General features: G+C 38.5%; 1 protein-coding gene across 7 annotated transcripts; it reads right to left on the minus strand.

The window, feature by feature from the left end:
* Positions 1–7,330: 7,330 nt before the first annotated feature.
* Positions 7,331–155,035, minus strand: PHF14 (PHD finger protein 14). Of its 7 annotated transcripts, none has more exons than XM_060782186.2 (20): positions 154,855–155,035; positions 150,468–150,578; positions 139,779–140,476; positions 135,393–135,537; positions 132,729–132,888; positions 128,811–128,922; positions 126,774–126,911; positions 125,161–125,307; positions 123,254–123,524; positions 120,446–120,552; positions 119,781–119,876; positions 117,826–117,929; positions 115,482–115,613; positions 108,927–109,095; positions 97,323–97,373; positions 97,084–97,205; positions 70,963–71,080; positions 56,772–56,804; positions 39,287–39,400; positions 7,331–7,867 (listed from the first exon to the last, which is right to left on the minus strand). In XM_060782186.2, coding segments are annotated over exons 1-20 (2,910 nt in total). In that variant the 5' UTR covers positions 154,856–155,035; the 3' UTR covers positions 7,331–7,786. The 7 variants fall into 7 exon arrangements, with proteins under 7 accessions (XP_060638169.2, XP_060638168.2, XP_067326383.1 ...); XM_060782185.2 differs by having other exon boundaries at positions 154,851–155,035; XM_067470282.1 differs by lacking the exon at positions 154,855–155,035 and adding an exon at positions 153,770–154,124.
* Between the last annotated feature and the right edge of the window lie 133,323 nt (positions 155,036–288,358).

Raw genomic sequence — 288,358 nt, forward strand, 5'->3', positions numbered from 1 at the left:
GTGATAGCTGTGTTATTATGAGCTTAATGATATCTACTGCACACAAGAATACATAGGTGTCCTGCTGAGAAACCAATGATCTGGCTCTCATTTTGACTGCAGGCAAAGAATATCTCATCAGAACTATAAATTTCATGAGTCTGTTCCCAAATTTAAAACCCTTAAGGAAATGGCTTTTATGGTTCAATGGTTTTAAAGGGTTGTTCATACTTGGCTTTGTAACAAGGAAATTAATCGTTCTAAAACAAATCAGAATTATGCCATAGTTGTATGCATTTTCATGCCGTTGACGTTAGCATTTTGCTTCTTTTCCCAGGGAACATCAATGTAGACTCCACACGGAATTTACTAGGGAGAAATATTTATTACCTGTGATGGTAGCACACTGGAGCCAATTGGATAGATAACAGAACTTGCTCGCTCGTTGATATGTAAAAATGGCTTTCTTCAGGTCATATGAAATGGAGTCAGTTTCTAATCAACCTTCACTTTCCATAGCATGAAACCTATTCGGGCTAATGTCAAGGGCAGTTAGTCTCCTTCAACCTGATACAAAAGCAAACTAAAGCTGTAGGGATGGTATAAGATTTTGGCAGGGACCCAGAATAAAGATAGAAGCCACAATAAGCAATTCAGAACTCTCCTTCTCTCTTGGGTGACTGGTCTTCCAAAACAATTTGAGAATAAAAACAAGCTTGCCAGTGAAAGATATTGGTGCAAGTGGTCTATTGCTCCATTTCTAAACTAAAAGGAATGTGTTATGAATCAGTAATGCCTAAGTGTCATTTCCAACTTCTGGATGTTCATCCAAGGATATTTTCAGGTATCAAAGGAAGTGTATATATCATGGTAAATAAAATTCAGTATTTTGAATAGAATTAGATGGATTACAAATATCTGATAAAAAGCCAGCATGCATTTGCTTGAATCATTATCTGGTTGCAGAGATTGCTATACCAGATCATACAAAAATGGCACTACCATATTGTCTGTGAGGTCGTTCCTCTGCCAGTTGCATTCCAAGGATTTTTGGTCTTCTCATTGTGATGTCTCTGTGTGTTTCCTGTATACATAAGATGTCACATGCAATGTCCTCAGACATTTTGGCCAGTAGTTCTTCCTTAGCAAGTTGCTGCTAAATGTGAGAGAAATAAGGTTGAACACTGTGAAAGCCACCCACTACATGGCTACCAGCCTCCTCCCAGCAGACTCAAATCAAGGAAAAGCTTTATGAGAACTACCACTCCTCTTGGCGCGCCCCCAGCAACAGCAAGGGTATCCCTATGGGCAGCTAAACCAGGAAATCCCAATTGGATGGCCCCCCACAAGGGTCTTCCTCCAGGTGAAAACCAATAATGGACAACTTGGAAGTCCTTGAATAGACTCAGAAGAAGCGGAGTGGGCAGATCAAAAGACAACCTGGCAAAATGGTACTACCTAAAAGAATCCCAAACCTTGTGTGACTGTGGAGCAGAACAGACAACTCTGCATCTGTATGCTTGTCCACTGTGCCCTGCCTCATGTACAGAGGAGGAATTGTTGGGGGCTACAGACAAAGATCTTAATATCTTATACATACTCCTTGCCCACTGAGAGAAAGGTAAAATTGACTGCAGTAGTGTGGACCACAGGTCTGGATTAAGAATGGATCTGGGAGATGAAGAGGGGTTGGGCCACATGGATTCAAAGCCAGTTCTTCTAGGTTGCTTATGCTTTTGGCCTCCAGTACCTGTTACTGTTACACACCAATAGCAACTTTCTTCCTAAGAATAGCAGATTGTGGATGAGAGCGAACAAATTGAAATTGAATCCAGACAAGACAGAGGTCATCCTGGTCAGTTGTAAGGCCGAACAGGGCATAGGGGTACATCCTGTGCTTGATGGGGTTCTACTCCCCCTGAAGGCACAGATTCTCAGGTTGGGAGTGATACTGAACCTGAAACCCCAGGTCTCGGCCGTGGCCAGGGGAGCTTTTGCACAGTTAAAACTTGTGTGTCAGCTGCACCCGTATCTTGGGAGGTCTGACTTGGCCACGGTGGTCCATGTGCCAGTTACATCCCAAATAGACTACTGCAATGCACTCTACATGGGGTTACCTCTGAAGACTGCTCAGAAGCTTCAGCTAGTCCAACGCTCGGCAGCCAGGTTGCTTACGGAAGTGGGGTAAAGGGAGCATACAACTCCCCTGCTATGCCAGCTCCACTGGCTGCCTATTAGCTTCTGGGCTTGATTCAAATTGCTGGTGCTAAACTATAAAGCACTAAACGGTTCCGGCCCAGTTTACCTGTCCGAACGTATCTCCCTCTACGAACCATCTAGGACCTTAAGATAATCCGGGAAAGCCCTGCTTTTGGTCTCACCGCCATTGCAGTCATGTTTGGTGGGGACGAGAGAAAGTGCCTTCTCTGTGGTGGCCCCTCGGCTGTGGAACTCCATCCCAATGAGGTTAGATCTGCCTCCTCCCTCCTGACCTTCTGGAAGGAACGTAAATCCTGGATATGGGATCAAGCATTTACAGAATAGTTTGTTTTACTGGGGAAGACAAGATTTTATTGGACCGTATGTGGACTGATTTGGACGACAATTTTAATTCTGGCAATTTTAATCTGGTGAGTGGGTTCTAATGTATATATATAACTATTTAATTGTATATGGATGTATTTATTATGCGTTTCATATTATGTTTGGCATTGAATTGTTGCCTGTTTGGAAGTTGCTCTGAGTCCCTCCCCGGAAGTCGAGAAGGAAGGGGAATAAATGTTTTAAATAAATAAATAAAATAATTTGAGGGGGCTGTTTGAGTGTAGATTTTCAGTGGGATACTGTTAGATCCATTGTCTTACACTTCCCAGTAGTTTAGACTGATGTGTCAATTTGAACTACCTCTAGATTAGTGGTTCTTAATCTTCTTAATGCCATGACCCCTTAATGTTCCTCATGTTGTAGTGACCCTCAACCATAAAATTATTTTCGTTGCTACTTCATAACTGTAATTTTGCTACTGTTATGAATCGTAATGTAAATATCTAATATGCAGGATGTATTTTCATTCACTGGACCAAATTTGGCACAAATACCCAATATGTCCAAATCTGAATACCGATGGAGTTGTGGAGGGGATTTATTTTGTCATTTGGGAGTTGTAGTTACTGGTATGTATAGTTAACCTACAATCAAAGAGCATTCTGAACTTCACCAACAATGGAATTGAACCAAACTTGGCATACAGAACTCCCATGACCAACAGAAAATACTGGGTTTAATGGGCGTTGACCTTGAGTTTTGGAGTTGTAGTTCACCTACATCCAGAGAGCACTGTGGTTCTACTCCCCCTGAAGGCACAGATTCTCAGTTTGGGAGTGATACTGAACCTGAAACCCCAGGTCTCGGCGGTGGCCAGGGGAGCATTCTGAGCCTCATCAACGATAGAATTGAGCCAAACTTCCCACACAGAACCTCCATGACCAACAGAATATACTGTTTCCTGATGGTCTTTGACGACCCCTCTGACTCCCCCCTCGTGACCCCCCGACTCTCAACCCCTCAGGTTGGGAAACAGTAATATCCAGGTTTTGATTATAGTTAACATCATGGGACTGCCTTTTGTTAATCGAAAGGTGGCAGCTTTGAATCTGGGGAGTGGCGTGAGCTCCTGCTGTTAGCTCCAGCTTCTGCCAACCTAAAAAAAGTGAAAACATGCAAATGTGAGGAAATCAATAAGTACTGGTCCAGTAGGAAGGTAATGGTGCTCCATGCAGTCACGTCAGCCATATGACCTTGGAGGCGTCTATGGACGCCAGCTCATCGGCTTAGAAATGGAGATGAGCAGCAACCCCCAGAGTCGGACACGACTGGACTTAATGTCAGGGGAAAACCTTTACCTGGAAGGATGCAGGAGTTCGTGTGTCACTATATAGATCTGCCTTAACTAGTTCACTGCATACTTCATGGAGAGGGAGGGAATAATGAGTATCAGTTCCTTGGTTTAGTTTTACACTGTGTTCTTATGTGTACTGATGCATTGAGATCCTGTGGGGAGACCCTTATCTCGACACGGCCCCCCTCAAACATGCACTTTAAAAAGACCAGGAAAAGCTCTTTCTCAGGGATGGCACCAGCACTTCGGAACTTCCTTCCGGATGAATTAAGATCTGCCTCATCCCTGTTGAGTTTATGGAAGAGGGTAAAGATCTTCCTATTTAACAAGGCCTTTAAAGTTAGAACCACATATGTTCATGCTGTGCTAAGTTTTGAGACCCAGTGTTTTTAGCTTAAGGGGTTTATATGGGAGAGGGGGATTGGTTTTATCAAATATTTGATTTTAACTATATTTTGCTTTGTATTGTATATTTAGATGTTGTAAGCAACCTTGAATCCGCTTGCGGAGAAAGGCAAGGTAAAAAATATCTTAAATGAAATAAATAAGTTTCTCTTCTTTTGTTCCAAGCTCATAGAGTCTTACATGAATTTAGTAAATACAACAGTGTTGTTGAAAACAAAAACAAACAAACATAAATACTGTGTTGTCAAAGGCTTTCATGGCCGGAATCACTGGGTTGCTGTGAGTTTTCTGGACTGTAAGGCCACGTTCCAGAAGCATTCTCTCCTTATATATAAATACGTCCTTATACCTCCCCTTTCATTACAGTGAGTAGTACATAAGTGAGAAGATAGTAGCATGTGTATCTTGGAGGCAAAGCCGGGAGTTGGCATAAACATCCTAAGGAAAAATTGGGACCTTGTATGTCTATGAAGTCATTCCTTGAATAAAGATCTATCTTGATATATATTTGGGTCCACTTTTACCTATTCATCAAAGACTGATATTTCAAAGCCTAGCCAAAGCTTTTCAGAATTCACCTTCAACTAATTTGACACAAGTATTCAATTCAAGATTTAGTAGAAAAACATAAACTAAAGGTCAATGTAATGAATAGTTCTTTCAAAATTTGTTATGCTTGTATTAGGTTCCAAACTGCAGCATTTCTGGACATGGTGCTGATAAATTGAGTTAGGCTTGGTTTTGGAGATGAGTTCAACTAATAGCTAGGGCTCATACTGTTGTAGTAGAGCCTGTGAGTAATGTTACAAACAGTAGTATGGGTGCCAGAAGGGGAAAAAGGGTTACTCGGGAGCAGGAATCTGATGATGAGCTGCAAAGAGGATCTGGGACATATTTACAGCACCTACAGATGAGGAGTCATTTGAGGGATTCTTTGGGGATGATGGGTCAATGAGTGAAGGAGAGTAGGAATCTGATGATGAGCAGCAGAGAAAGAGGATCCGGGACATATTTGCAACACCTACAGTTGAGGAGTCGTTTGAGGGATTCATTGGGGATGATGGGTCAATGAGTGAAGGAGAAGGAGACACCATGGATTGGACTAAGATAAGAGAAGTGCAAGCTGTTTGTCAGGAGCCAACAACTAGTGATACCTTTATGGGGTTCTCTGGGGGTGAAGACTGGCAATCAGGGAATCCAACTGAGTCTTGGGGGGACCTAAGTCTTGACAGGAGATGGAGGACTTGGAGGGAAGGACAAGGGAATTCATGTGAAGAGCTGAGAGTAGTTGCGGGGGATAATGATGGGGCGGTGGTCAGTTCATCTTCTGATGAGGATTTGTAAATAAAAGTGAGTTCAGGGGTAATGGGTCCTTGCAGAAGGCAAGGTGTTGATGAGCCTTCGTGTGTTGGAAAGGATTCTTGGGGACTTGCTGCTGCCTGTTTCATGCTTGACGTTGGTTTGGGATCTGCAGTTTGGATTTCCTGATTGTTTGTGTGTTTTTGACCTGGATTGGCTTCTCGTGAATGTGGACTTCTCCCTTCTTGTACCTGGACCAGCTTGGCTAAAGACGCTGCTTCTGCGGACACTGGAGCAGCGCTGTTTCAGATTTCTCCCAGTTCAACCCTGGACTTCAGCTGACGACGCTTCTCTTCCTGTGGCTGATCCTTTTTGTTAACCATTTGTGTACTGTGCCTTTTGTTTTGCCTCAGAGCGCTTTATTTGATTCATTTCTTTTGCATCCAGTTAATCCGGATTATATTTCTGTTAACCTTTTTGGACCAGGTCTGGTTTATTTCTTGAGTTTGACCAGTGGCACTGCATTTAAGTGCCTCTGCGTCCTTTTTCTTTTGTTATAATAAACTCTATTTTGAAGCCACTTTTGAGTCTGGCCCTTTAAGGTGTCTGTGATTCCAACACATACATTAGTTAGATATTTGATAAGCTGAATTGGTAAAAGTATTTAAATTATGAATCAGGCACTCTCAGTATCTTCCACAATGGGATCCAAATTACATGTGGACAAAATTGCTACTACTTGGAAGGCCTTGTGGCTGTCCTTGTCTGAGCCTTTCCTCTGTTAGATGCATACTATTAGAAAATTAAAGATGAAATACTTTACCAGATGAAAGGGAAATGAGCACAACTTTCTTGTGCTTCAAGAAGGCCAACATGAATTTGAAAATTGTACTATGCTGTTTTTATACAGGAGAAAGGAATTTTCTATGGGAAATTATTTCAGAGGTCCCTATATCATCTGGGGCAATCTATGCTTGGGCTAGTAGGTGGCAGCCGAAAATAGTTCTTTCATATACCTCTTTCATATACCACTAGGGAAGAATGGGAAAGCTGACCCTCTGAGAAATTGCAATTGGTGAAGTCTACCTTTGGGTTGATCAGAAGTATTTCTATGGCTCCTGGTATAATGCCACAGGTTTGAAAGATAATGTTATAGCAATGGACCTTATTTGATCTTCAATAAAAATGAATTTCATTAACAACAGAAACCCCATTAATAGAGGAAGTGAACTTCCTACTAACAAATCATTGGGATGTAGTGGGATGAAAGAATAATGAAGCACATATAACATTGAAATGATCTATCGATATGATATATAATTGGAAGAGAATGAAAAACGTTGTGTTAATATGAAAATTTAAGGAAAAGGCTAAAAAATGTAAAATATGATGATTAATCAATTATATTTGCTTACACTGAGTTAAAGGCCCAATAAAAATTCAAGAGACCTGATGTGCTTTGCAGATTTTGTTTTCCTTACACAAGCAATAGTAATGGTAACAAAAATATAGGCATCTTTCTACTTAAAGACAAATAAATGCTGATGAAAACTTGAAAGGGGAAAAGGTAGCTATTGATGTTTCATAAAAAATAATCCTTCACTTTGAAGAATCTGGTTCATGAAAAGAAAATCCTAAGTATTTGAAACCAACAGTTCCAAGGGATTTGAAGGTTTCCAAAGTCCCTGCTTCATGATAAAAATGTGGATTCCCTCAACAATAATCAATTTTATTTCATGACACTCCATATATTTGTATAGGTACATATTTATTCAAATCCATAAGTATCAAAACTAATAACCAACCATGCATCAATGCAGAGAAATGGGAGACACATTCTGAGTGGAAGTCAGCTTTTCGGGATTCACATTAAATAATGTAATGAACAACGTTAACAACTTTGCATGGCAAAAAGGAGCAGTAATGAGGATCACATTGCTCTTCTGTCCATAATTCTAAAGTTCTTACCATTGAACAGATGCTTTTATTTTGTTTTGGAGTATTGAAAACTCTATTTTCATATAATCATAAATGTCATCAAGAGCTTATGCAACAATTCTGCAATGAATCTTACATTTTAATTTTCCATTTCTTTTATTAATATGATTCCATCATTTTGGGTTTTTTTGTTTTTTGTTTTTTTTTACAATGAGACACACTAATCACTATGTTACTCTTTGAAAATATTTCAGAGGAAAGTTATTTCTATTTTTTGGTGTTCTTCTCTTCCATGATGGGATCTTGAGGTGGAATGTCTGCTTCTCCTTCTCCTTCATTTTCGTCCTCCTGTAAAACAAAACAAAAAAGTCAATCATCTTATAGGTATTCAGAAACAGAAATGCATGTTCCGCTTCTAACTGTGTAATCAATATGTGATGCATATTGGATTTATTTCTCTATTTTTTCAGAATTATAGATCACCTTCTTTCCTTTTTTTTAACTTTCAAATACACTGCCATTCCCAAAGTCATGTACAACAAAAAAAATTAAACAATCACCAGCATTAAAACTCACAGGAAACAGAATAAAATTAATAGAAAAAGAAGCAACCAATCATGAAAAAAATGGCAGAGTAAGATCAAGAGTGTTTTAGTATATATAATAATATCAGAACTATGAGTACTAGTTGGTCCATATCAAATCAGTATACTCAGATTTCAATTTATAATAGGATTCTGGTCTGGATGAGATCAGCATCTCTTATCCTACCTGTTGGCTTTGAACTGCTATAACTAAAGAGAAAAGAGAGACTCCTATACCTTCTTTCTGTGAATCAGAAGCAACTTATTTTGGGTGAATATTGATGCAGCCTTGACTCACAGGATTAACCTTAACTGTAAAAGCTGGAGCCTTGTTGCGGACCCACGGAATGTTACACCTTTTCTTTCACATTAGGTAGCTCCACCATTTTCAGGATTCTTTGCCTCCTACCAAGAGCAATCCTGTGTTATGTAGATGGAGTTTCAATTCACTAACATCTATCTAGACTTATCAGTGACTTCAGAAACGTAGTTGGGGACTTCTTTGTGACACCTGTATCTGATGAAAAATAATTATTGCTGACACATTACCCTTAGATCTCAGTGACAGGATGGAGAATAAGCTAAATCATGTGGCATTGTCCTAAGGCAAAAGTGTTACAAGGTCAAACTATTATTTCTCTACCACCACCTCTTCTGTAATAGTAGTTCTACAGCAATACAGTTGTCCTGCTCCTAACAGCTACAAGTGATCCAGAGGAAAATGTTTGATAACATAGAAAATAGCTAAAAAGTAAAGGGCAACATTTAATCTTTCCCAGTGAAGTCTGTCTACGAGAGTCGCTAAAAGCCCACTAAAAGTCAGACTGAAATGTAACCAGAAAATGTATGGGCAAAAATAACCTAAAATAATTTAATTGAAAGAATATGGAGAAATTGAAAGTCAAAGGAACTTGCAATAACCCTTTCCAGCATAGATTGAATAGTCATACTTTGGACCCAAGTCACCAACCAATCATGGCAACCTAGTACTAGTTAAGACACAGAGGGTTGAGCACACACAGACTTTGATAGTAAGTTAAAACATATTCATCACTTTCCTATTTCTAGGGAAATTATCTGCTAACAATTAAGACAGATCCACTAAGCTATTCAATGTAATTGCTGAACTTTATGTGGATGATCAACCCATTTACCAAACGTATTGATAAACCAGGAGAAAACTAGTAAAGCATTAAATGAAAGAGACAATATTTGGCAGAACTCTCCAATTACTGGCCACCCGTTCTCAGTGAAAAGTCTTTAACATGCAAAAACAAACCTTTTTAAAAAATCTTTTACTTTTGAACAGCATCTGTCACTGAGAAAGGTTTCGGTTTTTGGAAACCAGATACGTTTTCTTCACCATTTGATAAAAGACAATAAATTTAACTTCAGAGACACTTTATGTGCTGCAGCATCATATTTTTGTCCCATCTAGCAAGGTTTCATGACAGGCCTGCCAATTTTCCAATTACTTGTACCGCCATATGTTATCTGAAGATCAGTCAGGTCTAAAATAGGAAACATGAGCATGTCAGGCAACAGCATGCTTACAATATTCTACAGCTTCAGCTCTAGGTGTTGGGCTCATAATTCATGACAAGCTACTTTGGAACACCCTGAATAAATGAAGTGACATCACAATGCCAGAATCCATAGGGATGAATAGCTCCTTTTAGTCAATGCTAAATAGTGACCTCCAAAAATTAATCATGGAAGCCAGGATACACATTCTCATAGCTGCTCATATATAGAGATGGTCACTGTAATAGTAGTGCATGCAGTTTGAATCTCGATTTAAAAACACTTCAAAATCTAAAAAACAGACTGCAGTGATACAATCATTTCTAGATGTAAATTGGTTATAGAGAACCAACACAAAGTAAATAGTGCATCAAGGTGGTATAGTATATAAGGTTATTACACTATCGACAATATTGACATAAAACTGAATTAAAACGTTTGCAAAATACTTACAAAGTAAATTCTAATTGAAAATAAGTCTAAAAATTAAGAAGGTGGTATTTACCATATGGAAACCTAGCAAGAAAATACAACACTCTAATTTGTATCTATCTCATTCTCAAACCATGGAATAAAGTGTGTCATATATACAAATAACCAAACACAATCACAACCCTAGAATGTCACAGAAGTTTAAGGTAACACCTTTTATCTCACTTGAGGAAGCATTTGTTCTTTTGTGTATAAAATATTTAACTACTGCTGTTTCTAAAGTCATTAGCAATGTTTGAACTTTCAGCTAAATTGGCTATTTAGGCTAATTATCAAGGAATGATGCTGAACAGACTGAAGTTTAAACATGTTTAATGTATTTGCTTTACTAATTACCATCTCCAATCAGTACAGCTTTCCATCCTAAAGGAACTTACATGATCAGGACTTAATATGTAGGATTTATTCATTTTCTTGTATTTGAAACAAAATAGATTCTACCATAGCCGTATTCTATTGTTTACTTTAGGAAAATAAACAGGGAATATTACAGGGGGAGGCATTAATGCTAGGAAGAACTACTCAATTAAAATGACTAAATGTTCTTTTTATCAAAACTTTGCTGATATGTGTGTGTAAGATGTGTAAGATAAAATACCAATTCTGTCAGTAGTAATACTTGTAATTATGATTGCTATTGGCCATGAATTATAGGGAATACTAGATCTGTATAGGAAGGATAATAATATCGAGGATAGTTTTGACAGTGTGGTGAATGAATTAGAACCAGACATCCTGAGGAGTGAGGTTGAATGGGCCTTAAGAAGCATTGCTAACAACAAGGCAGCAGGAGACAACGGGATCCCAGCTGAACTGTTTAAAATCTTAAAAGATGATGCTGTCAAGGTGATGCATGCCATATGCCAACAAATATGGAAAACACAAGAATGGCCATCAGACTGGAAAAAATCAACTTATATCCCCATACCAAAAAGGGAAATGCGAAAGACTGCTCAAGCTTCCGTACAGTGGCCCTTATTTCTCATGCCAGTAAGGTAATGCTCAAGATCCTGCAAGGAAGACTCCAGCAATACATGGAGCGAGAGTTGCCAGATGTTAAAGCTGGGTTTAGAAAAGGCAGAGGAACGAGAGACCAGATTGCCAATATCCGCTGGATAATGGAGAAAGGCAGGGAGTTTCAGAAAAACATCTACTTCTGCTTCATTGACTATTCTAAAGCCTTTGACTGTGTGGATCATAATAAATTGTGGCAAGTTCTTGGTGGGATGGGCATACCAAGCCACCTTGTCTCTCTCCTGAGGAATCTGTACAAGGACCAAGTAGCAACAGTCAGAACTGACCACGGAACAACAGACTGGTTCAAGATTGGGAAAGGCGTACGGCAAGGCTGCATACTCTCACTCAACCTTTTTAACTTGTATGCAGAACACATCATGCGATGTGGGGGGCTTGATGAATGCAAGGCTGGGGTGAAAATTGCTGGAAGAAACATTAACAACCTCAGATATGCAGATGACACCACTCTGATGGCCGAAAGCGAGGAGGAGCTGAGGAGCCTTCTAATCAAGGTGAAAGAAGAAAGCGCAAAAGTCGGGTTGCAGCTAAACATCAAAAAAACCAAGATTATGGCAACAAGAATGATTGACAACTAGGAAATAGAGGGAGAAAATGTGGAGGCCGTGACAGACTTTGTATTTCTAGGCGCAAAGATTACTGCAGATGCAGACTGTGGCCAGGAAATCAGAAGACGCTTACTTTTTGGGAGGAGAGCAATGTCCAGTCTTGATAAAATAGTAAAGAGTAGAGACATCAGACTGGCAACAAAGATCCGCCTAGTCAAAGCCATAGTATTCCCTGTAGTAACCTACGGATGTGAGAGCTGGACTTTAGGGAAGGCTGAGCGAAGGAAGATAGATGCTTTTGAACTGTGGTGTTGGCGGAAAGTGCTGAGAGTGCCTTGGACTGCGAGAAGATCCAACCAGTCCATCCTCCAGGAAATAAAGCCCGACTGCTCATTGGAGGGAAGGATACTAGAGACAAAGTTGAAGTACTTTGGCCACATCATGAGAAGACAGCAAAGCCTAGCGAAGACAATTATGCTGGGGAGAGTGGAAGGCAAAAGGAAGAGTAATGCTGTGCAAGATAGTAATGCTGTGCAAGATAGTAATGCTGGGCAAGATGGATGGATGGCATCCTTGAAGTGACTGGAATGACCTTGAAGGAGCTGGGGGTGGTGACGGCCGACAGGGAGCTTTGGTGTGGGCTGGTCCATGAGGTCATGAAGAGTCGGAGACGACTGAACAAATGAACAACAACAACACATTTATAATCTGCTGCACACACCCCATACTTTCTTCATCAAAATGCATAAGCAGCTAAAGTAAAAAAAAATGCTTCCGTCGATAAAATCTATGTCTACTATCTATATATTTTTTCCTTCTTCCCAGTATAGGTTCTGGTAGTAACAGGTCAGGGTTAGATTTCTATAATAAAATCCTAAGAGCTACATGGAAGACAAAGGTGGCACCTATATATCCAGTTTATTTTGTATAACAGAACCTTCTGGTAAGAAAAGCAGAACTAGAAGCTATTGCTCTATTCTCATTGCTGCTATATGTACTTTGCCTAACCATAGTTTATATAACTCTTTTATAAGAACTTTGATACAGGCAAACAGTTGATTTAGTCACAAGATCTCTTTCTCAATGGAAGACTGGGTGCAGGGTCCTCCAAAAAGATACAGATTACTTCTAACTTTAGCCTACAAAGCCCTAAATGGTTCTGGCCCGACTTATCTGTCCAAATGTATCTCCCTCTATGAACCATATCAGAGGTTAAGAACATCAGGGGAGGCCCTGCTCTTAGTCCCACCCCTTTCGCAGGCGCGACTGGTGGGGACGTGAGACAGTGCCTTCTCAGTGGTGGCCCCTCGACTATGGAACTCCCTCCCCAGAAAAATCAGGTCAGCCCCCTCCCTCCTGAACTTCAGAGATAAATTAAAAACAAGGCTCTGGGACCAAGCTTTTGGATAGTAATGCTGTGCAATAAGTGAAGATGGAATATGTGCAATCACGACTGGAACGACTGACTGTGATTTAGGATTGTATGGCTTTAATAATTGGTTTTAATGTTTACACTGCTTTTTAATTTGATCTTTTAATGTATAGGTTTATTTTATTATATGTTTGTTTGATATGGCATCAAATTGTTGCCTATTGTAAGGCTGCTCTGAGTCCCCTTGGGGGTGAAAAGGGCGGGGTATAAATACAGTAAATAAATAAAATAAATAATACGAGTCAGGACTGTAACCTTGATCAAATCCTTATCAGTTTCCTCACTGAAGGAATCCAAGACAGTGTGTTTATGTGTCCATACACACATGCAGTCCTTGATCACCCATGAAATTCCAATGGTGGCCTTCGGGGTTTCAAGGTTGCTCATTCTTCATCAACAACAAACAGCATATATGCCAATTCTGAAATTAATTATGGGCTTTCTATATAAATAACCATGAAGTCAGTCAAATCAGGACACCAGGCATAGTCAATTCATGAAAGATTTATAGATCAAGGAGAAAAAAAGCCCTTCCAATCCTTTTAATATATTATAATATGTTCCCACTTTTTCTTCCTGCTACACACTTCCTGCAATTCTTTTGGTAAATATCATTTTTAAGCTACAAAGATGTTTCCTGTTGTGTACCTCAGCTTGACAGTAGTAAACATAGTCAACTATGTTGTTCCAATTTCCATCAAAGTATGGAACAAGTAGAATTTCACATCCACATTTTAAAAAAATCTTAAACTTTTAAGAAAAAATAATTACACAAATTAAAAAGAATGCTTCAGAAATAAAATTGCTGCATCCCTCTGGAGAGAAGCAAGAGGAAGGTGAAAGATAAAAAGGTTGACCTGAACAAAAGTGGTGAGTTTGTCAACACTCACTTTTAACTTTCCATTGTAAAGGAGAAGACAAATCTCTCCCTTTGTATCAGATGACAACATGTAGTCTTGAAGAAAGAAGTAGCACACAATTATTATCTCTACAGGCACCAAGAGAGAATTCTATACATAGATCATACATCATCAATCAATTCATAATGTTAGTAAGAACACAATTTTAGCGATACGTATAGTAAACCATGCCTATAATTTGTCCTTCTGTGTAAATCAGCATAACAGACATATCACAAAATGCATAGAACTAAAAATAACAAATGCTGCTTCTTTGCTAGAGATCAGTAAAAGATAATAGTAAAATTCTATCTATATTGCAATAGTATAACTGTGGACAGCAATACAGAGTGATGTCACTAGGACAAGGCAAAATATAAGTCTAAATAAAAAGACAGGATGGCAAAATGTTTCATGTAGTAAGTAAAGGACGATCTCTAGTTTTACATGAAGCTGGGAACACTATCGCACAAGGTAGTATGACCTGATGGGTCTCAACATATAAAGATATCCCTTTACTTGTACTGAAAGTATCATTGCTAATATATTTTCAATTGTAAAAGAGAGAGACAAATCACTATATATGACAATCAGAATAAAATGGAATTACATTAAAAATACATCTCGCCTTATCACACGAGAGCCTTATGAGTAGGCAAAGAGTATGCATCCCATCTGTCTCCTGCAGAATTCTGAGGCTTGCAGTTTAAGACTAAAATGATCAAGGGTCTGATGAACAAGCTCTATGAGGAGCAGCTCAAAGTGCTGGGCATGTTTAGCATGAAGAAGAGAAGGCTGAGAGGAGACATGATGGCCATGTATAAAACGTGAGGAGAAGTTGTAGGGAGGAGGGCGCAAGCTTGCTTTCTGCTGCTCTAGAGACTAGGACATATAGAAGTGGATTCAAATTACAGGAAAGGAGATTCCACCTGAACATCAGGAAGAACTTCCTGACTGTGAGAGCTGTTCAGCAGTTGAACTCTCTGCCCTGGAGTGTGGTGGAGGCTCCTTCTTTGGAGGTTTTTAAGGAGAGGCGGGATGGCTTTAAGTCAGGGTTGCTTTGAATACAATTCTCCTGCTTCTTGGCAAGGGATTGGACTGGATGGCCCACAAGATCTCTTCCAACTCTATGATTCTATGAAGAGGGGCCTTTAAAATGCTCAGCCAGAGAGGTCCTGGGTCTCACTAAGCTACAAGCCCCAGAATTCTGCAGGAGGCAGCTACAGGATTTCAGATGGGGTGCATACTGTTTGCCTACACTTTAGGCTTTAGGTTCTAGATAGGGTGTGGGTGGTTAACCTAGTTTTCTACAAACAAAACATTATGTTTTCAATATGTTTTTTTTTATCTCTGAAACAAAAAAACATTGTTGTGGAAAAGACATGTGAACGATGTGCAACAAAAAGTAAATAAGAGACAGAAAAACAGTAAACGAAATAAAGGAAATAAAATGGTAAAATATTAATAATGAAAACTTGTAATTTTTCCAATTATGTGTCAGTTGTTCAAGATGCACTAGACTAATTACCAAAAACCAGTTAGAAAAACCATCAAGAAATTCATGGACTCTCCTGAAAATGTTATATCTGAAAATCAGAATACACCCAGAAAGATAAGATTATGATCTTCCTATCTTAACTTTCACCCTGCAAAGAAATCTGGATGCTAAAATTGCATTCTGAAATAGATGCGTGCTATTATAGTCACTGACTATCTTTCTGAACATTATATTCTCTCTGTGTGTGTCATTACCAATGTACCAATGCATTTTGTACTGTATTTTAGTAGCAAGAGACTATATGGTCATTTCTTATTAAACATTTTTGAGTTTTCTCAAAGGACGAGGATTTTGCATTTTTCTTTCTTATGTGTCAACTGATTTTCTAATCATTCAACTTAACATGCCAAGTTTGAAGGAAAGTGTGTTCAAAGGGCAACGGATTCAGAGATAAATCAATCCAATAGCTTTATCAGCATAGAGAACACATTGAACTCTCAAGTGCAGAGAGGTTCTTTTCCTATATCATGTCGCATCTTTCAAAATGTGCTGCTGACAAACCATATAATGAACCCCAGTATGAGAATGTGGAGAATGACTGGAACAGTTCAGGTATTACAAGTAAATATAAATTACTTATGATAGATGGCAGGTTCCTGTCACTGCATCTATTTAGTGATAAGGCAGCTGTTTGTTTCCCAAGGAAAGGAGACCCACACTACATGGATCATTTTCATAGTGACAAGCTTGACAAGTTTGACATTTACTTCATGAAATATTCTGAACCAGCCATCAAGAAAATGCACCCTCTGGGGCCACTCGGAAGCTGACAATCTTACCTTTCAGTGCGCATCTCCATTATTTCTCACTGTCAAACCTAACCAATTTCCTAATTGCAGTTCTTCCGGAAAGTATGGTTTTGAAAGTAGAGACGATATGTGCAATAACTTTTTTTTTAAAAAAAGTCAGAAATGAGCACAATTAAGAGCCAAACGCCTTTATTTTGCTAAGCACAAAGAAACAGCCTCAATTGAGGAAGGAAAAAATGGAAGGGAACATTAAAATTACTGTAATGCTGTTCCGATACTCTAGATGGCAATGCAAGATCGTATTAGGTTATTCACATTACTATTTTTACAAGAAGCACAAAGAACCTTTTAGGGTCTATAAACACCTGCATGTTTATCTGAAAACAAACTCCTTTAATTTGTACTGATATGAAAACTTGAAGGATTAAAAAAAAAGCACACACTCACAGGTCTGCCAGATTCGGCATTTTCTATTTACTTGCTTTTAATTCTGATAAAAGGGATATGCGTACCGTTGCAAACTCCTCAAAGCCCAATTTCATTTACTGCTCACTACAGCATGAGGATTTCATGCCAGCTCTCAAAGTCTCCATCTGTTTCTCCTCCTCCTTAGCTTGAAGGAAGCCTCTCCACAAAGTGGCCCTTTCTGGCTGCCTGCCACTGCAGTTGTGATTTTCAGCTGGGCAGGTGGTGCTTGGAACCAAGCATAAATTCTGCCTTAGGAGTACAGCCAATTCAGCTCTACAGAAAGAAATGTTCCTTGTTTGTTTGATTTTTTTTAACATGGTGCAGGGACATGCTTGCTCATTTCTGAAGGCAGCAGATAGGGATATTTGGAAAGAAGTTTGAATAGGCCTGGAAGGTTCTTCAAAGTCCCTTCCAGCCTCACCTTCATGCACGGAGGCAGGAAGAAAGATTAAGGCACATCATGTCAGAAGTACCTGTGTAGGCTGCGAAAGAAATCCATTTAATTTAAACCACAGAACAAAGGATTAGCAACACCCAGTCCTATGAACCCATGAAACATGCATTAAATAGAAAACAACAAAAGTATTGTTCTGCATGTCCATAGGAGTCATAATCATCTTTTTTCCCCATGAATTCCAAATCCTTTGTTCAAAGATGCCAGGCTTTGAGGGCCACCATATAGTAGTCGGCACACATAGAGCTCTGCTCAATTTCCCCAGCTGTTGTGATACAGGGGAGGTCATTTCTTGTTGGTTCTGCTGTTACATTCACTAGTAATTTTCAACACTGCAAGATGATCCTCTCATTTCTACCTTTCATATTTTGGGCATGAGGGGGAAGAGTTCTGTGGCTGCTTTCCACAAGATAAAAATGTTGCCTCTCTATTGCTACTTATCGGGGGTGGGGGGTGGGGGCAAACCGCTGAGCTAAAGACATCTATGGCACTATCACCACAATTTCCAGATTTCAAATGATCCTTGGCAAACCACTCTTTTGTGAGCCAAGACCGAGAAATAACAAAGCGGTTATCTAAGTTTGCCATATTGACCTGCAGTGTCATTGGCAGAATTGTGGGGAAACCATCTTGTAGCAGACAGATGTAGTCCTATGAGTAGAGGCCCTGGGAGGTGCCCAAAGAGATCGAAATATAATACTCCAATTCTCAAATGAAATACGTCTAGATGTTCAAGAAAACCTATGCGCAACTCTTTCAGTAAATTTGAGCCACTCTTATGCTGTATTCTGACATTTTCATTTTCTCAGATACAGTGGAGGATTTTACATATATAATCAGCATTCTACACCCCCATAGTGAGCCTTACATTTTACAGTATAAAAGATATCAGCACCGTACAGCAAGCCTAAATGTATCCCAGCTAATGAAAATGATCATCATATGGGGGCCCATTTGAGGTAAAATATGCACAAGGCATGCTGCTGACCAAAATTAATTAGAATTTTAATGTTTTACAATTCCATCATAATTCTTGAAATGGTGCATTTATTTCATAGCAATAAACACTCAGATCATTAAGTAAAGTTCAAAATCTGTGCTATGTGCTTCATTTAGCAACCTCTGCCCACTTTCTTCTGTCTTTCTTGATTCAGTTTTCCAATGCATTGGATAAGCAATTGAGGAACACAATTAAATTTCCTGATGCTGCATATTTGGAATTCTTATTTCATTTAGTATAAAGGGCAATTAATTTACGATTCTGCACTGAATTCCCACATTGGTGGGCAATGATAGATACCCAAATGAACTTACAGGAAATGCTTCATTAAATTTACTGTAAAAAGAAATGAAGGTGGGGTGTGTGTGCCAGGATAAATCATATTTAATGAGATAAAGGTTAAAGCTGTACAATAAAGAATTCTTAGCAAATCTATGAATCTGAAAGAATGCAAGCTGAGCATAAGAGATTGATGGCAACACCAAGGCTCACACCTAGCACATCCACAGTCGGAAACATTCCTTTTAAACAACAAGAAGAACAAATATCCAGTTTTTCAAAATCATATATATAGACAATATAACCTGCTCATGTGAACAGTTGATGAGAGATTAAAAAGGTTCATCACTTTACTATACAGCCTGAATGCTGATGCACTGAAAATCCCCAGTCCTCTATCAGATTAATTCTGGCTGCAAAAAAGTAGCTCCAGATATATTGTCTTGAAAACACATACAACAACAGACTCAAACTTCAGGAATTTTTTCTTCTTCAAAGACTATACTTTTTAATTGATCTGCCCCTTTTCAAAGAGCTGCAAGATGCCGATATTTTCCTTACTACTTCTTTCATATTCGTGTTTATACTGAATTAGTAAGGAAAAGCTGGGAACATTTCAGTTATTGCTGAAAGAGAGGGAAGTATCTGGAATGGGAGAATCTGCAAATAAGTACATAGACAAATATCAGACAAAGGAACAAGGAACAAAAATATTTTAAATTGCAAGGAACAATCCATAGTAAAAGTAGATACTGCTTCCTCCTTCCACTTATAGTTTCTCTACAACAATCAGCAATACAGGAGAGCTGAGACACAGATGTCATATTAGATATTTGCCTGAAATTCTGTGAATGTGTACTTAGTGTTACGTCTAGCTATGTCCAATACATTTACTGTCACGTAAGTGAGATCCTGAACCTAAGAAACTGTTCAAATCTGATAGTTATGACCAAATATCAAGCAGAACAACGTTACTTAGGAATGTATTGTATCAAATCTAGATAGTCTCATCTTAGAACAGTACTTAGAACTAGAAACCCACCTACACCATTAGTTGCAGGCTTCATTCCCTATGCCACATTATGTCAACACACACTATGGAAACACTCTTTTTGGTGTTCATATATAGACCAGAAGTTCCGTGTGTCCCAAATAATCTTGATGTGCTTAATACTCCCAAAGTATCTCCAGTGAAATTGAAATTAACAAGTGTAGTTTACAAATGTTTGTTGGAAAGCACTAACTTTGATGTCAATGAAGCTGCAATTGAATGTAATAAAAATTGTGTCATGCAAATGAGCCAAAGGAAAAGAGATCTAATTTCAATAATTTATATCTTTTAATTTATAACTACTTCTGTTTGATCTGCTTGACCAAAAATCAAGTATTAGGTATTTTAATCAGGGATTGGCAATTTCCCTCAACATGATACTCTCCCTGCAGATTCTAAAAGGAAGTAGATTTTTCTATCTTTTTCAAATGAGTCAGACTTTTGATTTCTTTCTGGTTTTATAAAGTAAAATTCAAGTCACTTTTGATCTACAGTAGATCTGCTTCATTGAACATGCATTATATAGAAAGCTTCTTCCCTTGCCATATTGGTTGTTGTGTGGATTTGAACAGAATAACTCATTAGAATATGGTGGTGAAATTTTGAAAAGTCCTAAAGAATGACCAGGATACTATCAAAAGCATCTGTGTTCTGCCAAAGGATAGCAAGAAAGTTGTGACTAAAGGAAAAGGCAAAGAGGAGGGAAAACACCACTGTTAAAATCTTGTCTAATACATACATTAAAATTATGTGTATGCATTTTCAAATTAGCTCTAAAACTGTGAAACCTATCCATACTAAACTGTGCACAGGGACATATTCACTACTTCAATCACTGGATAATGCCACAAAATAAGTAACAATCATGCTTAATTGAAAAGAAGGGAGGCCATTAGAAGAAAGTTAAAATAAGATAATAGAAGTGTAAGGCCCATCACTAGAGAGAAAAAAAGTGTTATAGGCATTTGAGATGGCTCTTCTAAATGATAGCCTATAAAATCTAGTCACAGGCTAGACATTTGCCCATGAGAGAAATGCAGGAGCTGAAAAGAAACAACAGTGGGGAGAAAACATGGATCTTCCTTCACATTTCTATTGCCAATGAAGAGATCTTGAAGGAGGACTAGACTGAATTGCAGTTTCTTCTACTTTGTGACATCCTTTTTCTTTCCTCCTTGTATGCATCAGTACGTGTATTGGGGGTGGGAGGATGGGCGTTGGCAACTCTTGCTCACTATAGCACATTCAAAAACTCTCTTGCTGAAACAGCTGTATTGGCTACCAGTTAATTTCTGGGTACAATTCAGTTGCAGGTCGTGATCTATAAAGTCTACATCTCAAGCCCAAAACTATTTAATAGACTATATACAAACCTGCCATAAAATCTCTAGAGACATACTTTCTCTCAGTCCTACCACCACCTGGTGAGAACGGGGGAGATACCCTTCTCAGTGGCTGCTTCCACCATGTGAGATTCCCTTCCATGAGGCTAAGCTAGCCTACTCCCTGATCTCTTTCACTTCTTGTTCAAGTAGGCTTTTAATCAATAATTGCTTGCAGGGAGTCTTCTAATGGAAGGAGGCCAAATACTGTGATTTAAACTTTTGTATGCTTGAGTTTTCATTTTATTATGAATTCTCGTTAATTATTATGCATTTAGTTAATTTTGTTTTATTGTTTGTGAGCCAAATTCAGTCCCATAGAGAGAAATGTGGCATATAAATACAATAAACCAACACATAAATAAGAAAAGCTTCCATGAGATTATCATCCTCTTCAGGAATGAGAAGTCACTGAATTTTCTCTACTGAAGAAAAGCTTTCCCCAACAATCTGCTTGTGGGAGTAGAAAAGAATCAACTGCATGAACATTTTTAGGGCATTCTGAAAGCTATCTATACATGAGTGAGCATTGTTTTTTACTTTACAAGAGGTATTCACTTGCAGAAACACAATGCCTAATTTTGAAACATTATGGCTGTTATATATTTTCAGTTTGGTAACTTTCAGAAAAACCCACTTTCAGAAAAAGCACTATCTTGTATTTAACCTGGAATACAAGCCTCCTGCTGAAGTGTCAAAGCCAAAGTACAGACACCGCTCTAGTCCAGACATTGGCGGTGGTCCAGTTAGCAAGCATTGCCAAGTACAGCTAGTGCCTTCCCACTGTTAGTAATTCAATGGCTTGTGCTTGTGGCTTTTGGCTTTCGGCAGTAGTCAGTGAGACCTGGCTACACACAATGTTCCCTGGACTATTGCCACCATGGTGAGCATTGTTATTTACCAATGCTTTTGTATATTTTTGAGTAAACACATGTAGGCTCAAGCAAGATGCTAAACAAAATTAAATGATTTGGTGGTTGTGAATGCAATTTAAAGTGATTTAATTACACAAAGTAGAAATAAGGATTCAGTGCACAATATAATTTTACTGTTGTTATAAACATGTATTTCCATGAGAGAGCACATTATAACGTTTGCACTTCAAATGCCTATTATGCACAATAATTGTAAATTTGCAATATCAATTATTTCAATTTAAATACTTAAATATATGACCCTAGCAGAAAATATGTACAATTCATACATTTTTTAAAATAATAAAGTAACTAGAAACCCTAACAAAAATAAACACAGAACATAATTACTGTTGGAAATGTCAGATGAAATAACATTTTGAATTTCAAAATGAACATCAGCAATGCTGGAACCAATGAACTTGTTTGGAAATTCCACAAATTATGAATCATAAATTAATAGGCTATACCTGTTTTAGACACTCCATTTCACTACAAATGCTATGTAGAAATAGAGTAAAGCCCCAGAAGATTTAAGCCAACTGGGAAGCTTGTAAGTTCTAGCGAGTAATATCCTAACCCAGCCTGTGAAGGTCATTAGTAGCCATTGGCCTCAAACACCATCTGGAAGCTATTGAAGTTGATATGGAATAGGCTTCTTAAATATGAAAAAAACAAAATATTGGGACTATAAATTATAAAGGAGGTTGAACAGTAAAGGCATATATAATGAGATATCTTGGAGATACTGCCCAAAGTGTAAATACGAATTTCATTTATGTTTTACATATACTTTATACACACAACCTGAAGGTAATTTTGTGCAACATTTAAAATAAATTTGTGCATTAAACCAAGTTTGTGTACACTAAACCATCAGAAAGCAAAGGAGTCAGTGTCTCAGCCTGTGGACAATTTAAAATTTTGGAGTATTGTGGATTTTGGAATTCCAGATAAGAGATGCTGAACATGTGTCAGCTTTAGTGACTTATTCTGCCAAATTCCTTTCTGTGCAACAAAGCTCATAAAGGCATATGAATCTCAGGACCACTTAATTAATACAGTGTTCCCTTGCTACTCTGCAGCTCGCTTTTAGCGGACTCGCTGTTTCACGGGTTTTTGAAAATATTAATAAAAATATAAAAATTTTATGTCCAGTGGAGGCCAGGGACCCCAGAAGTGTGGCGGCCTGAGGCAAGGCGAGGAAGGCCTGCCTCCCTGGCCTCCACAGACCCCAGAATTGCAGTAGCCTGAGGGGCGGCGGGGAAGGCCTGCCTGACTGGCTTTGCAGAGGCCAGGGAGGCAGGCAGGCGCCCTTGGGATGGGTTGGGAGGCGGGTAAGGAAGCACGGGTAAGAAAATAATATATAAAATATATAAAATAATGTATAAACAAGTGAGGGAACACTGTAATATGAATTGATACAGCTCTCACATTTTACTGAATCACTAGAGGTGTCAAATGCAAAATTTACTGTTTTAAAAGCGGTTGCATGCCAATATGACATTCCGTGTATAAAACAGACAGGTATAAAGTCAGATGCATTTTCTCTGAAATGCAAGCTTTTGCATGGGGTTGCAATATTTATCTTATCTTCTTTCAGTACAGTAACCACACACTTCCAAACCCACATGGAAAAAGCAAAACCAATAATCTCCAAGTGCCTTGTTCCAAAGGACATTCTCTCATTTGTATTTATTCAATGTAATTATTCAAGGTGTGCTTTGTTTCTGAAACAGCAATCAGATAAATTCATGGAAATATATCTTATCACTGCAACTTTCCTATTACATTTATGGATTGCACTCCCATTCATGCAATGACTGTAAATTCTTACTGGTAGCTGATTGGAGCCAAGATCCAATGGAGCTCTTTGGTGTCAACTGCTAGTAAAAATTGGGATGTTTTCTCTTCCTTGCATGGTAATCTTTCGTGCACTATTTTTTTTTGCTAAGCAAGAAAGAGTGTTTGACTATTCCTGCACTCCAAAACATATCTATTCACAGTCAAGCACACACTGAAACAACTCTTTTCATCCTCTTTTATCCTAAAGAAAAATAAAAAGTCTGCTGAAAATTTAAGCTACTAATTATGCTCTATTTAACAAGTTTCATTGCCTTATCATAGTAATTAATTTCTCTGCATCCCATTAATAATATTCTTATCATTACTGAAATGCAAATGCAATTTGAAAACAGAAGCTGCCACTTGATCTATTATATTATTCCTGACTCAAAAACACAGAACTTCATTTGCTAAGCTACAGCAGGACAGGTGTCACTGTATTTGGATCACTTCTGATTACTAGCATTGGGTCACATTATTTCACATTTATTTGAAACTGGCTTTCTTTTTAAAAATGTAAACACAATCCAAAGAAAGAAAAAGCAGAATTTTCCAATATTTTCAACACTGTTTTCTCAAATAGCTTTTTTGTAAGCAAAAAATGCCACCAAATATTTATACAAATAACCTAATGAAGACAAAACTTCATATTTTAGATTATCCTAAATTACAACCCAAAATGCGAATTACAGTCCCAACCAATGTATGTAGCTAAAAAGTATGACAATACATTGCTGAAACTAGACAAGAGTTTTATTAAGCAACCATCAACATTTTTTGAAAACAGAAGATGAGAAAGATAAAAATCATGGACCTAATTAAGATATCTGGATGGTAGCTACTGAAACATAAGAAAAATAGAAGGAAAAACTCTACAAGCTAATAAACTAGACATTATATTTTCACTTCCTTTGAATACACATTCCAGTTTTATTAAAATAAAATGATGGTGATGATGCTAAATGAAGCCGCTTAGACCAGGGAATCGGCTTCAGAACTTCATTGTGACTAGGTTCCAACATTTCACGGCTCTGAAGCAATAATCTATTCATATAAAAGCCAAAATATATATGTATGTGTGTTTGTCTATTTGTACCACAAAGACTTTTACTATTGAAGTGGACCTCTGTGATGTCACTGTATTGGCTGTTGCTAAGTGAAGGATGAAGTGGCCCTCTGTGATGTCACTGGGAAATAAAGGTGACATATGGATGAGGGGAAGGGAAGGAGGAATGGAGCCACAAAGAGAGCCTGCCACTTTTGCCAGAGTGTTGTCATAGAGACATTGTGAAGTAGGCACTTTCAGAACTGGAGAAGGGAGAAAGCAGGAAGGCTGCAGTCCCAACAACATCCAGGCAACACCAGGTATATATACTAGACTTTCATAAAATGCATTATCTGGAAACACAAGATAAGAGAAGCAGCCAGTGCTTCTGGGACTGTGCAGAGCACTACATCATTCCTTCAATACTAAAGAGTCAATAACAATTTATAAATATAAATAATATGGTAGTTGGACTCCTCCATATCATAGTTTTGAATTAGACTTTAGCACCAATTTATCTGATTATATAAAACAAACAAGAAATAAAACATAAGATGATGGTGTGCTGTCAGAAAGACCTTGCAAACACTTTCATTAATGGCAAAGAAGGGGAATTGATACTTCATATATTTTGTTTTACTCAAATTCAAATTCTGGGTGGATTTGGTGTATTATTTTCACAGAGTGACTAGAAATCCCACTGCAAATCCACTTTAACTTTCATTTGTCCTTTCTTTTAAACCAATACACAAATTCATTGGTAGCAAAACACATATACGGCAACAATGGGGTTAAACTTGTCAGAGACATTTTAATACTGAAGATTTCATTTAATTTATGGCAGATATATTTTCAAGGAGGAAAATGCTGATGGTATCTTGGTTATAAGCTTGCTGCTGAAATGATTTAGATAGTTTTTTTTCTTTCCATGCAGTATCAGAATAAGACTGTTCTTTGTGAGCAATGAATTATAGCTGACACTTCAAACCTATTTTCTCTGTATCTTCTACTTCAGAAAAATGAGAAAACATAAATATTTATTCTATATATATAAAAGAGACATAAGACTCTGATAAAAATGATTCATTACAGGATGGTGAATAATTGTTACTTAGGCCATTGTCAGAATAGCAAAGGGCAGAAAACATTTGTCATTTTTTATAATTGGGGGGTACCAAAGTTATTGGGAAACAAAACGGCAACAATTTTGTAATTCTCAAATGATGCCTGTTTTAACATAACAAAGCGAAAAAAATGCAGAGGAGAGTTATATACTTATCAACCAGTGACAAAGGGCACAACACATTAAAGAATGGAAATATAGAATACTAACTTGGGGACCCGGCGTTGCCCGGGTTATTAGAGAAAGTGGGTAATGGCGGTTCTGTATGCCAAGTTTGGTCTTTATTGGTCTTTGGATAATGGCAGCATTATTTTCAGGAAGTGAGTGAAGGTACTTGAAGTCCCATCATCCATGGGCCATCCTCCTATAAACAGCAGCAGGATATAGAGTGGGTCATGGAGGCTCTGTGTGCCAAGTTTGGTCTTTATCAGTCATTAGATGAGGGTGGCAGTGGTGTCAGTAAGTGAGTGAAGGTACTGCAAGTCCCATCATCCAAAGTCCATCCCCTTTCAAACTGCAGCAGGATGTAGAGTGGATCATGGGGGCTCTATGTGCCAAGTGTGGTCTTGATTGGTCATTAGAAGAGGGTTGCAGCAATCTTTGGAAAGGAGTGGAGGTACTTGAAGTCCCATCATCCATGGTCTGTCCTCCTCCAAATTGCACCAGGATGTAGAGTGGGTCATTGGAGCTCCATGTGCCAAGTGTAGTCTTGATTAGTCATTGGCGGGGGTCTCAGTGGTCTTAGGAAGTGAGCAAAGGTACTGCAAGTCCCATCATCCATCTCCAAAGTTTTCCAAACAACACCAGGACGTAACGTGGGTCATGAGAGGTCTATGTGCCAAGTTTGGTCTTGATCCGTCATTGGATGAGCTTTGCAGAGGTCTCAGAATGTGAGTGAAGGTACTGGAAGTCCCATCATCCATGGTCCAGCCTTCTCCAAAACTGCAGCAGGATGTAGAGTGGGCCATGGAGACTCAGTGTGCCAAGTTTGGTATTTATTGGTAATTGGATGAGGGTTGCAGTGGTCTGGAGAATTGAGCGATGGTACTGCAAGTCCCATAATCCATGCACGATCCACAGTCAAACCTCACCAGAGCATAAAGTGGGTCATGAGAGGTCTATGTGCCAAGTTTGGTGTTGTTCAATCATTGTTGAGGGTTGCAGCAGTCTCGGAAAGCGAGTAGAGGTACTTCAAGTCCCATCATCCATGGCATGCCCTACTCCAAACCGTATTAGGATGTAGAGTGGGTCATGGGGGCTCTGTGTGCCAAGTTTGGTTTTGTTTGGACATTAGATGAGGGTTGCAGTAGTCTTGGGAAGGGAGTGGAGGTACTTCAAGTCCCATCATCCATGGTCTGTCCTCCTCGAAAGTGCACCAGGATGTAGAGTGGGTCATGGGGACTCTGCTTGCCAAGTTTGGTCTTGATCAGTCATTGGCGAGGGTCGCAGTGATCTCAGGAAGTGAGTGAAATGATTGCAAGTCCCATCATCCATTGCCAAATTATTCCAAACCGCACCAGGATGTAGAGTGGGTCATGCAGGCTCTCAGTGTAAATTGTGGTCCTGTTCCATCATTGTTGGCAGTTGTAATGGTCTTAGGAAGGGAGTTTAGGTATTGTAAGTCCCATCGTCCATGGTGCATCCTCCTTCAAACTGCACCAGGATGTAGAGTGCGTCATGGAGACTCAGTGTGCCAAGTTTGGTATTTATCGGTAATTGGATGAGGGTTGCAGTGGTCTGAAGAATTGAGCAATGGTACTGCAAGTCCCATAATCCACGGTCCATCCCCGGCCAAACCACACCAGGACGTAAAGTGGGTCATGAGAGGTCTCTGTGCGAACTTTGGTCCTGATGAGTCATTGGATGAGGTTAGCAGCAGTCTCAGAATGTGAGTGGTGGTACTGCAAGTCCCATCATCCACGGTTCATCGTCCTCCAAACTGCAGTAGGATTTAGAGTGGGTCATGGGGGCTCTGTGTGCCTATTTCGGTCTGTATTGGGAGTGTTCTGACCCATCCCCCTTTGGCCTTTCCTTTCCTCTCTTTGTCATCTCGGAATGTTGGATTTGAGGCTGGCCAATCAGAGACCATATGCAAATTTCCTTCTGTCATGCCCCGTTTCTGCCATGAACCCTCTTCTCCACCAGGGGCTCCTATTGAAGCTGGCCAATCAGAGACCATATGCAAATAGCACCACTGCGGCAGCCAATCTGAATGTTGGAACTTTCAGGCTGGCCAATCAGAACGCTGCCACATACCCCTTCCGCCCTCTGTCCGCCCTCTGTCCTATACAAACAAACACTCTTCTTTATTATATACTAGCTTGGGGACCCGGCTCTGCCCGGGTTATGAGAGAAAGGAATTGTATATCAAGGTTGGTGTTTATCAGTTATTTATATGGCTCGCAGTGGTCTCAGGAAGTTAGTGAAGGTACTGTGAGTCCCATCATCTGTGGTCCATCGTCCTCCAAACGGCACCAGGATGTAGAGTCTCTCATGGGGGCTCTGTGTGCCAAGTTTGGTCTTGATTGGTCATTAGATGAGGGTTGCAGCAGTCTTGGGAAGTGAGTGGAGGTACTTGAAATCCCATCATCCATAGTCTGTTCTCCCCCAAACCTCACCAGAATGTTGAGTTGGCCATGGGGGTTCTGTGTGCCAAGTTTGGTCTTCATCAGTCATTGGATGAGGGTCTCAGTAGTTTCACTAAGTGAGTGAAGGAACTGCAAATCCCATCGTCCATGGTGCATCATCCTCCAAACCGCACCAGGATGTAGAGTGCATCATGGAGACCCGGTGTGCCAAGTTTGGTCCTTACCGGAAATTGGATGGTCTCAGGAATTGAGCGAAGATACTGCAAGTCCCATAATCCATGCTCGATCCACAGTCAAACCACACCATGGCGTAAAGTGGGTCATGAGAGGTCTATGTGCCAAGTTTGGTGTTGTTCAGTCATTGTTGAGGGTCGCAGCAGTCTCGGAAAGCGAGTAGAGGTACTTCAAGTCCCATCATCCATGGTATGCCCTACTCCAAACTGCAGTAGGATGTAGAGTGGGTTATAGGGGCTCTGTGTGCCAAGTTTGGTTTTGTTCGGACATTAGATGAGGGTTGCAGCAGTCTTGGGAAGAGAGTGGAGGTACTTAAAGTCCTATCATCCATGGTCTGTCGTCCTCGAAAGTACACCAGGATGTAGAGTGGGTCATGGGGACTCTGTGTGCCAAGTTTGGTCTTGATCAGTCATTGGCAAGGGTCTCAGTGGTCTCAGGAAGTGAGTGAAGTGACTGCAAGTCCCATCATCCATTGTCAAATTCTTCCAAACCGCACCAGGATGTAGAGTGGATTATGCGGGCTCTCTGTGTAAATTGTGGTCCTGATCCATCATTGTTGGCAGTTATAATGGTTTTAGGAAGGGAGTGCAGGTACTGCAAGTCCCATCGTCCATGGTGCATCCTCTTCCAAGCTGCACCAGGATGTAGAGTGGGTCATGGAGACTCAGTGTGCCAAGTTTGGTCTTTATCGGTAATTGGATGAGGGTTGCAGTGGTCTCAAGAATTGAGCAAAGGTACTGCAAGTCCCATAATCCATGGTCCATCCCCCGCCAAACCACACCAGGATGTAAAGTGGGTCATGAGAGGTCTATGTGCCAAGTTTGGTCCTGATCAGTCATTGGATGAGGTTAACAGCGGTCTCAGAATGTGAGTGATGGTACTGCAAGTCCCATCATCCATGGTTCATCCTCCTCCAAACTGAAGTAGGATGTCCAGTGGGTCATGGGAGCTCTGTGTGCCAAGTCTGGTCTGTATTGGTAATTGTCTGACCCAGCCCCCTCTGGCTTTTTCCTTTCCTCTCTTTGTCATCTCGGAATTTTGGAATTGAGGCTGGCCAATCAGAGACCATATGCAAATTTCCTTCTCATGTCCCCGTTTCTGTCATGAACTCTTTTCTCCACCAGGGGCTCCTCTTGAAGCTGGCCAATCATAGACCATATGCAAATAGCACCACAGCGGCAGCCAATCAGAACGCTGGCACATACTCCTCCCGCCACACTTTTGTCCTCCGCATACAAGTTTTGACTTTTATTATATACATAGATATAGATTAATAAATAATCTGTGTACCAGAAGAATATCTAGATATTGGCCATTCACTGAATTATTTATTATAATCAATAGATTTAGGTCAGTGTTCTGGCAACTGCCATGGAAGGACTATAATTCAGATGAAGCATCTACCCTGTATGCCTAATTCCTAACAACCCCAAGCAAACGAATCAGTACCGGGTGACATTGAAGAACTGAAAAAGAAAAACAAAACATTGCCAGTTAATCTCATATTTAACTAAGTAAAGTGGGAAAAGATTTCAGTAGATGCAAGTAAGCATTTTAACAGCTATGGCATACCACTAATGATTTTCATTTATTTTTCTTCATGGAAAAGTTTTTATATCCACTCCCACTCTTGTTTTATTTGGAAATTCCTGTATTTCTTCAGGGTTCAAGAAAGGATTTTGGATGGTATACAGCAGCACTCCTCTCTCCTGCCCTCCTGCTGCTTTTTGTTTTTTTAATATCTCTAAAGCTACTGCTATTGCTGTTTTAGTTAGCTTGCTCAGATTATTATAAATAGAATATTCTCTTACATCAGATTTGACTTTGTGGTGTATTTCTTGGTCTTCTCCTGATTATTATAATAATATGTATACCCCACATTTTCTTACCACAATGCTGTGTATAGCATGGCACATGTACTAGTGCATCTTGATTTGTGTACTTGGTTGATCTTTTTGCAGAAGTACCACTGTACTTTACTCAGGATGCACTGGTTGGGAAAGTATAAACGTTTACAGAAGTTGAATGGTATCCTGGTTCTCTTTCTGCCTGTTTTCAAAAGCCTTTTGTGTTTGGATCTCTGGTGGGAATGACAGATCCCTTTCCTGGGAAGCAGAAAGAAACAACACAGCTAAATTGTTTTGGCTCTCAGTTGCCTGTCTCTGCCCTTGCCTACCACAGACATGTTACTACAAACATCATGAGGGAATGGAGACCTTCATAAGGTTGTCCATGATGTGATCTTGGTTCTTTTAAACTCCCAAACATCCTGGAACCAAAAATGGACTAGCATTAGTAATGGACAGTAGTCATAAATATCAGAGATTGTTTGAATCTAACTGCCACTTAAATCTTTAGTATTTCATCACATTCCTGTAAAATAGCTGGATATACCAACGTTAAACCAATGGCAACTGGATACATTGACTTGGAGTATGTGGGAATGGATGTTCAACAACATTTGGAACTACTGAAATGCATGAGCCATGTTTTGGAACCCCCAGTCTAAAGAGCAACACTGAAGCTGTAAAGAGCTCACATATAGTAATGTGATGTATATGTATGTAATCTCTGGCAGTGACAAACAAATATACACTACCATCACCATCCACAGCAGTTGAGATCATAACCTTCACAGCATTCTGCCAGGTCTTATGTGATAATGGAAGGATACGGTTATTGACTGCCAACAGTCTTGATGGCTATATATTACCTCTGATAACAAAGGCAATAGACCTCTCAAAGTCAAATGTGGAAGAAAACGGGTGAGAGGATATTGATGTAGTCATACCGTTGTAGGCTTTTTAAGGCATTTGATTGCCCACTGTGGAACTAATTGTATGTGTGCATGAGTGTATATACGGATATATAACCTGATAGCCATATTACATAAATAAACAGATAGGCAGGTAATGGATTCTACATCTCCTGCACCAATCAGATTAACAACTGTTAATATTTTATAGAATTTAATTAGAAATACATAGGAGGATCAAAGTAAGTTTTGGGAAATGCTGGCATCTCCACAAGTACATGCACTATGTTTCTTATGGCAACTGGAATTATTCTCTAGCAGAGTGTGTGAATATTTCAGAAGAAAAATATATTAAGATAAACATCCACTGACACAGTTCACCAATTAATCAAGCAAGGACTGCTATACCAAGAGAAGTAATGAAGCTGAAATTAAAATATGATAAGCTACAGAAAAGCCAACAGAAGCGAATGCTGATAAGAACATTCCAAAATACAGTTTTTGGCATCATTTATATAACAGAGTAAAAAGATCATCCAATTGACACTAACAGTCTGCAAAGCAAAAGGAAACAGAAAGGCAGTATGTTGTTGTGTGTGTTCAAGTTGTTTCCAACTTGTGGCAATCCCAAGGTGACTGCATAATGTTTTTTTGGGTGGCAAGAATTGTTCAGAGGGAGTTGGCACTTTCCTTTCCTTGAGAATGAAAGCATGTGGCATAACCAAGTTCATCCAGTGGATTTTCCTGGCCAAATAGGTATTCAAACCTGATCTCCAGAGTTTGAGTCCAACACTCAAACCACCTCAGCCTGCCGGCTCTTACAGAAAGACAAAACATAAATGTGCTATTCCAAAGTAAATCTTCTGAAGGACAATGTACTCCAATTATATAAAAAAAATCAAGTGAACTCAGCAATGTTAACATATTAGAAACAGAAAGCAGGCTGAGAAAAACCAATGTCTCACAGGCAATGCGAAAGTATGGATGGTGGTCTATCATTTACAAGTCAGTCAAAGTAGTAGGCAAAGCATGACAGAATAACACAATTCTCCTCTAACCTGTTCCCTTACATTTGGAAATGATAGCAAGACCATGAGAATACAGATAAACAGCTCATCCAGTCAAGCATTCTGTTTTCCAGAATACGCATCCACAAACTTGTAGAAGCCTACAAACAAGACATGAAGGCAACAGCAATCCTGAGTCATTTTTCTCAATGAATTTGCAGTTCAGAATCAGTATTTTGAATAGCAACCACAGGCAGATCTAACTACCATGAAGCATCAAATTTATTTTTAAAGCTGTCGAAGTTATTTTTAAAGCTGTCAAATTGCTATCAACAATTCATAGAGAAGTACAGGCTATTATCTGTTCTGGCCATTAGTTTTATTACATGAACCCAAATTCATTATTAAGGAGGAAATAATGATTTCAATCTATATTCTCATAAACATAGAAATGTCTGTCCAGTCTTTGTGGGCTGTAACAAAAATAGTGCAAACCAAGCAGCAGATATCAATATGTTTTGGTTTGGGGGTGAAGTAACCTATTTTACTTAGGAAGGACATGGTCGTAGTAAGCTTCCGACCATTTGTCTAGCTTGCTGTCGACCTTCGTAGCCTGAAAGACAGTTGCATCTATCAAGTAGGAAATTTAGGTACCGCTTATGCGGGGAGGCTAATTTAACTAATTTATGATGCCATAAAAATGTCCAGCAGCAGACGAAAGAATGAGGAAGTACTCCATCAAGGACTCGGTGTTACAAGTGGACCATGAAGCGACAGCTCCCCCTGTGGCCGGAATTTGAGCATACACTCATGAAGCTGGTATGTTAAGATTGCCTCTGTATTTGTCTATATATGTTGTGTGTCTATGGCATTGAATGTTTGCCTTGTATATGTGTATTGTAATCCGCCCTGAGACCCTGCGGGGTGAGAAGGATGGAATATAAATACTGTAAATAAATAAATAAATATTACAAAAGTTACTATATTTATTTTTGGATAATCTCAGGGAATTTGACATATATCAATTAGAATAAAGAACTCAAAATTCTTAGCTTTTAACATTCTTAATTGTTTATATTCTAGTTGTTAGACAATAGATGCTTGTGTCACCTAAACAGAATGCATTATAAAATTCCATAAAATATGATTTCTAACCAATTTCTATTTGCCTTTAATTTCCTCCCAATACTAAGTTCATCAGAGTGTGACAATTAATTAACTTAATTAAGCTAACAATTACGCTCTTTCATAGGTCAATATGTAGAGCTCCTCAGATTAATAGCACAGCTTGTAAAGTTAATCTTCTTGTATAATGCAAATGACACTAAGTCATGTATTAAATACCTTCTTGAGTAACATAAGAAATGGGAGTAAGTATAATTTAAAGAAAGGCAAGGACTGTGAAAAGGTTAAATAAAGACAAATGCTATGGATTTGTGAAAATGTTTTAACTGAAGTAATTCATATTTAAACTAGCAGCATTCTAATTCAGCTACCTCAGCTTAAACATATATAATCATAAATTAACTTGCAAGTTAATTTATTGTTTTTCCTTGTTTTCTCATAAATTGTATCATAAAATGGTTGCTATAAAACAATTTGAAGTTGCTTCTAGTCATTTAAAGAACATGACAATATTATATAAGAGTTAAAAGAGAAACTGTTTTTTCCCCATAACTAACCTTTTAGGCAAAATGAGACCAATTTATAACCCATTACCAAAAGGCAGATGAGTGCATTAAAAGGTACAAGTGAAAAATCAGAAAATCTTTCTACTGAGGATGGCAGCTCATGGTAGCTCATCTTTAGTCCAATAGTCATGGCACAGTGATGCCAAGACAAGACAGCACGGTATTGACAAAACCAAGACAAAATAATGTGATATTGACAACATTGGCAATGCTGGTTAAGGGAAAGTTGCATTTTGAATTTATTTTATCATGCTAAAAATTTATCTATGTTCTAGCACTCAAATAAACTTCCCAAAGGGGTGAGAAAGAAATGTACATAAGAAACAACCAATTTTAATTTACAGAACAGGGGATATTTCTAATAAAAATTGTAAGTAACTTGGATTTCTAGTTATTTAAGTGGCCATATATTATGATCTCCTTATCCACGGGGGTGATGTTCCTGGAATTTGTGTGGATACACAAAATTGGGGATAAAAGCGAACCCTACTGAAATTAAAAGACTTCCAGCCTAAGAATACCATAATTATGTTGTATGACCTAGAAAATGTCCAGAAAGAACATATTTTGTTGGGCAACTGTGGATATGGGCCCTGCTGATACAGGGGTCATACTGTAATTGAGTGCCCTTGAGTTTTGTGTATTATGTGTTGCTGTTGTTGTTGTTTTTATTCATTCAGTTGCTTCCAACTCTTTGTGACCTCATGGACCAGCCTATGCCAGAGTTCCTGGTGGCCTGTCGCCACCCCCAGCTCCTTCAAGGTCAAGTCAGTCACTTCAAGGATACCATCCATCCATCTTATCCTTGGTCGGCCCCTCTTCCTTTTTCCTTCCATTTTCCCCAGCATCATTATCTTCTCCAAGCTTTCCTGTCTTTTCATTATGTGGCCAAAGTACTTCATCTTTGCCTCTAATATCCTTCCCTCCAGTGAGCAGCCGGGCATTAGTTCCTCAAGTATTGACTGGTTTGATCTTCTTGTGGTCCAAGACACTCTCAGAATTTTCCCTCAACACCACAGTTCAAAAGTGTCTATCTTCCTTTGCTCAGCCTTCTTTATGGTCCAGCTCTCAAATCCATAGGTTACTACAGGGATACCATTGCTTATTACATAATACCTTTGCTTATTATATACATCTCAAAGCAGATACAATAGTAGCTGAGAGAAAATCCCAGTTAGCAGAGCTGGACTGGATTCAACCTTGTGTTTGTGGTTATGCATAAAAGATTGTATCTCTGCCTTTCTGAACTATCATATGCAAAAGAAAAACTGTATTGGATATCCCTCCAGTCCTCATACCGGAAATGTGCAACAATAATGCAACGGGCATTGCGCTAATGCTATATGACTGGATGCAAGCTAGTGTTTAGTTTAATAATTCCAGCATAATTTGATATAAGTACACAATAGTTTTACTGATAAAGCACACAGATGATAACCAAGGCCTTCCTATCAAGTTTGTTAGTCGTTAATGTCTAAAAAAAAACAGGGCAGTGATCAATCTCTCAAATAATGCTTAAAGGCTTTTAGGAAATAGTAGCACACAAATATACTGGCAAAACAAAGGAAAAGGGCATAGAAGGCAGTGATGTCTTCAATAGTATCTGCAACTGTTCTCCAAAATGATGCATAGTAGTAAAATATGCACCACAACAAACATCTGGGCAATAACAAAGATAAGATCAGACAACCTAAGGCTATAATCCTATGAAAACGTATCGGGGAGTAAGTCTAGCTGAACTAAGCTGGGTTTACTTTTCAGCAAACATGCCTTCCATTGTGATATAATTCTTCTTTTCAATCTGTTCTATCAAATATATCTATCTGCAGCATCAAAACTAGGGTTGAAACATCTTTTAGGGAACATACTATGGCTGTTCCTGCTTAGATGTAACAGTATGTGGCTGCAGAAATAAATGAAACTTTGTAAGAAACATAAAAAGAGACAAATTTGCAGGATAAGAACTGTGTCACCTTTCCCCTCAAATATAAAAGTTTGTTATAATGTTAGATGCCATCTATAGCACTACAATCAAATAATATTTGCACTAATTTTAAAAAAAATAATGCAAGATGCAACTCCTTTCTAAAAACTAACATAATAGATTAAATGCCTCCCATGTAATATTTGCGGCCACAATCATATGCATGATTACATAAATCTAAAACTGAGTGTTCTCAATGGGTTGACAGATGTCACTCTATGTAGGATAGGGCTATAATCAGCTTTCAGAATCACCACCAACACCACAATCACAACAACCAGCATGAACATCAATAGTGTCCTTATATGTCATAGCATCATCTCACAGAAGGAATAAAAACAAAGCTAAGTTAACTTTTAAAGATGAAACTGCTTTCTTATTTTTTTATAAAAAAGCCAAGTGTATAACGCTGTTGTCTGCAGTGCTACAAGTAGGGAATGCCAATTAGATCAGCAACAGAGCCAGAAACCTGATGTAACATTTTTTCTTTCATTCTTGCTCATTTCCACATTCTAGTATGTGAAAGTTGCATGTAGAAGCCAAAATAACAACACCTGCTGATCAATATTATGCAGTGTAGCCATATTTTATGTCACTTGGCAGCTACGAAGAACTGCTTTTTTTGCATGTCAATTAATATTATAAAACCTATCAAAATCCAAAATAATGTTTTACTAATGCAACTGTAACATAACATGAAAAAGATTTCAGACTTTTTGGACAGAGTAGCAGTAATTTTCTAGGATATCAAACAACGATTAGAAATAGCAACCTTCCAATCCTTCACTATATGTTTATTAATGTATATATTTGCTATCCTGTATTGTAATGTATATATTGATTTTCCAGTTTGACTGCACCTCTTTGGTGTGGGAGGGGCCAAAGAAATGTGATTGAACTGAGCATGTTCAGACTCAAGATGCCATTTTATTATCAGTATGATTTTGGACTTCAATGTTAACAGTTTGCTTTAGACCTCAGTGGAGGTGGATGCAGTTTGCATCTGGACTTATGCAAGAACAGTTTATTATATGTTTGCTTTGAGAAGCAGTGAGTACGCTTATACACTTTGGGTTTTCATAAAATATATACTTAAAGACTATAGACTATTGGTTAAGAATGATGCCCTGTGTTCACAACACAGATAAAATACATCCAATCTATGAATGTGGCTGTATGCTAAATTAATACAAGAGTAAACAAGACAGGGAGCTCTGGTGTGGCTGGTTCATGAGGTCACGAAGAGTAAGAAGCGGCTGAACGAATAAACAACAACAAACAAGATGTGTTACTTTTTAAAGAAGAGTTTGTTTTTGGTCTCTGAGTGCATATTTTTAAACTAAGAGGTTCCAAGGGAGAGTATATGTTTTGGGCAACTGCAATTTCAATTTCAACTTCAAAGAAACATTTTAAAACTTTGCTAGTTAATGTATGTTTTTGTACAGTGGCATGTCTTTGTCCCTGGCAGTTCAAATACATGGTTTATCAGATTAACAGCTGATTTACCTGTGTGCCATTACATGAATATTTTGAACATCACTTTTTCAAAGGGTTGACTTCTAAAAAGTCATGTCTTTCCTTGACTAGTCTATTAGCCAGGTATTGCTCAAGCCTTTAATTCACTCTGTTTTGTGTGTGTGTGTGTGTGTGTGTTTAACCCAAACAAACTAACTTAGGCATAGTTAAGCAGGGGTGTATGGGTTCGTAAAGGCTTAAGTATGAGAGTGTGGAACTATGTAATGGTTATTCAATTATATCATGCAGAAAAAAACCAAAAACAAAAATAACCCAAACCCAACTATCATGGTACACTTGGTTCTTTCCTACACTGTGGCCTTTGAGAAAACAGATCTAGCTAATGATCTGTCATAAAGTACAAATAAAGAATCCAAACTATAACCGGGTTCTTTATTCAATATTTCAAAAGGAACAAATGCAACTAGGGAAACCACTAGGTAAGTCAATTTGACCTCCTGCACCACCATAAAGTCAAAGAACCATCCAAGTTGTTACTATGCATGAGATAGGCAAAGGCAAAGGTTTTCCCCTGACATTAACTCCAGTCGTGTCCGACTCAACTCCATTTGTAAGCCCAAGAGTCAGCGTTGTCCATAGACATCTCCAAGGTCATTTGGCCAGCATGACTGCATGAAGCGTCGTTACCTTTCTGCCAGAGCGGTACTTATTGATCTACTCACATTCGTATGTTTTCGAACTGTTAGGTTGGCAGAAGCTGGGGCTGACAGGGGAAGCTCACACCACTCCCCGGATTCGAACCTGTGACCATTCGATCAACAAGTTTAGAAGCTCAGTGGTTTAACCCACTGCGCCATCGGGGGCTCCATGCATGAGATAGAAAACCTCAAGGACCTCTCTCCCACAAGACAAAAAGAAAAAAGAAATAAAATGAAGCAAACATTTTGCTGTCCTTTCATGAAAGCGCAAATCAACTGCCCTACTCTGATTAAAGGCCAGGTCAACTTACTTACAGAGAAGCAAGCAAAAGTAAGTCATATCACAAGCCCATAAAATTGTAGGAATAAACTGCCATTCCTACTGCAAAGAAACTAGGACATCAAACCCAGAGTGAGGATAACAAAACCTACAACACCTGCTGAAAGGAGAGAGCAGTAAGTAACTGTAGTACAGTGGCTTCATTTTTAAGTGGAACTGTCCAATTCTAACGACAGCAAAAAGGGATCGAGGATGGAGAAGAAAGGTCAATTCCTACTGTTAGTTCTCTCCTAAGAAAAATTCTTTAGTGGAGGTGAGAATGCTTCTATGAAGAGTTTCTGGGATACAGAATTTAACTCTGCCAAGACGAGACTTCCTAAACAACATTACATGAGTGAATTTATGCTACTGCCGTTTTCAAATATGACATAATTGATTTTATAAATTAAAATATCTGAAAAAAATAAAAGAGAGAAAGAATAGAAAGAGTAACCACCAAAAGGGAATAATTTAAATACAGGAAAATGTGGCATATGAATTTGATTTAGATGGAATTAAATTTGTGGTGAGTCTGGTGTGACTTAGCTTCAATTCTTCAACTGAAAGAAATCAGTATCAACCAAAAAAAAAAAATCTGAAACGTAGTAATAGAATACACACAGAAGTTCCTACCTCTTTTAGATGTTTCTGTGCCACCGACACCAGCTGTTCAGAGCTACTTCTCGAGGTAGAGGGAACAACATTAGTTGGGACCTCTGAGGACACCTCAATTGACAGGTCGGAGTCCTGAGGGCAACAGAGACAAACAGACCCCTCAGTAGTGTGCTGAAGTGGTACTGCATAAGAAAATGTTTGCAAGGCAGTGTAGTCTGATAATGATACTGACTGACTCAAAAAGCCTCTATATTTCTTAAATGTGTTTTTAAACTTCTTCTGGCATTTAAACTGAAGTTTTTAGACTCTGAATATATTTGCTTTATTTATTTATTTGTTCAATTTATATTCTGCATTTCTTCTGGCATGAGTCCCACCATAAAGCACATGCAGCCCAAACTTCACTAAGAAATACTGATAAATTTAACGTTTTGTATCCATTAAAATAATTAGTACAAAATTTCAAAAAAGAATAGGAAAGCACACAACTGAAACATTACATATTACTTTATGAAATAAACCCTGCCTCACCGCATACTAGTATTTCTGTAAGAAATCTTAATTGGCCACCGAAATAAAACCTTAATAGCAACCTAAATTTTCACTTTGGGCTAATTTTACACTTCCAGTATGAATTTTGAGAAGCTACATGAAGAAACTAAATGTGTGAATATATGATGGTCACTTTACTATTATGCAAATAGTACTGTTTTAAAGGAGTTGGGAACTTTTGCAATTTATGGTTCCAAAGTTTTAACAGAAGATCTAGTTACCATTTAAACTGAATATTAAATGCCAGGTTATACTTTTTTGTATATATCAATTGACCCGAATAACTTTACGCAAAATCTGCAAGACAAGTACATTCCATTTGCAACAGGTCCTTCAGAAAGAAAATGAAATAAAATAAGAAAACACCAACCCCCATTAATTAAATGAAAAGGACAAAATGTAAATGTTATGGTTAAGATCAAATTCACCAGTTATGCAGCATATTATTGCAGAGTATCTCTACTGGAGTACAGGATCAAACAATATTGGAAATGATTGTGTAACCAACAGTGGAGACATGTAACCTTCAGTTGAGCAATAGTCATTTCAACTCTCAATTCACTATCATGGACCAAGCCTATGGAATTTCTGAGGCTGCATAACCAACTGAGCAATGTTTTCTAACTTCTGGGTTGCTACGAGATTTTCAGGCTGTATGGCCATGTTCCAGTAACATTCTCTCCTGACATTTTCACCTGCATCTATGGCAGGTAAAAAACTAACAGAAGCCCAGTGATTCCGGCCATGAAAGCCTTCGACAACACATTTTCCAGCTTCCTTTCGGGGTTTGCACAATTATACTAGCCTTGAGCAATTATACTAGCCTTGAGCAATCTTCAAGGAAGTGCAGCAGTTGCAGCATTAACAATTACATAATGGCTCGTGAAGCTGCAACAGTATTCTGGAGTATGTTTGGAAATGTTAGGTGACGGATGTAAGACAGATGTTTGTAACTTGGGGACTGCCTGCATATACATCGTTTTAGACAAACTTTTAATATTTTCTGGTTTTTATTGTATGTTGATTATACTTTAAATTATTTTTACTACTTTACATTTTGAATTGCTCCAACTGATTTTATTATAACCGATAACAGATAGGATGTCATTTTATTAAATAAGCAAACCAACATTTTTAAAATTAAAAATGTAATTAATTTGTTTTCAAATACGAGGGCTTAACAGCCACTATAAACTTGAAACTACTATTATATTCTTTATGTAGAACAATAAAAATGTAGTTCTGTGTTATACGAATTGCCTTATCCAAGCAAGTCCATGACAAAAGTGTCAGTTACATAGAAATGCCTCTTACTTATCTGATGTATTTAATATATAGTTGTTTTATTAAGCAAAATAAAATTCTGTCTCATTAAAATAGCTTTGAATATGGAATATAACACAACACAAAATAAGAGATTTAGTTAATTAACAAATAATTCATATATCACTACATTGGTCCACTGGACCACCTATACCAGCAGTTCTCTAGAGTGTTAGAAAACAGGTTTTCTCAGGCTTATGAGACATGCCAGGAATTAAATGACTGCTAGATTTTAAATGTTTCACTTTTGTCTTCTGAAGTTCAAGTTACCTTCCTTCACTTTATGTATGGCACCCATAGCAATTTCCAATGGCCTAGTTTCTAAGAGATTTGCAATCTGGAAAAGAGCTGGGCATATAAAACACAATTGCAGTACATGATGAGCATCTCTCATCTGGAATTAAAAAATCAAAAATACTCAAAAATTTACAATTATCCAAACTAACGTATAAAATTACCTTCAGACTATGTGTATAAGGTATATACGAAACATATATGAATTTTGTGTCTGACCTGGACCACTTCTACAAGCTATTTCATTAGGTACGTATCCAAAAAAATCCAAAATTCAAAACGCTTCTCATCTTAAGCATTATGGATAGGGGATATTCTCCCTTATCCATCAGGCCTTCTCTGTGATGGCCTCCCACATCTTCCCCAAATACATAAAAATGGCCCTTACCTCCTCTCCTTCAAAAAATAATTAAAAACCACTTGTCTCTAGCATATGGAGAGGAGGAGGATTAAAGAAAGGAGGTCATCTAATACACTTTCAAACAGATATTATCACTGCATTCTGGCCCTAGTGGGTTGGCCAGTGCTCTGGACATTACTGCAATTTGGTTATTTTAAATATTTTAATGAACCTCTGAGTTCTGTTAAGTGAGGCACATGTTTTTATAGTTAGATATAATTTTACTGTTGAACTGTTTGTATAATTTTAAGTTTTATGTTATAATTAGCTGTTTGACATAGGATTGGTTTGGGATTGGGTGGGACATTAATGCATTCATGTTTATACCTGTCTTGAGGCACTGAATGTTTGCCTCTGTGTTTTTTGTTTGTTGGAATCTGCCTCGAGTCCCCCCGGGGTGATAGGGTGGAATACAAATAAAGTATTGTATTGTTGAAGGCTTTCATGGCCGGAATCACTGGGTTGTTGTAATTTTTTAGGGCTGTATGGCCATGTTCCAGAAGCATTCTCTCCTGATGTTTTGCCTACATCTTGATATAGGCAAAACGTCAGGAGAGAATGCTTCTGGAACATGGCCATACAGCCCTAAAAAAATAAACAACCCAAAGTCATTATTATTATTATTATTATTATTATTATTATTGTTGTTATTATTTTACTGACACAAAAACACAGTATGTCACAGCAAATGAGATCTATATGCTGGATTTAGTATCACAAAATCACAAGTCGAACACTTCCCAAGCGTCTAGGACTGTGTGATGTATTTTCGAATGATGTGTGCAGATCCATGTAAAGTGGCCTTTTGCAGTTGACAGAATGGGATTTTGTCAATGTTTATTGTTTCCAAATGCTGGCTGAGATCTTTTGGCACGACATCATCATCATCATCATCTTCATTATCATCGAGCTATACAATATTTTTCTTGGGGGGGGGGACTTCTTATAATTTAATATATGTAGTTTACAAGTGGCCTACTGCATTATCTGACTTGATAAAAATGATATAAAAATGACGTTAAAAGGCTACATGTTGTAGATGCTAACAAAAACTTCTGTGCATGGAAACAGTATTTATAGGACTTGGAAGTTCCTCTTAATTTAAGGCATCACACACAAAAATTTTGTGCCATTATATTATATTGCTTATAAAATCTGAATAACCTAAAACTCAGCATCGGTGAAATACCTGACAAATTTTACAAATGTGCCAAATTTCAAACTAGCCCAATAAATTCAGAGAAAGTACAGTAAATAAAAAAAGATGCTTATTATAGACAAAGAATAAGTGAAAACTACTGATGTACTTTATTCAGGGTTGTTGAGGAAGGAAATCCTTCATGTTTTAATGAGGTTGCAAGCAGTTCAGTTCAAAAGTAATTTGGGTTTTCCTGCCCCATTAAAGACTATGGCAGCAAACTCTCCATCACAGCACATATGAAAACCGGGACATGAGAAGTTGAGCAAAAGCAGTGTTTGCAAGGTTATTAAGAAGGAAGAACAAACACGGTGTGAGAAGCTGCAGCAGTTTGCTTCTGCCTGGATCTACTATAGAATCAGCAAGATTCTGTCCTGTATCTTCCCCTCTCTGAATTAATAATGGAGTGAAAATTACTTTTGGACTTTGTGCAAAAGATGGAAGCCCAGGAGAAAGGAAAAGTAGTAGGAGAAAAAAGCTGAGACATTTAAAAAGCACCTAAAATGGGATGTCAGAAGATTAATTGGGACCATCCTTGCCAAATCAGGGCATTTGGAAGGTATGAAGGAGTAAGCGCTGGCAAAAATATGTTGAGTATATTGAATGTTCTTGTGGGTTTTTTCGGGCTATATGGCCATGTTCTAGAGGCATTTCTCCTGACATTTCGCCTGAATCTATAGCAAGCATCCTCAGAGGTGAGGTCTGCTGGAATTGGGGAAAAAGGGGTTTATATATCTGTGGAATGACTAGGGTGAGACAAAGGGCTTTTGTAAGTTGGGCTAGGTGTGAATCTTTCAACTGACCACCTTGATTAGCATACAATGGGCTGACTGTGCCTGGAGCAAACTCTTCTTGAAAGGTGATTAGATGTCCCTGCCTGTTTTTCTCTCTGCTGTTTTTGCAGTTGCAATTTTAGAATTTTTTAATACTGGTAGCCAGATTTTGTTCATTTTCATGGTTTCTTCCTTTCTGTTGAAATTGTCCACATGTTTGTGGATTTCAATGGCTTCTCTGTGTAGTCTGACATGGTGGTTGTGAGAGTGGTCCAGCATTTTTGTGTTCTCAAATAATATGTGTCCAGGTTGGTTCATCAGGTGCTCTGCTATGGCTGATTTCTCTGGTTGGAGTAGTCTGCAGTGCCTTTCATGTTCCTTGGTTCGTGTTTGGGCGCTGCATTTGGTGGTCCCTATGTAGACTTGTCCACAGCTGCATGGTATACGGTAGACTCCTGCAGAGGTGAGAGGATCCCTCTTGTCCTTTGCTGAACGTAGCATTTGTTGGATTTTCTTGGTGGGTTTGTAGATTGTTTGTATGTTGTGTTTCCTCATCAGCTTCCCTATGCGGTCAGTGGTTCCCTTGATGTATGACAGGAACACTTTTCCTCTGGGTGGATCTTCATCTTGACTCTCGTGGCTTGTTCTTGGTCTTGCAACTCTTCTGATGTCTGAGGTGGAATATCCATTGGCCTGTAGAGCCCAGTTGAGTTGGTTCAGTTCATCTTGGAGGAGGTGGGGTTCACAGATTCTTTTTGCATGGTCTGCCAAGGCTTTAATGGTGCTTCTTTTTTGACTTGGGTGATGGTTGGAGTTTTTATGTAGAGATCTATCTGTGTGTGTGGGTTTTCTGTAAACGGTGTGACCCAATTGTTGATCTGGTTTACGGATGATTCTATTATCCTAGTGTCTTCTAATATATTCTATGTGTAATGTGTATTCCTTTATTTAAACAATGTGTTCTTGCTAATTAGGGTGCATCTACGCTGTATAATTAATGCAATTTGACTATCATGACCCAATGTTATGAAATCATGGGATTTACATGGCCTTCAGCCTTCTCTGACAAAGAAGAACAGTGCCTCATCCAACTATAGTTCCCATGAATCCACAACTTTGAGCCATAACAGCTATAACTGCATTAATTCTGCACCCTGAGACTGCAAGGATTTAGGCCACAGTGATGGGGAAGAATGCAGCTCTCCTCCTAGCCTGTTGCCTCATCAGTTTCATACTTTTGCCAAATCAGAATTGCCCCACCAATAATTCTTTCTGCCAATAGATCTTTCATGGTGGCTGCTAAGGATCAAAGAAGGTTGAACTCCAGGTATGCTCAATTAGCTACAATTTACAATGTGAAACTGCATTATATTGTCAATGTCGATGCGGCCCCAATCAGTGGAATTTTTGGGCTGCTTTTTCAATATTGCTTATTGTGACCTATGTCTCTTGACTTTGGAAGGAACATTGTTTCCCTATGATGAAAGAAAAGGAAAGAGGGGCACTTGCACTGAGAGAAATGGCTTCAGTCTAAGAGCAAGTCTCAGAGGGATACTGAGAACTCAACAGTTTTTAAAGAAGTTACTCTACTCTGGTGAATATGGATTCAACATGAGAGGGCTTGCAGAAAAGTCAGAAAACATACAACTAGAAGATCTTTTGCTCATTGAATAATTCAGAGAACACATATAAATGTTTCAGGCACACATAAACTGAAGGTTTGACCATTTCTCTGTTTGCCATAATCTCCAAATGCCACATCAAATTTTAATTTACAGTATCCACGGAAATGGTGATTCAGAAACCACTTTTGAGGAAGTGAAGGAGGTGTAAAGGAAGCTGGCCTAGAAAATGTCTTAATGAATGTATCATCCTTGGGATCTAAGCATACCCAGACAGCCAGCTTCTTGGTACAAGTACTTCTAGATAACAATCATGATCACTTCCTCACACTGACATCTGTTTGATATCTGGGACACAACGCTAACATTATGGGATTAGGAGGGATTAGGATAACAATACTTTTAAGAGAGGACAATCAATATACTTCTGATAAAACCTAGCTATCTTAAGAAGAAAATATTGATTGGCTGAAAATAGAGGTGGAATGAAAAATTGACCATTTCCCAACGGAGGTTGAGTTTGAGCTCCCATCACCTCAAGAAATGTACATGAGAAGAAAAATGGCATATCACAGTTCCCCAAATTTGCATGAATTTTTTTGTGTTCTCTGCAAAACATAAATTGTGCTCTTCTTGAAAACGGTGCAGCAAGTCTGGAAAAACTGCACAGCTTTGCTTTAAAAATGTTTCATGGTTGACATTCATCATGACTCAGAAAATTGAGATTTACCATTCCAAACTGAAAATAGTTTGTATTGCTTGTAGGTGTGTATAATTTTAATTAATGCCTTTTTGCCCGCTAATGTGTAAAAATACAGTGGGAAAGCATGACCCATGAAATACAAAAAGAGTCCCATAATTATATGAGCATTTGACGCAAGGTAGCTTATCAAAATAAATATAAAATAATTCAGAGCAAAATGCAAATGCACAACGCAGCATAACAGACACTGAATATCAACATTAAACTTGAATAACTTGCACATGTAAAATAAAATGCAAAGCTTAAATATAGGAATTACTCACTAATATTAAATCATAAATCTATCAAAATAGATGCTTTTAAACAGACTCAAAGTAGCTGCATATTATAATGCTCATAAGGGAACAAACCTTGTGACCAAAATTTAGTCTAATAATTTAAAAAATCCACTAAATATAAATATGGATTGCATACATATAATCTAGAAAAACAGATGGATACACACACACACACACACACACAAACAATGGACTTTATATTTTTTTATGAAGAAGTCTTATATAGCCAAGTGGATATATACCACACACACACACACACACACACATACACACACTGGACTTCTCTCTCTAACACACACACTGACAAAAGTAATATGTTACAAAATTTCTGTAGATGTTTATATCCATGCTTAAACATAATATGAACCAAAAAGGAAATATTCTTTCCCAATGTGATATATTTGACTGTATTATGTTAACTCAAAAGGTTTTCATACATCATCCTTTATCCTGGATTCAGCTGAACAGTATGTGAGACATAAATTAGCTTTAAACAAGCTCTGAATCAGGCTCAAGCTAGTTTTCAAATTAAAAAGCCGTCAGTATATTATAAGGTGCTGTCATTTTATTACTGCAATCAATTCTGTGTGGCCTAAGGTATAGGGGAAATGGATGCTGTCTTCATTTGCAAAGGGTTTATCTCTTGCACCAGGCACTGAACTACTTGACTGCAATAATGAATTTGGAACCAAAGTTACTAACAAAGACTTTAGAAAACAGCAAAGCTGAGGACAGTAGTTCATTTTTAGAACTGGATAATGGGGGGGGGGGGGGGGGCTTTTTGACAGAAAAGCCATGAAACCATTTCTTGTAAACTGGACAGATAAAAGAGAAAGAACTACCATTTTTCGTGCTACTTATTTCCTTTTAAAAATTCAATTTTTAAGCGTATTCCACTGCCACTAGTTACTGCCATATATTGCAATTACATACATGAAAATCCTCTTCTATCATTCTCTATTACGAAATTCTGAGATCAAAAAAACAGAAGCACTGATTGAATTGGCTTTTGTTACATTAAGCTTTTAAATAATAGGTAATTTTCGATTGAGGGATAATCTAGGGTTTCAAATAAATTACCATCCAACATTTTAATTTTTGTACATTGTATACAGTCATTGTCCAGAAGAGAACTTCTATTGGAGGGGCATGGAAGCTCTGTATAAAGCTTACATGTTAACTCAAGGTAAGTTCCACTGTAACATTAATATTTGCTAAACCTGATCATACTCAATGTCTGCCAATCCCACTGTATCCACATTTACTCAGATGTCCTCCTAATTCCAGCAGAATGAATGGCTGTGAACAAGTAATAGATGAATTTAAGGGGTAAAATTACATATTAAATGTTTTAGGTTCTGGCTATGACTTGCACAGAAAGGTCTGGGAAAGATTTGATAGAAATCATGGAGGGTTGCTGCTAATTAGTGCAGAAAATTCTGAACTAGATGGAGCAGTGGTGCAACTTGGTAGAAGGTGCCTTCTTATGTACAATGATGCAAGGGTGTAATGAGTTGCATTAGGTCATGAGTTTACCTTAATTGAACAATGGGGGGTTTAAAAAATGTTTACATACATATCTGTAAATTTGTAAACATTTTTCTCACTGCTATTTTTTAAACAACTATTATTTTAGATCAGTAAGCGACTTAAAAGCCATACATATTAATTAGCAGAACATTGTCATTTGTAAATGTGTTGTGATGCACATGTGACTATGTGCATCTCAGCTATATGCAGTTTCCTATATTTCTGATTCTTTTTGGGTGACTAATAAACATTACTTTATTGTGCATCATATGCACATTATCCCATATGTAATGGCATGAGTTTGCACATGCCAAAGTTAATAATGAGACAGCAACAACACAGTGTGAATGTAGTCAGATGTGTATAACACACATACTTACAATCAGTTATGTATACACACTTACTTATATATATTTATATACAAGAACACATACTGTGTAACTTGGAGTAAAGTTTGGGTTTATTTCTTTCATGATTTACTGTATATACTACTGCATAAGTCAAGGTTAGGGTTTGGAGCCAAAATTATGGATTGTGATAGAACCTGTGAATAAGTTGAGGGTCATTCTGTGAAGAAGATAATGTGGCAGCGCAACTCAAGGAGGCCACTATCCCTGACTACTGCATTTTTCCATCTAGGCATTCAAAAAAGTAAAAAAAAAAGGTACAATGACAGAAAGAATACTAAGCTTTTTAAAGATTTTCCTTGGAATGCCTAAGCTGCTACCTTTAGTGGCACTCAGAAAAAGGAATCACTTTTTTTCTAGTGTTAAAGTACACTACATACATTGACTTGTGGATCAGCTGACCCAGGTTGTTGGGGTTGATTTTTAAAACTAATATAAAAATATATACTGTATATATACTGCCTGTCATTCAACTCAACTCTGTTTATTTGCCTATACATCATTAAGGAGAAGCAAGTATCATAATTCATATTCATTTTTTCTTTGCACAAAGAGGCAGCTTTGCTTTTAATTCTGTTACTATACTGGTTGTCACAATTATATGTGATATTAATAAAAAAACAAGCAGGAGTAGTAAATGCTTTCTTTGTGGAAAGGTCCAACAGAGCACATTACTCATATCCTTTGTTCTAGGCTTATTTAGAAGCAGGTTTGCCCTATAAGGTTGAGAAGTATCAGGTATGAGACAAGACAAAGCAGTCTTGCTATAAAATTGATTTAATGCAAGCTAGTTGAGTGTTCCCAATGCCATTTAGTTGTAAACTGCTAATACAGATCCTATTATTAATACAGTGGAAGCCTAACACAAAGAAGATTTTATTACATCTAAGTCAGCAGTATTAAAATTGAGCCTGTTTATTAAAAAGGAATGAACAGTCCAGCTACCACAGTTTAAGGGGCAAAATTAATCAGCAACCTTTTGCTGAGCTCACAGTAACTGAAAAGGTCAAAACTAGTGCTGCTTCAAAAACTGGGAAATTCTTCAGTCTTCATAAATTAAAGGCACTGATAATTATGCAGAGTATTACTCTGCTAAAGTCACTGGAAATGTTTTTCAGATGGGCTCTCCAACAATTGCATTCAAGCCACATAAGGTTATATCTATCAAATTAATCTGCATAGTCAGTTTTTTCCTCTCTTCGACTATTCCTTCCCCTCATTATGATAACTTAAATGCACTTTTGTTACATTCCATTTTCTATGCTCAAGGACATTTTTGTATTCTAAATACAAAACAAAAACCCTTTCTATAAATGGTAAAACGCTAACATAAGGTATTTACAGGGCCTGTACAACATAATAAAGTAGGACGTATACTTCCAGGTAAGGGAATCTGAGTATTTTGTGCCTTGGCAGTACATTTCACAAATCTTTTTAATGCATAGAAGCCACAGGGTAGCAGTCACCAAATATCCTGAATCTGAATGTTCTTTCTAAAAAAAAGAGGACGCTGGAACTTGAAAGGTTTCCATACTGTGCACTGTGTATGCAGACATGTCAGAATCTGGGAATTTCTCACTCAGTATGCTAGTTCTTCTATCTGCAGTCCTATAATTTCAAAAAACAAAGCTTTCTACTTCTTTCAATGACTAGGGAAATCTTTGCCAAACTTTGCTGTGTTGGATGGTGCTATTTTGACTACTCAGGTGAAGGAAGTTGCTAATACTATTCAACTGGTGTTATTTGGTTACACTTCATTTATTCTTTCATTGCCTTTTCTACCTATAAAATGCTATTGACATTTACAGTGGGTATATTACATGATCCTGTGCCTTAATACCATAACACAGAGCTTTCCAATCGTTTCATGTTGGTGACATGCCTTTTAGACATGCATTATTTTGTGACATTCGGTTTTATTAGCAAACTGGAGGTCAATCCAACCTCTTATGAGAGATACATACACATACTTAAATTGTAATAATGAAATGTATATGGACACAGCAAACATGAAGGTACTCAAGTAAATCACGGTAAATCAACTTAATTACATTGACTAGCAAGGATTATAATAACTGACTAAAAGAAGATGACTTAAAATTAAAACAGCAGTAGGGTTCATTAATAAACAAATTAAAAGTACAGAGAGTCCCCAAGTTACGAATGATAGGTTTTGTAGGTTTGTTCTTAAGCTGAATTTGTATATAAGTTGGGAAAGGTACATTTTTAATTGCGATTTTTTAAAAAATGGATAGCATCGGTAGGGATCAACACTCCTGTACCATTTGTTTTGTTGTCTTTGCTCCTTATCAGATGATTTTTCCTCACTTTCTGTCCCTATGACACTTGGATTTAGAAATGTTTGGGTTGTTGTGGAAACAAGGATTAGTAATAAAGCTTCAGCGGAGGCACCTGTTTCCCATGATAACTCTTACAGAAGTGAATTTCCTTTCCAAGGGGTACATTTTCTCTGACTTCCTTTTGCATACCCCAATTTGTAACTAGGAGTTGGGTGTAAGTCAGATGTTTGTAACTCTGGGACTGCCTATAAAAGTAAACAGTATTCAGAAGGCTAGTATCAAACTTGGGATCATCAGATCTTTCAAAGAACACCCTCCCGCTAAGCTACTCCAGCTTACCAAGGAAGCATCAACAAAGGAGCAAAAAATGGATAAAAACAAAAACAAATAAACAAACACGTGGGATTAAATACTAAATGAATTAAATGTATAAACCATATGCCTGTTTGCAAATAGTTAAGGCTCCCCCATGTTTTGCAGAGAGATTCAACTGGCCTTCCCATCCCTATGCAATCTGCCTGCTGCTGTCACCTGGGAGCTATTAATTGGCACCTTTGCGCAACACACTTACACACTGCAGGCAATACACTGTGTCACAACACACAGTTTGGAAAGCTCTGTCCTAAAGGTATCAGATTACATCTGATCTTGGAAGCGAAGCCAATGAATACCAGGCGCTGTAAGCAATACTTCAGAGTAAGGAACTGCCTCTTATTGCTTGCCTAAGAAAACTCATGGGTTACCATAAGTTCATAGGCAACTTTAAGGCGTACAGACACAAGCATACTTATAGCACATGATAATGTGGTTATACATTATATTGTTGGTTTTCCCCCCCAAATATCACTTTGTTAAGGACAGCTGAAATATTTAGTATCTAAAACAAATTAAAAACAGCACCATGAAGTACCATTCCAAATCAGTGAAAAGCAAATCAGCTATGTTTATTTATCCTCATATTATGCCAAAGTAATTGGGATACTTTTAGCAAATTACTTATGCTATGTTTCAACATATGTTTGTTAATGTCTTTTGGTAAAGAACTTGTTGCTTTGATCTGTTGCTTAAGTTATATTTCAAGGTATTGGTTGCTAAACTAGTAACTTTTTTGTAGCTAAATATTATATATATTATTTCTGCAGCTAATGAAGGCTCTGATATTGTTCATTGCATATACAGTTTTCAATGCAGAAGATGCAAAATATGCAAGACTCTCCAAACATACCCAAAGGAGTTTTCAAACCACTGAACCACATAATCACTTTCATCCTTTACCAAAGATATGTTTAGTGAAAAGCTAGAGATAAATTTAATTGCTGCCAGAATTTAACAATGCAATGTACGTCTTCAGGATTTAGAGAAGATATTTTTAAGCCAGCCACAAAATCACAAAATATTTGTGCAATCTCTTGGGAGAATTAATTATAACACACTTAAAATCATATTCACATGTTAACTATTTGTGGGAGCATTTTTTTAAAAGAAGAAAGTTTTAGGAAGAAGAATATTTGAAGTCATATAATTGGGATTCTCTTCTGTGCAGTAACAGTAGCTGAGAGTACAAACCAAACAGATTCAGCTGTCTTTTGGAGGAAAAGAGATGTTAAATATTGTTCATGCTATTCTCAAATGCAGTGCTCAAACTTCAGTACTACTACCTAACATCATTATGAAAAGGCATGGTTTTCACAGATGATGTTGTTAGAATTACATGAAAAAAGCTTTATAATACCCAGAAATGTCATCACATCCTTATTAGCCAATGAGGTGACAAGAGGTATTTATAGTATGTTTTAAGAAATGACAGATCATTATGATTGGAATATTAAAATTAAACACGTGATTAACATTTCTTACAACAATGCCAAGTTCATGAATGGATGTATATGAGATAATTTCACCAAAGACTAAATACTGCTATGGCAGAATGCTGTAAAATGTACAGTCTACCATTCAAACAAGAGTAAAACAAGAGTTACGTTTACATAGATATAAGGAGTTCCAACTAGTAGACAAACGAAGTGAAATTCACAAAGTAAAATTAGTATCATGGAGTGAGTGCAATGAACGACTTTGGGATAGGATATAATTGCTGTGTGAAGTAAGTTAAAATGACAATATTTTACCAAAAGCATTGGTAACAAAAAGCCTACTTGCTACATATAAAAAGTGCAAGCCATCTAGACCTGAACAACAGAATATCACACATACTACTCTAAATGTAAATCATTCTAGAATTCCTATTTTATCTGCTAAATTGCGCTTCCTGACATGCCCCACTATACATACCATCAAAAAGGTGTGAAGAAATAAAAATAACTAAACAAACATTATGGGAAAGAGGACCCTTGCCTTAAAGCACAACAGAGTAGTCATGGGCCCGGTATCTGTATCATTCGTTAGATTAGTTTGCGTCCATTCAGATGGAATGGAAAGGGAAAGCATCTCCTTTAACAAAAATAAACTCCATATAAAAGGCAGGCGGGAGCGGGTACCGGCTCCAAGCCTGCTTTTCTAATCAACTGCCATGTGCGTAGGCCTAAAGCCCCCGGGCCTGCCAGGGCCTGCAGCCGAGCATTGAATAAGGAGTGCTGCTTTCTTGGTGCTTGAGTGCAGGCCCTGTCAGGCACAGGTGTTTTGGGCCTACGCTTTGGGTTGCCATGGGCAGAAAACATGATGGGTCTTCAGCCCCACCCAGGGAGCCCTTCGACTCCCCAGATGAAGGTGAGGCAAACCCTGTCCAAAAGTACACACTGGGAAAGTGGAGCCTGGGTGGGAAGCCCCCCCTCCATAACGGGCTGAAATAAAACAAATATTTCGGCACCCGAAAACAAATATATGAACTCCTGATTTTCAGTAGAAATGGAATGGGGGCCCCACTGAAAGCTGGGACACAAAATGAATCAAGGTTTACCCACGACTACTACAGAGTCCACTATAGAAACAAAACTAAACTACTGCTAAAATCGTTATAAGAAGAAGTTAAAGCAATTTTCATCTCCAACTTGTTGAAACCACCAGGCATTTATCCATGGGTTACATCCCATGGAACAATGTTCCTTTGGGGGTTGCAATAAGCAATGCTGGTAATATTCAATACTAATTAGTTCTCATTGTTGTTCTCCACATCTTTTTTTCACACGGAGTCATATTTACCTACCTGACTAAAGGTACGACTATCACTAGCTAATTATGTTATATAAAACAAAGCAAAACGAAAGTCAGCCATATTTTTCTCTCTGACACAGTTAAAACATGCATAACTTCAGATGCATATTGAAATGTCTTATTTATGAAGAATGGTGGATAATCTGCTAATAATGTGTTTTTTGTGGCTAAATTTTTGGAAACTCCAAACGTCACAAACATTTAGCTATTCTTTTCTCAAGTACTTCCTGCCCGAAAACCCCTTTACTTGAAACAACAATTAAATCTATCTCTCTCCCTCTCTCTATATATAATAGTAAGCATGATGTTTTGTACCCATTAACAGTTTCTGATGAAGATTTTTAAGCAAAAGAGCCATACGACTTTTCCCAATACTTATTCTATTAAAGTCAATATGGGTTCTTACAATTAAGTAAATAATAACTAAATTTTGCAATCACAGGATGTTAATAGAAAATTGTAATGGTAAACTACAATTTGCTTATAATTCTGTTGTCAGCATGAGACCTTAATTATTAGTACACTAATTTAAATGCATGTAGTCTGATGAAGTCCATTAGATTAAAGAAGTGGATCGAAATGCATTTTCTAGCTATCAGTCTTAATAAACAAAAAACAATAAAGGTGTTGCCATCATGGGGAAATTGGCTTCTTTAAGTATAGGACCATAGCAAAGAATAGCTGCTGTCTGCAGATGGTGTACATCTTGCAAAGCAATCTAAGTTCAGATAAGTATAAAAATCTCTTGAAAAGTGAGATGTGTGCTCTGTGGAAAGTACCAGTAATGAACATTTGGAGCAGGAAGTCAGAGGAGCTGAGGACCAAACCAATCTGTTTACATTATAACTCAAGAGGGTGAGAACCTGCTTGTATAAAATTTGAAGTAAAAACATCGCTATCCATTTGAGTTTGCTATATATCCATCTCAATGCAATATCAATTTGAAAGTACTTGAACAAAGTGCTTTCTGGGAAGCCTTCTTCTACAACAGAGGGTCCCAATTGGCCCATCTGGCAGGAGGCAGTAGTACAATTTGAAGCCGCCAACTTCATTTGTATCTTTCATAACGTCTCCAATGTAGCTCTGCTCAGCAAAACTATGAGAAATTACAGTTCAGGAGCAACTATAAGCTGCAAAATGTGGGATGGACGAGACGGTGTGTGTCAATGTCTATCAAATTCTGTTCCTTCATATTTGAATGTTATGTGAAGTTTATGCTCTCTATACAGGAGAAAGGCCGCTGCCAGTTATGCCAATGGCTTAGAAGAGACGCAGATAAATAAAATGAACCTGCAAAAATGATTACAGGATTTCTCATGATGTTCATTTTCAAAGTGAATAAATTTCCGCAGAATTTCAGACTACAGTTTTCAAACTACAGAATTCATGGAAAGAAAGTGATTTTAAGACTGTCGAATTTTAACTTCTTGTTCAAATTTTAAATTCCTTTGGGGGAATCCACAACTTCTCGTCCCGTCCCACCCAAATTTAGGGATTGTATCTTAAAGGAAAATTAAAACGCCCTAAGTTCTGATACTGCTGCTTCTTGGCAGGGGATTGGACTGGATGGCCCACGAGATCTCTTCCAACTCTGTGATTCTATGATGTGGGGTCAGAACATTCCTCGATTTTTCTAGTGTAAAATAATTTTATGAGCAGCTTATATTCTAAGTTGTGAATCAAGTGCAATGATTTTCTCATTGGTTTTATCTGACATTTGCTTTATGGTGCTGGTTGCTCATCATGCTGCTTTCTCTATTCTATTCAATTAACAAAAATGGGAAAGTATGCCAATTCATTTCTCTAACTACCCTACTTGAAGGCAGACTGTAATATGCACTTGCCAACTATCCAGCAAATATCCCTATAATGTGCAGCATTTTGTTCCCTTTATTTTGTAAGGAGCCTATTATTTTCAAAAACAGATGATAACTTTGTTCCTGTACAGCAAAATGGCATTTGTTTTTTAAAAGAATATTTGATATTTAGGAAGTACTACAAGCTATTTTAATTGCAGAGTTCATCAGCAGTACATAGGACTTGCTCTTTGTTAGCTCACTTAGTAGATAGGTAATAATTTTTGAACAATGACATTATGATTAGGAAATTCTACTATTACTTCTGCAAAAGGTGAGAGTTCAAACATTTCATTGATAATTGATAACTAAATTCACCACTTGATAATACTCCTACTTAGTAAAAAAAAATATGGGTAGCATACTATTTAAAACCAGAATAGAAAGTAGGAATTTACATAAAGATGCAAAAGTGGTCAGGAGAGTGCAGAAGAGTGAATATATTATCTCTTGTTCCAGGCGGTGGGACTAAAAATAATGGATGAAGCAAATTGGATGAACATTGAAACTTCTTAATGGTAGGATGATTCAATGCTAGAGTAGATATCCTATAGAAATTGGGGGGGGGGGGGCTATTTTATCAAAGGTAGGTATACAAAGACTGATGGACTCAGACAGCACAAAAGAGAAACAGACTAAGTCAGTGGTTCTCCATAGTGCCAAGGATGGGCAATAAATATGGGTCCACAGGGTACAATTATTTATTTTCTGGAAAATTGCCAAAGACCAGTAAGTAGTTCAAGTCTGATGGACCAGCATCAGTTCACACACAACTTTAATTGTATCTGCTGTTAATAAAACTGAGTTTGTTTCACCAAATCTAATTATATTGTGGCTTCACATTACACCGCAATACACAATTATCTCAAAGTGTTGCATTCTCAGAGCATGTGCATGATACCATAATTCAAAATCATTAGTATTGTTTAAGAGGTTCTTGAAATGTTCATGCTAAAGTAAATGTATATGTGCCAAACAAGCATGGTAGTGTATTTAAACTGTGTAACAGACATCTAATTTGACATGTTTTAACAGTTACCTGATACTTGTTTTTCATTCCATCCACTTCACCCTATATTTAACACATAAGGTATTTTGCAGTTAGTAGAAATGCAAAGCACAGGGAAAGATCCAGTTAAGCAAAGATTTCAGCAAGAAAGAGGCAAGCACATACTTCCTTAACTGCAAGCAAAACATCAAGATGCTAAACTGGATGACATCTGAAGAATTGAAGAAAATGAGTACTCCACACCAATATACTGCCGAAATCTTACTATATATTTACAAAAAGAATATATTATTTTGACAGACTGAGGAGAAAATATATCTTTATCCATGAAAACAATATTTTGTCAATAATCTAACATCACAAAACCAAATAAAAACTAGGTATTATTGCAGAGGTTTGATGCACAAGGAGACAACAGACAAATCTTGGCTCATAACAGGAAGGATGACAAAAGCAAAAAAATTATTTTCCTCCTTTGGGTTCTTAGACTTGTTGCTCGAGAAGTGAAGTTTTTGTTTTCTGTTGGCTAGTTCTGTCCAAGGTTTTGAATACATATGTTCCCTATAAAGACTCAAATCCAAATGCTTCTCTCAATTACAGTAGATCCACTGAATTAATTGCTAAATTGTCTACTTTAACACTTTAATCCCAGTGAATCAGTGGGCTTACTGTAGTTGGAACTAGCCATTGGACTCAATTCTGAACCTGAAACATGGAATATAAAACTAAACTAAATTAATCCTTGAATGCACCGAAGACCCAACATACCAAGTTAGTTATATCTAGTCCGTATGCCAGTCTGTATGCCCTCAGAGATCTCCATCAACTTGTTAACAATAATTTACAGAATCCTTACATCATCTATTAGGTAAAATGCAATGTCACCTATTGGGTAAAATAGATTCCAATTAATCCCTGAGGATTAACTGAGGATGTATTTTATTTTATTTATGCTCTGCTAGCCGTCTTTTAAAAATAGCTATCCATTCGTACATGTTCCAAAGTACTAACGGTAATAGGGAAAACTAAACTTGGCTTATGTACCCTGCATACTCATTAGATTAAAAACAAAATGATTAGGTTACTAAACCTTAATTAAAAATTTGGTTCAGATACGTGATTTACCAAAGTACTAGGGGACAGACCAAATTGTGCCATTCTATAGTATGATTCTTCTGCCCTCTGCAGAACACTTGTGTTCATCATTGAACAAGTTAAACCTCGCAATTCTATTTGCTTAAAACAACCTGTAAATTGCTAGACCCCAATTTTTGCAAATCGTTACAACTTGACATTATTATCTTTTGTGGCTAATGCTGACACAACTATTTGTGATGGAATGCTACATCCTGAACTTTTTCACCTAGCATAGGATAAAACCCCAAGTACAGAACTATGGCTATTTTCTTGGCAACAAAACAGGTCTTCACATTAATTGCTAAAGTCTTTGTAAGGCAATATAAGGACATGCCAGGATGTGGGAAGTTTTACCATTTTGAAGGGCCACTATGGATTTTAAAAAGAAACAGTCTTCTAAAGCTTTGGAACATCTGTTATCTTGGTACCCTGTGAGACACTGCAATAGTACTTTGAATTGGTTATGTAGGTTTTGTAATAGTAGTGCTGTCAAACTGCCCAAACTAAGGCCTCTAATTCACTTAACATAAGCAAATTGTGTAACGCTAGGAGAGAATGCTGCTTGAACATGGCCATACAGCCCGAAAAAATGACAGTAACCCAGTGATTCCAGCCATGAAAGCCTTCAACAGTATTAGGCTTATTTGGGTAAATTGGGAAGTAGTATCTTAATCCATGGGACAAGTTATTAATATCCATGGCTTATCTGCTTTAGAAGTTTTATTTCATCTTTACAGGGGAAATGTTTAGGTCCCAAGCTATTAGTAGTACAGCCCACACTAATATTGCATTCTAGGGGTCCCATGCTGGGAGAAAAAGCTTTATATAAATTAGAAAGAAAGGAAGGAAGGAAGGAAGGAAGGAAGGAAGGAAGGAAGGAAGGAAGGAAGGGGATTAATGGGACTCATCCTTTGTCATCCTTGCTTCTCTTTGATCTGTTTGTATAAGAAACAACTTGGGGATCCTACCTCATGTAAAGGTACACTGGGCTATAGAAAATGTATTTCTGATATGAAAACTGAATAAGCAGTTCTATTTAGGAACTGTTTGTAGTTGTCTTTTTCTCATTTCTGTTAATTAAGTAATAAAGGCCAGTGACTCTAATGCATGTATTCTTTTAGCTTTGAAACATTCAAATTCACAATTCGGTATGCATTCCACTTTAGTTTTATGCTATTTTATAAAACATATATTGGTGGCTACATATAATTAGAGAAAAATTAGTATAACAAGACTTATATGTTAAGAGATTGTATGGCTCGCAATTCACTATCTGTCTAATCAAACTGTTACATTTGAAATAGCATAGAATAAACTTCAGTAAGCTCCAAAAGTCTAGATCCTTCAAAATCTTTATCTATTTCTATTGAGGAGCCACTTATTCATGTATTACATAGTAATGTTTGCATTACACCTTCTTCCAAAAAGATCAAGTTCAACAAGTGCATTGGTTCTTCTAGCCGTATCACCCTTGCAACGATCCTGGATGGCCCAAGATCATTCATTGATTCTCATGGCTTATTGGAGATCCCCATCTAAGACTTAAACCATTACACACCATTAAATAATTAAATGTGCCGCAACAATGTCATGAAATATCAAAAATACATTTGTGAACACTATAAAACAAAGAAATCGTTTAATATTTTTTTCTAGCATCAGCAAAACCCCCTAAATAACATTTGTATTCTATTTCTGTTGTTCATATATTCTTAGTTCTAGAAGCACAGATCTCCACTATGCTATTGCTTTGTGTCAAACAAATAAGGCTTTTCACTTTGTGTCAATAAAAAGCAAGAGAAGAGACAGTAATAATAACTGAATGACCCATAGCAGTAGAACTGCAGGCTTTGTGTTTGACTGTGAGACCTGAAGGGATTGACTATTAGTAAGCTGGATAGAAGAATTATCAAGAGAAAATTGGAAAATGAATTGAAAGGCAGTAGCCTACATTAGATTGGATGTTACACCAATTTATAAGAAGGCAAAGTTACAGTATTACTTTTAACTTCCTTTCTCCCACTTGATTCAGTTTGGAGGGTGTTACATTTGACTGGTTGCCAGCTGATATGTTTAAAAAGGAGTTTTACTTTCATGGGGCTTGGTATTTATTTCCTCATGGCAAGCCTATGTTGGCATGCATATGTTCTTGGCCTGATGGCTGAAGCAGCAGTCCAGGTTGCACTATAACAAAGCAGATAATGGTATCAGGCAAGGACTACAGAAGCAATGCAAAAGTGACTTCATTGTGAATTTCTGATTGGATATGTGGATTTTCCTAAATTGTTGGTATATGAGCTACAAGCCTAGGTTGACGGATACAGGCAGTATGAATGACTTGTTTTGATTTGTACCTTCTACTGTTCTCTGGTCCATGATTAACAGGGCAACTTAAATAGTTTCTTCCTGCCATGAGCTTGTCAGTATTCACTGTAAAACTTCCCTTTTAGTACACAGCAAATATATGGTGGAGATACACAATACATCGACATGGCTCTCAACAAATGTAAGAATGGCAAAGCAGCTGGCTTGGATGATCTACGGATGGAACAAATCAAGAACTTTGGTCCAAAAGCAAGGCGCTGGCTGCTGGAGCTGATGAACAACTGCACTGCATCCTGTCAGATCCCCAAAATCTGGAGGAAAGCAAGAGTCATCGCCATCTTGAAGCCAGGCAAAGACCGTAATGACCCAAAAAGCTACAGACCAATCTCCCTGTTGTGCCACCTCTACAAAGTTCTGGAGAGACTTATTTTGCATAGAATTATGGAAAATATAGACCCCTGTCTGATCCCACAGCAAGCTGGCTTCAGAAAAGGCAAAAGCTGCACATCGCAAGTGCTGAACCTGACCCAGCACATAGAAGATGGCTTTGAAAGGCAGCAGATCACAGGAGCTGTCTTCATAGACTTGTCAGCAGCCTATGATACTGTGAACCACCGCCTCCTCCTGAGAAAAATGTATAATATCACAAAGGACTACCACCTCACCCGCCTGATAGGAAACCTGCTACAAAACAGGAGCTTTTTTGTTGAGTTCCAGGGCCAGAGAAGCAGATGGCGGAAACAGAAGAATGGCCTGCCTCAGGGGAGCGTGCTTGCTCCATCCATGTTCAATATCTACACAAATGACCAGCCACTGCCAGAAGGGACAGAGAGTTTCATCTATGCTGACGATCGTGCCATTACTGCTCAAGCAGGGAGCTTTGAGATGGTAGAACAGAAGCTCTCCGAAGCTCTAGGTGCTCTTACTGCCTATTACAGGGAAAACCATCTGATCCCTAATCCATCTAAAACACAGACATGCGCCTTTCACCTTAAGAACAGACAAGCATCCCGAGCTCTGAGGATTACCTGGGAAGGAATCCCACTGGAGCATTGCAGCGCACCCAAATACCTGGGAGTCACTTTGGACCGTGCTCTGACCTACAAGAAGCACTGCCTGAACATCAAACAAAAAGTGGGCGCTAGAAACAACATCATACGAAAGCTGACTAGCACAACCTGGGGATCACAACCAGACACAGTGAAGACATCTGCCCTTGCGCTATGCTACTCTGCTGCTGAGTATGCATGCCCAGTGTGGAACACATCTCATCACACTAAAACAGTGGATGTGGCTCTTAATGAGACATGCCGCATTATCACGGGGTGTCTGCGACCCACACCACTGGAGAAATTACACTGCTTAGCCGGTATTGCACCACCTGACATCCGCCGGGAAGTAGCAGCCAATAGTGAAAGGACCAAGGCAGAGACATTTCCAGCTCATCCCCTGTTTGGGTATCAGCCAGCACGTCAACGACTTAAATCAAGACATAGTTTTCTTAGAACTACAGAGACACTCGCTGGTGTCTCTGTAGTTCTCTGAATTGGTTTAACTCTGTAGAGTGACGAACTGCTCCTAATTCTAGCACTTTACGAACTGTCCCATTGTAGTAGTCGGAACATCAATTACCATCTGTATTGCTGCTACCCATGTGGTCCCCTGCCCCCATTTGTGTATTGTTCCTGTTGCTTTTTTGTAGCGGAGGGGGCAGAAGGGGTGGTGTTTTGGAGCCTATGAGTGAAGATGTGGTGGGGAGGGGGGAGGAGGGGGAGAGGGGATGTTGGCAAGAACCTATAAGCCTAACAACAAGTGTAGGAGAAAGGGATCGTATGGCTCGGAACTGCGGCATAGAGGGGGGGAGGTGTTCCACTAGCCGAGGGGCCCCCATAGAGGTCGTGGTGGGAAGGAGGAGATGCGGGAGACGGAGACCTCGAATTCGGCTTAATTCGGACCGCTTATCTAAATTAACTATTCCCAATCGGTCTCCGAAGGTAAATTGGTGTAACCAGGCGAGCGGGCCCTCTGGCTTGAAGGTGGTGTTGTTGAACGCCAGGTCTGTCAACGGAAAGACATCTTGGATCCAGGATTTAATCCTGGAGGAGCGGGCAGATCTGGCGTGCATCACGGAGACCTGGTTGGACGAAGCGGGGGGCGTAAACCTCTCCCAGCTCTGTCCTCCAGGTTTCTCCGTGCAACACCAACCAAGAGCCGGAGGACGGGGAGGCGGTGTCGCAGTGGTCTATAGAGATTCCATCCATCTAACCAGGAGCCCCATCCCGCAGACCACAAATTTTGAATGCGTCCACCTGAGGGTGGGTGACCGGGACAGAATAGGGATTCTGCTAGTGTACCGTCCACCTCGCTGCACTACGGTCTCCCTACCTGAGCTAGCGGGGGTGGTCTCGAGCCTGGCGGTGGAGTCCCAACGGCTTCTTGTGCTGGGGGACTTCAACATCCACGCCGAGGCAATCCTCACAGGTGCGGCTCAGGACTTCATGTCCGCCATGGCAACCATGGGGCTGTCCCAACGAATAACTGGCCCCACCCACTGTGCTGGACACACATTGGACTTGGTTTTCTGTCAGGGATGGGAGCAGGGTGGCGGTGTGGAGGAGTTGTCTATCTCTCCGTTGCCATGGTCCGACCACTTCCTGATTAGATTTAGGCTCACTGCGCCCCCTAACCTCCGCAAGGGTGGAGGACCCATTAGGATGGTCCGCCCCAGGAGGCTAATGGATCCGAGTGGATTCCTGACGGCTCTTGGGGAGTTTCCCGCCGCTGCGGTAGGTGATCATGTCGAGGCCTTGGTCGCTCTCTGGAACGGGGAGATGGCCAGGGCTATTGACAAGATCGCTCCGGAACGTCCCCTCTCGAGTAACCGAGCTAAACCAGCCCCTTGGTTTACTGAGGAGTTGGCAGCGATGAAGCGAAAGAAGAGGGTTCTAGAGAGCGTGTGGCGCTCAGACCCAAGCGAGTCAAACCGAACACGGTTTGTGTCCTTTTTAAGGGCATATGCCGCGGCAATAAAAGCCGCAAAGAAAACTTTCTTTGCGGCCACTATTGCGTCTGCAAAAAACCGTCCAGCGGAGTTGTTTCGGGTTGTCAGAGGTCTTTTAACTCCCCCTACTTCAGGTGGGAGCCCTGACAACTCGGCAGCGCGCTGTGAAGCATTTGCTCGGTTCTTTGCAGACAAAGTCGCTTTGATCCGCTCTGGGCTGGACACCACATTAGATGCAGTCTCTGTGGATGTGACACAAGCACCTGCTTGTCCGATTTTGTTGGATTCTTTTCAGTTTGTGAAACCTGAGGATGTGGACAAGATACTTGGAGGAATGAGACCCACCACGTCCATCCTAGACCCCTGCCCATCCTGGCTTCTGAAGGAGGCCAGAGGGGGATTGGCCGAGTGGGTAACGGTGGTGGTTAATGCCTCCCTTCGGGAAGGCAAGATTCCAGCGAGCCTAAAACAGGCTGTTGTAAAGCCGCTGTTGAAGAAACCATCACTCGACCCCACTAAATTGGACAACTTTCGGCCTGTTTCCAATCTTCCCTTCTTGGGCAAAGTCATGGAAAGCGTGGTGGCCTCACAACTCCAGGTATTCTTGAGAGACACGGATATTCTGGATCCGGCACAGTCTGGTTTCAGACCGGGACATGGTACCGAGACGGTCTTGGTCGCCTTAGTAGATGATCTGCGCCGGGAGCTAGACAGGGGGAGTGTGTCCCTGTTGGTGCTCCTGGACCTCTCAGCGGCCTTCGATACCGTCGTCCACGGTATTCTTCTGGGGCGCCTTGCAGAGATGGGTCTTGGGGGCACTGCTTTGCAGTGGCTCCGGTCATTTCTGGAGGGTCGTACTCAGAAGGTGTTGCTGGGGGACTCCTGTTCAGCGCCACAGCCGTTGATCTGTGGCGTTCCTCAGGGTTCCATCTTGTCCCCCTTGCTGTTTAACATCTACATGAAGCCGCTGGGTGAGATCATCCGGAGTTTCGGGGTGCGGTGTCACCTGTACGCAGATGATGTCCAACTCTGTCACTCCTTTCCACCTGCTTCTAAGGAGGCCGTCGAAGTCCTGAACCGGTGCCTGGCCGCTGTAATGGTCTGGATGAGGGCGAACAAACTGAAACTAAATCCAGACAAGACAGAGGTACTCCTGGTCAGTCGCAAGGCCGAACAGGGTATAGGGTTACAGCCTGTGCTGGACGGGGTCGCACTCCCCTTGAAGGCGCAGGTTCGCAGCTTGGGTGTGACCCTGGACTCATCGCTGAGCCTGGAGCCTCAGGTTTCAGCGGTGACCAGGGGAGCATTTGCACAGCTTAGGCTCGTGCGCCAGCTGCGCCCGTATCTTGGGAAGTCTGACTTGGCCACGGTGGTACACGCTTTGGTCACATCCCGCCTCGACTACTGCAACGCTCTCTACGTGGGGCTACCCTTGAAGACGGCCCGGAAGCTTCAGCTAGTCCAACGCGCGGCAGCCATGCTGTTAACGGGAGCAGGACGCAGAGAGCATACAACGCCCCTGCTGTCCCAGCTCCACTGGCTGCCGATTCGCTACCGGGCCCAATTTAAGGTGTTGGTGTTATCCTACAAAGCCCTAAACGGTTCCGGCCCAAAATACCTTGCAGACCGCATCTCGGCCTATGAGCCCACGAGGGCCTTGAGATCATCCGGGGAGGCCCTTCTCTCGGTCCCGCCTGCCTCACAGGCACGTCTGGCGGGGACGAGAGAGCGGGCCTTCTCGGTGGTGGCCCCCCGGCTGTGGAACACCCTCCCTGCTGAAGTTAGACAGGCGCCCTCTTTGATGGCCTTTCGTAGGGGCCTGAAAACATGGCTCTTCGAGCAGGCCTTCAACTGAGTGTATCTTGAACGACTCTGGAATGGACTAGGACTATGAATTTGGCTATGACCCCAGGACTTGACGAAGCGGATTTTTAGCATAAGTATATGTTTGTTTGTATTGTCCGGTCTGTATTGTCTTGACTTATTGTACACTGTTCTTTTTGTTGCTGTTCACCGCCCCGAGTCGCCCTCGGGCTGAGAGGGGCGGTCAATAAATGCAAATAATAAATAAATAAATAAATAAATAAATGGAACACCCCAGCAAGCGAGAGTCCAAAAGTGGCAGGCCCAAACCCAGCACCTCAATTCATGGGTGATACCAGATGAGAGACTCCCCCCTGGGCACTCAGAAGACTGGGCGACTTGGAAGGCGCTGAACAGATTGCGCTCTGGCACCACGAGATGCAGAGCCAATCTTAAGAAATGGGGCTACAGGGTAGAATCCTCGGCATGCGAGTGCGGAGAAGAACAAACCACTGACCACCTGCTGCAATGCACCCTGAGCCCTGCCACATGCACGATGGAGGACCTTCTTGCGGCAACCCCAGAGGCACTCCAAGTGGCCAGATACTGGTCAAAGGACATTTAACCAAATACCAAATTTACAAAATCTGTGTGGTTTTTTTTCTTTTTTTTTCTTTTTCATTTTAATCTCTGTGTTTGTTTTGCTCTGTTAGAATTGTAAAACAGTGGTTGCTGATGACACGATAAATAAATACACAATAAAATCATGGTATTTTTTTGCAATCAGGACGTTTTATTCTATCCCATTTTAGGACACTCAGTGTTGCAGCTCTAAGAAATGAAGAATTTCAGAGGGCAAATTTCCTGCTTGGTCTCATACTCCCGAAATGAAAAGACGACACACATAGTTTTGGATGAAAATAGGGCCATTTTATTTAAACTGGAACCTTTTTAGAAACTTCCTGATAACTATTAAAAGAGGAGACCTAATATGGAAACTAGAAGGAAAGAGGCCTTGATGAGGCCGGACCTTGGTACTTTGGTGAAAACCCTGTGGAGTGTGACCAGCATGATTTGGGCTGTCCTGCAGATGAATGCACTATGCATGAGCCACCACAGTCACCATCCTAGACTAGTGTATCCCTTTGGGACTGGGGGTGGAAGAAGGGCAAGCAAGTCAAACACTGACTTATGTGGGCCCTGCACCACCTGGTTGTCCTTCTCCACTGCCCCAGTGCATTAGTAGGAGTGAGGAACCTGACCAAGTCAGACTCCAGACTTCCAGAGGCCAATGGAGTCTGATATGTGAAGCCAAACCCACTGCAGATCCCCCTTTTCTTTCTAGTCTCCATCCCAACAACTGCTCTCAGTTTTTGCACATGGGCAGAGGCTGACTAAAGAGCCTTGGCCCTGCCCACTTTCCTCCCAGTCCGTGCTTTGGCACCAATCCAAAATTGCACTGCCTCCCACACCTTATGTTGTGCTCAGCAAAGGGACGGGACAATCCTTCCTGCCTCCCTTAATGCTTCTGTGAAGGCACTGGGGAACCAGTTGAATAGTATGAGCTATGTCACTGATGGGTTATAGTACTGATCCCACAAGGAAGAGGAATAATCAAATATTGATTAAAGATACCTTCATCAAAGCCCATTTAACAGGATCTCTCATGCTTGGATTGACCTGGAAGTTTGCTATATAAACACACAAACTGTACTATGTGCCAAGTATTAGTGGAGTTCTGAGAATATGAAACAAGATTACTACTTTACTATAAAATCAAGAGCATGTATACATAAACATAACTGTGTTGTTAGGGGTAGGAAAGGAAACCTTTCCTGAACATCTCTCTGGATTATTTCCTGAAAATTATCAACTTCGCAGAAGTTACAGAAAAATTCTATGTTCAGTTTTCATATACTATAAAAATCTCACTTTCTCCCAAGTGATGTTGAGATGAGAAAGCTTGTCAGACCTCTATGGTAAATATCACCCATTCCATACAAGTGACACTATTACTAGCAAAGAAAATGCTGCCCTCCTGCCCTGAAGCAACGTCACTGTCACTATTTGACAGCCAGGGTAATATGGGAATATGTTACACTGGTGGGGAAATAACTTGACAAGAATGCAGGAGACTTACATAGCACATTATGAATGAAAACCGAGAAGCTTATATCAAAGTCACATTTAAATTGTGTCTAATGCACCTATATGTAGAAAAAATGCCTTATCTGAAAAACTGCACTACCTGTAAATATATCCATACACTAAGAACAATCAAAGGGATTACTAAGGTTAACAACATGAACACCAGTTACACTAGGACTATTATCATCACTTTAAGAAGACAGTTACTGTTATGCTTGGATGGAAAAGCTTTCTAATAAAAGAATTCTTGAGAATTATTTATATTTGCTCTTTTTTTTCTTTCACGCCCCAAAACAATATATTCTTCCATTCAAAAGGAAGAGTTTTAATTAAATGAATTATTTATTTAACAACAGTTATAATCTTGATATACACAATTTGTTCTTCCTGTATATCTTAATTTAAAAATAATCTCCCTCTATTTCTCCCTTCCCCAAATCATGGAGTCATAAACCTTAACCATATCAACCATCACAAATACAAGTCACCTTTCGAATAATATTGTTGCAACTTAATTATGAGCTTCAAAAATCTTGCTGCTCTTGCTATGTTTACTTTATATTATATGATTTCTTAGAGAACTATGGATCACATTTTATTTAACCACTTTTGTACACAAGATTTTAAACACTATCCATGCTTTAGTTATTTATGATCTTATAGCACTTAATGTAAGTGCTATAAAGTTCGTATCTGACAAATCTTCATTTTTACTTTCAAATACAGAAATTAGTTTTGGCCCAACATTTGACTTATCCATTCTAACACATCTTCCCAGAAGTTATATATTTTTAGACATGTCAGCTACATGATTCTAATAATCTATTTTACCACAACATCTTCAATTTTTTTTAAAGTTAGACATTTAAGCCACCTATTGTTAGTGTCTGTTAGTTTATATCAAGATATAGTAAGACCCTACTATCCACAGATCCCATGTCTGCTGTGAGAAGTGGTCTGGAAAAAAAACCCAATTGTGATATAATGATATTGAAATAGAAGTAATACACCTTAGTGGACATCATTAGAAAGCAATTATTGTGCAATTCAATGGGATCCAGTTCTTTTACACTTCATTGTCTCATGCATTCATGTATCACTGAGTATCATATAATAAAGTATAGACTGAGCTAAGATCTGCCAAACCTTGACTCAGTCTGTATTTCCCTACCTCTATGAGTTATGGAATACAAGTACACACTCGGTGGCTGGTGTCTCTGCTGCAAACTTCCTCCTAAAGCAGTGGTTCTCAACCTGTGGGTCCCCAGATGTTTTGGCCTTCAACTCCCAGAAATCCTAACAGCAGATAAACTGGCTGAGATTTCTGGGAGTTGTAGGCCAAAACACCTGGGGACCCACAGGCTGAGAACCACTGTCCTAAAGTAAGAGACTGCTGCGTGCACATTCACACAATAGTTGTAGGCGCTGGGGAGTAGGGAAGTGCAAAAAAAAAAAATCACCACTACCATTGTCAAATCCCTCCTGAAGCCTCAGGCTTTGGGAGGAGGTTGGTGGTGGGAGTGGCTATTTGTTGTGTCGCACCCTGGAAGCCTGAGGCTGTCGTGTCCACATTGATGCTGCAGCCCCAGGCTTTGGGAAGAAGTTGACAATGACAGATTTTTTTTTTGTATTTCTCACCTGAAATGTAAGACAGTTGTGTGCACATTGATATAATGAGGCTTGTCGTCCGTTGGGAAGCCCCCCAGTCCCCAGCTTTGTAAGTGTGAGGAGCCCCTAAGGAATCTTGTACTCACTTCTGCCGTTGCCCACTGAATATGTCATTTTTCAACTTTTGTGGAGCCCTGCACCATTAATCTTATGAATATAGGAGGTTGACTATAAAGGTTTAGCAGACACTTTTACTTAAATTTTGAAGTTTTGTCTGGTTTTAGAATCTCCTTTGCAAGCTATCCTTCCCCCACTCTAGCACCCCCATTGATTGTGACAGTTAAAACAATAGCGTTAATTGTTAACCATGGTTCCATTTATGGATATAGAGGTTTTACTGTATACATCTTCATTAATTTGGCTTTGGGATTGATTATTTTCAAGTGTTACTTCTTGAAGAAAGAACACTATTGTTATGGCAAGCACTAAGAAGGTAAAGCTATTTCACTACTAGTTTATCTAAATGGAATCACTGAAGTATACATAAGTTTCTGTACTGGAAAGAAACAAAAGGTATTGGCAAATTCTGGTGCCACTACATTTTTAAGTCAAAGTGTTATGACTTTCTTCATCACACTATTCCCAATTGATCTCTGCCGCTATACTTAGTTTGTATCTATATAAATATGGGTACACTAAGGCCACAATCCTGAGACGTTATGAGTGGCAAAAGCTTACCTGTGTTATATTGCTCTTCACTTTCTCACAGAGATGTGTAGGGATGGGAACTAGAAAGCATATACAGCTGGGAAAAACTCTGGCCCATCCACTAAAACACAACGTTGGATAATGCGTTCCCTCCCTGTTCCCACACCTTAACTTTTGTTCACTGATAAAGAGCTGTATCTTCAAGATACCTATGTTCCCAGAAGAAAAGTCAAGACGTTGCAAAATAATGTCACTCTTAAGATATGAAGCTTGAAGAGGCTGCTTTTTAAAACAAAGGCGACTATGTTTGGACAAAATATACCATTCTCATAAAGCAAAATGTTATACAGCAGGTTCAGATAGCACAAAACAGTATAAGATGCTTTCTAAGGGACTAACATATTTCCTTAAAATGGCAAATCCTGATGTAACTAAACAGAACCACAAGGAGTCCTCATAAGACAATTTTTCTGATACCATTGCTTCATTCAAATGCTATTAAACTGGTCCATGCTGAAAACAATGCAACTTAATCAATCTAAGATTTTGTCTTATCAGAACTTGGCTGCTTTCAAGTAATAATCCAGCTGGCAAAAAGTCCTCAGAGACTAACAGACCAGTTCCATTCACGTTATAGAAAAGTCATTTTAAATTGAAGAGTAACTTGGAATTCTATACCTACAGTCATACTCTCAAATACAGAAGCTTCACTTAAGTATTTTTAAAAGACTTATCATGTCCAGGCCATAGTGGATGATAATATTTATTTTTTCCATGAGAAATTTATATTTTAGAGGAATTGTCTGAATAAAAACTGGTTTTGCAGTGCAAAGCTTCTCTTCAAGTTGTGAAGAAAAAGTGCACCATGCTTTGCCTTTTGATTTTGATTTTTAGAGTTACTGATTAAACACATTTAGAAAATAACTCACTCATTATACTGGCATACTGGCCTCCACTATAAAACCAAATGTAAGCAGGCAATATAAAGCCCAAAGATTTGTCACTATAAATCTATGTTTCCAAAAATCTCATGTCTAGTAAATAATAACAGATGATATGCAACAAATTTTCTATTTAAATTTCTAGAATCTGACTAAATGTCTTTCTAGATTACCAGAAAACAATATCAGCATATACTTTATACATTCATTATAATAAAATTAATCAATGGTATCAACAGATTGAGTAATTCCACAAGCGTGGAGTAGTACAATTTAAAAATCCTACACTTAATGAGATCAGAATACAAAATTTTCCAAATAATTTTGTGCTAGTAAAAATACGAGAAGAAAAATATTTCTGGATATAAAATTATAGTTTACATCGTAAACTGGAGGGGTGTCCATTAGTAAGACATAACAGAATAGATGCAACAAAATATAACAAACAACGACAGTGTTCACACAGCCACCCAAAAGGAAGAGCCGTGAAACATTAAGAAAAAGACCCCCACCCGTTTTTTTTTAAATGTTCCAGGATTCATTAACTTACTTTTGAAGATGTAGAATCACACTCTTGACAAATCCACCCATAGCCAGTTTGTTTGGGAGATTTTTTCAAAGGAGGGTCCAAGCAACCAAAATGATAACAAAGCCTGCATTCATCACACCTGCATTAGAAACAAATTGTTTTTTTTAATAGCATCAAATCTGCCAGAAAACAAATGCATTAAGACAAACAGAACATGTAAATCTCAGAAAGTTTTTTTAACCTGTTATGGACATTTATTTATGCAGAGATTTGTCAACACGTGTAAAGGAGCTTCATACTCACACCATGGCCCCTAGAACCCCAGCAGTACAGACATGGTGACACTTTGACAGATCTGAACAATAATGTGGCAAGCATAATCAATTCAATAAAAGAATAAAGCCCTATCTGTGCAGTAAATCACACCACCAGGAACCACAAGGAATCATCCTTAGGTGTCAGGTTTTGGCCCTGAAATCCCAAAGACTGGGACAGTGCTCAAGAGGCCTCCTTCTCCAAAAGGGTGTGAGTGCTTGAACCTCCTTGTTGTATCTGGTCAACTTTTATATTTCATTTTTACTTATTTTCCAACCAAAATTTGAACTTCTAACATTTTTTAATAATGTATGGCAAAATCTACAATACTTACTAATTTAAGTCCCATGGATTTCAATAGCTATATTCTAAACATGACTATAAATGTAATATAAAAATTGCACTGTTATAACTTTCATTGTTCCAAGACTTTAAAGGATATATTGTGAGGTTTCCATCCCAACTTCAATAATGAATACATTATTTGTCTTTGATATTCCTGCCATCACTCATAAATGTTTTTAAGCTCTTTATTTTGCATTACATTTATCTTGGACAAAGAACCTATGCTCACTTTAGGAATGTAAATCCCATTGAATTCTAGGCCTTACTTCAGAGCAAATATGCATTCATTGGTTAAATTATACACTGCAGCCAAATATTACCAATAGAAAGAAAAGTAAATTTACATCAGGTCAACAGATATCTTGCCTTTACTAGGATGTGTCCTATTTAATTTCATTATTATCACACATTTGAGAACAAGTTTATCCAGGATTTTTAGCCAGTCTAGAAACTAGCCAAGTTAAAGCTTAATGCTACATCAGAATTTCACTTTATACCATCAATACAGATGGCATTTGACATTAAAATATAAAATACCTTTGAGACAGTTTGCCTATAAGAAAAAAAATAGCAATGACATATTTCTCTGAATAAAAAAGTAATTATTTTTATTGGTTGTGGAAATCACCTGGAGAACTTATTCAAGGCAAAAATATTTCTAAGACTTTTGAACAAAGAGCCGATCACAAAGAGCACAATGGTCAATTGGGGTATACCAAAAACTGTTAATGCACTGAATTTTAAGTGTTGATATTTGTTTTTTTATGTGCACAACAATTATAAGCAGTTATTAATTATTCAACTTCTGGAGAAGCTATTTAATGAAAATGTGCTGTTAAAAAGGCAGGCTGGATCAGAAGGGGAAAACGTTACAAAATGTCAACATTCAAAGAGTTTGGCCAAATTTAGCCAAATTGACAAAGGGAATCTCTACTAAACCAAAAAGAGCTGACTATGCTTAGCTTTTTTTTATTTAGTTGGGGTTCCCTTTGTCAATTTGGCTAAATTTGGATTTTGGTCTCACATGTGATTTTGACATCATATCTAAGGCTCAAGAAAAACTATTTCTCATTTGTTATGGTTTTTAATTCTAAAACATAGGGAGAAAAAAGAGAATTTTAGAATCATATGTGCATAGACATATAAAGTTACATCACAGAAGAACACAACTCTCCTCTTCCCAGAAGTGAACAATGTTGGGGGAAGCTCATATATTTACAGTACTAAGTTTACTGATAGTGTACTACCTATGATCAAACGATGCAATTAATACATTTTAAATACACACACATTTATACTTTATATTACATTCCTGTTTCTGCTAGAAGCTAACAAATTAACACATATTCAGGTCTAGCAGCACACATCATATTATCTGGTGATATATAAGTATATAAAATAGAACTACAGTACAGGCAGTCCCCAAGTTATGAACAAAATATGTTATGTAGCTTTTTTCTTAAGTTGAATTTGTATTTAAGTCAGAACAGGTACGTACATTTAATAATAATAATAATAATAATAATAATAATAGAAACTTTATTTGTATACCGCCCTATCTCCCCAAGGGACCTCAGGGTGGTTTCCAACATACAAGGCAAAACATTAATTATAAGAAAGGACAACCATACAGACAAATTAAAAAACAACATAAAACATAAAAAACTTGCTAAAACACACACACAAAAAATTAAAAACCAATTTCATTATATACTAGGTTTCAGGTTTTCAGGTCCTTTTGGAAGGAAGACAGCGTGGGGGCTTGCCTAATCTGTCTGGGGAGAGAGTGTCAGAGTTGGAGGGCCACCACCGGGAAGGCCCTCTTCCTCGTCACCACCAACCATGGTGGAAGCGAGAAGAGGGCCTCCCCGGCAGATCTTAGAGCCTGTGCCGGTTCATAGGAGGAGATACGCTCTCGAAGATATGCAGGACTCAAACCGTTTAGGGCTTTGTAAGTCACAACCTGCACCTTGAATTGGGGCCGGAAACTTATTGATAGCTAGTGGAGCTGCTTTAATAGGGGCATTATGTGCTCCCTATAATTAGTTCCAGTTAGAAGCCTGGATGCCGACCTTTGTACCAGTTGCGGTTTCCGGGCTGTCTTCAAAGGTAGCCCCATGTAAAGTGCATTGCAATAATCCAATCTTGATGTAACCAAGACATGGACCACCGTGGCCATGTCTGACTTCTAGAGGTATGGTTGAAGCTCTCCTGGCTAGCACTGGCACCTGAGCATTGAGTGTCAGTACTTGATGCTTGCTGTTAAGTGAACTCGAGCCACACACACACACACACACACACACACATATATATATAGAGAGAGAGCGCTTTGGTTTGCATAGGGAAGGGTTAACACCCATGTAGTGTTTGTTTTGCTGTCTGTGCCCCTGTTCAGAAGATTTCACGACATTTTCTGTCCCTGTGATAATTGGATTTTGAAATATTTGGCTTGTTGTAGAAACAAGGATTGGTGAGAAAGTTTCAACGGAGATGCCTTTCCCACATAATAACACTTTCTAAGAGTAGATTTCTAAGAGTAGATTTCTCTCACTTCCTGTTGTCTCACGCCCTTCTTAACTATGAGTGGTTTGTAAGACAGATGTTTGTAACTCGAGGACTGCCTGTAATATCACACAATTCTAGTTTTACATTACACCTTTGAATAGAGTTCAGAATCCAAATTCTTAGACTCCTTGTTATGTATTTGAAGAAAATTTTAAATGGGGGAACATAAGCTTCTCATAATTTCAAACAATCTGTTTTCTTACTATAAGTGTATTTCCCACTGTCATGTTCATCACCTTCTATGCTGTGCAGAAAATGGAGATATGTAATGCACACAAGAAGAATAAAGTTTTAAGAGACTGAAGGCACTGACAAGTTTTGAGATTTGTTGTAAGAGATTGTAAGACTATACAATACAGATATTATTACCTAGGATATGAAACTCCCCCTTCCCCAAACCCACCATGATTTTTGAGGCAATAATAAAATCTTGAACCTTTAGACAAAAATGACAGCCTATCATAGCATTCTCACCTGTGAGGGAAAGTCTATACAACTAACTTGGTCTAACAAACCAAGTTTGTAGATGGGAAACATGCACTGTGTCTACATATTCTGTCCTCCCTTGTGCTTCCATGCTCAAGCCCATCGCAGGACTGCCATGGTTTGTTCAAATCAGTTTTGGGCCAACTTCTGAGCATAACCTGGGATCAGATCCTTGATATCTTGATTTGCAGTTAGAAATTAAACTACTGTACTGGCTTGTAGACTCAGATACAATGAAAAACCGTAATTCAGCAAACTGCAAGTGTTCTATATGGCAAATGAGAAAAGGGATAAGTGAATCCATGGTTACAATGTTTATTCTCAGAATAATAATAGGCCTTGAAATAGGCTTTAAGCATTATTGTCTATCTTCCTATTGTTACCAAGATACATTGGATAAAAAGGCAATGATGTGAAAGTAGTACATTATTAATTAAATGCTTAAACACATAGTATTTTCATGCATTATATGAATAACCGATCTGCAGTATCCATTCATTGTTGATAGAGGTGAAAAGAAGTTACTGAATTTTCACCTCTTCTACCTTCTCAACATAGCTATGAGCAGAAAGGCCCTAGCTTGTTTCCATTTCAGCTATGGGTGAATGGCACTGATCACAGTACCTTAGGGTAGAGTGTATCAATTTCAATAATAACCCTTTCCCATGTAATCTGAACCTGATTAAATGTTGTATGCATGGAACCAATCAGGTTGTGTATGTTTACAATTATAGGCTACATCAAAAAGAATGGTTTTAATGAGGCAAATATATGGTATCTAATTCTTACATGTCACATGAATGCATGGTAGCAAGAATTAGTTTAAATTTTCAAAAATCTCTGAAATGCCTGGGCCAAACCACTGTGCTCTTGGCAGCTTAACTGCAAATGCTTCTGTGACTGATTGCAATGCTAGTAGCATAACGTATCATGCTTCTTTTGCTGTGCTGGTTTAGCAATTGGCGTGCTCCATCGAAAGCATATTTGTTAATGTCCCAAAGCGCTAAGATCAAGTGGCACAATTTAAGCCTTCTATGCATCTTGTCACAATAAATTAAATTAATGCATATCCAAAAGGCCAAGTCCAAATGTTAAAATAACAGATTTGGTTGAATGGCAATTAAAACCCCTATATACTAGGATATTGTAAGCCAAAACAAAATCAGTTTTGTCTTCTAGCCCAGGCAAAACCAAGTATTTAACTGACTAAAGGATGCAAATAGGATTGGCATGTGGAAGCCAAACAGGCGATGAAACCTCTGCCATTTGTCACAATAGGATCGAGAGATTAAATAATAATTTTTAAAATTAGCAGCCAATAGAAAATACATTTCAAAAACTAAAATAGAGAATTGAGGTCAAGTGTCTCAGAACAGCAAGAGATGTTGATTAGACACTTTCATACCTGAAACACGTCTGTTTTGTTCTTTAATAAAGTGATCTCCATCTGCTCATGCCCTTGGAAATCTTTCAGCAGTTCAGCCTGCTGTGTTCAAACCCCCACATAACTCTGCACTTTCCTGTTCATAATTAGGTAATTATGCTCTAATCAATACTGTAGATCCTGATTTTACAATGTAAATAAGATAAATGAGATAATGGCTGGGGGTCAATCTCATTTTATTTACAAAACCTTGCACGCCCGTTCAACTTCATTACAGTGCGCCTACCTGCACAAGAGGGAGTCTTATCAGCTGGCCTCCAGAAGTCTTAGAATAGACACTGGGGGAATGGGGGAGGAGGAAGACCTGGGTTTCTCTAAATGAAGAGTTAAAAGAAAAATGTGTGCATAGTTTGCATATTTGTAAGTCACCGCAGTACACTGCAAAAATAAAACCTCCTAAGAATTGAATACGTATTTTGTATTCAGAAGAGAACAACAACCACTGTTGGTTATAAAAAGTACTATCGAAACCCCTCTATTAGTAAGATAGTGTTTAAAGACAACTTCGTGAATTTTGTTTGCCAATACAAAAAACCTCTCCCACATATGTATGCGCCATGGAACGGCATTCATGTTACCTACAAAAGTACAATTTGAACAATGTAGAAGTATGTTTTTTCCTGTAAGTCAAAGTATTACAATAAAATACACAACACTGCCTCACTACAAAACAGCAAATAAGTTGGCATTCGAAAGAAGTAAAATTTCATTGGTCAGCTCACTATTTTACAGTATCATAAGGAAGATGGACAAATGAAGTAACAAAAAGGGAGAGAAAGAGTACAGTTTTATGCTGCCATTTTCATTGCTGTAGAACAGTCTTGCCTAAAGTTGGCACTAAGTGAGAAACATGCCAGGTATCTTGCAAATATAATGACTGCCCCACTTCAATCACCCGTTTATAAAGTTATATTTGAAAGATTGTTTCATTAATATCACCTCAAAGGCTTCAACTGGCGAGCTAATACCTTTTATGCAACTTTTGAGCCTTACATTGATAGATATCTATTTTTTAATTTCCTTTGAATTTCCAACCATTCTAAAATGTAAACAAATGTAACCCTTAATCATCAAGTTTTAACAGGGGATTAAGGAGAATGAGAAGTGATAAACAATATTCAAACAAATGTTTCCATGCTTCTCACTCCAAAACCCAATGCACTATCTCCTACTGATACATTTTTGAAGCTGTAACAGGATTTAAATATTACAATAGCTGTCCACATTAAAAGCCTCTTGTTTTGGCGGCGAGTAAAATGTGAGATCATTTTAAGTTCAGACAAGGACCAAAGAGGTAACATTTATAGAACAGGATGTGTAAATCTATGGAGTATACCTTATTTAGAATCATAGAGGTGGAAGAGCCCAAATGGGTCATCCAGTCCAAATCCCTGCCATGTAAGAATACACATATGATATAACAAGGTCAAGCAGTTTTGATGTTTTGATTTTTTTTTTCACACACAGGTTGAACATTTCCGATTCAGAATTTCAAAATTGTCCATTAGGGTGAGTGAGATAGCAGCACCTTTGTTTTCTGATGGTTCACACACAATATATATATTAGGCTTGGGCGGTTTCGTTCGTTAATTTCGTAATTCGTTATTAATTCGTATTTAAATTAGCTTACGATCCAATATTGAGCCATGCAGGACTACTGTGAGGAGTAATTAAAAATCGAAACAATTTTTCCAATTTATTTCGTATTGTTTCGTAATTGGTTCAAAATTGTTTTGTAATTGCTTCGTAATTATTTCCGTATGTCTGGTGCAAGTTTTATAGTTGTTGTTTGTTTTATCAGTGATTATCACACCAACAGTCAACAACAGAGGGAGAGGGAAGCTTCAGAAGTTCCCCCTGTCCCATTTGGAGGGTTTTTTAGCATATTGCGCAATCGCGTCCGCCATTAACGAATCAATTCGTAATTTTACGAAATTTCGTATATTTTGAAATTTTTTAAAGGGAAATTTCGGAATTCTTTAAAAAAACGAAACGCAAGGGCCCCCCTAAAAACGAAACGAGTTTAGAGCCAAATTTTTCCGTAGTTACCCAAGCCTAATATATATATGTGTGTGTGTGTGTGTGTGTGTGTGTGTGTGTGAGGCTCTTTAAAGTAAATTATTTCATCTTTATTTATTTATTTATCCCCCTTAATATTTAATATTTATCCCCCTTCTGGCACCAACGGCTGCTCTGGCCAGAGAGAAGACAGAAGGGAGCAGAAGACACTGCCATCTTGTCTTCTGCCTATATCATCACTTCAGAGGCCCCTCCCCCTTCTGGCACCAACGACTGCTCTGGCCAGAGCGAAGACAGAGGGGAGCAGAAGACATTTCCATCTTGTCTTTACTAATAATATAATATAGTATATTGTATATACATATAATATTTATAATATTATAATGTAATACAATATAATACTAGTAATAATAATTCAGTATTATAGTTATAATTATATATTTAATTACATGTAATATTACTAATAATATTACAATATAATGGTATAGTGCAATATAGTAATATATACTGATATTGTACTTTGCTAATAATATAATATATTGTATGAAAATATATATTGTAAGCCGCTCTGAGTCCCCTTCGGGGTGAGAAGGGCGGCATATAAGCGCCGTAAATAAATAAATAAATAATAAATATTATTTAAACTTATATGCCGCCACTCCCCTGGGGCTCAGAGCGGCTTACAAGAATAGCTAAAATCTAACAAAGTTTAAAAGCAATTTAAAACAATTTAAAAACAACAGTCCCACCTCCAATATATCTCATTATGTACATATATGGAAATACATGTATTCTAATTTTTGTAAGTAAACTCTTAAACACTTCTGGTTGCAAGCATTTCAGAAAAGGATATTCAACCTGTATAGGTTTAGTGCTAACATAATGTTCATTATTCCATGCTTTACACTGTCCTTACTCTGGAGTTGTCTACCCAGCCATTACCAAATAACACACGATAATTTAAGATTATTCAATCAAAGTTTGTTAAACTGTATGTTTTTATTTCAAGTGTCTCATTCTGAATTGGTATTTTGTGCTGAAAAAGTATTAAAATGCAACCTCAATCCAGAGCTTTCCCAATGGTGTGTTGTGATATGTTATTGTGTTGGCAGCAGTGTGTAGGTATGACACATGAACATAACGAGAAATGACAAAAATATTGGAAATGTTTTTACCTTTCAAATCATATATTTTTAAAAATAAAAATAAATATTCTTGAGGTATTTTGTGCCACAATATATTTTACTATTACAATTTGGTATGATCCATATCTTTTCTAAGTGGTTGGATTAATCTATAGTTTGCTATTGAAACTGAATTACTGTGTTGCAAAATGATGTATGTCTAAAAAGTGTGTTACCAATGTGAAATGGTTGGCAAGGGTTGGGGTTAAGGCATAAGATGCACACAGATCAAGCTAATTTCCAATCAAATGTCTAGAATTACAGCATTGCAGTGGAATTCTATGCATGACTGTCAGACATAAATCCCACTATACTCAATGAAACTTACACTTACACAATTGTGTACAGAATTGATTTTGAAAATATGTGTATTTTCACTGTAAACCAAAATACTGTAGAAAGAAGATATTCATTTCTTTCTGTGTTGATATTTATATGGGGAACTATTAGGAGATTTTGTAAACAACAATGTGCAGTACTGTTACTAGTACAAGCAATCTCCTTTTACATAACTAAAATCAGAGAACGTATAAATAAAATTAAGCAAGAATACTAATGTAAAATGCATGGTATATGGATTCTGAATATAAAAATAATCATCTGCTGGTTAAGTTATGATTTTCCCTGTATACATGTAAAGATTTTTACAATTTCAGTAGATAATGAGGATATGTTTAACATCTTTCATTTATTAGGACTATATGTTATTTCAACTCTACTCAGATATACTGCAAAAATAAAAAAATAATAGTAATTTGCTGGGGGGCACTTTAACGGAAAATGAATTTAGTGTGAATTTATCCCAGTATTTGTACTAAATGCTAACTAGATCACTGGTGTATCTAGTTTTATTTTACTTGATTTTCATGTATATATTTACATTCTGAATCCATCTTAACAGCATGACAGTCTTGACAAAATGCTTATTTGAAACAGTATAGCCAAGTTCAAGTTATTTTATTGAACACATCCAGATATGATACAGCCTGTAGCCCCATCCATAACCAAGAAAAAACACTAATTTATTATTTCTTATTATTGTATACATCCTCTTATTTTCCATTTTTATACTCTGGTTATACTCTTAACAGGAAATATATACCTTGTTAAATGCACCAAGAAACCAACACATTATTATTATTATTATTATTTAGAAATTTCAATACCATGGCTGTGATCCAACAAAGTGATAAGTGCGCAAAAGAAAATCTACCCAACAGCAGGCCTCTGAGATATTCCTCTACATCTGAAGAGCCAAGCCATCTTTTAATTTAAAAATACAACTTGCCCTTTCACCAATGGCAGCAAATGCTATAAATATTATAAAGAATCCTCCCACCCTCCCCATTCATTAATATCTTTGTTGGATCGCAACATAAATAGTTCAATATTACAAATACAATCAGCACAAACAGTGTCTTTCAAAACAAGCACAAAATTAAGTATTCAATATACTTTGTATGGCATATGAATTACTGGGGGCAGGGATGAAATAAGCATCTTCCATGAAACATAGACAGTTAATGAGCACCTCTTGTTCAATACTAGGTAACTAGCTTTTCATTTCTCCCAAAATTAAATGGAGGCTGTTATTGGGTTCGGATGGAACATTACCACCACCCAGAGTAGACCAACCTACACAATGAATCTAAGATGGAACGCTAATATGAAAAATAAATAAAATAAAAAAATAATTCTATTTTGTTATGAGCATGAATGGAATGGTTTACAGATATCTGAATGCCATGGTATGTAACACTTTTTCAATAGAGATCAAGCCTTTTACATATAGGTCCTCAACACATTGTTTTGTATAGGAATTTGCCTATTATGAGGCACAACAAAACAGCAGCCAACAAATGACAAAGCATTGCTTTTCCCGTTCAATAACATCATATAAAGTATTTAAGTCCCATAGGCTCCTGTCACTCTTCACTGAGTTCAAGTACTGTACATCATCATTTGCCAAGCAATTGCAATGGGAGACAAAATTACTTAATAGAACAATTCAGACAAGACATTTATCCGGTATTTTCCAGCAATGCACATATCAAATGTGCTTGATTAGTGCAAAGAAAAAAATCAAGTAAATTAACTGCCTTGTCAGTCCAAGAAACATACCAATCAGTTATGTTCTACAGGACCTGGCAAGCATGTTTTTGTCATGACTAGGAGAATGGTAAAGATAAATATACTGTTTTCCTTTACTTTGGGTCCTATTGAAAGTCTTATCCACAGCTTAAAATCACATTTATAAAAGTAGTTTCCAGGACTGCCTCCGAGGATGAGTTGTGGCAGAGTAGTGTCTCATGAAGAGTATCTACACAGTAAAGTGATAAGAGAAAGAAAGTAAATTAACATTTACCATTCTTAATGGTTCTACTAATTTATGAAACATTTCAACATCATAGCAGATTCAGACTGAAAAGAGACGACTTCAGATTAGTGTTACATATCCAAAAGTATATGGAAGGAAATCAGTGTTAAGTATCATCTATTTTTGTCCTTATTCCCTGTGTGTATTGAAAAAGCCATATAACTCTAGGAAATGAAGAGTGACCTTTTGGTGATATGAAAGGTTTAAATTAAACACTATGTATTAAAAGTTTCTGTTTAAGAGGATTCTTAATTATATAGCATGAAGATACAAAAGATTAATCTGTGAGAGTAGTATGCACGGGGATCTTGTAGCACCTTAAAAGAGACTGAGACAACATTGGTAGTATAAGATTTCATAGACTACACCTACATATGATGAAGTAGACTTGAGGTACATCTGCACTATAGAATTAATGCAGTTTGACACCACTTTAACTGTTATGGCTCAATGTTAGGAAATCCTGAGATTTGTAGTTTGGTGAGACAGTATTTGACAGAGAGGGCCAAAGACCTCGTAAAACAATTCCACAGCATTCTGATGTCAAACTGCATTAATTCTACAGTGTAGATGCATTCTCAGTCTTTGAAAGCTTATGGTATCAATTTGATTCTTTCAGCTATACTCTATGATGTAATTGAGGCTATCAGACATTGATGCCATGAGATCCCTTTGCATATAGACATATAGACATTCCAAACTACCACAACGATGCCGTGGAATTCTATTCCCATGTGACAGTACTGTTATGAGAAAGTTGTTTTAAAACATTCAACAGCAGGCTAATTGTGGAAGGTTTTATGTACATATTTCTCAGGCCAATACTATTAAAAATTATAGCAAATCAGATTCACATATTTCATGTAGTTATTTCATGTAGTTTGTCAACATTTATAATGAGAAAACTGAATATGTCAGTTTTCTCATGGCAACCCTGTGAACATGAGATTTCCAACAGCTGAAGTCATCAATAGCCCTGCTCAATTTTGCAAATTCAGCTGTTTCCTTCATGGAATTAATCTGTTTTTAATGAGGCCTTCCTCTTTTCCTGTTGCTTTCCACTTTTCCCAGGACTGCTGTCTTTTCCAATGAGTCATGTCATCTCATGATATGTCCAAAGTATGACAGCCTCTATGACAGCCTCAGTTAAGTCACTTTGGCTTTTTGTGAGAATTAGTAGGACCCATTTATGTTTTTTGGCAGATTGTGATGTTCCATAGCAATCTTATGATATTTCAAATGAGTTGATTCCTTTCCTGTCAGCTTTCATAATTATACATATAAACTGGAACTATATGTCACAGGTGATTCTGACTTTGGTATTTAAATATATATCCTTGTACCTGATGGTTTTATCTTGCATTTATTCCCATTCTAACCTCATACTGTTTACAAATAGTGCCCTAGAATCCGTATCTAGATTAAGGCATTTTTGAAAACTTTAAAAATAAAGAATATTTTTCAATGTAACACTGTAAACATTCCACATCATAGGTGTAAACTGCGTGGAAACACATATATCTTTTTGATCACAACAATAGATACATGCTAAAACAAAAGGGTGGAAATCTAATGGACAAATGTTTTTGCAGCACCAATGTTTACAAAATGCTGTGTGAACAATTAGACTGTCTCTATATTAAATTCTGAGCCAAGAAAAAGGCAGGATATTAAACAAAACAAAAAATAAAATGAGTGCAAAGCACACAACCTCAAAAGTATAATTATAGATTTATCCTTCTTTCACATATATTAAGTTCCTTCGTTCATTCCCTTCTATATCAGTGCTTCAGTCTTTATTTTGCATTCAATTAGTATCTAAAATCACTGTAAAACATCTAAAATTATGCCTTTGGTTAATTACATGAGTTATTATATACTAGCCGTCCCCTGCTACGCATTGCTGTGCTGCAGTCTGTGTATATGTGTTTTATGTGTGTATATATGTGTGTGTATATATTTGTGTATTTATGTGTTTGCACATATGTTGCAATGTATTTTTTTGGCTTTTAAAGTCTCTTCTGCTGCGTTTTTCAGTGCTTTTATGAGTGATGGTCATTCGTTGGCCTGATAGGTGTATTGTGTCCAAATTTGATGTCAATTCGTCCAGTGGTTTTTGAGTTATGTTAATCCCACAAACAAACATTACATTTTTATTTATATAGATACATGTAAAACTATTTCTCTTCATTCTTCAGGCCAAAGTCTTCTATATTAAATCATGACAAAGGTTGTAATTTAGAGTATCCTACATACATATAAATAACTATCAAAATATTCATCACAAAACCCACCAAAAAAGCTTGGGTCAATTTATCAATGGGCCAGTGCAAACACTGCACTTTAAGGAACTATCCTCTTCTGTGAGTAGAGTGGCAGAAGGCAAGAGATTAATCCAGGGGTCCTCAAACTAAGGCTGGGGGCCGGATATGGCTCTCCAAGGTCATTTACCTGGCCTTCACTCAGGGTCAACCTAAGTATGAAATGACTTGAAAGCACACAACAACAACAATCCTATCTCATCAGCCAAAAGCAGGCCCACACTTCCCACTGAAATACTAATAAGTTAATATTTGTTAAAATTGTTCATTTTAATTACTGTATTGTTTTAAAGTGTTTTTTGCACTACAAATAAGATATGTGCAGTGTGCATAGGAATTCATTCATTTTTTTTTCAAATTATAATCTGGCCCAACAGTTTGAGGGACTCTGACCTTGCCCTCTGTTTCAAAAGTTTGAGGACCCCTGGCTTAATCCATCCCAGGAGAACCAAAAGGAAGCATCATTCTCCTTCTACTCTTTCTATTGTGGTGGCATTCCTGGCCTTTTTGAATGCCTAGGTGCAGAAATGGTGGTGGCAAGGGACAGAGTGGGTGGATCTCTGAGGTGGCATTTGTGTTTTCTCCTCTCTCCATGGAATGACCCTCCCAAAATTTGCCCTCATGCATTATATACATGATGGCAGCTTATACATGAGCATATATAGAAATCTCCAGTGAATTTAACCTTCCCAAGACAGTAATGTCCAGCAAGATGACTACGCAAATTCATAGAGAAAAAAAGTATTATGAGCAACTACATCATAGCTACATGTTACTTACAGTATCAAATAGTATGAATCTGAGTACAAGCCGCTAGAGGCAGAGACCAAGCATTATATATTTTTTGCTGCATGACTATTCAGAAGTAGTTTCAGATACATATATTCTGCTAAAATGGAACTGCGTCTATTAGGAACATTAGGTTATCTGAGAGACTCTGGGCAGCTATAAAAACCCACCTGACCCTTATATTTACCACAAGGCCCGATTCACATCTCCAATAAATGTGTTAGATGATGTAGCCCTATCCTTGTGCCAGGAAATACCTACACTGGGTTTAAAAAGTGATGAGGAGAAGTTTCACATTCTGAAGCATCTCAACAGAGGGAGGATGAGAATACATTGTTATATTTCTATCAGAAGGGTGTTACAAGTTCTCATATTCTCCCTGTTCGCTTCCTATAGCCATGTGGCTGGCCATTATTGGAACAATTGGGAGAATGAAACTTGGGGAGAGGATAAAGAAGCAGTAAAGGTGGAGAAGGGTTCTAAGAACAAAAAAAGGGGAATTTTATGTGAGGGAATATAAAATAAGGGGGAGAAAGTGAAAGAAGGAAGTGTGCACAAGCGAGATTGCTGGCAACACTTACTGCCTTCTCCACCTTCTAAGAGTACCTTGTTTGCAGTTACTGATCCCTGTGCTTTAGTTTTAGTTCTGGGAGAGAAAACCAAGAGATGGAGTTTTGTGTGCATTTATGTGTAGAGGGGTCAACATTTTCTACTTAAGAAACCATATAGAAACACGCACACATCGCATCATTCCTAGTGACAATTTAAGTTAAACAGCATTGTAGAAGGTTATATATATACCTTGACAGTATATATTTGTCAGTTTGCTTTACATTATATTGCACTAGCTGTTATACAGTTGGTCTTCTGTATTTACTAATTTGTATCCACAGATGAAAACATCCATGGCTTGAAAATGCAACATTTCATTTATTATTTTTCTTCATATAAAGATCTCTAAAAATGGGGTATGCCTTAGAACGATGGTGCTTTTTTATATATTATACAAAAGTTTGGTGGTACAGTCAACGACACATTAGAATTAAAGAAATATGATGTGTGTGTGTGTATGCATAATCTATATATACCTCAGGTTTCGGCGGTGACCAGGGGAGCATTTGCACAGTTAAAGCTTGTGCGCCAGCTGCGCCCATACCTTGGGAAGTCTGACTTGGCCATGGTAGTCCACGCTCTGGTTACATCCTGTTTAGACTACTGCAACGCTCTCTACGTGGGGTTGCCTTTGAAGACTGCTCGGAAGCTTCAACTGGTTCAACATTCGGCAGCCATGATACTAACAGGAACGGCACTGGGAGGCCCTGCTCTCGATCCCGCCTGCAACTCAGGCATGGTTGGCGGGGACGAGGGACAGGGCCTTCTCAGTGGTGGCCCCTCGGCTGTGGAACGCCCTTCCTACAGACATTAGATCGGCTCCCTCATTAATGGCATTTCGGAAGAAAGTGAAAACCTGGTTATTTGAACAGGCGTTTAAATAGGCAGTGCAATGAATTATAGGAAATCGGAACAACGGATGACGAGCTTGGATTATGATTTTAGTTATGAGACCCTAATTTATTGATGATTATTGATGTTAATTGCCTAGTGTATTATTGTGTTAATTGTTTTAAATGGTTTGTATGATGCTAGCATTGAATTTCTGCTGCTGTTTGTTGTTAACCGCTCTGAGTCGCCTAAGGGCTGAGAAAAGCTGTATACAAAAAAAGTAAGTAAATAAATAAATAAATAAATAATGGGACGAACATCCATGCATTTAGGTATCCAATTTGGGGGGGGGGAGGGGTTGGATGCAAACTCAAGCAGATATATTTGTACACCTCTGGCTGTTAATAGATAGAAATAATAGAGAAGCATCATGGGTCTAAATTGCTGGCTTTGAGTATTATGCACATTGGTGTGGGGAAGGGTAGGGTCATTTGCTGTTCTATGTTTAGCTGTAAAATGTCTTGGGTTGGCTCTGCCCTGCCATCTGGAAGCATATCTAAACATTGCTGTTGTATTTATTAGAAGTTCTGTAGTAGCACCTATTGATACTAATCACAGACTAATCAGATCTGTATTAGGAGAACCGCAAAAAAAATGATCATTTTTTGCAAACCAAATCTTGATACTCACAATTTCAGTGTTCATGAAGAGCCACAATACCAACTAAACGACCATAGTGGGCGCATTCAATATACAACGAACATTAGTAACAGCAAGTATTTAATGAAAAATTTCCCTTCCAGACCAGGATATTCTGATTGCAATATGCCACAAATGGAAAAATGATAAGGTACAGATACTGGTATAAACTGGGATTAATGTAAATCAGAGATATAAATTTAAACCAGGGATTTGTTGTACACATAGAGAGAGGCTTTCAAGAATCTTCCACAGTGAAATTATACTGGCATTAAATACAAGGAAAATAGTTTCACTTCATCCTCCTCTCATAGTCAAGACAAGGCATTGTCCTGTCTCTTAATATATAAGGTGCATTCACAGACATCACAAAGAAGAACATTTGCCTTAGATGCTTTGTACACTCTTGGTTAGAGAAATCCATGGATGTGAATATTTCAAAATGTATGAACAAGTTGTCTCTCTTTGTTACACTGTGTAACCACTGACATTTCATTTTTTTTCTACAACAACTGACTTGCTACTGGAGTGAGGAGTTGGAATATGTCTGAAATGACAGAAGAATGTATATATTTAAATTCTAACATCTGAAGTTGACTGGCTAAACCAATACTGGTCTATGGGAAGGGGGAGGCTGTTCCTCTGACATCTTCATCAATAAGATGGAATGGAAGGGATGGAGGAAATTAATCCTGACACGTGTCAGGCTCTTTTTCTCTTGCTTTATAGTTTTGTCATGGAAATGTCTTTTTCTCGTGTCTAAAAATGGTTGAGATCAATTTCTGACAGCTCACACATCGGCTCTGTGACTTTTGGTGGTCTATGGCTTTTCTTCTGCATTGCTATCTGTCACATATGGGACCAGCTGCTGTGTAACATCTTCCTTTAAGAATTTTTATTAGAAAAGATATTTTTTCACTTTGTCTTGCCTTTTGCTGCCTCCACACTACTGCCATAACCTCCTTCACCAGTTGTTTCCCAACTTCAGTTGAAAAATATCTGAATTCAAGTGCAACTATATTGAAGAAAACTTTGCTAATTTATTTTTATAAACATGCATTATTAACATTCTTGAATTAGGGCTTGAGTTCAGAATAAAAAATAAACATAAGGCCAAAACAAATAGTGAAATTGGCAACTATCTGCAAAATCTTATGCCGTAACGATGTGGATGTTACTCTAAATTTCAAAATATCATCACAACAATCTGTCATCTAACAAATACATTTATGTAGAATCATAGAGTTGGAAGAGACCTCAGGGGCCATCAAGTCCAACCCCCTGCCAAGAAGCAGGAAAATTGCATTCAAAGCACCCCTGACAGATGGCCATCCAACCTTTGTGTAAAAGCTTCCTAAGAAGGAGCCTCCACTGGAAAAAAAAACTTATCAGGAAATCTTAACTGAATATGTGACAAAACCTTATGGTTAAACATGAAAGATAAAATTAACCGACTTTTGGAATTATCCATCTGTGATTATTATGAAGAGGGGAATAGAAATTGTCCAGGGTTATCTCTTTGCAAAACTGAGAAGAGGCATCAATTTTTTAAAAGTTAACCCCCAACCCCCCCAACATCAGTTGAATGGAACTATCCCACAATGCAAATTAGAATCACAAAAGGGACTGAGTTATTAGGACTACCTTATTTATCACTTATCCTATTAGTCAAAGGGCTTATAGCCAGAGTAAAAGGGAAAAGAAAACACAAAGAATTGAATCAGACAATCTTCATGATCGAACAAATAAAATAATGCATAAAGCAGAGGTACAACTGTTCCCGGTGGAAGTGGAGAGGGAGGGAGGGAGGGGAAAAATGGATAAGTGTAAGTATTAGATAAGTATAGAATTATAAAGGATAGAAAAACAGGAATCATCAGAATGTTACAAGAATATATGGGATTTTTTTTTGTAAAGGTTACTGTGACTATATTTTTTACTTACATAACCAAATAAAAATGTAATTTAAAAAGCTTATGTTGTCAGTCTTTTATGCATTGTGGGCTGAATGCTTTCTGCTGGGAGCCAGCCGTAAGCATGTAAACTCACCAGATTCAGAGACCTGGGAAAATCAGGGCACTAGTTATACAAGGTGCCTATGTAAGTGGCTCTATGCTGCAGATATTCAGCCTCAAGGCACGGAAGGCTGGATGGCCATCTGTCAGGGGTAATTTGAATGCAATATTCCTGCTTCTTGACAGGGGGTTGGACTGGGTGGCCCATGAGGTCTCTTCCAACTCTTTGATTCTTTGATTCTAAGGCTTTAAGGACGAACCTTGTGTGAGGCCAAGTGGCACCTCTCTCTCCTTTAATGCAATTCAAACTTCCATGAGGTTGTACTTTTTTGAGTATAGCTAGTTTTACAATCTGAAGAACATAAAATGAATGTTCCATCAGCTCTCAAAAGAGAAAAGTTAATGTTGCCAAAAGGCCCGTATCAAGGAGAGGTACTTTTTCTGTCTTCCAATATGGTTTTAGAGGTAGGTAAATTTTTGTTCTTTATTAAACATCATAATTGTGTCTGATGCTTGAAAAAGCTTTCTTCTGGTAGAAATGACTCTTTAGGACATTGTGGTTATCACTACAATGCTTTCTTCCATAATAGCTGACAATACACATAACACAATGAAAAGTGCTTAGAGATAAGCACAGAGGCGCCGGTTGTCATACGTTTGACATGTGTTATATCTGTGAATACTAATTAAAAGGATACAAAAATACAAAATAAATTTAAACTGCAGTATACTTATCTGGGAATAAACACTGTTGAATTAAATGGCACTTATACTTGAGTAAACAGAATGGTGTTATTAAACCAGCTATGGTTTTGATACCACTAGAGATCATTTTAAAAAGCACACATTCACAATAAAAAGAATAACATAAAATTCACTACTTGTGGGGCCTCAAAAGACCTTACTTCTAATAATCTTAAATCGAGGATGCCTGAAACAGAATTCAGAATGCCTGGCCACTCATTCGCTTCCTATCCCAACTTTTGTTTCTTTTTAATGAGAAAAGAGGAAAGTCAGCAAAACAAAATGTCACCGTTAAATCATTTGGCAGCATTTTGTGTCAAAAATGTAATGGAAAAGGCACTCATCATAGGAAAGGTTACTATTCTTCCAGAACATCTTTTCACTTGGTTCAGGGCTCATTCCTCTCCACAGAAGTGTAGGCACTACTACTGCCTGCTCTCCCTGGGCTTAATGTGGCAGATGAAGGATGATGGCATTTTCAGCAGACCACAGTGCAGTGATTTTAGTGGTTATCTGACTGAAACCGCTGCTATGATTTAGAATAACTGCTCTGTTTATGTGCAGTGGTAAAAGTCACTTACTACACAATCTTGCAATGTCAACTCATTGCTTCCATTATGTATTCCCTTAGTATGGTTTCATTGCAGATACAAAAGTCAGCGGGAATTAGAGAAACTGCTTGCTGCTTTTGCAGCTCCAGAGAAAAAGTATGCCACATTCATAAGTTCCTGACAATATACCAAAGGCAAATGCTTGAGACCAAAGACATCAATGTCTGTTGCACTGTATTTTCAAATTCCACTTTTAGTATTTAAAAGGTTTTTCTATATATCACGAACAGTATTCTTCAATTACATCCCAGGGCTATTTATAGTTAAAGAAAGAGCAAAAGCGTTGACAACATGATCTTTTTCTCCCAATTTTGTTATTTCGGAAGCATGTGTTTTGTTCGTACCAAGGTCTGGTAATGCCATTATTATTATTATTATTATTATTATTATTATTATTAACTTTATTTATACTCCACCTTTCTCCCTGTGGGGATTCAAGGCACCTAACAATCCCATACTTCAGTCATAGTTTTAAAAGCGCAATATAAAAAAAATAAGAAAAATAAACAATTAAATAATACATTGCTAGGACAGAAAATGTCAGGAATTCTCTTAATTTCTGCCACTTTAACCCTCATTACATGTAATTTGTTTTATTATCTTTATTTATAGCCTGTTATGAAAGCTTATGTGGCCTAGGCCCTTGAGCTACCAACAACTCTTATTCATCCCTGATGTCCATATGTATAATAATTTACAAATTATAGCTTGAGCATCCCATATTTGGAATTCCAAAATCTGGAATACTCTACAAAATTCCATTGTTTTCCAATGAATCAATATACACAAAATGTATCTCATGCACAAAGTTATTAAAATATTGTATAAAATTAAGGTGCAAGGGGAAACATGCATTTCTTGTTTAGATTTGGATCCCATCACCAAGAGAGCTCATCTCGCACAAAAATGCTAATACAGGTATTCCACAATGGATCCAAAGATACTTGGTTACTTTAGAAACATAATATGTATAACTGGTACAAAATTATCATGCTTTAATGACAAATTAAAAGAAATTATATTTATATACATTCATTATTTGTTATAAATGGATGTAAGAAATGTCTGAACTACAAGAAGACTCAAAGAGGAAAACGCTCCCAAAACAAACAATAACCAAAACCAAATGAATGCAGAAAGAAAAATCAACATTAATGAAACAAAGGAAAATAATTTGTCTCCTGTAGTTCTCCTTATAACCAACTCAATATAAAACACTCATTCCAATAAAAGAACCGAGAGAAGGAAACCTATACAAAGAATTGCAATGTGAGATTCTGTATAAAATCTTATTCACAAATATATTTCCATCAAGTAATTATTATCTACACATGTTTGTGGGGATAATATAATGTATGATTACTTCATCTTAAATATTTTAAATATTTTATTCATAATTCGAAAGGAAAATATTCCATTCTATTTTTCCACTTTTCTTAATTATAATAGTAATAATAATAATAATAATAATAATAATAATACAGACTTGCATGATCAAGGCAAATGATTCCCTCACTCCCGTTACCCCCACCTTTCAGCAATAACAAGAAATATTTTGAGAATACTTTATGACCACCAACAGGTTTTTTTGATATTGCAGAACTTACTTTTGCGCAAGTTTCACTCTTTGTGAATAGCAGGCCTAATATTTGAATTTGAAGTAGTTAGTTAGATCAAACGTATCCTATCATAAAAGCTTTCAACTCAGTCTTTCATCTGGTGGCAACATCAGTTACTTATCTGCGTGCTATTTTGTAAATGTTCAGAGCTCCAGAATTCTTTTATATAAAATATGTCAAACAAACAGACAAATATTTATGTTTATAATGTACAAAAATAACTACTTAGAAACATGGTTTCTTCTCTGGTTGAGAATTTCTATTCTTCTACAGATTTGGTGTGTCTTTGTTTGGAAAAGGGATGCTAAGCGACAAAATAAAATAAACCAGTTAAAGGAAAAATATATCTCAACCTAGCAGGTCATAAACATTAGGGCTGGGCTTTTGCATAGTGCAGAAAATCACCAGCTGCAGAAAATCTTGCCAATCAAGAGTTTGACAGTTCAAGCCTGGGTCGGAGTGAGCTCCCGGCCATCAGCCCATATTCTGCTCACCTATGAAAACAATGTGAGCAGATAATGTGAGTAGATAAATAGGTACCACTTTAAACGGGGAGGTAATAAAGGCACCCATAAGGACATGCTGTTGGAAGGTTGCCTGTGAAAAACAAAAGCTCTGTGGCATAGAAGATGGAGCAATAGAAACCCTGTAAAGGAGGCTTGTACATTACGTACACATTCCCAACAGTGTTTAAAAAATGATAGTTTGCTCAGGTCTTCCTAAGCATTACAAATACCTGTGGTCTTTTGTTATTGCTTCGTATGTTTATTTTTCTTTTTTATTCTTATTTCTTCTTTATTTTAAGTTTCCTCTTAGAATGTTAAAGTGTTAAAAGTATGAAAATCTGCATTTATAAAATACCCTCAGATAGAAGTATGCCAAACATCATAGCTGGTAAAAGCAGCTTCTGTGACAACAGTGGCTTACCAAGGGCAAGCAGTATGCTTGCTCACGCTGCTATATTGATCCTCTTTGCAGTGGGAGTAGCATTTCATACAGCTTTGTTAACTGATAGGTTGTGTTGTATTTTTTCAGTGTTGCTCAGCAGTGGCAAGGTAAGACTCCCTAAATCTGCTGGCTTGGAGTAGCTTATTTGTCCTAGTCTTAACTGCTTTCACAACTGCTATGTCAGTGGTTTCCTCCTGCTGCTGCTGCTACAGCAGGCATAGACAAACTTTGGCCCTCCAGGTGTTTTGGGCTTCAACTCCCAAAATTCCTAACAGCCAGTAGGCTCATGCCTGTGCTGCAGCTATCTACGGCAAAACAGTTTCAGTGTTTCTCTTTTACTTAAAAAAACCCACTGAGCATTCAAAGTTACTGGCCTGTGGGAAAAACACATTTTACTCAACATTTTACATAATGAAGCAGCATGAAGTATAACCTAAGCCAGCATTTGAACCATGTGCTGTTGCTTCTGCACCATTAAGTGAGTTATAAAATGAATGAAAAAATTACACTTAGACCACAACACGATTGAAGTTACCTTTGCTGATGTAATGAGATCTGAATTACTGGAAAATGGACCTATAGAACTAATTATTAGTAATCTATTGGCAATTGCTTCTAAACTCTGAAGCCTAAATCTAATGCTGACACAATACTTGTATAATCCCTGGCTATGCAAGCAGCTACATATTTGCATCTGAATAAAGAGGCATCCATTTGCTCTCTGTTCCAGCCTGGAGGGCAAATATGTTGTCTGGCATAATGGTCAGGTGGTCATTATATCTAACCATAGCTCTTCTCCCTGAAAACCACCAAAAGGTATCAGTATTGCTTGTCTCAGTTTGGATGTGTCCTTCCTCATCCTTTCCCAGACCCTGCTGAACTACAACAGCAGGTACTTTTGCTCCACTGGTGTTGAATTGGATCCCTGCCTGGAAAATCTCTACTACAACAAACAAGTAGGAAAGTCACTTTCCATAAATTCACTCTTATATAATCTTGATGTACAGAGCTAAAGTTTGAAAGGAGCTTTGGATTGATAACGAAGAGGGTGAGCCAAAAGAAGAGCTACCACACTAATATTAAGGTTCAAATATTGTAAATTGCACCATTAAAAGTACACTATGTAACAAAATTTGAATTATTTTCTATTTCTTTTTTCTTTTTTTGGAAAGTGTAATTGTGTGGTGATTATTTTGAAAGTAGTTGTTATACTTAAGAAACTTCATTTTTGTGGCTGCCACAAGCTATGTTGAATTGATGGCGTCTCTATGAGATATTTATGGGAAAACTATAGCAAAATGTGCTGCAAGATGTCCTGCAAAAACAAAGTTTTTGCAATTTAATAAACTTTCCCCATGTTTTTATGAAAGAACCAATTAGGACATGACATTTATAACCCTGAAACAAAAATCATGTTACATAGTGTTATAAAGACATGATAGGTTTGCTTTAGGGTTGCGATGAGTCAGAAATAACTTGAAGGTATAGAACAACAACAAAATAAAGGTGAACATTTCCTTTCAATTTGTAAATATAATTAAATCTTGTTTGGATCAAGATTAAGTCTTTCATTCATATATAGCCACCAACCATCAGATACCTACATCAAAATACATAGCATTATACAACACATTATATGATTTAATATTCAAGATTATATTCACAAATCCTAAGTCAGCAAATGCTATTTTAAATTAACCTTAAAATGACAGGAAGGGGAGCACCATCATTTAGATTTATTATGTAAGAGCCATGCCCAGATTTGTGGAAAGAAAAATAGCAACCAAGCTTCAGTAATGCTCTGAAGTTTTCACATAAAATGAGAGGTTTCTCGGGGCATATGGCTTCAATTGATCACATACATCCTCTTAAATACAGTCTTTGTTCTGAGAAGCAAGATCAGTTTAATCAATAATACATTTGGCCACTGCTGAGAGACAGAACAGAAACCATTCTTGTGACCCTTAAAAAACAAAACAAAACAGTACTGTCTTAAAACAAAGCCCCCCTACTGATAGATTGTAGAACTGGGAACAGTTTTGGTTGCTGAATAAAAGAGGTGCATTTAATAACAGTATTTGCTGGAATGACAAGACTCCTTGAAAAGAACAGCCATTCCCAATATATATTCTTTCCAAAACCAATGATATCCCTTAAATGCAATGCTGGTAAAACTTTCAGAAAAGTTAGAGCCATAAGGAATAAATTCCAAGTTTTTCACATAGGAACCATACGAGTTTTTAAACAAACTACAGAAGACAACAACAAATCAAATAAATCTGAAATAGAACAACCTCAGTAATAATCTGTTTCTCGTACATTTGTCATTTTGGTTTCATCAGAGTACCTTTATGGACTGAGATATTACAATAAACTATGTTGCCATGATATTCCTGTTAGATAGCTATAGAGGCATAAATTTTCAGGCTGTAGTGGCTTGAGGTACATAGTTTGACTTTCAGAAAGTATATGTTTCAAATAAAGTCGCGAATGCCAGAAGTTTGTTTTTAAAAATAAAAAACTTAGTTTATTCTTTTGGGGACTCATTTAATAGAATCTGAAGCATGCATAAGGAATACTGAGTTGGAAACAATACTGAAGAGGAAATTACTCTCGCAAACCTGAAATTGTCTAACTTTTTGTCTAAATGATGCTCAGACACTTGCTGGCAACAAAAATATGAGGAATGTTGATACTCAGGACCCTTCCAGACAGGACCTATATCCCAGGATCTGATCCCAGGTTTTCTGCTTTAAACTGGATTATATGGGTCCGCACTGCCAGATAATCTAGAATGAACAAAAAACCTGGGATCAGATCCTGGGATATAGGGCCTGTCTGGAAGGGCCCTCAGAGTCACATCACTTATAATCAAGGCTTCTGCAATAAACTGCTTCGCAATGCACACAGAACATGCTTTGCACAGAATAGCCTAATTTAGAAAAGGCAGATAGGTAACATCAATTCCTACTACAAAACTGTTACTGAAGTACCACATGTTGCAAACAAAACACATTTAATCTGACCTCATGGCAGTTTGAAATCCATGAGAAAAAATACACACACTTAAAATGAGTATCTGAAGTCTTTCATTCTGAGTAAATAACTACATATCACTATGTGAAATTCTACAGAAATCTATGCCTAACTGCACGTCTACATTCTTCTTAGGTCAATCATTATATCAAAACCCACCAGAAGCCTATACTTGGTCAATGTGTAAGATTCTACATTTCAAATGAAACATTTTATATATGAGGGAATCTGGGTTACAGGAATTACAGCTAATTTGTTGTTACTTGGGGTGCTGCACACACTGTTCTACTTCATTGTGACAAAACTATTTTTCCATCTGTTTCTTTGCATCTCCAAGATTCCAGTGGAATCCAGCCAGTACATATCTTAATAGCCTAGCAAGATTCTGACCATAATGTATTTTGATTTGACATCAAAATTCAAGTAAAAACATCTTGAATCTTTCTTTTTCCAGAAACAGAAATCAGTTACAAAACCAAGGACAAACTACTTATCTGGCCACTAGCTGTTAACAACTACAATTCATTATCTGATAATCGCAGCTTTTTTGTCTGAAGTCTTAATCAAAAAGGTTACTTTTAACATCTTAGAAGGTTAGATCATTACTGCTGTTCATCAGAGGAGAAAACAGATAATCATGAGGCATTCCTCAAATTGCAGTGAGATAAAACATCTGAACATTTTAAAGACAAGTTTACAGTGGTCTTCACATTTTTGTGTCAACTTCTCTTGAACTTATCTTGGGTGGAAGATCAATAGCTGGTTTTGTAGTATGCTGCCAAAATAATTTGCTCGGTTATTTTATGTCATCTGATAAACCCCCCGGCAACTTATTTTGACAATACAGAATTACTGTATTTTTAAAATTAATTTTACCTGTGAGCCGCCTTTGGTCCAAATTCAGGAGAAAGGCAGCATATAAAAGCAAGCAAGCAAGCCAGATTTTATGTTAGAAAATATAACTATTCAGTTGCATCTATAGTGTCCATGTAAGAACATGTGGTAAGTCAATAAGTAGATCAAACCACTCTTTCAGAAGTAAAGCTTTTTCCTAAATCAGATGTTTGTCTTTTAAAAGAAAAATTGTTCTTTTTAAAGGGTTCATTCATTTCAATCATTATGAAAAAGTAATGAAAATTGACCTGTTAGTATCTCCAAGAAAGATCTTGATATTAAACCTACCTGACTAGGTTTTCATTGTCTCCAGTTCCCTTACATGTTGCACATTCAGTTCTTAAATCTTCAGATTTGGGCTTCTTTTGTAGTATAGACTGCCTCTGTCTTCTTTCTCTAGGAATACGTTCCTATCAGTAGGGGAAAACAGAAGAGGCAGAAAAATTTAGTTTTTACAACAGTATTGATCTAAATATCAACAATTCAATAAATTTAGTTCAAAATAAATAAAATTGCAATATTCCAACCTCAGGTTTTTCTTCTTCTGGAAAATAGCTTCGTTTTCGTCCTCTCGTTCTCTAGAAATAAATATATTTTAAAGTTAATTATCATTGATGGAGAAACCCAAGATTTTAATATGGGCAAGATTCAAAACAAATTCTTGCCTCCAAAAATACTGTAAAGGTAGCTTTTTTAATTCAGTAATTCTTCCGTTTGCTTGTTTAAAAACATAGCCTTAGAAAGCCAAATAACAAAGCAAATGCCACTCATTACCTCTCTATTTCAGGTCACAGGTGGTTATGGTTGAGAAAGAATTAATTAAGTCTTAAGATGAGTCAACAGTAGTTTTCACTGAGCAGCTCAGATAGGCTCTGAGTTGTTTACCAACAGTGTTGTTATGATGGGCATTTACGTAATTCTGATTCTTCCAAACCAATCACTTGTCAAGGTTTACTCAGAAATTTGCCATGGTCTTCCTCTAAGATTAAGAGAGTGACCTGCCTAAAATCATCCAGTGGATTTTCAAGGTTGAGAGGAATTTGAGTCCTGAGACTTAGTTTAACGTTAAAGCAAACACACTAGAGTGGTTCACCTTACAAATGGTGCATATTCTTAATTACAAATCAGGTGTATTGTTTGAGGTATTAATTGTTAAAACGTTCTGGCTATATATTGGAGCAATTTTCAGATTCGGATTTCACTACAAATGACATGTTCCTGGATCCTAAACTTTGAAGGGGTCAATGAACACAATTTCGTTTCTGAGTAATTGATTTTCTAAGTATAGACAACTTTTCACTCAATATAAGCCATGTTGATTTCAGTAAGATATATCTAGATCATTTAATGGCCATAAATTTTGGTTTGTACTCATACCCATCTTTTTTTTTAGCAAAAGTTTCTGGATAATTTTAGGGCTTTTATTTTCATTGGGATTTTAAACTTAGTTTTCTTTGTACAGCAGGTCCCCTCAAAATACTTTTAAAACTTAGTTTAATATTTCTTCCACTGGGGGATTTCTAAAGAGAGTTGCCATGAAGCATTAGAGATGAAGTGAGAGCTACTGTTCAAGATTCATTTGGGCAATAATGATGAGTGATCATTTTATTTGAGTTACTGAATCGCCTTTGGGCCGATATGGGCGGGATAGAAATAGTATAAATAAATAAATAAATTTTGCATATTGTGTCCAATCAGTTTTCCTAAACAGAGCCTTTTACAACTTCTGAGACCATTTGAGACTACTAGAATATGAAATAGTATTTTATTTTTGTTTGGGCCCCAATGGTCCCCAATTAATGACACAGCACTGCACTTTCATCCCATGCTCTTGTTCTTTAGCTACAGTTTGCACTATCCCATTTCCATGTCTTGTTTACAGTTTGGCCATGCCTTACAGCAGTTGTCACCATAGATTATTGGGTGTTGTTCTGAGTTTTAAATTGTTGTTTTTATGTGTTATTGGTTTTACTTTTTTGTACTGTACCATGTGTTTATTTTATGCATTGTTTTTAGGCACTTTGTGTCATATGTAAGCTGCCCTGAGTCCCTTTGGGGAGGTGAAGGCGGGGTACAAATATAAAGGTATAATAATAATAATAATAATATTGGGCTGATACTGTCTTTATTTTATTCAAAGCTCTTCACATTTGTATGACATATAGCAGCAGGTCATATGGAGATGGATCTAAACACGATGAAGGTGAACTGCTATTTTACTCTTGATAGTCTCAGCAGTGGAGAGAATACCTGATGAAACAGTGATGCAACATGCCTTCTGATATGAAATACCTATTATTATTATTATTATTATTAATAATAATTTTAAACGTGTGTCCTTTGTTTAATTTTTTTATTTTAATATGTATTTTATAGAAATACGTTTTAATATGTATCTTTTATAGAAATACATTTTATATGTGTATTTGTGGTATTTTTCAATGTTTATGTGTTTTAATTATTCTGTAACTGCCACGAGGAGAGGTGGGTAAGAAATAAAATTATTATTATTATTTGCTGTGTTCCTGTATGCAAGGAAATACTTGATCCTGTGACTATAGTAAATGAAAAAAGTAACTAAATGGAGCACAGAAGGAATCAGCTGCATGCTAAATTTGGCCTGGGAGGAGGTCTAAGCAGGTATTTTACGTACATTGACCTTTGCTGAGTGACTCAAGGGATTCATGTCTGGTAATCCAAGCAAGTCTTAGCCCCAACTCTGATTTTTGGGTATTCAATCATAGTTAAACACAAGAAGTGTTCCTGAACTTAGGGAACTCCAACTGTTCAATGTTAACTAGGGCAATTAAGTCAACTCCTTATGTCAAGTTATACAGTTTTAGATTAATGTGGGTAGAAATGCAGAAACACACTGCTGCCAACAGCTATTAGCAGATAGTCCTGAAGTTACCATGCTAATGATATATAAACATTCATAGACATATGGAAGTACCAACACTATTTTTTTTTAAAAAAAATATGAAACAAGCAAGCATGAAAAACAAATTGTATATATGAGTGCTCCTTTTATAAAAATGGAACTCTGCGACATATTTCCACAAAGTGCAACACCATCTGCTTTCACTGGCTACTGGCATATAGCAGATGGAATAGTTATCACACCAGAAGTGGCAAGTACTTTAACACTGCCAATTGGTGGTGCAACATAATTTAATTTAGTTTATACTCACAATGTCATGCGAAGGAAACCAACTAAAAAGAACAAAGCAGTGAACCAAATAACATTCTGTTACGTTTACATAAAAAGCCTGTTTAAAATCAGTAAACATCCATTTACACTAGTGTATTGTCTTGGAATGAATCTTGAGTATTTAAAAATGCAGCATAAAGGCTTAGCAATAACACTATAATCTTTCTCAGTTTCTTCAAAAATCTTGCAATTTTTGTTTAGGAAGGTCTACGAATCTATCCACTAGAACTGTTATGACTTGATCATCTCAGCTAATAATGGTTTCTATTAGACTGGATTGGATAAACTTTTCCAAAGAAAGATTTGTGGTTGTCAGCTATAACTCTGGTGAACAGGGCTCAAAACTTTGCTTACCTACTGCATTTCTATATTTATTTACTTTATTTATATCCCTCATGGTCCCAACACTGTCACAAGAACGGTTGGTGGGAACGAGGGAGAGGGTCTTCTCAGTGATGGTCCCCTGATTTTGGAACGCCCTCCCTAGATTAGACACGTCACCACACTGTCCTCCTTCTGGAAGGAATTGGATGTTGAAGACTTGGATGTTTAGACAAGCCTTTGAGAACGTCTAGTCCCAATGGTATGCATTGCAATATAATGCCACAGTACTGCACTTTCATTCTATACCCTATTTCATTAGCTAAAATTTGCACCATCACATTCCCTGCTCCTGTATACAGTTGGCTATGTTTTATGACAGTTCTCATCATAAGATTATGGAGTGCTGTTTTGAGCCCAAACTTTGTTTTATTTGCTTTTGGTTTTATCTTGTATTGCATTGTGTGTTTATTTTATGCATTGTTTTAGGCACATTGTGCCATATGTAAGCCGCCCCTAGTCCCTTTGGGGAGATGGAGTACAAAAATAAAGTTCTCTGTCATGTTTACAGAAGGAATTAGATTTCTGTACTCACCCTTTACCTCCTTGGAAAAAAGGTGCAATAGAAATTAAATAATGGATAAAAATAACTATTTCCATCTTGGCTAGTAGTGAGGAGGTGGAAGAATTGTTCACCTTTTTAATGTTTATAAGCAGTATTTCCTTAAGAAGAAAGTGGTGTAAAAAGGCTTTCATAAGGATCTTGTTTTAAAAAGGCGCTTATTTGATCATGGTAACATCAAGAGACTACACATGATTTCTAATATTTCACTTTTGGTCAGGAAAACTGAGCTGGAACAGTTGTGGATACTCCTAGCACTTCAGAAATGACAGTAAATGGTGCAACAGGGAAATATGGAACAGTAGAATTAGATGACTTCAAATCCAACCCCATTCCTTATAGGAATAAACAATTTATTTCTTTATTTACTTTATTTATATCCCGCCTTTCTCCCTGTGAGGACTCAAAGCAGCTGTACAACTAAAGGTATTGAAAACGATGGCCTCTAATCTCTGTTTAAAGCCACCTTCTGTCCAACAGCTCTAAGTTTATTCACATGTACATTAATACACAAAACATCCATACAACAGGTAGATGTACGTATATAGATGCATAGTGGGTGGAGATAAGAGGTTGGTAAGAGTATGTAAAATATATAATTTGAAATGCTTGATTGTAATAGATCAGTCTTCAAACCGAAGAAAGTTGATCAGTTTTAGGCAGCAAATTCTGGATATTATAGAAGAATAGCAATCATGTATTAATGTATTCATGTTATATTTTTGCTGTCATATACATGTAAAGAGATACTTTTGTGATTTTCTATCTCTGATACAAAAATGACTTTTCTGGATTTGAGTTTCTGACTTAATGGTGATCTTAAGGTGAATCTGTCACATGGTTTTCCTGACAAGGTTTGATCAGAGGTGATTTTCAAAGATCACCCAGTAGTATAAACAGTAGTAGTAACAACAAGTAAGATTTATCTGCTGTTGTTAGGGCTGCAGCCTATTTTCTATGCCTTTATCCCTGTATTAAATACACTTGTTCATATTGTTGAAAGATGACGAAGACCTATGTTAATCGTGCAAGATGGTTCTCATCCTCCTAAATTAAGGTTTCAACAGAATAATTTAAGCCAAAAAGAATCTCTCACTTAGACATTTGTTGTACTCGTACTTACTGAATACACTTGCCAAGCATTGTTGGATTTTCTCTGTAGCATACATATGTACCAGCTAAAGGTATTTTCTTTTAATATAAATTACTTGCAATATACAAATCAGTTTTCCTACTAAAGTTCATCAGCATGATCCCACACTCTCCTTTAGATTTTAGCTCTAGGGCCATAGTTACAGCACCTGGTACTTTCCTATTTCTTTTTAATTAAAACCACACATAATTAATTTAGACTTGCAACATGAACATTTTGACCATCTGTGGTTGGGCTTTCATCTACAGCTGCCCTTCGGTTGACATCCTAAAGATGCTATCTGCACCACAGCATTAGACCTTGTTACATTCTACTGAAGCTTGATTGAATGTCACTCTTATAACCAAGGTTAGCAGTTGTTTTAAAGTCAGAGCAGAGGAGAATGCAAGTAAAAAAGAAAAGACCAGACACATCATTACAGACATGTACTAAGTTGCTCCAAATTTATGCAGCAAAACATTTGAACTACCTCATATTCATTCACTTATTGTGATACTCCCAATACTTGATATCTGTACATATTCTCAGGAGGAAGGTGTCAGAAACAGCAACAAATCATTTGGCTTTCCTAAGGCAAGTGAAAGGCAAACTTGGCTAAGGAAAAAAAGTGACAAGGCCTAGGGCAGGAAGAACTCTGGTCAAATAGAAATGGGAAATAATTCACAGGAATTTGCGAGAGTAAAGACAATTTAGTTGTGAGAAGACAGATAAGAAAGAAACTTGTGTGTAGACATGAGTCTCATAAAATGTTCTAAGTTAGAACATTTCCAATATATTTTTGTACATTAAAATAAGGGACAAGTTAGAACATTTCTCCCATACAGAGCTACTAATTTAAAATTTCTGCTATGATCTCTAGCTAAATGTACATTTGTATGTGTACAATATTTTAAGAAATTTTTAGCTTTTATCATTGACTTCTAAATATGTATCCCCTCTACAATCAGCAATGTAATGATATATGATTTTGTTATTTTTATTACATTTTGCCTTTTATTTAAATGTGTCTTCAATGAAAGATGAAATACTTAATATTGGTATGGAGAAGTCAATGCCTCCAAATACAGAAGAGGCTAAGGATGAAATACTCTAAAAGCAGTATTTAATAAAAGTAATGAATGATTGAGTATAGAAGAACAATTCTATCCTAAGGTAAAACAATGTATTTCTAATGTCAGAAACTGTTTGATCAGCAAAATAATAATAATAATAATAATAATAATAATAATAATAATAAATGAACAACCCTCTTTTCCCTGGTCCTCCATTAAGACTGAATAACTGCTCTAGAAGGCTTCTTAATTTTTCAGAGCATAACTTGAAGCATGTTGAAGAAAATATGGTCAGACATCTTAAAAGTCTGTGTTTCTCATTCGAAGACACTGAAATCCAACAGGCCACAGAATGCTGCACACAACGTTAAGAATTGCAGCTTTCAGTTTTTGAAAAGCCGCTATCTAAAAATCATTTGACAAACAGAGCTCTCCCTACAGAGACTCACCAGTATATACTTTAATATCATATAAGTCAGGGGTTCTTAACCTCTGGGCCGCGTACCACCAGTGGACCGCGAGGATGAAAATCTGGTCCGTGGGCCTCCTTTCACTTTATTTATTTATTTTATTTTATTCCTGCTCCTTTAGCATCACCTGCCACTCCTTCCCTGTTGCTGACCATGGCATATGTTCTGTATCAGAAACTAGAGCTGATGTGGTCTATCAAATGCAGTTTTCCATATCAGCACTTCTAATTGAATCTAAAGTTGACCAAAAACTGATTCGCAACCCTTTTGGTACTAATGTTGGAGAGTGGTCCCTAGTAAAAATGGTCCCTGGTTAAAAAAAAAAAAGGCTGGGAACCACTGCTATAGGTAAAGGTTTCCCCTGACATTAAGTCTAGTTGTGTCCGACTCTGGGGGATGGTACACATCTCCATTTTTAAGTCCAAGAGTTGTCCGTAGACACCTCCAAGATCATGTGGCCAGAATGACTGCCTAAAGTGTCATTACTTTCCTGCAGAAACAGTACCTATTGATCTACTCACATTTGCATATTTTTGAACTGCTAGGTTGGCAGAAGCTGGGCCTAACAGCGGGAGCTCACCCCACCAACCTTTTGATCAGCAAGTTCAACAGCTCAGTGGTTTAACCCGCTGTGCCACCGGGGGGGGGGGGCATTTAATACCCTATACATTTAGCAAAATATAGTTTGATTTTCTCAAGCTTTTAATTATGAATACTGTAAACATCTGTGATAGAATATTTGCAATTGTTCAAATTAATATTCAGTTTATTTATGATTCCTTTTTTAAATTTGTTGATTTTATTATTGTAAGGGGATTTTTGTCAGCAGTTCTGGAAATGGTTTTACACTGTAAAACGGGATATAGTTGAGCCCTGTCCTCTACCCTAAGTTAGCTTACTTTGAAAACAAAGCATGCCTGTTCTTAGCAACCAATAAATGGCATCTATTTTGCATCTTCACAGCAAAAAGAAAAATTATTATAAGCTACAGTGGTATTAAGAAATATTTAATTCCCTACCTGAACTTATCAATTTATCTAATGAACTTCTTTGCAAAGAGAGAATTAGCAAAGTTCCCTGCAAGGCTAGATTTAGTCATGATGGGAACCACAGTCCAAGAATGCCTACAAAACTGAGTTCTTCATTCTCATTTTAATGGTAGGAAATATTTCAATAATAAAACACAAGTCAAAAGATGTAAGTCACAACATTCTCCTCTGATTCTTGTGATCTGTAGAGTATCTTCTAAATCAAACTTATTTAGCTCTGTTTGCTCGATATCACATTTGCCTTTGGTTGGAGGTTGTCATAATAACATTAAGTAGAAAGAAGTATCCATTTCAAGTTTGCATTATCTGTGAAAACACAGTTATATCACTGAAGAGCAAAAAATATATCATGTCAACAGGATCAGGAAGACAGACAGTAAGTGGCATGCTTGATCAATTATTGACGAGCTTTTTGCTGATGGGATCAATACTAACAATAGAACATTACATCTCATTGGGAAGAATTATTAAACCAGTGCAAATAAATCACAAATGGACAGTTCACAATCTGCATTCAGACTTGAGGAGGAATTTCTTATATCCTATCAAGGGCTCTGAGAGCACCCCCTGCCTCCAAACCACTGATTTTGGTAATAATACACCTCAAAGACAAATCGACAAATCTCTTCCTCTGTGTTGTCAATAGTGTTGCATAGTACCAGGACAACAGTTATGTCACTTCTCAAAGCACACTTTTATCAAATGCTGCTTTCATAGGAAGAAAGAATATCTCTCTTTGAAAAGAAGAGACTTCTTTTTCTGACAACTTAACATGGAAGAAAAGCAAACCACTAGTGCAAAACAAAGAAAAGGCTAGGATAAGAGAAAGAGTACACATTCTGCCAAATCTATATCTATCTTACTAACTTCATGTGGAATACAGGAAATTAAGGAGAAAGTCCTCCACAAAATTTCCTGGAAAGGCACAGATAAGAATGGAAGTTTGTTGGTCAGGAGTACCTGGGTGGTCCATAACAATACGAGTTATTATTACCAGTTGTTTCATGGAATTACTGCAGTAGTGGAATGTTTAGAAGGTTGCTATTCGTGTGGAGGTTTCTAAAATATCTTCCAGTCTGTTCAGCCATAGAACAGTTATTATTACCCCACCTCCGAAATCTCCTGAAATCATTGAAAATAATATTTTGAGAGGCTGGTGGGAACAGGGTGCTTAGGGCAGGGAAGCTGATGTTTTGCTCATTCTCAAAGTCCTCAAGAAAACTAGTGAAAGATTCAACTGCTATAAAGCTATAAAATGGCCACACATGAAATCTTTCTCCAGAAACCCTTCTCCTCATTGTGGTTTGTCACAATTTGGAATGAAAAGAAAATTAAATTGTGGGCAATGTCTATAAGGTCAGTCTGTATTGTTGTCAGATCAATGAACTGTGTGCCTTTGGGACACACTATCATCTCTCTTATATTAGCAGTTGCATTTTCTCTCATGTGACTGGTGGTAGTACATGATAGCTGACCTGAGTTGATGGTAGCAAGTACAAATACTTTTGTTATGTTCACAAAATCGGATTACAGCACTCCCCGAGTTACAAACAGCCGACTTACAAACAACTCATAGTTAAGAACGTGAGTGAGACAATATGAAGTGAGAGAAATCTACCCCTAAGGAAGGGAAATTCAGTCATGTGAGAGTTATCATGGTGAAAAAAGGTGTCTCCACTGAAGCTTTATCCCCAATCCTAGTTTCCATAACCAGTTAAATTTTTCAGAATCTAATTGTCACTGGGACAGAAAGTGAGGTGAAATCTTCTGAACAGGGGCAAAAACAGCAAAACAAACACCACAGGAGTGTTAACCTTTTCCTATGCTATCCAAAGTGTGTGTATGTGTGTGTGTGTGCACACACATGGCTGGAGTTATACTTTAATTCAAACCTATAGAACCTATCTTATTCATTACTTGGGGACTTCCTGTACATTAAAAGGATTTGAGGATGCAAAGGTTTGAGAAAGCAAGATTTCCTGGGTGAGATAAGAAAGGAACTGGAGGGCAGCTACTATTGTGGTGATAGCAAACATTCTTCCCACTCCTGCACAATGAATGGTGCATAAGCCTATCTGCCAGATACTTTCTGAAGCACTTCCCAGAGAAGAAAATACAAATGCTGTTGGTTTCAATGGGGTAATCAATCTGAATCCTATACAATATAATTCTGTTCTAGTATGTTTCCAGACACTTTAGATTATTACTCCCCAAGCTAGAGAATTAAACTAAGATGACTAACCAGGGATATATTGCAGTTGTTCTTAGAAAACCCATGTCTGGCCATACTCCTATATGGTTACAATTGCATTCTCTATCTTCATTTTCTTTTCTTTTTTTCTTTCTTTGAATACGATTTTCCTGTTTCTTGGCAGGAGGTTGGACTGGATGGCCCATGAGGTCTCTTCCAACTCTATGATTTTATGATTCTACAAACAAATAAGTGCTGCAAAAAAACCCTGCCAATTTGTGTTCTACTTCCCTATTTTAGGAAAACCATATGGAATGTTTAGCTATTTTATGGCAATATGGACAAAAGGCAGACAGATGACATGTGTTTAGTAATTATCACATCACATAAGTGGACATACTCAAGCTTGCGTTCCTAGCAAATATTCTCTGGATTTTAATGAAAAGGAAGTATCTATATAATATCGATATTCTTGATGCTTCTAATTTAAATTCATCAAACTTATATTGTACAAAGGGTAGCTGGATTGTATCATGATAGAAAATGTATTACTATACGTTATTATCATAACCTGATAAAATGTACTCCTTAAAAATAGTGCTTGGGGGCAGGGGTTGCTATTTTTCTCCTAAGAGGCACATATAATAGAACATAAATTGCTTTTTTCAGCATAGTATTCACTCTTACTTTTAAAAACTGTAACACAGAATGCTGTCATGCATTAATAAAGGCAATATAAGACATTACAACATGGAGAACAGTTTCTATAGAACAACACTTAATCACCCACAGCAGGCCACAGACTATAGACAGAAGGTTAATCTTGTCAAGGCAGCAAACCACACAAGCATCCCAGAACGAGGGATTTAAGTGACTCAAGTTTATTGTCTAACTTTGACAAGCAACTGTGGCAAGACCTCATTAAAAATAGATTAGTTACAGCATACATAACATGTTGCCACAAGTCAAAATTACTGAATAAATATAAAAATTCTCTCTCTCTCGCCCTGCCTCTGAGGATCAGAACAAAGTTTAAAAGTGTCAAATAATTTAACATCACCTTTACATAGGAAGGCAAATATTTGCTCCCAAAATTCATTGGTTTAGGCAAAAATGTGTGTGCCATTAGGAAGGGGTAGAGAAGAACAGCCTTCTAAACCCATTCTTAAGGAAACATTTCCACATTTTTAAATAATGTGTTTCAACAGAGAAGAATAGAGGCACAAAGGACTTGGTCATATGAATTTATAAAAACATGCGACCATCTCAGAATGCACAATGAAGATCCTTGTTTTAAAATACCTTTGTATTCAAATATATATCTACAAGGAGAGTGAAAATATGGCTATGCAACAGGAAATAATAATAATAATAATAATAATAATAATAATAATAATAATAATAATAATTTTATTCACTTATTTCCAGCCTTTCTTCCAACAATGGTACTCGAGGTGGCTAATAACATATTAAAACAATGCAAGGTCAATAAAAGCAAATGTAAGACTGAAAAAAAGAGAAACACATCATACGTTAAAACCATTTAAAATATTAATAATTCATTATAATTTGCTACATAGAAACCTTTTGAAAAATTAAAACTAACACTGTGCAGAATTAGGAATAATGTAATTTACTGCTGACTGCTCAAAACTGACAGGGAACCATTTTGTAAGTTATAATACTTTAAATTCTGACTGTAGAACATTCAGAGTTAAGTGAAATGAACGTAAGAAAAACATAAAGAGCATTTCACCTTTCAAAATCCTGTTATATATTTTTGTAATAAAAACTAGATCAAATCGTATTCCATTTATATCACTATAAATCATGCAAGGGCAAACTTGGGCCCTCCAAGTATTTTGGACTTCACAACTTCCACAATTCCTAACAGCCTACCAGCTGTTAGGAATTGTGAGAGTTGAAGTCCAAAACACCTGGAGGACCCAAGTTTGCCCATGCCTGCTATAAATGCTTCAATTTGGAAACTTGTGGCTGTGAAAATGTTGGTTTTAAAGCAGCAGACTGTAGAGGGTATAGCTCTGACTGAGCTATCATTTACCGTGCTTCTGATAGGAATCTTCTTTGGTTCTGGGGTTACATCCTGTGGAACAAATTTCACCGGCTCCTTAATCTGCCTCCTTGATCGCTTAGTTCCATCTGGTAAAGTTTCCATGGCAATGTCTGCTTCCATGTCACTGCTACCTGCTTGGTCACACTCCGAACACTGCCTGGAAGGACCAAAAGAACAAAACAAACCCCCAAAACTGAATATAGCAGTTACCAAATGCAGCAAAACATGCAGACTGAAAATCCTAAATTGCAGATGAATCAAAGGCATTTTTAACAGTGTAAAAGAGGACTTCTTTGGGGCAACTTTAGGGGCACCTATATATAAAACAATGCTTTGGGGCTGCAAGCCTTTGCTCACGTGTGAAGACAAGAGGGGTAGGCTATGTAACTCGGCAACATTCTTCTCTCCCGTCCAAAACTTAAAACCCTATATTTATTAAAAAAAAATACTGTTCTGTGTATATCATAGACTCTAAAATTTATTCTCTCCTGCTTTATCACTTGCTGCTCTTTCTGATCTTTATCAATGACATCAATGCTGAACATTCTTGCTGGGTGAAAACTTCGAATCAATAAAGAATCACTTTTAGGGATGGTCAAAAGGAAATAATCTCTTCAAGGGTTGTATAGGATTCAAATATACATTTTCTTAATTTAAAAAAATTCAATGAGAGGTCATTTAATATAGGATCATAGCCTGCTGAAAGAAAGTTAGATTAACATTTGTAATCTGAAATGCTTTAGTCACATTACATCACATCACATTAGAAAACTAAGAATTCTTTGTTGAGAGAGATGCTTTAGAAAGACACTTTTTGTAAGAAGTACAATGTTAGCTTAAATAGGTTAATTTGTTAATATTTCTGAAAAAAATATGACTCTAAGACTATAAAACATCTACTGGAGGCATTAGGAAAGTGTAGCACATATTATGCTGCTAAAAAAGAAAAAAAAATCTGCAGCATCTTAATGAGACATTGCTGCTGTCTCTCAGACTATGACTCTGTAAATACAATTTCTAGAAGAGTATGTTTTATTTAAAAGTCATAATGAAATCAATAGGATGAAGAATAGATGTAACCCATACTTACCCTCCCTCATGTTCTCTGATGAACTATATCTTAATAATTCATGTTGTAAAGCTAAAACAAAGTATGATGCTAAGGACTTGTAACCAGTGATGTGGGTTCTTAAAGATAAGACTAGTAAAGTGAAAATGGCCACATATGGTTATATTGCACTCCACTGTATCCCTTATTCTGCACTGCTTTTCTTTTGATTATAGAGTGTGTGTCTTGAATTGCCACATATATTCGTGTATTAGTTGAGGTTAGATCTGGGGCCCAAAACTATGGATTTTTATATGACCGATGGATAAAAGTCATTACACCAATATTGCTCTAAGGAAGTCATCATCCCTATTTCCCCAGCAGACATTCAAAAAGGCCAGAAGGAGTGCCAAGAGTAGAGGGAATCACTGTTTCTTTTATGTTCTCCTGGGATAGACTACTACTACTCAAGAAATTGCAGTTGCCATAATCATAACTCTATATGAGCAAAGGAGGGAACTTTAAACGTCTCTTGACATACACATGCATACACACACATAGTGAAAGGAGATTAAAAAACCTTTATTTTTCCCTCTTCACCAGGCACTGCCCACTGCTCACTGATCTTGTGGTTAGGTGCATCATTCTGTCTAAAACCTTCGACCATTTCACTATAAAATACTTAAAAATTAATGAAATGTAACACTCTCCCTCTAGCAAACAGAGAATATTAGACCTTATGAAATGGGAAAAGTACATGGTCATTACCTATAAAGGCCTAAACGGTTCAGGTCCAGACTATTTGCAGAACCGCATCTCCATTTACAAACCGGCATGTGAACTGCAAACTGTGAAGGAGGCCCTACTCTCAGTCCCACCCCCATCTCAATCAAGGCTGGTGGGAATGAGAGAGGGGGGCTTCTCCATGATTGCTCCCTGTCTCTGGAACTCCCTCCCAAAAGAACTAAAAACTGTCCCCTCTCTCCTTACCTTTAAAAAGCTGCTAAAATACAGTATATTCTGGCGTATAAGACTACTTTTTAACCCAAGAAAATCTCCTCAAAAGTCAGGGGTCGTCTTATACACGGGTGTACTCTTATGCACGGGAGTCGTCTTAACTCTATATTTTAACTGGAAAAGCTGGGGGTCGTCTTATACGCCCAGTCGCCTTATATGCCGGAATATACGGTACATCTATGCACTCTGGCGTACAGAGAGGAGGAAGACTAATATGTTTCAACATACGTAATATCGTCTAGATATATTAAATCCTATCTAGATACTGGAATTGATCTCAGCCTGTCAGTTGTTGGTAACCATTTTACCACTTAATTAAGGTTTTTGTTGTTTTGAATACCTATTCTGTTTAAATTCATATTATGTGATTATGTCTGTTAGGGCTATCAAGTTTTATTTTTTGGGTTAATTTCTATTTGGTATTAAATTTATAGTAATGGTGGTTCTATTTTCTTTTATGTGTCTTGTTTTGATGCAATTTGGTAATGTGTCTTGTTTTTGGCACTGAATGTTTGCCATATGTATTGGAAACCACCCTGAGTCCCTTTAGGGAGACTGGGTGGTCTACAAATAAAGTTGTTGTTGTTGTTGTTGTTGTTGTTATTATTATTATTAGAAACACAACAAAATTAGTACACAGCAAACAAGATCACTATGCTGGTTGTTATATTGGATCACATGTCGGACACTTCCCAAGTGTCTAGGACTATGTGATGTATCGGTGAATAATACGTGCAGATCCCAGTAGGGTGGTCTTCTGCAGCTGACAGAAGGTAATTTTCTCAGCGCTGATTGTGTTTCAGTGCAGGCCAAGGTCTTTGGCACTGCATCCAGTGTGCCGATCACCACTGGGACCACCTTGACTGACTTGTGCCAGAGTCTTTGCAGTTCGATCTTTAAATGTTCGTATCATGTCAGCTTTTCCAGTTGTTTCTCTTCAATTCTGCTGTTGCATGGGATTGCAACATAGAGAATCCATACTTGGTTTTTTAACACGATCGTGAGGTCAGGAGTATTGTGCTCCAAAACCCTTGTCAGTCTGAATTTGGAAGCCCCTGAGTAGTTTGACATGTTCATTTTTATTTTTATTATTCATAGCAGGAAGGTTCCTCAAAGGGGGTTACTTTGCATGAGCAGCCACTCATTTGGGTAGGAAAATGATCAGACATGGAAGGAAAAGGTGAACGTGCTCTCTGGTTTAAGTACTCAATTGTTCACTCATACATACAACCGCTCAAGTAAAAACAATGTCAACACATGGCAAAACCCACTGGGATCCATCCTGCTATGAGTTTTGATCATCTCCCAAACATACACACACGGTAGTTCTGAAATGGATAGTTTGATTTCAGATGCCCTGCTAGCCTACAATATGCACTGAACATTTTTAGAAAGGAAATATATATCACATTTGCAGGACTAAGCAACCTCTCACCAATCTGCCCTGTCTTCCAATCAGGCCCTGCCTCCCATTCCACCTTGATTCTGAAACACATGCAAAAAATTCAGTTTTCCTAAAATTGTGGAGTAAAATGTGAAACCAGACATATATGGTAGGTTCCTACAGCACTTGAAACAAGGTAAGCAAGATTTTTTTTTTGCCATTTGTAGACAACCCCTAAGATTGATATCTTCCTACACTGAGTTTTAAAACATTAAATAAAAGGGTTAATCTTAACTAATTGCTAGCACAATATTTACAAAACACAAACATGCAATGAATAAAAAAAATGAGAGCTGTGAACAAGGAAATGGAGAACATGAATTAACTACTGATTCATTTCAAATGTAATGAAGACAAGAATCATCTAGTTAGCAAAAGCTTTCTTTCTAGATGTGGTTTCTTTAACTGTAAATGTAGATATTTTTGTGTTTATTCCCCAGCAATTATGATCACAGATGTGCATCACTAGAGCAATTACACAAAATCTCTTTGCTCCCCTCCCCAAAAATCAGATTAGGAAAGTAACTCTACAAGCTCATTTTGAGAATTACTACCATCTACCACTATTGTCAACTTCACATTACATCAATTGGGGGGGGGGGGGGGGGGGGTTAAGAATTTGGGACTCCATCTATAAGATTTATAACTGATTGATCTGATTCTCCAAGAGTTAATATGAGAAACATCTGAAACAGCAAGTGTACTTTAAAAAGCAGTGACACCATTCTGTTGAGCTTCACATTTATATTAAGGACCGCATTGTATAACCTTTCTCCTGATCTTGAAAAGAATTTACAAAGACACATCTAAAGATGAAAAGGACGCAATCAATAAGTCTCAATTTCTGTGTTATAATCCTATTCCACCGAATATACCCTAGCTAAATTAAAAGTGAAAGCTACGTTTCTGATCAGAAGTGTAGCTGAAGCATGAAATTCACAGCAAAGGCAGAGAGTTTATTGAAAGAAAGGCCTTGCTGTCTTTCTGACCTATTACCATTGAAATATTCAGTCCGTGTCCTCTTGATCTGATGACTTAAACAAACATGTTCAATATGATTAAAAAGCAAAATAAAACTAGCCAGTAACAGGGCTGACCACTGAAAGTGAGATTTGCTTATGAAAACCAACTTGTTATATTTGCTGACGAAAGGAGTTCCCCGAAAAGAACTGGGGGGAGGGGTGTCAACACTGCCTTACCTCTAACACTAACACACAAGCCTCAGGGGTCTGTAATCTTCCTCCAGCAAATATTTTGGCAGTCTAAAAGGGTTCGCAGTAGCAAGAGGAGAAAGCCAAGTGGGGCATGCAGGGGGAATGTGGAGGAAGGAAGAATCTATCATATCCTGGTTTTACTGATGGATTTTTTTCTATCTACAGAAGCTCATTGTTAGATCTTGGCCAGTGAATTTATAAAATGGAAGACTCGGAAAGATCAATGTATTATCAGAGATTTATAGCACATACTTATACATGTCTATTAATAAGTAATCCTCGTTGAGTTTGATGAGCCTTAGATTCCAGTATGAAGATATAATACTGTAGCCTTGGAAATAAAATTATTTTACCTAAACATTATTTTACCTAAACTAATCACATATAACTTCCACAATATAACACTCAGGAAAAGTTAACAGAAAGGTTGAAGAGAGCATGAAGAGAAAGACTACATTACAAATGAATTGACTCTGTCAAGGAAGCCATGGCCCCGACTTGCAAGACCCAAGCAGGTCCAATAATAACAGCTTGGTGGCTTCTAATTCAGAGGATTGCTGTTAACCATCAGATCCCAGTGAATTATTCAATAAGTGTATTTAAGACAGCAGTCTAAAGAATAAGTTTTGGAGTCTGGTAACACCAGCTTTTGTCTATGGTTGAATTTTCAAACATAAAATCTAAATATATTTGTGTTCAAGTCGAACTCATGTATAAGTTGAGGAAATATTTTAGGAACAAAATAATGGCTTTTGATATGACCCATAGATAGATTGAGTCATTCCACAAAAAAGAGGAAAACGTCAGTGCTGTCTCAGGAGGCCAGTTGTCTATAGTCACCACTATCACTATTTTTCCACCCAGGAATTCAAAAAGGACTTTCACCACTCTACTCAGAGAAGGAGTTGGTTCTTTTTTAAATAAAAGGCACAGTATTAAATCATCCCTTTTCTGAGAAGAGTGAGAAAAGGCAAGAGCTTATTCCATCTTGGGAGAACCATTGTAAGCACCAAAAAGCAATAGATGCTAACCCTATTTTCCTGCCCAGGTATTCAAAAAACAGAAGCGGGACTGGAATGGAGAGTAGAGGTTGTATATGTATATCTGTGCTTCTTTTACGTTCAAGTTGGCATTCCACACAAAGAAGGGAATTGTTCCTTTTCTGATAAGAGTTAAGGCATAATATTCATACTGATCCATGGATAAATCTATCCAGGTTTCTTGACCCAAATTTCTATACTTATATACAAAGACAGTAATAGCAAACGAATATAGATGTTAGCTGATGCTTTTCCACTGTATAATTCAGTATTTTCTTAAGTGCAATAATGGTAGAGCACATACTGATTAAGACATACATTTCTTATATGATAATGTAGAATATAATATTATAATATATTACATTATTAACTTCCTTTTAAATGTATTTCAATGATTAGTATTCAGCTGTAGTAACATCACATTTCTTCTCATGACTGTGTTCCATCATCCCACCTTAATTCTGGTGAAATGTTTTGTTAACATTTAGCAAATTTCTCTTAACTGGGAAAAAGAAAAGTTGCAGAATTCCCTTCTGGTGATATACTTGTGCCAGTCCTATATAAATGTGCTTACACAGGATTAAAAAAAAAACTCTGAAAACAAAAACTTGATCAAAGGAGGGAAATATTTCAGTTAAGCATTTATAACGTAGAATTGATATGCAATCAAATGCACATTTTAAAAGTTTGTGAAGGTCTCAGACTGATAGAGAAGAAGATAGGTAGAAGGCAGATTATAGTGCCCCAGTAAGTAATGTAACGCATGTACAATATTCTTACCAGTAACTGTTTTTAGTCTTCCTTGGCATCCTTGAAAGTGGAGGGTCCAGACATCCAAGATGATAATGGAGTTTACAAGTATCACACAGCAAAAGGAGATGTTGATCATGGTTCTTCTTGCAAATCCCACAACTTGGAAATGCAGGAAAAAAGTTTCATTTGAGATAGTGCATATACTTTACGGAATCATCTCAATGTTTACATGGGATGAGATCCAGAGAACTCCCTGAGCTAGCAGAAGACACTTCTGCTAGTGCAAAGGGTGGGGTCCCCAGTTTCTGATGGTTACCCTGTCCAATAATAGCCCTTTGCACTATAGCCCAATGCTCTGGAGGCTTTGCTAAAACTTTGGAGTAGCCTTTATGTAGTGCAAGGTACTATAACAGGAAGGTGACCAGAAATCTCTGCTGTGTAAGTGGACCTCTGCACTTCTCTGGATCCAATATATTTATTTATATTTCTCTAATAGATGTTGGGTATTTATAACTTCTAGTACACAATTTAGAATAATGTATTAGAAATTAACTAGCATTGAAGTGTTGGCATGAGACATAGGAGACCTCAATATAATTAGAATTGACAGCTTTCTGTAGATAAAACCTTACCACCTCAGGTATTTATCTGTAAAGCAAGCCTTTGCTTTGAATAGAAACATCACAGTTTATGATGATGATACAGTATAATAGAAAATATCATTGCATACTATGAGGGATGCAGAACTATGAAATGTATTGTTATTCTAATCAGGAAAGAATAGGAAATAACTCATGTCTTGTCAAGAGTCAAAATGTTATAGGTTGGATCCAAACCTAGTCATGCTTAAAATAAACCCACTGAAATCAATAGAACTTTTTCGTCATGATTTGTTTGCCCCACTAACTCAATGCATATATTGCGAGATTTGAATCCAATTCTATGCAAAAACATAAACAAAATAAGTAAGGAACAAAACAGTTGTGACAAAAAGCACTGTCTTTCTTGGACAAGATGTGCACGTAAAAATTCCAATAATTTCTGATAATTTATATAGCAACAATGAACAAGAGAACATCAAGTGAGAAACTGGTTTGGTAGACAGGGTCATACAGGACAAATTAATATTCAATTGTGCTAATTCAGCTCTTCATAAAATTATGAATACTAGGATGAAAAAGATAAAATTTGGGTCATACACTGAAATGAAATGTGAAAAGTCTCATAACAAGGATTTTTTCAGATCAGGGGTAACTCACATGTAACATTCATCATCAATCATGGCAATGACCAATAACTTAAATTGATTTTTTAAAAACCAAATTAAGATGCTGATTTTCAACTTTGAATTATTTACAATTAAATGGTTTGGAGCCCAAAATATCTCAGAGTAATGCCTCCTCCCATGTCATGTTGCATGTGCTATATGATTTCTACAGGATCACCACTGGAAAAATGAACTACACATCTAAATCCGTGAGAGAGGTATGGTTGGGTTCAATTCTATGCCCTTTTTGATGCTAAATCAAGATGCCCATATTTGCACAGGAGCTCTAAGAAAATCAGTATCTTGAGATTTTTACATTGTAGTTTCAATTTCAATCTACGTTGCTTTGGATGAATGGTCAGCTGCTTGTTGTTGGCTTGCTATTTGAAACAGTATCATTTTCATATAATTCAGTTATTTTTATTTTAGGCATACTACTCTGGAAACCTTGGTGATCAAAATGCTGTATAGAAATTTGTGAAATGCATAAATATATGTAAGGATAAGGCAGATCCATGGAGGATCAGTATATCAAAGCAACTAGATATGTCACCAAATGCTGGTACCAGCCAGTGGGAGCTAGTTTTAACTGATATCCAGCAGAGCTTCCCGAAATTATCCAAAAACTGGACAGGTTAACCTTTGCTCTAATCAGACAAGAAGCATTTTGTATTTTTTTAAACAGTTTGTGGTTGTTGGTAACAGAACTTATATATATAAAATATATAAACCTGAGCAAATGAAAAATCAGATTTAAGGGTCTATGGCATATTTGTTCAGATTTTCCCGAACAGCCTACAATATAAAGCTTCAGTGGTCAAGAGACTCAAGAATTCCTCACAAAAGAGATTCTAAAATTTTAGATATAAAATGAATTCATTTTTGAACTGCTTTCAGTGAATGGGTAGTCTCTGGTTCTGATGTCCTCAGTATTATACAATTGTTTAAAACCAATGAAGTCAGAAAGTACATCATAATAGTATATAGGAATAAACAGGAATGGATGAACACATTTTATTGAGATCTCTGTAATATAAACTTCAGTAATAAAGGGATTTTTCTATTCAATATTCAGTGTCTACTGTAGTGTGTTGCACTACTTGCCTGTATAGTACTGCTGGAAGGGTTGTAGTCTTCTGCGTTCCACCTTCTTTCTTACTTGGCTTTCTCTCCTTAGGTGCTCGCAAAATTGCTGGTATATTTAATTTCTATTGGATGTTAAGAAATATAGAAACACCGGTATATAATGGAACATTCCCCTTCATTTAACTCTCAGCAGTCATACAATTTGGCCATGCCCAATATGCTAAAAATTATGAGGGAAAACTGCTTAGTCAGGTCACAAAAATGACTATGCTATATATTCTGCCCTCAAGTGTGTTGCATAAGAAATGAAATTGCATTCCCATATTTTTCAGCGGAAAAAAAATCAAAGACATTAAAACCCTGGCTTTTTAACTTTCTCCCCTTTAACGGAGAAAGCTTTAACAGAGACAGACAAGGACAATCTGGTTTAGAAGGTTAAAAGGAAAAAAGGAAAAGAAAGGAAAAGAAAAATCCACTACACTTCACAAAAGAATATTGAGGCAGTTTATTTTCCTCAGCATCCCTGCTACAGTGGTGCTCCATAGGTTAATTAGAAAAATTATCTTATTGGACCAAACTCTCCACAAAGCAGGAGAGATTCTCTTCGGGTTTCTACTAATCTGCAGTATGCTAGCTTCACAGACAGCAACCATCTATCAAAGTCATTTCTCTGTGGCCCTGTGGGCCTGCATCTGTTCAACCAACTGGAAAAAAGTGTCATGCAAGCTGTGCAAATGAAACTACTACTTTTTATTATTATTAAATGATGGCAACAGGAAATGCATTTGTAAATCTTCATGATTTTTTTTCAAAAAGGAAAGAAGTTACTATTAACAAACCTATATTCATGAAGACAGATTCTGATATACTATTTGAAAGGCTCATACAGACCAGATCAGATTACATTCTCCAGCCAGTTTAAAAGAACCTGTCAAGCATTTCAATATACACTGTTAATTCAATATTATGAAAATAAACCCAAGGATATATATAAGACGACTGTCAGCCTGTGGGCTAATTTTGTAAGAGATCATTTTTAATCTCAGAAAGCCAATTATGAATTGTTAAAAAAAGAGAGCTAAAAGCTTATTTGTGTTGTGTTACTGCATTTTGTAAAAAAAGAACTATGTTCCTGAGAATCTGTTAACTACAGTGAATAAAGGTACCAGTTATAAGCCTTTTGTGAAGCCTAAACTGCAAAGCAGCCAGTGGCATTCATTAATGATTCAGACACAGTGAAATACACAGGGCCACATAGTTGGAAGTGATGGGAGAAAAAGGGAAAAACAGGCATTGAATAAGAAAAAAAAATGTTCCTGGATTTTGCTGATTTACAGCCAGAACATTCTATTTATACCTCTATGAAATTAATAGCTGGGAGGCTGCATCTTTTCACAACCAACAAATCAATCATTATTGCCATCAAAAATAACCACTTGTGCAAGCCCTGGCCTCTTTTGTCTCCTAAAAAATTAATAATATGATGCCCTTATGCATAATTAATTGAAGTGATATCTGTTTTATGTTACAATCCTATTCAGAAAAAGAGACTGTAGGCAAAAACATATTCAAGAAAACCTGTTGTTTGGTGCTACAATTGCTAAGGATGGAAAAGCGAGGAATGCAGTTGGATTAACTCATGCTTCAGGTTTAGTTTCATCACAAATGACAGGTCAATCAGTTACAGCAAATGAAAGAATTTTGCAAACAAGATAGCTAATACAAAAACAAAATTAAGCTACGGGTTTCCAGCAGGTAGCATGCAGAGCCCCAGATAGATTTCAATCAGAAATCATTATCCCCAGGGAACGACCTGAAGTTTATTTTCAGCCACAAACATCGGCAGTAACAAACAAAAAGGCTTCCTCTTAGGAGTCATATGATGTATAAAACATAACAAAAATGAAAAAAAACAAAAAACAAAAACAAATAACCCCTCCCCTGAAAAAGAATTGGGAAAAAAAATCACAAACCTGCCCAACGATTCTCCCCAGCACTGCCCAAATTCCTTGCCCTTCATTACGTAGTTTGGCATTTATATTCTGAAGTTCTTCTAAGGATTCACACAACTGAAAAAGAGAACCGTAAAAACTACTGTGAGAGTTACTTAGCGCCTCTTATCCAGGAGGAGGCATTCTTCACTTACAATACCTGTTCTATGAGAAGTAATTAAATAATAAAATTGTTCAGTCATGTCAATGCAACTGAAATCAGGAAAGTTAATCAGCCATTGAATAACACCAGAAAGAAAACATGGGCATCCATCTGCTTAGTCAGAGAGAACCTAAAGCAATTTTGTCTGACAATAAGGCTATAATGGCAGTCAAGAAACATCACAACAGTTCCACTCTGTTATTTCCATCTGCATAGATGTGCCAAGTATTTCTGCACAGGGAAGCAAGATTTCCATGCTACTCATCTGCATACTAGAAAATATACGTTATTTTTTGCATTTATTTGGAAAAGCTACTATCTCTTCTGACTACTCCCTATTTTTGGACAATTCTAACACTATCATGGTGTGTACTTCTGTATGCCCTTTTAAAATAAAGCTGAGGACAACAGTATTCTAATTTTCACAATGCGGTCTTCCAGACATACAATTCCATTCTGTTAATATTGAAAAAGTATTATTTACCTTGTTATATTCAACATGAAGTTTTTCCTGTTCATTCTCCAGTTTATCCTTAATTTTCTTCTGTTCTGCCATATTTTCTTGGATTTGGATCATGCGCATGTTTCTCTCTTAAAATAAAAGCCAGTAGATTTTGTGTTGACGTTTTTGAGTGTGTGAAGCAACACACCAAATTCAATCAGGATAACAATATAACATAGGGCATTTTTGTATATTTAGTTACACAGACATTGAAGGCTTCAGCTGCCAGTAAAATGAAGAAGAGATATAGTATTTCTAAAATACTAAGTCAGAAATGCTAAGATCAAAGCCATACATACAAAGAACGGTAGTAAATAGTTCCATTCCCACAGAGTAGAAAACAAAAAAATTGGCAATGGAGAGCAACCTGGTCACACGATTAGACAATGTTGAAGTGCTATTTTGACCCTTAGAAACAAGACTGTTTGGGGGGGGGGGGGTAGTAATATTAGGAGGAAAGTAATATGCAGTAAAAATCTCGGAAATAATTCTTATAAACTTTTTAGCATCAAGTGAAAATCTGTCTTGAGTCCCCTTCAGGATTGAGAATGTCAGGATATAAACACAGAAAATAAATAGATAAATAAAATCTATTTACTCAACAACGATTTAGATTAGATTTAACTGTGTATGGGTTTTCATTTATTTTTATACTTTGTATTAATACTGCATATTACACTTATGGCTACATATTACTGCATTATCAGCACGTTTACTATGTGTACTTTGTTTACTTGTGTTTGACATTTTTATAATAAAATTGAACAAAACATTTTATAAGTAAAATGAAAATATTCGTACTGGAATATGTTATATTTAGAGTCCCAATCAATCCAAAATTGCTCAATATCAGTGGCTGCTTCATTTCTGTCAATATAAAATTAATGTTTATACTAGCAATATCAGAGAACATGAGTGGTGTTATCAGCTTTATAACCTGGCTCTTTCTCATAGATTCAGGAGTCAAGGCTACTTACAAATTAATACAAATGCATTACAGCTACAACCATAGAAAGGGTTGACATTAAAATGTAACTAAGACATCAATAAAATTAAGAACAATTTAATACCTAGCATTAAATAATAAAAAGCAGTTTTAAAACAATACATCAAATGGAGCTCAGCACTTTGTTAAAAGCTCTTTCCTTAAAAACATCTACAAAAGTTTCTTGGAATAAAACAGTCTCCAATTTCCCAGAGAAGGACAGAAACTCTACTCTTTTATTTATAGACTACAAAACAATTATTTTCAAGCTTAAAGGAAAATCTATTAGGTCAAGTCTAGGCAACACAGTAGCTCCAGGGTATATCCATCCCATTTTCCTCAACCCTTACAGACCTGCCTCTGGAAGTCACACCTGACTGTTTTTAAAATCTGGAAGTGACTGGAAGGTTACTTCCAGTTTTTAAGAATGCTATTTCTGGACTTTAAGGAATAATGGGGTAGTGTTTAAATGGAACATCACACACCCAAGAGGCCCCTGGAGAAATAATTCTTAATTGTTTTTTCCCAAAAAATGATTTATGATCAGATGGGGGCCAAGAGGACAGTATAGATCCCACAAACTGCATAATCCCCAGTCCTGCATTATATGATTGCTGAAAACATTTAAAATAATATACCAGCGACACATTAAAATTTTACAATTACAGCAATGGTAGTAGCATGTGTATTTTCATCTTTTTTATTACTGTAAACACAAGTAGCATAATACAAATCTCGACCTGGTGCTGAAGATGGAAGGCCGACTGGACTCTGTACCCGATTGTTTCCATCAGTGCCTCGAGGCAGTTACTGGATGGTTGCATGCCAGCAGGTTGAGGGTGAATCCAGCAAAGATAGAGATCCTATGGCTGGGTCGACCGGGCAGTGGGGACATCCAGCTGCCTACCCTGGATGGCGAGGCACTACGCCCGTCATCATTGGTAAAGAGTCTGGGAGTCCTTCTGGCCCCTATGCTCACGATGGAGGCCTAGGTCTCCGCCGTTAGCAGAACCGCCTTCTTTCATCTGCGGCAGGCTAGACGGCTGGCCCCCTACCTGTCCAGGGACGACCTAGCTACAGTGATCCAGGCCATGGTCATCTCAAGACTGGACTATTGTAATGCCCTCTACATTGGCCTTCCTCTGTCGGTGATCCGTAAGCTCAAGTTGGTACAAAATGCAGCTGCTCGGCTTCTTGCGGGAATTCCAATGAGATGCCACATAACCCCAATCTTACTACAGCTACATTGGTTACCAATTGAGCACCGGATCACTTTCAAAGTGATGGTACTCACCTTTAAGGCCTTGCATGGTCTGGGGCCGATGTATCTGAGGGACCGCCTCAACCCCTACCAACCCCAGAGATCCCTCCGTTCTGAGGACCAAGATCTATTGGAAGTCCCCAGTGTCAAGACCTTGTGTCTAACAGCAACCAGATGCAGAGCCTTAACAGCAGTGGCACCATCACTCTGGAATACTCTGCCAGCTTTCCGCAGGGCATGTAAGACATACCTGTTTCGACAGGCTTTTAATGTTTGATAGTGTTGTTTTTAAATTGTTTTAAATTGTTTTTAAATTTTGTTAGATTTTAGCTATTCTTGTAAGCCACTCCGAGCCCCAGGGGAGTGGCGGCATATAAGTTTAAATAATAAATAAATAATGAAATTCTGCTTACATTTTCACTCAATCTAATGTGTCTCATTTTCTTATTATCAATCCCAATTCCACACTTATCAACCACTTGTGTCCAGCAGTTTCCCCCCCCCCCCATCCTCCCTCCCCCTTTGCGTGTATTTTCATCCTTACCAAGGTAATAATTCACAAAATCAGCAGTCAGAGCTGGCTGTTTGTGTTTTCGTCTTCCATCAACACTGGAACTGGTATCTGAAGTATCCACTGGAAAGATGTCTGTACTAATTCCCATTAATTCTGCTTTGCGCATCAGTTTACGTATTGCTGAAGCACTGCTAGTAAGTGGCCGTGGCAGTTTCTCCCTTGGTACCCAAGCCTGAGGTCTGGTGGTTCGTGCAATTTCTGACTTAGCACGATATTGCTGTAGTCTGGCATTAATTCGAGCCTAAAATTGTTTAACAGCACATAAACATCAAATTAAGTACATATGAATATTCTTTGCTCTACACAAATATTCAGTGAGAAGAAATAAATTTTAATGTTGCAAAGTCCTAGAAATACTTCTCTACTGTGAATCATAATGTTCAATGACTACAAAATTTAAGGTTTAAAACAGGTATTAAACACAATCAATACATGGCAGCTGTTCTTTTGGTTTTCCACAATAGCAACTTCTCTACTGGATTAGACAAAGGCGTATTTCTTTCAGCATTTTTCTTCCACAGTAGTCAACATCATGTTCATGTAGGACATGAGCATTTTCCCACTCAGGTTTCCCAGCAACGGATATTTAGAGAAACACTCTTGTAATAAAGCATAATATACACACTCATTATGACTAGCTGCCACAGACAGGCTATTGCTTTTTAAGTTGGCAAATATCATTAGATCCTATAGAAGCAAACTCCAGATAGTGTAAACAGTGGTGTATGACTTGAGTCTTCCACCACTTGGGCCCCATTTACATTACCATTATAAAGCAGATTGAACTGGATTATATGGCACTTTAGACTGATATAATCAAGTTCAATGCAGTTCAATCTTCATTATATGAGTCTACAATGCAGTTCAAATTGCATTATATGGAAGTGTAAATGGGGCCCCAGCTTCACTAGATGATCCCAGATTACAGCATTGCAAAAGAGGGAGACAAGCTTTTACTCTTCAACAACTTAATCATTTTCCCTTTAACTGATTTTGTTCTAAACTGTAAAGGCCCAAATATAATATTTTTTCAATGAGAAAGATGCTCTAGCCTAGGCATGGGCACACACACTTCAGCCCCCCAGGAGTTAGGAATTGTGGGAGCTGAGGACCAAAACACCTGGAGGGCTGAAGTTTGCCCATCCCTGTTATAATTTCTTGATTATCTTGATCCCAGTAAAGATCTGTATGGGAGCACATTGTATACCTCCTTCAACTGTGAAAAATCATTGCATTATCTTGGTATTTGCTTTCTAACTAGTAATAGATTTATTTATTTATTTATTTACTTTGCTTATATACCGCTGTATCTCAAGCCCGAAGGCGACTCACAGCGGTTCAGATCCATAAAAGGACTTGTTCTTTCAGTCTAAAGCATTCTTAGAAGCTTTTGGGAGATGGTTTGACAAAAAAAATCTTTGAAAGTCCAATTAAACAAGAATTGATCAAGTATTCCTGGGAAACAGAGAATCTGTAAAATTCTCCTTAAGTAGGCAGCCTTTCACAATTCCTTGCCTAACACTGGCTAAAAGTAATGCTAACAATAATAACAGAACACAGCAAGACAATTTTTGATAGCCTAAGTTTTGTGACAGTAGTGTTTTCTCAGGTTAGGCATTAGCCAGGACTGAAGAAAATAAAACAGGCTTAGATACTGGATTTATTGATATGGAATAGAGTCGGAGGAAAATCACAGTGCTGAAAGCAGATGGATCTGCTTCCATGACACTCTGGCTTTAAGATATATATTAGATTGCTTGCAAACCATTGAGGATAATTGTTGAAAGTTGTAATGGCTGCAAGTCCAGCATTCCTTGGCTCCATTCATCCCTTATTCAGTAATGAATAGAAATGTAACTTTGGTATGAGTACACTACCTGAGCCTCTGGTGAGAGCTGCTTCTCTCGCTCCTGCAAAGACATTTTACAGTAAGACTGTAAAGCCAAATAGTTCTTGCGTTTCCATTTTCTATCCATCCTATCTGCATGTTGCTTACAGTAAGCAAAAAAAGGATCTGCAATATCCTGTTAAAATTAAGAATGTAAAGGATTATAGAAGAGAAGTAAGACAAAGAAAATTGTTCACAGGATGATATTTTAAAATATATTCAATACATTCATATTGATGGAGTTTTAAGGAGAGTAATAATGAAGATATTTAACTCAATTTAACTATAAATAGGTTTTATCCCTAGAAAATCACTACTGATGAATATGAAACTATTTGTTTTGATCTAGTTTTTAAATTCTGTACGAAATTGACAAACATTTTATCATACATTTCAGACAACGAAGATTAAGTTAGATCCAGGCTTAGTCATAGTTAGTGCTATTGACTTCATCAGGTCTACTCTGAATATAACTAAATATAGCTAAGGCTGATTTAATTGAAATTGTTTGGCTTATCAGACAGCTCACAGTGCTATCTGTATTACCATTACAAGATTAATCTTATCCAGTTTATCCATGTTTTTGGATTGGTTTTGGGCTAAATTTCTAGACTTATATGTGAGTATATAGAATAGTTAATTCTGTGCCAATTTCCAATACATAACTGCAGAAAGTACAAAATTTCATATATGAATATAGTATAGTTGAGATGCATATATCACCCAGCAAATTGTATCTCTGTCAGATACAGCAGAATCAAATATGCTTTGTAATGATATACAATTTGTTTTGTTTCCAAATATTACATTATGATAAACAGAAATTGTATAGCAGCAAACTTTTAACAAGCAATTCCCGAAAAGATGGTCATACAAAAATAAACGAAAGATTGCTAGAGGATCTGAACAAGTTATTTCTTGGTGGAATAATTAGCCTAAAGGGAAGTGAAGCACTCTTATCAGACATATATTTCTAGAACAGAGTGAGTGTCAAAGGTGTGCTTCTTTGATACCTACATTCAAGGAAAACCAAAATGGAGAGAAAGCTATAAAATGTTCTCCATATTCTGACACTGCAAGGCTCAGCCAATTAATACATTTTTTAAAGCATTCAGGAAGTCGTGTGGTGTAGTGATGCGAACTACGACTCTGGAGCCCAAGATATGAATCACTGCTCAGCTATGGAAACACACTGGGTGACCTTGGACAAATTACATTCTCTCAGCCTCTGAGGAAGGAAAAATCAAATCCCCTTCAAATAATTTTTGCCAAGACCCCGCCCCTTCCCCCGATGATAGATTTGCTTTAAGGTCACCATAACAACTTGAAGGCACATGATAACAATGTATTTGATTGGATCCCAAATCCAAAATAAAACTTCACCCAAACCCCTCCCTCTTCTGTTCTGCAGCCAGATCAAAGGAAGTGTACATGAAAACAAAAACATAATTTTAAGAAATTCAACACAAACTTAAATAAGTTACTCTGCGAAGAATGTTGCAAAAATTTCTGTAGTATTTTATCATGCCAGGTTGAGAACTTGGCAGTTAGCATATTACACTGGAGAATATTTTCGCCACATTAAAACAGTTGCTTATTTACCTCCTCTGCTGCAGCTTCTGACAACAGACCTTCTTTCTGAGCACAGGTCACATGGAAATAAGCTCTACACATTCCAGCATCACAACTAATGCAAACGCCAGTTCTGGCAAAACGGGCATCTTCACAGAAACTGCATTCCTGAAGTAGATGAATGAGGGTTGTGTAAGCATTAAAAATGTATGCAAGTTTTGCCTTTATAAAGTTCTTTAAAATCTCATATACACTTTTTTTAACTATCCAAAAGAGAAAACAGAAGGACAAAGAAGAAATTAGACTATACCTGGAAAAAGAAAATGCATTACAAAATCTGATTAGAACTGGTTGTTTTACGGTTATTTATAAATGGTATTTCCATCTAATCAAAATTTTAGGGAAAATTAAAGTAATGATTGATATTTAAAAGCCAAGGGAGCTACATAAAAGGCCACACACAGTGAAAACTACATATTCAAATTGGTAAGTCACAAGTTTCCTTCACAACACTTAAAGGTAAAGGTTTTCCCTTGTCATTAAGTCTAGTCATTTCCGATTCTGGGGGGTGATGCTCATCTCAGTTTCTAAGCCAAAGAGCCGCCGTTGTTCATAGACGCCTCCAAGGTCATGTGGCTGGCATGACTGCCAGAGCAGTGCCTACAGATCTACTCACATTTGAATGTTTTTGAACTGCTAGATTGGCAGAAGCTGGGCCTTACAGGGGGAGCTCACCCTGCTCCCCGGATTGAAACCGCCGACCTTACAGTCAGCAAGTTCAGCAGCTCGATGGTTTGACCCGCTGCGCCACCGGGGGCTCTCACCATGCTCACTATACAGTTTAATTCTGGAATCAACATGGACACAAACCATAGTAGCAGAACTTTTCTTTTTATGGATATCTAGAAAGTTCTGTATGCACCATGATCTTGAGACTATACCTTTGAGACTGAGAGAAAGAAGTTGGTAGCATAAACTTTCAAAGGTTAAGACAACAAGCAATCTCCACATGACAAACATTTGATTTACAAAACTCTCCTAGATGAGACAACAGGAAGTGAGAGGAAATATACCATAAGGAAGGGAAATTCACTCCTGTTACAGTTATAATAGGAAAAGGTGTCTCCACTGAAGCTTTATCACCAACTCTTGTTTCCACTGCAACCCAAAATATTCAAAATCCAATTATAACAAGACAGAAGGTGAGGTGACATTTTTGAACAGGGGCAGAGACAGCAAAACAAACATGTTAACCCTTCCCTATGCTATCCAAAACTAAAACTAAAAGAAAAAAGTTGGAGTTGCACTTACAAAATCTACCTGTTCCCATTTACATACAAATTCAACTTGAAAACATACCTACAGAGCATATCTTGTTCATAACTGGAGGCCTGCTTGTACTTCATCAGATGCACTGTTTATGCTACCAATTTCTTTCTCTTATGCCCTTTCTACATTGCCATATAATCCAGATTATCAAAGCATATTATCTGCTTTGAACTGGATTATATGAGTCTACGCTGCCATATAATCCAGTTCAAATTAGATAATCTGGATTTCATATGGTAATGTATAAGGGATTCCAGCTTTTCTGAAGGTGCCTCAAGATCAATTTGCATACTAAAACTGTGATGTCTGAATTCCAGAAAACTCTAGTTTAGATATTCTCAAATCAACACATTTCTTTTGTTTGATAGCCACATATTTCATTGTGGAAGATTTATTTGATATGATAGAAACTAAATCCCAGTATAGAAAAAGATAATCAAATATGTGTAGGTAAGGGTAACGAGTGGTACAGTTGCACAATCTCATCAAATTGGGATTCTTAAAGGGGGGGTTGTCTATATAAGGGGTGGAAAATAAGGGGCTTTTTAGAAATTGTTGAGTTGCACTCTCCAGCTTTCTTCACTACTGGCTTAATTACCTAGGGCTGAAGGGATCCATGGATTCCTATTCATGACTTATATTGACCACCACCACTGAAAGTTTGTTGCAATTAATTGCAAAAACAAGAAACAAAACACATCACACAAGCTCTTTTGAAAAATATTGTTTTCATGTTACCTTAGCACCATATTTGGAATAGTTCATTTCTGTAAGCGTTACTGGTCGCAGTTTGTCAATATCTCCAAACGCTACTCCTGGAACATACAGCGCACAAACAATGTGGACCCATCTGTAACAGAAAAGGGAAAGCTATTCATGGAATTTAGGGAAAGAACATAGCAGACAGTCTAAATATGAATCCAAAAAGAATTACCAAGAAGTAAGGAACAGTGAGAGCTGATGGAATATAGTGGTTTCAGAATTGGGCTATGTGATCCAACCGTATATGACACTTTCTTCAAAAACACTGGGTCCTTTATATCTGCAGGAGCATGGTTTCAGGATCCAAATCCATGGGGTTCAAGTCTGATTATTTACAATACTGTAGTAAAATGGTGTCCGTTATATATAATGGAAAATCAAGATTGTTTTTTTTTTAATTTCAAAAAAAAAGTTAAGCCATGGATGATTGAATCAATGAATGCAGATTCCATTCATATGGAGGTCAAACTGTAATATGAATATTAAGACAATACAATTTTGCACCAATTACATCAGTGCTTCCCAAACTATTGTCCTTCAGGTGTTTTGGATTTCAGTTCCCAGAATCCCTTATCATTTGCTAAGGCAGCTGAGGCTTCTGGTTGAAGTCCACCTAGAAGACTAGTTTGTGAATCACTTAACTAAATGGTAGAACAAGAAGGAAAAAATAATGTCTGAAGTAGAAATAACTGTAAAACTCAATAATATTTTGTATATCCCCTTGAAGAAAAGGAAAATTCCCCTTTTAAGCCAATTTAGCATCATGTTACAATTTGTTTTTAAGCAGCATGAAATATAATTTGGGCCAATTATGCCCTTCCTGTGATTCAACCTCTTTTTCCTATATAAACATCTACACCCATCCTATCCATCTCAAGCTCTTCAGCTGTACTGGACTACAATTCAGTCATTCCCAGGTAACATGGCTAAAGAAGGTAGGGGGGCATCCTTTTCATATGAAGTTACTTCAGTGCTATATTTGTATAATATTGATTTTTTTTCCATTTTAGACAATAATCTGTAATAAAATATCCAATAATTCACCCAAATAAATAGACATCTAAAGCAATATATGTTTCTTGTGGTTTTAAATACTGAGAGAGCTTCCCTTTTTCTACAATACTACTAATGTATCACACTGGGAACAATTTTAAGAGAGAAATTGAAGGAAATGGTTGTCCATCTCTGCATTATCTTCTACATTTTCTTTTTAAAAGCCAAGGGTTTGGCTGGAGATTTTGATAGTAAGTTTTAACACATTCTCCCTTTTGCACCCTGTAGAGTTCAATATAAAGATACACATCTTCAACAAGCAGCTGCTTCTCAATTTAATTTGCACAGTTTTTTCATGCTCCACTGGTGTATTAAATGCTGCTGCACTCCGTAGGAGTTTATCTATGATAAACCCAACAGCTGGCTGCTTGCTTCATACTGACCTTCTCAAAATGTTTTAGTACATGTCACACAAGTACTGTAGTATTACAGATTTAAACTGCCATTTCAGTATGATTGGCACACAAGTGTCTCATTTCCTTAACCACCTATGTGTGAACTCCATCCTGAATCTTTATTAAAATACACAGAAGTCAGTCAAGTTCACAGCTGAGGCAGCTTCAGCTGCTTTTAATACCAGTGCCTAAATGTTTTCCTGCTCATTTATTTAGCTGCACATGTTTGAGAACCTTGTAATTAAGACAAATTGGGTAATCAAAGAAGAATAATCTTTCATGTTACTTCCCCATCCATTTTGCTCTGAGCAATGATGACAGATGTTGGTGATGGAGAAGAGGAAAAACTGAACTGAAACAAAGGCAATAGTCTTATTCTGGTTAGGAACATAGCATCCAGGAAAGCAGGAGATTTCATTATCGTCATACTGGTGTTCATGAAACTAAGTAGTATATGGAAAAAGTAAATGTGTTTCAAATTATCCATCTCATTACGTATTCAATCTCTCAGAAGAAAAGATCACAAGAAATCATTCCTCATTATAGAAAGAAATTTAACAGATTTAGTTTAACATTCTGAGAATTTTAAGCAGAAAGGAAAGCTATAAACTTTTATTTGCAGTATAGGGATGTTCACAGCATAAGGATATTGTAACCAGGTCTTACAGTTGGTCTGACAACAGTATTGTGCTGGGACGTACAAGCAAAATAAATATAGCAGTCAGACTAACAAGAATGGCTCATGAATCCAGAAAGCATGGAAAATGACTTCTGTGTAGGCAGTGTGCCAAAATAAAGATGAAAAGAGCATGTTGGGCATTCTGTAGGCTAGCATTAGTCTCGATCAATCAATCAGAGAAGTAGTTGTGAGGTATTCAATTACTGTTAATTTGATTTAAAACATATTTACAATAAATGAAATATAATTTTACAAATTACTCCCTAACAAAATAAATGAACTTAATGATTTAAAAACAAGCATAATAATAATAATAATGATAATGATAATGATAATATAAAATAACAATAACAACATTGACAAAATCACAATCTGTCAACTGCAAAAGGCCACCTCACTTGGATCTGAGCGCATCATTCGAAAATACATCACGCTGTCCTAGATGCTTGGGAAGTGTTTGACTTGTGATTTTGTGATACAAAATCCATCATATATATCTCACTTGCTGTGACATACTGTGTTTTTGTGTCAGTAAAATAATAACAACTGGGGGAGGGACGGGGGGGGGCTCACATGGGGACCAAACCCAGCAAGAAACAGAAGTAAGATATAACACAATTAAAATACATTGCCTTTCAATAATTAAAACAATAAAACCAGACATAATTAAAAAACATAAGAACATCAATAAGCATCACCCAGTAGCCAAACTCAGTGGGCATGTTCAGATCTTGGAGGGTGGGGCAAAGGCTAGTGCAATACAGCTGTAAGGGTGGAGCTGGTAATAAAGTGCTACACTTGGCCAAACTGATATGTGGCTATTAGCCCAGTTGCAGCCCCCTGGAGCCATGTTCATGTATTTGATTTTCATTTATAAATTGTTTACTTCTGAATTCTAGGGAAGGCCTTAAGTGTGTGAAAAAAGGCTACCTCATATAATCTTGCATGGCTTTCAATTTGATAGATATGGACCTATTTGGGTTCAGTATTAGAAGAAAGAAGCAGGAACAAAAATGTACTGATTCCTCCCTCCCAAGCACATGGCTTCTGTTTGATATTCCAATCAACAGGACTTTCCAAGACCCTGGTTCTTTATCCCCCATAAGAGGGACTCAGGGTTGATCTACACTGATCCACTGCCCCAGGATCGATCTGGCATGACATATTCCAGATCGAGCCTGGGATGTTTTACAAAGCCATCCCCCACTTCTCCCAGCAACTGCAAAGGCAGGAAGGAGTCGTCAGCATAGAGCAGCAATCCAGTTCACCACTGCCAGACAGTCGCCCTTACCATTCCCTCCCATTCCCTTTGGCGCAAAAGTCTCTGGGTGAAACATGAGCCCCATGTTTCTTTCTATATCTGCAGTGATGTCAGCTAGAGAACCAAACCTTGTTACATCCCGAATAGATTACTGCAACGCACTCTACGTGGGGTTGCCTTTGAAGACTGTTTGGAAACTTCAACTAGTCCAACGGGCGGCAGCTAGATTACTCACTGGAACATCATACAGAGAGCATACCACCCCTCTGTTATGTCAGCTCCACTGGCTGCCGATCCAATTCCGAGCACAATTCCTTCCACTGAGCAGTTCATGGGCCCAAATGGTTCCAAAAAAACAACTGGTCTCTAATCTGGAGGTATGAGATTTTTGATGTTCCTCCTGTTTTCTAAGTAGCTGCTCAAAAACACAGAGAAAATATGTCTGATTCTTCACATTTCCTAAGGTAACTTACAGAGACATACTGACAACAGCTCTCTTAACCAACCTGCCAGCATCTGTCTCTTTGAAGATTCCATCTTGGTTCGGACAAAGTTCACAGCTGGGGGCAACACCACATTTGCAAGCATCACAGAACCATGGTTCAGTGGAGTTTTCTGAAGCAGAGCTCATAATAGAATCACTTTCACCATCTACACCATAGCAACCTGGAAACAAACGAATTAAAAACCAATTCAACCAAATGGAAGGTTATATCAAGGAACACATTTAGAAATTAGAGAAGGAAAGGAAAGCAAAAGACCAGGAGGGATTCTCATGACTCCATTTCCTTTCTTCTTAAAAACTATCTGAGCCACATACTGAATAATGGGAAACTCTCAAAAATCTTCTATTTCATTTTTAGTAGAGCAGGCAAATTGCTAGGGAACTTGAACTGATATGAATGAGACTCACAGTATTACAATCCAAGGAAATTTTTAATACATAGTCTCAGATCCAAAACAGTTGGTTATTACCCCACCAGTTTCTAAGAATCTTGTCTATCATGATAGAGGCATTTATACAGATGGCTGCTGTATGTATGTATGTATGTATGTATGCATATTTAAATGTAGATTTATACGCAGTTTTTCTGTAAACAAAACCAGGTTTTATGAAACAGAAATAGCAAGAAATATAAATAATATTTATATTTGCACATCAAATATTAACTTTAAAAAAAAAAACCTGAAGGCGGTACAAGGACAAATTACACACTTAGGAGGAACACTATGGGTTCTGGACAAACTGGTTTTCAAAATTTTGAAAGAAAATATATGTTCCTATAGCTTTGTTTATCATCAAAAAACTAACCTGAGTGAGTCTCTAGTCCAAGACTATTCAAAGCAAAATTCAGATTTGGAAACAGTAGCTGAAACCACTTATGGAGTTCTTTCCCCTGTGGCAAGACGGATGTTCCTACTTCAAATGACAGCTGCAGTTCTTTAAAGAACAAGTGCTACCAAAATACTGATTAACTTATATTTTACAGTTTTGTGTAATTGCAATGCTTCAGGAACATAGACCTTTTTACAGAAAATCTTAGTTTCTTGATCAGTATACTTGACTGTATTTTATTTAAGTTAGTGAATCTGAAGTACTGTTAATTTTCTTTGTTAAGCAAACAAAACCCTGAAGAATGGCCAAGAGACATTTTACAAGGAAGGGACCTAAAAGAGGATGCAGAAGAAGCTGTGGGAAATGGCAGCAAAGATGTTAATTTATGCAATGTCTACAAGCATAAATACTCCTGCTACACAATGCCAAAATTAAAGAACAGAATAAAATATATTTTAGAAAAATGGCACAATGTCTTTAATCCACAGCAATGATCCAAGGGCAATTTCCAACATAGAATTACCTACAACTATATTGCATTCTATGATATGTTCCAGACATTTTTCTTCAGGCACTATGCAATCAGTACATCAGGAGAAGTGACACCACAGTTGGGGGTGCTCTGCTATTACAAACCAGTTAGCAGAACTTGGTACAAAAGCAGTTACCCAGAGTGACAGGAGCAAGTGTAAGGACTTTTTCATTTATGTTTAAATTGGATTTATCTATAGAAGGCATGTTTTATCCATAAAGGAACACTTTAAAATTAATTATACTTTTTCAGATGCAATGAAAAATATCTTATCAAAACTTGCTATCTAAGTCTTAACAGAAAGTGTGGAAGATATAGACCCAGCAAAATTTATCCTGTGGAGGGGGACACCCACACTGAGATTAGCTAGTGTATAGGGATGTGTGTGCCCTATTAAAGTTTCACCTTTTTTCCACTATGAAAAAGGTTTTCTTCTATAGTTCCAAGGATTTTGTCTGTGTGTGTGTGTGTGTGTGTGCGTGTGCGCATCTAGGTCTGTCTGAAGGGTTGTTTAATGACCAATTGCATTTCCAGCAGATATTTTCAATGAATGGTGGAGTTCATTTGTACATCGACCCAATAAAATTATAGCTCTGAATCATTTTTTTAAAAAACATTTCATTGTCTGCACTGTTACGTGATTGTTCCTGAATTTTAAGAAAGTAGCTTCAAATATATTCATGATAAAATGCAAATACTGGTAGAAAATACAAGATTAACGGTTTTATTCAACATACACGAACATTCCCTACACAAGGAGGCATATTTATTTATTTATTTATTTGCCCTATTTATATCCCATCTTTCTCTACCCCAAAGGAGACTCAAGGCGGCTTTACATATAGGCAACTATTCAATGTCTCTGGACAATATACAGTTATAATCCATATTAAAATTTAAAATTAATGCATATTAAAACATATAAAAATATTGCATTCACTATTAAAATCACATCCACAATCATAATCCAGGGCCATTCCAACAATTATTGCACATATTCTGTAGCTGTTATTGCATATAGTTATCCAAAGGCTTGATCCCAAAGCCATATGCACATAAGCGTAACTCTTGAGAATTACTATTTTGTCATAAAAGTCAGAATGTCTAATGGCCATCCAGACCATGCTGGTTGATAAGATTATGGGAGCTCTGCAGCAAAAGAATGACCTTTTCAATGTCTGCACTTAAGCTTTTGTTGTATAATATTGGCTCACAAATACAATGCGCATCTATTGGAACTAGGCACAACTTAACTTTACTAAGAGAAAAATAAGACTCTATTGTTTTATTCTAAAGAATTACCTTCGTGCACTGTTATCCCACAATTATCACACTGGATTATTTCATCAGCATCTTCACTGTTATCTCCAAGACAAACACAGCAAATCATAATATGGTCCATTTTCTGAGCACTCCAGGTATGAGATTTTTCAAGAATCAGAGAGTCCTACAATGGAAAAAGAAAGAAACAAAGAAAGAAACAAAGAAAAGGTACTAGTTATACTGGAAAAAATGTTATAATGATTGTTCCCCAGACCTTTTGCTTTTGTATTCCTATTCTCATAATATCTGAACAGAGTACATAGACAAAAGTTAGACTTATTTTATCTACTTGGAAAACATTCTTCAGCCTTGGTGCCTCTTCTCACACCTTCTCTATGTACCAATACTTTCTCTCGTTTTTAATTTAGGGTGAAGAATGTATAATCAGTCAGATACTTTGCACTATCACTACTGAACTCATTTCTTGGATATGAAGTCTAAAACATCTAGAAGGCTAAAAGTACTCCAACAATTTTAATGGCTATATGCCCTGTAGGCAATATACCTTATTCAGGATCTCAATTATGATGTAAAACAAGTAACCCTAATGCCATTAAACATTCTTCTGAAGTAGATATAAATGTATAACATTTGCATTCATTACGTATTTCTCAATTTCTTTGCCACCATTCAAGACTCATATAGCTCACTGGCTAATTCTAGGTGTCCCTAGATCTTAACCCAAATTACTTTAGTGATTTTATCATACCATTTATTTTCTAAGAAACAAGACACAGTAAAATGTAATTAACATTCATTTTATCATATACTTCTTACAAAGAATAAATATAATTAACGCAACTATTCACACAAATAAAAAACCAAGATGTTTTAGTAACCAGCCTCCACTTTTCTTATGATATACATTTTAATGGCCAAAGTAAGCCTGCCCGGCATGAGGCAGGCTTACTTTTATACCATTGTCTTCCTGTTCATGGATGTTCAGTTAGGGATTCTGACACAGCAGTGGCTTTTTACTTTTTCTGCTGTAAGCAGGCACACATAATTGCCAAATGAAATCCTAGGGCAGAGTCCCATTTTTTCCTAGATCAACCTTTATTATTCTATTTATCAGAGACATTTATTTCAAGTGATATATTCTACATAGCACAAATTTGGGCTACACTCCTATTTATGGAGAGGTGAGAAATATGTATCTGCAACAACATCGTCAGTAGTGAGGAATATTAGGAAATGGAATCTCACCACATCTGGAGGGACAACAATTTCCACCTAGGTATATACAGTTAACATGGGAGTGGTCTTCATTTTAACCCAAATTTATTCCTGGACATCCATGAACAGGAAGACAATGGTATAAAAGTAAGCCTGCCTCATGCCGGGCAGGCTTACTTTGGCCATTAAACGTACAGGTTAATGTCACAAATCAATAAACGTTCTTAAGAAATTGTGACTAAGACCTATTTAACTGTGCGACAACAATGATTTATAACTACATCTAACTATTTCTAGCTTATCATACAAACACAAATACAGTAGATTCTCAGCTAACCAGCGAACAAGCAACCAATGTTCTTGAGGAACTGTACAACTGTATTACATTAAATTGGGGGGGGGGGTTGGGGGTTGGCTTAATTTACTTTTAATATTAACACCAAGTTTATGGTATGGTATGGTATAGTATGGATTATGGTAAGGCATATTTTTACTAGGAACTTTCAAGTAACCAGGAACATGCCTTCACAATATTACTGACATGCTACAGAAAACTTCATAAAGAAAGACACTCTGAAAAAATTAGGGCCTCATTTCTACAACTGATTAGGTGGGGCTACTCGAGCTGGGACTGGCAATTCAATATAGGCCTGAAATATTAGTTCACCAAACATGGTATGGTATAATATTATTTTAGAGAAAATTAGCTGCAAAAGAGCCTTTGAAATGGCAATGTGTTAGCTACAGCAAGGATAAGCAATTGCATGTGGGGCAGAGGCCAGTTTCTTCCCTTTAGGTCTCCTGCTGCATGCAATTCATAGAATCAGAGTTGGAAGAGGCCTCAAGGGCCATCCAGTCCACCCCCCTGCCAAGAAGCAGGAAAATTGAATTCAAAGCACCCTGACAGTGCTTCCAGGTTCATTCAAATTCTTCGCAAAATACAGACAAAAAGTGACATGTCATAACCTATTGCCATTTAAAGGACTCAAACAAAAGCAGAAGAATTTGATGGTGCTAAAGGTTATGGCAGGCCTTCTATATGCAACTGGGCATGGTCTTGTGCATTTATGGGTTTTGTGCCATAACCCCAATCTGCATGTGATTTTCAGACAGAAAAAAACCCCAAAATAATACTTGTAAAAATGGGATAGCTTTGGGAGATTGGGGCCACAATAGTGGGGCACAGAGACTGCATACATCCAATAATTTTCCTAGCCCTGCTATATAGTAATTAAATATTCATGAGCACCTCTTTTATTTAGGGCAACTTAAAAACACATAGAATGGGACTTGAAAGTATTCAGTGACAACCCCAAAAAGTATGTGTGCATACGTGCGCGCCTCTGTATAAAGCCAATGGGACTTGAAAGTATTCAGTGACAACCCCAAAAAGTATGTGTGCATATGTGCGTGCCTCTGTATAAAGCCATTTGAGAGTGGGGCTCTTCACTAGCCGGGTATTTTGTTTTTGTTTAATTTTTACTGCTCCCATTAATGTAAAGGAAGATATATGTTCATTTGTGAAACCAGATGTTAGCTTAGAAGCTAGCATGAGAAGCTGAAGCAAAATCTTCAAAGGAAAATCTTCTGGACCCCAATTTTAGACCTGCATTTTTGCATGCAAACATATAGTATCTCTGGATTGTAGCCATAATATTTGCCTATCAACTCGGAAGGAAACTTTGTAAGATTCAAACTATTAATATCTGTAAAAGATTATGTGAGACTTTGCTTGAAGGGTAGCCTAAAGGCAAAGAAACATGAAAAAAAATGTGCAGATGAAACATCAAAGGATTCAATTGTAATAGAGTCCTTCACATCATGCACAATCAGGTTATAAAGCACATTAGCTATGCACTGTATATTCCAGGACTGTCACCAATGACTACATTCCAGAGCAGGCCTGAGCAGACATTTGAAATTAAGTCTTAGTAATCTAAGTGGGGGCACTATACTTTTCAGTCTGCAAGCACTACTTTCATAAATGTACTGTACTGGAAGTGAGCACCGCACTCTGATCTGAATGCTAGCATTGAGATGCATACAGAAATATTACGGTATCTGAAATACTTCCATTTTATTGCAGTGAAAATCAGATACTGTACTTAAATACTGTAAATGAAACAATATTAAGAATATTTTGAAGAAAATTATTCTATTTGATTAAGGCAGGGCTTTTTGATGAAGGAATTCAATATGTTGGACTACACTATTAGGAAGCTCAGTTCTAGTACAGGAGTGTAATGGCTTCGATCGAAGACTGTGTCCTGTCCCACATTTTAAATACTGATGGTATTTTATATTTCAAGCAGACACATATTTTACATTTGTTTTTTAAAAAAACACAAACATCTGAAATATGAAAGTAAGCACTATGTGTTACTTTACTATCTGTTATGAAATTGATTCTGCACATTGAAGGAAGCAATTTAACTTTAAGCTTTTTATGAATCAATTACAAAAGAACTTCTTCTCTTAGTTCGGAAAAATCAACCATTCCAGTTCCAATCTTAAAATTGACCAAGCTAGTATACCACATTGAGTCACTACATGTAAAAGATATTCCAGATTTTTTTCCTATGCATTAAAAAGTTGCTGCAACAAACCACCATTATTCAGTGTAAGGATTATATCACTAAAACATCAACATTATTCAAGTTAATTCACAACTTTAAAGCATCTATATAATTACATTCTTGTGTTTTAAGACACACAAGAAATCTACACATCCTAATTGATCCTGCATCTCTTTAGCAATTTTTGAAACAACTGAGAATGTACTCTTTTCAGTACCAGACAGTCATAGCCTACAAAACCATGTTCCCTTACCTTTAAAGCATTTTTATGTTTTCTCTGCACCTTCCTAAATATAATCCTGTTTTGTGTTCAGTGTAATGCAGGCTCTTACCAAGTTAATTTCTTGCAAAAGTTTGCATTATGATCCAAAGTCCAAATCCAAAATTCATTGAAGCCAGTGGAAGATTCCCACTGGTCTTCAATGAGTGCTGGATTCAGGCAAAAAGCTGATGCAAATTTATCATAATGAGGATTCAGCACAACTCTGTAGCTCATTAATGCAATTACTGTCCAGTAACTCTGCCTAGCTTTAGGGAACAATTTCAAAACAATCACACTGCAGAGTATTTCCCATTTTTCATCAGAGGTATTAGAGAAAGTTGGCTATTCTACCTCATTGCTCTTGCTTTGTGAAAGGGCCAAGCTATCATTTGTCAGCTCCTCATCGTCAGCACTATTTCTGCTAAGAGCTTTGGCTTTTTTCTTCTTGGATCCACCATCACTAGCAGCACTGCTGTTATCGTCGTCGTCGTCATCATCATCATTGCCTTCCTCTTCGTTGTCATCCTCATCACTTCCACTCCCATCATCTTCATCATCCTCATTGTCACCATCACTGCCCTCTCTTTGTAATGTGTTTTTCCCCTTCTTCTTCCCAGCAGTTGGACGCCAGTCATTGTCATCTTCACTGTCATAATCATCTATTTCATTTAACTCTTCCATTGATACAAAATCCAACAGAGGCCGGTTTCTTCGCAAGTTCCACTTTTTGGGTTCATTTGTTTGCTCATCGATGCCAGTATCAGTTTCAGATGGCTTCTCTCTCTCTTTTTCTTTCTCCTTTTTCTTTCCCAATTTTTCTTCTCCTTCTACATCTTCCTCTTCCTCTTCTTCCTTTTTTTCTGTTTTAATCACCTCTTTTTCTGTTATTGGCAGCTCTCCCCCACCTGAGCTTTTGGCCTGTTCTTCTTCTGTTTTTTCTTCCTCTTCTGCCAGCTCTTCCTCCAGGATATGTTCTTCTGATTCACTACAGGAGCCTTCTCCGCTATCCTTAGATCCATCTTCACTGCCATGTCCAGTGCCTTCAGAATCTGTTGAGCATATGAAAATTTAAAAAAGGCGTTCCAAAGCAAAATGAACCAAAAAAATGAATTTTAAAAGACTTGGGGAAACTAAATTAGCTAAATTAAGTATTCTTCCCTAAATAGCCTATTTTTAATCTGGCCCATTTTTAATAAGTCGTCATAGTTGTTTTAGCATTGTCGGCCTACTGATGAAGAATGTTTTGTTATGCAGCATAATTTCTGTCTCTATCACAATTAATAATATGAACAAAAAAAACCCAATATTTTACATATACTATCCATTATCTAAACGACTCTAGTGAAATATGCCACACTATAATAACCAGCAAATTAAAAACATACACAATATAAATCAGTGTTATATCATTGAGACCTACACCACAAGCAGTTATTTCCAAGAAAATTGAATTCTGATAGGAGTCTAAAACTTAGATGGTTTTTAAAAGACATAGGAGTCTAAAACTTAGATGGTTTTTAAAAGAAGTATTTTTCCAGCCTAAAATGCTAATGTTTTATACAAAAACAAAAATGAAGGCATTTCAAGTTGAAAACAAACTGCTTTTATGAATGCAAAATACATTCAAAGCAAACTACTACTCTGAGACAATCCTTGCACTACCATTTTAGACATAACAATGAAACTCTTATCCTGATTCTACATTTTACCTTCATGAAATACCAGTTTTGGAATTTATGCTATTTACCTGACATTAGTGTGCTTATTCCACAGTGCATTGATATCAAAATTCATTGCTGACAGTCTTATTTTGCATTATCATTCAAAATATGTACCTTATAATACAAAACTATTGTTACAAGTATCTACATACTTAAAAAAAACCATTGGTATTTTCCCCCAACTGTTTCATTTCGCTCAGGAGAATAAATATGACATGACTACATCAACTGTAAAGCCTGTATTTTTAGTCAATACATATGTTCAATTCTATTTTACCGTTCTATATACAGTGCCCTTGGCATTCACCAACAAAAAAAGAATAAAACCAGTAGAAGAGTCACTATTGCAATACTCTTTTTTCTGTGCCATATTTTAGTTTTCACGTTTGAACAAAATTATCAATAGCATAAGTGAAGCATTGACAAATTTCAAATAATGCCAAAGTACTGAACTTTCGATTGGCACTGTGGCAACATACTTTTCTTCACTAAAACATCTTGGTTTTTTATTTGTGTGAAAAGTTGAACATACGACTAATACTTATTTCCTAAAGCTTGTTTTTGCTGTAGTCATGAATACCATTTCAGGATCAGTGTGAAATACGAAGTTTTTCACACGACTGTATTCAATGGGATGCTGATTCACGTTACATGAAGAAATTCTACTTTTAATCACAATAATTTTAATGTAATTACAATAATATTAATCACAATAATCACAATTTGAACAATCTTGCAGGTACAACAGAAAAAACAAAACACTAGTAATGAAAAATATATTATGCACAAAGGTCAAATGGTGTTAGAGTGTGCACAGAGAACTTAAAAGAAAAATACCCACTTGACACTATACCTTTAAAAAATTCCATCTGTAGCAATAAGACAGGAGATAAACTAATTTTATACTACCACTTAATTGAAACAAAAAAGTTTGAAGCTGCTTATTACAGAAGGATTTTTAAGAGATTTATCGTTCTGTTTTATAGTAACGTATTAAGAATATTAAAAGAATAACTTGCTTTTGCAATTTTTTTTTGTTTTAAATACTGAAAAAATAAAATAGCTAAAATCTGGCGAAAAGGCCTTTTTCAAACTATAATCTACTACTACTATATTATTTTATTTATTTATACCCCGCTTTATCTTTCCCACGGGAGACTCAAAGCGGTTTAACATAAATGCATTTGCATACAATTTAAAATATAAAAATATACAAACATTAAAGCAGAATTAAATATAAAACAGTTTTAAAATTTCATAATTAAAAACCATTAAAACATATTCAAAGTTTTAAAAACCACAGCACCACTGAATTGATCTTTAAAACCTTTATCTTTAAAAGTCTGTCTGAATAAAAAGGTTTTAGCCTGCCACCAGAAGGACAACAGTGAGGGGGCCATTCTGCCTTTCCTGGCAGGGAGTTCCAAAGTCATGGGGCAGCCAGCAAGAAGGCCTACTTTCTTATTCCCATCAACTGAGACTGAGATGGCAGTGGGACTAAGAAGGGCCTCTCCTGGAGATCTCAGGGCCCAAGCAAGTTTGTACAAGGGGATGCGGTCAGCCAAATAGTCTGGACCTGAACTGTCTAGGGCTTTAAAGTTCATAACCAGCACTTTGAATTGTGTCTGGAAACAGACTGGCAGCCAGTGCAGCTGCTGCAACACAGGGGTTGTCTGATCCCTGTAACCAGCCCCAGTTGGCAGCTTGGCTGCAGCTCTCTGGACCAGCTGAAGTTTCCGAGCACTCTTCAGAGGCAGCCCCATGTAGAGCATATTACAGTAATCCAGACAGGATGAACTAAGGCATGTATCACCATGGCCAGATCTGGCTTCTCAAGGAACAGGCACATTTGCCGCACGAGTTTTAATTGTTCAAAAGCCCCCCTGGCCACTGCCGACACCTGGGCCTCCAGGTTCAGTGCCGAGTCCAGGAGGACCCCTAAGTTTCAGGAGGAGTGTAAACCCATTCAGCATAGGCTGGATCCCTATTCCATGATCTGCCTTCCAACTGATCAGGAGTACCTACATCTTGTCTGGATTAAGTACAATATGTTTGCCCTCATCCAGTCAATTACTGGTGACATGCACTGGTTTAGAGTCAGGACACCTTCCTTGGCATTAGGTGAAAAGTAACAAGGAACCATATTAATTACACCGAAAAGGTTAACATTATATCATTACACAATCACCCCTTCACATTCATTGGGAATTGGTGGTACAGTATGGATGCAAAAGTAGGGGAAAGTTAATTAAAAACACTATTTATGTGTTTACCTAAGAACCCTTCCCTAGAAATCTCTAGATCAGTGCTTCTCAAACACTGCTCCTCCAGATGTTTTGAACTTCAGCTCCCACAATTCCTAACAGCTAGTAAGATGGCTGGGATTTCTTGAAACTGAATTCCAAAACACATGGAGGAGCAGTGTTTAAGAAATACTGCTCAAGATTCTTCAATATGACTCTATAATCAAGATCTGCCAGAAGCTGAAGAAGATCATCTCTGGAGAGGGCCCGCATTCAGTACCAAAGTTCTATAGTCCCATAATCTCAAATCTTCTGGTACCTGCCTATTAAAAGGCCCAGCACATTGTGATTTGCTTGAGTAAAAAAGGACTTTGTCCTGGACTAAAAAGGCAGAAACTTTCTATTGTCCTGGACTTTGATATAGGCAGCCAGCAGAATCACCGGCACTAACTTTGTCTGCTTCTACACTCAGCATGATGTGAGAGAGCCATTCATCTTTTGGGCTTCCTAGCAAATACAGAAAATGGAGAAGAGGGTTTCATGTTGTGCTTAAGCAAACAGAAGCAACATGTAACATTAGCACAGTTTCTACATGCTTCAAAGCAATGTGAAAAGTCACCGGTCCTATCTTAATTTCTCTGGCACACATGCGAAAACTGGAGGAGAGAAGAAGCAGGAACGACATGAAACATCTAATAAGTAAACCAACATTTGTGTACCCTCATTTATTCTGACATTTACTTCAGTTTGACTAAACGACACCCATGCAATGAGACCTATTCACCCAAATAGCCAGTTAGATATTTTGCTTGTGTACGAACAAACGGAAAGCTCTGTACAGCAGATTTCTCTCAATCAAGTCAAGACAAAAAATATAAAAGCCTGGGTTTTAAAAAAGCCCACAAATATTGTAACACAAATGTATTCTAAACTCTATTTAAAGGCATAGTTTATTACTAAACAGTTTTTGAATCAATAAACAAGTAACTTCTTGCCTTTTACTTGTTCATTGACACCCAGAGACTGAGAGGTTGAGAACCACTGCTCTAAATAATACCACCAAACTATATAAACCACACTAGCCAATGCAGATATCATGTTCAGTCTAAACTCAAAATTCTAATAAAATAAAAATCAAGGTTTCATGTCACATAACTAGCAAAACTGCTACAATATTACAAGCTTCAGAATGTTTATTCAACATCTGAAACATTAAAATTCTGAATGTACCTCAACATTCTTATGCAACAAAGTCTCCAAACTTCAATAGCCATCATTTTTGTTTATTAAAATGTTGTTCAAGGGCCAGAATGTAACCAACACTTATTCAAGAGGCTTTGATAGGCTAGCCAAGTTTTTTAAAGGGAAAAAACAAGTACTGATACCAAGCTCTTACCATTAGATTTTTTAATTATTTCAATACATTTTACACTATGGTATTTACCTTTAAAATGCCACGAAGTAAACTACCCTTACACATCTTGATAATCTTTTACCCATTAGTAACTGTTCTCAGCCTCATAAAAAAAGCAAAGGCAACTCCCCTTTGAACATATCAGAAAACCCCTTAATAGGGTTATCTTAAGGTTAACATAAATTGAAAATGATTTGAAGGGACACAATAACAAAGTATATTATATAATATACAATTAGGGTAAAGTGAGAATGATTTAAAATGTTTAACTGGGAAACTGCAAAAAGGAAGAGTAATCTTCACAGTTGCTTGTAGTATAAATTTTGATATGATCAATCATTTTTTTTCTCTGTACTTGTATATTTATAATCTTACCCGGGCTAGATGTATACTGTATGTTGTGTTTATATTGTCTGTTTTAATAAGGCCAATTAACTGATCAATAAAATCATTTCGATATGATCAATCACATTATCACCGCAACACTATCTAAACATGCATAAACAATGGCTAAGTACCAAAAGTAGATTTCACTCAACAACAGATATGGGTTATCAGAGAGATAAGCATCTGATAGCAGTAAAGTACTATTTAAGTAGCCATACATCTAACCGTTTATTTGAAACCAGGTGAACAGTTGTTAAGTGATAATATAAGGATGACCTAGCACTCCGCCTCATATTGTTTCCAACTAATTGCAGAAGAGATCTCTAATGACAATTTGAAATAGTAAAGACAAACAAGCTGAAAGTTAATTCGGATAAAGTATCAATCCTGTCAGGGGAAAACTTTCCAGTTTAGATGGAGGTTTGAAAGTAGCAATTGATAAGATCAATGTTCATTGTAAATAGAAAACATCACAGCTGGAAGCTTTAGTATATAATATGCCATTGTTTGAGAGTTAGACAGTGAAATCACATATTGCCAATGATGTATCGACCATACTTGTTGACAGGGAGGTCTAACTTAAAGTTCTTGTATATGACCTCCCAGAGACCTCCAGGAACAAAAAAAAACAACAACCTGTAGTTGGGGAAAATGCTTTAAAGTGCTTCAAAATGATCTCTAGGATGTATGGAAGGCATTTCCATCATGTTTGGAGGACTTTTGACCTTCCTTGAAGTCAAGACAATTTTTTCAATAAGTGTCTCAAAATGTCTTCCAAACCTCTTTAAGGGAAAAAGAATGCACCCAAATATAGTGAGAATGCCACCAGTTCCCCCATAGGGTATTTGAGAGCATTTGGAAGCAAATATTTTTATTTCTTTCATGGGAGCTCTGGGGATTGCATCGAGGCCTTCTAGCCTTCCACCATTACACATCCCTGATACACACAATTCTGCAACTTTATCCAGTTTTATTTAGTTGTTAAAATACTTACATCTTGCCTTACTTTAAAAGCTCTCATGGCATAACAATAGTCTCTTTCTCAGGCTACAGAAATAAGTTGATTCATTTAAAATAAATTTATAAGAACATAATGGGGAATCAAACCAATAACCTATATGGATCTGCTGTAACCAAATCTATGGAAAATTTACATGCAGGACTACAGCATCCTCTAACTTGTGGTATTCAGAGGCACACTCACTTCGATATTTAAGTCAAATCATGACCAGCATGACTAGCTTCCAGGCAAGGAACTTCCAAACAAAAAACCAAAAAAAAAAAAAAAAACCAACCCTGACATATTAGTTAGACAATAACATTACAGTTGATAATTTCTCCTATTTTGCCATGAGTTTCCATGTAATTTGGGGACTAACTGTTAGTCCCCGAATTACAAATATCTAACTTACAAACTTATAAATCAATATAGACTCATAGTTAAGAACAGGGTGAGACAACAGTAAGTGAGAGATATCTTTCCCTAGGGAGGGAAATTCACGACTGAAAGACTTATGGGGAAAATGTGTCAATCGTCAATTCTTGTTTCCACAACAAGCCAAATTTTTCAAAATCCAATTATCACAGGGTCGGAAATAAGATGAAATCTGAACAGGGCCACAGACAGCAAAACAAATACCACAGGGGTGTTAGCCCTTCCCTATGCTATCCAATGGATGCATGCATGTATATGCATATAAATACTGGAGTTACACATTAAAAATGTACCTGTTCTGAGTTACATACAAATAGAACTTAAGAACAAACCTACACAACCTATCTTGTTCATAACTTGGGAGCTACCTGTAAATTGTTTTTATGCTAACCAATTAGACAATATGCTCTGTAATCCTCTATAAGGATAAGAGGCTGCTTCTAGGTTATACACTATAAAGAAAGGACTGTCATCTACATTCTGAATAGGATTACTTTAGGTAACTGCACCTATAAATGGAGAATCAAAAAGCTTCTTTAAAGCAGCTTGATGAAAGCAAGCACCACATAACTCAAAGTTGAAGCTATCAGAGAAAAGCACAAATCTACTGTTTCAAATTGTAGCCTCTAGGAATGTACTCCTGTAAAATTAATCCATACGAATACATGCAAAATTTAGAGATGCAAATCACGTTGGTTCTGATGTGCAGTAAGCACCAATGCATACTGAGTAATTATGCTATGTATCCTTGCAAACTTGTAAAAGAGCTTCTTAAGGCAGTTCTACACTGCCATATAATGCAGTGTAGAGTCACATCAGCCTGCATGCGTCCATACAACACACACAGGCTGATGTGAGTTGACCTTAATGCAGCTGCACCCTGGGTTAAGAAAACACAGGGGAACATTTGGATTTCCTCCAGGATCCAGCATTACCTGTTTTGGGGAAGTGGTGACAGTAATCCCAGATCCCTATGTGGAATCCAGGATCCTGTCCCCACAGTCATCACATGCTCTGTGAGCTCGAGTAGCCTGGGGAGATGAGTTGGCTGTTCCTCCTATCCCCACCCTCTACCAACACCCCAATTAGCCCCCAAATGAGCCTCAGGCTATTTTACTTCCTGGTTCATCTCCACGTCTACCCCATTGCCAGTTGTGATGAAACTAGCTTCAGCATGGCTGGGCTGTGGGGCAACTGCCCTACCTCTAATATAATTGACTGCAACCCTGTCATAACTGCAGCTCCACATCAGTAGGAGTAGGACGCATACCAGTAGGAGTTGCATTATATGGCAGAGTAGAAACATCCTTAGAGCCATTACTATTTGGCATCTGTAAAGTAATATAGCAAGTCATATAGGATTTCAACATTAATTTCCTGAAAAAATGCATTATTGTTTTAACTTATTTACTGAATTATTTTGGGCAATGAACAGCCTATGAATTAGAGGTAATTATTTCTTCATAACAAGGATTCCCAAGATTTTAAACAGATTTAATTCTGCTTCCATTATACAAAACAAAATTCTATATGGTTTGCAACTACTCTTACATGTTGAACATCAAAAAGTGATCACAACATATATTGCAATGATACGTAACTTGGTTCTATGTTAACACAATAAAACATTAAACCTCATATACAACCTATTTATTCTGACTTGAAAATAGCTACAAGCATGCTATAATAAGCCTATAAACTATTAAATCAGCCCAGACTCACGGTAGGAAATATTTAAAAGCTTTTACTTTCAATAAAACTATTCAAATATGCTACTCTAAATGCACTGTTATCTTCACAATGAAAATCACAAAACGTTTAAATTCAGGATATGCATATTCTATGCAAAACACGGTCTTTAAAAAAGTGCATATACAGTATGACTACATATGCACAGGGAATATATTCTTAAATGTACTGTGGAAACAGGAAACCATGGATAATAGTGAATCCTCCTGAAATGAATGACTTCCCCTAGACGTTACCATAGAGTAACCTGAAGAACCTTGGAAATTCCTAGATGTACATTCTTTAGGAATTTGCTAGCTCCTCCAGGATGATTCTATGGTAACTTCTGATGGAATCATACGATGAATCAACTGGAGGACTTAGAAAATTCCTTGAGAAGACATATTTTGTTGGATGTGGATAGGTGAAACCGCAATCATTGTAATTTTCCAAAATGTTGTTTTGCAAGTGTGCCACTTTTTACCCTGCCAAAAATACATGATTTGAAAAATTGCTTCCATGTATAGTGGAATGTCCAATCCTTGCATAGGTAATCCATGTCCAAAGCTGCCCTTAGGCATGCTTAAAGCACCTCTATGTAAATCAATAGGTTAGTAATGAGTAACTTAAGTGCCACTTATTTCAATGGGTCTGTTCTAACTGTGTCTAAGTCAGGATACAACCCATAGCCATATTGCATATTATAAGATAACAGAAGTATCAAGAAAAGAGAACATAACTACAAAACTTGTTGCAAGGCTGAACGATTTCATACGCAAGAACTCACCGACATCTTAACTGGATTTTGGTCCTGTTTAGTCAGAATCCCATATCACTCGGCCCTCAACTTAGTGCAGAATAACCACACACAAAGGTCTATGTCTCATCCTAGTCTTTAAATTACTATTCTATTAAAACTTGCTGTGATTTTCTACAGGCATCTGGTTGGCCACTATGTAAATACAATGCTCAACAGGTTGGCCTTTGGTATGAATCAACACAATTATTTTTGAATTCCTATGTGCTGGGGACATTTCATATTCTTGTTTTCATCAGCAGTTTATAGAATTATATTGTAGATATCTTTGATAGATTAGCAAAGCATCAATAACTACAAAGTTAGAGTGAGACTAAAAACTTGGGGGCAGAGAGAAAGAGAGAGAGATGGAGAGTGAGAGAGAAGAGGGAGAATCAACTAGACCAGTGGTTCTCAAACCTATGGGTCCCCAGATGTTTTGGCCTTCAACTCCCAGAAATCCAAACAGCTGGTGAACTAACTGGGATTTCTCAGAGTTGTAGGCCAAAACACCTGGAGACCCACGGGTTGAAAACCACTGAACTAGAACAGTACAAACTATATCTGGACACTAGAAGAGAGAAAGAAAAGCAGTTAACAGAAGGCTGGAAGGAAAACAGAAAACTGGCTAGCAGGGAAGCAGTGCTATTATGTAGCTATGATAGTTGTTGATCAAATTGATTCTGGAATTTTTGATTTTAGATATGAGAAGATACAGTAAATATTTGGCTGAAATAATTTATACTTGAAGGCATGGTCAAAAGAGTGAGCCTAGGTAGGCACATGGTGAATTAATGCAGTTTGAAACTAATTTGACTGTCATGACTTAATGCTAAAGAATCTTGAGAGTTGTAGGTTGGTGAGGCACCAGCATTCTTTGGCAAATGTTAGAGAACTTGTAAAACGACAACTCTCAAGATTCTATAGCATTGATCACGTTAATTCTGCAATGTAGATGCATCCACAGAGAGGTGGGTAATCTGGTAGAAAGAGAAAGGGAGGGACAAGCTGAAAGACGACAACATATGCCTAAGATTTCTGGGGGACTACCACATCCTAGATCCCCAATTCGCTCAAGGCTTTCTAGCTCTCAAAATCTTACAAAACCTCCAATTTTATTTTTCATTTTCTTGTATTTCCTCAGCAGTTACTGGGCAATGTCTGATGGGGAAACGATTGTGCAGTTCACTTGAGCTCTTGTCCTTTTAACCAATAAGGAACCAAAACCTAAAAACATCCAACATTTAAAGTAAACACAAGTGAAGTTTAAAAACAAACAGGGATGGGGAAACCAACTAAAATTGTAAAACATTTACCTGAAGCATCTCCAACCTTGAAGTCACTGTCATCTGAACTGTCATAATCTAGAGCTTCCAGCAGGGAAGCTGCCAAGGGCTTCACTTGTCGCCTTTTCGAGCTACGATCCACTGTGAAAAAGAACACAGGGAGGGGGAAAGAGAGAAAGAAAAAGAGAAAAAGGAATGTTTCTTTTTCTGATACTAACAGGATATTAGGATGAGCGTTGGGGGGTGGGGGGGAGAGATCACTGGACTTTTCAAAGGAAAAATGGTACGACCATTGGGTTCACTTTAATTTACCTAAACAGTGTGGTGGGTGGTGGGCATTCCTTTCAGTGGGCTCAGACTAGGAGGGAGTAGGACCACGTTTGTACCGCAGTACAAAGTTATAGGGTGTGTTGTCGAAGTCTTTCATGGCCAGAATTACTGGGTTGCTGTAAGTTTTTCAGGCTGTATGGCCATAGTCAGCTCCACTGGTTGCCGGTCCACTTCTGAACACAATTCAAAGTGCTGGTTTTGATCTATAAAACCCTATACCGTTCTTGTCAGAACATATCTCCCTCTACGATCCCCCTTGGAGTTAACGATCCCACCACCCTCGCAAGTGCGGTTGGCAGAGACGAGGGACAGGACCTTCTCAGTAGTGCCCCCCCCCCAAAACTATGGAACACACTCCCCAGCAAAATTAGGGTGACTCCCTCACTCCTCTCCTTTAGAAAAAAGGTCAAAACATGGCTTTGGGGCCAAGCATTTGGGCAACTGACTGAGTAGTAAAAACTGACGGATGAGCATTAACCATGAATAGACATCAAACTGGAAATCTGGACTTTGATTTGGATTTGGGCTTGGAACTGCTTTAATGTTTCAATTTTTAACATTTTATTTTTAATATTTTAATGTATATTTGTAATCCTGTTGTTCTCCTGATTGTCAAATTGTTTTGTAATGTGATTGATGTTATTGTTGGCATCTAATGGCTGCCATTTGTAAGCCGCCTGAGTCCCCCCTCGGGGGTTGAGAAGGGCGGGATAGAAATGTTTGAAATAAATAAATAATGTTCCAGAAGCATTCTCTCCTGACGCTTCATCCATATCTATGGCAGGCATCGTCAGAGTTGTGAGGTTTGTTGGAAATTAGGCAACTGGGTTTTTTATATTTGTGGAATGTTCAGGGTGGGAGAAAGAATTCTTGTCTGCCTGAGGCAAGTGTGAATGTTGAAACTGGCCAGCTTGATTAGCATTACACAGCCTTGCAGTTTCAAAGCCTGGCTGCTTCCTGCCTAGGGGAATCCTTTATTGGGAGGTGTTAACTGGCCCTGATTGTTTCTTGTCTGTAATTTCCCTGTCTTCTGAGTGTTGTTCTTTATTTACTGTGCAGATTTTAGGATTTTTAAAATATTGGTACCCACCCTGAACATTTCAGATATACTGTATAAACCCCAGTTGACTAGTTTCCAACAGACCTCACAACTTCTGAGGGCGCTTGCCGTAGAGGTGAGTGAAAAGGCAGGAGAGAATGCTTCTGGAACATGGCCGTACAGCCCAGAAAACTCACAGCATCCCAAAGGTATAGCAGTTTGACACATTAACCACCATAGTTCTATGCTGTAGAAGTCTGGATTGTGTAGTTTTGTGAAATATAGAATCATAGAGTTGGAAGAGAACCCCCCCCCCCCCCCCAAGGGCCACCCAATCCAACCTCCTGCCATGCGGGAAAATAATAATAGCAATAATAAATCTTTATTTACATGCCACTTTTCTCCCAAAATGGAGACCCAAAGTGGCTTCCAACATGTTAAAAACACAATACAATATATAGGCATAAACCACATTGTTACTCTTGACTAGAGTGGAATCATAAAATCATTGAAAAATAAAGTTGGAAGAGACCACATGGGCCATTTAGTCCAACCTCCAGCCATCAGGAAAATACAATCAAAGTACTCAGGACTGATGACCACCCAGCCTCCAGAGGAGACACCACCACACTATGAGGAACTCTGGGGCAGTATATATATATATATATATATATATATATATATATATATAAAACTTTTTTAAAAAATCATAAAACTAACAATGAATCATAATACAAACCTTGAGATTCTATAAATCAGTGTAGATGACTATTTACAGTTTTTGTAACTAAGTTACAGATTCCGTTTGTACTTCCCTTTTCAGTATAGATCATTAGTTTCCCGTATTTTTTGCCCCAATTTTGCCCTATTATTTCATAGAACCAAGAAGCAGGAAAAGCACATTCAAAGCACCCCCGACAGATGGCCATCCAGCCTCTGTTTAAAAGCCGCCAAAGAAGGCGCCTCCACATTCTGGGGCTGAGAGTTCCACTGCTGAACAGCTCTCAAAGTCAGGAAGTTCTTCCTAATGTTCAGGGGGGGGGGGATCTCATTTCCTGTAGTTTGAAGCCATTCTTCCACGTCCTAGTCTCCAGGGCAGCGGAAAGCAAGCTTGCTCCCTCCTCCCTATGACCTCCCCTCACATATTTATCCATGGCTATCATGTCTCCTCTCAGCCTTCTCTTCTTCAGGCTAAACATGCCCATCTCTTTAAGCCACTCCTCATGGGACTTGTTCTCCAGACCCATTTTAGTCGTCCTCCTCTGGACACATTCCAGCTTGTCAACATCTCCCTTTAATTGCAGTGTCCAGAACTGAATACAGTATTCCAAGTGTGGTCTGACCAAGGCAGAATACTTCCCTGGATCTAGACCCACTCCGGGGCTGAGAGTTCCACTACTGAACAGCTCTCAGTTAGAAAGTTCTTCCTGATGTTCAGGTGTAATCTCCTTTCCTGTAGTTTGAAGTCATTGTTCCGCATCCTAGTCTCCAGGGCAGCAAAAAGCAAGCTTGCTCCCTCCTCCCTATGACTTCCCCTCACATCTTGATACATGGCCCTCATCACGTCCCCTCTCAGCTTTCTCTTCTGAAGGCTAAACATGCCCAGCTCTTTAAGCTGCTCCTCATGGGACTTGTTCTTCAGACTCTTTATCATTTTAGTCGCCCTCCTCTGGACGCATTCCAGCTTGTCAACATCTCCCTTCAATTGTGGTGCCCAGAATTGAACACAGTATTCCAAGTGTGGTCTGACCAAGGCAGAATACTTCCCTGGATCTAGACCAGTGGTTCTCAACCTGGGGTCCCCAGATGTTTTTGCCCTACAATTCCCAGAAATCCCAACAGCTGGTAAACTGGCTGGGATTTCTGGGAGTTGTAGGCCAAAAACATCTAGGGACCCCAGCTAGAGAACCACTGATGTAGACACACTCCGGGGCAGAGAGTACCACTACTGAACAGCTCTTACTTAGGAAGTTCTTCCTGATGTTCAGGTGGAATCTCCTTTCCTGTAGTTTGAAGTCATTGTTCCGCATCCTAGTCTCCAGGGCAGCAAAAAGCAAGCTTGCTCCCTCCTCCCTATGACTTCCCCTCACATCTTGATACATGGCTCTCATCATGTCTCCTCTCAGCCTTCTCTTCTGCAGGCTAACCATGCCTAGCTCTTTAAGCCGCTCCTCATGGGACTTGCTCTCCAGACCCTTGATCGTTTTAGTTGCCCTCCTCTGGACACATTCCAGCTTGTCAACGTCTCCCTTTAAATGTGGTGCCCAGAATTGAACACAGTATTCTAAGTGTGGTCTGACCATGGCAGAATATTTCCCTGGATCTAGATACACTCTGGGGCAGAGAGTTCCACTACTGAACAGCTCTCAGTTAGAAAGTTCTTCCTGATGTTCAGGTGGAATCTCCTTTCCTGTAGTTTGGAGTCATTGTTCCACATCCTAGTCTCCAGGGCAGCAAAAAGCAAGCTTGCTCCCTCCTCCCTATTACTTCCCCTCACATATTTATCCATGGCTCTCATGATGTCTCCTCTCAGGCTTCTCTTCTGCAGGCTAAACATGCCCAGCTCTTTAAGCCACTCCTCATAGGGCTTGTTCTCCAGACCCTCTATTACTTATATTTCCTCTATTGCTTCTCTGACTGTGTTGCAATATTTTTGGATTTCAATGCAATCCCATCACATAGGATGCTCTTACCATCAGGAGGCTCTTGCTAATGTTTAGGGAGGAATCTCTTTCCCTGCAATTTGAATCCTCCCTTTCAAATATCGAAACATGGCTCTGGTGTCCCTCTCAGCCTCCTTTTCTCCAAGCTAAGCATACCCAGCTCCCTCATAAGGCCTCTACCCCTTCTGCTAGAGATCTCTGGTGCCTCAACAAACTACAAATCCCAGGGTTTTGTAGAATGGAGCTGTGAAAGTGGTACCATAATGCTGCAGTATGGGTGGTCTTGGAGGCCTCTGGTTTGCACCGAAAATAGAAACACGGAGGAGGCCACAGACCCGAGGAAAACGGGGGAGGTTCTCTCGGGAGCCTTGCTGGACTTACTCACTGGAGTCGAGCAGCCGCTGCCGGGCATGGAGGAGAAGGCCGCCTGTTGCCCGGCAGGGCGCTCCGCTTCGAGCGGCAAGAGGGAGGCCGCGGCGTCCCGTTAGGCCGGCTCCGTAACCCAGACAATAGCCGGAGACCCGCTCCGGATGCACTTCCCTCCTCCCAAAAGGCAGGACCGGAAGTCTCCCCTCAGCGCCGCCTCAGGAACCTGCGCCGGGGTTGCTGCTCCGCCACGCATGCGCAGTGGGTGAAAGCGAAGGCTGGTCTTCGCCAGTGCTTTCGCTGAGAAAAGGTAGCCTCATCTTTCTTTCCTCTGTGAGCGGGAAGCGCGTGAACTGGCCTCCCGGTAAGCAGTGAGTCCTATTGGACTTCAACTCCCAGAAACCCTCACCAGCTTGTTTCATGGCCAGGAATCCTGGGAATTGAAGTCCAAAACTCCCGGAAGACCAAAGAAAGGGAGTGGCTGCTTTTAAAGGTGCAGTTCTACACTCTAGAGCAGGCATGGGCAAACTTGGGCCCTCCAGGTGTTTTGGAGTTCAACTCCCACCATTCCTAACAGCCTCAAGCCCTTTCCTTTCCCCCTCAGCCGCTTAAGCAGTTCGACACCACTTTTATTGCCATAGCCCAGTGCTATAGGATGATGGGATTTGTAGTTTGGAGACCCATGACTCATTGGTAGAGTATCCTATTAAGCACTGAGTGTTAAAGGGGTTCCAAACTACAGTGGAGATGCACCAGAACTGAAAGTACAAGACTTCTGAAATTGGTGGGATGAAATTAGGTGGAGCTTTCCATTCCATCTAGAAGAGTTGAAATTGAGCTGAGCTCCAAGTGTGCTTGCCAGGTCAGAATCATCCTGGAGGGGCATGCACTTTGCACGTTCTCAGGAGTCCCCTTCTGACTCGGGAGGGCGACATGGAAGTGTATCAGCAGATAGGAGAGATAATACCAAGAGTGATCCTTTTGGAGGCAGAAAAGTACGGCTTTATTTCCAGCTGGGACTTTATTTATTTATTTATTTAAAACATTTATATTTTGCCCTTCTCACCCCAAAGGGGACTCAGGGCGGAGCACAGCATATACACGGCAGACATTAAATGCCGGGAGACAGATTCACATACAATGCATAAACATTAAAAAACATTTATCAAAATATTAAAATACGCCATTTAAAACCGTTCTAGTCATCGGCATCAAATCTAATTGGCCTGGTCATTTTTCCTATTTCCTGCGTTGATTTTCTGGGATATAGGGCTGTGTGGAAGGGCCCCGTAGTTTCAAGTTAATGCAAGAATGCTGTGTGAAAGAATAGGGAGAGCAAGCGTGAGAGCTACTCCTCAAATTGTAGTAACAGCTCTTTTTCAAAGCTCTGCTTTTGTCTCCACTCTACAGATGAGACCTACAATCCTATATAGCATCTATAAAATCTTATAAAACTACATCTCCTTCAACCCAATATCATATTAAAATCTGAGACCCAGCCTAAATTTACTCCCAGAGCATTATTGCAAGTTGCACACAGCTTGCCATTCAAATGCACATACTTATACATATACACAGAGGGAACATACCTTCCTGTTTGGAATTAAGAGCCAAATCTTTGCTCAAGGACTGGAATTTGTTGTTGGGACCTCAGAGATCTCACACAGAAGGATGAGGCTTTGAGATGAAAAAGCAATGCAATTTTAGGCTGCATCCATAGGGGTGTAATGTCTACTAGAGAAGTCATGGCCCTTCTCTACTCAGGTTTGGTCGGTCTTCACCTGGGATAACACTGTCTAGTTCTGAGCCCCTTAATTCAAGAAGGAGATTGACAAGCTGGAACGTGTGCAGAGAAGGCAGACAAAAATGATCAAAGCTTTGGAAGCTAAGAGGAGCAGCTTAAAGAGCTAGGCATGTTTAGCCTTCAGAAGAGAAGGCTGAGAAGAGACATGATGAGGTCCATGTATCAATATGTGAGGGGAAGTCATAGGGAAGAGGGAGCAAGCTTGTTTTCTGCTGTCCTGGAGACTAGGACATGGAACAATGGCTTCAAACTACAGGAAAGGAGATTCCACCTGAACATGAGGAAGAACTTCCTGACTGTGAGAGCCATTCAGAAGTGGAACTCTCTGCCCCAGAATGTGGTGGAGGCTCCTTCTTTGGAGGCTTTTAAACAGAGGCTGGATGGCTATTAGTCAAGGGTACTTTGAATGTGATTTTCCTGTTTCTTGGTAGGGGGTTGGACTGGATGGCCCGCAAGGTCTCTTCCAGCTCAATGATTCTATGGGCAAGCTTGTTTTCTGCTTTTCTAGAGACTAGAACACAGAGCAATGGATTTAAATGACAGAAAAAGAGATTCCACCTAAACTTTAGGAAGAATTTCCTGACAGTAAGAGCTGTTCGGCAATGGAATATGCTACCTCAGAGCACATTGGAGTCTCCTCCTCTGGAAGCTTTGAAGCACAGGCTGGATGACCATCTGCTTTTGGTTGTGTTTTTTTTTTATTAAAAAAAATGGCACAGTAGGGGGTTGGACTGGATGGTCCTTAGGGTCCCCTCCAACTCTAAGATTTTATGATTCTAATCTAGTCCACTTGTTTCAAGATGAAGGTGAATGTAGAGCAAAGCAGGAGGTGAACCTTGTGAGTCCACTTTAAATATAGTGACTGTCTCTTGCAGAATTCTGGGTTTTTTAGTTTAGGAAGGTCCAGGGCTTTTCTGAGCATTTTAAAGGCCCCTCCCTAAAGTACAAACTCCAGAATTCTGCAGGAGACAGTCACAGCCTTAAAAGTGGATAGATGCTCGAGTGTGATGAGGCCCTGAGTGTTACAATGACTGTAGACTTATCTATATTAACACAAATAGTTATCCAGGTGCAATCCAGAATAATTTGCCCTGATGGTGCCCTATATTCACCTAGTTATCCCCACACTTTTGGTATAAAAGTGATTTGATGGCTCACAAAGGTCCCTGCCCAAATGTGATCTGGTACTGCTTACTCCCCAGGTCTTCTGCTGCACCTGTCACCATCCTCCTTGGCAAGTGGGCACATACTCCCAACAGAGTCTTTTTTGTTGTAAGAAGCCATCCAGCCATGTGATCAGCAATGAGGTAGGGCCGCCCGATTGTGCCCCCACTGCTGATCCCATAGTTAGATGTCTTCTTACAACCTTAGAGCAAGTGACACCTTTGCCAGCAGGTCTCTTGCCCCAAAAGGCAGTGGCAGCAGAAGACCCAAGAAAACATCAACCTTTGATTTCTACTGTGGAGCAAGTGGCTTGAGTAGGGAATGGGTTGCAGCCACCACCCACAAATGGTGAGGAAATGAGGAGGATCTTTCCAGTGCTGATAAGTGAAGAGGGCAGAAGTTTGTAATGGCTGCAAGCACCAATCAGTACCAGTAGCTTGTACTGACATGTGGACAACTGGATCACTCCCAAATCCACCTCAATCCAGCAGTCCACACTTCAAAAACACCATGGGCACACTAGAGTTTTCAGGAAGTTTCAGAGTAATCTTTATGTTCTCTGAAGGTGGATTAATATATAAAAGTAGTGAACATTGCCATACAATGTCTGCTCTGATCACACTGTGTTCAAGGTGAGTGTGGTTTCTTGTGCATTTCATCTGACTTAATCACACCAGTTTTGAGATGAGTGAGGATTTTTTCTCTTGTGTAGACAAGCCTTGAGATGGAAGAGTGCACCTGCAGTTTGACAACACTTTTAACTGCCATGGCTCTATGCTATGGAATCCCGTGAATTATAGTTTTACAATATCTTTAATTTTCTATGTCAAAGAGTTCTGGTTACTAGCCAAACTACAGACCCCAGGATTCCATAGCATGGAACATTGACAGTTAAAGTTGTATCAAATTGCATTAAATTTACAGCATAGAGGGACCCTAAGAAAGTACATATGTTTCTTGGGGAGTCTTTCCAAGGTGAGACAACAAATGAATTAAACCTTGTACACAGCAAATTGCTGCATTACTAGAACTGCACCCAGCTTTTATATCTTGCCCAGAGCTGAGGCCATTGAAACTGGAGGATTTTCACTCAAGTTTCCCACCTGAGAGCTCTTCCACATAGCCATATAACCCAGAATGTCAAGGCAGATAATCCACAATATCTGTTTTGAACTGGGTTATCTGAGTTCACACTGCCGTATAATCTAGTTGAAAGCAGATAATGTGGGATTTTATACAGCTGTGTGAAAGGGGCCTGAGATTACTCAGGAAAACTGGAGATTCATGACCAAGTCCTGAAATATTGCAACCCTAGTTGCAAGCATGTAATAATTTAAAGGATATTAGTTGCAGGATTTTTCAATGCACGAGGATTGTGGATGTAGTGATCATGTGCCAATGAACAGAGAACAGCAGCCTGAAAGAGCTGTCTCTTAAGAAGCAAATCCCAGAGAAACAAAGCAGATGGGCAGAGACAGCATCAATGGAGCAATGGACAGAATGGTTGGCTGTTCAGACAAGCAAGTTGTGGATAAGACATGATTTTTTTTTAAAATTTTGGGCCATCATCTTGAAGATATGGGGTGGGAGAGAATCAAACAAGCAAACAAACAATCTGTTCCTCCTTCCCTTCATCTTGATTTTTCTTTTGTGGCAAAACGCCTAAGTCTTTTATCGACCTCATCTTGCTTGTAGTCTTCTGGCTTGTGTGATGAACCCATGCTCAAAGGAACTTTTTGATGCCTTTGCTCCATACAGAAAAGTGGAGAATCAAACTATGCTGTATTTTGCTTATCACATAATTTACACCTCGATCTAGGCTTGCCTGATCAAATAACAGAAGATAAGAATTTCTATCTCTGAAGTCTTATCACAGCTATATATTACACACAATCATACAATGTGATTTGTACAGCCATATTATATATACTTCAAAGAAGGATGACAGGCCTCAGTGCTCACATCAAAACATCTCATTATCTATCCCTCAGAAATGTACTAATGCAGTTTTCCACACTTAAATGGAAATGTCTTTAAGAACAAAGATATTATGCTAAGAAGAAGGAAATATTTCCCCGCAGTAATTGGCAGAGCACACAAAATGCAGCAGGTTCCAAAAGCTGTAATCCAAAATGAAGATTGTAACCCTGGCAATTCTTTTCAGATATCCCCCCTCCACACACATACTCCACCTCCAAGCCCCACCATAGTCTTTTATCAGCTACTACATAAAGTTATCAGATTGTACAAACCTGCCACCTGCTTTTGTACACATTATTAAAACGAGATGTATTGCCGAACAGCTTTGGCACACCAACGCTCAGATCCTAGAGCACATGTTGATTCATATGTAAATTTCCTTTCATTTTAATGGAACCTGTTCATCAACTGCTCAAAGGCACTGTTATTCATGGGAGGTGTATGGAAACATGTGGTGGACCGTCTGTATTTTAAAATGTGTCCTTATAAGGGATGCTACTTATGGCTTGAAGTGTTACATGAAACAGAGGCAGAGAGACATGGATTGTTAAACCTTAGAATCACAATTTAGGGTATCAGTGTTATAGAAGTGTCAATGAAATAGCACAGTGTGACATATTTCTTAGACTATAAATGAGAAGCAACATGGTATAGTGGTTTGGGCATCACACTACAACTCTGGAGACAAGGGTTCAAACCCCTGCTTGTCCATAAAACCCATTAGGTGATCTTAAGAAAGTCACACTCTCTCAGCCTCGGTGTGACGGCGCGAGTGGCGCCACCTATGTATAGAACTGTTAGTTGTAAGATTTAAACTGTTGTATCATGCTTAATCCTGCTCCTTTTTACCCCGCTTATGTATAGTTGAAGACGGCCCGGAAGCTTCAATTGGTCCAGCGTGCGGCAGCCATGTTACTAACAGGAGCGGGACGCAGGGAGCATACAACGCCCTTGTTGTACCAGCTCCACTGGCTGCCGATTTGCTACCGGGTTCAATTCAAGGTGCTGGCGTTGGCCTATAAAGCCCTAAACGGTTCCGGCCCAAGATACCTATCTGACCGCATCTCGTCCTATGAGCCCACGAGGACTTTGAGATCGTCCGGGGAGGCCCTGCTCTCGATCCCGCCTGCCTCCCAGGCACGCCTGGCGGGGACGAGAGATAGGGCCTTCTGAACTGGGGTTGTGGTTTGCTCAGGCATTCACAGCCATTGAGGAAAGAGGAAACTTGGTGAGGCTTCTCAGCTTCAAACCCCTTGGACCCAGGACTAATTGAGACTGTAATGTATGTTTTCCTTCATCCCTCTAAAGTTTTCCAGCTCATTGCTTTGAAGAAATGATTTTGTGATAAATAAAACTTATTTTGAGCTATTTACATCGTTTTGGGTTTTTGGGAGTTCCAGTTTCCTATAGGAGGGCAAGAAGCAATCCCCTGGGGGAAAGATGCCACATCCATCCCTTCTTTATTAAGAATAATAGCCCCCAGGTGTGACAGCACACTCGGGCCGTATCTACACAGGCCTGACTATCCAGAAGTGGAATAAAAGGGGGAGGTGTTCAGACACCCACACTCGAATGCATACTAGAGTGTGCATTTAGCCCAATACAGTGCATTAAAAAAAACTCACCAGAAAGTCTAAAATCGGCAATAAAATGCACTGTGGCTGATCAGTGTATGATTGCTGCAGAGCAGGAATTTGAGAGAAACATGTGCAAGTGGAAACAGTACTGCTGCTGAAATACCCAGATGCAGGAACCGAATATGGCACACTCAGGAAGGTAAACAAACTCTTTTCCCCCCAAGAGAGAATCCCTTTTCCTTCTCTCTCTCTCCCCCCCCCCTCCCCCCGCCAAATTCTCATCTAGAACATTTTTCTCAATAAGCTCAAAACAAAATCTTTATGTTGGATCGATTCGGCATGCGTGGAGGTTTGTGAATACCACAGCAGCTTCTTCACAGTTCTTGGGGTGCCTGTGGAGACTCTCAGAAGCAGAACTGGATCACTTTAATCCATATGCTGATCTAGATTAAGTGGATAAGTAAAAGCAGCCACAAAGAGGAAAACAATGACAAATCACTCTTGATAAAGTCTTGCTAAGAAAACCCCACAATAGTCGCCTTAGAATCATAAGTCGGAAACAACGTGAAAGAAGGAACTGGAAAAACCACTTGTGAGAATTGCTTCCATAAAAAAAAAACCTAAAAAATTATGGAGTCACATGAGTCAACATGCCGAACACATGACTTAAAGGCACATGCACAAGATCCACTTTTCCAGTGATTCACAGTCTAAGTCTTCTTATAGACACCTTAGAGATTTAGATTGCTACAGCAAGATGCCATGTAATAAAATAAAAGGAAAGGGAGACATATCTGACTGTATTTGAGAAGAGGCCTTCAAGTAATCTGCAAAAGAATAAGAATATGTCTAACTTTAGATCTGACCTGCTTCTTTCATTTCACTTGTTCATTGCTATGTTTGTATAAAAGGTTGGTCATAGAGTCACACTGAAGGATGTAGAGATTCCTAGAGAGAACATATTTATCAAATATGTGAACAATCAATTATACAAAACTCAAACTTGCAATAGTGGTTTCAGCATTGGAAAGACTGTCGAGACCATTGTACAATTATCTGCTTGGCCATGGATACCCACTTGGTAACCTTGGGGAAGTCACATATTCTCATCTCCAGAAAATACTATGAAAATCCCTTAAGGTAAATATAAGTTGGAAACATTGAAACAACTTGAAGGCACCACATGTTATTGCAGTATACCTGTTTTGTTTCATTTCTCTTGGAATAAACTTTGACCTAATGATGGGTAGAATGTGCATTGAAAAACAAGGTTTTATATTACCTTGGTTATCTTGCTAGTCATTGTCAGTTAGGGTTACTTTTAAAACAAGGAGGTTGTCCTATAAAACAAAACTAGCTCTTCCTTCCAGTTTGCTTGAAAAAGCCTAATACTAACAGTGGGAGCTTCTGCATCTCCACAGTCCAGAGAGGTCCACTGCCTTCTTTTGCCATAGCCACTATGAAATTCATGTCAGAAAATAACTGTTATTTAACCTACATCAGTGGTGTACAATATCTGCTATTGGACTAGCCAATCCTAGAGCTCACAAAATATTAATAACCATAGCAAGATCACAGTCCTCTTGTACAGAATAGCACATGTAGCTATTGCTTCTGTCTCCTTTTTTCACAGCTCATTTCCAGACACCCTCTGACAGGGTAATGCCTATCCTGTCAGTTGCAGAGTTACATTCTCAGTTTTTCTAGCTTATCTAAAGGTTCTCAGGGGAGTATCAATGTTAGTCTGTTACTGCAAAACCAACAGCACAGTGGCATCTTGAAGACAAACAGTTTTTATTTGGCATAAACCTTCAGGGTTTGTAGCTTCTTTCCCCAGATATATCCTGTCTAGGAATAACAGGTGTATCTGTCTTTAGCATCATCTGGTTCTACAGAACTATTGAACGAGAACTTAGGGTCCTTCCACACAGCCATATACCCCAGAATATCAAGGCAGAAAATCCAACAATCCAAAATCTTCTTTGAACTGGCATATCTGAGTCCACACTGCCATATATTCCTGTTCAAAGCAGATAATGTGGGATATTATTCAGCTTTGTGGCAGAGGCCTGAGTCCACACTGCCATATATTCCAGTTCAAAGCAGAAAAATGTGGGATTTTATTCAGCTGTGTGAAAGGGGCCTTAGGAAAAACCTATAGTTGTGTTGATGGGGCAGTTGGTATTTTAAACAGTGATCAGGCTTCAAAGTATTTCTGGCACATTAATTGCTGGTAAGGATAAGTTACACTACTTTACATACACTAGAATGAGATTCTTGCATTTGAAACAGCTTAGTTTGACTCAGGTGATATCTGAAACATATTGAAATGTAGTCTGCTATGCATTGGCTTCAGTAAGAATACAAATCTTTCTTAAATTATATATGTGCAAAAGCAGGAGGAGGACGAAAATACTGCTGGCTTGTAAGAACCTTGTTCTTACAATTATATATGTGCAAGAGCAGGAGGAGGACTTTACAAACCACTTATGCTAGGTTTCATTTTTTTTTCTTTCAATCTGCTTTCCCATTATCTCCTGTAAACCTTTTCTGTAATTGAGTAAACACAGGAGAACTCCAGTCACTTCCATTGACTCTTGACTCCTCTTGAAAAATTGCTTTCAAACCTTTTACAGCCAAAGTCCTTTCTTTATACATTCCTATTGAAGCAATTATGTAGAATTCCAATAGTGTATGTGTGTGTGTTGAAGATGAATGGTGAGATTAACCACCTGCGTTTAGCTTCAAGGCACTTAACAAGGTTCTTACAAACCAGCAGTATTTTTGTGTTTTCTAAAGCACTGATTTTCAGATATGCCCTATGAGACTTGTATTATGAGCCACTTGCCCTTCCATCTTATCTGTTAAGGAAAACACAAAACTATTTCCTGTATTTGGTTGTGTGCAACCAAGCTGCATGATTGAAAGTAACTGTTGTTACTGTATGTGAACACAGGGAAAAAAGAAAAGTGATGATTTAAACATCTATTAGGCCTCTTATGTAGCACTATAAATAATGAACTTTAGAACTATTTACTTTGTGCAATGAGCTATTAGTAGAGTTGGCCCATCTCATTTGTAGGTTTTAATGTATGCAGATTTGATTATTCCTGAGCTTGCTATCAATAATATATTAGCTGACCTGATGTGTAAGTCGATGGCAGGTTTTGGCATCCAAAATATTGATTTTTATATGACCAGTGGATAAGTCAAGACACTGAGTATCCTGAGTATTCCCATCCTCTTTTCAGGAGACCAAAAACAACCTTTTGTTTAAAAAGTTGCAAAATACACTATAGTTAGCCCTCCAATTCACTGAGGTTGCGGATGCAAGGTCCATAATGTGGGCAAACTGTAATATTTATTTATTTATTTTAGGCAGGGAGAACATCAGCTTCTACTGACTATAGAGTTGTGCTGAAGGACCTAGGGAGTCCTACAGACAGGATAATTATCATATCTGCAAATAATCACATCTGAAAAAGTTAAACCAACAAATGTAGAAGAGCAACTGTAGAAAGTACTGACAATACATAGTTTGGACAAAACATGCATTTCCAAACAACTATGTTAAGAAAACTGCCAAAAGAAATTCATACTATGATCCATTGTCTTTGACTTGTTGATGCTTTGTTCTAACTGGACTGGACCCAGCAATCTACTGTTGGCTTCTATGTCAGAGGTGTGATTAATTTGGCCCAGGTTCAGCATCTTGGATAGCTCCTACAGAACACTGAGCAAAAGCCTGAAGTGGTTTCATTGCACCTCTGACATAGAAACTATCAATCATCACTGGTAGGGCCTTTCTTTCTAGATGGAGGCCAGTGGAGTCAACCGCTCTTGAAAAAAAATCAGTGAGTCCATCTTCTCTGAACACTGATAATGACATTTAGATTCCCTGAGCCAGAACTACAGTGGGATATTGTTGGTCGTCAATTCACATTGTGCTGATCCAGTGCAGTCATTTGTCAGGGATGCTTAGAAATGTCATCCAGCAAAACTTGGGAGACCTATGATTAGGAAAAACATTTTAATCATGATGCTGAAAGCTCTCTAAATATGAGAGTACAGCTTGTATTGCCCATGATCATTGGTCATACTAAATGAAAAAAAAAGCTCATACCTCACTAGAGCATTTTTTGCTTTAAAAAAAAAACTAAAAATACTTATTTGCTTGCTACCAGATTTTAACAAACCTGCTTGCCAACAGGCAACAGGAGAAAGGGTATTTAACCTTGGGAAGAAATGTGGTTCATATCAACTGCTAAGATGTCCACCTCTTCCTGAGAAAGTGGAATTTTTTTAATGGAATTAAGTTATAAGAAGTATAGTTACTTGAAACTTCATTTTTGAGATAACAGGACTGTTTAAATAATGCAATCTTTACCTGTCAACAGAAAGAAGACAGAGATGGGCTACCTTAGCTTTTCCATAACCTGGAAGCTTCCACTGAAAAGGCTACATGTCCTTCCCAAATGAATGGAGAAAGTGAGAAAAATTCCTTCTCTGAAGACCTTGAACTGGGAGAGCATCACAGAAGAAAATCCAATCTTTCAGACAGTCTGAACCCAACTCCTGTAGGGCTTTAAAGGCTTAGCTTCCAAGATCAGACAGGATCTGGTACTGCTTAGCTTCCAAAATAAGACAGGATCTGGTACACTTAAGGTATTTAGGTTATTCAGTTCCTTGAAAGAAAAGTACAATTTCAGCATCCTTGAGCTCCTTCTCACCAAGTCTGGAAGTCTCCTCTTGGTACAACAAAGTCCAGGAACTTAAACATGAAAGTTCTGATTTCTCCAGTTCCTCCTGTTGCTGTTTCCCACCAAGATTAGTTGGGCTGGGGTGAGAGGACAATGGTAATAACCACAGCTGGAAAGCTCCTCTGTGTTTAATCTTTCAGAGCTCTGTGGGAAAATTCTCAGATCAGTTCTATGCTTCCTTGGAGACTTCTCTGAGAGAACTAAGAGTGAACTGCATTGTAAATGGAGCTGGGTAAGCTCACCTATCAATATAACACTAGTGGTGCTAAATGACTTCAGTATTCAGGCACTCAACACTACATAAGTTATTAATCATAAGAAGAGGGTATCCCAATGTCCTAGAGAGCAGTCTTACCACCAGTGCTATAGAGAAACAGCACTACATAAAAGGGTTGCAGAATCCTTGCTCATAATTTTGGTAGGAAAAATTCAATCCAATAATAATAATAATAATAATAATAATAATAATAATAATAATACCTTATTTACATTCCACCCTAGCTCCCCAAGGGGATTCAGGGTGGATTCCAACAAACAAAAAGGCAAACATTCAATGCCTCAATAACAATAAGTGCAAGTGTAATAACCCAGAGTAACCCCACATAAAAAGACAGCTAAACATGACATCTATAACTTATATAAAAATAATCTATCTAAAATTATAACTAACATAAAAAGTGATCATAAGACATCCAAATTACTTTACAAAAGCCAATGGAGGTTCAAAAATGTATGCATTGATTCAATCTATATATGTCTATATCACTAGTTCAAGTACATCTACCATAGGAATTACTATACATTCAGATTTACCTTTGTTTATATTTGTATATAAGGAACACTATAATCAATTTAGCTATACAGTGTAAACTATAAATTTTATGGTAAATAAATATAAAACCACTGAGACCTATAACATGTCAGATGGCGAGTTCTAGAATTAGGAATGGGTGAATGGTGTGACTGAGACAATGAAGTTTCCCTGAATGAGAAACTGAAAACTTGGAGGTTTCCTTTAATCTTACTGTTGGCTTCAAAAACCATGTTGTCCAAGCCCAGCCATGCAGGAATACAAAGCTGCAACACTAACCTCTGTTTAAAGGTCTCTAAAGAAGAAAAGTAAGTCCTCCCATGCCCTGAAGGCAGTCTATTTCATTGTCAAACAGTTCTTACAATAAAGAAGTTTCTCCTAACATTTAAATGGAATCTCTTTTTCTATTATTTGAATCTAGTTTTTGAAGCAGCAGAAAACAACTTTGCTCCATGTTCTAGATGACATCCTTTCAGATATTTAAATATGGGTACAGTGTTACCCCTCAGTCTTCTCCAAGCTAAACACATCCAGCTTCTTTAGCTGATCTTCATAATGCTTGGTTTCCAAATCTTTGATCATCTCAGTCACCCTTCTCTGGACATGCTCCAGCTTGTCAGTACCAATGGGAGTGTAGTGTTCAGGTCACGAAAAGTAGTAGTGTGACTCTATTCAGTTTTGGTCAGATCTCACTTGGAATACTGTATTCATTTCTGGACATCACAGTTCAAGGAAGATATTGAAAAAGAGAGGCTGAATGTCTGTCAGGAGTGCTTGTGTTCTCTTACACAGCAGGAGGTTGGACTGGATGGCCTTTGTGGTCTTCTAATTTTATGATTCTGTGATCATTTCTAAACTGGTAAAACTTTTGTAACATTTATGTTTGATTTTTTTTGTTATGAAAGTATTTTTCGAAACATGGTTTCTATTGATTTTTCCCCAAGTTAAAATACTCTGAGTATATTTGGAACCAAGCTCCATATACATTTAAATAGAACTATGTCTTTAAATGGTTGGTTGTAAACTTGGCCTTTATGGTTGTCTAACAGCCTGAAGAAAAAAATCTATCTACGTTATTCTTTCAGCAAAAACTACCTTTTAGGACTTAATTAAAAGAGCAGTGCTTTACATCCTGGTTCACCTGTCTTCAAAGAAGAAAGTGACAAAGTGCAATCTTAATTCTGTTGATTTGGGATTGAACCAATATATCCTTTCTAAGTGGTCATATCTGGGGAGGAATGTAACAAATGGCACGCAATAGATCCTGGTGTTTTTATAGAACATTACAAAAGAGCGGATATAAAATTCTGTCATGAATATCAGACATGTGGAAGTTAAAATGAATTAATCTGTACCTGGTACTTAATTGAAGGAAATTATGTTTAATTTTGCATAGGTTCTTTTGTCAAATATAATCTAAGAAGTCATATCACAGCTATGTTTCCTAACTCCGTCTTGTCTTTAAAAAGGTGACTGGAAAGAATTGCTATATAACTACCTATAAAACTGAGTAATTGCTCACTTGAAGTGGGATTGAACTGTCATATTTCTCAGAAGTCAAAGGTGAGGGGGTTCTAAAGGCAGGCAGCATACTTAAACCAGTTATGAATAATTTCAAATGGGCAGAGAAGTCAAATCAGTTTATCCCCTTCAATATTGTAGCTTTTACTCTAAATTCAGCTGATTGAGAAAGAGATACCTCCCTGGAGAAAATGAGAACAAACAGATACGAGTTGAAAGATAGTTTGAAAAATGATCCTATTCATGTCCCATTCCCCTCTCCCACTCATAAGACAGTACACTACTGAGAGTTCACCCCCTCTCAACTTCTTTAGTGTTTAAAAATACAGTTATCTTAAAACAGCAGCAACAATAGCAACAGCAAATCAAATTGGGAAACTTGCATCGTCAAGTGGATCCTTACAAAGTTAAAATAGCATCCACGCTCATCTCGGGTAGGACTAAAGCAACCCTATGGATGTTTCACAGGAGTTCTCTGCATTCTTCACCATTGGTTGTGTTGGAAACAGGTGCTTGGAAATACAGTGGAAGAACATCAGAAGTATTACACAATTCTGAGAAATAATAAGATATCAATAACATTTTAAAACATATTCTTAAACTACTGTTACCCATCTTGTCCCTTTTCCAGAACTAACTCTAGGAAACAAAGTGATTTTTTAAAAAGACAGACAAATGTATTTGTCTCTGATTTCTGGTTATTCAACAAAAAAATACATATGAAACCACATATGGAACCCCAAAAAATTGAAGCAATTTATACATTGATCACTCATGAGATAGGGACCCAGTATAAAAGCAAGAAGCTCCCATCAAATTTCCCTCTTTGGTCCAAATCAGAGAAAGAACGGCAGCCTCCCTTCTTCTCTCTTATCCTTTTTTTTGGTCCAAGCAACCACTGCAATCTCTTTACAGATATTACATATTTGTAAAATTTATGGGGGGAAAAGGCACATTCAGAAGTTTTCTTCTTTTACTATTTTTAAAGTTTATTAAAAATGTTAGTGCCTGAAGTGAAAAACACATAAAATAAAAGAAAAAAAACCCTTGTATTATGAAGGTTGTAGTCTGTTAATACATCTGGTTCAACCAAATGAATCATCTCCCCATGGAGACGTGTGGAGTTGGAGTCTATCATCTTAGATCTGTGGTTATTATTATTATTATTATTATTACTGAGTTTATTTTTATCCTGATTTTCCCTCCATAAGGATACTCAAAGCAGCTAAAATTAAAAGCATTACAATGCAATTTTGAATATACAAATATTAAACAGTATTAAACATAATTAGTATTAAAAACAATTCAGATTAAATCCATAAAAAGCATTTGCATTACAAATCCAAGGAGTCCACAGTTTTGCAAAATAATAGGTGTCCATGTTTTCATTTAAATCTCTGCCTCTTATTGCAGTTCAACACATCCCCAATTTCTACATGCCTTATGGTCAACTGCAACATGTCACCTGTCTTCCAAGAACAAGGTATAACTTGCCCAACAGGAAGAACACTGTGTAGCCTTTATTTAATAACTGAAATTAATAATTAAATCATGTTTGATAGCAAGACCCCTGGGCACCGAAATCTGTGGAGACTCATGTCACATTATATACAATGGTGTAGTGGAATCATAAAAAGGTAAAGGTTTCCCCTTGATATTTAGTCATGTCCAACTTTGGGGGTGGTGCTCATCTCCATTTCGAAGCTGAAGAGCCAGCATTGTGTGTAGACACCTCCAAGGTCATGTGGTCGGCATTACTGCATGGAACGCAATTACCTTCCCTCCAGATTGATCTACTCACATTTGATCTACTCACATGTTTTCAAACTGCTAGGTTGGCAGAAGCTAGGGCTAACAGCAGAAACTCACCCCACTCCCCAGATTTACCACCAACCTTTTGGTTAGCAAGTTCAGCAGCTCAGCGGTTTAACCTGCTGTGCCACTGGGGGCTCCAGTAAAATCGTGTACCTTATATAAAATAGCAAATGGCTCAAATGGCTCAAAACAACGGAGGATCTGTGAAATGGTAGGATGCACAGATTTTCCCCCAAAATATTGTTGAACTGTAGTGGGTTGGCTCTGTGGATACAGAATCCATGGATACGGGGGTGACTGTAATGCCAAGGCTAGTGTTGAGCTCATCTGTTGGTAGCACTTGGAAGATATATTCATCTTATGAAAACAACCAGCATAGGCAGCTGATGAACATGTTTCTGTATCACAGAAAGACATGAGCATGGCGTTTTGACTCATCTTAGCTTCCACTACTTCCCACTCACGTACTTCCAGACTTTATTGTCTTCTTTTTCTCTCTTTTTGGAACTCTTTTCCTTCACCCGAAAGTGAGGATGAATGTGCTGCTGTGATAGCTATAGCCAAGAGAGAATGAGAACTCAAATATTTGAAAGAGATGAGGTCAGAACATTGCCATCCAGGTTCCTGAGAGTGCAGTAGCTACATCTGCTTTGTAGCGAGAGATACAAAATAATTAAGCCCTATATACTTTGATACTGCAAAAAGAAATATATTGCTATCCCTTGTATCTATTCCAATTGAGCTCCACTGAGTTCAAAGGATCTTACTTTCAGGTAAGTGAGTAAAAAAAGGAACAACGTAGCCATCCCCTCTTTTTCTCATGATAGCATACATTATAAAGTCAAATAGTAATGTAATTCTATGTGAAGAATTCATAAGTACTGCCAGTAGTTTTACAATTCTGCCACCTCGGCCAATATTTCAAGCTTCATTAGTTTGAATTTTCTCAGCATAATCATACACCACCATTTATAGTTAATCAGTATAAAGGGAAAGACTTTGAATCCAGGACTGCAATTCAGAGTCAAATATAAAGGTCTATTTTCCATACTGAATGTGAACTATGGAAATTGAACAACTTATCCTTAGTTGGTTTATGCTTAAAGCATTTAAAGTCCTATTGGTTTCAATGATAGTATTCTTATTCTTTACTCACTTACCTGGTACTGCTTACCATGCGGAGGGGGTGGCATCTAATGTTTAAAAAGTCTATAAAGTCCCAGATTTTGTTCCTGAACTTTCCAATTTTATTTTGGAGATCCATAAACAGCCAGTTTACCAGCTGCTAGGATTTATGGAAGTTGAAGGCCAAAACATCAGGGGACCCATAGGTTGAGAACCACTGATCTAGGGGCACCTTTCATAACCAATAATGTATTATTAATTTAAAAGTATTTATTTTAGAATACACACATGCACAAATTTATATTCTGATGTCCATGCACATACCACCTTTATGTAAGTAAACCTTTGTCATTGTTTAAAACTACTGAAATTTATTGTCGAAGGCTTTCATGGCCGGAATCACTCAGTTCTTGTGGGTTTTTTCGGGCTATATGGCCATGTTCTAGAGGCATTTCTCCTGACGTTTCGCCTGCATCTATGGCAAGCATCTTCAGAGGTCTGCTGGAGCTGGGAAAAAGGGGGTTATATATCTGTGGAATGACCAGGGTGAGACAAAAGGCTTTTGTAAGTTGGGCTAGGTGTGAATCTTTTCAACTGACCACCTTGATTAGCATACAATGGGCTGACAGTGCCTGGAGCAAACTCTTCTTGAAAGGTGATTAGATGTCCCTGCCTGTTTTTCTCTCTGCTGTTTTAATTTTAGAGTTTTTTAATACTGGTAGCCAGATTTTGTTCATTTTCATGGTTTCTTCCTTTCTGTTGAAATTGTCCACATGTTTGTGGATTTCAATGGCTTCTCTGTGTAGTCTGACATGGTGGTTGTGAGAGTGGTCCAGCATTTTTGTGTTCTCAAATAAAATGCTGTGTCCAGGTTGGTTCATCAGGTGCTCTGCTATGGCTGAGAGGATCCCTCTTGTCCTTTGCTGAACGTAGCATTTGTTGGATTTGTTGGAAATGCTACGTTCAGCAAAGGACAAGAGGGATCCTCTCACCTCTTCAGGAGTCTACCGTATACCATGCAGCTGTGGACAAGTCTACATAGGGACCACCAAACGCAGCGCCCAAACAAGAATCCAGGAACATGAAAGGCACTGCAGACTACTTCATCCAGAGAAGTCAGCCATAGCAGAGCACCTGATGAACCAACCTGGACACAGCATTTTATTTGAGAACACAAAAATGCTGGACCACTCTCACAACCACCATGTCAGACTACACAGAGAAGCCATTGAAATCCACAAACATGTGGACAATTTCAACAGAAAGGAAGAAACCATGAAAATGAACAAAATCTGGCTACCAGTATTAAAAAACTCTAAAATTAAAACAGCAGAGAGAAAAACAGGCAGGGACATCTAATCACCTTTCAAGAAGAGTTTGCTCCAGGCACTGTCAGCCCATTGTATGCTAATCAAGGTGGTCAGTTGAAAAGATTCACACCTAGCCCAACTTACAAAAGCCTTTTGTCTCACCCTGGTCATTCCACAGATATATAACCCCCTTTTTCCCAGCTCCAGCAGACCTCTGAAGATGCTTGCCATAGATGCAGGCGAAACGTCAGGAGAAATGCCTCTAGAACATGGCCATATAGCCCGAAAAAACCCACAAGAACTGACTACTGAAATTTGATAGAAGCTGCCCCAGTAGCATAATTTCAGCCCCCCACCCTGCCCCCGACCATGATAACATTTGTGTATACTCAAGTGACATTATATACAATGGCATAATAAACTGGTGTTCCTCATATCAAATGGCAAAAACAACGTTTAATTTTTGGAATTTTTCTTTTTGACTATTTTCAAGTCGTGGATGATTGCATCTGTGGATGTGGAATCCAGGGGCCAACTGAACTACTGGCAGAGACTTGAAACAATTACTGGAGAAAGTCAAGGAAGAAAGTGCAAAAGTATGTGTCATGCCCTCACAGGGGCTTTTATTGTTTTCTATGTCAAGCTTCAGTTGTTCCCTTAGTTAAAATAGATTCTTTTGTATAGTTTTCTGTGGGAGGAAACTTATTTAGACCCTGTCCCTTTAATACCGCCCCACCCAAAGATTGCAGTCCTCCTTAGCATTTCCTTTGCAGCCATTTAGTTAGCCAAATGGTGCCGAGAGTCTAGAAGCTGCAAAATCTTCCATGTTTAAGGTTTAGGAAACTCCATTTAATGTTTAGGGGACCCCAGCCTGTGGTTTGGGAGACTCAGGGCGCTTCCAGTCAGCAATTTAATGATGGTGAAAATGGGTTAAATTAACCAGTTTTCACCCTCATTGCTGTCCCCTGGAGCAATTACCCCCCCCCCCCAACACACACACACCTTGTGGTGCATCATTTCTATGCACCAGGAGGCCTACCGGAGTGGCAGCATGGTGGGAAAGAGGCCATAAAAAGAAGATCCCTTCAAAATTAATCTGGAGAACATCAGTTAAGATCTGAGCTCCCATCTACTCCTTTAAAGTATTCATTTATTAGTCGGACTCTGTGAGGAGTTAGGGTACTGATATTTCATACAATTCAACTATTTTTGTTTATTGTTACACCTTTTTGGTTGTGAGCTTCCAACTCTGTTCCCACCAAGAATTGGGCACCTAAAAGTTAGCTCAGGGGACATAACAGGTTTACAGTTGAACATTAAGAAAATAAAAATAAAAACCATATTATTTGAATAACTTTAAAGTACATGATGAAGACATTGAAATTGGTTAAAATCATACATGCCATGATTCAGTTATTAACAAGAATCAGCAACTAACAAAACAGAAAAAGACTAGAAATTGGAAGAGCAATTATGAAGCAACTAGACAGGATCCTTGAGTGTCAAGATAGGAGTGTCCATTCCATTGTATTTCCAGTTACTATGTATGGTTGTGAAAGCTGGACATTAAAGAAAGCTGATCGGGGAAAAAACAACCCAACTGTAATGTGATGCTGGAGAAGACTTCTATTCTACCTGAGGAACCATCCACACAGCCCTATATTTCAGAATATCAAGGCAGAAAATCTTACATTATCTGAGTGTGGACTCAGATATCCCAGTTCAAAGCAGATATTGTGGGATTTTCTGCCTTGATATTCTGGATATAGGGCTGCGTGGAAGGGCCCCAAGACAGATTAAAAGTCAACTGAATAGATCCTATAACAAAAAAAAAAAAAAAAGATATGACTTACTAGGAAAAACCCCCCAATAATGTTCCGTAAGGCAGAAGTCAGTAGGAAAGGAAGAACACTGCATTTCATATAAATAGATTCAAACAAGGAACCCATGGATCTGAGTTTGGAAAACTTCAATAAGGCTGTCAATGACAAAGTGACTTGGGGGTCTCTCATTCATAGGTTTGCCGTAAGTTGAAACTAATTTGTGTTTTGTTCAAATCATAACTAATATTACCCTGAGCAATGCGAGCTGATTTTTTTTTAGTTCTGAATAAATCAGCACATATGCCCAGCCTCTCACAGCCACAGTTATACATTATAATGATCAATTATGAGCACAATCTAGCAAAAGTTGGTCCTCTTTGTCATTACTATTTCCAGACACCCTTACCTTTCCCCTGCAATGACTTCACAATCATTCCTGAGTCTAGTACAAATTATTTGCCTTTACTTCCAATATGGTGTTTCTCTTTTTATTCCACTCTCATATCACAATCCATTATTGCCTATCATTCTTGCACCCCATTTTTAGCACCTTCAAGCACTTGGACATTCCCTGCTCTGAGATATTACCTTGCCATTCCCCCCTCCACCTTTGTGTCTGGAATTTGCTCCCAGAATGCTTTGATATTGCAATCTCAAAACCCACCCTTTCTGTAGAGGTTCTGGTGCATCCTCAATGCTATTATTGCACTGCAACTAACCCCAGGAACATGTAATCCAAATAAATGTGTCTTCTTTATTTATCCTTGGCTCCCTTCTCCTTCCTACTTTTGTCTCTTATGGATGAATTTCTAAACCAGGGTTTCTTCCATAAAAGTCACTTCCATGAGAAGTTGTAATTGAAAAAGTGAACATTGTTAAAAATAAAATAATTTTTATGCAGGGATTCACCAAGATCTGGAAATTATTTCAAGGATTTATATTGGGTACAAAGGTGGGTATAGGCTATTCTAGAATGTGATATAAAAAACACCATGGGGTGAGAAACATCTAAGAAAGTGCTATTCCCATCATATTTAATCATTGGCCATGTCTGGGTTATAGATGTTGAGAACCAATGTCATACCAGAAAGCCACATGTTATCCAATCCTCTCGAACATGATTGTGCATGCTCTTACAATGCGGGACACTTTCGGCGGCCATGTGACAAGGTAGCATGTCATGCAGCTAATTTCGTTGGACTTAGTCCAGTGCTACCCTAAAACTGTATACAAATGAACATATTAAGACAATGAAAAAAAAAAAACAGGAGGAAGAACTAAGTTTGCTTTCTTTTTTCCTTTTCCATTTTCTAAGTGAAAAAAATAGAGAGGAATATTTGCCTATATTGACGAAGAGGTGAAGAGTGTTTTCTGAAGCGTGTCCTTGTGCACTCCTAGATGGGAAATGCAAATGCTGGCTCAGTGCGCACACAATAATTAGATAGAAATGTGATTCATTTACTTTTGTACTATTAGGATGCAGTGTGAATTAGGTCATGAAGAAAGGAAGAATGAATCTGCCAACATTTTTAAATTACTTTCTGGAACAAAAGGAAAAGAAAATGGAGATGAAGTTTGCATAGTCAGAGGGACCAATTTAGGGCCAAGGTAAATATTATAGCAGGAGAGCTGGAATCAGGTTGCTCCCAAATTTATGCAAAGCAAAAAGACAAGGAAGATGTATTTAAAGTGCTGGATGGTCAGCAGAAATGGACCCCCTGTCCCTGCAACAACTTATACCACACTGACAAATCTTGGAAAAGTTATGCTGGCTAAGAAGTGTACAGGCATACTTTCGTTAATAAACTATCTGACAGTGAAACTCCTTTTTAGTCATTTTATGTCTGCCTATCTTCACTTTTCCCTCCTTGTTCTCTACTCAGCTGGAAGCATCATTAACAACACCAGCATTTGGAGAATGGTAAAAAAGATTGGAGAAAGAAAGATTTCCAGTGTCAGTTTGTAGCAACTTGTCTTCATCAAACAATGGCATAAAGTTTGAGCTGGGAAAGAAAAGGGATTCTATTCTGGCTGATCCAGCTCTAGCTATATGTGCTTGCCTACAATAGGCAGGGCAAACAGCAGCTGCCTCCAAATCCCATCCTAAGCATGCATGAATAGCAAAACAGAGAGAAAATGGGAGAGCAAATAATCCAGGGTCACCAGACCTCCTTATCAAAATGGAAATTATAAGCAGTGTGGAAGCTGATCAAAGGAGGGGGGACCTGGGTAAATTTTGGAAGAAGTTTGTAAGTGGTCTCTAGAACAGTCTTTTTTTTTGTTTGTTTACATATGAAAGGCTTACCTAACCCAGTTATTTCATTAAACTCATGCACATGGTTCATTGAAACATGTTAAATTACTTTTTGTGGTATATGAAACTGTCCTTATTTTATTCCATATTTCTGCCTCTGGTACCAAATTGTGTATTAAAGAAGTCATATCCAGGAACATATATATATATATATCATTATCTGGGGTATACCTCTAGTTGAAAAGTCTAACTTCTCCAAACCTCAAGCTGTTTTTCTTCCTATGGTGTGTTTTTTGAGGGGGGTCAGGAAAGGGGTCAAATAGAGAACAGATTAAGTATCACTCTCCTCACTGTCCATGTTTCATTCAAATTGGTTTCACCTAGGGCTTGCTCTACCAATTAGGCAGAGTGAGATAGTTGCCAACTGAGAACCCAGAGTTTTCATACCATGGAGAAGTGGCAAAACGTCAGTTACCAATTTATTATTTTCGTATCTTCACACTAGGGAAAGAGGTGTGCTTGTGGGATTTTCTGGGTCAGGTACCAAAATAGATTGACCAGCCTTGCACTACACACTTTGATCTGTGGCCATGGGTTAACTCCTAAGCCTCAGACAGCAGAATGCCTTGGATAGGCTCTGTTCCCATCCTATGCAGGGGCATAGCAATAGGAGAGCAAAATGAGGGCATTGCCTTCTATGTAAGATTTCTGTTCCCCAAAAAGAAATTCACCTTCATTTTCAACATTTCTAGCATTTCAGAGAGCAAAAGAGTAAAAACCCTTCACATCTAGAATTCTTTTATTTGCTGGATTTGCATTGCCTTGGTACCATTGATTAACTCCTTTTCTTTGGGTGTTTAAATTGCATTTGCAATTTAAGTTGTATTTGAGGATTAGTACAATGCTAAAAATTGGAGGAATGAGGGAAATTTTCATAGCAGCAATATTTTTATTTGGAGGACAATGCCTTTCCTCCCCACAAATAATTATACCTGTGATCCTCCTGTATGTGAAGCTGCACAACCCAATCTGGAGGACCATGTAAATATAAGGAGATTGTGGAAATAGGCAAATGGCATTAAATATATGTGGAGAACAAACACGGATTTGGCACATTTTGTTCCAAATTGGAAGAGAAGGAAGACGATGTAGGATAAGGTTCCATATATATTAATGTATAGGTTGACCTCATATATAAAACAAGGGCAGTTTTCAGAGCCAGAATTATGGATTTTAACTTATGGATAAGTCAAGGTTCATTCTGCGGAAAGAGAAAAACACCAATGCCACATCAGGGGTTCAACTACCCCTGGCCATTGCTGCCATTTTCCCACCCAGACATTCAAAAATACCAGAAGTGGCATCACAACAGAGAAAATAGAGGGGGTTGATGATCTTTTTCAGGTATCCTGGGATTGACTAAGCTCTTGCCTTCTGCCACTCTACTCAGCAGGGGATGGATCTTTTAAAAAAAAGATTTAAAGTACAGTACTCATGTTGGATAAGCTGTCCAAGTTTTTTGGGATTAGGTTCTTGTGGGTTTTTCCGGGCTATAGAGCCATGTTCTAGAGGCATTTCTCCTGACGTTTCGCCTGCATCTATGGCAAGCATCCTCAGAGGTGTGAGGTCTGTTGGAAGTAGGAAAAATGGGTTTATATATCTGTGGAATGGCTGGGGTGGGGCAAGGAGCTCTTCCCTGCTGCACTTAGGTGTGAATGTTTAGCTGATCACCTTCATTAGCATTTGAAGGCCTGCCTGAGTCTGGGAAAATCTGTTGCTGGGAAGTGTTAATCTGTGCCTGGTTTTTTCCTCTCTGTTGTTTAGCTGTTATAATTTTAGAGTTTTTTAATACTGGTAGCCAGATTTTGTTCATTTTCATGGTCTCTTCCTTTCTGTTGAAATTGTCCACATGCTTGTGGATTTCAATGGCTTCTCTGTGTAGTCTGACATGGTGGTTGCTGGTGTGGTCCAGCATTTTTTTGGGATTACTTTTTAGCTAAAATTTCTAGACTTATGCATGGGTATGTAGAGCAACTAATTAAATATTCTTCAGATTCTTCTATGTGGATATGTGCTGCATAAATAGAAATACTGTTCAAAGCCTCTACTTCTTTTCAGACTATATTCCCTCATCCCCCCCCCCCCCCCGCAGATAAGTTTCTGGTCTTTTAGCTGATCAGTCTCCTACCTCATTTATCTTCAGCTTGTCAGTAGGATTCTTGGGGCTATCCTATGCTGTTTCCTGGTTCCCTAGCAAGTAAGGCCCAGTGGCTCTTTTTGTGCGAATGATGCATTACTTTTTCTGTTATTGCCTGTTTCCTAGAGGTTCTCATCATGCTAAGCATAGGGTAGCATGAATGCCCAAGGGCAAATGCCATTTGTTGCATGATGACATCTTTCATTGTTGATATAAGGACTTGTGCAATCAATGCTCATTTTCTTAACAACTTGAATCTTTTACATTTGTGCTTCTTAGGCTTTCTCATGGGAGGGACTAGCATCCCCCCTCCAACATACCAGGGGCTGATGTCATATTTGTGCCAATTTGCTAAAACTGTTTACTTCTTTTCACAAAACTAGCGACCAGCAGCTGATGGTTCGTGAACCAGTATTACTTAAAAGTATTTTGACTTTTCCCATTATAGAAACAAAATTCTACATCTGACTTTGTGGGAATATTTTTGATATCAACATGATTTAAATGGTCACTATTGTTCGATAAAATGTATTTACCACTCATCTTTCTTATTATATACAGGCTACCTTTGTTGACTTTATAATTTTTATTACCACAATGTGGATATTATCATTTTTCTTGTGACCAACATAGTTGTCTATATATTATTTGGTGGTAATTATGAATCATTTTATCGAAATGTAAGACATTTGAGTAGGCTTAGCCAGTATTTAATATCGTATAATTTTTCCAAGATAAAATTATTTCCCACCATGCAGTTATTTTCACACAGGCTTGATCTCTAATCAGTTCTAGAAACCTGGCATCTCCAGATTTATTGTCAGCATTTGCATACATTTCTAATATTTTAAGAGATTACATCTGTGGCATATTATTCCCACTTAAAGCAATGGCACTGAATATAGAGTTTAGGTATGTGTGTTTATAATTCCCACTGATCATTTATTTTAAGCAGCATTTAAACTGCAATCCTATTTGCAGTTTACTGTGAGTAAAATGCCATTGAACTCCACGATGCTTAGTTTTGTGCTTCGACTTTAGGTTTGCTTGTTGTATATGTCTAATGATAAATTTGGAGGTGCTTTCACTCTTCCTGTCATACGTATATGCCAAGCATAGCTTCTCTTTTATTTAGCAGTTGATGTATAGCAGCCACTCCACCTTCCTCAGGAAATTCATCAAACCCATAGCCTTTTCCATAAACAATGTAAGAAGCAGATGTACTACATCTAAATGCCTTCTGCCAACTTATTTTGCCTTGGAATTAATTAAATACATGTTCTTGTTTATTGGGACCTATACCACACAAACTTTCTTTTTATGTAATAAACTAATACATTATATTCTGGCTCAGGAGTGGGAAATTTTGTCACATTAGAAGCCCCAAGAAATGACTGGCTCCATGACAATAGTGGGAAGGGGATTGAAGTCAAGAGAGGGCAAAGCCAAATGTCAGTAACCCAACTTATTTTCCTCCTCTCAATCTTCTTTCCCCCAGCTGTAACTCCCAGTTGCTGAAGAAGGGCAGATCATTTTCATTAGCTGTATAAACCAATTCTGTGTGAGGTTTCTTTGCTTTTAAAAAAATAGCCCCAAGACTGAAGGGTTCTGCTCTTATTGCTAATTCCCCACAATATAAATCTCACTTTTAAATTATTTGATTTTCCTCACTTGGGCATCAATTCTCTAAGCCAGGGATGGGAAACTCCTTAGAGTTGTGTGGCATTACTTGTTCCAGACAAAACTATTAGACTCTGTACCATTAGACAAAAATCTAAACATTCACATATACATACACATTCACAGACACACAAATTCCAAAGATATGCATACTTCCCATATACCATACATTTATGACACAATACAGTGGAACCTTGACTTAAGAGTTTCCCAACTTAGCAGTGTTTTGAATTAAAAGCATGTGCTTGGTCCTGGTTTTGCTTTGACATACAAGCAGCATTTTGAGTTAAGAGCTAGTGGCAGAGGGAACACTAGCGCAAGACTATAGGGGTTTAGGGTTTCAAGGGAGCAGCCTCCATGCCTCGTGTTCTTGTCCACTTTGGGAGATTGCTGTCTGATTTGCCCTTGTCCCCTTAGAGGAACTTTGGATTAGTCGATTTTGTGATATGTGTTTATTTGTGGTATGTTTGGCTTTATGGCGAGAGGAAGAGAGAGAAGGGGGGAGGGGGGAGGCTGGAATTAGTACAGTATGAAGAAAATGATACTTCTGCCTCTTCACTTTGTACTTTTTTTGCTTCCTTGCCACAATTTTGTGCTTCTACCATTTTAAAGTTGATATTTCATTTTTATTGTTCCATGTAAATGTGCAGGTTTTGCCTTGCTATTACACTGGCCAACATATATTTTGTTGTCTCAAATGCGCTTCCTTGCCACAACTTTGTGCTTCTACCATTTTAAAGTTGATCTTTCCTTTATTTATTGTCCCATGTGAATGTGCATTTATACATTTTTTGTTATTTGCAGAGTACATTTTCTTATTCAAAACATGTAACAAAAATGGAGGGAGGTTCGGGGGCTGGAACAAATTAATAGCATTTCAATGGGAAATTTGCTTTGAGATAAGAACATTTTGAGTTAAGAGATTGGTATGGCGTGAATTAAATTCTTAACTCAAGGTATTACTGTACATAATATCAGAGTCCACCCATCTCTTGGAAGGAAGAGTGGAATTAAAAGGTGAAGCAATGAATCTAATAAAGTATCTGCACCCTTACCTTGCATTGTCTAAGTCTTATGAGGAGGGATGGAATGAGAGGAGTCATAAATCACACCTCTGTCCCATTTCTATTGCCTTTTAATGTGTCTTGGTCCATTCATCCTCTCTGGAAGGAAATACAGACTTTGATTTGTTCCCTTTTGGGTAAGAATTTTGCTTCTCCCTTGGTCTACATGTGTGTGTGTGTGTGTGTGTGTTTTGTCCGCCTTGTACTGATTCACCATGGTGCCATGGGATAAATAGCTTTGGGAAGTGCTTTAAAATGAAAGATTGGCTTGAATGCAATTTAAGCAGGTCCTGTTCAAAGTTATTTATTTATTTAAAGTAACATTTAATCATAATGATTAGTATTTGGCCACTTTCAGTGAATAGTGCAGAAAACTGAAATCTTGTTCAATAATAGAATGGTCCATAATTTATCCATACATTTTGTGTGTCTGTCTCTTTATTCGGAGTGGGTGGTCAATACAAAGTCCTCTGAAACTTCTTGCAAGCAATAGCTATCATATATCTCTTTAGAAAGATGAGCAAAGGTACCTTTTCAATACATCTCCACAATGTACAGCAAAATCACTGGCAAAAGACAATCTTCCAGCTGGTTTTCACTGCAGAGAACTGCAGCTGGGATGGGGTGGTGGGAGATACAGATTTTCAAGAGATTGATAGTTTCTCCACCTCAGCAGTCATTTTGCTCTAGGGCAGAATGAGAGCACTAGAATCTCTGTCTTATCTCATTTAGAAGCCAATTTAAAGGGAGGCTGAAATGCTCTTTGTAGTGCAGACGGAGGTGTTATCAGTGACATGTAGCTTCTCTTAATAACAAGTCTGTCACCTACTCTTTCTCTTTAGGTAATATTTGGTAACCCTCATGCAAAAGGATTGTCCTACTTTTAGTGTGGCTGTATATATCTCCAGAACAAACTGTATATATCTCCAGAACAAAGTAGAGGAGCTCAATGGAACTTTTGAGATTATTTAGTAGGTTTTCTTTTCTTGTTCAGCGAGCCTGCTTTCAAAGTAAGAGCATGAACATGCAACAGATAGAGATTTCCCAAGAACTAAAATTCCCAGAATGAAAGTTTCTGCCATGTCCATGTAGAGTTTTGTTTTTATTACTTCTGTGAAGTTTCTACCAAATTTTTTTTTGTCTCTGAGACAAAAGATACCATCAGTGGTACCTGGACCTCACTCTGTGGGTGTGCCTATTTTACACTGATCTCCCTGTTTGGCAAGAAGAGCACCAGCTTTATTATGTGCTAGCAACTTCAAATATCCAGATTTTTTGAAGGAATTGAGTTTGCAGGACAAGCAGAAAAAATCTCTCTCCCTCCCCCCCGCACCTGTACTAAAAGACTCCTAGGATTTTATCAAACAATGTCCTGTGCATCCTCCTGCTGGCTTGCCTACCCCTGTGATTCTCCCATCTCCGTATACTGATGAGGAAATCCATCACTAGCTCCTCATCCTATTTAATTTCCACTACCTACCCCAGGGCAATGGGCTCCTTCCACTATTGTATCACTATGCTGACAGCAATGTGACATTAGAGGATATAATTCTTTTCTTCCCCCACTCCTCACTTTTCCCAAGTGGTTGCTTTGCATTTCTTTTATGTATATCTTCACCATTTTTTTAAAAAGTGCTAGAATTGTGTAATTTTACTAACCACAACAACAATAATGACAATTATAATAACAATAAAAATAACAAATTAACCATAATGTGTGCTAAGTAGGGAATACTGCAAGAAGGTAGGGTTATGAAGGCATGCATAAAACTGATTGTAGGACCATGGATTGGTTAACCAGCACAACTGTGCTACTAAGAAATGCAATACTCATCTCTCTATCATATATTTTAACACTAATATGACTCAGTTCTTGTGGGTTTTTTCGGGCTATATGGCCATGTTCTAGAGGCATTAGAGGCAATGCCTCTAGAACATGGCCATATAGCCCGAAAAAACCCACAAGAACTGAGTGATTCCGGCCATGAAAGCCTTCGACAATACACTAATATGACTGTTGTAGAATAGTGGTTAGTGTAATTTTAAGTCCTTATACTGCTGGTGGCATAGGGAGAAATTCCATATATATGATCAGCTCACATAACATGAATGAACCACTCATGGTCCTTTAATGTTCCAGGAAGGGATTCTACCTATTTCCACTATTGGCTGGCTGATTAGGTTCACTCCCCACCCACACACCCACACCATTTCTATTAGCCTCTCTGTAATAGCAATCTCTGTTAAGATTGGTGGGGTAGGTGAGAGAGTTGAAAGTCTCTTCCAATCCGCTATGATGCTGTTGCTGAAATGTCTGGTTTCCTGCTGTTAATGAAAGGGGAGAAACAACTATCTTGATTGAAATTGCAGAACAGAAGAGATGAAAAACTTTCTTAACTCCAGTAATTATGCTCCTAGGACAGGCATGGGCAAACTTTTTAACTAGGGAGCCACATGGTGGGCTGGAGTGGGGTGGGTAGGTCAGGAGGGAGGGGGTTCTTCCCAAGTCCCATCTCTGCCCTTTCCTCTTCCGGAAACAATTGGATCTCAAAAAGGTTAGTCTTGGTCAGGATGAGATGGTGGACGAGAGAGAGAAAAAGTGTATCCATTAGACTCCATATTGCCTACTCCTGACATGGAATCCTAGAATCCTAGAGCTTGGAGAGACCCCAAGGGCCACCCAGTCCAAGAAGGCCCAATAAAGCACCCCCAATAGACAGCCTCTGTGGAAAAGCCTTCAGAGAAGGAGACTCCATCACACTGTCAGGCAGCCTACACCACTCCCCAACAGTTCTTACTCTCAGGAAGTTCTTCCTAATATTTTCAGTCTAATCTTTTCCCCAGTCCCTTGTATCCTGGTCTCTAGAGCAGCAGAAAATCAGTTCCCCCCTCATTCTTAATGGAACACCCTTTGAAATCTTGAAACATGTTTCTCATGTTCCCTCTCTACCTTCTCTTCTCCCAGCTAAACATCGCCCAGGAGGAAAGGAAGGGAGGAAGAGAAGGATGGATGGATGGAATGAAGGAAGGAGGGGTAGAAGTGAATGGAGGGAGGGAGAGAGGAAAGAGAAAAGGAAGGAAAGACAAAAGAGAAAGAAGGAAGGAGAGAGGAGGGAAGGAGGGAGGAAAAAGGGAAGGAAGGACAAAAGTGTGGAAGGGAAAGAAGGAGGAAAGGGAGAGAGGGAAGGAGGAAGGAAAGCGAAAAGGAAAGAATGATAGGATTGTGGGAGAGAGGAGGGCCTGACAAAAATGCCCAAGGGGCTGCATCCAGCCTGGGTTTGACCATACCTGACCTAAGATCACTGCCTTTCTACCATTCTACTTTCCTCTGTGTGTGCATATATACTTTTTCATGCACATATGGGGTCCTGGATCCTCAGGCATCACTAGATGAAGGTTTGCGGGCCACATAGGTTATGCAGCATAGTGGGATCATAGCTTAGTACTCATGTTTTGCATACTTAAGGCCCTGGGTTTAGTACAGATACATTTATTTATTTTTTTACAGTATTTATATTCCGCCCTTCTCACCCCGCAGGGGACTCAGGGCAGATTACAATGTACACATATATGGCAAACATTCAATGCCAAAGACATACAACAGATATAGACAGACAGTCAGAGGCTATTTAACTTTTCTGGCTGCCAGGGCAGCTGTCGCTTTCATCGTCCATCTGCAACACTGATGAAGTACTTCCGCATTCCCCTCATGCTTTGCTGGAGTGCTTTGCTGTAGCCTCGTAAGTTAGTTAAATTAGCCTCCCCACACATAGGTGGTACCTAATTTTCCTACTTGACAGATGCAACTGTCTTTCGGGTTGCAAAGGTCGACAACAAGCTATACAATTGGTTGGAAGCTCACTCCAACCCGGGCTGGCTTCAAACTCATGACCTTTTGGTCAGAAGTGATCTTGATGCAGCTGACACTCAGCCAGCTGCACCACATGTTCTATATAAATAAAAATGTAATGTTCGTTTGTGGGATTAACAGAACTCAAAAACCACAAAAACCACATATCAGGTTTTATTGTAGCAATACATGACACCAAATTTGGACACAAGACACCTAACAACCCAATGTATGTCCTTCACTCAAAAAAATTGATTTTGTCATTTGGGAGTTGTAATTGTTGGGATTTATAGTTCACCTACAATCAAAGAGCATTCTGAAGCCCACCAATGATGGAATAGAACGAAACGTGGCACACAGGACTCCCATGACCAACAGAAAACACTAGAAGGGTTTGGTGGGCATTGTCCTTGAGTTTGGGAGTTGTAGTTCACCTACATCCAGAGAGCACTGCGGAATCAAACAGTGATGGATCTGGACCAAACTTGGCACAAGCACTCAATATGTCCAAATATGAACACAGATTGAGTTTGTGGGAAATAGACCTTGACATATGGGAGTTGTAGTTACTGGGATTTATAGTTCACCTACAATCAAAGAGCATTCTGAACCTCACCAACAACAGAATTGGGGCAAACTTCCCACACAGAACCCCGATGACCAACAAAAAATACTTTAGGCCATCCAATCCAACTGCCTTCACCAGGACACGAAAACGTAATCAAAGCCCTCCTGACAAAGAGCCATCCAGCCATAGATATAGATAGATAGATAGATATGATTCACACACACACATATATAGTATCATAGATTTGAAAAGGACCCCTAAAGAAGGACAATTATATGTTGCATGTTCCAGAGTAAGCAAACCAGACAATCTCTACATCAACACTGACAAAGAAACAACAAGCATCAGGACATTACTTTTATTAGAAACCAACACTTTGTCATTACTTTATTTTCCAGATCACCAGACTGGGCCACAGCAACGTGTGGCAGGGACAACTAGTGACAAATAAAGACTGACATTCTATCAGTGAATTACAATGGCTTCCACCATTACAATTCACTTTTATGACCAGAATTATGATCTAATCATGCAGTGAACAAAATCTGATCCCCAACTCACCTTTTAAATACCATGGAATATGTGCTGGCACAGAAAACAATAATATACAGATCTAGTCTTTTCCTTATCACATATTTTTAGGCAACTAGCCACAAGGGTAAGGGTTGCAGTGGTGCAGCAGGTTAAACCACTAAGCTGCAGAACTTGCTGACTGGTAGGTTTGCGGTTCAAATCTGCAGAGCAGGGTGAGCTCTTGCTGTTAGCCCCAGTTTCTGCCAACCTAGCAATTCAAAAACATACAATTGTGAGTAGATCAATAGGCACTGCTTTGGTGGGAAAGTTATGACGCTTCATGCAGTCATGCTGGCCACATGACCCAGGAGGCATCTACGGACAATGCTGGCTCTTCAGCTTAGAAATGGAGATGAGCACTACCCCCCCCCCCCCCCCGAGTTGGACTCAACTAGACTTAATGTCAAGGGGGAAATCTTTACCTTTAGCCATCAGGGTGAAAAATCTCATGAGACTTAGGAAGTTCTTTTCAGGCAATCACCCTGAAAGAGAGACAGAAGAGTGATATCAGGTTTCATTGTAGCAATACATAACGTTTGCGGAAAACATGACATGGATGTGGATCCAGTAACCAACCAGAATTAAATATATAATAGGGCTCCCACATTACTTCACGAAAACTCTAATGCAATCTAATACACCCATAAAGAAAACAGAAATATACCAATGCTTACCAGTAGTTTATCACCGTATTCAAAAAAATTACAGATATACTTTGTTTCTTCCTTTGAAATAAGATATTTTGTTGGTTTTTATTGTGTTAATTGATTTAAACCAAATTTGCTATTACAAAGAGCTACAAATACAAGTGACAGAATCAAGGTGATTTTAGAAATTATTTAATTAGTGAGACAGAAATTGTGTACAAACAAAAATGAAATGTCAGACTCCAGAAATTGGTTTTCAACAGAAAGAGGTTTGCATATAAAGAGCTGTAATTGTTTCACTAACTTCTGATGAAACAAGATATCTTTATATCTCTTTGTCAGCCAGAACATTCTGTTTAACTTCATGTTTAACTTGGTTTAGTTTGATGCCCCCAGTCCTCCCTTGCTCCACATTCTCCATTCAGAGGGTGACCCCTCTTTACATGGACTTCTTGTCTCACCTAACCCAACCAATAGCATGGCTTGTTGGCTTCCCTGTGAGAAGGTGACAACTCTAACCCTCCTCAGCCACTTCAGTTACCTCTCCCAGCACCTCCACTATCACCATTTCCACCACCTGCTCCCCCTCCTCCTCCTCCTGTCATGAAGATGGGACACTCTGATAAGAAAGGCCCAAGGGAGGAATGGGAGCTATTAAAATGTCTAAAGAAATGCACATTCTCCATCCATGGTTTAGAATCTGCTTCTACCCTCAGATGGACCTTTGCTCCTAGGGATGGGAAGGGTAACTGAGCTGAACTGGTCCTCTCTTCCTCTGTTTCAGCCTCAACCTCTTCTTCCAGAAACTTATCCTTGGGCTTCTATGGAGAGAAGCAGAAGAAGGACAAAGGGAGGTGGGACAAGAAGCTGGATGGGAGTCTAGCTTGGAAGAGAAAGTGCATGTTCTGTGGAGGAGAAACATCTGAGGAACAAAAGAGATGAGCAAGGGCAGAATAAGGAGTCCACAAGAGCATTTGGCCCAGCACATGCTGGAGTCCATCCCCATACCTTGGGGAAGAAGCACCAACCCCTACCCTCAAAGGCAGCCCTCCCAGCTATGAGACAACCTAAAGGTCTCTCAGAGCAATTGCTGCCCACCATGGCAATCATGGGAAGGGGGTTTGAGAAGCTGCTTTCCCCAATATCTCAAACATCCCTCATAGGCCACCGTGATGCCACTGCAGGCCAATGCCAGCCCACCCCTAGATCCATAGAGGCTTGGCAGGTGTTTCAATCCAACCCTTCCCAAACCAGCTCAAGGAGAGAGCCGTCTTCCCATACTATTGCAGCAATGGAGGGAACATTGAGGCTCACCAGCAGACCAGGCCCATTCCCTCCCTACAGAGGGGACACCTACACCCCCAAGATGCCCCCTGGTCCTGACATGGAGGTCTCCCAGCCCATCACAGGGGAGCAGTGGCCCATCTGGGAGTGGATGAAGCAGCAGACCCAGAAGGGCAGTAAGGGGGAGGCCCACTGGACTAAGCAGGGCAGGGTCCCTTTCTTTGCAGAGAGATCTCCAACTATTATGGCTACCCTGACAGGAACTTTATGGACTGATGTATATATTAATCATGGAAAACCTCTTAGATCCTAGAATTGCTTTACTAATAATCACAATGAATAGTTGTTTGTATAAATGGAGGCTTAAATGAGAATTGAAGGTCAGGAAAGAAGAGCAAAGGCCCCTGTCCTCTCACTTATACCTTCCTATGAGGTTGAGACAGTGGCCTGCTGAATGATACCCAGTATCTTCCTATGACAAAGGGGATTTCAACTGCAGGCTCCTTTGCAATGTTTTGGGGATGATGGGGATTGTGGTTCAACACACTGGAAAAACTGTTGTTGTTCATTTGTTCAGTCATCTCCTACTCTTCGTGACCTCATGGACCAGCCCACGCCAGAGCTCCCTGTCGGCCGTCACCACCCCCAGCTCCTTCAAGGTCAGTCCAGTCTCTTCAAGGATGCCATCCATCCATCTTGCCCTTGGTCGGCCCCTCTTCCTTTTACCTTCCACCTTCCCCAGCATAATTGTCTTCTCCAAGCTTTGCTGTCTCCACATGATGTGGCCAAAGTACTTCAACTTTGTCTGTAGTATCCTTCCCTCCAATGAGCAGTCGGGCTTTATTTCCTGGAGGATGGACTGGTTGGATCTTCGCGCAGTCCAAGGCACTCTCAGCACTTTCCTCCAACACCACAGTTCAAAAGCATCTATCTTCCTTCGCTCAGCCTTCCCTAAGGTCCAGCTCTCACATCCGTAGGTTACTACAGGGAATACCATGGCTTTGACTAGGCGGATCTTTGTTGCCAGTGTGATGTCTCCACTCTTTACGATTTTATCAAGAATGGACATTGCTCTCCTCCCAAGAAGTAAGCGTCTTCTGATTTCCTGGCCACAGTCTGCATCTGACCTTTCTCTGAGGCTGAGAGAGTACCCCCAACCAATGGTCCCTATTGGGTTTTCATGACAGAGGAAAAGAGGAGCATAATTCTACCCCTTTTGCTTTATGAGAGGGCAATGGGAACAATGGGTCATACATGTTCAATCTCCTTTTTGGCTGAAATAGGTTGAGCATCCCTCCTCCAAAGTGCTTGTGACCTGAAGCATTTCATATTTCAGATCTTTTCTGATATTGGAATATCTGTGCAGGCAGTACCCCAGGAATGTCAGGCCCCTTACTTTGCTTGGTTCTCCTCAGGAACCATAGGAGGTCCTTCCTCATGTGGTCTCGGCCCTACATCTACATCCCCTCTGCTGCCTCAAGCCCACTGCCTCAAACCCACTATAAGCCAGGCCTGGCTGTGCCCCCAGCAGTGAGTGGAACATGCCACCATGAGAGCCAGGAACCACCATGATGAGTGAGGGCAGGAAGTCATGTGCACATATGACTCCTCCTTCCTGCTTCCCTCCTATATATTAGACTAACCTAGCCAACTTCTAGAATCCCTTACCATTAGCTGCCCAGGTTAGGGTTAATCACAACTGTTGTCAAACTACATCTGGATATACACTATCACTTATGCCTGATTTTAAGTAGAAATTAAACCAAGACAGATGATACATCAAAACTCAAATTTTATGTATTTGCATTTCAGATGAAATATTAAAGTTTTAAAACATTTCTAGCATATCATAGAATTGGGACCAACAGATAGTTAGAGTCATAAAGCTTTACCATCTTTGTTCATTTTTATATAAAAATCTTTTTGGTATGTTTTTATACTAAAAAAATTCTACTCATTGTACTTTTCACATACTGAAGAGCTTTAGACTCCTTTCATTCTTCTTGCAGCTCTTGACTTTTGGTTCTGGTCAACTATTTCCTTTCTCTTTCAAGTCTTTGGAAACTTCCTGGGGAAAGAATATTCTGTGCAGTGAAATGGTTATACAAAAAGAGAGGTCAGTTCCAAAGCAAATACCTTAGAAGAACTTTAGATGTTACAGAGAAGGGTTCAAGACCGGTTTTCTGTCTAACAATACACTTTTTGGGAAAGCCAAGCAATGACAAGAACTGTATGGATCTAGACAGTGCAGTCTTTACTTGATTCCCATATCTCCAGCATCATATCCTTGTTGACTCCAGACTCCACTTTAGATTATGGATATATAGCTGAGAATATGAACTGTGCACAGATGCATCCCACCCACCCCACATCCCACAATATATGGACTCTTACATGATCAGTATGGCAACATTGTGCTAAGATTCACAGAAAGTGATGTTGGTCTACCTTTAGGTGAAAGACTAGCCTAGACACTGTAAATTTTGACCAGCATGAAACCCTAAATGAGTATGGAAACATGTGCTTGGGTTGCTGAAGCATGAGAACCAATTCATGCCATGTATAAAGTTGGGTATGATCATTTTTTATAAGTTTGATTTCCACTCATCTCAGAAAATGACTAGCCCAAAAATTTCTATCCCCACGCCAAGTCTTTCCAAGCCAGAATACACAGATATCCTGAACAGGAAACACTCTCTTGATGTTGACCTCACCATGATAAGTAACAACAACTAAAGCACAGGTTAGCTTCCTGTTGAGGCAGAATCAACACTTTTACTAGTCTAGCTAATGTTTACAATGGTTGAGCAGCTGTTATCTTCTGGAAGTTTTGGGTATACAATTCCCACCTACCCTAACTAAACAACATAACCAATGTTGAGGGCTGGGAGTGTTATACCCAAAATATCTGAAGAGACGTTATTGCCAATTCCTGGTTTATAACATTCCAGAAGTCGAGTTTCTACAGAATAAAACTTTTCAGCCAGTGATCTGTCTATGGTACCAATCAGTTCTGTCTACTTCTGCTCTGGTTTTGATCTGACTGCAGAATCTCTGGATTCTACCATAGAAGTAGACCCCCCCCCCCGACAGAAACTTCATTTTTTTGTGGAAACACACCATATAATCATGTGGGTAAATAAAACTTCAAGTACTGATCTCACAGATATTGAGGTTACATAGGATATTCCTGGCTGGCAAAGGATATCCTTGTAGCTATGAAAATGCAGGTCACTGTTAAATAAATATGTCTTTGTCTATTTCTAAAATAGTTTTGAACAAATCCAAATCTGTTAAAGTTCTATAGAGCTGCTCTCCTTTTTAGAATGTACTTTACTGCAGTATGACATTTCGCATATTACTCTTGGTTGACGCTTTTCTATACAAACAAGTAGCGATTAATATAAATGAGCCTAGATTGATCCAGATACATTAAGAACTGAAGAGTAATGGTTGATGCAAGCAAGAGGAGTGATTAGTATTGTTCCTGCTGCATGATAAATTGTACGACATCACACATTAATACAATGGATTGTCCTTCAGGATATGAAAGACTTTAGCAGACTGAATGATATCAAATAGACTTTTGTCTGATGTAATGAAAAAAGTTTGGAAACCTATTTTGAGAAAATTATCTCTGAGGGCTTTTTTAAAATTAATCAGCTGTGATTATTTTCAACAAAGCTTGAAGAAGAGTTGGCACTTCTTCCTACAGCAACCATCTCATTAATCCCTGAATTGTGGGAATGAGGTGTAGTTACACAATGAAGAAAAAGTACAACCCATCGGTACATCCCTTTTCATTATTTCATTGATGCAGTTTCATACCAAGCACTGGTTTGGACTGAATCAAGTACACATGGTGATTTTCATCCAATATCCCTTTATTTCCAAATAAACTAAAACAGGGCTACAGAATAATGTCTAGATAGATCTGAACTTGTGGCCCTGATTAGCCATTCAAATATTACAGACATAAAAGGAAATGCATAGTTTAGTCCTGACCTTTCCTTCACAATCTTCCCATATTGGGGCAGAAATCTTACAGAAGAAAATGTATGGATAAATGAATGTGATTACTAAACCCCATGCCTCTTGGAAACCAGCTTTACCACAGTTCTTGATAGTAAAGATTGTGAATAGTGGGTTAAAGTGTGTGTCTCCAGACTTCTGTAATCCACCAGTACACTGGTAATTACAAGGAGATGAAATGGGTAGGTGCCTTTGCTGTCAACTGTGTAACTTCCATCTATGGCTGTACAAAGCCAGTCTGATTTTGTGTGTGGAAATGTGAATGAGAACAGCACAACCAAATTGGAAATTTCTTGAATCCCAGCTCTTGCTTTGAAAAAGACATATTTTATGATGCTAATTTCTGCATAATACCCTTATAGCTTTTATAAGATGGAGTGATGCTCCTGTAGGCTATTCAGCCTTGTTGTTGTTCAGGAGAGGAGTCTGTAGGGTTTGAGTGCACCAAAATTCAAATTGGCAGAGAGCATACAAACACATATTTTTTCTTTGAGGTGTTGTCTCAAGAGCATTTGAATGAAAGCATATGTGCAGGAGGGGTTGTACACATTTTGATACTTTGGGGTTGCTGGGGCCATGAAAAAGTCCTATGATCTGCATGGACCTGTGACTTTTTCCACCCCTACTGTGAATGATATTTTCTTAATTTTAAAAAAATGTATTCTTTGTACTTTGTATTTTATTGTCTCCCTCTTCTCTACCCCAATGACTTTGAGAGCTTCACTGTGGAGTGGCATAGACATTAAATAAACAAACAAGCCAAAGTGGACTTCAGGGAATGGTGCTTCAATCAATCTAGTACAAGCAAAGTCAAGTAATGTTGGGGTATCAATATCTGGATCTTTTAACATGGATGAGCAACAACTTCACATCTGTTGTTTCTCCTTGAAAAACTAATCTAAAAGGCTCAATTACTCCATCTGAAAATCTTCACAGAATTGCTCATGAGGACAAATTGTTCTAAAAATTAAAATACATTTGTACAATGGAAGTACTGCAGAAATAATTAAAAAATATCCTGAATTGGAAGTCAACAATGCAAAACACATCAAGCTAATGCTGTCAAAACACATTCAAAGATGAATTCTAGTTGGCTTCTTAAAAAAAAAACCTTTTAAAAACAGGTCCTAGAAATCAAAACAACATTTTGCTTACTGTGGTCCAAAAAGTCCTACTCTAGGAACTCATAATGGACATATTATCCCAAGGTTGGTAGTGTACCTCTCCATGAACAGACTTATGCCTGATTGTGATATGGAATCCTTATATCAAATGGCATCATTGTGGAACTAAAGACATATTAATCCAAGGGTATAGAATGACAGATAATGGATGTCTTGAATTGTAATTCTACTGCTTAAAATTTCAGGATTATAATAATTTGGTAGAATAGACAATTATTTTTATTTAAATAGAAACACTATTACCACCCATCACTATTAACGGATAGGCATTAGAACTGACCTTTTATTAATTTTCTGTAGAATAACTAATTAATATTAATGATTTTATGGTCAAAGTTTGGCAGACACTGACCATAGAGTTGTGCTGAATAACATACAGATTCCCAAAGAAGTGTTATATACCTTTCAGAGGGTTCTGCACCCCTAAACCAAGCAAATGTGGAAAGCCTATTGTCCTTATAGCAATCATGGGATAGATTGAATGTCACTTTTGCTTTTTGCTTTTTTCACCTTTTCCCTTTTTCTGATTTTGTTCTTATTCCCTATTTTATGTAATATGTAGATTGTTTTCTTTATAATTCTGTGTTATATAATTCTAATAAAATATTTAAAAGAAACAAACTAGTGGAAGACTTCATATTAATAGGGGAGAAAAATGAATATGCACGGGGCACCGTTATCCAGACTAATGAAAGAACTAATGTGAGTGGGGGGACAAAATGATTATGGCTGAGGCATGGACATCCAAACTAATGACAGATCCATAAAGGAGTAACAAAGACTCACACCTTCACTCTGCAATACATTAAGTAGAACACTCTGTGGGTCTAGGAACTTCCTGTATTATTCAATACTTAGTGCTTAGTTTGGACTCTACACAGAGGATGCTTCCATTTTGAAACAGCATCTGATGGCTCTAAATTCCTTCTATTTTGAAGGCATTTGCTCTTTATCTTTGTTGCCCAAGACAGCTGTTTCATTTTACTGATAGATGTTATGTCAACTTGTTGTTATCCAGCACTTTTCCCCCACCTTATGAGTGTTGTTTTCTTCTACACCTTTCCATTTCAACTCTTGTCTTCCCTATATAAATTATGGGCACTTTCAACAAATATAGTACAGTTATCTATTCGCACAGGTTGAGGATTCTCTTGTGCTGAGAAGGGATATGAAGAGGGAACTATAGTATTACAATGTTTCAAAAGTTACTTTTTGCAACCATGGCCATTAGGCATTGGCCTGTGCCTACAGGCAGCAATTGTGTAAAGTGACTAGTGGCCTGCCCACTGTCACTGTGATTGTGTTTATTGTAATGTTATATTGTTAATGTATTCATATGCTTTTATGTAATTATGATGTTGTTGCTTGTTGCTTACATTTTTGGTTTTATTTTGCTGTAATATGTTGTTTGGGCTTGGCCTCATGTAAGCTGCCTCGAGTCCTCATTGGGGAGATGGTGGCAGGGTATAAATAAAGATGATGATGATCATCATCATCATCCTCAGAGAAGCAGCAATGGGAAAATCAATCCAATCCAGGCTCAGAGTCTCAGCTGGTTCAGAAGTTGTTATTGGAAGCCAAATAACCCAAGCCAAAAAAAAAAAAAAAAGGCAAGGAATCATCCAATCTAGCTATACCAGAGGCCAACAATTTCATGAAAAACATAAACATGAGATCACTCCTAGGGGCTGTAGAGTTGCTGGGATATTTATTGGTGGCTGCCTTTGAATGCCAAGTGCTTGATGAATCACATCTTCCACCTAAAAGACATGGAGTGTGCTGAAACTTATTCTTCTTTCTTTGCCAGGCTTCAAAAGATGTGATGTCTCTTCTGTGCCTATCGCATTTCACTGATGAGTTAGCTCTTCTATTGTTTCACCCTCCATCTGCTCAGATTCAAAGAGAGAGCCTTCATATGGACCCAGACACTCCTTGCCATTAAACCTGTCTATGTGAAATTCTTCAAGCTACAGAAGTTGAGCTACAACAGACAGATACAAAATTCCTAAAGGAACAGGTCTCAGACGAAATGAAAGGTCATCTGGAGTCACAGAATGGCCAGAATCCTAATGGTATCTTATGCATTTATCATTTCTCTATGGTAATGGTTGGATATATTTGGCTTATGTGGAGCAGTCATATTCAGCTAAATGTGGTGGAAGTGGAATTTCACACGTAGTGCCATTGAGCATGGATGCACATTATGGATGAATGCATTATATGCTTTGCACATTTATGTAGATCACACATGGATGTGCATTGTGCATGCTTGAGTATGCACATTGGGTTGTGCATTCAGTTGTGTGATTTTACCATTCAACGGCAAATTTTTGTAACATAGTTAATATGTAACTTCACATGAAAAGATTTAGGTTATACAACCCACATGTAGGAATTTGGTTCCAGTGATCATGTATGTTCACAAGATTTATCCTCAAACCAAACAAACAGACATGGATTGCTCCTTTTTGTTTTTACAAATGGTTATTACCTTCTAAAGTAGCCTGGTAGAAGGAAATGATTATATCAATCTGCACAGAATAAGCTTTCATGTTCTAAAAAGCATACTTTTACATTAATATCTTTTAAGCCTTAAGTATGGCACTTCTTTGAAAAAAACAAATTACCTTCCACAGGTAGTACTTCAAGAATCAAGTTTCACAGCTTTTTATAACATGCCTTTCAGTGCCTTTCCAATTGAAAGTGCAATTTAAAAAAATAATACAGCATAAACAAACACAATAAAATGCAATAAACCAGTAGTACAACACTGCAAAAACAACAGCCATAAATATAAGTAAACTTTAAACTCAATAAAAAAAGTCCTGGTAAAATACAGCAGAAGTAAGAAGACTGTAACCAGCTTTCTCATGAGACAAGATGAGCCTCTTCATCCTATGGAATTCTGGCTTTGTAGTTTATGGTGACAACAGAGCTATCTCACAGAGAAGGATAAATATTACACAAAACTACAAATCTCAGAATCCCATAGCATTGAGCAATGGCAATTCATCTGGTGTCAAATTGCTGTAATTCTGCAGTGTGGATACAACCATGGTATTACTGGCATGCAGTCTTATCTGTGATGCCACTGGATGCCAGGTAGAAAAGGAAGAGGTAGGAAATGAAGCAAGTCTCGAAGTAGTTGATCTGTGCTTTCTGTTAACTGTTCCTGGAAAACCAGCTAACAATGACTGCGATCAGGTTCCATTACAGTCAACCAACATTCAACCTTTTTCTTGAAGAAGGGAAGCTGCAAAGTTTGGAGACACAGACGTTTGGAGAGTGGCCACCACTCTTCCACTCTACCTGATCCAAGGGTTCATCTATACTGTATAAATAATGCACTTTGGCACCACTTCAACTATTATGATTCAATGCTATGGGATTCTGAGATTTGAAGTTTTATAAGGTTTATCATCTTTGTCAAAAAGTGCTGGCGCCTCACCAAACTTCAAAGCCCAGGATTCTATAGCATTGAGCCATGATAGTTAAAGTGTTATCAACTCCAGCATGGATGGTCTTTATAAGGGCTCATCCAGCCTTTTCCTAGCTGCTAGTTGAGTCATTCTGTGAACTGATGAAACAGCTCTCCAGTCTTTCAGAGAGAAGCTCAGTGCCAGCCATTTATGCTACATAAATTGTCTCCATTATTTTAATCATTTTTCTGTGCATTTTAATATTGTATGATAAAATGTATTTTATAGAATATGTTTTAATGTGTGTGTTTTACATAATGCATTTTAGCTATGTTGTGACCCACATTGAGCCACAAGGAGAGGTGAGTAAGAATTATTATTATTATTATTATTACTATTACATCTGACAGATTATTAGACTACACGATTGAGGCAAGACAGGTATTTATTTATTTATTTATTTGCTGCATTTATATCCCACCCTTCTCACCCCTGGAGGACTCAGGGCGGCTCACAAAAAAGGCACAATTTGATGCCATATGTACATACATAGGATAAAAGAAACATATATATTAAAACCAAAACAAGACAATTAATTAAATCATGCAATCCAAAGGCATGTTCCAGGAGCCATTCCTGTTGCCAAATTGCATTATTCCATAGTCACTTATTGCCCTGAGAATTATTATCCAAAGGCTTGATCCTACAACAATGCCTGCTCCTCTTCCCTAGATTTCAAAGACAGGATGAGTGCCTTTCACGCATCTGTCATTTCATAGCATATGAAATCTGTGCCAGAGTTGGCTTGTTCACTATGGCTAATGGTAGGGCCAGTCTTAAAGAGCAGCCATATATCCTGTGGTCAGGATTCCATTCTGTTGTGACTCTGGGCAGTTCCACACAACCCTTTAACCTGGGAGCAATCATATTTAAAATCTTGGCATTGGTACATTCCAGGAAGTATGTAGTAAGACCTATTGGTAGCCAGTAAGTTTTTCTTTTACTTTTTAGGGCTGGAGGGGGATTGGGAAGGGGTTGGGGGCAATTACGCACCTTCTGGGCTTCAGGAGCCCAGAAGGTACAAGATGGATGTATGGACAGGCCGCAGGGAAGACCTAGAACTCCCTGTGGGCCTGTCCACACAGAGCCATAGCCCATTAGACCCGGGCCTTTCACAAGGCACAGGTTAAATTGGCTATCTAATTAATTCGGAATAAAGCAGAATAAATTTCTTTTTACTGGAAAGGAACACCCTCGTTTGGACACCCTCCATTTTGAACCAGGAGCTCCTGGGACAAATAATAATAAAATAATAATAAAAAACTTTATTTATACCTCGCCACCATCTCCCCAAGGGGTCTCGGGGCAACCTACATGAGGCCACATTCATCAATACAGTAGACACAATATAACACAGAAACACAACAGAAAATCAGAAAATAAAATAACATAAAATACAAAACCAATGTATGGCCTGGGGGCCCTTCCATGTAGTCATATAACACAGAATATCAAGGAAGAAAATCCCGCAATATGTGCTTCGGACTGGGTTATCTGAGTCCACACTGCCATATATTCCAGTTCGAAGCAGATAATGTGGTATTTTATTCAGCTGTGTGGAAGGGGCCTGGATGGGCCCTCTCTTTTCCCAACCAGTTACAAAAGAATGGCAGGGAACACAGCAGCTTAACTTGTACTCCGTGTCATTCCCACTCTTTTAAGAATATAAATTGATAGTAATTTGATTGATTGATTTGATTTTAATGAAATTATGCCCTTCAGCCTACATTTCTCAGTTGCTCTGAATGTGGCAAGCCAGCACAAGCAATGTTTTTGTCATTTAATCCAGTAACATTTGCTTAAAATAGGGAGGGGAAAACTGTAATTTCTACCCCTTGCGCAGAAATGAAAATTTGCAAACCTAAGATTAGGTGGCACTCATTATCACATTGACAAGCACTTAATTACATTAGTGATGCAAATGTTTGGCAAGATTATGCTTTTGTAAACAAAATGATCTTGTTATTATAGAGAATTTGTGATACTGCAATGTAAAGGAGTCTCAGAGGAAAAATTAGCAGGAATGAGTAGGATGACTAACATACTCAGGGCCTTCAACAGAGATTTTGTTCAAATGCGCTTAATATCCAGCACTGTGTTAAAAATAATTCTGTCTAGCTTTTTTGACAGATTCCATAACAAATCTATTTCTTGTTGTTGTTTTATTATATTAATTTCTTTATCATCCTTACAATAGAACATAAGCAATTATGCCATCAATGCTTAAGCTGTTTGATATTTCAAATCCCCAGCAAGCAAAAATATCCTCCGGTACAAAACTAATTTCACACCTTCAACATGAAAACTTGGGAAGTATTTCCATACGTTTATTTTACATTGCATTAAACAAATGCAGTTTGTAGCTTTGAAATTTGGGGGAAAGTAAATAATGTTTCCCCCCCCCCCCCAGAAAATAGGATATTTCATATTTGCACCTTGAAGACTTGAATATTGACAATGGTGTTGTGAAAATAATAATTTCCCCATCACCCAGAAGCCATGTGCTAATATGTGCTAGATTTTCTTATTTTTTTCTCAATTTCTTTAGTTTTGATTATATTTCTCCAGTGCACAAATTTCTCATTGGCTGATTCGTTCCAGTATTAACGTCCCAAACACACATTCTTTACACCTCCAAAATTAATTTGCCTTCTGACAGATTCTTGGGTATATAAAAGGAATTCATGGCTGGGTGCTAATAGAAAGCCAAGACATACACTAATCTCCATGCTGTGAGCCATACATGATTCATTTAATTATTTGGGAAACTCATTTTTGCTATTGAAATTAATTAGTAATGTGCTTAAAGTTCATTAAAATAACATTTGTTTGCTGACTTCCATTATCACATATTTTTCCCATTCATCAGGTTTGTAATTTTTCTGTTTGGTTTGACTTTGAAGGTCAAGTTCAGTTATCTGGAGGTTTGAGTAGGATTTATTATTATTATTATTATTATTATTATTATTATTATTATAACATACCATTATAAAAAATTGTGGGCTATATGATGGAAATTTTGTTTGTTTTCCAGGGCAATCTTCTTCCATTATTTAATTTTTTGAAGACCATGTCACATTCCCTCAAAGACAACATACTGAAGTTCATATGATGGCCACAGAGGGCACAATTGCCTCTCCTTTTTCTGTCTGCCATCCCTTTTCCTTTCTCTTCCAACCCCTTTCTCTAACTCATTAATTTTCAATAATTGTCTTATCTTCTCATTAATTGCACTTCTGTTCTCTTCTTCTGGGCAAGAACATTATTTCAAAGCAAAGGTTCTTTTCAGGGAGGCTCTGGAGGTTGTTAGATTTAATGTCCCAGAATCCATCACCATTAGTCTAGTTGGGGCTTCTGGGGTTGACGTCTAACAAAATCTGGAGCCAGATCTACAGATCTCTGCTTTCAAAGTGTTCTGCCCTCCCCATTAGACTGTGATCATTTGAAAGCCACTGTTTCCTTACTTACTTCAAGGATGGAGAAGGGGCTTTTATGTGAACCCATTCTCTTCCCTTTATATTACTATGCTTACATTTGTCCATTTCTCTGGAGCTGTGGAATAGGAATGGGTGGGAGAAAAGATACAAATACATTTCTTTTTCTAAGTTTTGAAAGAAGGGATTCGTGCCTTAGAAGAATGGAATTTGTGGGCAGCAACTACCTTTTTTTGTTGCTTTGTACTATTTAAGAGCGTCTCCAGACATGCATGCATGCTGGATAATTATAGCACTTCAATGCCACTTTAACCGCTCCATCTAATGGAATCCTAGGTTCTGAAGTTACACGAAGCACTTAAGATTATCTGCCAGTGAGCTCTACTACTGGAGTTCAGGGGAGTATGTTAAAAAAATCCCAACTTCTAAAGAACATTATGTTGTAGGATGGATCCATTGTAGTTAAAGTGGTATGAAACTGCTACATTTATCTAGTATTGATACACTCCAATGAGAGTTTGGCAATGTTGGCAGAAGGAAGGAAGAACCCCAGAGTTCCTTTGCTGGATGATCATTAGTTTCTTGTTTATGTAAGTGTCCTAATTTTCTGCATTCAGTTCATTCACACTAACCTCTCTCTCTTTGTCTGTTCATCTGTCCTAAAATGTCTATAGTACCATGCAGTTTTATGCCAGGAAACTCATTTCACATTCCATCAGTTCCTTTGAAAATGATTGAGTGCAATCATTTACCTAGTCCTTGTTAATGGGCTGGGCTTGTTTTATTCGTATTTCTCAAAATGAAAGAAAAGCCTGGCAAATTCATATCCATTACAACAACAGATGTACTGCAATACTAGCCAAGGTCTGTTTAATAGATTTGCTAATAAAGAAAAATATTTTGTCACTTAACAAATGATAAAGTTTTGAGCACACATGCCTATAACTCTTAACTTAAGTTATTTCAGGTCTGTTTTCAGATGGAGTCGTGAAAGACAGAAGGGCAAGAAATAAAATCTAAGGAAGTAGTGGTAAAAAGTAACAATAGTTTGTTCCTTGTAAATCTCTGCTTTTTTGAATCACAGGTTTGGTGCACATTTCAACAGAATCTGTTTTTCTTTCTGATTTTATTCTTGCTGCTCTGGTATGATTTTTTAAAATTCATTTTAATAATCATTAGATATCCTGAGTGTTTCACAAATGAAAGAGTGGTTAGAGCTCTGAGGCTGGATTTACACTGCCAAATAATCCAGCTACTGAATTGAGATTATCTGCTTTGAACTGGATTATATCAGTCTACACTGTCCTAAAATCCAGCTCAATACAGTTAATCCACATTACGAAACTGAATTATGGGGCAATGTAGATCCACCCTATGTATCACTGGTGCTGATGGAATCCAGTGGCATCTAGTGCCTCTATGGGTTCATCTACATTGTAGAATCAGTGCATCTTGACACCACTTTAACTGCCATGGCTCAATGCTATGGAATCATTGGAGTTGTCATTTTACAAAGTCTTTAGCTTTTTCAAATAAAGAGTGTTGGTTTCTGCCAGGATTCCATGGCCTTATGTCATGGTAGTTAAAGTGGTGTCAAATTGTGCCAGTTCTACAGTGTAGATGCACCCTATGTTATTAGAATCAGTTCTAGGTTTTAGTCTAGATTTTAATAGAGCTGTTCAAGTTGTTGTACCTTGATCCCCAAATATATTTTGCAACTGAATTTCTCAATTAAAGTTCAGACTAAAACCCAGAATGGACTTATCACTCCACTGATAGGAAACGATCACCTGCAACTGCAGATATGTGTCTGATGTTTTCCTTCGTATGTTGCATCCAGAACCAAAGCAAGTTTCTATTCTGCTTTTAAATTGATGCTTAATACTTCATCACATAATCATCTGTGTGGGTCATATAACATTAATATATTCAATATCATCACTTTTTCAGTGAGTTTGCAAGAAGGGCAAGTAGTGATATTCCACTGGGCTTCTTCTTCTTTTATTTAAAGAGGCTTGACTCCACTGGAGAGCTGTAATAGTGGTGGCGTTTTGGCAAACAGATCTAAGGCACAATGAAAGCCCCACTTTCCCATCTTAATCCATCAGGAAGCTTTCATGGATTCTTCTTGTCTAAAATATTCATAGACAGCAAAATGTCCTGAATGCCCTACAGAATTTATGTAGAGCCAGGCAGATGATTGATATGGAGGTTCTGTTCTGAGTCACTCACTGTGTGCAATTCTATTTGTCTTGACAAACACCAGAGCGGGAGCAACTCATAAAATGTAAAGGTAATAGGCCTCTTATTTTCCAACGTTCCTTTAAAAAATTACCTGGTGTCTCCACTGCCTTGAATGCAACAAATAAATTAAATAAACGAGAAAGGAGGTATTACATTACTGTGTGTTCATGTGATTTCATAGCTAACAGAGCTGACACACAAAATAGTTTACCTCTAAAATTAATCTTAGCGAGATCCTTTTCTTAATTTCTAGGGACATAGGGAGGCATATTTTTAAGCTATGCCATTTATATGACTGTATAGACAAAGTCTCTTTGCTGATAGTGGCATTGAGGCTGAAACATAATTTCTTGTGTCCCAATCAATTAATCAATACAATACTTGTATCTGTGGAATCCTGTTCAAAATTAGCCTGAATCCATAATGTCTAAAATGGGTGAGTGGGTGGTTGTGGTATGCATCCTCTCAACTGTCTTGATTTTACAGGAATTGTCCCAATTAATGCTATGGCATCCTACTTTTTTGAGGCACTTTAAAAATGTCCTGTTTTTTGCTTTCATGTAATTTTGACTTGAACAGATTCAACCATGAGACATAGCGCTGAGACATAGCTCTGGAGTGAGTGGTGGCAGTGACACTGAGGACAAGCCACTACCTTTTCCATGTTGATCAGCACAGGGAAAGGATGATGGCAACAGTATCTATCTGAACAGAGGTTCAGGCCAAAATGGACCCAATCTAGCTATTCGGACTGCCCTAACTTTGTCTTGAGTGGGAGAAACGTCAGATTAAACCTAGAAAAACCATGATACTCACTGGAAGTCACTGTGCATCATGGATACATTGGTGAATTCACTGTGAGTGCAGGATTTTGGCCCATATTGGCAAGCCCCTGGTGTCACATATTTAGGATGAACAGAATGCACAACAGTGATTATTTTCTGCATAGAATCTATGCTCTACAGTGCAGATCATATTATCCAGTTACATTAAAAACTTTCCTTCTGACTAAATACTAGCTTATCAGAGATGGTAGCACATGATACTTTGGAATCTGATGTTTCATCATGAACACATTCCCATTTCATTCTCTTTTCATTCATACAGGGACTGCTGTAATTACCAGCACTGGTGATAGATAAAGTTATGTTATGAGCTCTTTTTATGTTCAGGATGTACAGTGTATAGTTTATATCAGTTTTCCTTAAAATTAACAAGTTGTAGCCTTCTTCTACTAACATACTGAGTTGCTTATACTGCTCATCAAGAAATAGCTAATATGGAAAAGTATATATAGTCTTGGCTAATACCACTCTAAACAACTCTGTTTCTTCGTGTCTCTTCCCTCTGCTTATTGGAAGTCTAAATAGAAAAAAAATCAGGATAATTGTCCTGATTGACCTTGCTAGTTTTATCTATTCTTCACATATCAGGACAAGGTTAGAACATTTTTAATGAATAACCCAGACCTGTACAACTTGTTAGTAGTAAGGGGTTGAAATTAAATAGGATAAACCTCTTGGGGCCAGAGATAGGTTTTTAGCACTCCACTTTCCAAGTAAAGATATAATTAATGATTAATTAGAATTGTTGTTGAGTGCTTCATCTCTGCGGGCCACACCAACTCCTTGTGCGGACTGCATCTGGCCTCCAGGCTGCATGTTGTGCAGACATGTAATAGAGTTTGAAATGTTTTCAGGTTATATATTTGGGTCTTTGAAAATATAACAATCAGAAAGTATAGCACCATAGCCTCCAACAGCTATGAGTCATTTGTGGAAGTTACCACTATGTATCTGCATTTCAAGTGGTCCAGTTTGCATTAAAGAGTCCTTAATTCTTCCCTCCCCAGTGTCCAATAGCTGCTACTTTGACTTCAACACGAGCTTTGCAACTGACAAGTAAGAATCGCCCACAGGTTTAGATTCTCCCACGATATCCAAAATCCCCAAATTAGGATCAAAATTTCAGAGAAACATTCCTGATTTGTAAATATTTTTTCTCCCCTCTTCACGTCTGTCTTTAAGTTTCACATAAAGTATGTACTTCAAGTTTTTGTTTTGCTGGCTTTCTTCACCTTTCTTTTTGTGTATTAATCCTCTCCTTTCTTCCACATGTGTGTGCCTGTGCATATTTGTGTGCCAGGGCTGTTAAATACCATAGGAAAAAATAGTAACTTAGAGGTTCAATGTTGGAAGAGATTTTCTGTCTTACAGGAACTCCTGCCCAATTATTTTACATTTCCTAGAAGATGCCTCTACCTAGCTCGTACGTATGTTGTTGTTGTTGTTTTTAAATAGAGTCTCTAGCATCCCTGTGCTGCTTCCCTTCACAAATCTATGACAATGCTATATTTAATCTAAAGGCCTATATTGTGAGTACTTTTAGAGTTGGCGAAATAGCTAATTGTTTCGGTGCCACATTGGTTATCTTTTCCTATTAGCCTAACCTACCTCACATGACTCTGAAGATTAAAAAGACTGGAAGGGAAACTATTTATGATGACTTGTTTCTTGATAGAAGGGCAGACAGAAGTGTGATAAAAAAATCCATGTATTAAAGAACAATAACAAATACTTAAATGTTGTCATGGCTGATAAAAAAACAAACAAACACTCTATGATTTCCTAAGAAAGAGTAATGACAGGATCAGATCTTCCCTTATTCTTTCACTGCTTTGGAGGACATTTATCCACACTCACTACTTGGATAACTAGTAGTAGGTGTTAAGAAGTGGGTTTGGGCAATTAAATCTGTCTTTCTTAAAAATCCAAATTAATGGGCTGTGTAGGGATATATTATAATCCTACTGAGGTTTATTTGGAAGTTTCATTGATTGTAGGACAAAACACTTCCTTGGGATGCTGTCTACAAACTGTAAGAGTTCAGTGGAACCTCTACTTAAGAGCATCCCAACTTAAGAATGTTTTGAGTTAAGAGCAATTGCTCGGCCTGGGTTTTACTTTGACACATGAGCAGGGTTTGAGTTAAGTGTTAGTGCCAGAGGGAGTGCCAGCAGCAGAGCATAGGGCTTTAGGGCTTCAAGGGAGTAGTCTACATCCCTCGTGCCTCCATTCCTCATGCCTCCATGCCTCCTGCTCTTGTCCTTTTTGGGAGATTGATGTCTGCTTTGCTCTTGTATGCTTTGAGAAACTTTGGATTAGTTGATTTTGTATGGTTTTCATTCATGGTATGTTTGGCTTCACTAAGAGAGAGAGGGAGAGAGAGCAAGAGAGGGAGGGAGACTGGAATGAGTATAGTATGAAGAAAATGATGCTTCTGCCTCTTCACTTTGTACTTTGTGCTTCCTTGCCACAACTTTGTGCTTCTACCATTTGAAAGTTGATCTTTCTTTTTTATTGTTCCTTGTGAATGTGCAAATTTTGCTTTGCTGTTACACTGGCTAACACACATTTTGTTTCCTCAAATGTGCTTCCTTGCCACAACTTTGTTTTTCTACTATTTAAAAGTTCTTCTTCCTTTTTATTGTTTCATGTAAATGTACATTTATACATTGTTCCCCCTTTCCCTCCTTCATTCCTTCCTCTTTTCCCTCCTTCTCTCATTACTTCTTGACTGTCCCTTCAATTTAATACTGTATTTATATCTTACATAGAAAGAAGGAAAGGAAAAAGGAAGGAAGGAGGGACAGGAAGTAAGGAAAAAGGAAGGGAGGGAAGGAGGAAAAGAAGGGAAGAAAGGAAAAGAAAGAAGGTGGGACAGGAAGGAAGGAAGGAAAGGAAAGGAAGGTGAAGGAAGGAAGGAAGAAGGAAGGAAGGAGAGAAAGGAAGGAGGGGGATGAAGAAAGGAGGGAGGGAAGGAAATGAACGGGAAGAAAATGAAGAAAGGGAAATAAAGAGGAAAGGAAGGGAGGGAGGAAGGAAAGGAAGGAAAGGGAAGAAGGAAGGAAAGGGAGGAAAGAAGGGAAGGCAATGAGGGAGAGAAGGAAGGTCCTTCACTCAAGCACCGTCCTTTTGGGTGTAGTTTGGCAGAGGCAGCTGCTTCCTGGTCTGGATGTTAATAGGAGAGATAGATAGATGATAGATAGATAGATAGATAGATAGATAGATAGATAGATAGATAGAGAGTTAAATGTGTGCTCGTATTGCCAGAGACAGCTGAGCAGGTCAAACAGACAGAGAGGAAGGAGTTGAAAAAGAAGAGGGAGGAAAGAAAGAAGGAGTTGGAGGAGGAAGAAGGGAGCAAGGCACAGAGGAATGGGAGAATTCAAAATTAAAACTTGTTTCTGCCTCTTTCTTTCCTCCTTCCTGCAGTGAAAGGAGGGAGGCAAGAAAGAGTTGGCAAAGAAGGGAACAGTCTCTTTCCCCTCCTCCCTCCCTCCTGCCTGCTGCTTCCTCCGGGGCATCTTGGAGGATGAAGAGGAAGAGGAGGCAATGAAAGTGGGGAGCAGCTGAGATGAAGAAGGCTGCTGCTTCTGCTGGTGAGGGAGGGACTTTAGGAGCCCATCCACCATCCTCCTCCTCTTCTTCCTCACTTCTAAAGCGGTGGTAGCGTGGTTTCAGGCTGACCATTGTGTTGTTATTGCCTCTGCTGCCGCTGTTTCAGATAAGGAGGAAGGAGAGGAAGAGGAGGAGGACAGTGGGTGGGCTCCTAAAGTCCCTCCCCCACCGGCTGACCTTCCTAGCCTCCTCCTCCTCTTCCCCTTCTTCCTTGCCTGGGGGCTCCGCTGCTGCTGCCGCCACTCATCCGCTGTTGCACCTCAGAGTAGAATCACCTTGCTGAAGACCGCCAAACTGCACACAGCCAGTAGTCTTTATGGTTTATCAAAAATAAAAGGTAAAAAAGTTCTTAAAAGCAAAGGTAATGTTTCAAAAGATCAGGATAACATAGCACTTGAAGCATAATCCAATAGGCATTAGCAAAGCAAGACCCAAGAGAACATGACAAAGTCCTGGAACCATGAACACAAAGACTGCAAAGTAAATCCAGCCTAGCTTAGGCAAACACCTTAGGTAAACGTGAAAGTTGCTTTGACAAAGATCTGGTCTGAAACCCCCTGTTTAATACCCTTTGCAAAACATGAAGGCGTTTCTTTGGCCTCTGGCCTCCCTCTTGTTAGCTATCCTTTCATTCCTTCGAACACGGAATTCCAACCGGGCGGCCCTATCTAAAGTTCCCGTATCATCAAGGTCAATCTGCTCATTAGCAGCCTGTTTTAATGCTTGCTCATTATCAGGCTGAGAACTAGGCAAAGAGCTATCCTCTCTTTCGGAGTCAGTCTGCACTTGGCTGCTATCTTCAGTTTCCATGCCCTCATGCCTTGCTGTGGGAAACTGCACTTCTTCTTCACTGTCTATAGCAGGGACATCTTGAACCAAACTGTGAACTTGAGTCCCATCATCCTCATCAGAAACACTCTCTGATTCCAGCTGTGTCACAACATCCGCCTCTTTCAACAGGGAAAGGAGGAGGAGGAGATCGCCCTCCTGGCATAGCAAGGAAAGAGAAGGGGCTCCATGCGGCAAGCCTCCACCTCCACTCCCATGGTGCCCACTCTCGCTTGTGTGTGTGTGGCCGTGCACGCGCACCTGGCTCCTAATGCTTTAATGGCTGGCTGTTTCCCGTGAGGAGAAGGGAGCATGGCCATGGGTCTCTTTACGGGCATGCAGTTTCTCCTTTGTAGACATGCAGTTTAGAAGTCCTTTCTGCTTTTTGTTTTCATTGGGTTTTTTTTTGAGTGAAGGACATACATTGGGTTGTTAGGTGTATTGTGTCCAAATTTGGTGTCAATTCCTCCAGTGGTTTTGAGTTCTGTTAATCCCACAAAAGAACATTACATAATTTTTATTTATATATTCTATTATTTAAAAACACATAACAAAAATGGGGGAGGGGCTTCAGGGGCAGAATGGATTAATACAATTTCATTGGTAAATTTGCTTTGGCATAAGAGCAATTTGAATTAAGAGCTCAGTCACAGAGCAATTTAAACACTTAACTCAAGGTATCATTATATTGTAAATTTACACATTTCTTTCCCCAAATTCTGTAATGATTGGCGTGCAGTACTTTCCATTTTCTTTACTCTTCTATTACTGTGCACTGTGTAAATAAAAAAAACAATCTTCAAAAACGGGTTATGCCATATATTTGATAGAGCCCTAGATTTGGTAAAATGCAGTAGTTCTTATTTTTCTTCTGTTAATGGATTAACAATTTTCTGAACACTTTTTTATAGTAGAGGAAGAAGTGAGTGAGCAAAGGGAAGTAATTTTTGAAAACTGTATCTACCATTTTATCATTTTCACCCTTAGTTCTCCAGAGGTCAGAAACTTAGTATGCTTTAATGCTTTCATGTCCTCTTATAAAGGGGGAAACGTGTAGAAAAAAGAAACAAAGGGTTAAAAGCCTGAGAACAGACAAGGGTTATTGGAATATATGACTGTTCCATCAGACTTTGCTACTTTTCTTTTCAAAAGAATTCAAACTTTACTCCTTGCTCATTGAAACAAGATAAATGAGAACAAAATAAAAGAAAGGGGGGGGGGGAAGAAAGAATGAAACAGTTACTTAGAAGAATGGATCTTTTCAGGATGTCAAAACGGCAAGCCAAACAAGTCCTGTAATTTGGTTTTGTAATATTCCACCTTTAAATATAATAGGAAGATGTTATTGCAAATGATTTATTAGCCAGTTGGTTAATCCATCTATATAGGGCAAAGGAAGTCATATAGATATCCTAGACAGAACAAAATTTGCTGTCACCAAATAGCTTTGAACATATTTATGTGAACTGAACTTGTAGCACTGAGTGTTTTGGAAGCTTCTTTTTAAAAGGGTGTCTAAAATTCACCAAATGTAGGTAAGAAGAAAGATAGATGTCAGTTTATTGCTTGTAATAAAAGGCCATTGCAAAAATATGCAAAAAGAAATACATGTACAAACATATAAGGAGATCAAATTAAATTAATATGTATATGAAATACATATATTGTATAAAAGAATGTACATATGTTGTCATCCACAATCCTATAAAACCAATGGGAATGGTTGATGTGACCCGACCATTTCCTATCAAGAGTTAAACACATGGCTAAGGATGCCATGCTGTAGTTTTGAACAAGTACAGTTAGGAAAACTGTTCAATTCCGTACTCGGTCATCTCACTGGGGTTGTTGTTTCCTTCCCTTTTTCTTTTGGCTCTTTTGCCCATTGCAGTACTATTAGCTATATCTCATCCTGTCCCAGAGAGTTCCTCAATCTTTAGAAAAATATATTTAAGGGACTGGGGGTAGTAGTGGATGTGGGTGGATTAGCAAAAGCAATCACCAGATTGCTTTCTTCTAGCACAATGTTGTTACTGCTATGATTGCAAACCTTTGGTCCTACTGGTATTTGGGAATTCAACTCCCAGATGATCCAGTCAGCTTGGCTGTAAAAATTCTGGAAGTTGAAGTCCAAAACAGATGGAGGACCAAAGGCTGGAAACTACTGCACTTTTGAATAGAGACCTTCTGCAGTTCCATTTTCCCCATTAAATAATGGTTGTGATTCTAAGGGCACATCCAAACAGCATCTAAAATGCATGCCCTACCACATTTTTCCTGGTTGTCCAAACAATGCCTCAGTTAAAAATTAATTAATTTGGGACAAAGCAGGAAAACCCTGTTTTGCCACAAAGTAATTTGACAGCTGGAATATCTGAGTCTTTCAGAAGACCCATGTCTTTCCAGCTGCAGGCACTGTGTGGATTGGGCCTAGGGATTGCATTGCATGACTTCTGGTGCCCATCCATGCAGCTGTCTTGGGGGGGGGGGGGTTGGCTCCTGGAGCCCCAAAAATCAAGACAGCCCTCACACCCCCCCAAAACCCCTTTTATTTTTTTTAAACAACTTACCTGGCTGCCATTACTGTGTTGCTGGAGTTTTCCTGGCACATAGAAACTATGTGGCAGTTGAAGAGGAGTTGTATATGAATGAGTTGTGGCAGGAGAGCTTCAGCTGCATGGTAATGGTGGTCAGGTAAGTTATTTTCTTTTTTTAAGGGCTTTTCTAGGGGTTTTTGTTTTGTGTCTGATTACTTTCCATGGAACTAGCAATGTGCATAAGAAAATGACTTACTGTAGCAGAAGTGAATTTGTAGATGCATTTTCATATGTCATGTTCAACAGGCCACATGGTGTGGGGGACATTAACATGTTTATGGTCTTGTGAGCAGGACTATACTTGATAGAATGTTTTCCCCCATGTATGCAGTTTATTAGGTTGCATTCTATTATAACATTTGCTTAAGCCTGCCAATGCATTATGACATTTACTACAAGCCTTGCATATCCAAACCTCCTGTGGCATAAATATTCCAGTTGGTATTTACAAGCTTTCAAGCCTATGAGGACTCTGCAGGTATAAAAGTTCTGCTGCATTTCTGTGTGTACATTATATGTATTGTGATGCTAATTTTAAGGGGAAGAAAAAGAGAGAACACTGAAACATGATAATAATCTTTTATTTTATTGAGGCGTGTTTTGCAGGATTTCAGTAATCATTGTATTGGTTTGTTAGATATTTCAAATTCAGCCAGGTATGCTTCCAAGCATTTATGGCAGTAACACAAAAAGGGTGGGAAGAAAGCGACAGATATCATTTTTAGACATACACAAGAGAGCTTTCTGTATATGTTGCCAAGATGCACAAAGGTATTGTTTTGTAGATATTATGGCTGATAGCTTTGATCTACTGTGTGGTTTGTCAGAACCAATAGTATATTGTCATCTTAACAAATCTCGTCGTGCCAGCAGTGTTGCTTCTATAGGAGGGCTTATCAGCTTCAACCAGAACCTGCCACGTTTGCACTTGCCTGCATAGCCCGAGAGAAAAATAAATTGTGCCCAAGCAGTTTATAAGAAAGAAATTATTGCGAGTGAGATGCATGGCATTGTGAGAGAGTACATGTGCATTTCCAACTAAATATTGCTCTCTTTGAAAATAAATAAATAACTATTGCTTCCATTGGTCAAAATCAACACATTTTAAGTGCTGCTCATAAGGAGCTCATAAGCTCTTCAGTTGTAAGAAAGAGTCTCATCTTTTTCCCTCATTTTTTAAATGTCAGGTTTCCTCGTATCTGGTTTTGTGCTGGCATGGAGCATCAAACAAATGTAAAATAAGTACACAGCAAATAAAAAAGTTTAAAAAAAGACCTAAACTGCAGTGAATCTATGGTACACATTCACCCTTTTTTCTGTAGGATTGAACTCTGTAAGGCTGAGCTGAGTGCATTTGTGCTTCGGGCACTAAAATGCTTGAGAACATCTTTAAAGAGTTTTTATTTTGCATTTTACAGCTGAATGATAGCACAATTGCCTTCTATAATGTACAAGTTGAGAAATATTAGGCAAAAAATCAACCCAAAGAACCCTGGGCCAACGTATTCATTAATCAATACAAGTACTGCACCTTATCTCTTAATAATAAGGAACCATATCATCTCTGAGGAGAATGGCAAGAGCTCAGTCCATCCTAGGAGAACATAAGAGAAGCACTGACCACCTCCACTTCTTCCACTGTAGATTCACTTCTGGTCTTTTTAAATGCCTGCTCGAGAAAATGGCAATGGTGTCCAGGAGCAGCTACCCATTGAGGCCCCTTCTACACTGCCCTATATCCTAGGATCTGATCCCAAATTACCCGTTTTAGACTGGATTATATGGGTCTACATTGCTATATAATTGGGGATAAATAGATAATCTGGGATCAGATCCTGGGATATAGGGCAATGTAGAAGGGGCCTGACATGGCACTGGTGTTTTCTTTCCTCTGTGACCCTTGACTTCTCCATGGGTCATATCAAAATTCATAATTTTGGCCCCCAATACCTGTCCCCAATTTATACATGAGGTTGACATATACATGAGTTTATAAGCTATCACTTTTCCATGCTGAAAAATATCATAGTGAGGTGGATTGGGAGAGAATTTCAGTGGTAGAGTGCTTAATACCTGGTAGTCAATCATAGTAACAGTGACTTCTCCATTTCAGATTTTGCGGGCTGTTATTCCCCTTTATAATATTCCAAACAATGTTATGGAATTATGAGTGTTATCCAGAAAGTAAGGTTACAAGATACATAGCTCTCATGGGGAACTTTGGTGGGAAAGGCTGATATCACTGCCATATAGCGGAAAGCCAGTGGAAGCGAACAAGCAGTGCCAGTCATCAGTAGCTCATCTACTGGCATTGTCATGAAGGTTAGAGTTGAGCTTCCTCATTCCATTTCCCTCCAAGTGTGAAGTTCATGCTGTAATACACTACCTTAATGCTAAGGACATGAAGGCTGCTGCTATTCATCGCAAAATCATTTCAGTTTATGAAGAGGACGTAATGTCAAGACAGCATGTGACAAAATGGGTACAGAATATATTGTAATTCCATAAAGAAACTTTGCAGAGCCATCAAAACAAATGTTGTGGGATGCTGATGGTGGGAGCCTGTCTCCTTCATGACAATGCGCATCCGCTCACCACTAGGTTGGGATATTTTAAGCCACCCCTCTTACAGCCCCAATCTTGCACCCAGTGACTATCATCTGTTCACTAAATTGAAGGAACAGCTAGGTGGAAAACACTTTTCCAATGACGATGAGGTGAAAACTGAAGTGACGAACTAGCTGAAAAAGTTGCAGGGACACTTCTATGACACAGGCATCAAAAACTCATGCCATGGATGACAAAATGTATTGAACTGAATGGTGATTATGTGGAAAAATAATGTAATATCTATGCTACAATCTATGTACATTTTATTAAAATATATTAATTCTTTGTATTTTTTTAAAAAATTGTAACCTTACTTTCTGGATAACTCTCGTACATTATGGATTAGTCTGTCACATGCTATCCCAAAACTGTGGCAAAATTAAATAAGAACACCATGATAGAAGTATAGACCCATATTTTCACAAAAATTCTCTTAGGACTTTCTACCATCACACAAATGTTGAATTACAATTTTGCAGAAACTTTCCTTTTAACTCAGTGCTGGTATAAGTGCAACGGACAGGAGGATTATTTTTTCTAGTTCTTATTTGCTCTTATGTCTTTAACAGCAGTGTATTCTACTGATGTTAGCAGTTGATAGAATTCATCTCCATGCCATGAAAAGTTTCACCTACTGATTTCTTCAGTTCAAACTACTTTTAATGACACTGAAATAGGCCAGTCTTTTTTCTTGTCAGTTGGTGATCCTAAGGAGATAAAGGAAGCTGTGCTGCAGTGTGAAAAGGCCAGTTAATTCCTAGCCTAATTCAAAATTGTAGTCATTTCCCCAAGGAGAGGGGAAACTGACCAGACTGCAAGACAAAAAGGAAGACCAGACTTCAAGAGAGAGGAAGACTAAAGCTTTCCTAAAAAGGAAAGCTGGTTTTGCATCTAGGGTTGGATGACCTCAGGACCAGCCATAGGGGGCATTGGACTTAGATGATACCTTCATGGATTTTCTATTAAAGGATCCACTAGCTGCTAAAATTAAAAAGAAAACTGGGACAAGAACCATTCATCTTTATTTTGAGGGCTGGCTTTTATTGTTGGCATTGTGATAATGACCTTCATTTGACTACTGATTATGATGGTGACCTTGGCTTACTTCTTCAGCTTCTCCTCCTTCCCTCCTGCTCCTTCCCTTCTTCTACCACTGTGATCTTCATCGGATAGAAATATCTATTCAATACATATCATCCCTATGCAAATCATGAAAATAATAATAAACAAACTTCATTCTCCATGGGGCGCTGGCATTTCATTACTAAAGTGTTTCTAAAGTATTGTTAATAAAAATGTAATTATTATAACAAGAACAACAAAATTTCATTACTATCTTGTTATAGTACATCTGTACAGTTATGGGAGTGAAACTTGCTGCAATGGTAGAACACACTTACTACTGTTAGCCAATCAAGTTTCAGAATGTTTCACTTATCCAAGGATTTTTTGGGGAATTTTCAAAGTTTTATAAATAACATTTTAAAAGAACAACTATGAGAGCTATCTCCTTGAATTTTCTATACAATGACACATGATTACTAGAAGTATCAGTCAGTCCTCCTTTTTGCAGATTCAATAATTTATTGGAGCTCTGGCAAGCTACTGCTATGGAGAAACAAATCTCTCCCATTCCTGATTAGGGCTTTCTGATGCTGAACAGGATTCTGGGAAATGTAGTTTAGGTCAGGGCCTTCCGCATTCTCTGGCACAGGGCTCCTCACCTTCCCAAACTACATTTCCCAGCATTCTGTTCTTTCTCAGTCTTTCCCCCAGCAAACCCTGCTTTGTCCCTGCTGCTTCCCTCTCCTAATGGCAAGATGGCATTAATTTAAAGAGGAATGGCAGCCTTTTTGGCTTCGCTTTGTTTGCTTGCACTGAAAATAAAACTCACTTGTGGAGGCGTCCAAGTCTTACAAAATTAAAATGAGAAAGTATTGGGCAAGTTTCAATTCTTAAGTTTTTGGTGCGTGCCCTGTCCTTGTGTCGGATATCACATCATAAGTATGAATTTAACAAATTTGATCTGACTTATGAAGACTAACAATAATTTTGCACAGCCCTACTATCTATCTATCTATCTATCTATCTATCTATCTAGGTATCAACCAACCATCTAAGAGCAACACTTCGGTACAGTGACAATCTTTTCCAAAGGTATAATATATAGATACTATGCACTTAATTGCCTACAATTCTACAAGGATTCTAGATCAATAAGTGTAAATGTAGAATTTGGAGGGTGGACCAGACAAATGAAAAGGAATTGGCTTTCACAAGTCATTTTGTGTGGTCAATGCAGCTGATTGTTCAGGTCTGACTTTTGTATATATGTGGAAATGAATGAATCGTTTTTCTTTGCTGCATTTTCCAAAGGAAAGCATATTGAATCTTCTCATCATTATGAGTAACACTTCAAAGGCTCTTTAAAAGAAGTTCTGAAACACATGGTGAAAACAACAAACTTGGAAGGATTAAAAAAAGAAAATTATTATTATAATAGGACCCATGGAATTGTTGCATGAAGTATGAGAATTTTAAAAAGGCCAAAAGTATGATACTAAACAAAAGACAATGTTGTATTGAGAAACGTGTGCTTTTGGTACATTGTTCAAGCGGCATGGGAATCTGATTCTCATTCTAGTTTATTATTTTGTTAAGTGAGGTGAATTGTTTTGGTTATTACTCTTTCACTGTCTGATCACATTTTTTTTTGCATAATTTATATCTCATTGAGACAAAAACTTCCATTTTGAAGAGACCATATGGAGAACTCCATGAGTGCCCTGGGAGCCAGAAGTATGCAGTGATTACCTGGAGTTTTAGTTATTTGTTTCAAAATGAAAAGAGCGGTGAAATAAAAGGCATTGCTTTGCATTGGCAGTTTCTGTGTCCTTGTGATTGCCCTTTGTATTGCTGTAAAAAAGGCATGGTTTTGAATCTATAAAGGAAATCAAGAAGCCAGCCATTGCATCAAAAGGCAGAAACAAAGGGGAAGGGAAATAGCTCAATACTGGGCACCAGAAAGGGAGGAAATTAATAATAAGAAAATTGACAAGTCTGTCAGAAGATCATAACAGAACAGTTTTCAAGATGCTGATTCATCTGCAATTGAGTGAATATAGACATGAACTCACTGCACCTAGTCACACATGGTTTTTGAAAAAGATTGATGTCAAAAGTAGGTTTACAGGAAGTGGGAGAAGATGGATCCATTGTGGTTGTGGCTCATTGATCAACATAACTGAATTCCCTCAAATTTGACAAAGCCACAAGTTAAAATGGCGCTACTATCTGTTTTTTGTTTGTTTGTTTTGTTTTCTGGGTGCTTTCCTCTACCTTAAACCACAGTATGACAAACAGAGCTTCATCAGGTGATTCTTACAATATAGTGATGGTAGATGTATTCTTTGATAGAATTTGTATTGTTGTTGTAGCAGCAGCAGCAGCAGCAATAATAATAATAATAATAATAATAATAATAATAATAATTTATTTATTTATTTATTTATTTATATTCCGCCCTTCTCATCCCGATGGGGACTCAGGGCGGATCACAGTACACATACATGGCAAACATTCAATGCCGCTTTGTATAGACAATAAACAGACAGACAGTACAGAAGGAGTTGGTGTGTTTCGACTCAGGGTGCAGCTGTTTTGGTGCTGTGGAAGGTTGGGCTTGAGTCTGGCCAGAGGGGGTGCTGTTGTTCCATCCCCTATGATGAAGAGCCATCAGGACTTCCTTCCATTTGGTCACCCAGCATTTTCTGATCTTCTTTCTTTATGGCATCGGAAAACACCTCCCCCATTTTTAGTGGTACCTAGTTTCTCTAATTACAGCTAAAGCTGTTTTCGACTGCTTAGGTAAACAGTGAGCAGGGCTGACGGTTGGGTGCTCATTCCGACCCGGGGCTTTGAACTTGCAACCTTTCGGTTGATAGATCTTATAGTTTCTGCTGATTTACCAGCTGTGCTAAATGTTCCACTCCCGGGACAAAGATAGTGGAGCAGGGTACCAAAAAAGTTCCCAAATTGGCCATATAATCCTAAAATATAATCAAAAATAGTACAGATAAAGTAAATTATAGTCCATCAAAAAGGTGCAACTGGATCCCTTGTCTTTTTATTCTAAAATAATGGTTCTTAAACTTTGGTCCTCCAGGAGTTTTGGACTTTAGCTCCCAGGAATCCCAGCCAGTTTACCAGCTGTTAGGAATTATGAAATCTGAAATCCAAAACACTTGGCAGACAAGTGATTGAAAACCACTGTTCTAAAACAAACCAACATGGCTATTTCACAGAATATAGTAAGACTAAAACGTTAAATCTATCTTGGCATATGTATGTATGTATCTCTACAGTTTGGCATCTATATCTAAGGTAATTCCCTTCCTCTCCCCTCTCCCCTCCTTTTTCTTGTTCCAGGAAGACTGTAGGGAGAGGACTGCACTGCCAGCAAGCCTCTCTGGTAAGTTTGGGGCTCAAATGGGAGACTTTGGGATGGCTTCATGCCATTCCGATTGGACTCAGGATGGCATGTAGTCAACCCCCCACCCCCCGGGAAAGTCCAGGGTTTGGGGTGTGGATTAGAACCTGGGCAGAAGTGGGTTACTTTAACCTGTTTCTGTGTGGGTTTTAGTTATGTCTAGAAGCGCCCTAGGAATTCTGTATACATGGATTCAACCATGCACAGTTTTAAATTCCTCACCTCAGTAGAGTCCTTGATTTTGCCATTTCACATAAGTGGCATTATTTTACTAGGTCACTAAATTACAGTGGTATTTAATGGGATTTCAAGGATGTGTTATATCCACAGGGAGATCCTAAAACCAACCTCCAGCAGATACCAAAGGCCCACAGTATTTTGCTGCTATTTCCATCTCTGTAGTTGCAAGCAAATTTGCACTGCTCGTAGAAATTGGGACCCACTTCAAACCTGCTAAATTGAGAGTTTTGCTTCCAGACATTTTCAGGACTTTATTTCTGTACTGTGACTTCTTTTTGTGTCCATTTCAATATGTGCTTGGCCAAAAGTGTGTTTGCCCTTTTCTGGGGCATTCCAAGTCACCTTGTATTTAATTATGATGTCTTGAATGTTCCTGTTCATGGAGATAGTTGTTGGGTCTTTGTCCTTGAATTGTCACCTTTGAAAGTTCAGAACACAAAGGTTTAGATCTCACCAGGAATGCTGACTGATAATGTTGGCAAGGTTTAAACCCCAAACTCTGACGTGAGACTTTTGGGTTATAAAGCCCAACTTCCATGTCTATGTGTTTGGCTTCAGTAATGACACATGCTGTAATATGTCTATAAATGTAAAATGCCGCTCTTGGGTAGGTAGTCATGTCATTATTAGCATGGTGTTATAACTGGAATGCTGCCTTCCGGACAAAGTGCAGTCAAGTTCGAACGCGTACCAAGTAGCCTTCAGTATACTACTGTTGCTTTGAAGGTTGTTAGGACAAATGGAATAAGAATGGCAGAGCACATTTGTACACTGACTTGTGCTACAGACACATCACCAACAATTTTGTTGAGCAATGAGGTATGAAGATTGGGTCATTACTAATAGATTTTTCTTTCCAGTACCAAATCCCCTGTTCAAACTGGCATTTCCATTTTCGTCTGTAGCATATGTTTGGTATAGCTCATTTCATTTGCTTGATCAATCTGAATTTATAAAGCTAAATCATACTTATTCCTTATCCAGTAAGAACCATGACTCTGAAGCCATTAAGAATCTTTGAGTACAGATGTACAGGGACTGGACTAGATCACCTTTGAAACAATCCTGCTACCCATTCTTTTAAAACTCTGTGCCTCTTACACTTTAACTGCTCTATTCATTTGACCCTCTTTGTGGTGAATAGAATTTGTCTGCCTTTAAGACTCAGAATAATTATCGGTGAGAAAATCTATTTTTTGCTTCATGGACTTGGAATGTTAAAGTCACTGCTTTTACTAGACAAAAACCTTTTTAAAAAGGATGAAATGCCCTGAGAGTTTCAAATGAAACAAGCATACAAAGAACACATCCAAAAGCGTCAGCACCCAAAGAATAAGGCAAGAAATTGATCTTCAATAGCATAAAATCTAGCATTAGCAGTGGTTGTAGAGAAATCTTTAATTTCTTTCTCAGGGCCATGACTCTTTATAACATATGGCCCAAATACATTTGTTATTCCCTAAGAAATCAAACACACGGAATCAATATATTATAAGTGAGTGTTGGCTCAATGGTTCTACTCTAATGGAGACTAACAATAGGATTTAAACCCACACCATGATAGGCTTTGTGATCATTTGATTGCAATGAAATTATTTATTTTTGAACCATGGGTGTTTTCACCAGTTAAACTTGTATTTATAACTTTTTAAAGAATCAAACTGATTTTACTGCATGTCATTCTAGGGTAATCTATAAATATTTTGATAAGTAGATAGATATAATAAATTTGGAGGGAAATAGCTTTTTGAACCTCGTATTTACACCCATTTACAGATGGTGAGGGACACCTAGAATTACCTTTAGCCCATGAAACACAAAATACAAAAAGAAAAAAAAGAAAAGAAAAGAAAAAAGAAAAGAAAAGAACAACAAGTCATTGGTAGGCATCAATCAATCATCCCCAAATTTGTTTTGTTTTTAAACATTTTAAAATGTAATGTTCCCCTCCTTGATATTAATTAATTGTGGCATGGAAAGTGAAGATAAATTTTGCATAAGGGGTTTGTTAGAGTTATTAATTTGTGAGAGTGCGCTTTGGTGACAGGGCTTTTGGCTGCTGGAGGTCAATCAGAAAAATACCTGTAAGAGTAAATGCAGTTCACAGATTAGTCACAATTGGTAGCTTTCATGTCTGTTCAGCAGTGACTCAGCCTGAGCTTTAAGGACATCTACATTATAGATTTAATGCAATTTGAAATCATTTTAACTTTGACTCGTGCTTCAATAAACTACAATTCCTGTGATTCCATAGCATTGAGCCATAGCAATTAAAGTTGTGTGAAACTACAGTGCAGATGCACCCTAAGAATGTTAAAGTAGTTTGTAGTTAATTTGTTTGTGTGTTTTATACAAATATACTAGTGAATATATCCAGTGTTGCCAGATACCCTGACTGCTACCTGCCTACTTTCCCTCTTCTCCAGCATTGAGAAGGCCTACCTCACAATATCTTCATGGTAACATTCTGGCAATGGTGGGAAGGCTCTCTTTCGACCTCATCAGATGGACAAAATCACCCATCTTACGATCTTTCCACTTCACTTAAGGCATGGAGCCTGCAGCCTCCTATCACATGATGTTGATCTACTTCCAGCAGGACTCCATGCCTCAAGTGAAGTAGAAGTGTTGTAGAAGGCAGCTGCAGCAACATGGGAGGCTTCCTGTATTGCATAGGAAACAACTGGGGGGGGGGGCAGGTAATGCAGGGTGTGGGGCAATGGGTCCCCTCACCAGAATCTCAGCCTTAATGGGATGGGGTCCATAGTGGCTCTTTCCTTCCTTCCCCTCTTACACATGTCATCTTTCTTTCCCAGTGACATCGCAGAGGGCCACTTCACCTAGCAACAGCCTTTGTGATACAAACAGATAGGCATACAGGCATATATGCATACATATAGAGGATTTTTTAAATTTAAAAATCACAATTTTATTCTGGTTTCTTGATTTCAAGGCTCCTCACACTGGCAGAAATCTTAGGAGGAGGTGGGTTATTTTAACCAATTTCCTCCTGAGATTTACTCCCCATACCCTTCCATGACCCTGGGTTTCCCTTGGGTGACTGACCCAGGAGGGCACCCAGCCCCCCTCCAGCCCCCCCCCCCATTTTCCCCTCAAAAACGTACCCGAGGGGCCTGCTGACAATGCAGGGAATCAATCCCCACAGGGTTCTCACCTGGAAAGATTTGTACCTTAGCTTAAGGTATGGATCTTTCCATGTGTTTTATTAATCCAGAGCAAACTGGGAAATCAGTTTTCCCTGGATTAATTCAGTTTTACTTGAGACATCATCTGACCATCTCAGGTAAAACTAAGAGACTGCCCTCTATTGTAGGGAAGAGTTGGACCACATTTTGCCAATTTGGATGTGATGTAAAACTATGGTTTAACAAACCAGGTGGTCCCGTTTGAAGCTGGGTTTATAAGGAGAGGAGAAGAAACAGGTGGTTATGGAGAGGATGAAAGTGCATCAGCTCAACATTGTGATTGGCAATGTAAGGACTGAACCAAACAAGACATGCATTTCACACAGGGCCACAAGTCACGCAGTGTGCAACCACTTATTCTGCTGTGTCAAAGACATGGCTGTTTATAAGACTTACAAAAATATCTTAGGAGAGGCTGAGACAACAGAGTACACTGTTCTTTTGTCAGGATTCATTTGGCTTCTTCATTTCCACTGTGTTCTGCCTAGCAACAGTTGCTAGGAAGAGCAAGCGTTCCACACTAATGACTGGCAGATGTTCAAGAAGTTGGATCCCCCCTGGGTACATGTCTTTGGTGTCCCTGTGGATTATTTATAGATGACAAAGACTTCACTGAAGTCCAGGCAGCTGGGAAGAGCTTTACTGAGCGATTTCATTTCTAACGTTGTTTCAGGGTGATAATGTAATTAATACAGTTGAGAAATGAGAAACAGGCCTCCTGCTTCGGGGAAGTTTCTCCTCAGGAACTCCTTGTAGCCGACTATTCTTGTCAAGCAGGGTAATGTGCCTTCAAACCTCCACTGACAGAAGACGTATCACTGCGTCGCCAGAACCAGAATGTGACAAGACAACTATAGTGTGGAAGAGTGACTGCCAAATGTCTTTAATAACACTCTGAGGCTCCAGCAAGGAAGCATATTTCATGCAAGAAGTCAATGCAGAAATGCTAGGAACCTAAAAGGCCACTGAAGGAACAAAAAGAAATGTTTTAAGCTTACTGAAATGAAAAATTTCAGGAAAGCAACGCAAACCAATTCTTATAGTGGTAAGGGAATTGGAATGGCTTTTCACATGTGTGTGCCTCTGCATTTAGTTTCAGCAGGTACTGGAAACGGAGACTAGGACTGAATGTTGCCTTGTGTCCCTCACAATATCTAGCAGAGAAAAGAACTGAAGCTTACTATTTTTCACAAAACATATAAAATAGTTCATTTCTCACAAATATAATAATAATGTATGTTATAATTACATATGTGTATTATATACACAGCTTCATCTTCCTGAGGAAAGGTGAAAAAGGTTACAACATGGAAAGTTTGAAGCATCTCACTTAGAGTGAGTTCCTATCACATGTGCATCATGGAAAGCAAGCATGAAGAGACAGTGACAAATGATCACGTGTAATCCCAAGAGAAGAAAGAACAGGCCCATGTGGTGGAGGAATAGAGAGGGTATAAACAATACAAACAAACAGGCAGTAACCATAAGCATGCTTTGCCAAAACTTCTAGAAAGGACATGCAATACATTCAGAGCATGCAAAAGTTGTAAACTCCAACAATCTATCGCTCTGATTGTGTAGCAAGATCAGATAATCCGTAGTTGTTTCGTGCTAAGAAAAATGCACTCTACCCATGCTCAGTGTCCCTTCTGTATACCTGGAATCCCTGGTATGGCATCCTAACATTGGCATCCTAAGATTATCTAAGAACTGACAGGCACATTCAAAGTCTCTCAAATGCCTTGGAAATACAAAATTGACATGGCTCCAGATAATACTTCAAACATTATCTGGAAAACACAATGCTGGTATTTCCCTTCAGTGGGCTAGTGAACCCATCCAGGTTTTAGCCTGAACTTTAAGAAAATGTTCAAAGCTCTGAACCTATCATATTTTGGGAATTTGATTCACTATTCCTCTGATAAAGAAGCCACCAACTGCCACTGGTTCAAACAACTCTTTAACACAGCATATAAGTGACCTGCTACAAATAATTAGGTACTTTAATAAGTTCCTTTACCCAATATTGAAGTAAAACTGCAGTATACTATGATTGCAGCTTAATGAAGGATAGCTTCATTATTTTTCTGGGTGTAACAGCAACTCAACTTTCTAGTGACTTTTATAGTTATGCAGCTGTGGTGGAGAAAAAACATCACATGGTTCAGCTGCTGACTCACTAGGCAGCTGCATTAAGATTTTTATTATAACATAATTTAAAATAACTATTTTATTTATTTTGAGAAATGGGAAAGGAAATACTTATTTTTAAATATTGCAGTTACAGTGCTATCTAGTTGGGAGACCTTGGAACTATGTTGCAAAAGATTAAGCATAATTTTCAAGCTTTTTTCTTCATCTTTTCATTAACAACAGCACAACCATTTTAAAAACCAATTTAAACTTTATATATTATTTGTTTTTTTAACATCTCTCAGACTGCTAGGGCCTCTGAGGCGATGTACAGCAAATAAAAAGGTAAAAGATTCAACCCCACTGTATCACTCACCGCTAAGAGCAACTATATAAAGAAAAGAGCTCCTCCTCTGTATGGAGGCTCTCCATGTGATTCTGAAGGTTCAGAAAATCAGGGGACAAAGCAAGAGCAGTTTCTCCTCCTTGCGTGTTTATTTCATCTGGTTCAGAACTTCCAAAAGGAGCTCAGGTTTGTATGATGCTGCTGACTATTGAAAAGGATTACAAGCATGCTAAAAACTGCCCAATAAGATTTATCTACATGGTCTGCTTAAGTCATGGTTTGGAGCAGTAATCTGATTCATACCGAATTCACAGTGGTGGTTTTTATTTGTTGTGTCAGAGTAACCAGTCCATTATATTACATTTCTAACAGAACAAAGCAAACAAACAGTGGTGGTAGGGTGGAGTGAGTCTCCATGTTCCAGCTGAACTGAAACTAGGTTGGTCCCACTAAACTGTCACCAAAACCTCCCTGTCACAATTGCTGGAAAACTGTTTGGATTCAAAAGACCTCTTGCAATTTGCATTATCATGGAGAGGAGCGGATGACCATCTGCGGGGAGGATGGAGGTGAAACAGGCCTTATCCATCCCCAAGGAAAAAGGGACGGTGGTAGACAGTGGACTGGTCTGCATCAATCCTGTTTTGCTATCCACATCCTGCCCAAAGTGTTGAGCTGCTTCACAATTTCACCCAAACTCTAGAACTTTCCCTGACTTTCCTTAGCATGGGACTAAACCATTTATTTACTTTATTTACTGCACAATAAAGAAGTCCCTGGATATTGTGTAGACATCCAGGAGTGGACACTGTGGATTATTGGGCTCATGCCTTTGGTTCTCCTTCCTTTGCAATAGGAAGGATCCACATTCAACACTCAGTAATTTCCGTGCTTCTGTGAGTGAGATGTCATACTGCTGCAAGTATCTTTCAGCTCCTGGAAGTGTTGGAAACACAAAGTTATTAGAAGGATGGACTTAGTGTTGCTCTTCAATTTTTTGCTGTGCAGTACCACCCAAGATATTCTGTTGAAGTATGACATAAATCCACCAGATTTCTCCAAGCTGCAGCTTCACAGGCCAGAAGCAAACTTTGCATTCTTCTCCTGTCAGCTGTCTAGACAAGGCTAACATTTTGTTTCTTTCCAGGATCTGATCTTTCTGCATGGTTTGGCTTTATTGAAGCAACATTAAGCCAGCCCACCAGTGGGTATTTTTAGTGATCTAAGGGCCAAATCTCAATGAAGCCTGGGGGCAATCCCAAAAATAAAAACGTCAAAAAGTACATTTCCCAGAGCACTGCAACTGACAATTTCTGGATTGATGCTGCTGGTGAAATGAGCACGGACATCCTTTTCCAGACACTAGGACTATTTTGCATTATCACTATGTAGAAAATATATGTGTATATATCCATGTAATTTTAATATATGTGTGTGATCTGGAAGTTTGTGTAAATAATGCTGAATAAATAAATAAAAGTGAAGCATATGTAAGTGTACTTGCTGAAATACATTTGTTTTTGTAATATTGATTCTCCACATGAATCTACATGGGCAACAAAATTACATGCTGGTCCAAAGAATTGTTGCTTCTGACCAGCCCCAGATTTTGCCTTGGTGTTCACACAATTCTATTTTGGACCACATCTTTGGAGGGAGCAGAGTCCTCACTGCCCAACTGGGCTGAATTTGATTTGGTCCTGCTGGACAGTAACCTTTACCTATGCCATTATTTGCCACCAAAGCTTAGGGGCACAGAAAATGAGGGATGGCAGCATTCAACCATATGAACAGTAGAGTCAGTTCCGTATTAGAGTCATTCCCACTATTCACCCCCTCTTCCCCAAAGTGCAGAGTTGCTTTGCCGAATGTGTTAAGCAGCTGTGGCCCATGTTATGGGTGAGATGGCTCCATACGTTATGTGAACACCATGGAGCTTGTTCTTGCCTGCAGATATGCCCTAAGAAACCAAATGTATCAATTAATTTAGAATCATAGAATCAAAGAGTTGGAAGAGACCTCATGGGCCATCCAGTCCAACCCCCTGCCAAGAAGCAGGAATATTGCATTCAAATCACCCCTGACAAATGGCCATCCAGCCTCTGCTTAAAAGCTTCCAAAGAAGGAGCCTCCACCACACTCCGGGGCAGAGAGTTCCACTGCTGAACGGCTCTCACAGTCATGAAGTTCTTCCTAATGTTCAGATGGAATCTCCTCTCTTGTAGTTTGAAGCCATTGTTCCGCGTCCTAGTCTCCAAGGAAGCAGAAAACAAGCTTGCTCCCTCCTCCCTATGGCTTCCTCTCACATATTTATACATGGCTATCATATCTCCTCTCAGCCTTCTCTTCTTCAGGCTAAACATGCCCAGTTCCCTAAGCTGCTCCTCATAGGGCTTGTTCTCCAGACCCTTGATCATTTTAGTCGCCCTCCTCTGGACACATTCCAGCTTGTCAATATCTCTCTTGAATTGTGGTGCCCAGAATTGGACACAATATTCCAGATGTGGTCTAACCAAAGCAGAATAGAGGGGTAGCATTACTTCCTTAGATCTAGACACTATGCTCCTATTGATGCAGGCCAAAATCCCATTGGCTTTTTTTGCCGCCACATCACATTGTTGGCTCATGTTTAACTTGTTGTCCACGAGGACTCCAAGATCTTTTTCACACGTACTGCTCTTGAGCCAGGCGTCACCCATTCTGTATCTTTGCATTTCATTTTTTCTGCCAAAGTGGAGTATCTTGCATTTGTCACTCTTGAACTTCATTTTGTTAGTTTTGGCCCATCTCTCTAATCTGTCAAGATCGTTTTGAATTCTGCTCCTGTCCTCTGGACTATTGGCTATCCCTCCCAATTTGGTGTCATCTGCAAACTTGATGATCATGCCTTCTAGCCCTTCATCTAAGTCATTAATAAAGATGTTGAACAGGACCGGGTCCAGGACGGAACCCTGCGGCACTTCACTTGTCACTTCTTTCCAAGATGAAGAGGAAGCATTAGTGAGCACTCTCTGTGTTCGTCCACTTAACCAATTACAGATCCACCTCACCGTAGTTTTGCCTAGCCCACACTGGACTAGTTTCCTTGCCAGAAGGTCATGGGGGACCTTGTCGAAGGCCTTACTGAAATCCAGGTACACTACATCCACGGCATTCCCCGCATCTACCCAGCTTGTAGCTCTATCGAAGAAAGAGATCAGATTAGTCTGGCATGACTTGTTTTTGATAAATCCATGTTGACTATTAGCGATGACTGCATTTGTTTCTAAGTGTTTGCAGACCGCTTCCTTAACAATCTTTTCCAGAATCTTGCCCGGTATCGATGTGAGGCTGGATTTGGATGTTAATGTTTTATGTTAGTTATACTTTTCGATAGATTACATTTTATTTAAGTTATAGTTCTTATGTTTAAGATGTGTTTTATGTGGGGTTATTCTGAGCTATTATATTGGTACTTATTGTCATTGAGGCCTTTTTGTTTGTTGGACTCCACCCTGAGTCCCCCAGGGGAGATAGGGTGGAATATAAATAATAATAATAATAATAATAATAATAATAATAATTATTATTATTATTATTATTATTTAATTCTAAAAATGCACAATAGTGGTAAAATATCAGCTCTCGTACGGGCACTAAAACTAAAGTTTTGAATATATACAGCTGCAATATAAAGATTTTTCTTAAATAATAACTATGCCCCACCTTCCTTCTTTGCTTTTCATGTCTTGTAGTATTAAATTCACACTAGTATCAAAATTAGCTAAGATACTTGTCTAAACTGTGTACAGTTGTATCACCCAAAATAACTGAAAAATTTGACTGCACCATAGTTCCCTGGATTATCCAGTTTTCTTTTTTTATGTGGACTCTAACTGCATGCAAAGTATTAAAGTTGACACACACAACAGAAGGGTGTGTCAACACAGTTAGAAATATTAAAATTATATCCCTGTGAGTTATTTAATTGAACCTGTAATTGTAACATGACAACTATTAGCAGGAGTTATGTTGTGCTTTTTTCATCTGCTAAGCCTGTTCCTGTTGGATCTGTGTTGCAATGTTGCTAAATTGTATAACCAAAAGATGGCAGCAGTCCATCCTGTATGTGTTTTCATTGTCCCATGGTCCATTTCTAATCACACAGTTCTTAGAAGAGGGAAAATCCATTTTAATGCTGCCTTTTAATGTTCCTCCTGAGTAGAGAGTTACTGTATAGGAAACTTAAATTTAAGATCATATCAAACAGGGAAAAACCAGAATGCGATAGTTTCAGTCTGGTAACTCAGTTTGTGAAAGGGCAAGCATCCAAACCAGAATGAGAACTGGGGAGGAAAATATGTTTCTTATTTGCAGAAAGGTTAGACAGAAGAGATTTTCATTTCCTCCAGTTAAACGGTTTTACTCCTCCTGCTAATGTGTTTTATATATAGCAATGTCTCAAAATGTCCCAATTTGGTAGGTACCAACATGATTAATTCTCTATCATGACACTACTTCAGCAAGTTTTGAAAAGTCTCATTTTTTCTCCTACCATTACCCCCCTTTGTTAGTTTACATGACTTTAAAGTGCAAAAATAGCTTATATTCAAATAAGAAAGGGGAGGAAGGAGTGAGTTTTTGTTCTTCCCAGTAGGATCTGGCAAAAGCAAATCTCTCGGCCCTCCAGTACAATTCTGTAGTCAACATCTGGCAGACATTGTGCTAGAGAACCTTAATTATAGCATTTTTTCATAGTTTTTCACTATCACCGGCATTCTTCTGTGCCTGTAACTGCAGCTAATATGGAGGGCTTGCTGTGTTTTTCAATGGCTTCCTTCAGGGGCTACATAAAAACATAAATTGAAATATAAAATTTAAAGGACAAGACATAATCATATAAGACACACAATGTACGTCTCTCCATTTTTTTCATTTTGAGCCTTCTTTATTCAATTATAGGACAATTTGTTGGCATCTTAACATTTGGGGGACCCTCTAAAATTAATTGGGGCCTTTGTGTGCATCCTAATAGCTCACGAAGAGCTGGGTACTACATATGGCATCTGTAAAGGGAAGCCTTCCCAGACTGCCTCCGAGGCCCAATGTTTCAAGATTTTAAGACAAAAGGTAACCCTAAGACAGCTGCAAAAGTTTCTTTCTCTCCCACATTGGAGCCTGGGACCTGAAGAATGAGTCAAAAGAGTCATCTTATATTCAAGAGATGCCTGTGTGTTTCACCAATGCTCTTACTCAGTATCAGCTCTTTATGCTAGCCATACAAATTTTCAAATAATTAAAAGACAGCATCTCTTTGGTAGGTTTTGGTGTATGCCTTTGATTTGTCTATTAAGTAGTTTGGTCCATATGATATGGAAATTAGGTATTTCAGTTTTTCCTTTAAAAAAAACCAAGTCTCCAAATATACATAGAGTCATATCTCTCTCACCTTCACACTTTAAATGGACAGCTCAGCAAATTTTTAGTGTACTTGCTGTAAGTCCAACTGCTGCATAATGTATCAATCCTATTATCACTTGGATACATTCCACATTTCAGGGGACTTTCAGGAGGCACCTACTTGCAGAATAAATGAGAATTCTGTTAATGCATCCAATGATGATGTGAGTCTCCTTGTCTACAGAGCAATTGAAGAATAATGGAAAAGTCAGAGAACTTGATGGGTTAACCCCAAAGGTTGTAAGTCACTAATATAATGGAACCAAGGCTCTCAAGGCTGAAGCAATGGTACTTTTCACTCACAGGGACAATAGTATTATCAGCCATCCACAACCCAGAAAAGATCTGATTGTGGTAGAAATGGAATATCTTCAAACAAATATATTGATATGGATCGACACAGCTGCTTGCTTTGTTCTTCTTTAAACTATCCTTGTGGCTAAGGAATAGTGCCATGATAAACATCTGTATTTCAACATTTCTTCTACACTGTTGGTTGGTCTCTTCTGAGGTTCCTTAGAAGAGAAATAGGCCTTTCGGTAAAAAGAAGGGATGTATGTTGAGTCACACAAGGCTTGTTCCACATATGTAATTTACTATAATCCTAGTTCTAGTGAAAGACTGTTTCACATATGTATCTATGCTTCCTGGTAGAGTATTTTAGTGTTAAAAAGAGAATGGAGCAATCTATGAACACAAGATAATTCTATACCAGCAATTCTGATCATGAAATTCATTTATGTTTCATATACATCTTATATGCATAGCTTTAAAGTAATTTTGTGCACAATATTTTTTTTAATAATCCGGTGTATGAAACATGGTTTGTGTATATTGAACCATTAGAAATCAAAAGTGTCACTAGCTCAGCCAGTGCTAGTGACGATATCAGATTTTTTAGTATTTTGGATTTCTGGATAAGGAGCATTAAACTTATATTATAATATGACTATTTGACTGCAAAATGTCTTTTTCTAAAAAATAAAATAAAATGCAATTGTTATTGCGAAATCCTTAGGTAGGTGGTAAAAACCCCAACTTGATTAAGGTTTCAAGTCATTTCAGTAATTACTTTAAGTAATACATTCTATGCTACAGTATTCAACAGAGAAAGGGTCTGTAAAGAAACCGATAGAGATGATAAAATGGGGCTTAGACTAAGCAAATATTCATTAACAGAACTGCTGATAATTTTTTTTTAGTTTCCCTGGAGTTTGCTCATATAGGCTGATTGTCTTCCTTGCAAAACCAGATTTATTTTTTAAAAGTCATTTGTGCAAAGGGGCATATTGCAACAGCCTTTTGTTGTTGGTTTGGTTTATTTTTGAAACAATCCTGCATGAATCTATGTGATGATAAAAGACATTATACAGACACAGAAAAATGGCTCTAAACACTATCACGGTCCCCCTAAGCACAAGCTGGGGGTTGTGCTACATGGAAGTGGCAAAGAAGTATCCAGATATTTTCCTGGCACCAACCTCTGTAAATTAAGGGAAATCTGTCAAAATTCCTAAGGATTATGGGTCTCATCACAAAGGGCTATGTATTCACCATGCATCGTGGTGAATCTGTGGGGTCCCAGAGGGGGGCGTGGAGCAATTTTCACTCACACTCTGCATTGCCCAACTTATTTGACTCCCCATCACACGGGGGGGGGGGGAGCATCACCACCTGGTTTCCCCCCATTACTTCAAAACCAATACAGGAAATCTCCTGTGTTGCCGCAGTGGCAGGGTATGCCGTTTGCTCTCCCCATTTGTGACGGAGCCTGGCCAGAGGTCCCTGTGCATCATGTCAATGTAGTCCATGTAATGGAGTTGAAAGTGGAGAGCAAGTGGTGTACAGCAAGCAAACTGATGAGGCTGTGTGTGATTTTTGCACATCCAGCTATAGAAGATAGCTACCGTTTAGGAAATGGCTGTCTTAAGAGTGGCTGCAGCAGAGAAAAGGAGCATTTGGATGGTGTTGGATGTATGGCAGTAATACATGTCCAGGATGTCAGTCTATGGTTTGTCACAACAAGCTGCAGTTAACAAAAGATGGAAAAGAAACCTTTTGAATAATGCTTGTGGGTATGCTGAAGTGGCGGAGAGGGACATCAACTATCTCCAGAGAGAGGTTATGTGTTTTCTTACTAATGCTTCTTATTGGACATAGCCCATTTTATTTCTAAAAATCTAAAAAAATAACCCTCCAAATGGGGAATATCTCATTAGACTTTATGTTGCAAGGTTGCCGTCTTGCAAATGACTGAGGCTAGAGGCTGTTTGTGTGTTGGGAGAGGCATCTAACCTCACAGAAGATAGCATAAGTTACTCCTTTGTGGTTGAATGAAGAACTGCAGCCATATATACATCTGCTGTCACTTGTCCTCAACACTACATAAAAAGATATGTACTGAATTCAATATGTGATATATATGTTTTAAATAGAAACCTTCTCAAACCTCCACTAGTTATTGTCATGTATATAATTGCTTGCTGTATTGTATGTGTGTACTGGTTTGCAATTTTACCTAACTTTATTGTGAGAGGGGCTGCAGACCATGTGATCAGAACTAGACATGTTCAGGACTCAGGCTCCATTTTAGTTAGCAGAAGCCATTAGAATCTCAGAGAGATTAGAAGCATAACTGTATGCTTTTAGAAGTCAATGTGTGTGTGTGTTTGCATCAGGAACAGTTCATTTTAGACTTCAGTGCAGGAACTGTATGCTTAGAGATCAGAACAGAGAGATGCTTTGGACTATGGACTACTGTTTCTAAGGGAGATGCCCTGTGTTACCTACACAGAGAAATTACTTAAAATGCTATTGTAACTAGATTCATAAGCAAAGTGCCCATGTGCTGTATACATGAAGTTTTGTGACTAAACCAACTCTGTTACTTTTAAAGAAGACTGTTTATTTTGTCTCTTGAGAGCATGATTTAAAGCCAAATATATTTTAAGGGTGAGTAAATGTTTTTGGGCCATTAAAGAGACACTTCTGAAACTGAATATGTACTTTTTGTGCATTGCCATGTCTTTGTCCCTAGCAGTTCAAAGAAATACCTAGGTACATCAGTTTAACAGCTAATTTTCTTGTCTTAATATTCTGGGATATAGGGCTGTGTCGAAGGGCCCCTGGTGGCCTTGCATGAATGCTGGTGAATGCCATGTTTCCAAAAATGGTTGTGACCGCTAACAAGGTCATGCCTTTCCTGTGACCAGTGGTTTTCTCAAAAGGTTATGAATCCCATTTCCCAAATGGTTATGGAGATTCACATTTTCCAAAAACATGAAGTTTATACTCCCACTGGAAAAAAAAGAAAAAAAGAATCTGTTTAAAACATGTGCTTCCATTAGAAGGTTTGAGAAGGTTTCTATTTATATCACATATTGAATTCAGTACATATCTTTTTATGCAGTGTTGAGGACAAGTGACAGCAGATGTATATCATGGAATAAATGCCAAACTCATGGCTCAACTAAAAAAAATATTCTGATAAAATGTTTTTATTTTTAAAATGGCAAAAACTGGTCTTAGTGGAGAATGAAGACTGAAAAATAGGAATGAATATACTTCCTATTTTGTTAAATCAACAAACACTCTTGTTATAACTTTTAAAATGCATAATGTGACAGTTTTATGGCAAGGCATTCAGGCAGTACAAATGTGGGATATAATATTATTAACAATCTCCAAAAAAGCATTATTTATTGGAAAAATATGCTTTCATTTCCTACACAGTTCAAACAGTTCAAGCAGAGATATATAAAATAAACATATTTTAAGCATTAAATACCTGGTGTGTGTGCGTTTATGGTTATTTCTTGTGCACATGATGTGGAGTCAATGTCTTGGACTGGATGGACATGTAACATTGTTTTATATGTCAAGATCATAGACTGGGTTTTGATGGAAGGGCTTTAGACAATGGATCCATTTGGATTTTTTTTTACCCCAAATTAATCTCAGTAAAACCAAGTTAGATTATTCATTGCCTATGAAGACCCTGTGAAAAGCATGTTGTTATCATAGGTTGACTGGTGACTGGAAGGCTTGCCCACACAAAAGTTTACCAACAATTCAAACCAGAATGGAACCCATGATGGTAGGATTAAGGGCAATAAAGGATTTTTATACCTGATATACAAAGAAAAAGAGACATAAAATTAGCATCAGCAATACATGTAAGGCAAGGCTGAGAAACCTATTGTCCACTATATACCATTGAACTACATCTTTCATGATACCTTACCATTATTCATTGTAATGTGAGCAGTAGATCAACAACACCTTGAGAACTATAGATTCTTCAATCCAGGGCTATTCCTGAATCTGCTTTACACTTTCAGTAATGGCAGAAATGCAAAGTCAATCCTAACTATATTATGATTGACAAAGCACATAATTTTACAGTGCCTCTTACAGTTATGATCAGTTGTGCAACAATTAGACATTAAGCTCTGAATTCAGAGAATGGATTTGATAAAAAAGCATAAAGCATTATTTTGTTGGAATGCATTATTACGCTTTAACTCTATTAGGGTGTCAATTGTACAGTATCTCCTCTGAATAAATGAGATGGTTCTGAATGTGTGTGTGTGTGTGTGTGTGTGTGTGTGTGTAAAACGTATCTATCTCAGTAAATGGCAGAAAATGTAGGTAATCCAGATTTGCATTCGGGGAACAAGAAAACATTCTGCTTATTGAAACAAAAGTAGAGGCTATTGATTACCTTATTAATATTTGCCAAAATGGGGTGATATGTGAGCAGCAATTAATTAAAGTTTATTCCAATTCATTACCAAGTAGTCACTAGGGTATGTCAGCATCTCATCCAGCCTTTTATATGACATTCCTCTATGTGAGCTTCTTTCATTCTTCATCATACTCTCATAAATGTTACTCTCAGCAATTGTTAATATGTGGGGCATCTGCAATTTAATCCCCAATTGAACCTAAGACGAGATGCAACAGAACAACGGTAAAATGTATTATACTTCTTCTAATCAATTGTTAATGATCCATTAGATGAAATCAAGTGTGTCCTTTTGTTTCATCTGCCCATACAATGGACCTGCAAGGCAGTAAACTAATAGCTTTGATCAGCTCAAGGATACCAAAGTAATGAAGCGATATTGAAAAATTATATTAAAAATTAAGTTTTATTAAAAGTATTGGATACTTTTCAGAAGAGACATTATCTCTGCATAATCTGCTCAGCTTTTGAGGAGAATTTCATGTAACTTGTTGCCTACATATTATATTTTTCCAGTGTGTTTGTCTCTAAAGTAGTGGTTCACAACCTGTGGGTCCCCAGGTGTTTTGGCCTACAACTCCCAGAAATCCCAGCCGGTTTACCAGCAGTTAGGATTTCTGGTAGTTAAAGGACAAAACATCTGGGGACCCACAGGTTGAGAACCACTGCTCTAAAGAAAGGAGGGGAAACCTATGGACCTCCAGAAATGAATGATCTATAACTTTCATCATCCATCATTACTAAGGATCTGGAGTCCAACATCATCTAGGAGGTTACCGGTTTCCTGGTCTTACTCTGAGGATGCATTCTTGCTTTCTCTATTCAAAGGCACCAGAGTGCAGTACCTAATGGGGCTCTGTTACTCTGACATGCTGTCTCCATGCTAGAAATGTCTTCTCAGACTTTAGTGTATTGCATCACTCCTACATGTGCATCATAAGTCTGAATTCTTCCAGGTAAGGCAAAGTAGGGTCTTAACTTTATATTTTGTCATACCAAAAGTATGTCTGTCTGGCATAGAACCACTCAAGTAGAGACTGGAATTGATTGACTCTCCAGATGTTTTGGGATTGCACACAGTTGTCTCAGTCAACATGGCTAATGGTGAGGAATGCTGGGAGATGCAGCTTGTCAACATTTAGAGGACTGAACAATTCCCACCTGTGAAATAAAGAAAGAGAAAGGTTATGTTAAACAACCAGCATACTATATGGTTTGATTGCGGGACATGAATTTGAGAGATCCACCCTGCCATAAAATCCAGAGAAACATATAGGATATAACTGGGGGCAACTGCCTTGAAATTAGTTGATGAAAGGCAAGATATGAAGGTAGCAAACAATCAAACAAGAAAAATAAAAGTTTGATTTAATGCTGCCCCCCCCCCCCTTTTTGTACATTAAAGAAGCAAGCAGGAGTATCGCCGAAAGTATCCTGACATATGCTTGTTTTCTTACTGGTGGATAGTAATACATAGCTACAGCTTAACAATTTGATTCAGACATATTCTTTTTGCAGAATGATTGGAATCTTGCAGGAAACACCATGGCTTGAAGAGAGAAAAGTAGGACAGATAGAATCAAAGGAACCATGGGACTGCAACCGAATATGGCTGAGCACAAGCACCGGTATCCTTTAGGACTAGTTGTCACCCTCAGCAGTATAGCAGAGACAAGAGGAAGATAAATGAAAGCAAACTTAATCCAACTTGGATGTAAAATCCATCTTAAAGTTTTCCCCAGAGGAAAAGACCTTGGTTTTAGCATTTCCAACAAGTGCAACTGAAATGCTTTGCTATACCAGAAACAGTTTACTATCAGAGAAGATAAATTGATACCTTGGCTTTACTGTTCCACTGAGAATATTGTTATGTGCTTCTGGAACATTTAGTTCACCCCCCCCCCCTCCTCAAAAAATGTAGCCCACTGATTATGAAATCAAAGTATGGAGTTTATGAGCTTTTCGACAATTGTGGGGGGTGGGGAGTCCATATTTACTGCAAACCAGGTGCTGTGGGAACATGATGTACAAATGTTTGGGAAGGTTTTCAGTGATATTTAAAAACCCTTATTTATTATGGACAAAAAGACTGGTTTTTTTTTTTTTTGCATGTATAGCCTCCACAAAAATAGGATCATGATGGAATTTGGGAGGGGGATTGGACAGCAGGATGCAATATCACCCTTGTCTAAAAAGTAGAAGGGGAGGAAGAAGAAGAAGAACTTTATTTTTCTACCCCACCTCCATCTCCCCAAAGGGACTCAGGGCGGCTTACATGGAGCCAAGCCCAGGCAGAATACAATTAAAAGTAAAGCAATAACAATTAAGACAACATAAAAACAGCATAAAAACAGCGTATCAATAATAACAAACAACAGCAGTAATAGCAGACTAATTTTGGAGGAGGTGGGGAAAGAAGAACACTATGCGAGCTGGTTAAAGGATAAGGTGGTTCAATAAGGTGGATAACAATGTATAATAGCACAGGAAATATCATGAAAACAGATCAGAATCAATTCAATGTAATATAAGAAATCAGATTAAATGACAATTCAGGTTATGATACATGTTGTTTGTCATAGGAGTCATCAATCGAAAGCACGACGAAACATCCACGTCTTTAATTCCTTACAGATTATTACTAGGGAAGGTGCCAGCCTAATCACCCTGGGGAGGGAATTCCAGAGACGGGGGGCCACCACCGAGAATGCCCTCTCTCTTGTCTCCACCAACCGTGCCTAAGACAGGGGCAGGAGCGAGAGAAGAGCATCACCGGAAGATCTTAAGGACTGTGTGTGCTCATAAGGGAGGAGGCGGTCGTGCAGATAGACAGGTCCTGAACCGTTTAGGGCTTTATAGGTGATAACCTGCACCTTGAATTGGGACCGGAAACCTATCGGCAGCCAGTGGAGCTGTTTAAAGAGGAGGGTTGACTGCCCCCTGTAACTTGATCCAGTTAGTAATCTGGCCGCCGATCTTTGCACCAGCTGTAGTTTCTGGACCGTCTTCAAGGGCAGCCCTATGTAGAGTGCATTACAGTAGTCTAGTCTTGAGGTAACTAAGGAGTGGACCACCACGGTCAAGTCAGACTTCTCGAGGTACGGTTGCGCTGGCGCACAAGTTTTAACTGTGCAAAGGCCCTCCCGGCCACTGCCAACACCTGAGCATCAAGCATCAGCGCTGAGTCCAGGAGGACCCCCAAACTGTGGACCTGTGTCTTCAGGAGGAGTGTAATCCCGTCAAACACAGGTTGCCACTCTATACCCCGTTTGGCCGAGCAACTGACCTGGAGGACCTCTGTATTGTTAGGATTCAATTTCAACCTGTTGGCCCTCATCGAGCCCATCACAGCGGCCAGGCACTGGTCCAGGACCCAAGGGGCCTCCTTGGATTTTGGTGGAAAGGAGTAGTAGAGTTGGGTGTCATCTGCATAGAGATGGCAATGAAACTTCACCCAGCAGTTTCATGAAGATATTAAAAAACATGGGAAAAAGAATAGAACCTTGCGGGACCACACAGGTCAAAGGCCAGGGGTCCGAGCAGATATCTCCCAGCTTCACCAACTGGGTGTGGCCCTCCAGAAAGGAATGGAGCCACTGCAATGCAGAACCCCCAAATCCCATTCCGGAGAGCCGCCCCAGAAGGATACCATGATTGATGGTATCAAAAGCCGCTGAGATGTCCAAGAGATCCAACAAGGTCACACTCCCCCTGTCAAGTTCTCTGTGGAGGTCATCCACTAAGGTGACCAAAGCTGTCTCAGTACTGTGACTAGGCCTGAAGCCTGACTGCAATCGGTCCAGAAAATTGGTTTCATCCAGGAATCCCTGAAGCTGAGAAGCAACCACTCGCTCGAGAACCTTGCCCAGAAAAGGGAGATTTGAGATTGGCTGATAGTTCAAAATTGATGAATCGAGAGACGCCTTTTTCAACTGCGGTCTCACGACTGCCTGTTTTAGACATGATGGAATTTGCCCTTGTTCCAATGAAGCATTAATTATTTTTGACAACCAATTGGCCAGCTCTTCTCTGGCAAGTTTTTTAAGCCACGACGGGCAAGGGTCTAGTGCACATGTGGTCGCCTTCACCTCTCCAAGAATCCTGTCCATGTCAGCAGGCTGCACCAGTTGAAATGAATCCAGTAAGATCAAACTGACAGATTCCTCGGTTACCTCACCTGACACTGTAAGAAAGTTGGTGTCCAGATCGGAGCGTATCCGAGCGACTTTATCTGCAAAATGATGCACAAACCCAATGCATCGAGTGATCGGATTGTTGAGGGGCTCCTCCACCCCAGGAGGGTGAAGGAGCTCCCCAACAACCCGAAACAACTCTTCTGGTTTGTTTTTTGCAGATGCGATGTGGGCAGTAGAGAAAGATTTCTTGGCTGCCTCCAATGCCTTGGAGTAGGCCCTAATAGAGGCTCTAGCCCGTGTTTGGTCGGGAACACTTTGAGATTTCCGCCAAATGCAATCTAGTCTCTGTCTCGAGCGCTTCATCAAGTAAGTCACTATGTGTGTAAGTTGATGTGTAGTTTGGTCTTCTTTCATTCTTCTCCCCTTTACTTTCTTCAAAAGTCTGAATTTTTTTTTAAATGGCTGTGTGCATATCTATAGATTTGAATGTCCAAAAAGAACAACACTTTCAGAAGCCCTGCAAGCCTTCAACAGTTTAAATATGCAGACTTAATCCAGCCCACATATTTAAATGGCTGAAGGCTTGCAGGAATCATTCCTGCAGACATTTGAAGACAGTGATTTTTAAAAAATGTTTCAGATGGTACCCCCATCTTTCGGTGGGGAAGCAAAGTGGATATAACGCTATAACAGCCTAACTTCTGTACTGATTTTATTCAGCATCCTTGCCATTCACTGACTTTTGTTTCTTTTGAAAAATAAGAAGATTGAACCTTCTGGAAAGGAAAATGAAAATCTGACTTCATGAATATAAACTGCATTGTGAACCTAGGGACAGAACTGTTTATTCTGAGGGGTGCCACTGTCACCTGATTCCTTGGAGTTCTGCCCATGTTTTAGCATAGATAGAAAAATTTGAGTCCTTGGGCAATTTTAGAAAGAAATATGTTTATATACTGTATTCCCCTTCTCCTCAAATTCCTAGTGAAGCCAACAAGGTTGAAATACTTCCACAGTTGAGGATAATAGTAGACAGCTTGGCTAACAAATACCCAATGTTGGCCTTGTCTCCTTGGATGGAAATATAAACTGAAGCCACAAGTGAGGCTGTGTTTCATCCCAGCAAAAAATCAGATCAAAGGCTGCTCTTAATTGAAAGCTATCATCATAATGAAGCCTACCAGTCTACAGCTTTCAGAATAAATTACATGTAAATATTTGGTGAGTAATATATCATTTCTGGCTGCTTTTCTTCTGTCTTCCCACCTATGTTAGGTATCCTGCCACCCAATTCCACCTTCGTTTCATTATCCACACTCTGTTCTGTGTTCTTCATCCATTTTCTTTTTCCAGAAAGAAGGAGACAAATGTTCACATATCCACAAATTTTTCCTCAGTTGATAGCAAAAGGTAATAACAACAGAGGACTGAAGACCTTGTCTCAGGGAACTGTCAAGGAGGAGCTGACCTTATGCTAACTGGACTAATTTAGAGTAGAAATCTTGCTCCTAAACCTGTGTGAACCACATTGAGAAAAGCCTCAGCTGCATGTTTTCATCTCAGGGTGCTTCCACACAGCCCTAAAATCCATGCTTTGGCACAGGTTCCTGTCTCCACCCACCCACCCAAACCCTGAGCTTTCCCTGGGGAGTAGTTACATGCTATTCCAATTGAAATTGGGATGGCTGAAGAGCATCCCATGAGTCTAAGGTCAGAAGGAGCACTTCCAGTTGCATTTCATTCCATGCATCTGATGAAGTTAACTTACTATATAGAGAAGCTGACCTCAGGTAGAACTTGAAGACAGATTTTAGGGGTTTTAATATGATCTGTGGATAAGTTTAGGTTCATTCCTCAGAGAAGGAAACACATCCATGATGTCTCAGCTGCCCTGGCTATCAGCACAATTTTCTCATTGAGACATTCAAAAAGGCAAGAGACTGTGCCATGACAGAGAAATTAGAGTGGGTCAGTACTTCTTTTTGGGTCACCCAGGATGGACTAAACTCTTAACTTTCACCATTCTACACAGAAAAGAGGATAGTTCCTTTTCTGATAAAAGTTAAAGTACACTACTCACATTGACCCAATTTTTGGGTTGTGTTTTAAACTAAAATTTCTGGGCTTATATAAGAGTATATAGAGTCTTTCAACTTCTTTTTCTCAGTCTTAAACATGTTACAAGATTTCTTTGTGTACTAATCTAGACTAACGTGGCAATGTTTTCAGTTATTCAAGATATGTTATGGACCAAAAATATGGTTCTGTGAAAAAGGCTTGCTTGTTCATTCTTTGTTTCCCTATCATTTTCAGTTCCACTTAAGAAGATGAATCAATCATCAACCAACTAAGATTTCCTTAATGAAATGACAAGCTAAATTTAAGCTGGCTACACCATGGAGTCAATTTTGTTGTCTGTCAAATCTGCCAAATTTTTCCCAGAGTATCAAGAGCTGCCTATCCCTTCTTTTTTCTGTTTCATACTTTACATGTATAACTGTTAACATGAATTTGTAGTCTCCGTTTCCTTTCTTCTGTCATTTTTGAGTACTTGTAGATTTAAATGTAGAATAGGATTCAAGTACAAACGTCAATGGATCTCATGTTTTAAAAATTCCAAATTAAAGAAAAAGGTGAACTACTATTGTCCCAAGTAAGGAGAACATGTTTCCAGAAATGGTGCCTCCTTTTGTACTCTTTTGGCAAACTGATTTTTTTCTGTTGTTGAGACAGATAACGACCTGCAGTTTTGTCTCTAATTCAGACAAAATGTGCTAGATTTACCAGTTGATGGGACTCAGAAGGGACGTGCCAATGGAGCAATACTGTGTTTTGGCAATAGAGCATTCAGTAGAACCTTGACTTAAGAATATCTGAACTTAAGAGCATTTTGAGTTAAGAGTCATCATGTGACCCAGGTTTCTCTTTGACTTGCGAGCAGCATTTTGAGTTAAGAGCCAGCACCAGAGGGAGTGCTAGTGTGAGAGTACAGAGCTTTAGGACTTCAAGGGAGCAGCCTCCTGTGCCTCATCCCTCTGTGCCTCATACTCTTCTCTGCTTTTGTCTGCTTTGAGGAACTTTAAGTTAGTTCATTTTATGTGATTTTTATTCCTGATATGTTTGGTTTCATGAAGAGAGAGAGGGAAAGAGATCAAGAGAGGGAGGAGGCTGGAATGAGTACAGTATGAAGAAAATGATGTTTTGGCCTCTTCACCTTGTGCTTCCTTGCCACAATGTTGTGCTTCTACCATTTTAAAGTTGATCTTTCTTTTTTATTTTTCCAAGTGACTGTGCATTTGTACATCATTTATTATTTATAAAGTACATTTTCTTATTTAAAAACATGTAACAAAAATTGGGGGGTGGGGGGAGTCAGGACCAGAATGGATTAATAGTATTTCAATGCATTTCAATGGGAAAGTCTGCTTTGGGATAAAAGCAATTTGAGTTAAGAGCTTGCTCATGGAACCAGTTCAATTCTTAACTCAAACTATCACTTTATATCAGTTTAATTTTTTAATTTATATGAGTGAAAATCATGCAGTATGAGAAGAACAAGAAAAATTAAGAATACTGGATTTATAATGTTATTTCTTACCTTTCTCATAAACTCCCAGTGGGATATCTTTCTACATCAACTATTATCATAAGTTGCATCAATCTATTGTAACCAGCTTAGAGAAAGCGAACTTCTTCTTAATGGCAGTAAAGATCTTTAGATAAAAATTCCCCAGAATTGCTCTGAAAATATTCTGTTTTATCCAAAAAGTATTTAAGAACTTCTGAATTTCTACAAAGTGCCAGTCCCTCTGTCTCTTATACCACTACAAAAAGTGGTAGGCCTTCTTAACCTCTGCTTTCCATTCTTCTGTGCAGTTTAGAACCATAAAGAAATAACATGTTTGAGGTCAATACAGTTGTTCAGTTTATGGTCACGAATGATAGCAGCAAGCACAGGTTAAGGGCATTTCTTTATTATTGCTATCATCATTCTTGATATTCTTTCCGTTTTTGTTATTTCAGGGAAACAATCCTGGTAATTCCCCTCCTAAATTTCCCCTCCTATATTTGGTCGCAGAATCTTGCTGGTTCTTAAATTAAGTCATTTTCAAAGGTTTTTTTTAAATCAATATAATTCCTACAGTGGAATTACAAATATGTTTGCTTCCTTTGTTTGTTCCAAGCCAGTGCTTCAAGTGCTACGGGTTAAAGAAGTGAGATAGCTAAAACAGTCTCAGGAAATTGATTGGAAAAGGGCAATGGCTTCTCATTACTGTTTTTATGTTAATTAAGGGAGTATAAGTTCCTGTTGGGATGTTAGATGTTTCTTAAATTGAAGCATTTATCACCCTTCTTGAGACTTCTTCTGAAGAAGTACTAGTTTTACCAGTTGAAGGGACCCAGAAGATGCTTGAAGACCAGCTAAGTTTTCCTTTTGTTCAACAGGTAAATTCAGGATGGGAGGAAGCTGCTCCTCACTGCAGGTGTCTGGCACAGACCCTTCCCCTCAGATAAAATATGAAGCTTCCCCTCAGATATAGTATGAAGCTATAATATCTGGAAAAGAACACAGATGAAAGATACAGTCATTAAATGCAGACCTGGATCTTGACTGGACACCTCTGCTTAAAAAATGCAGAAGATATCACCAGTGCATTGTTTAGAACAACTCTTTCCCCAAATCTTAGGCCTTGGCATAGTTCCCCAGTTCCTAACGGATTTATGACTCCTTGATTACTGAATCACTAGAGAACCCCTCAACTTTTGGCTCAGTTTAATTGCATTCTTGATCCTGGAATGGAGGATGCCTGCTTTCCTTTTCCTTATTGACAATATGCTTTTTCAATACTGAAACTTTGCTTCCTTCTGCTAACATGTTCTGAATACCTGAACCTCATTAAATCTGAACAATACATACTGTTGTGTATATGTATGAGTCTTGTACTATGTCAAAAGTATTCTCACATGTTCTCCTTACAGATCACCCACTGAAATAGCTTGCATTTTGTGCTCCTGCCTAGACCCACAGTTACTCACTATATTTTTATTTTTATTAAGGGTTTTCAATATGTACATACTGTATAGGTAAAATGAGTGGAGGTTCATGGTAATTAAAAATGCGGACAAGTCGCAGGGTTACTACTCTGGGGGTGTAGCTAAGATTTCAAGGAATGCTGGGGATGGAAAGAGGGAGGTAGGAAAAAAGAAGGGGAGGGGCAGGGAAATGTTGATGTCTTCCGATCTTCCTCTTCATGTTCAGTCTCTTTTATTTTAATTTTTAATGTGTTTCTCCTTTTCTTAGTTTTTTAAATTGAGGATACCTTCAATGGACTTACCAAGTACATTCATATTATTATCATCTCTCCCTCTGAGTTCATATAGTCTTTGAATAGTTGCCAGTCGGCCGTCCCCTTGGGTTTCTCTGGTATTCTTGATATTAATTGTGTCAGTTTGTCCATATCCATAATATCCATGACTTTGATTAGCCAATGAAGTTTTGTGGGTAGTTCTTTTATGTTTGAAGCTCAGGCGTCGGTGGTGGCCAGGAGGGATTCTGCACCACTAAGACTCGTGCGCCAGCTGCAACCGTACCTCGTGAAGTCGGATCTGGCCAGGGTGGTCCATGCCTTAGTCACCTCCAGATCGGATTACTGTAATGCACTCTACGTGGGGCTGCCCTTGAAAATGGCCCTGAAATTTCAATTGGTACAACAGGCGGCAGCCAGGTTACTAACTGGTGCTTCTTACAGAGAGCAGTCAACCCTCCTGTTTAAGGAGCTCCACTGGCTGCCGTTCATTTTCCGGTCCCAATTCAAGGTGCAGGTTCTGACCTACAAAGCCCTGAATGGTTTGGGTCCCACCTATCTGTGTGACCGCATTTCTGTATATGAACCCACACAATCTCTTCGATCATCTGGAGAGGCCCTACTCATGCTCCCACCTCCTTCGCAGGTGCGATTTGTGGGGACAAGGGAGAGGGCCTTCTAGGTAGTGGCCCCACGACTCTGGAACTCACTTCCCAGGGACATCAGACATGCCCCAACTCTGGCAGTCTTTAGGAGGAGCCTGAAAACATGGTTGTTACAGTGTCCCTTCCCAGAATAAGGAAACTCTCAGCAATAAGCCCTCAAAATGCACTTTATCATTGAGTTAGGACTGACTGCGTTCCCTCACCTCTCTCTGAAAATGTTCACATCATGTCAGCATTATTTTAATTTTACTCTATTACATTTGACCTGGCCATTGGTTTTTAAATGCTTGTATGTCACTGTTGATTATTTACTGCTTATTTTTGTTTATGTGATTTATATGAATTGTATTGTATTGATTGTTTTATTTGATGTTTTGTTTATTGATATATTGTGGGCTTGGCCACATGTAAGCCGCACTGTGGGGAGATGGTAGCAGGGTAAAAATAAAGTTTATTATATTATATTATTTTATTTTCCAGTTTTTCAGATAGACAATTCTTGCTGCAGTTATCAGATAATTAAAGAGAATTTCTCTGTTTTGGTCCAAGTCCACATCTCTGTCAGTAATTCCAAGTGAAAAGTATTCTGGTTACTCACTATTGATAGCATGGGAATGATCTGTGTGCAACTCCTTATTGAATCAAACCTGGCTTGTGGATTTTGAGTTTTGTTATTATGGATGCAAAGCCAAACAACTCTACCTGGATGTTTTTACTCAGTGGCTTGCCCAGACTTCAATCTTTTTCTCATTTGCTCCTTGAACTGCAGTATAATTACCTACTTGGACTGTGATCTCTGTTTCCACTTGGCTGATCACAGAATTTGACATTATTCTGAATTAATCAGGTATGGACCCATTAATCCAAGCATGATTTCTGCCACAAACATGTGGATGTCTGCCCATTAACTTGGCTCCTGATATAGATTTATATTGTACTTTCCCAGTGAGAAGCAAAACTGCCTCTGTATTATGGACATGAAACTGCCTTACATGTATACCTCATCAGTTAGTCTGAACCAGATGATATACTTGGCCAAGTTTGAGAATGTAAGCTCTAGTGATAGAATTCAGTTTCCAGCAGGATCTTGGATGGCTCTGAGAGGTTTCCATTTTCCCATTCCCTTTGTACAACAAGCTCATAATGCACCAGACTAGAGTTAGACTAGATGGGGTAATTGCAATAGAATGAAGTAGCTAAGAAGTCCAGATGCTGTTTGTGCCAGTGGTAGAGAAGAATAACTAGGACTCAATGATGCATGGAAAAGTCAGTCTGTGTGAAACAGAAGAAACTAAATCTGGCCATGTGGGATTTCCTAGCCACCAGGCACCCAGAGCTGAATTTGTGCTTGCACAAATGGCTATCCCAATGAAGCAATTCCTTTGTATTGCCAGTGAATAATAACTCTCAAGTGAGTATAAAGCCAGAGACCAGGCATAGTGGAGAGGAGAGATAAGAGAAGGGCCAAGGCCTACTGCCTAGAAGCCAAAGGGAGAAATAAATCATGATTGCAGAAAAGGGAATGACCACATGTAGTGGCACCGTCAGGCAAATCAGCATTCCATTTTAAGCAAATATAATCCAATAAAGCTATATCCAGCATCTTTATGCACAGACAATTGGGGGCGTTGCCTTAGTTTCCCATATTTGCAGCTGTCCTTGGCACTTAGGATAATGTCTCCTAATCTCCCACTCTAATATAAAAACATCACTGACAATAGATATGCATATGGATGATGTCCTGCTTGCCACCTGGTCTTTATTCTCCAGGAGGTTATCTGCATTCTTATAATGTGGATACCTCATGAGATATTGACATGCAAGTGCCATTTGTGCAGAATACGATAGTTCTAGACTGAATGAAGGCACATTATTTTTTTAAAAAGTATTAGTGAAAAGTGAATTACAATTGGTAACATTCATGGTAACATTTATATGCTGGATAATATTTTCAGCATCCTAGTACATGTGGCAGAAGTTGACCATAGAGCTACTTTAAAAATTACCCATAAAATTAATTGATTTTTTTCTGGGGACTGTGGAATTGCAATTGCCCTTACTACTGTTTTTTTAAAAAAATAGTTTTTCTCAAACTTTGTCTTATTTCAGTTTTATCCTCACAATAACCCTAGGGACAAGATACAATGATTCAAGGTTGTGGCACAGTTTCATGGCTATATAGACACTTTTTAACTCAATTGACACAATAGTAATTACATTGTACTAGTTCTCTTTGGTACTCTGCATGTACAATACAATCTTTATCAATGAGATAAATATTCATGGTTTCACTTATTCACACTCCAAAAAATACTCCCTTCTGGAAGCATTTGTGGGCTTTGCTAGTCCCTTGAGAAATAGGGGAGTATGTAACATTATTCTCACCACTGTGACACTATTTGAATTTTCTTCTTTATGTATCAGAATCTCTATTTCTCTCTGCAAGTACAGCTATCACTCGGCCATATTCCTTCTGCATCATCCTCTATTGGTCACACTTAGAAACAGGATATTATATTCAGCCACCAAAAATATCACCTTTCCTTGAGAAATAATGCACTTTGGGTTTGCCACAGTGTAGCCTAAGTCTATTTAGCGTACAGCAAGCTTTATTTAAGATCTCTGGTCACATGCTATTAGACTATCAATATAAACATGTTTACAAGTAGATATATTACAATATTCAAGGAAAATACAAAAAAAATGCTGAAGGTAGAGCCTCTATTTGTCTTATGTAAAACTACAAATTTCCAGTTCAGCTCCATTAATGTCTTTCTGAATGATATCAACCTTGAAAAATGTGCCAAATCTTTTCTGCTACACTGTATAATTTCTTTACTCCCATTTAATTCCATTCAGGGTATTTACAATAAAATGACTTCTCTTTGTCCATAAATCTTTACCTAGTACACTCTTTCCCCCAAATTGCTTTATTAATCTTTGGTTATTATTAATTAGAAGCATAGCAAACCCCCATCATTCCCTTAACTCTAGCTGACACCTGGATTTTAATAGACTACAAAGCATGATACTTGTTAGCAGATTTTAGTTTCCTCTCATATTAACCATGTCATATGATGGCATCAGCTGGTAAAAGGAGAAAAGTATTTTGAAGTGTCATTTTTAACTGTGGAAACCATGGTTTATTGTAACTGTAATGAATTAGGACCGATGGCTGGTGCTTAAATAACGCAGACAGTCAAAATAGTTTTGTGTTGGCAATTACTCAGGTTTTCCTCTCTGCATTCCCTTTCACAGCTATTGGTTTACAAGTCTGCCGCAGATCAAATTGGACCCTCTCCTCTGATGTATGTTGTGGTAGCTACAATCTGGGCCACATGTGACACAAATCAAACCATTTCTCTCCAGTAGATATTGATCGGGCAGTGTGTTAGCACTTAACATTGCAAGTTCTTGGGTAATTGCTTAGTTCAGGTAGAATCCTGTCTTTTTCCTTGACTGGTGCAATATCTTCAATACAGTTAATAACAATGATGTGTTCACTTCATTTTATTCACCAGCTTGCTGAGTTTAATCAACTCTTATGCTAAACATGTGGGAGAGTAAGGGACCAACCAAACTGGGAGCATATGCTAGAATGCAGTTCTTTGAAATACTGGGAAGTTGGTGTACTTTCTTTCTGGGTTTAGGTTTCTTGTTGGTCCCAGAGCTCTACATATATTGTGCAATCTGGCATATGATGACAAACTAGCAGAGATATTCTCAAGTTGAGAATGTATTCGTTAATATTTAAATTTGCAGTCTGCCTGGAAAGGCAAAGGCATAACTACCCTTTTATACTGACAGAGCCCATGGTATGATCAATGAAATGCTTGGGACCAGAAATGTCCTGAATTATAGACTTTTCTGAGGACTCACTGTTGAAATACTTGCATATATATATAATGAGATAGCTTGGAAATAGGAGCCAAATCTAAACTGTGTTTCATATACATCTTATACCAGTGGTTCTCAACTTGTGGGTCCCCAGATGTTTTGGTTTTCAACTCCCAGAAATCCTAACACCTGGTAAACTAGCTGGGATTTCTGGGAGTTGTAGGCCAAAACACCTGGAGACCCACAGGTTGAGAACCACTGCTTTAGAGACAAACATACTGGAAAAATAGAATATGTAGGCAACAAGTTACATGAAATTCTCTTCGAAAGTTGAGGAGACTATGCAGAGACAGTGTCTCTTCTGAAAAGTTGTAGGCCAAAACACCTGGGCACCCACAGGTTGAGAACCACTGTTTATACACATAGTCTTGCATTAACTTTATACACAATAATTTTGTGTTCATTAAACCTTCAGAAAGCAAAGGCTTTACTTTCTCAGCCACCCACATGGACAATTTTGGATTATTTCACATTTCAGATTTCTATGTGATGGATACTCTGTTTCTACACTTTGGGAATTCTGGGTGGCATTATCATAAAAAAAAAAAACCAAGTTTGATTCCTGATTCAAGTAGATTCATTGAATGTCTGAACCTGAACCATGAAAATACACACATTAGCTGTTCACATGGGAACTCCATTCAGGCACTGAATAAATGTATATAGATCAGAGATGATCCCACTACTTACACAGATTCATTGATCTTGTATGAAAATAGTTTTTGACTTTCACATGAAAGTGCTCTTTCTATCTACACAACCTTTTACTATGAATCATATGTCTTTGTATAAGTGTTGCACAAAATGTTCTTGCTTAAGAACTTCTGTCTCAAATTTTAAAGATACTGATTGCAGTGGTAGAAAGCATTATTTTAAAAAACCCCATGCCTGAGAACAGTTGCCAATTTTGGTACCAAACACAGGGCTGAGCTTCTTTGGAGCATCTGGGGCTAATTTTCCGCCCTCAGTATCCACTGTGGGGGCACTTTTTGTTTGTTTAATATTCCACCTTTATTCTTGTGCAACTCTGAATATTTGAACTTGCCATATGTAACCATCTATTTCCCATTTACTTATATTTTTGCATTTCATTGTGAATAAATCACATTGCATTATTAACAAATAAAATAAGTTTATGGATAAACAAAATTCCCCTTCTGCATTAAGAAATAGCTATTTTCCATGTTTGATTAATTATAATTAAACAGAAGTACATGTCATTGAATCATAAATGCATTTAAACTGACTTTAACATAATGTCTGACATTCAATATTGTCATAATGGATTTGCAAAAAGTTACAGATCTGTAACTGCAACTGGTATTCAATAACTTATTTACTTATTTATAATTACATATACATAGCAAAAAACTGTCTGCTGGCCCGACCTTTCTAGCCTATCTTAAGAGCCAGCAGCCACAGTGGGCAAAAGAGGTCTGTTCAACTTCTGATTAGTGTACAGGGAGGATGACATTTCCATCCCCTACCACCATTGAGTGAGTCTGTGACAATCAGAAGCAGGACCTCTGTTGCAAGTCCTGGTCCTCTGGTTGTGGAACCTATATCTTCTATACACCCTGATCAAAAGTTGAATGAACCTCCTTTGCCTGATCTGATGGCTGGCTCCTAAGGTGGGTGGTGGTGGTGGGTGTTACTCCATAAGACATGTAACTAACTAATGCTTCTATATGGAGGACAGGGTTAGTTATAATTAGTGGTAGAAGCCACACTTTTTCTCCTGGTGCAACACAAAAGTGAGTACATGAGCAAAAATCTTTTCTGATAGGTATGTCTTCCACAGTTTTATATCCACACCAAACACTTGTGATATACTACTTGTGTTCCTAGAGTGCTGACAGCAGAGGAGGCTGGGTATAAGTCATACTCATGTATAAGTCTAGAAATGTTAGTCCAAAAAGTAGCGCAAAAAACTTGGGTCAATGTGCAAACGGTATCTGAATTATTAAAAAATTTAACAATTCTCTTTTCTGAGTGGATTGGTGAAATGCTAAAACTTAACCTGTCCTGGGAGAATCGAAAAGAAATCTCAATTCCTTATACTTTCTCTGTTATGGCACTGTTTTTGGCTTTTTTGAGTGGTTGAGTGGGGAAATGACATTTGTGGCTGGAGAAGTGAACCTCCAGCAGAGGCATTGGTGCTTTCTCCTCTCTTCAGAATGACCCCTGACTTATCTACAGGTTGTATCAAAATCCATGATTTTGGCCTCAAAACTTGCTCTTGACTTATACATGAAGTCGAGTTGTACATGAGTATCTAGGCAGATTTTTCTGCTCAAGTGAGCAATTGGCTATGTCTCGGATGATTCTGTCCTAGGTCCCATCAGCTAGAAAGCTAGCTGTGTACAGCTGTGGAAGCATTGGTATTTTTCCTGCTGTTCTGTAGTCTGGCTGGAAACTTATAGTAAATAAGGCCAGTGTCTGCTTCTTTGAAATTCACTTAAAAAGATTTTCTATGGGCTACTAAGGAGATTAAAGAGACAATGATAAAAATGACTTGAGGGAGGAAAGTGCTATGTTTTATGAAATGATAATAAAATCATACGATGAAAATCACTCTTATAAATCTTTCTTTTTTTAATAAGAGGAACTCAGCAGAACATTTTGCTATCTGGAAATGAGTCTAGACTATTCGACCAATTACCACAGAAGCAAAATTTGGTGTTCGGGGAGGTTTCTTCTTATATTATTAAATTATCCTCCAGCTATATAATAACAAAAAAAATCTTTCGCCTTTACACACAGTGTTATACTGCACACCGTAAAATGTCAAAAGCACTTAAATTCTTCCCCAAAAGTATAAAACATATACTTTCTGACTTGAAACTTGCTGTTGTTAAAAGAGAGGACAAGGCAGCCAAGCTGAAGGTTATATTTTGTGCCTTCAAAAAAACTGGGGGAGGATAGAGGGAGAATCTTTTCAATTATAAGTAGGGAATTCTATGAAACAGCTGCAACACTTTTCTGAATTCTTTGTTTTTGCCTGTTTTCTCTTCATGCCTTGAGCAACCAAAAGGATTAATTCTGGGTAGTTATTTAAATATAGTTACTTGCTAAAAATTCTTTGCCAAGATCAGAGAAAAGGGATTAGGATTAAGCTGTTCTAATCAGAATTTTTTCCTGCTTATAGTGACTCTTTCACTTCAAGAAACTACTATTAACTCTGTAGGATCCAGAGAAATTTATTTTCTCAATGGCTTTTCAGTGGCTTGGTCATGAAACACACACACACACACATTCACATTCTTTAAGACATTTCCAGACAATGGTATTATGGGGCAATGACCCACCTTACAATGTTGCCATCTCACAAATGGAACTAAGGAATATAACTCTGCAATAGTTGCAAGAACTACGGTAGTTGGTCATCTTCCTTTTGCATGCTCTTGGTGGTTCTTCTTACATTATTTTTGTGATACAGAGTTGGGATTGCACAAATTCTACCACAGATGTAAGATTATAGTTGAGGTAAGAACCAATTTAGAGTTTCTGCTCCATTTTAAAGAAGCTTCAGAAGACTTTCATACATCAGTTTATTTCACAGGGAAATGGCAGCACGGTTTCTTTATTTTGTTGTCAGGCAAACGAGATAGCTTACCTTCCAGTTAATGGCTAATCAGAGAGCAACTCAATTGTTGTATAACCCTCATTTTTAAAAACTGAAGTAGTATTTGGAAATGCAATAAAGAGGACCTACCTTTCTTTTTATAATATTGTTTCCTCCCTATCCTCATGTCATGAAATTCTTCACATTAGAAATCAAGAGATGCCAGTGTGGAGATATGGCCCCTGTTGTGTTTTTGTGTGGCTCTTACATCTGTCTAAATGGAAAACAGTCTGGGTATTTGGTTCACAGATGCTTTAACAGAACATCGCAGCTGGAATTATCAGAGAATGTCTCCAATCCACACAGAATTCTCCCTTGATGGCTTCCACAGATGCTTCTCCCCCACTCACATCCTATTTTTTTGAAACTTTTAAAAAATTCTCACACATGGCAGTAGAATGCTTTAATCTCCCAGATGCATTTTTTCTTGTAGAAAAGACACCAGAGCAGACCTACAAGGTAGTTCATTGTTCAACATTATCACATGCATGGCTGTAATCAAAATCCCCAGATATCAGTTACTTTCTATGCACAGATTTTTCCCTGTAAAGAAAAATGTGGCTAGGACAAAAGAAAATCTCCAAAATGTGTTCATTTTGGTCATTGCTATATTTTTTCAATCCCCAATTATGTAATTAGTTATTATTATTATTATTTTTTAAAAAGTTCCATTGCTTGGTGAATCCCGATTGGACAAACCAGCTCTGGTTGTCAACAAGTTGGTTCTGATTAGGAGAAACTTCATTCATGGGGAGTAGAGGAATTGAATTCACTGAAGTCAGGAAATATCTCAGAGTACAAGAAGTGCATGGCTGGCAGAATGGTATAAGACCAACTTATACTATCATAGTTCCTTTCTTTGTGTAATTTCAGAGGGTGGAATTGTGTATCAACCATGCAAGAACCAACCCTCTTTAATGTTACCTTTTCTTTATTACACCTTTCACATCATGAACTTTTTCCATTATGGCATCCCCAGAGACCCCCCCCCCCTTTCTTGCTGGTTGTACAGGTGCTCTGTTCTGACATCAACAGAGGCAAACTCAGGCCAGGTGCTTGGATAAAGTTCAACGGCCATCTAGATGTAGCAGTGGTGATGAAATGGAGGACATAACAACCCAGCAGGACTGATGCAATCCCAGGTCATCTGGAGAATGGCTTCAGGTTTAGCACATGCATGCTCACTTCGGAACTGTTCGGGACCAGATTTGGACTGTTCCAAGCTGATCTATCTGGTATAGATTAGTCTCCATTCTATTTTTGCTAATTCTGTATTTTAAAGGTTGTTGTGCAAGGGAATGTCTGTTACTTCCTTTTACAATGGTTCCTCTAAGCCCCATCTACACTGAGTACTTAATGCAATTCAAAGCTAGCTTCAAACTATGGCAGACAGAAAAAATACCCCCAAAAGCATACAAAAGTAAACCCTTAATGTACATCAATATTCTGTGAAATGCAATCACCATCCAAGCTTTCAACTGGGTCTAGGATTTCATATGTAATTATTTGCACAGGATCCCCAGGTGGCTCAATGGGTTAAACCACTGTGCTGGCAGGGATGCTGACTGAAAGGTCGGCAGTTCAAATCTGGGGAGTGGGGTGAGCTCCCATCTGTCAACTCCAGTTTCTCATATGGGGACATGAGAGAAGACTCCCACAGTATGGTAAAACATCTGGGCCCCCCCTCCTCCGGGCAACATCCTTGCAGACAGCTAATTCTCTCACACCAGAAGTGACTTGCAGTTTCTCAAGTTGCTTCTGACATGAAAAAAAATCTGCACAGCAAAACCAGTTTCTTTAATATCAGTTTGAAACTGGAATCAATTGTCACTGTGGATGGCCCCTACGTCTGTAACTGATGCCAGGCTGTGCACCCACATCCAATTAGTTCTCTGGGGTGGGTGAACGCATTTAGGTATGCAGGAGCAGTAGAGAAAATATATCATTCTCTGAAAAGAGTCGGGTGTCACTGTACAGTGTGGCATGCTAATGTTGTTGGAATTTCTTGGCTCACTTTTTTTCCAAATTATGACTCATGGCAATTAAGATAAATCAATGAAACTCAAACAGCAAAGGCAATACACAATAAATGTATAACCCATTAACCAAATACCATTATTTTAAAATCAACCAGGCACTATAGCACTATATTAAATGCTGTGTGAAACATTTAAATTCCACTTCCAAGTTATTGCTGAAAAGCATCAACTGAATATTTGTGTAAGGGATCCTAGATGAGAGTTCATATGAAGATTTATCCAAGGAAATAAACACTTGGAACTGTATACATTGAGCTAGTAATTTTGTATGTGAGCCAGACCTAACATTGCAATTCTCTTGGTAGAAGGCATCATCTGTTCTGTGCCTTAAGCACTGTTATTAGTAAATGAATTCTGTTACAACTGCAGGAATATAGCTGCATATATGTATGTTGCATATCAGTCATAGTTCTATCATAGTACAAATCAATTTGGTGCTCTCCAGATGCTTAGGACGGCAACTCCCAGCATGCTACATCCATTGTTTTCTAATACATCAAGTGGACATAAGTTGTAGAATGCTGCTATAAGTACTAGCCCTACTGCAAGTAGACAATGCACATGAGCAGAAGGTGGGAAAGGTTAATGCAGAAACATAACTTATATATGAAACCTTTTGCAACTAGAAATGGTCTCTTATAATCTCAAATTTACATCATTTTCTTTTGTGCACGTTTTTCAAAACCTTATGGGAAAAAAGGAAAACCTTGATTTTGAGAAGCAAAGAAATAATGACAGGAAAAAGAGGGTTTTTATTTGTTCTTTGGTGTGAATTGGTGCAGGCTTTATGATGAAGTTAAAACACAGAGGTTAATTGAAAAATGAGATAAACAAAGCCCTTGAAGGTCTCAGAATAATTTTGCCTGGCAGCCCTGACAACGTTCTACCATCAGGCACTAAAACCTACTCCAAAATGCTGCAGATTAGGGGTTTTCCCCCCTTTTATTATTTTTTTTACCTAAAGTTAATTGTCTTTCTGTTCCTTCCACCTCATTTCAGCCCAATTATAACTGGGAAATTCGTTCTATCTAATTTGCATTAATGTACCTCCATGGAAAAATAGCTTAGACTGTGGATTTGATCTTTTTGTAGTTTGTTATGGACATATTTAAAATAAAGAGAAAGTCAGTGGAGCACATTCTCTTGAAAAACTTGCGGATAAGAATCTCTCCCATTCATTTTCTGCTATACTAGAGAAATGTCTATGATTTTAATGTTAGACAACAGTATCTTTTTCTGAGACTGAACATGTAGCAAACTGCATTGGAGCACATCACTTCATCAAATTTTGCTTGCTGCTATCACAATTGCTAGGGGATAGAAAAAAATGTTTCCTGTGTACTAATAGAGCCTCCACATTTCCGATGCATGTAATAACCACTCCACCATGATCTCCCAGTAATCAGAGCTTGTAAAATACACGTTTTTGGACTGCAGCTCCCAGAATCTCCAAGGAACATTGCTTAAGAATATTAATCCAAATTGTAACATTTCGAAGTCTGAAGAGTAATGTTACCATGGAATTTTGGCGAATTTTCAAAGTTTTTATAAAAAGTTTTTTTAGACTGACCTGGCTTCCCACTAGGAAGTGAATAAGTAAGTATAATTTCCGAATTGCTATTTGTTACAGGTCAGTCATGGCTTAGAGAGAGTGCACCACCCCCAGAAGCAGGAGGTTGTGAGTTTGATCTCTGCCAGGGAAAAAAATTCAAAGTTTTTTTTAAAGCATTTTTTAAAATAATAAAGAAAATCTGTTCCTGGTTTGAAAGTGTTATTTCCTGTTTCATTGGGTGGTCTTTACTTTGAAAGTAATTGTTCTACTCCAGAAACTTTGTGTGGCACAAACTGTGTTAAATTGGGGGAGAACAGAAAGAAATCATATACAGACTCCATCTAAGGACATCTAGACTGACCCCTTCTTTCCTGCTGGGAAGTATAAGTTCCGAAGTGAAGTATAAGTTCCGAAGTGCTAATTGCTACAGGGCAGTCGAGGCTCAGAGGGAGCGCACCACCTCCAGAACTGGGAGGTTGCGAGTTCGATCTCTGCCAGGGAAAAATGGCTAAAAGGAAAAATCGTGGCAAATGGTGGCAAATGATGGCAAACAGTGAGACGCAGGGCATGGGGAGCCAAGGCACAGGTTTTGCTGAAAAGGAAGGTACGGAGAGTCATGGAGACACACATATCTTTATTTCAGGGATGACAGAAAAAGTGTTAGAGTTGCTTATTGCTTTGCTGCCTTCTCTTTAGACACCTTTGTAGATTCAATCAGTTTATTTTATATTTAGATGAAGACTGCTACAGACAGCTATAGGGGAGTGGTCCTTTAGCCATTTTGGCTACTGAGCAGCAAGGCAGTGTGGAAAATGTAGTTTAACAACAGGGCCTTTTGCAATTGGGGGCCTGGCTTTCACAAACTAATGGTTGTGCTTAGCCACTCCCACCTCATCCCTCTTTGCATTGCCGGGGAAGCAAAACCATGATGAGATTTTAAAACTGTTTAGGCTTTACCAAATTTGCTTAATGGTTGTGAAAATTAAAATAGCCCTGGGAGACATCTGAACATTATGGAACAAAATCTGGCTACCAGTATTTAAAAACTCTAAATTTACAACAGCCAAACAACAGAGAAGAAACAATCAGGGACAGCTAATCATCTCTCAACAAAAGATTCCCTCAGGCACTAACAAGCCACACCAAAAAATCTGCTAGGCCATCAAATGCTAATCAAGGTGGTCAGTTGAAACATTAACACTTAGCTCCAGCAGACAAGAGTACTTTGTCCCACCCTAGTCATTCCACAGATATATAAACCCAATTTTCTTAGTTGCAACAGACCTTACTACCTCTGAGGATGCTTGCCACAGATGCAGGCGAAACGTCAGGAGAGAATGCCTCTAGAACATGGCCATATAGCCCAAAAAAAAACCTACAAGGACGCATTATGGAATATTTCCAAAAAAAAAAAAAGGTGTTTCAAATTTGGATTTGTCCCTCCCACCTTTGCTGCATGGTTCAAAACTGCTTTGGAAGCCCAAAGATGGAAGTTTTTTTTAATGACTTTTAGGCTCTTCCGAACCAAACCTATTCAACCCTAGTACATAGGTCAAAGTTCTATGAGGATCTGCAGGACCTACTGGATAATACACCAAAAAGAGACATTATTTTCATTACAGGAGACTGGAATGCCAAGGTGGGAAGTCAAATGACAACTGGGATCACAGGCAAGCATGGTCTGGGAGAACAAAATGAAGCGGGACGCAGGCTGATAGAATTCTGCCAGGAAAACTCGCTGTGTATAACGAATACTCTCTTCCAACAACCTAAAAGACGGCTTTATACATGGACTTCACCAGATGGTCAACACCGAAATCAGATTGACTACATCCTTTGCAGCCAAAGGTGGCGGACATCCATCCAGTCGGTGAAAACAAGACCTGGGGCTGACTGTAGCTCAGATCACGAACTTCTTATTGCCCAATTTAGAATAAAACTAAAGAGATCAGGGAAAATACACAGACCAGTTAGATATGATCTCACTAACATTCCTAGCGAATATACAGTGGAAGTGAAGAACAGATTTGAAGGACTAGATTTAGTAAACAGAGTCCCAGAAGAACTATGGACAGAAGTCCGCGACATTGTTCAGGAGGCAGCAACAAAGTACGTGCCAAAGAAAAAGAAAACCAAGAAGGCAAAATGGTTGTCTGCTGAGACACTGGAAATAGCCCAAGAAAGGAGGAAAGCAAAAGGAAACAGTGAAAAGGGGAGATATGCCCAGTTAAATGCGCAATTCCAGAGGTTAGCCAGAAGAGATAAGGAACTATTTTTAAATAAGCAATGCATGGAAGTGGAAGAAGACAACAGAATAGGAAGGACAAGAGACCTCTTCCAGAAAATTAGAAACATTGGAGGTAAATTTCAGGCAAAAATTGGTATGATAAGAAACAAAGATGGCAGGGACCTAACAGAAGCTGAAGAGATCAAGAGAAGGTGGCGAGACTATACAGAAGATCTGTATAGGAAGGATAACAATATCGAGGATAGCTTTGACGGTGTGGTGAATGAATTAGAACCAGACATCCTGAGGAGTGAGGTTGAATGGGCCTTAAGAAGCATTGCTAACAACAAGGCAGCAGGAGATGATGGGATCCCAGCTGAACTGTTTAAAATCTTAAAAGATGATGCTGTCAAGGTGATGCATGCCATTTGCCAGCAAATATGGAAAACACAAGAATGGCCATCAGACTGGAAAAAATCAACTTATATCCCCATACCAAAAAAGGGAAATGCGAAAGACTGCTCAAACTTCCGTACAGTGGCCCTTATTTCTCATGCCAGTAAGGTAATGCTCAAGATCCTGCAAGGAAGACTCCAGCAATACATGGAGCGAGAGTTGCCAGATGTTCAAGCTGGGTTTAGAAAAGGCAGAGGAACGAGAGACCAGATTGCCAATATCCGCTGGATAATGGAGAAAGGCAGGGAGTTTCAGAAAAACATCTACTTCTGCTTCATTGACTATTCTAAAGCCTTTGACTGTGTGGATCATAATAAATTGTGGCAAGTTCTTGGCGGGATGGGCATACCAAGCCACCTTGTCTCTCTCCTGAGGAATCTGTACAAGGACCAAGTCGCAACAGTCAGAACTGACCACGGAACAACAGACTGGTTCAAGATTGGGAAAGGCGTACGGCAAGGCTGCATACTCTCACCCAACCTTTTTAACTTGTATGCAGAACACATCATGCGATGTGCAGGGCTGGATGAATGCAAAGCTGGGGTGAAAATTGCTGGAAGAAATATTAACAACCTCAGATATGCAGATGACACCACTCTGATGGCCGAAAACGAGGAGGAGCTGAGGAGCCTTTTAATCAAGGTGAAAGAAGAAAGCGCAAAAGCCGGGTTGCAGCTAAACGTCAAAAAAACCAAGATTATGGCAACAAGAATGATTGACAACTGGAAAATAGAGGGAGAAACCGTGGAGGCCGTGACAGACTTTGTATTTCTAGGTGCAAAGATTACTGCAGATGCAGACTGTAGCCAGGAAATCAGAAGACGCTTACTTCTTGGGAGGAGAGCAATGTCCAGTCTCGATAAAATAGTAAAGAGTAGAGACATCAGACTGGCAACAAAGATCCGCCTAGTCAAAGCCATGGTATTCCCTGTAGTAACCTACGGATGTGAGAGCTGGACCTTAGGGAAGGCTGAGCGAAGGAAGATCGATGCTTTTGAGCTGTGGTGTTGGAGGAAAGTGCTGAGAGTGCCTTGGACTGCGAGAAGATCCAACCAGTCCATCCTCCAGGAAATAAAGCCCGACTGCTCACTGGAGGGAAAGATACTAGAGACAAAGTTGAAGTACTTTGGCCACATCATGAGGAGACAGGAAAGCCTAGAGAAGACAATTATGCTGGGGAAAGTGGAAGGCAAAAGGAAGAGGGGCCGACCAAGGGCAAGATGGATGGATGGCATCCTTGAAGTGACTGGACTGACCTTGAGGGAGCTGGGGGTGGTAACGGCCAACAGGGAGCTCTGGCGTAGGCTGGTCCATGAGGTCACGAAGAGTCGGAGACGACTGAACGAATGAACAACAACAACAACACATAGGTCAAATTAACATAATTTAAAATGGAACCATTACAGTTACTGAAAACATATAAGAACATAATTAATGTTCCTTCTTCCATTGTTGGCATGCTCCTTGATATGGATCAAAACATGTGACAAAGATCTAAGTTTTTCTTTCCATAATTTAATGATCTTAATCTGGGTTTTTTTTCTCCCATGCTACCTAGTAACAAAAAAAGGAAGAAGCAGCACAACATAACAAATCCGTCCCCCCACTCAAGACAAAAGTGATGAATGACATTGCCATCTGCTTCGACCCTAATTTATCGAACCCTTTCCTCTATCTGGGTTAGTATAAGAGGGTTTTGTTTCTGTTTTTTCTTGATCTGATTTAAGATTATATGTCATGGTAATTCAGAAACCTAAAATGGCTTATCTTAGCAATTCATCTCTTTAAAGGACTGTAAAAAAGTGGCATATTGAAAAGATGGCAATCAGAAGCAATTACTGACTAAAAATAAGCTCCATTATGCTGAAGCCTGTTTCTGGAGCTGAAGTTGATTCAGAATATCAGATTTCACTTCTTTGGTTTTATTTGACCATAAAAGATCAGCTGTTTCCAGATGAAGACTCAGGTGTTTTCTTGGACTTATGAATCCTCAAAGATGAGGTCATCAGATACATTTTGAAAAGCATATTTATTTTTATTCATTCTCTGCCCACCACTCATGAGTATAATTATGTTCACAAGAGGATAATAGTGTAAAACTAGTGATTTGTATCATTTTTGTTCAGTCTGAACATTGAAGCAAACTAAACTGATTGATCTGCACCTCCCAGAGTAATGCTGAATTGATTACAGCTGTCTTTCAGATTTTTCATGCCTTCATGGTGCAGTTCTTAGGTTTAAAACATCCTGGAGGAATATTAAAAAAGACATCTTTCAGAATATGTATTGAATGGAAAAGGAGATACATGCATTCAAAAATACACATTCAATAGTATATTAGAATTGGAGTATTAATTGGATACATGGTGAAGGAGCAAGCTGTTATTGCTTTCAAATAATCTTTGACATATGGTGACCCTGCCAAAGGATTTCTTGGTAATATTTATTAGGGCTGTGCACGGATTTATTTTTCAAAACAGGCTTTGGCTCTTTCAATTCTTTTGGTTCTTTTGGCTGTTTCAGCCAGCCATAACGTCACAGGCACTGCCACAATTCCCCCCCCCCCCCCCCCGACTGCATCAAACCATGCAGCTGCCAAAATGGCTGTTTTTTTATTTCTTTCAGCTACACATGGAGAGCAGAGAGGCAGCTGTGCACCCACATGGGTTTCCCTGTGAGGCTATGTGCCCTGCTGCCTGCCTGAGCCACTCAGCCACACATGTGCTAACTAGCTCTGTGTTCTATCTCAGTGCCTTCACTTACTTTGGACTCGATTCCAATTTTTTCCTTTGGCAATTTAATTTATTTTTCTTAGTTTAATATTTTTTTATTTAACTATTTAACTAGGAAAGTGAGGATGGGCATGCCTTTGGGGTGTGAAAGTGCTTGGGGGGTGTTTGTTGAAAAATTGGGGTAGATTACTGAAAGAAGGGGATAGCCAGACTCCCTTGGTTGAAGATATTAGGGGAGATGATGCCAGAAAAATTGGTTTCTTAAGTCTGATACCTTAACCCAGGTCTAGATGAAGGATATTAGAGGAAAGGATTCCAGAAAATTGACGATGCTTATTTTGACTTCCAAAAAGCTGTCTACAAAATTATTAACAAAGCTTTGGTAACACGAAGAAGGCATATAAAACTAGGAATAATGTGAAGAAAGTGAAGAATCTCATCTTATCTTTTAACATAGGTCCTCCAATGAATGATGGGTGGTTCAGGACAGATAAAAAATTCTTCATATTGCACATTGATCAATTCTAGAATTGGTTTTCAAAATATGCAGTGATGTCCTTCAACATGGACAGTTTCCAGGGTAACTAGAGAAAATTTTGAGGTAAAAAGCTGTAAGTGACTACTGTTCGCTATGGTTACATATTTCAAATATCCAGAATAGAATTCGTTGGGTTTCTGGATGAGGAAGAGAATACTGGATTAGACGAGATAGGACTTTTGTTTGCTCTAACATTGCTCTTCCTGTGTTCTTACAATCATTATCAGTCACTTTTATTCAGTAGCATTGGCTAATTGGATATAGAACTACTTCCTGTGGCAAAATAGACCTCCCTGATACCAAGAGCTGTAGGCTGGGCCAATGCTTAGGCTTATTCTGCCTAATGAGGCTGTCCTAAAGCTGATTCATCTTCTTGAATAGGCTCATTAAGCAACACACGACTGGCAGCTGTTCAAACCCTCCAAAAGCTGTCAGACTCATACTGCCTAATGGTGCTGCACATGGGAACAGCACAATTAGCCCTTGTGTAGATGTAAGACTTGGGACCAAACATAGAGGAGGCAGGTTTGGCCCTTCTCATTCGCAGAAATTACGTGAGACTGTGGAAAAATGGAATGGACAAGAACCACAGCATTTCAGCACATCTTAGTAAGGTTCTAGCAGTTTATGCTGCTATAGCTCACTTGTAGTCATTAGTAGCTTGGTAGTAGCCAAGAACAAAATGCAATGTAATAAAATATAACTCCCTCCTGAAAGGTTTATAATTACATGAAACAAAATTAAAACAATACCGAAGATGTTATAGCTGGAAAAACCTAAGTACTACTTGAACTGAACAGGATAAATGTTGGGTAGCAAATCATAAAATCATAGAATAATAGAGTTGGAAGAGACCACATGGGCCATCTAGTCTAACATCGTGCCATGCAGAAAAAGCACAAACAAGGAATCCCTGACAGATGGCCATCCATCCTCTGTTTAAAAACTTCCAAAGAAGGTGCTTCCAACACACTCCGAGGCAGAGAATTCCACTGCTAAATAAATAGCTCTCACAGTCAGCAAGTTCTTCCTAATGTTCAGGTGAAATCTCCTCTCCTCTAAATTTGAATCCATTGCTCCAAGTCCAAGTTTTCAGGGTAACAGAAAACAAGCCTATTCCTTCTTCCTTATGGCATTCTTTCACATATTAATACATGGCTATCATGTCTCCTCTCAACCTTCTCTTTTGTAGGCTAAACATGCCCAGTTCTTTAAGCCACTCTTCATAGGGCATGGTCTCCAGACTTTTGATCATTTTAGTTGCCCTCCTCTGGACACCTTCCAGCTTGTCAATGTCTCTTTTCAACTGTGGTGCCCAGAATTGGACACGGTATTCCAGGTAAGGTCTAACCAGCCAAGAATAGAGAGGCACCACGACTTTCCTCGATCTAGACACTATACTCCTTTTGATGCGGTCCAAAATCCCATTGGCTTTTTAAGTTGCTACATCACACTGTTGGCTCATGTTCAACTTGTTGTCCATGAAGATTTCAAGATCTTTTTCACGTGTACTGTTATGAAGCCAGGCATTACTCATTCTGTATCTTTGCATTTCATTTTTTCTACCTAAGTATAGTATCTTACATTTGTTATTGTTGCAATATATTTTGTTATTTTGGCCCAGCTCTTTAATCTGTTAAGGTCTTTTTTGAATTCTGATTCCATCCTCTGGAGAATTAGCTATTCCTCCTAATTTGGTGTCATCTGCAAACTTGATAAACATGCTCTTTAAATCATCCTCCAAGTCATTCATAAAGGTATTGAACAGTACTGGACCCAGGACTAAACCCTGCAGAACTTCACTAGTCACTTCTTTCCAGGATAAAGTGGAACCATTGATGAGCTAAGAGTCATGCTAAGAGTTCAAGCTCATCTTGTTTATTTTCCATGCTCTGGGCATTAGTGTAAAGACATCTAAGCCAGTGGGACATTCCCCTTTGCCATTTGTTTGATATTATTGTCCACTCACTGCTTGGTACTTTTTGTGTTTGTCCAACCCTCTCTTTAGCCTTTTGTTTGTTCACTCTGGGCCTTGATAAACTACTGTTCCCAAACATAATATCACCTTCCCCCACACACCATACTTTAAAGTCTGCCTGATCAGAATTGCCAGTCTCTGAGCAAAAACATCACTTCCTACTTCTGTGAGGTGCAACCCATCCTCTGCCAGTTGGCCATCTTCCTGGAAAAGCAGACAATGGTCCCGAAAGCCAATACATCAGTATTTTTAGACCTTTACTTTTTTCCATGTTCTGTTTTATATAGATCATTTCCAGAAGTGAAGAAAGCGAAGAAAGTATCAACAAAAAATAAAATCTTGTTAGTTATTCATGCCAAACTCACTGTCTGAGTGGATTCTTTTAGACAAATAGTAGTATATATCCAAAGAGGGTATGGAGCATAATAACATAAATTCATGAAGTCTGACATAAAAATTACAGAACAACTTCCAGAAGTAAACTTGCTCAGACAGAGCTATTTGTGATTTCATTACTCTTCCCACAAATACATTAAGAATGTTGATAGATAAGAAGTATTACTGGACTGAGCAAGACATCATTAAATTCACATCACATCAGTGCTGAAAATGCGGTGGTTGTGGTGACCTTAAGGTATAAAAAAGAAGTAACAGTTTGGTGTGCAATGGGTAAATCATTGAAATTGTATTCATTCCACAAACATATACTAAGACATTATGTATTCAGCAAACAGAGGCCAATTTGGGGCCAGCAGTTATAAAAATGCATACAAAGATGACTAAGGAAAAATGTGTAAAATTAATGTAGAAGGAAGGGAATTTGTATTGGAAATTTAGAGTGCCAGCTCCAATAAAGATCAACTCCTCTTATTTCTCCCCCAGCTCTGCAGCCCGTGGATTTTCTGATTATTTCTTGTACCAGTATTTAGCTACTTGTAGGTTGAGTTGTCAAAACGTGTTGTCTGAAGGTGTCCATATCAGTGGGCATTGTGACAGCTGCTTTTTCTTTAAGTACAAAAAAGTGAAAACTAGAAGCAAGAGAGAGAATAAAGGTAGGCATGTGTGATTGATTAAAAATGTTTCAAAGGTCATTATAAAATTAGGGGGCACTGGTGTTTCATTTCTAAAGTGTTTTTAAAGTATTGTTAGTGAAATTTTTGTTACTATAATGAAAATAACAGTTTTTGTAATAGTAATTGCTCAAGTGGGGAAACTTCAGGGACTCCTTTTCCACTCATTTTTACAGCTATTGAGGTGAAACTTGCTACAGTGGTAGAACACATTTACCACTGTTAGCCCACAAAATTTCAGAATGTTTCACATATCCAAAGAATTTTGGGGAATCTTCAAAGTGGGTTGCTGCAAGTTTTTCAGGCTGTATGGCCATGTTCCAGCATTGGAACAGTTTCTCCCCATAGAGATGTTCAATGTATTGTCAAAGGCTTTCATGGCCGCAATCACTAGGTTGTGTAAGTTTTTCAAGCTGTATGGCCATAAAAAACTTACGGCCAAAAATTTCAAAGTTTTTATAAACAACATGTTTTTAAAACAAACTACAAGAGCTATCTCCTTGAATTTTCTATACAATGACACAAGATAATAGGGCAGTGGTTCTCAACCTGGGATCCCCAGATGTTTTTGGCCTACAACTCCCAGAAATCCCAGCCAGTTTACCAGCTGTTAGGATCTCTGGGAGTTGAAGGCCAAAAACATCTGGGGACCCCAGGTTGAGAACCACTGTAATGGGGATCATTCCCCCCAACTTTCAGAAATATTCATACATCTATGGATTTTAGAGATTTTTTAAAAGTTTGACAAGAACATCTTTAAAAAAGACATAGCAGCTATCTCACTGAATACCTGTCATATAAACAATAGAAACCAATATTAACCAATTCTACATTTTCACAGAATCCTAGAGTTGGAGGGGACCCCCAACGGCCATCTAGTTCAACCCTCTTCTTCCAGGCAGAAGGGCACCATCAAAACTCTTATGACAGTTGGCCATCCAGCCTCTAAATTAATTAATATGCTTCTCCTATTGAGTTGGAAGAGATCCCCAAGGGCCACCCGTTTAGGGATTTCTTCCTAGCCCAACACAGAATTTTACTTACTTGAAGCATCAGCTATAATATTAAACTCAAAATAATATCAATATTAAACTAGTTGGGGTTGTCCATTTGTGCAGGTGAGCGTGTCAAATGCAGCAGGTGACAGCCCAGTCAGAGACTGTGTCCAGTGTTCAGTGTCCAAGGCAGCTATAATATTAACATCAAAATAATATCAATTTAAAACTAGTTGGGGTTGTCCATTTGTGCAGGTGAGCGTGTCAAATGCAGCAGACAACAACCCAGACAGGGTGTACAAGGCAACTATTAATGTTATAATATTAAACTCAAAATAATATCAAAGTAGTAGTTGGCATTTCTCCTTTGTGCAAGTGACTAATGCAGACTTAAGAAACCACCCTTTCTGGCACCCATTTCCCTTATATCCTTCACCTAGACCTGGGTTAAGTCATCAGACTTAAGAAACCACCCTTTCTGGGATTGTTTGCCCTCAACACTCTTTCAATGAAGATGAGTTATGGCACCCTTTTAAAACACTTATTTCAGTGGGAGCCACAACACCTTAAGGAGCATTAGCCATTCTTTTTTAAAAAATAAATTACTTTCTATGGTAGCTTTAGAAATGAGGAGGTACTTCTACCCCACATTTGAAGCTTGCCTCTTGTGAAGGGCACAATCAGTGGCAGATTCTTAAGTGTGTAGATAGTAGATGCTTATTTATTGCTATTTGAGTCAAAAAGCAAGTCAAGCCATGCAGAGCTGTGAGCAGCACTGAGAATTTAGATCACCAGCAGACTGGAGCACAATCAGTCTCAGAAGCCTGTTCGCAACAGAAAAATGGAGGCCCAGCTTGACTAAAAGACGTGTCATGGCTTTCTTCTAATTGGCTCAACAGCCAGGGCTCACAGGGAAACATTGTGCGGGCGCATGGCTGCCTCTCCACGCTCCGTGTGTAGCAAAATGAAATGAAAAGTAGTCATGGCCAGTAGCCACATGGTCTGTTGTGGCAGAAAAAAGGGAGAAGTGCCTGTGCCGTTATGGCTGGTCAAAAGAACCAAAAGAGCCTGAGCCCATTTTAAAAAATGGATCTGTGCACAGTCTTAGTAGCCATAGTTGAGGTTTACTGCCTGGCCTTTGCCAACAAAGAATTTAACTTAATTCTGGAATAGTTGCATTTTCCTATGCAGGATCCTAATACTTGTTTTTATTTGTTTCTGCTAAACAGTGCTTGTGGGTTTAGCCCAATTAAAAGATAAATTGGCTGTCTCAGAGGCTTTCAGGAGGCAGAATATAGCTTTCTAGAAAAATAGGAGATTGTAGATCTAGAAGGGACAATGACTGGGGGAAAAGCAACCAGGAAGATGGGCTAGAGCTGTAGAATACTATTATTGTGTTCTTAACTACACCTGCCCTGGAGGGAATTTCTTTCGTCATGTCCTGAGCTAATATCACATGACGACCAAATCAAGGCTCAAGTGTGTGTATATATGTATTCTACCTCATAAACCAATTCTCTAAGCACATCTTCACCAAATGAATAATATATTTGAGCTGTTCTGACTGTTAAAATATCTATTATGTAAATGGAATATCTCATATCTCCTGATGTATTGGGGCTCCTATGAAACCATATGACACTTCAATAGATGGATCTTTATTATAGGATTGTAGAAGAATTACAGTTATCAGACACTAGACACACAACAATGTAACTTCTCATGTTCCAAATGTAGTTGCATGCTTCCACAGTTCTCCATTTGTTGCTATATTGCAACTTCCAGTAGCCCCTTCCAGCATAGCCCATCACAAAGAGTATTGGGAGTTGCATTGCAATGACATATGGAATATTAATTCCCATTCACAATTTAAACCAAACAGAAGTGGATCCTAGTCCTGTCTAGCTATGAGGTTGCATTGTAGATGGTGTGTAAACATCTTTCCCTCCTTTTTTGCAAACAATTTACAATAAGAATTAGCAATGCCTAAAAGTACAGATTCTCACTATGTAAGATTAATGTTTGAAATATGGCATGCTGTCATGTCTTAAGGCTTTGATGCCTTAGAACAAGGTAAAAGCCCAAATAAGTGGTGGCACATAATTTCTCCCTTTTACCTGAAGCTGAGGGAGAAAGAAAATGCATCCAGTTAATGTTTTTTTTCTAGCTTCTTCTTCTTCTTCTTCTTCTTCTTCTTCTTCTTCTTCTTCTTCTTCTTCTTCGAGCTGAAATGGAATGTTTGCCTTCCACTGCATAGTATGAATGTTTGGCCCCACACCCATTAAGAATGACAAGGATGCCATTTCAAGTAGATTTCATTGATCTGTCTAAAACAAATACATTTTTTGACAAAAGTGTTAATAAACCCTCTCTGGCAGTTACTGAGTGTTCCTTTCAAGATTGTACCATTTGTGTTTGAAGTGATGAAATTTGTAGAGAATGGTTATAAGGTTCTAATTGAATTTCACAGAAATAGCCCAGTGTGACCCAAAATTGAAGGGGGGGGGGGGGGGGAGAAAAATCCGCAAAGTGGAACAAGTGATTAAAAATGCTAAATGTGGAGGAGTGGTCAGCATAAGAAATAATCAACAACATCAGTTAATGAAGACTTTTGAGATAAATTAATGTTGATAATGTCTATGGTGGTGGATGGAAAAGATTAATGGCAGCAGAAAAGATGTTTTTATTGCAACAGATTTCTTTTTAGGAGGCAACCTTGGGAAATAACAAAAGCCAGCTTTAAATGATTCCATTAAAATACATTCTGGATGAAGTAGTTAATTTTCACCACCTGCAATTTCAACAGATGCAGGTGAAATGCCAGGAGAGAATGCTTCTTGAACATGGCCATACAACCCAAAAAACCTACAACAACCCATTCAACAGAATCCTTTATCCCTACATATCTATATATATATATATATATCTATCTATCTATCTATATATATATATATATATATATATATAAAATCTTTAAAGAAGTTTAGCATGTTTAACCTTTGTCATAAAGCTAGGGGAATTGTGTTAACTCCCCAGTACCACCCAAACAACGTGAGTCAGTACAATAATTTTTGGAAAAGTAGACAAGTTTGAAAAAACAAGTTTGAAAAAACTTAATAAAATAATGATAGGTTCAAACTCACTTCACACCTAATTCTAATTTGTACTACCTTGGCATTTTTGAGTTTTAGTTCTTGAATAATTTTATTTATTTATTTATTTATTTATTTTAAAAAACCAATCGCCTAAGTTTGGAAAGAGCTAGGTCTTGATATTGGAATTTGGTCTTTGGTGTTCTTCCTGTTATGTTTATGATTTACTCAATCAATGGTTTTACTATAATCTATGAAGCACAAGCTGATTTTCCTCTAAATTTATTTGGTATATTCTATTATCCAACATACGTTATCAATATAGTTCCTAGTGCTTCTTCCTTTCCTAGACCCAGCTGGAACATTTGGCATTTCTAACTCCATATATGGAAAAAAAATATCATAGAATTTTGAGAATCTGAGATCTCATTTTGCTTGCATGGGAGATTAATATAATGGTCATGTAGTTACTTCAATTGCAGGTGTGCCCTTTCTTGGGAACTGGATGTTGTCTAGTGGCCCCGGGAACAACCACTGGCCCAATGAGGGGTATAGCATCATTGTAGACAGGATTCCCTGCCCAGTGGCTACTTTGCACATTAATGGCCTCATCAGAAAGACCAGATAAAGCCTCCCAGTTTGCCTAGCTTCTGGGATAAAAGAGAGGGGAAGCTGAGCAAATATGTCACCCCATGTGTAGTTCCCTTTTGGTGATGCTTTTCCCATCACATGGGTGAAGTGTCGCCTGAGTGCCAAAGATCTGTGCTGGTTCCATTGGAACCAGCAAAACATGGGAAGCTTCTCATGTTGAGAGTGAGGCTTTCAGCGATGCTTTCACACTGGTTGGGGGTGGGCCCTCAGCCAGAAGTCCCCAGTACCACCCAAACAACATAAGTCAGTACAATCATGTGATGGCTGCCATGGGGCTCCGTCTCCAGGTCAAGGTGGAAGCTAAGTGTGATGAGGTCATTAGTCTGACTCTCAATCTAAAAGCCTGACTAACATAGGAGATCCTCCCAATAGCACTATTACCTTCAGCATAGCCTCTTGCCCACAGGAGTACACAGTTCTACTACTATGCAAATGTGAGAATGTGTGCCTTCCATATCAGAATATTATGTGTGGAAAGTAGGGTGGGAATGTAGGAGAAAAGGCTGATAACAAGATAGGCAGGTGCAGGTGGAGAGCTGATACAAAGCCATTATAAGCAACATTGAAATTTGAAATCTGTTTGGACCAGTTCCTAATGAATCAAAGTCTTCCAAACTGGGGAATCTGTCATTTTCTGAGTACTCTTTGAAGTTTGCCAACAAAATCATGAATTACTATGTGGATTAGCGCCTGTACCACTTGCTAAGGCAGATGTACACCATTTCCCGGTCTTTTGAACACAACCTTAAATCACCCTGAAATAATTTTGGGCATGTTGCTTATCTTCGCTTTCCCAGTAAAAATATTCTAAATGTGGTAGAAATAGCTAGAATACTAATTTCTCTGCCTTGAAAGGAAATGCTTCCAAATGGCACAAATGTATCTAGAAACTTATAAACAGAGCACATAGGTCAGTATAAAATCAGTGCCATCGATACTGTTATTTTGCCACATTGTTCAGAGGATTGCAAAGAGAAAACATTTTTTGAATTCTGGAATACCACTGAACCTATTGCTTGGGAATTAATAATCTACCGTTAGCCATGCAGGCTATATGCCATAAGACTCTCAGCAGTATATTGTTCAATTTTATGTAAATACCTTTACATTTGCCCTTTAGCATATTCAGATTAACATGATTTGAATAAAATCAATAACATATTAATAACAAAACAACCCAAATTGTCTATTCAACTCAGTGGAATTTACTTCTGAGAAGAAATTGCAATGTGGCAAAAACTAAAACACCTTGACTCATCAACAAGTAAGACATTTTGTTTAAATATACAGGCAGTCCCCAAGTTATGGACAAGATAGGTTCTGTAAGTTTGCTTTTATCTTGAATTTGTATGTAAGTCAAAACAGATACTGTCATGCCCCATAAAGGCTCTTACTATTTTCTTCATTGAGCATCAGTTATCCTTTAGTTAGGATGGGTGTAATTCCTTGACAAGGTCACTGATCTCTTTAAGAAACCCCCCAGAGTAGTCTTACATCCTTACAGGATTAGGAGGGAGGGGGTGTGCATCCTCCCATGGGTGCCCTCCCACACCTTTGGGCTTCAGGAGCCCAAAGGTACAGAATGGCTTTGGAGATTGACCCATGGGAAATGTGTGACGTGTCCTGAGAATCAACCCCCACAGGCTCAATACCTCATTAGACCCGGATCTTTCCCTAAATACAAATCTAATGAGGTATTTAATTAATGCAGAGTGAATTGGCAAAACCTAGTTTACTCCCCATTAATTCGCTTTTACCAGAAGCGTTGTTTGGATGCCTTTGGTAAAAGGGAGTCAGGTCTCAGGTCAAAGGCCTGTCTGGTTGGGCCCTAAGAGTAGGGCAGCATAGCCAAGGGGCTTTACAATATTTGATATGGGAGGGTGGGTAAAATGGAAAATTCCTTCTGATTGATGAAGTAGTGTTTAATTTCCAAGTGATCACAAAAGTGTTTTATCAATTGCAATACATAAATATTTAATTTGCAACATACCTAAATGGATTTTGAAGCACTTTGAGGCCTTAGATACAGTCACTTCATTTCTTTTTTTTTCTCAATAGCTAAACTTTGCATAGTTTGGCTAGGCAGCAAAATACAACAATTTACAAAATATACAAAGGTGTGATAATTTTATTGGCCAACCAATATGTAGAAAATGCACCATACAAGCTTTTGAAGCTTCACTGATGCCTTCAAAGCCATCAGCAATAGAACAGCATGGCTTAAATATTTTTCCAAGGAAGTGTTCTTGCTCTGAAATTCTTCCCCTCATCCCAAAACTTAAAGGAAAGGAGCCAGACCCTTATATGTGTCTGCATTTGAGTTCATTGTGCCATTTCCCATGGACATCTGTACATTGATTACCAGACGTCTGTTCTTGTACTTCTTCAATTCACTTCTGTCGAATTTGCACACTTTGTGGATGCCCAACTGTCTCTATCCCATATAAAAGCTAAAACAATTCTTTAGTCATGTAATTGTCATTTAATAATGTGGCATCGGGGCATCTGATGGGAATTAATTCATGAAAGAATAAATTAATTAAAGCATGTATTGACATTTCAGGGGAATGCAAATAGAGAGCTAATATCCTCTATATATCATGTCCCATGTCAATTAGGTACTCACATAGCACAGCTAATAATATATTAAGTTTTACATGGATTGTTTATGCCATTTTGAGAAGGGTGCGATAGCAACCAGCCTTTCTTCTGAATGGATTAAATCATAAAAAGGGTTCTTGTAGCAGTCAATTGATTCTCAATGTACAATAAATGCTTTTCAACTGAAGTGCAAATTAAATACTTATTTGCAATGCATAACACAAATCGTTCACTCTAAAAAAAAGGGGGGGGGGTGCATTGCCAACACCCAACATCGAACGCAAAGTAAGCTGTCCTAGAGCATGTTAAATATCCCCAGCAAGCTGCTAAAATAAGATACGGGAAATAGTTTACTCTTCAGCAATTATCTGATAAGAACTAGAGGCTAGTAGCAAGTGTGCATGGGTGTACACACACCCTCCTGCCCTGCGCACAGCTATTTCCTCACCTTGTACAAAGCATCATAGCAGCACTGAAATAAATGGAACTATGTACTTTTATCCTAACCTATAACATATCTAAGAATCCAGGACTTCTTCATACATATACATAACACGCCTCTAAGAGGTGACCCAGAGGCATGATTTGCCAGCGTGTTTTTCCAATTTTATGCCAATGTAATTCCACCTGAATCCACATATATCAGCATAAAAGTACAAATCAGCTTCACCAGAATTCAAGTGCACTTTTTTTGTTAGCTTCCGGAGAAATTCCGTTACTGAATCTATAACCTTCTGTGATGTGCAGCAGCTACGTGAACTGGCAAATATATAGCAACACGGTACACACGTTCAAGTCGTAAAGAAATCAATAAAAGACTTAGTATTAAATAACGAATTCCCTTAAGTCTAAAATAATGATTATTGGGGTTTCTATAAGTTGATTATAAGCTAGAATCACATAGAATGGGATAAACAATTAAAATACATCCAATTAATTGGCCATTAATTTAAAAGAGGTAAGGCAGCCTTTTTGGCTTGACTTTGCATCCTTGCACTGAAAATGAGACTGACTTTGGGAGGCTTCCAAGATTTACAAAATTCAAATGAAAAGTTTCAATTCTTAGTTTTGGCAGGGGCCATGCCTGCATGTTGGATATTGCATTGTAAGTAAGAATTTAACAAATTTGATACAACATATGATGACAAATGAAAAACTGCACACCTCTAATAAATATGGCTGCAAATACATGCATTAAATGCATACATATTCATGACAAAGGTATTTACTTAGATACTACTATTACTCCAAATTAGAGTACACAGCCATTAAATAGAGATTTTCCAATGTGTTGACATGCCTCTGATCAAATGAGTCAGTGGGTTTACTCTTGTTTAAACTAACCCACAGAATTTCAGCAAATTACTGCAAGGTAATGTAGAAAACAGTCTCTAATTGTACACTTCTCTATAATTAGCATTAACAATACAATGCAGAAGCAGATTGAAAGGCTGGTTTGGTTTACTAATGCAGAATAAACAACAGTTATGGTAAAAGTGTTGATATCAAACGTGTTGCTCTGTCAGTGATCCCTGTCTATACTTTGCTTTCCTGTCCTTAGTCATGAAACTGATGAACTGGGAAATTGGAAGATGCTGTAGATACTTTGCTCAGGAAAGCAGTACAAAAGATTGTAGTCCTTGCCATTCTGCTACAATCCTGCTGTTTCTTAAAGAGATACTCTTTGCTGAACTAAAGTGACCTTGCCTAATGATGTTTCAAAACAACAGCAATGACAGTTGTTTATCAGTGAAGATCTGCTGTTTTCTGCTGTTCCTCTCTTGAAATATTCACCAATGCCTCATGCATGACTAGAGCTCTCTCAGGGAGGGGAACTTTCCACCCTGTTGAAAAGAAGCAGTAGTTAGACTGTGGCTGAAAAGGCCCTCCCCGAATCACCTTGGCCTTAATAATTACAGACCAGTGTCTAACCTTCCTTTTTTGAGCAAGGTGATTGAGAAGGTAGTTGCATTCAAATTCCAGGCCATCTTGGATGACACAAACTCCCTTGACCCATTTCAAACCAACTTCAGAGCAATATACGGAGATGAGATTGCTATGGTTGCCTTAGTGGATGATCTCTATTTCAACATGGATAGGGGACATGTGTCTCTGTCGGTGCTTCTAGAATTCTCTGTGGCTTTCAATACTATTTACAATGGTATCCTTCTGGAATGCCTGGAGGGACTGGGAATTGGATTACAGTGGTTGCAGTGGTTCTGGTTGTGTCTTTTAGGCAGTTTCCAGATGGTGGTGCTTGGGGATAGCTGCTCCCCAAAACAGGATCTGCCATGTGGCATTGTATCCCCAATGGTTTTTAATATTTACATGAAACTACTAGGAGAGATATTCCATAAGCAAGGGGCGGGGTGTTATCAGTGTGCTGATGACACCCAAATATATTTCTCCATGCCTTCAAGAACAGCCTCAGTTAAGGATAGTGTCTCTCCTCTGAATGAATGCCTGGAGGAGGTAATAGACTGGATCAGGAAAGACAAATTGAAACTGAATCCAGGCAAAACAGAGGTGCTTTCCATCAAGGGTCCTAATCTGGTGATGGAGGTGTGCCAACCAGTTTTGGATGGGGTTGCACTCCCCCTGAAAGACTGAAATCTTGAGAGTGTTTCTGGATCCATCTCTCCAAATGTCAGCCCAGGTAGATTTGATGGTTAGGAGTGGTTGCTACCAGCTTTGGCTGATACTCCAGCTGCACTCCTTCCTAGATTTGAATGATCTCAAGATGGTAGTGCGTGCACTGGTAACCTCAAGGTTGGATTTCTGCAATGTGTTTTACATTGGGCTATCTTTGTACCAAGTTCAGAACTCCAGTTGGTTCAAAATATGGCAGCCAGATTGGTTACCAGAACATCCAGGAGTGAGCATATTACACATATACTAAAGTCACCCCACTGGCCACCAATTAGTTTCTGGGCAAAGTACAAGGTGTTGGTTTTGCTCTTTAAAGCCCTACATTGTTTGAGTCCAGGTTACCTACAGGATTGCTTTCTCCTGTACAATCTGCCCCAAACATTTAGGTCCTCTGGGGGTTGGCTAGGGTCACTCCAACCAGCCAGAACCCGATTGGCAACTGTCACTCAGAGGACCTTTTCATTGGCTGCCCCAAAAACCTGCCAGAAAGGTTCCAACAGCTAAATGTACTGTCTAAATTTAAAACTCATGTAAGGACCTATATCTTCTGGCAGGCTTATCCAGCCAGTTTTAAGCATGAATTTTAAACTCGTGCCCTGTGTTTTAATCTCTGTCCTGTGTATTTAATATATATTTTATAGAAATATGTTTTAATATGTATCTTTTATAAAACTACATTTTAATATGTGTGTTTATAGAAATTTTGCAATGTTTGAGTGTTTTGACTGTGTGTGTCCTGCCTTGAGCCATGAGGAGGGGCAGATAAGAAATAGTAGTAGTAGTAGTAGTAGCAGTAGTATTAGTAATGATAATAATAATAACAACAGGAAAAACTCAGCAATTATCAAGACCTCAAAATCGAACTGCAAAGGCTCTGGCATAAACCAGTACAAGTGGTCCCTGTGGTCATTGGCACACTGAGTGCCGTGCCAAAAGACTTCAGCTGGCATTTGGAAACAATAAACATTGACAAACTCATGATCTGTCAACTGCAAAAGACCACCTTATTTAGATCTGCGCACATCATTCGAAAATACATCACATAGTCCTAGAAGCTTGGGAACTTGTGATTTTGTGATATGAAATCCAGCATATATATCTCGTTTGCTGTGACATACTGTGTTTTTGTGTCAGAATAATAATAATAATAATAATAATAATAATAATAATAATAGTCTTTATATATTCAAGTAGCTGTAACTATAAACTAGATTTCTGGTTATTTCCAAAGTCATATTGATTTAGTAAAACAAAAAATAGTCAAATGTAAGTACATTGAGGACTTGTCTACCCTTGCAACCACCTCCCTAACTCACCCTGAATGAAAGGCTGTCCCAATGATGCACAGATTCTGGTAAGTATCACATTTTTATTTTTGGTGGGGTTTTTTTTTTGCTTTAAACTGGTTTTGTCTCATAAAGTTGGAGGAAGCCAGCATCAGGCAGTCTGGATAGCTGAATCAGGTCTGATTCAGCCCAGTCATTGCCCAGACTGGACAGTGGTGCCATCAACCTTTTCAACCTTTGATGATGTTTTGATGATGATGTCTTTGGTTAATGCTAGATTGATTATTTTAGATTGTGTCTTGAATTGAACTTGTTTCTATGTTGTACACCGCTGTGAGTCGCCCCCGGGCTGAGAACAGTGGTATATAAGCAAACTAAATAAATAAATAAATAATTCAATCACCAATTCTGACATCGACCCATGCTACCAGGTTGAAGAGGAGGAGAAATCTCCACAACAGCCAGGAGCTTGCAGAAGGTTCCATGGCTGACTAGAAGTATTGGTGAAGGTGACATGGAAGAGAGATGTGGGCTGCCCCAGTAGAATTGGTGGTTCCCGGGTCATCTGAATAATGGGGTTACTTTGGGGAATAATTACAGTAGGCTAAACTGCCCAGTGTAGATGAGTTTAGTGTTCAACAACTGATTGTTGAACAACTGCCAGGGCCTTGAGGTTACTTATGGTGTAACAGGTGATCACCTGCCTGCCAACCTGGAATCCTGGGGCTTATAATTTGGTGGGTCTCAAGAGCCATATGACTAGGAATTCTAAATATGCCTCCTAAAATGGAGATTCTAGAATTTCATAGGATAGAACCATTGCAGTTAAAGTGGAATAGTAGTGCTATTATTGTGTAGACCCTTAGGTCAAAAGTGTGAGGGAGGACTGCATGTGCATGATTGCAGAATTGCTGACTGAACTACTTATTGCATGTGCACAAACTTCACGAAATTGAAATCACTTGTACAACTAATTTTTATACTGGTATATTTTATTTTATTTTTATACTGGTATAGTGTCCTAAAGGATTCTGGCTTGCCAGATTCCTATATAGTTTCCTGTGGCTAATTTAGATGGTCATCTGAATTCAGGCTTGCCAGATTCCTATATTGTTTCTTGTGGCTCATCTAGATGCTTTTTATGTTCATTAGGGAAGAAGCATGGATGCTGAAAGAGAATTTTTAACTCCCCTGGCCTTCTTTGCTGCCAAGAACACAACGACATGGGTGCAGTTCTAAGAAAATGGGTGGAGAAAATGTAGACTGTGCGCTACATGTTGTCCTTGAAATCCTAATTTTGCAACTGAAATCTGCATGAACCTTGGAGCAAGTTTTATGGAGCTTTACCACTAGAAAAATGGCCCCTATGCTTCCAAAGTAGAAGAGGAGGCAGTTTAGCCAACCCCCAGGACTCAAATAACTGAAATCAGGCCCAAAATGATATGATGTCCCTTCCCTTGCAGCCTTTGTAGAGCATGGTTATGGGTAGAAATTCCTGCCTTCTTGCCCTCTGCCTAGACAAATGTTTGACAACCTTTCAGCTGAACCATTTGGTCCTACGACCTCATCACATTGGGCTAAAACCGGTGGCATGTGGTAATTTTAATCCAGATCACCCATGGAGCTGGCTGGCTCCCATCACATGATGCTGTGCCCACTCCATGGGTGAAGGTGAGTGGAGCCGGCATATGCCACTGACAGGGCAACATGGAAGAGCTCCTGTGTTGCCATTAAATCTGGGGGGGGGGGGGGAGCATGTCTTCTCACACTTCCCCTCATGTGATTGCCCTTCCTTGGATCCAGGCAATGCGGGGCATGGGACACCGGATTCCTCACACCCCACAGCAAAGTGGAGCTCTGCCACCTCCTGCTGCTGGCCGTCTGATGAGGTGGTACGTATGGGTTGGTTTTTTGCATGACAAAAAGCAAGATAGCCTCATAACTTAATGACAGAACATAGATTCCATGTACAGAAGATTCCAGGTTCAGTCCCTAATAGCTCCAGATATTGTTGATAATGACAGTTGCCCAGTGATAATCCTAGTCCATAAACTGAGGAGGACAGAAAATGGTGCCTAGAGCCATGATATTTATTTATTTATTTACTTTACTTATATACCGCTGTTCTCAGCCCGAAGGCGACTCACAGCGGTTCACAACCAATAAAAACAGCAATAATTCAATGCAAAATATAACGACAATTAACAACTTAACACATTACCCAATCAATAAACACTTACTACAATAACCGATCACAGTCGTCTCATTATCAAAAACATAATCCAGATTCGTCATCCATTGTTCCATTCCTATGTTCATTACCAATCATTGCACTAGTTATTCGAACGCCTGCTTGAACAGCCAGGTCTTCACTTTTTTGCGGAATACCATTAGAGATGGTGCTAGCCTAATGTCCGTTGGAAGGGCGTTCCACAGCCGAGGAGCCACCACCGAGAAGGCCCTATCTCTCATCCCCGCCAACCGTGCTTGAGAAGCAGGCGGGATTGAGAGCAGGGCCTCCCTGGAAGATTTCTCTGTAAAATCTTGGTGAGCCGCTATCATTCTGTATAGGCAGCGCTTCTCAGACTAATGTTTTCTCCTCCTAATATGCCAATCATCAATATCATTTTCTTTCTAGGAGACTTGCTGCAGACTAGCAACTTGTGGATTGTGGATCTGTCGATGGTCCACCATTTTGAGTAACACTGCTGTAGATGATACTGAACTGAATGGACCAATAGTTTATATCAGTGTAGGAAAACTTCTGATGTTCCTGTGATTCTGTGCAATTTCCTGTAATTTTGTAATCATTTTCTAAAATAAGAGAGGCTATTTTGTTTTATCTAATTTTGTGATGTGCATTAATTTGCCATTTATTTCATGGGTAAACATCAACACTCGCATGCTGGCTTTTAAAATATATTTTGGTAAATGCATTTGAATTAATTTTTAAAATGCATTTTAAAAAGCCTTTGCATTTGTAGCTCACTCCATGCCATATGTTGTTTCTCAGGTGAGTGGTACAATAATTATATTCTAATTAGTATTTGCATAAACACTTAAATCTACCTCCACTTACATTGCTGGGGAAATGAACAAATGCAAAATGGTGTGTTCCTTTAGGTTTAAATGGCAGGGCAATGAGCAAAAGGAACTTTTTTTATTCAGTGGGCATACAAAGAAAGTGGAAAACTAGGTATCAGTTACAGATTTAAGAACAGCTAATCTTACTCAGGAGGTTATCAGCTGTGGTGTGATTTTATTAAAATCACCTTTGGTATCACAGAGGTATTATGAGGTATAAGTTGTATCTTCCCCTCAAGCAAAAAACAGATGTTATTATTCATTATTATCAAATACTTGCTAAAACAATAACATTCTGCTTAGGGATGTATGTTATGCACCTATCACAAACAAGAGCTTTGTATTTCAGTAAAATTCAGCAAATAACAACACCCATTCAAATAGAAGCATTGTGAGTTGCGTCACATCAGCCAGGTGTAAGGGTTTTTTAAAGGTAGATGAATGCATCCAAAGCACATAAGAATGATAAGAAGTCATGTGATGAATCAGGCCAAAAGCCTGTTATAAAATCTTACCATAATAGTTGATGAGAGGCCTCTGGAAGTTTCACAAACACAAGATAATTGCACTGGGGCACTTTCACATTGCAAAGCTATGGAGTTATGATTCCATTTTAACTGGTATGATAACATCAAGTGATAGACTCAATTTGGGACTCTTCCACTTTACACAATGCTTCCACCTAAATTGCCATAGCAGCATCTTATGGGATACTTGAATTTTATAGCTTGTGGAAGTTTCTCTACAAAATATAATAGGACCCTTGTATTCACAGGACCAGTTCCCATAGTTTCATCAACCTGTATCCAACAAAACTTAGGATTTTTCTTGATCCTGTAGGTGTGCTTCCATGAAAAATTGCCCTAGAAGGCCTAAAAAATTTATAGAAAATTTATAGGAAAAAGAAAACCTTGAATAATGAACTCCATTGAAATGAAAAACTGCTGCCAGAAGTTGCCATAGTGTTGCCCTTGAGGATCTGGAAAATTCCTAGAGAGGTATCAACTCTAAAAAAAATGTAGATACCTCTTTAAGAATTTTCTAGATCCCCAAAAAAAAAAAAAATTCTAGATCTTCAAGAGCAGCGCTATGGCAACTTCTAGCATCGGTTTTTCATTTTAATGGGGTTCACTATTCAAGGTTTTCTTTTTTCCATAATAACTTCAGGAATGTTTCCCTTATGGAATCAGGAGTCATACAGTAATTCTAAATAACCGTCTAGTAACTGCAAATCCCATAACTCCACAGATGTTGTCATTGCAATTAAAGTGGAATCGTAGTGCTGTAACTGTACAATGTAATGGGGTTTCTGGTCTTGTTCCTTGGTCTATTGTGGGGCACAATACCTCTGGTATTACAGGAGATAATATGCAGCCATCATGACTTCTAACCACTGATAGGCTTATCCTTCATGAATCTAACTAATCTCCTTTTATAGCTGTACAAGGTTATAACAACTGGGACATCTTCCAGTTACAAATTCTATCGCTCAACTATGTTCTTTCAGACAGAGAAATTTCTCACTATTGTGCTTCACTCACATTCTAATATTAACAGAGAGGGAGAAAAATCTACTTTATCGTTCATCTGATTCACTCTGGTCATCATCTCTCCCCACACAAATCCCTGATTAATTTGGATGATTTTAAAAATTAAATCAGGAAATGAGGGTGTGAGGTTTGCCTGAACTGCTTATACTATTAATGCCTTTCAATAATGTGTTCCTTTAATGTTCTAATTCACATGTGTTCATTGATTAAATGCAGCAAAAAAATCCAACTGAACAAAAAAGCAATCTTGATATAGTTTCTCAAAGACAGATGGATGTTGCACACAAGAAATCTTTTTAAAATACAAAGAAAAAAGACAGAAGATTCCAATCCCCATTGTTTCTCTCCCTCCCCACCAATCTCTCTCAATATATATCTAGTGAATGTTGATTACAAAACCACACTGGTGGACATAGAGATTCCTAGATAAAAACATCTTAATCAAATCTGTGAATAATCAAACTGGCAAAAATCAAATCTTCAATTGTAGCAGGTTAATTGCACATAGTATGCCAAAGGTGGCCATGGCATAAATTTATATAAAGACAAAAGAGTACCAGAAGTTAATTTTCAAAATGATTCCCTAATGATGTTTGACACTGAGGACCCTTCCAAACAGGCCCCAAACATTTTTTGCGCATTAGGAATACTCTCCGGAGGGGCCTGCACTGTCAACGGGCCCATTGAATAAATTCTGGATGGGAAAACTGAGGCTGGGAGTGGGCACCCTCCCATTCTAGGAGCCTGAAGAATTGGGATGGCTGTGGGGATTGCCCCGGGACTGCGGAAGCAGTCCCTGGAGTCAATCTCTACAGGACCCTCACCTGCAAAGATCTGTAATTTACCTTAAGGTCTGGATCTTTGCAGGTGTCAAATTAACATGGAGTAAACTGAGAAATCCCAGTTTTCTCTGCATTAATCTAGGTTAACCAGAGACATCGTTTGGATGCCTCAGGTAAACCCATTATCTATAATGGCTTTGCGGCCTGAGTAGAAGGGCCTTGAGGCCCCTTGTACACCATCCTTTTATCCCAGGATCTGATCCCAGGTTATCTGCTCGGAACTGGATTATATGATTCTCCACTGCCAGACAATCTGGGATAAGAAGATAATCTGGGATCAGATCCTGGGATATAGGCCAGTATAGAAGGGGTCAGAGATTGCTTTCTTCACCGCTATTTGGATGTGAGCTATGATCATTTAACTGATTAGACCACAAGACATGCTATTGTGTTGGAATAGCATTATCCTATACCTGTTCATTGAGAAATAAATCTAAGATTTTTTATGGGGTGAGCTGCAACACCAGTTCAGGCCTCATTGATGTGTACACCAACCTTCCCAATTTGAGGTCCTGCAGACAGTTTAGAGCACAGCTCCAAAATTTCTAACTTATCTATACTGTCTGGGGTTGATAGAAACTGTAGATTGAATACTGGTTCCCAGATCCACTGGATCAGTAAAACATGTTGACTTCCCAAGTTCTTCTTGGCTTTTGGGCCCACTATAGTAACCTTTCCAAGCTCTGGATGCAACCATGAAGAAACTTTAATGTAGCAAATTGAGCAATGCTGTCTCAAAGCCTTCCATTTTATTTGGCAACCATTTATAGGCCAGTGAAAAATTCATTAGCTATCCGATAATCCGTAAATCTCCCCAACAGCCATATGAAAGAGTCAAAAATAAATTTAGTTTTGGCTGTCTTGTTGACATCCATCTCTGTAGCACTCCAGGGTATTTAAGTGATGAATAAAGTTTATTACATCACCATTTTGAGATGTGCTTGGGCGAATGAAAAAAAGGTGTATAAACCCACATACCACAAGTGATGTCTTTTTAAAAATGATTATTCTCATGAACAGGTAGGTTTTCTCAAGCCTTTTCTGCCTTACACTGCAGTTCTGGATTTTATTTGTATATATCTGGCCTCCCCCAACAACAAATGGACTGGCTGCTAGTGGTTCGTACTAAATATTCAACTTGATGTAGCACATAAATTCTTTTCCTGCTACTTTACTTGCTGAATTTGAAACTGCTTAATATATCAACAGTAGCAATCTGAAGCCATAAGCTCACAAGTCATTTTAAGATTTCTCTTCCATTTGGGGAAAGAAAAATGCTCTTATTTTAAAAGTTAGGCTGACTAGCATCAAAAGTGTTTATAAATAGTATCAAATACATCTGTTGTTCTGTGTAGCATTGACACACTCAAGTACACAAGGAAATATTTTCAAGACAAGTAAATGACCAAAGGGAAAGGATGTAACTGCAGATCTCCACCCTCCAAATGAAGGTATTGCCTCACAAATAAGAAGTGTAACTCCCCAATGAAAATTTCCTTTAGTCTACAAATTTTCTGAATGACAGGAATTTAAAACTTCAATTGAGCATTTAGAAATACAGTTTAGGTATAAAAAAAGAAGCAAACAACATGATCAAGAGAATATTAGCACTGCAAATATGAAAGTTTGAGGCATGAACACTTTCCAGTGTCCCAACCTCTACAATACTAGACATTTGGAGAATAAATGGGTATACTATACAGTCATGTGAAGGGTCACATTTTTGGGGCAGAATTGGGGTTGAAGTGCACCCTTTAAGCATGTGCCTTTCAGCTGTTAACCCAGTTCCACCCACACTTTCCCCATATCCTAGTTACTTCCAGGTTTTGCTGCATGTATAGAAGGGCCCTCAGAGAATTCACTGAAGCAATTGCTGTTTACTCATTGTTTTTATTTTAAAAAATACATTATTGATCTAGCACTCTGGATTGAAACAGCAGTTGAAATAGCTGTGCCCGCTACCTTCAGTGTTCCAGATTACTTCTGTACCAGAATTTCATGTATGCTCATTTGATATTGGGGCATAATGTGGTATGGGATGGAGGAGGAAATACAGGGGGCAGTTTACCAAGGTCCTTGGTAGTGAGAATCAGCTATTAAGCTTGTGTATTCAGGATGAATCACTATCTGTTTCTGCTTGCTTTTTTTCAGAAGCCCCCCCCCCCCCACCCCACATCCATTTTCTAGTGCCTCCTGAAAACAGGCATGCTGCTGAATGGGATTTTTATTCAGCATTTGAATAAAAAACACCCCTTTTCCGGTCCATTGGCAGCAACAGGGTTAAGAAAGCACCCATTTTGGGGGGGGGGGGGGACTCACACAGGCTCCCCTTCTATATCCTTCATTAAGATCTGGATTTTAAAAAAGCATCAGAGTTACCATTCTTTCAGGATCCTTTCCCTTTGTAGAGGAGGAGACCCAGGTTTAATGCTTCTTAAAACACTTCTAATCTAGAGGAGAGGCAGGAAGTGGCTTGGCTTTGAGGCTCCTGCAGCACTGAGTCTGTCTCCCCAAGAGGGAGGAAGGGAGGGGGAGGGAACCACCATGGCTGCATGCACTTAGCCTTGGTCCAATCCTCCTTCTGCCAATGCAAGATGGAAGCCTGGCTGTTGCTGCTGCTAAAGTTTTCCATGTTGGTGGTGGTGGTGGAGGAGGAGGCTGGACCTGGAAGGGCTAAAGATACCCCTCTTTCTGGGATTGTTTATATGTCTTTATCTAGGCTCCTACAGCATGGAGAGAGAGACTGAGGGAAGGAGGGAGCAGGGAGCTCCTTGGCCGCACATTTAAAGGTAGCCCCAGGAAGGGTTGATGACCAGGAGCTCAGTCAAGCTAGGAGCACCACATGGTCACGAAAGAAGAGGGGGAGCCAGCTTGAGCATTCGAGCAGATTTTCATACCAGGAGGGGGCTTCCCATTCTGTGCTCCTTATTTATTTATTTATCGTGTCATCAGCAACCATTGTATTATAATTCTAACAGAGCAAAACAAACACAGAGATTAAAAAGAAAAAGAAAAAAAGAAAAAAAGAAAGAAAGAAAACCACACAGATTTTGCAAATTTGGTATTTGGTTAAATGTCCTTTGACCAGTATCTGGCCACTTGGAGTGCCTCTGGGGTTGCCGCAAGAAGGTCCTCCATTGTGCATGTGGAAGGGCTCAGGGTGCATTGCAGCAGGTGGTCAGTGGTTTGTTCTTCTCCGCACTCGCATGCCGAGGATTCCACCCTGTAGCCCCATTTCTTAAGATTGGCTCTGCATCTCGTGGTGCCAGAGCGCAATCTGTTCAGCGCCTTCCAAGTCGCCCAGTCTTCTGAGTGCCCAGGGGGGAGTCTCTCATCTGGTATCACCCATGAATTGAGGTGTTGGGTTTGGGCCTGCCACTTTTGGACTCTCGCTTGCTGGGTGTCTCTGTAGATCTAAGAAAACTATGTCTTGATTTAAGTCGTTGACGTGCTGGCTGATACCCAAACAGGGGATGAGCTGGAGATGTCTCTGCCTTGGTCCTTTCACTATTGGCTGCTACTTCCCGGCGGATGTCAGGTGGTGCAATACCGGCTAAGCAGTGTAATTTCTCCAGTGGTGTGGGTCGCAGACACCCTGTGCTCCTGAAAGGAATGAAAGGAATGAATGAACAAATGAAATGGGAGAAACGAATTCCACACACAACTCTATAAGCTATGCATTAGCAGAGACAACTTTGAGATCCGGAGTGGAAGCACGCTGCTACATTTCAGCATGGCAGAAGTGGCATTGTGTTAGTTTTGGCTACCATTACAAGCAATCGTTGGTTTTTTTTCTTTTGAGGGGACTGAGAAGTTCTGAGGTAGTTGAAGGAGTAAAAGTAATAGCTGATTTGGAGTCACCTCCTGTTTCTAGCAAAATGGTCACTCAAAAATTGGCACTTTTTGCTATGCAGACTTTCAGGGGTTTCACTAGCTCACAAGTTGAAACACGCTAGCAAGCCAACTAAACAACTATCCTCCATTGGCATGACTTAAGTTTTAGTATTTTATTCAGCTAAAGAAGAAGCCAGTCTGGAAAGCATATCATACCACTGCCTAAGTTTTGTACAAGAATGTTACTCAGCCAATAGCTGCTTTGAATGTTAAATATCAACTAATAATGTCTTAATCCATGTTAATAAAATTCAGAACAATTAATGAATCCTATCAAACTGATGACTGAATAGAAGAGATCATTAATAGATTTCCATTACAAAGCATCATAAAGTAAGACTTTCAGACATCTACAGAATTAAAACACAGACACATACTTAAGTACAGTAGTGTGATGAAACATACTAATTTGACAGCTAATAATCTGTCCTTTGTTGCTGAGGTTCTTTATAACATGGAAACATTCTAATAACTGTTCTCTTATTTTATGCAAGGCAGCATTTTTTTTTTCAAATTATTACAGGAATGAAATAAGAAATAATCATATAGCAGAGAATTTGATAAAATATAATTTTATAAATGATCTGTGCTGTGTTACTTTTGGTCTAATGTCTTTCACCATGTAGACTGAATGCTCAACTAATGTTATAATACTGATTCTTAATCATCATACTGATTGCATAGATGCAAATACAGAAAACAGTACATTAAATTGTTCTCCATTGTGCTAGTTACTCTTGATATCTATACCTTAAATTGGAAGCAACAGTCATAGAGGTCTCTAAATATGATTCTGATAGTTGCATTTTTTCCCATTAGTGGGAAGAGTTTGGAAATGTCATCTTGCACTGTCCCAGACACCAGTGGAACTAGTCTCCATCTCATGAAGTGGCTCCCTGAAGTTTAAGGTGGGATTCTGGGATATTTACAATTGTGACAATAGTTCCACAGTTGTGAATACCAAGAACAACTGAATATGGATCAGTTCCATAATTGCAATACAGGATACTAGTCATAATATATGTTTGTCAAAGCAAATTATACATGATACATTTCATGTTTCTGGAGTAACAACTGACTTTCAATCTGTAGAATACAAATACTGCACCAACTGAACAAATAATCCCTCCCCAAACTTGGGGAAACATTCCACTATGCTTTCAACATTTCCAGAAATTTTATGTCTCTGGCACATTGTCCAATTAAGAGAGTCTTGTGTTGAAAACAATGACCAGACATCTATGGTTAACAAGGCCTGCTGACCATAATGACCATCTCTTGTAGTTCACCCCTTAGTATGTGCTAATGAGATGCATGCTGCAAATGAAACTATTGTATTATTTTCATGCACAAAATGAAAACTACCCACTCTGGTAAAATATCCCCACATCTTTTTGTAAAGAATTCCATGTATTTTTTCTGCTATAAGAAGTGGTTCCTTCAGTCCAATGTTGAGTTATCGCAACTCATTTTCAAGAAGTGAGCTCAAGTTATAATACTAATGAGAGAGAGTTCTACTTAGCTATTTGAACTCAGTATTGAATGATTTATTTCAGTGCATAAAATCAGGCTCTCCTGGTTCCTCTCCATTCTACTATATCCCTCTTATCTTCTTCTACTCCTGGAAGCGAGGCCAGAATGGTGCGGGACTGCTTAGATTGGAACTACAACTTCTCTGAGTCCAAATCATTATACAAGGCTGTTCCTTCACTTCTCATGAGCTCCAATATTGGGATGGTAGGAGTTAAGATATAGTGGAAATGCTATAGATCTGTGTAAGAATTATTGCCCCCATCCACTATGCTACCAATGCCAATTCAGCTGTACTTTGAAAATTTCTGTCTCAGCTATATTGCGTACCTCCTTATCTTGTCTGCATCCCACTACCCTTCTCATTTTTCATATCATTTCAAGTTGGAAGACTGGAAAACTGATGTATAATTTTATACACATTTTTCTTAATGCATGCACTTTTCTCCCACAGTTCTCTTAATGCACGTCTTTTATGTATTTTTCCTATTGATTGAACTGTGTACATATTTTTCAAAGCTCTGTATTGCTTTAATTGTACACATTCATTCAGGTACAATTTTTAAAAAGGGAGTTGGAATCTAGGAGCCTTGATGGTGCATAAATTATGGCATAAATTATGCTGTGCATGTGGAGTGATTTTTTTTGGGTGGGGGCACTGTGAAACAGACGTATTATGCCAATGGTGGAAAGAACATGGTCCTCCATGAGGGAGCTTCAGGTGAAGCACCTTCAGTAGTGTTTCAGTGTGCTTTACCTTTATGTATTGTACATTGGATCTTGTGAAATAAGTTGATAGTTATGCGCAATCACCATTCTCATGTTGTGCTAAAATGATATTCAGTCTAGGAATTTATAGTGTTGTGTGTATGTGCCTTTAAGTCACCTTACAGCTTATGGTGCCCCATTAATTTCATAGGGGTTTTTTTTATATACAAGAGAGATACTGAGTTGGATTTGCCAGTTAATTCCTCTGAAATATAGCTCACAGCACCTCATATTTGTTGCTGCTCTCCCATCCCAGTACTAGCCAAAGGTTAACCCTTCTCAGCTTCCAAGATCAGACAGGATCTGTGCCTTTAGGCTCTACTGCATAATACTAACGTGGTGTAATTCTACTGGTGGATATTTACCTTACACCGAGATAATGTAAGATCTCAGCCTCAATTTCTGCTGGAAATTGGAAAAGTGAATGATATGTCTCTGTGTTCTTAGAGATTGTGAATGACTTAGATAAATTTGTTCTCTTTAAAAGGCTAATATGATTTTCTTTCTCTGTCTGCTCTGAATTTACCAAAGGCAAATGTGAAGAAAAGGGGGACCAATTGATCTGTCTTTGAGTATTTTGGAAATGCGAGATGAATGCAGATAGCTCTCATATGATAATCTTGAAATGGATGCTCTAAGCCACTGTGTCTTAATCTGTGGGTCCTGACAACAAATGGAGTTTCCTTGTCTCAATGTTGGGGTCACTTCCAAAAAACTAGCAACAATAAAAGTTTTCTAAACATCATCTAGTGGTTGTTTTTAAACATTTACACAAATCTGTTGTGCATTATTTATAGTGGAGTCTGCAGATGAGGCTTCAGCTGTACTTAACAAAAAGAGAAATCAGCCTGTTTAGGAAGCTTTGCAAATTCTTTGTTATCAGTAAATGTTTGATTTGTATACCTATTTTATATATTTATATACCCATGATCATGTAAAAACAATCTCATAAAAAGGGGGTCCAGAGTGAAACACTTTTAGAAGCCCTGCTCTAGGCATTGAACTATGGGGACACACTTCATTACCAGTGTTGGATGAAGCTAGAGAGGTAATCCAATAATAGGGTCTCAGTCAGAAGCAGTGGG

The sequence above is a fragment of the Anolis sagrei genome, chromosome 6 (assembly GCF_037176765.1).
Source record: "Anolis sagrei isolate rAnoSag1 chromosome 6, rAnoSag1.mat, whole genome shotgun sequence".
In the NCBI taxonomy this organism is placed as follows: Eukaryota; Metazoa; Chordata; class Lepidosauria; order Squamata; family Dactyloidae; genus Anolis; species Anolis sagrei.

Excerpts from the sequence above, each read along its gene's own strand:
- PHF14 (XM_067470282.1), bottom strand. The coding sequence starts at position 154,109 with ATGGTCAGACCACACTTAGAATACTGTGTTCAATTCTGGGCACCACAT. Across the intron at positions 140,477-150,467 it reads CAAGGTTGGAGATGCTTCAG|ATTCTGAAGGCACTGGACAT; the intron begins GTAAATGTTTTA and ends TATGCTCAACAG. Across the intron at positions 125,308-126,773 it reads CAGAAGCTGCAGCAGAGGAG|GATATTGCAGATCCTTTTTT; the intron begins GTAAATAAGCAA and ends TAATTTTAACAG.